Genomic DNA, 219,142 nt, shown 5'->3' with positions numbered 1-219,142 from the left:
GACTTGCACATTGAGCTAAGGCAGTTTACTAAAGCAAAAGCAAAAGCTTGTGTGCACATAAGCAAAGAGAAAAAATCGAAACTGTATTCTCTACTTCCCATCAGCAAATGATATCTAGCTGCTCCTTGGGAACAGGGCTTTAGCATGAGAAGTGCTTGCTCCGGAAGGCAAACATTGTAAATAACTAATGCCCCCCCTTCCTGCTTTTTTACTTAGCTTTTATATTTGAACTGACATCATATGGTATGGAATATCCCTTTGGTTAATTTGGGTCAGCTGACCTGGTTGTGTCCCCTTCCAGCAGCAAAAACACTGACGTGTTATCAACACCCTTCTAGCTACCAATGCACTGTGAGGGCTGCTATGGGGAGCTGAACTCCATCTCAGCCATACCCCATGCATTCCCCTTGCCCACTTAACTTGCTGTTTCCACTAGAAGGGTTATCCCATTCAGTCCTTCGTATAGTCCCAAATCACAACAACTTTTAGAGCAAGTTTCTTGAAGAGGTTCTAGTCAAATAATTTCACCCCAAAACCTATTCTATATTTTCCCTTGGCCATCCTTCTTGGTTAAATTAGGTATAATTTCTCTCCCTTGTGATCTGCAAATCACTCTCTATTAAGCTAAGGGTGATTTTCTGCACAGTTCTGCTGACTGAGAAATAAAATCAGTTCCCATCCTTTGGTGATTTTTAGGCCCATTTGCGTGTGAAATGGATCCAGTTCCTACAGAAATCACTATATTAACAAACATGCTCCATACAAATGTGTAAGGGAGTTAAGTGCAGGTAGATGATTTGCTTGGTTGAAACTAGATACTGTGGCAACTTGCTCCTACAGCAATTTGACCCTCACCCTCAGCCTTTCTCACTTCAGCTCCCTGTAGCACAGCTGTCAGTCTCAGCTTTCCCTCTCCTCTCAGCCGTGTGACCAAGGCTGTGCCTACACTCTAGATGCCAGAGCCAGCTCCAGACTCACTGCATGGTGTTAATGTGTTGCCAGTTTCCCAAAAAGGACTTGATCCTCTCTATGGCAGACTGATGAAATTGCTTAGGCAGCTCTTGCCCTCTAAGTGCCCACTCTCCTCCTCTGAATTTGAAGGGTTTATGTGTGGGTATCTACACTGCAGATAGTGTTTCAATGCTGTGCGTGTAAAACATGAGAATTGCAGTAGTTTGTAGCCTAACAGGGCAAATGTGAAGATAAATACCATGCTATTTTAATTAGACAGTTGGCTAGGTAGCCCTTTTAGGCTTTTCAAAATTCTGTTCTGTAAATCCTCTCTGCAGTTCATGTTTGATCAACTAATTTCAAGTTTTCTAGATTTTGTAGAATCAGAGAATCCTAGAATCATTTAAGTTGGAAAAAGTCAACCATTACCTAACACTGCCAGGTCCACCACTAAACCACGTCTCTAAGGGCCATACATACATGTTTTTTGAGCACTTCCAGGTACTGTGATTCCACTACTACCCTTGGCAACCTGTTCTACCCTTTCAGTGAATAAATCTTTCCTAAAATCCAATCTAAGGCTCCACTGATGTAACTTGACACTGATTAGAATGAGGTACAAATAAATTCTTTGTATGCATTGATTCTTAAGATAAGCTGGATGCAATTGAAGCAATTTGAAGGGGGAACTCACAACCTTTAAATAAAGTATGACAGCTATAGAAGCAAAGCCACAGTTCGGCCCATATGCTAACACAGCTACCCAGTGCACTAGGTACGTTTCCAACTGTGCTGAACTTCCCAGCATTGGGGAGGACACTTCTGAGGGTACTAATACCTTTAGCTTGCCATCCAGGCTGAACAGTGCCTTACTGAGCACGCCAGGATGAATTCTGGCCCAGAAACAGAGACCTGAAGCCATACCCCTGCATGCACTCTGGGTGAGCGAGTATTTGTTGCAGAACATCGGTAACACTGCATATTAGATAATTATGGATATCTGCCTCCATTTTGGCAATCTTGAGGGCTCATCACTTATGTGCTTTTGGCAGTGCTGGAATCTGTTTTATCTTGTGCTGTGTGTACTTCCAGAGACTGGAATCCACATGTCTCTCTGAAAAGAGAAGCAGATTTTCTGTGGACCAGTTCTGATATCTCAGCTTTGTTATGGGAATTTTACCTGACCAGATGGGTGAGTGGCAGCACATGGTGTGGCAGGGACACAACCACATGAGGTTGTCCTGTCAATACACATATGCTGACTGGCCACCTGGCTACCATCTCTGGCCATGCACAGTGGCTGGATCTCTTTGGCAGAACCAGCTTGGTTAGTTTTTCTTTACCCAAACAAAAAACTTGAACAAGTTGACATCTTTATCCACCCAGTCAAGTGAAATAAAAATACTCTGTTGTTTCAAAAGAAAGAAGGAAAGAGAAATGTATGAGTGGACAGACTGTGATCATCTAAACCTTATTTCCTTAGAAACCCAAAGTAACCATTGATCTCCAGAAACCTGGAAAAATAAGAAAAAACTCATTGGACTGTTACAGAGGGGTATATAATATAAAGAGTAAAATATGTCCTAGGTTTATTATTTTGGTTCAGAGCAGTAGGACTATGAAAGCAAAGATGGAATACCTATGGGGAAGAGATTTGAATTTGGTGACTGGAAGTCAAAACATGGCCATCTCAACCCAAATTTCCTTCCTTCTGTACAGTTTTCTGGGGTAGGGTTTAATGTTTTCCCTGGCGAGAAAAATTAAATGTTTTCTGGAAGAACATTTGTAAAACTAAAGAAGTCTACATGCTTGTGACATCAAATCACAAATGGAGTGCTATATTGCCCTGTGGGCATGAAAATTTCAAGCTCTTTAGTACACTATTATAATAAGCTTAAAATTCATTTCTTGCAAACAGTGTAATTCCAGGAGACACTTTAGTTGTACTTTGGCTTACAGATTGTTATCGCAGTTGTGGAAAGAAAAGAAGAAAATATTTCTCTTTCCAAACACCAGAATCAGACTTGCAGGCCTGTGCTCTATTTGAGGGATCAGTGGTGACTTCTGTTTTCCTTTGACTGTGAAACTGCTTTCCAACCCTTATGTGAAAGCATTAATCTTTGCTAGAAACAAAGCAAAGCACATCTATTTGTAAAAATCCCTTCAAGAATTTATCTCAGTATGCTTTCAAGAAACAGTTTTAAAATGCTTTCACTGAAGCAGGTTAAATTAAAAAGAAAGATCTGACCTGGAAAAATTGCAATGACTTTTAGTCAGATACCTCAGTGTCTGGCCTTGCTGTGACATTCAGGTTATGAGGCCATTTTCAACATACTTTTCAGTCTGTTCCATGTATTTCAAGGAAACTAGCTTGTAATAAATGAAGACAACTTGTGACAACATAACAGCTCACCAAAGCCATTTCTGATGATTTGGGTGAGAAGGTGGATTCCCCAGTTCTCATCTTTGCCTCCTGAAAGCTCTGATTTCATTATGCTGAAGTAACTCCCCACAGACTTATGTCTTGAATATCCTCCATGAAGTTTATTTCACAGCTTTTCCTGGCATCTTGTTTCTGATTTGCATCTGTGTTTATTCTGCCTTCACATAGTTATGAAAATTTCCCTAATTTTTAGTATGCATTTTTTTCATGTTAATGCTTTATTTTATTACCTCCTGGTCTTCCCCGTTGGTTAGTAAGACTGATTTATCTCTTATCTAATATCTATTCATATGTCTGTGAATAACCCTGCTTCCCCATGGTCTTTTATTTCCATGAAAGCTTGTCCATAGTTGAAGATATTTTCAAATTCAACAGCATTTTTAAAATTTGCCCCTATATTTAAAAAAAAAATAAAAATTTCAAGATTGGAGCTAATTGTAGTGACATAGTTCTATTTTTAACATGTTGTTTTTATTAATATTACCCAACATAGTGTTTAACTTTTCTCTGACAGTCATGGTAACTTGAGTACAGTACATTAACAGCTTTAATCTTCTGATATGACTTGCTGATGTCTTTATAATGATGGGTTTGATTAAATTTGGATTAATTTGAATAAATTTTCCACATCTGATTAAAGTCATATTTATTTCTCTAAAATCCTGGGCTTCTGTACCAAAAATCAGTAGTGAGCTTTAACTGTCTCTTTTGGCCTGTGAACAGACTTCAAATCCAAAGTTTTTGATGCTTAATGCAAAAAATATAATACATTTTAAATTATTCAGTGCTTGAAAAGTTTTAGAAAGTGCAAGCTATGAATGCCTGGCTTTGCTGACCTAAGGAGAGCTAACTACACTGCTATGACGTGGTAGAAACATAAGCAAAGGTAGGGGAAACTGCTGTGATAGTGGGAAGAAGCTGGTAGCTGCTACCAGGAAGAAAAACAGATGCAAAGAAAAACAGGATCTACGCTGGAACTGGCAGCAAGAGAAGTAATTTTGTTGGAACCGTGACTGAGAACTGAAACATTATAGACCCATAAGAACCTCTGATAGCAGTACGTGATTTCATAGTAACCTGCAGAAGGTAACTGGATAACACTTTGGACTGGACAAAAACAATTTCTAGCCTGAACAGTTTACCCATGTTAATGAAGATGGAAATGGGCTTTCACATCTAACTCTTACAGGGTTTTCCTGCGTCTTGGCTAAAATGGATTTTCATTTTATCACCGATGGCGGGAACTTAATCAGGATAGGATGGCATAAACCTACCTAATCCAGGTATGAAATGGTATTCTTTGAAAACGTTTTCCCCTTGCAGTAAGTTTTTTCCAATGTGATTTGTAGTACAGATTTTCTGCATGTCATTAACATGAAATGGATTGCTCAGTAAATCTTCTAATTTTGGCTTCTGCTAGACTAAAACCATCCACTTCAAGGATTGTCCATATCACGTCAGTGAAAAACATCTCATTACTTGTTTTAAAATTCTGAATTCGGACGGGTATTTTAGTCAATCCCAAAATTGGTTCTGGTTCCTAAGAGATAGATTCTTAAACACTTGTGTTCAGTTCCTTATCCTGGTAGGATACTAAAATGAGACTGGACTGGATTATAATTATGCATCAAGAAGACTGCTACAGAATTTCCTTGAGGAGATTTAAAGATTCTTGCAAACCGTTCCTTTACAGACAGTATCTTTTCCATTCTTGCCCCAGATCTGCTATTACAGAGCCAGTAGCTGATTTTCTGTGGCTTACCGGTTCCCCAAAAAACACATAAATGCTGTACCTTTGCTTCAGCTTCATGCATCCTTACCCCTTACTTGCCTCTTGCTAAAACAAGTAATTTATTTTGTGTTGTTTTGGAAGCGCTCCTGCTCAAATTGTTTATTCATGTTGATGCTCTTCTGTGATAAGATACTGTACAACTTTACAGTGTCACACACTAACCACAGCAGCATGCAGGAGCTCACATGATGGTCATTTAATATCCATGACTCACAGTCCACAGGACTAGGATTCCAGCCAGCCAGGATTTGTTCTAAGTGGCGTGAAATGACAAACAGTGCATGATATACAGCTCAGATACCAAACATGGTGGCCAAGCATTTAAAAAAACATGGCTCCTTGCCCTCTCCAGTAAAAAAAAAAATAAAAAAATCCTGCAATAGATTCACCCAATGACTATTCAATATTATTTTTTGAAAAATTAACTGCCAAAATAAAGAACATGGCATCTTGGTCTTTCTAAGTGGTTTCTGCACCCCCTCTGGTCTCTGGTTATTCTCCTTTGTTTAATTTTCCAGTTTGAGTTTTATGGTGGCAACTGGTAACTGCTCTGACTGTGCTTGTGATACCTCTGCCTGATTTTTGTATGTAAAACTGCAACTTATTTTCCCTGGCTTGTTATTCAGCTGGGATGTTGTACAGTTGCGGAGTGCAAGAGGGATTAGATGTTACTCTGTGATTCACCCAGTCCCTGAGGACAGCTATATAAAGATCATCCTCTTCCCCTTGGCCCCAGGGAAGCTAGGGGGCAGATTACGAGCTAGCGGAAAAGACGAAGGCATAAAGAAAAAAACTCACCATCTGCAAAGAGGTTCCTGGAGCACACATTCCCCTGCTCTCACATTGTACCAAACTGGGAAAAAATGCGCTCCACTGCTCGGCTACCGTTGGTATAGCCATAGAGGGGCAGCTCAAGGGAGAACAAAGCCACTAAAAGTTCTCTTTCCCACATCGTGACTGCTCCTTTCACAGAAGTTTCTCAAGGTTTCCTTTTCCAAGAAGAAGAAGGTGATGGGAAAGGCAGGACCTAGAGACTCTGTTGTTTACAGATGCCTTTTCCCTATGGCCTGGGAATCCTGAAATGTGATTGCCTTGTAAGGGCAGGTTATTTTCAGCCACTCCCTTCATTATGTTCCTGTTAAACCCATGGTTTAAGTGGGGCTTCTGTCCTGGGGAGATTTTGCCCTGGCTGTCTGCCCAGGGATAGATTGCAGCAAGAGTAGCCTCCGACAGAAATAGGTGGCTATGTGTGTATACCTCCAAGTCTTGAAATGAGAATATCGCTGCTCAAGGTCAGGGTTTACGCTTGCCAGTATTTCCCTCATTTACTGAAGTCAGTTGACACTCCTTTGCCAGCACTGGCTATTTTTGTAGCAGTCTCACAATGGCGGGGATTTTCTCATTTCAGTCCATACAGAAACGTCTCAGCTTGGGATACTTTTGCCTCTGAGACTTCGCTGAGAAGTTCAAACTTTGTGTTTTCATGGTAAAATTTCTTCTAGATTACTTGTTTACAAGTGAGAAGTACTTTAAATTAATTTCAATAAAATATTTAATTGCATTTTGATGTGTTTTATCTGAGGTTTTAATATTTTAAGACTATTATTTTGTTCTCTGGAAACTCTAGTCTTTCCTAATCTCTCAGAAGGAAAGCTCTGAATTCAAGAAAAGAAAATCAAGATAATTGAGTTGTGAGGTTTGTTTGGTTTTTTTTTTTTAAACCAATATTTGTTGGTTTTATACTGCTTTTCAAAACACTTGGAATTATGGATTTAAATCCAAAAGTCTCATATTTGGTCCTTATTTTGCTTTTCCATGGTTCGTATGGAAGAAACAATCTATGATTTGAAAAATTTGAAGAAAGAAGGAACCTGAAAGCTGACAGTGGTGACAATGCTTGCCTCAGCTTTCTGGGTTCTGGGTGGTGCATTTAGTTACATTTATCCTTCTATTTTTGCATCATCATTTTGTCCCACATCTTGTCACATGCAATAGGGTTTTGCTGCTTCAAAGTCTTTGTCAACTATTAAGTCCCTGTTCCATGTAGCTTATTTAAGATGAAAAGTCTTTCCAAAATTGAGGTTTGGCCTTTTTACAACAGGAACAGTGTATTTTATTTTCTCTTCTTCAATTTTTAATTAAGAGTTTTGATGTAGCACTATCTGGTATTACCACTGACTTTACTAAGACTTCACTGCCTTAACTTTTGTTTTTAATGTTCATTATGCTCAAATGTGTTTTGTTTTAAAATTCATGTTGCTATTCATGTTACTGAGAGCAAACTCAAAGTGCCCTGTACAAGAAGGTAATGAGATTTGTGATGATTCTCAGTTCCTTGGGGAATGATTTCAGCCTTAGATGGCACTTTGGGAACACTCTGTCATTCCACAAGTAAGCTTCCCTTAGTTATAAGCAAATACTTAATATAGGGCCGGATTAAAATCCATGATAAAGGTTGTAATGACTTCACTGGGTCAATGATTTTGAAAGACAAAAATGAATAGATATGAACAACGTGTTGCATTATCTCCCTTGTTAAGGGAGATCACTTTTGGTATGAATCTTTTATCTCAACAAAGCACTTCTTCTGAAGTAAGAACTGTAGTGTGCATGAAGATGAATTCATACTATGCTACCCATTGGACTTTTTGGGTTGTTTTGTATTTTCTTAGCAATAGCACACAAGGAAGAGAGAGGTGAATATGTAAACATTTCTTCTCTGTTAGTAGATGACATTGGTAAGATGTGTTTAAAAATTCGTCCGTCTGGTCTTAATCTCTTTACTGATTGGCAGTCTAAACTATCTATTACAGATTACTGAGCACTGAATCTGTAGATATCTAGCAGAACATTTCAATCACTTTTTGACAATAGATGTTCCTTTCTAGCAGTTTCCACTGAGTATTGAGCTATTGAGAACTCATCTTTGGTCAGCTAGGCTCTAGAGGCTACTGTTGTTTTCTGGTACACATATGGGAATAATGGACAGGATTACAATTTTCAATAAAATGTTGAGTTACAAAGAACCTAACAGATTAAGAATTTTCACAGACATATCATCCAATCTTAACTCCTTAATGTCATATAATTTGGAGGGAGTGAACTTAAAAAAAAAAAAAAAGAAAGAAAGAAAAAAGAATGAGAGAATTAGGAATTTCTCAGATTTGGAACAATTCATTTTTCTCTGCCTTGCTCTATAGTTTATATTTCCAAAAGAGAAAACATTGGCATTGGTACTGTGTTGACTGGAAAAAAATTGGTATTCTGAGCCCTGCCCTACATTTTGCAGGGCTGGCAGTGCTTCTTTACCTGGTCTCACCGCACCCTACCTTCCACAGGCCTGTAGATAAAAGGCCTGAATCAAGGCACTTTGCTCATCTAGTTCACAACACAGCCTCTCTCTCTGCAAATCAACTATTAGCCCACTGTTCCTTCTTTCTACTGTCCTGCACCATTTCTTCTGTTTTGTAAGAGGAATGCATGCAATTGTGTTGGGCTAGGCGATGTAAATTTCAATTTGCTTTGCTTAATAGTTTCAGTGTGCTCACTTTTGTTGCTGCCATCTCTCTAGTCTGGCTCTCTGACTGGAAAGAAGGTCATGTCTACACGGACATATTGTGAAGACAGGATTAGAAGATGTTCTGAGCACATGTTTTGGAGAGGACCTATAAAACTTCAGTGAAGTTGAAGAATCTGTTTTACATAGCAAAATGTCAGGAGTCTAAACGCTTTTAAATGGAAAGTATTGTAAGAAATCTCCTTCTCATCTGCTGATGCCTGAGTAGCTTCTCCTGTAGAAGAATGCCCCAATGCAACTTGCTATCTTTTGCAGCTTCAGTTTAGCAGACAGAAAGAAAAGAATGAAAAGATCTACTGTCTGAAGGAAACAAATTATAGAATTCAGTGTCTCACTCCACTTGGACCTACAAAAATCATTTGAGGCAAAAGTAAGGTAAAGTCTGTGAGACTAAAAGCCATAAAACATTTCAATCTTGCGGACCAAACTTCTAGAAAGACTGATTTTTGTAGCCGAATTTGCCAGGGATGGAAATAAATGAAGAAGTACCCAGCTTCAAAGACCTGGACCGATGCTGGGTGTGAGCTCATTTCACAGTAAACTCTGTGTATCCGGGTCTAAGGGGAACGCTGGTGACAGTGGGGTCAGTGAGTAACTTTACTCAGCATTTGGGGGGATGCAAACAGCTTCAACACAACACTTCCAAGAGAAGAGAAAGTGATCGGTAGAAAATTCTCCTGTTTTCCCTCTGTCATTCGTGAAGATTGGTGAATGTCTTTGCAGCTCTGTCCTGTCCTGGTCTTTTCAGTGAAAGAATCCTGCGAGTTTTCTCATAATGGTAGAAGTAATTAAAAAGGGGATCAACTTCAGAGGAACAGAAAACACACACCAAAAGCCTGTCTCTTTAATGCTATCCCCTACATACTTTCCTGGTGGGCATTCTGCTAATCTAATACCTGTTAATTCTATTTTTAATTAGGACTATACCTCACGAGAAGCTATTTTTTATCTAATATACATATGGTTAAAGGGTTTAATCCTTGATTAGGGAAATAATCTGAAGCTATGGAAAGAGATTTTAGAAGAGACTGGAAGATATGACACACAAGACACTGGAAGTTCAGTAGCTTGTTGTATCTTGGCTCAAAACCACCACGGAAGATGCATGAAGCTTACTTTGTACTTTGGACAGAAGGGAATTTTATAGGGCCAAAGCTCACTGTGTCCATAAGTGTATTAACTTTCATTACAGCCATGTTTTACACAATGTTTGACAACTCAGAAATTTAGGGCCACTATGCTGTTAGCAGAATGGAATTATGAATATGAGGTATACTCCTCATTCCCCAGTGTCCCTCCTTTACTGAAGTGAGGCAAAGAGAACACCTGGCTGCTAGGGAAAGACAGCCTCTAAAAAGGAACTATATATGTATGTGTACATATTGCCTCTGTTGAGGGCAAATGTACCACTTTCAAAGTTAGGCTGAAATTTCTCAATTAAATTAAGGTGCAGTTGAGACTGAGGATTTTACAAGTATTTTTCATTTCTTTGTAATACAGATGTCCTGTAGAATTCCTGTCCGGGTTTGCTGGATTCCTGGCAAAGTAGGTCACTCATCACTCAGTTTCAGGGGAGATCCAAGAGGCATATTGCCAAACTTCGGGTTCCCAAGCATGTGCAGAGTCTTATGTTTCCTAAAACCATAAGCCTGAAGGCTCTGGGAGGGAGAAGGATCTGAAAGCTACAAGGCTCCCCATCCCTGAACTGAGATTTAGCTTCTATAAGTTCTGGAGCAGGCTTCCACAGGGTCTGCAGCTGGAGTACTTTCTGTATGATGAAGTTATGACAGAACTGTGAATCACATATGCTGCCCAGAGCCTATAAAAAGTGGCCTGCAAACATGGATTTTGTCTTGGAATAAGATTAGCATGTATTTAGTCGTGACTTTACTAAGATTATTTTGTAAACCAGGCCATCCCTGAATGCACTGATATGGCTTCATGTTCCTTATAAAATTCGCTTGCTAATAGAAGACTCTCTGGTTTTACCTCCACTTTGTCAGAATCCTGTCTACAATTCTTCATGAGCAGTAGCTTTCAGTTAGGTTGAAGATAATGTGAATAATTAGAGTTTTAGGAATCATGGCTGTACTGTGGAACACATTCCATCTAGGTCATCTCCAGCTTGTATTGAAGAATAATTGATGACTATCTTGCCAAGAAATAATAATTTTCCACAGTTTTTCTGAGGCTAATTGAAACTACATTTGGAAAACTGCTATCAAGTTATTCAGTCTTCATTCTCGTATTTGCAGAGGGTGTTTTTTTACTATGTAATATCGATAACTCCATCCAACTGAAATTCATATATGAGGCTTTTGCAATTGCTCTGCTCCTTGAAAAGTCACACTGGGCTGGCTTGCAAAGTGTGAGGAGCAAACTTCAGGGATTTACTGAAGAATTTGCACTTGAAGAAAATTTGCAAGTATTATCACACTGGAGATGGCTTCTGCGAGGAACTGGATATGAGGTTACAAGGAGGGAATGCCTGGTAAGTCTTTGAATTCTAAAGGAGCTTATGGCCATCTATAATGCTTGTGGTAATATAGGGCACCAATCAGAAGAAAATAAGGTTATACATATCCTTTATGAACTTACAGTTATTCCTAATAATAACACCTTCCATCACTGCAATTCTGTTCACTTCTGACAGTTTATGTCTCTCAAACTCCCATATTATGTTTTAATCCTTCGGTTTTTAATTTGGTGCCTTTTTTTTTTTAAATATGCATGTACTTACACACTGATAGAGCTTGCACAAGACTAAATCAAACCAAATGAAAACATCTGGAAATGTCAAAATGTGGATGAATGGAAGTCTCAGCTGGATTGTTCCATACAATTTTGGATACCATATTTCAGAAAATATGTGGGCCAAATGGATGTACTCTGCAGAGATTAAAAAAAATAACTGGAAACTGTGATCAGCAAGGAAAACAAAAGCAGAATTAGGTTTATTTAGTCTGAAAAAGAGAACTCCAAAGAAAGACAGGAGAAATATTCCTTAGCTATGCAAGTGCTTCCTGGGAAGGAATTGCTTGCTCTCAGAGCATTCACAATGCACAAGAAATAGACAATGGGTCTAAACTGCAGTAAAGAAAATTCATGGTCCAATTAAGGGGTAAAATATGAAAAGGTACTCTAGTACTGAATTATATTGCCTGAGAAAGCTGTTAAAGCTCCATCATTAAGGGACATATTTGCCATTGTTTTAGGCAAGTATTTCTCAGGTATGTCTAGGTGTGGGTTAAAAAGAGGGACTAGGTTGAGTTTTGAGAACACATCCAGCCATATTTTCTATAATATATTTTGGAAGTAGGGAAGGAGAAAACTCTTAGAGTTTGGAGGCAAAACATTCAAAAAATATGATCTTTCACATTATTCTTTTGTTGGCAAATGCCACATATAGAAAGTATATACTTGTATCTTCCCTAATACATTAAGATTTCAAAAAATAGATGACTGTTCTCCATATTTTTACAAATGTGATGAAGTGATAGTCCTGTTATTATCTCTCTCATTGTTCTGTTACTGAAAGAGCAATAAAGTTACTATATTTACCCTACAGTAGTTTTAGGCATTAAAGCCCAGATATTGTTGTCAGCCCCGCGATAGACTCTCTCTCTGATATTGTGCAAGGCTAAAAACCTTTGCCATAGTCCATTTTATAAATGTTATTACTCTTCTGCCTCACAGACAAGGCATAAGCTATTCAACATCTGCAGACAGTTTGATCTATGTATTTGAAGGAAATATAAGGTATTAGTGTCTTACTTATTTGTATTTTAAAATATCTCATAAAACCTCCTCCATTTTTCTGTTCATTTGATTTTGTTTGTTTTTTTAATAGAGCTTTTACAACCTGTGAAAATGAACTAAAGAGTGATTACCATGTGATTGATATTTTTTCCTTTCAGCTTGCTTTCCTAAGGAATTACAGTCATGAAATCCCACTTTCTTCCTTTTCTTTCATTTTCTTTGCATGTGCATTTGCCTTTTTTGTCTGCTGGCCAGTTTCAGTGAGATCTGATAGAGAGCCAGAGATCTTGAACATACTCTGTTCCTGGATGCTTCATGCAATTAGGTACAGACTAAGAAAGGGTGATACTCTTAATCCTCATGGGGGAAGAAATAGGTTATCTGTCAGAGAAACTCTTGGAAAAGAGTTGTTATGATTGACCAGCCACAGCAAATGCTTCCTGCAGACAACACAGGATCTGCTCTGCAGCCAAGTTTTTGCTCCTGTGTAGATTCTTTTTCTCCGGTCATTAATAAAGGGGTAAGGAAGTTTAAAAGTCAGTTATCACAAGCCCAGAAGCTGCCCAAAATTAGGCTGTGTTAGTTCATGTGTTCAACCAGCTACTTATTTCCTTGTGAAGAAACTTGATTAAAAAAAAAGTAACTACCAGAATCCTAAGAGTGAATTGGAAAACAACAAAAACAAAGAAATCCAAAGGTAGAGCTCTGTGGTCTTGCATACAAGCCATGCATTATTAAAAGACCATTAATATAGTACTTTGTGCTAAATTTTATAATGATTGTTTTAAAATCTGTTTCAACCCAAAATCTTTAATGTTCCTCCTAGCCTCCCTTAAGAGTTTCTTTCCTGCTGACTTTTCTGGGTGTGAGGAAAGCAAATGTCACATTGGCTGGCTGCCTCTTCTCTTGGGCATGGTCACTGCATATTGGTGCTAACCAAAGTTTTTCAAATGTTCTGGGGAAAAACAATGGGACAGGAAATGTCTGAGCCTGTCTGACACTCCTGCAGCATGAGCCCTGCTGGAACAGCTGAGGCTTGTTATTTTGCTGGGTATCCCTTGGCTCAGGCTGAAGTTTCTTGGCACCTTTTCACCTCTCCTGTTGCACAGCTCCTAGAAAAATTGTGTCAGGATCCCCAGTGCATTAATGAGCCTTAGCTGCTCTGATGGACCTCACACAGGGCCTCCACCCATGCGTTCTGCTCAGGGGCTCCATTGCAGCTCAATCAGTTATGGTTCAGCTCCAACTGTGTTTCAGTCCTGCCTGGCCATGGCCCCTGCTCCTAGCTTGACATTGGACCTGCCCTGTCACTATGGACTTGTCTGTTGATCATAAGAATTTGTTTGACCCTGGCTACTGTTGTCAGACCTGGCCTGATCCTGACTTGATGATTTGCATGTCAAGCTTGACCTTGAACCTACAAATGTCACTACAAAATGCTTGAGACTACAAGTCTCCTGCCTCAAAGGTGCAAGGATGTGGCTTGTCTTAAATGGGGAGAGGTGTTTCCACTATCTGACCTCTCCTGTGGCCCTTCTGTGAGGAAAATTACCCAGGTCAAGCAACATTGTAATTTTGACCATCTTGAGTAGGTGAATTTGCTCTTATCCCTCATTCTTGCATATCCAAAAAATCTTGTCTAATATCAGGCACATACATACACATACTGGTATTTACACATGTGGTATGGGCACACCGCTGGGAGGGCTACCACATGACTTACTATTGCTAACCCAGTCCCCAAGGAACAGATAATATATCCTTCTGACAGGAGATAGTGGGACTTATGTTCCTTGAATTTCAATTACAGGTGGAAGAAGGGAGAGAGGAAAGGAGAGCTGGGTATTGTTGCTGTCTGCTTCCCTGTGCACAGCACATATTTCTGCATGGATTTCCAGCAGCAGTCATTGATGATCGCATCAGCAGTAACGTCCCTTGATGCTTGCAATCCTTCTTAAGGAGTCCAGGGAATGTAGCACTGTGTGGGAATGGGGCCGAAAGCAGCAGTGGATACTGGTGACAGGTGAGTAGAGAGCAGAAGAGCAGAGACCAGAGAGAATTAAGGAACTGGCCATTTCTGGAGTGACTCCTCCTTTGTTACATCCTTCTTCCATACCTTTGGCAATCCCTGAGCTAGAGATTTACTGGTCAAGAATCCAGTTTGTTCTATTTGAAGACTCCCAATGGATAAGACCATCATCCATATGCTTCAGGGCAGCTTAATTGCGGCCTTCCAGTACCTGAAGGGAGCCTGTAAGAAAGTTGGAGATGTCTTTTACAAGAGTATATAGTGACAGAACAAGGGGAAGTGGTTTCAAACTGAAAGAGAGCAGGTTCTCTGGAACTGATGTGTTCTTTTAGGATGGCATAACATCATTCTCAGTGTGTGACTGAACAACTTGTGTCATCCTTCTTCGCACCCACAGAGATGGAGGTGAGGTTTACCATTTAGCAGCTATTAGTGACCCTCTTTGCTCACCAATTTGGAGTCAATGACACACTAATACCCTTGTTTAACTGGCAGCTGGCATCCTAGAGGCAAACCAAAGACTGGTCAGTTCCCTGAGCTGGCTTACAATGGCTTAATAAAATGTTTTATCATTGGCCTAAATTATTTTCTGGTCACTAAAGCACCGTGGACTTGGTTTATCTGTGATCTCTTTTTTTTCTCCTGATAATTTCCAAGCTAATTCTTTATCTGGTGGACAACCTCTTTGCAAACCATTCTGGCAAAAATAGCATTAATGAAGATGATTCTTTCAGATGTGTGTTTCAGACAAATAAAACTTTGCCTCGGACCTCAAAAACATTTCAAATTCTTAAAAGCAAATATTTTGAAAATTACAGAAATACAAGGAGAACACTTCAGAAAATTAGTTTTCTGTTTGGTGACAGCAAAGAAAGCATTTAATTTAATTTTTTTTTCTTTGTATAGCAGTCTATGTCAACCTTGGAAAATGGTTGAACTGAGGATATTTCCTGTCAATTCAAAGATGGGTCTGAGTTGAATTAAATCAGCACTTAGAATTCCACCTTAAATTCTACAAAGATGGCACTTGTTTAAGGTTCTGAAGATGGGAATATGATCTGCTAAAAATCAGACAAGTGAGCAGAAACAAACTATGACTTCTGCCCCAGGGGTAATGGAGATGGAGATGAATCCTGACAAGCACACACATGACAAGACCTAGGCAGAGCAAGAACGCGTGACTCATAAATTGTAGTGGCACGTTCTCTCCAAGGGCCTCAGTGTGCAGTAATGCCTGAAAGATCTCAGCCGGGATCACATGATGCATACAGTGCTTGGCTGACTGTTGAGCCATATAATAAAACCCCAACAAATTAAGTATAAAACAGCCTCTGGTGAGCTATAGTCCTAATTAAAAATAGAATTAACAGGTATTAGATTAGCAGAATGCCCGCCAGGAAAGTATGTAGGGGATAGCATTAAAGAGACAGGCTTTTGGTGTGTGTTTTATGTTCCTCTGAAGTTGATCCCCTTTTTAATTACTTCTGCCATTATGAGAAAGCTAGCAGGATTCTTTCACTGAAAAGACCATGACAGAGCTGCAGAGAAGTTCATCAGTCTTCACGAATGACAGAGGGAGATCAGGGAACTTTCCTGCCGACCAGTTTCTCTTCTCTTGGAAGTATCTGCTGGAATTGTTTGCATCCCACTTCCTCCCCTCGTGCCACCTCCCACGTCCCAAATGGTGAGTAAAGTTAGTGCCGTCACTGACCTCACTGCCGCCAGCGTTCCCCTTACATGTGGGCACGAGTTCCCTGCTGTTAGAATTTACTGTGAAATGAGCTCATGCCCAGCCTCAGTCCAGATCTTTTAGCTGGGTATTTCAGGCTCTCAAGGTGCTTTTGTCTGCCTATCCTTCCTTTTCAGCTGTCCGTCTTTGTCTAGTCTAGTCTTTTTTTCTCTGTCCAGTCTCTTGTTATTCCTTTTCTTTCTGCTCCCTTTGCATCTTTTTTTCTTTTCCTTTGTCCTCTTATATCCTTTTTAGTTTTTCTCACTTTGGCTATTCTGTGCAGAGTGCAGGTCTCCATTGCTTCTTCCTCATCCTGCGACATCAGAATACTGCCCCTTTATGCCATCCGAGTAAGGGTAATCCTGGCCACACAGATATTGCGTGCAAATCTTCATGCAAGCATGGATATGGCAAATACTCAGAGCAGAACAAACACCAGTGGCAGTGGGGGCAATCAGAGGTTGTCTCCTTTTTTAGTTCATCAGTGACCTCCTTCTAGCCCATCATCCTGAGATTCTGAGTCCATGAAAGAGAAAAAAGGATTGTATCCCCTAAATCCACAAGAGCGGACTCTGCAGTAAGCCATCTCTCATGCTGTCTGTTGGACCTGTAAGCATATTGTTGGGATGTGTCCCTGCCAGCTCTACTGGGTAAAATAAAAGCCATCAGTTTCCAGACCTAAAAGTCAGAGGGGGTTCTTGTATCCCACACACTCACTGCAATTCTGCTGTGCCTGTTTGGTACAGATCACCTGTCCTAGGTGTAGTGGCCTTGCTGCACTTACAGTGTAGAGCTTTTCTGTACAGATGTAGTGGTTATCTAATCATGATTATGATGAAACTGCGGTCAGGTCTTTGAATTTCAAAGTCTGCTGTTCTTGCACATATCCCTGCCCAGAACAGCAATCTTTTGGTGAAAGATATTTGATTGAAAAGCCTCTGCAAAGAGGCCTTCTGCCAGAGCAGTCATGTCACAGGAACAGATTGGCTAGACCACGGTGTTCAGAAAAGCAGCACTTTTTACAGTGTGTTTATAAAGGTTCTTTGAGAAAATCAGATATGGGTTTCAATTAGTTGTCCAAACACCCAGAAAGAATGGTTGCCTCCCATGTTCTCAGGTAAATGCAATTCCTGGAAAGTGTTTTTTAAAGTGTTATTTCAAGTTTCATTTATGCATCTCAGTTTGGGTAGTCCCATTTTGCCAACTTGAAGTGCTCCCATTCAGGGTCTAAATGTATTATTTACTTTCTCCCAGGTGTGCTCTGTGCTGATGGTTTTTATCTATTTCCTTCCTTTTAGATGTGACTGCACTTTATGAGGGATGGAGAGGGTTCCAGCTGAAAAGATGGATAGATTTTGGCAATTCTGTTGTCCATTTACAAGGCACACATGGTTTGAGTTGGCCAACAGTATTCTGGCAGACTCTGTAGACAGCTATTGAAGTCAATTTTTGTCAAGGATTTAGCTAGCTGGGTTGTGACCACACATTTTTTATAGGTACTGTGGTTTACTTTGACATGGAGGGAGTGATGTAGCATACACAAAAAAGTTTAGATTGTTACCACTTTAATGCTAAAAGCATAGACATCAAAGGGTGGCAAATGTGTTACTGAAGTTCAATGAGTTGCTGTTTGTCATTACAAATCAGCCGAGGAGTGCTAGTAAATTAAGTTCTGATAACCTGTTTGCTTGTAATCTTCTTTTTAGAAGATTACAAAATAAGCTCGTCATTGATCAGCTGTGAGCACGTCTGGATGTGGATCAGCCATCCTGAAGCATGAAGGGGAAGCCACATACCTCTAAAATAACTGTCTACTTCCTTAGCGCAATCTCATTTTCTTTTTCACATCTGTGCAATGATGACTGCATTTATGTGTTTGCTGCCCTATTCGCTGAATATGTCTCAGCCAGGAAATGCACTAGAGGATTCCTTGTTCTGTGTATTCTCCATATATGCTTCCATGAGGGCTTGAAGAAATAATCTAGCTGGAAAGTGAGGCAGCATTTGTATTTTACTGAGTTAAAATGCTACACTGGGTCATAAACATGAAAATGAATTTGCAGTTATAAGATCTGATAGTTTCTGTTTATATATTTTTTTCACATACAGAAACACAGAGAGACATACACACAGTGTTTGTCACAATTCAGTACAGCTGGTAATTTTCAGTTCACCAGAAACTCAGAATAGCAGAGAAATTGTTCAGTCAGGCTTGATGTGGAGAACAAGTGTTTGCACACACTCCTCGCTCTCGTTCTGGGAGGAAAGTATCAAAAGAGGTTTGAAAAAAGAAATGTCAAAGAGAAGAGAGGCAACACATTTGCCTGTTCTTTTTAATATACTCATTGCTGATACACAGGTGCAGATTTAGCCGAGAAGTAAAGCAGGAGTTTAGAATATAGCTTTAACTGGAAAAGTGCACAGGAGCAAAGCAGGTAGCACCTAATTATAGAGAATCTTTTGCTAAGTGTGCCATATCAACAGAAAAGCCTTGAGAGGTCTTTACAGAGAAATACCTTATTTATTTATTTACTTCATAATTCCCACCCCAGAAGACTGGAAAACTTGAGACCCATCATATCCATCTGAAAAGGCAGAGACACACATGACCAGAGAACAGTTTGTTAGCCCAGGAAATAAAAAAAATTACAAACGCTAGATAAACACAAACTGATAATAAAGTGGCTCTCTTCCACCCTTCCACCCACCAGACTATATCCCAAAGAACACAGTCTTTTGATTCCATCACTTCAGTCATCCACCAAGCACCACACAAAAGTCTCTTTGAGGCTGTGTATTCAGTGTGAGAAAAGCTACCTTCTCTCAAGAGTCACCAATAGATTCAACTGTTCTAAGAGAACTTAAGAGTTATGCAGACACTCAAAGCCAAATGCTTCCTCCTCTCTTTCTCTCAAAGCCAAAATATTTCCTCTGATATACATATTCATCTCCATTGAAGATAATGGGAACTAAGCAAGTCTCAAAGCAACTCCACAGAAACCAACTGTTGTTTTCTGCAGTAAAATACAATTTTCTACAGAGTAAAATATGTCTCTTTTTTAAAATGCAAATTCTATATATAAACTCCTCCTGACATTATACCAATATTTCTAAAGAATCCCTCTCTCTTCACTGTATTAGCTGAGCAAGGAGAATACACCAATTTATTAACTGGTCTTTTATGACTTAGGGGAAAAGATCCTACATTTTGGCTATAACATTAACATTAAGATTTAAAACTGAAATGCATCTTTTCTTCATGAAACAAATCCAAAATTTCATTTTAAGTTACATATATTTTATCTACATCCAAGAGCACCAGACAGTTTACTGAAATCCATCCTTTCCTGACATTGGCAGTATCAAGAAAGAAGATCTAAATGCAACGTGAAATATGAAATTCTTTAACACATTACAAATATAGATAAGTATATTTTTAATACAGATACATTGAAGAGACATGGCAACCAGCTAAGTTCCCTTGAAAATGCCAAACCAATTGTTTATCTGCTGCATGAAGCTGTAGGCAAGTATCCTAGTGATTTGCTTGCAATGTATGAGCTTTTGTTCATATTATACAGTGAAGATAGACCAAATCTGAAAACTTCTCAAGTTTGTTTACAATGTCATCTAATTAATTCACATATGATAATGAATAACCAGTTCTGCTGTATTTAGTTGCTAACCATTTTTGACACCAAGTATTTTTCCCAGCGGTTTCAGTATTCACGATCAGGAATAGGTGGTGGAGGGGATGAAATCTTGATGGGACTAGATGGGGGAGTTATAATCTATTGTTTTCAGTCTTCACTATAATAGACAGTGGAAAGTCAAAAACCCAGTATTATCTCCCTCACTCTCTCACAGGCAGGCAGACTCTCTACAGAAACTTTTAAGCTGAAATTTACATAATGCTTTGGAAAATTTGAAAATGTACCATAAAAACTATGCAGTATTTTAACTACAAGAATGACTTAATGGTTACTTCGCTTTCACTGCAACTTGTGTGCATTCTCAGATCTTCCAAAACCTTTCTAGGGATTCCACCAAGAGCTAATTGGCATTGCTTCTCTGTGGTATACACACTGGCCAATTCAAGCAGAAGACAATTTTGGCTGAGCAAACTACGAAGCATGATGTGTATTCCATTAAGTACTGCCATTCTAGCTGAATGTGGTTGCTTCAAGCTAACTCTGTACTGAAGATAGCAAGCTTGGTTCAATTATTCATTTGCACAAAACTTACTCCTGTTCTATTATTTGAGAATCAATCACAAACATTCATCTGCAACATATAAATGAATATTGTTCATGATATATTGAACTGTCTGTTAGTTGCCAGTTGCTATCTGAAGGGTAGTTGATGTAAACACATGGGAGCCACTCATGATATATTTGCTCTGACTGTTGAGGACTCATTTCTACTCTGTTTTTTATGTAACTCTTTTACAAATATTTTAAACCAGCATAAAGATTTTAATGGTGGAAAATACGAAATAATGAACTAAAAAGACTGGAGAAATAAGATATTACCCTGTTTGTGAACAAGTACCTTTGTCCACTTAAGAAATTAAGTGTGAAATGTGTGAGTGCCACTTAGCAGCCATCAGAAGAATAGATGGACACAAGTGGTCCTGTAAAGGACCCTCTGGACTACAGCAAATATAGTTTGTTTCTGAGTGGAGTAACAGCCTCTCAACACCTGCACAGGCATGCATCACTGCTGTTCTGTTTTCGTCCAAATACTGCCAATGGGTAATCAAAATCATCAGGGGGCACTCACAACAGTGAGGCATTGGCTGTCTTGAGCAGTTCCAATGCATTCATCTGGACAAAAATGTGAGTGCGGTGTAAGTCCATTTCACAGATACAGATTGGAAGATAATAATAACAGCAAGGACTGACCAGGTATTATAACTATATAGATGTCTGGGCTAAGTCTGCTCAGATGATACAGTAACCTCGTATTTGCACAAAGGATAATCTGTAAATTGGTGACTCTGAAAGAGGCTCAAATGTAAACTGAATAATCAGCTGAATGTGAACTTCCGTGGTCTCTGGCTAAGAGTGCTGCAGAATGCTCTGTAAAAAGCAGTGCTGTCAAGTAGCAATAGAAGGTGGTACTGCCTTGAGGAAACTGCCACTAAAATCCTATCTAGTCCCATCATTAGGAAAGAGTTCAGAAGAGAGTTGTAAATCTGTAAAACCTGTAAGTGTGACTGATGCAATATGCTGTTTAGTATCTATTTAAAAAGAGCTTAAAATAAGAGTCATTTATGGCAGAAAAGAGCTGTTGAAGACTAAAGAAAATAGCAGAAATGAGATTTATATTTCTGTAAAGTAAAGTGGATAAATCAAGGTAGAATTTATGTGCCTACTTCTTGGTGTGGTTAGCTGACCCCTGGAAACCACTTACCTAGACATGAACCTTGCTCGTGCCACTTGAAATCTGTACAACAATACTGGATATATTACAAAAGTTGTATTTCCATCTCAGTCAGGAGTTATGACTTTGCAAGTGTTTTCAGCTCTTGGACAAGAGAGGTCAGCAATCTAATAATATCAAAGACCCAGTTAAAAAGAAACAAGTGTTTCAAATAACTTATTTGAAAAGCACTTAAATGGAAATATTAGTCACAGACCGGAGCAAACAGATTTATACAATGCTATATATAAAAGCAGGATAATTTTATGCACTGAACAGTTAGGAAGTTATCAATGCTGAAATTCTGAGCATTTTACCACAGTAAAAAATAATAACTGGCAGCTTGCCTATAACAGAGGAATCTCATCTAAGTTTTTGTGCGGAAGCAAGGGCCTCATAGCACTTGCAGCTGAGTTGCAACGCATCTCCGGCATAAGCATCATTTGATAACCATTATGCTTTCTAATCACTTTCTAATTAAGCTGTGTTATTACAAATATGATGTGCAGCTGTACATTATTTGTCATATTCTTCCTTGGACTTATTGGCTCCAACCTGTAGTCTAATTTTCATACTATGGGGCTGCCTGAAAAAGTTCCTCTTGTCAGTTCTGGCTGCAAAGCTGAAAACGTCATTCCTTCTGCTGTCTATTACCTATGCTAATCTCCTTTGATATTTCCCTTCTTTCTTTCTTTTTTTATCTTTCCTCCCTTACCTTCCTTTCCATTCCTCCTTCCCTTTCTGTTTTCCTCTCTTACTCCTTTCTGTCCCTTCTCTCTTTCCCTCTTCTCTCCCAGCTTCTCTTCCTTCCATCTGTTCTTGCTTTCTCCTTTTCCTTCCTTCCTTTCTTCCTTCCTTCCTTCCTTCCTTCCTTCCTTCCTTCCTTCCTTCCTTCCTTCCTTCCTTCCTTCCTTCCTTCCTTCCTTCCTGGAAGTTCCCTGGCATCTGAAGTGTGGTCTGCTGTAAAACTAGTGTAGTCTGGTGTACTCCTCTTTCGGCAGACTACATACCTTTTCAAATCTTGAGCTTCACCCTTCCAGTGGTTGCTTGGTATATGTACTGCCCTCCTCCCCGCCAGTGTGATGCTACAGCCCCCAACTTTCCTTCCTGCAAAGGCAGAATCTGTTTCAGCTACCAGTAACAGGACCAGGACTAGCTTTCATAGCCTCTCTGCCACAAAGAGAAGAGGAGGGGGCAACTGAGTCATGGAGTTCGGAAAGACAATTTAGTGTACCAGGATAACCTACATACTTCCCCAGGCACTGGGATGTAATAATGCATTTTTACAGCATGTAAGCTATAAATATAGCGTACAAACTTTTGGCAATGGGAGTTCCTGTAGCTTTCTTCTGGACTTGTGACTCCATTGCTACTGAAATGAAGCATTGTATGTACAGTGAGACAGTATAAAAGTGACTTAAGTGATGTTTCATGGATCTCATGACTAAGGAGTAAAAGGCAAAAGAGGTTTTTGACAAAACCAAATAATGCCAGTTTCTGGACAGAATGTATTCAACCATCTTACATCTGTTTGAATGACAATCACATTTGACAATACTTTGTTCAGTTTCTCATCTAAAAGTACAATGCATTCACATCATTGCCTCTAATTGTATTTGTAAAACTCATTGACATCTTACACGTTTTACACTGCTTGCTTGTTTTATTTAGTACAAAAAGAAATGCACTGAAGTGGACTGCAGCATTACTAAGACATAGCTTTTCACAGCAAGCAGTTTGGATATCATAAAAGAGTCTTCAAAATTCCAAATGAATGTTATAAGTGAGATGGGGGAAGCACTACTGTATTGTAAATGAGATTAATACAATTCTACTGACTTCACTATCAACGTCGCAAGACTGCAGGACAAAATTTCTATGTTCAGATTTCTAAAGAGTAACTGTATATATGTTTCCATTAACCAAAAGGAAGAAAAAAAAAAGAGAAAGCATAGTTAGTTTTATTCATTACTACTCTTGGTTACTACTCTGTTATTTCTGGGTTTATGTAACTAATGTTACGTAATGTGTGTGACAATTATTTTAATATTTCCTTTGTATGTTTCTAAAGAAATGGTGACATTTAAAATGTCTATTAACTACCAATGTAATGTTTTATCATCCCCTTATTTGGTTATAAAGCAAATACAGAACTGAAAAGATGAATCTCCATATTCTCACGCTATACAAGCAACATTAATTAATTCAACATGACAAGCTTTGTGAAGTATCTGGGTAAGTCAATCTAGTATCATTTTGTTCATAAAGCCCAAAATATAGACTGACAAAGCACAAGTACGAAATGCATTTCAATCAGTTTAATCAAATAGAGTCAATGTAAAGAAAAGGGGCATTGTCAAGATGTGTCAGTGAACATTTGACCTGCCTTGCAGTTAATATTGTTTTTGTGCAAATTTCTCTTGGGGGGATACCCGCTCTGCTCTGCATTTCAGTTCTAAAAACCAAAAATTTTATTTTTGATCTGGTGAGTGGCAATCTGTAGTAGGAATGATATAGGAAAGACAACACTTGCAAATTGTTATCCTCACACAATCTGAACATGCAAAATCAGACCCTCTAAAGAAACTAGACCATTCAGTGTGACTTTGCCTGGATCACAGGAAGTTCTGGTTTCTCTAAATGACCTTTTTGTTTGTTTCTTGCATAGATGCCAAGGATAAGACCAAATCCAAAATCTGCTGGAGACTTTAGCTTGTTCTCTTCTCTAAAACTTGTGCAGGAAAAAGATGCAAGCACATAATGAACCTATAGTAGAACCAAGCAGACACAGAGCTCGGCAAGCTGTGACTTTTTAAGGGCAGTGGAGGGGACTTGCCACAGAAGGTTTCAGTGAGACTTCAAGAGGGATTCCCTGGTAAAACAATTCAGGATTTCTCCCAGGATAGATTTCCCAAATCTGCCTTACTTCTCCCAAGGAAGGGCTCTCCAAAGGGAGACTTCATCTCAAGTCTCCCTTTATCACTTTCCATGATCCCAGTGATAAGTAAAACAGCATGCAGATCTATATTCATTTCTGAAAATCTCTTCTCAGGTTTCTTTTTACAGTACTTGATCTAATGCTGTAGTTTCTGATCACACTCAATATGCAGGATAACATTAATGGTCATAATATTTCTTTAAATCCACCCCTCTGCAATGGAATAATGTAATTGTTTAAAGGGCTTTAAAAACTGTCTGTTACTTTCTCTGAAAACTATACATTAGGCAGGATTTAAATTCACTGATTGTGAATATACACATGCATGCACAGCAGAAACCAGAAAAATAGCTGTTAACTTTTTTCAAGTGAAGACAAAGCTGTGGAGGTGACCAAGATTTTCTCCAAAAATCCCATTTCCCACAACAATATATATCTGACTGTCTTACTCAGTTTCCTGGACTTTCAGCTTTTGCTGCCTAAAAAAATCATCACTGTCTAGCAGCTATGGTGACCTCAGACACACGAATCAAGGTTTGCCAAGATATGGAGAGATTTGCAAGGTGAATTGTTAATGAATGTCTGAACACATTTCTCTGTCCACCTCTTTGAAGTCTTGAACCTTGCCCCCAGGAATGAATGCTGACTTTTCATGTTTAAGTTTCATGCCTTTCTTTAGAGACAAGAGGAAACTCACAAATTTTCTGAATTTCATCCCCACTGATGAATGCCATTTGTACCCCCCCCCCGCCCCGATTCCTGGTCCCTTCCCCTCTCCAAACCTTGATGGAGCTATTCCCAGAGCTCAGCAGAGGCTATGGATGTACAGAGAGCATGCCCAGAGGACAGTCAAGCCCTAGAATGACAGTGGACCGAGTCATACTTTCAATATGTGCACACTGATCTGAGCAGGGACCATTTTGGCGATTCATCTACAGAGCAGGTTTTTGAGGCAATGCCCCAAAGATCATGACTGCGCATGTTTCCCAACTTGTTGATGGGTGAACCACAAAAAGTTCACAGGTCTGGAGAGCTCTCCATGTATTTCAATATTTCTCCTAGATCTCTTGGAACCTTAGTACTATGTTGAAGCATTGCAAGTTCTTCTATGGCATTTTTTGAATGCTTCCTTCTTCAAACTTCACTGGAGTAAGTTTAGAGATACATGGAAAGAATGATTAATTGCAGTTTAATGAATCATAGGAAAAGTTGGTGGCTGGTTTCAGCTCTGGAGATGCACCTGTATCAGTCTTATTTATTTGAACTGGTTTACCCTTCAGCCAATGAACTAGAATAACCAGAATGGTCTGAAGTGTCTTATTTTTACATTTGCAGCACTTTCACCCCAGTATTTTATATAAACCTTTCTCTTTTTCATGAATATATGCTGCTTAGTTCTTGACTAAAACATTTAACAACGTAAGAGTGGAGTATTTTGGTGCTACAGACAGACCTTCTGAAGAGCCTAATCAAAACCAGATTTTTTTCCTTTAATTGGAAAAGAAATGAGTGTTTTGCACTACACACTAGCTAGTTAGCACTATCATAAGCAACCTCCTATTAATCACGTACCATTTTTTGCAGCTGTGTACAGTAACTGACCTGCCTAGATACACTATAACTGAAGCAATTAAGGATCTTTTGTATTTTTTATGTAATTACCACTTCTGAGCTAGGTTGCTAAATACTTGGGACATTTGGGGTTATAATTTCAAGGTCATTATATTTTTGTTCATCTCATTTCCTAGGAAACCTATTTGCAGACTTGCCTAAAGCATCCCAGATACTGTACATTAAAGTATGGCAAATTAATTCAATCCTACCTCCTTCCACTCAGTAGGTGCATGTCCATTTTTCCAATGTATAATACACAGTATATTTTTAAATTGCAAACTATTCCAGGTTTTAATGATGCAAACAATGGAGAGACCAAATAAGCTAAAAGAGCTAACACATTTATCTCTACATTCTGCCATCTGTTTGAAACTGCTGATGTAATTCCAGTTTTAAATTGCATTAGATCCTGCCTTCTGGATCCCTTTCCCTATTTACTTTTTTTTTTTTTTATTTGTTTATTTAAGGTTTTAGAGAAAGCAGTGCCTTCAGGTTGTGGACTACTTAATAAGAAACTCCAACTTACAATCTGGACTTAAATTTAGGTTTCCTGGACAAAGAGGTATAGTGGAAATACTAGCTTGATTTCCAAAACATGAAACTTATTCTCTGTGTACAATTTGATGAGCTCTGTTTTCAGCAATAATGCTAGCAACCAGCAGATTTGTTTATACTGAAGAAACGGCAGAGATTAAGGTTTGTGTTCTTGCATACTCTATTGTCTAATGATGGAATTTCCAGTTTTATCTCTGTGTTTATGCTTCAGAATTAGTTTAATTTCTTTTATGTAACCTCTCCCCTTATTTCACTGGCTTAATTAACAACCTTATATTTATTTTGCTTAGTACTTCCTTTGCCTTTTCAGTCCACAGTGGTGATTCTCCATTCTCTTCTGGCATCTTGTGGCTCAAATCACTTATTTGTCTGGATCTGATACTAATGTTGATCTTTAGAGGATTTGCTTCAAGGCATATTGGTCAGGCTCTGTCTTCAGCAAATCTATCAAACACAAAGGCTGATTTTTGCACAGTTACATTAAGGTCTTGGAATGAAAATTCAGATTTTAAAACATTTGTATCACAGAAATTAAATTAAGGTATTTCATTTTACTTTTAAATTTTATTATTTTTACTTTGGTTACATTCTTTATGTAGTCACAGAACAGTCTGGATATAAGGACTTTGGAAGAAAGATGGAGTCCTGTGCTAAAAAGTTTGCAGACTTCTCATTTGAATTGATTTTAGAAAGAGAGAACACATAATTAAAGACAAGAAAAAATGCATTTCAAGCTTCATTTTATTCATCTTGGTAATGAAACTTTACATGAGCATATTTTCAAAAGTCATCATAACATTTTAAAAAATGGTACAGATTTTAGGATGATTGGAACAACTTACCCATTTAGAATTTCCAAACCACACCAGGCAAAAGTCTGAAGAAAACATGGAAATAGATTGGTTTGATTCTGATCCTTTCATAGAAAATTCAGATTACTAATGAAAATTATTTTCATCATTATTTCTCTAAATTTAATTTGGAACATTCTTTAAAATTAAAATGAAAAGCCTCAAAATTAAACCTTTTTTGTTTGCTTTGGAAGGAAAACAGACACTGGGTTCATTTGGAATTTAAACAGATGATTTTATCTTTCACTATCTGACAAACTATATAGAAAATTTGTTATTAATAACATTTAGAAACTGTAATTCATATGCAACTCTAGTCCTCTTACTGAATGACATCTCTAGGAACTATGACTATTGTCAAATGAGTATCTTAAAATTTCTAATTGAACCAGTTTCCAGAATGGTGGCAATTTTAGTAGATCAGTCACTGATCCATGAATTTTTGGAAAGTTTCTGGGAAAGAACCTTGACCCAAGTTTCAAAATCAATGCTACCTATAAAAATATACACAATCAATCACTGTGACTTTAACTATCATCATGCTTAATCACAACAAAAGTCTGGTGATTAAATTGCAACAAACTTAGAATAGGCTTTCTATGTTTCCTCTCCAGCCACTCAAATCAATGGTTAAGCTAAAGCGGTGGCCAACTGTTGGGAATGTGGATGACTCTGTTGCTTGTTTGTTTATGCCTGCACTGGCCACTACCAGTGGTGAAAATCTGAAGCAGGGAGGTGCTCTCACTCCAGCATTGCCAACCCTGGCTGGACGGATATGGAAAAAGTCAGCAGCTTCCCATGAACTGCTGAAGACTAAGTCAAGCATTTCAACTCTGAATTGTATTTTCAGAAGTTGGTATAGGACCATGTAAACCATGTATTCCATATTTTCATATAAAGCTATATTCTTTGATGATTCATCTTGCTATGAAAATATAACTGCAGAAAAGTTAAACCAGAGATGTCCAGGTAAGACAAAGCACATACATATTTTAAATAGGTCAGAAGCAGATGAATGTGACAAAATATCATAGAGTCATAGAATCATGGAATGGTTTGGGTTGGAAGGGACCTTAAAGACCATCTAGTTCCAAATCCCCAGCCATGGGCAGGAACACCATCCACTAGACCAGGTTGTTCAGGGCCCCATCCAGTCTGGCCTTGAACACTTCCAGGGATGGGGCATCCACAATTTCTGTTCCAGTGCCTCACCATCCTCTGAGAAAAGAATGTCTTCCTAACATCTAGCTAAAATCTTTCCTCTTCTAGTTTAAAAGCTTTCCTCTTGTCCTATCACTATCTTCCTGTGTAAAAAGTCACTCTCCCTCCTTTTATAAGCCCCTCTAAGTACGGTCAGGCTGCAATGAGGTCTCCCTCGAGCTTCTCTTCTCCTGGCTGAACAATCCCAACTCTCTCAACCTGTCTTCACAGTATAGGTGCTCCAGACCTCTGATCATCTTTGTCTCTCTCCCCTGGACCTGCCCCACCAGATCCACATCTCTCCTGTGCTCAGGACCCCAGAACGCAATGCAGCACTCCAGATAGGGTCACACAAATGCAGAGTAGAGGGTTGGAGTCACCTCCCTCGACCTGCTGGTCAAATATTGTCAGTTAAAACTTGTTATGGAAGCTTATATCAGCTTTTCATAGATACAGGCAGTGACACAGAGCAGAGCAAGAAGTGTTGATTTTCTGCTTACAGAAATACTTATGGAGTCTGAGCAGTTTCCCAACCAAAGAATTTATGACTCCACCCAAGCCTACAAAGACAAAATAATTGAAGTCATATTATTTCTTCAAATACTCAGATTCCAAATGTTTGGTAACCAGCTGCCTGTTGGGGTAATGTTCTTACTTCTGTACAGAATTTGTATTCTAGACCTATATAAAATTAGTATACAAAATGAACCAAGTGAATGATTTGTTAGAAGAAGTTTTTGTTGTGAAAATGTAATGAATATTTCATCGTTCAAATGCAAAGAAACTATAAAATATCAAGTTTTGCTCTGATGCATAAAAACTATTCATCATAACTGTTAAATACAAACCATATTCACTCCTGCTATGAACCATAAATATGACAAGAAGTCCCAGAAAGTTGTAGTTATGGTTAAGAAGGAGTCTATGCGATGAATACAGTAAAATTCCTCCCAAATGTTTTAAATAATGCTGTCTTTCTTGATGATAGATTGCATTTCATCGGCATCAAAATTTACAAATCAGTCAGAGTCACCAAAACTCACTGTCATTGAATCCCTAAAACAGTGTAATATTCAAGTATATTTAAAAATGTATTTAAAAAGTCAAAGATTATGTCTTGTCAACTCCTGTGCCAGTTTATTTGCAAGAATTTCCAAACATTTTATCCGGTGAGCACACCAGGCCTTTCAACACAGTTCCTGGTCTTACAGAGACACTTTTGAAATTACAGATCTCGGGGTAGCCAAAGGAGCTGTTTGTAAACTGAAATGTAACACTAATACCATGGACTGTATTTCCCCTGTAGTAAAATATACTTTTGTATACTTTTTGTTCTTGAGTTCCATGCTGTTGAAAATATCTGATACTTCTTAATCACAGTAGTGCATGTGTTCATATGATTTTTAAACTGATTGAATAAATTTTATTTGAATAGCCAATTTATTTAGTGATGCTGAGATCTTATATTTTCCTCCCATTCTTTTCTTATTATTGATTTACAGAACTGCATTTCTTGAAAGGAGGCATCTGTAACAGCGCTTGGTGCTTTTTTTGGGTCTTCTAAGACACACACATTTGAAAAGGAATTCAGTCCAGGTGAATTGCCCTATAATCAATCCTATCAAGAAAATCCGTGCATAAATTAAATTAAATTACATAAATAAGAGAAGTCTCTATCCCTAATCCACTGTGATGCCTGCCCATCTGAAAGAGGAGGCCTGCGAGCTAGAAGGATGGCAGTATGCTATAGGCTCTGCACAACAGTGCTACACTCTAGGTTGTTTTACAGAAAATTCTCTGACTGTGGCATTCTCTGTTCTAAGGATTGGGGCTGCCTGATTTGACCATACAGACAGTGTAAAATCTTGGACAAAGAGTAGAAACACTGTGGTTGCTATAGTGGTTCAGTTATAATAGAAGTGAGGCTTGTAGGGGTCCACTCTTTCACATAGCCAGGATTCCCGCCTAAAACTCCAATTAGAAACCTTCGAAAAAATCAGCAGACTATGAATCATGAGCATGAAATATTGTTCATATTACTGAATGAATATACTAATTTTCAAAATGCATATGCCTGAATGTATTTACTTTATATCCCTTCAAAGACACTCTGCATATACAGCTTAAATCCAACCTTAATACAATTTGTAATAAGTTGACTAATGAGCTTCTGGTTTTGAACAACTTGACTCTATTTACAAAAGATTAGACCCACTGAGAATCACATTATTCTTATTTCATAAAGTATTTGAATCTAGCTACTGAAGGGTTGCAAAATGCTGCAGAACAGTCAGATTCAGCAATTATTTAATCAGTAATAAAATGTCATTGTAGGTAGCATAGCAGTACTTCCTAAATCCCTCGTTGCATGGCTGACTTATTTCACTAGAATCCATGCTGGCCATTCTCCAAAGATTCAGAACTAATGTTATCTGCAATTACTGGATTTTGTTAAGCACAGAGTATTCAACAGGTATAGTTAATTATCTGAAGAATAGCTAAGCAAGCCCCTAGAGTCTGTTGCTCATTGTTTTAAAAAAAAATTAGAGCCCAACCCTATCATACTTAGTTGTAATATGACTCAGATCAGCAGAATAAATAGCTCTGCACCTTTTCTCCAAGTGTGGCAAACGTAATGAATTGCTTGCTATTTTGCAAATGATGGTGATGGTTTTTTTACTGGAAAATCTTTTGCTGAGAAATAAGTAAGATGTAAACTGTTTTGTAACAAGTAGGGGTATGATATCTACCTATCATGGTTCCTGCCTGTTGGCAAAATGATCTATTGATAGAAAAAAGAGAATATAACCTAGTCTGTCACTAGAAATATCAGTGCCTTCTAATTAGCCCTCAGCAATCACAGCTCTCATGGTGTGTATTGTGTGTTGATAAAGCCGTAAGGGGAAAAGACTGCAGCTAATAACTAGCTCTGAGTTCAGAACTGCAGCATGTTTGGTGAAGCTTCTGGATGTCGACACTTACCAAGAGCAACGGAGACAGGGCTGCCCTGGCAGAAAGAAAGAGGAGAGTTTGGGTGTAAATGAATCAGGGCAAAGGACTTAAACTTTGCATTTGTAATTGCATAATATTGCAATGTATTATTTATTGCAAATGTATACATTATATATTATAAAATTAAAAATAAAAATATTGCTAATTCAAACACTTTCCTAGAGAAAAACAACTTTCTATTCTAGAGCATATAGAGCTATTAGATGAATTTAAAATTGTTTTGGAAAACAAAAACTCCACATGGCATTATTCTCTTACAATGGGTCTCTTAACCAGACATTCAATACTATTATTGATCAATCAAATTTAAAATATTTTTATGTTTTAAATTACATCACCATCATTAATTCTGATAGTGACAGTTAAGTTTGGCTTTCTATTGAAGCAGCTTGGTTATAAAACAGTGAAAGAACAATGTATGTATCCTGAAAATGCCATTTTCCTGTATCTGCAGTCCATCAGTCTCAATTACCCTCTTTTTCCAGTGTCTGGTTAACAGAAGCTGCAGGGAATGGTATTAAAAAGTACTAAATGGTATTAAAAAGTACTAAATGGTATTAAAAAAGGACTAAATGGTATTAAAAGTGAGCAGTTTGGCTACTTCTCCCCTTCAGTGTCTTGATCTCCATCCTGCTGTTACCTACTAACAGAGAACATTTTAGCCAAAAATGTTTGGAGGAACCTACAAGGCAGGACACAGGCATGGCCAAAAAGAGCTGTTACTGGTGCCCACGGCTGAGAAAAAAAAGTCCTATTGTCCCCATTTCCATCAGCAGCAGACTTTAGGCAGCTGAAGTTGTCCTGCATAGACACCAAAACACCTGTCATGGAGAGAGGTATTGCCAGGGCCATCAGTGCCCCTTGAGGGCCCTCAGCACATTCCTGCCCCAGACCCGGGCATCGCCTTCAGCTCCTGCCTGAGCTCCCATCCCACAGTGCCCAGGCAGGGTATCCTGAATGGTTCTGCCCAATTTAATGCTCCCATTGAGACTCTCCAAACCACATGCCACTCCCTTGCTTCCCCTGCTGCAGGCTGGAGAGGGGAATTGGAGGCACAAAAGGCAAAGATCAGATAAGAATACATTAGTTGAAATAATAACAATTTACTGGAAACAGCAATGAGATAAGAAAAGGAACAGCAACAGCACCAATATTAGTAACAAAAGTGTATGAAAGAGAGAGTGATTCACATGCAAAATGTTCACCACAGAGCCCAACCCAACTGCAGCCACCCCACCCTGACCACTCCCTCCGTCTTGGAACAAACACCACCCCACCACCCTGTCTGACATGCTTGCTCAACCAGAAGAAACCCCTTCTCCCCGGAAAAGACACCCTTCACCTTGCCCCAGGCAATGATGTGAGGTGGTATAGAACAAGCTCCAGGTCCTAGCCATACCCCTTCCTGTCTACTGCAGAAATTAACCCTGTCCTGCCTGGAACCACAGCACAGGGTGAGCAGAGCTGGTCTGGAGCTGCTGCCTGGCACCCAGGTTAATGTGGAACTGGCCTGAGGGCAAATGGGATATGCAAGGTAGCACACCAGGGTCTGGTCTGGCTCTGATCTCCCACAGGACAGGCCCTTCTTCAAAAAGAAACACGAAAGGCAACCAGAGCAAGGCTGTGCCACAAGGGAGGACAAGGCAAAATCCAAGGGTGATGACAGTCACCCTTACTAGGCACAGTGCAGTCCCACAGAACCTGATCAGGGTGAGCAGAGTGCTAATTACGGGTTCTTGGGCAATCACAGTTAAAGCAAAACCACAAACCAGGTCCATTCAGGAGACACAACCAGAGAAAAAGCTGCAGCATGGTCCAGGGTCTATCTAGGAGCCAGAGCTAGCTGTGCCTAATCATAGTAACAGCACAGCTCAAGGATGGAATGAAGAACAAGGCTTGAGTTAAGATGAAGCTACTTGGCCCATGGGCAGAAGATACCGGTGAAGTTTTGAGGGTAGGCTGGACAGGGCCATTAAGGACTATTGATGCATTCAGGGCCCTGAGAGACAGGCTGTTCTGAATATTAGAAAAATTTCTATGATGTCTTACGAAAGATTGCTGTTTGATAATTATTATAATACTATATATATCTTCACTGTAATAAATTAAAATACTTAAGTATCAAGAATTTATAAAAAGAGTTGTTCTGAGGAATTTTGTTTTCTAGCTTTTTTTAAATGGTGCTTCTGAAGTAGAATAATTTCCCTAAATGGACACCAAACAAAGTGTGAATTTTAATATGATGGGATTTTCTTCTAAAATCCTATATTCAAGCTAGAAATCAAGAGAGCTTTGAGCTTCCTGTGCTTCAAGCAAGAGGGATGAAATCTGTGTTGGAAATTCAGACAAGACCACTGCGATTCTTTGTGAGCCAAAGCCATTTTTTGACAATTAACAGCAAAGGCCACAACAAACTGATGGTCTTGTGGGAATGGTAATTAGGAACACAATCTGGTCCCAGAATAATGCTTTGCCTCTTTTACTCTTTCTCTTCCTTGTGCCTCTCCATTGAGGAAAAATCATGAAATAGCTAGTGTTAGGCTATCATTTCCATCTCTGATGGAAATTATAGAAGACACAAAAAGTTTAACAGACAGTCTCCACTTCCATGAGAATAATTTGACAGTCTCCTTTCTTTTCTTTTTTTTTTTTTTTTCAGAGCAAGGTAAGTTTCTCTGTACCTAGAAAGAATAATCAGCCAAATATTGTTGAGAAGCTTTGGGAGGCCATAGATTGATGGACTGCCCCAAATAGGATGAATAGGATGTGATGAGTAGGAGCACTGTACAGTGAATTTAAAATTAAGGTGTTTTTGTAGAATTTCACAGAAATTGATGTAGTGTCAGAGAGAAGTCTGGCAGCTCAGTGATCACGGGCCAGCTGTGGAATTCAAATATGCTTCTGCTGGTTGTTTTTTTTTTTTGCATTTTACCCATGCAGATTGCCCTCATTCAGGTTGTAACTTTGTACAGTTGTCTCTGAAGACAATGAACAGAAAAAGAACTTCAGACTATCCCTGACCAAACATAACCTGCACATTTTTTGTGGGATGAGAGTCACCCTCTATAAATATAATGGCAAATGAGAACTCTTGATGTTATGTTGTGGTATTAGGGGGTATGTGAGGAAATGTGTAGTTCAAATAGTTGTTGCCTTTCCTGCCATTAACTAGCTTATAAAAACACAGATGTCTGTCATGCAACAGTACTTTAGGTAGTACAACAATTCAGGTACAGTTAGAAATGTACTTCTACCTGTTTAAAGGGCCCAAGCATATAGGAGGCCTCTTTAATTTCCTCAAAACTCTAAGAATTGGGAAAAACAAAACTTTTTTAAAGAGAAGCCACCTGGTAAAATGTTAATATCCATTTTTGACAGTGATCTGATTTAGTGTTCTTGGTGTTCCTGCACAGCTTGGAATTGGGCATCTAAGTCTCTGATGTGGTGAAAGTTTATATTTTTTCCCTATTTGATACTGTTTTCCCCATGTGATACTATTTAGAGAAGTCAGTGAGAATTTAGAACTCACCTGTAGTCTGTTGCACAGCCTGAACCATCAAAATACGCTTTAACCAAAGAGTGTACACTGACTTTCTCATTTATTTTTTTTTCAGTTTAATACTTCATCACTGAATATTTTTGGATATAAAAGTACAAAAATAATAATCATAAAATAAAATAGAATTAAGCTGGAAAAGTCCTATTGCCTTTTCTAGCCATTAATGAGCAGGCGATTTTTCTTGTGAACGAAAGCAGCAGAACGTGACAAAGAGTCATTCATTCACTGGAAGGGGTCAGTTGGAATGGGTCCTGTAACAAGGTGGAACGATGGTGATATATGCCATCTGCTGGGACCCCACTGCTAGAACATTCTCAGGTAGTGCTTGGTGGTCATAGAATCTCCCAGAAGCTGTGACTTACTAAATTAAAGTAACTTTTAACAAGTTGTAGCAATAAATACCAACCCACAAAGCTAGTTTGAGCAGGTCCTTTGCTGTTCTCATAGACAGCTAGTGGTTCAAAGACTGAGACCTGGAAACCACTACATTTCTCTGAAGGCTCAAGACATATTTCGTTTCCCAACTTTTCACATTTTTAACCAGATTAGTATGTATAGATATTTGTCATATCTCACAAATATCACAGTCATATTTTTTCAGCCTTGAGATATATGATTTAAATTGTTGAATAATCAAAATATTTCAATGAAAATGTGTTTCAGATTGGTGTTCATGTTGTTTTATCTTCATTAGCCAAATCACTGGATGAAATTTTTATAAATGTTACAGAAATATTTAAGAATACTTATGGAAATGCTTCATAGGAATTCAATAAAGTCATTTTACCTGAAAACTTTATTTGATGATGTATGTTAAATCAGGTATCACAGAGAAACATATAGCATTTCATCCACGCATCCAGAGCAGCTCAAATTTTTATTATCAAAAATACTGTGCACACAGTATACATGCCAACAGTTATTCCTAGAAATGATCTGCAGAATTTAAATCAGAAGCCTATGAAAAAAACCTTAACCCTTCTGAGATACCTCGGGCACTCACTGCACCCATGAACTATGGTACTTAACCACATACAGAGACTGGTCTAAATTGTATAAGCTATGAATGATTTGTTTATATTCGTTCCAAAGTTATTGATGCCTTAAAAAAGACCTATCTAAACTACAGTTTTCACTGGTTGAATTCAAAGCCTCTAAATGTATTTTCTTGGATTTTCAGGAAGAGCTTTTATTCTTCATGAGGGTGCTGCAGTGGCAGGTTTTGACACAAAGTTGTCATGAAACAGCATCAATTGTTTTGCTGGTATCAGTCAGTTATTTCTACATTTCTGCTCCCTGCATGTTTTGTGTTTCTCACCACAAGATCAGCCAACTTTGCTTTTAGGAGGTTTATTCTCTATAAGTCTAGTAATACTTATCATTAATGATTCCATTGCTGGTTTCAGGACTTAAAAAGATTCTCTAGGAGACCAGCGTCCAGCTGCCTATGTATTCCTGGGAGCCTCTTTGGATAGAAGGAATTAGATGAAGTTCAGAAACCCACTAGGAAGGTCTCTTCATGAAAAATAGGCCCAAAAGCAATTCTTCCCAACAGAAGAAATACTTTTATTTAAAAGCTGTTTCATTCTTTTACATCTGGCAGTGGATATTTGGCTCGTACCAAAAGCATTAATCTTTTTTGCGCAACATGGATCATCAATTGAGAAAGGAATTTACGGTAGCCTGTTGAGAAAGTTTTCTGTCAGTGCTGCCTTACTCAAAAGGCAAAGCAGCTGGACAGACAGACAGACTGTGCTAAGACCATTCATTAAGTTCTAACTTAGCACTGTCTCCATGACAGCTTTAGCTGGAGCAAACATTCAGATCATAGTACTCAAGCAACAGTGAGCAATGGCAGAATGTAGCAACACAATAAAAGCATCAAAATTATAACTCTGCATTTGACTTCCTGTTATGACTTGCAGAAACTCTGTTTCTGTACTTGATAAATTCTGTACTTGATAAATCTGGGACAGCTGTTCCATCTACAAACTAATTGGATCGAATAGGAAGAAGGAGATTTGCCAGGGTGAAATGTAGACTTACATTTTAGAAGCTGAAGAATCTAAGTACCTCAAAATACTATATTTATCTCATCTTCACAACACAATTAATCAGACTGCTGACTTCCACGCATGCTTACACTGCCAAAGGCACGGGATTTCCACATTAATGAAGAAACGGGACTTTCACAGAAGTATGCAAAAATGAGTTTACTCAGGATACACAGCCTGCTGAGTCAGTGATGCCTAACATGAGATATAACATCGTTTACAATGATGACACAAATATATGAAACTTTGTGTTGGATGGATGAACAATGGGAAAGAACAACCAGAATCCACATTAAAATTTTGAATTACCCCAGTTGAAAAAAATGTTGTGGCCAAGAGAAAATCATAATGAGAATCCATTAAATGACAGATAAACCATCTCACAGTAGGCATTTTACTTATTATAACCCATATAGAATTACATTGATCCCATTAAAGTATTTCAGATAATGCCTGCTTCTTCATACAATGTACTGGTATTTAATTTTAGAGCAGCAGCTATATTGACTGGGTTTGCAGACAAGCTTATTTTCCAGCTGCTTGTGGAAAATATTTCTGCTGCCTCTGAACCCCCTGGTGTTTTTCCAGTCATCTTATTGCTAAGGCTAAACCAAATACATACTATCTACTACTTTAACTTGTGTTTAGCTGAGCCATTAAACATTAAACATCGCACTCTTGCAAACTTCATAGACTGAAGGATTTAAGATTAAACGATAGGTCTAGAAGCCTGAGAAAATTCCAGTAGACACATTGAAAACACTTCTTATCAACAGCCAACTAAGTATCAAGGCTACTTAATGATCAAATCAAGACCTGCAGACACCACAGCCTGCACACTCTTTCTTAGAAGATTTTAATCTTTGTCCTTGTCCTTCAGTGGAGTTTCTTTCCAGAGCATCTTGGCTTAATAAATGCCTTTGAAGAAGGCTTCAGCACAAGTGAGAGAGTACTTGTGTAGCAATCTTGAGTTCTTATCAGCTGTATAGTGATCAGGTGAAGGAATAATTTATTTCAATCAGCAACACCTGTTTTTATAATTGCTCAAGTGATTATAATTCAATAATAAAAAGCCAATTTAACTATCTTAACTCTATCTTTACCTCCAGTATACAGCATAAGAATGAAATTGCAATTGGTTAAATTCCCCAAGGAAGACAATTGCTATCATACATTATCCTATTATTATTTTACTTTTTTTCAGAATAAAATACATTCATACATTCTCATTTGGAAGACCCCCATTGCTATCCATTCTCTACCAGTGTCAAATATGCTTAATCTCTCAATTATTTTCACTTTCCTTCACAGTTATCTTTTTATGATTTGACATTTTCAAGATGGTATTACATTTTTGACACATAATTCAACTTGTGATTTCCTATAATACCTAGATCCATTTCTGCAAAACCACTGCTTAGCCAGGTATTCTCCCTCAATTTTTGTGCACTTTGTCTTCCTACCAAAGTATAAATATTTGTGGTTGCTCTGACTGAACTGCACCCAGTCTTTTTTCTAGGCATTCTTCCATTTTGCCAAGATCATTTGTATTCTAAGCCTGTATTTCTCCATTCCTGCAGTCATTCCCAGCTTTGAGTTGTGTGTTTAAGTTTACAGTCTCTTCAGTCCAAGAGATATTTACTGCAGATCCCTTCTTAGCACAACTTATCATTCTACCTACTAAATTAATGTTAACTACTTAACCACTGAGATTTCCTTCTTTTTCGTTTTTAGTGAGATTTTAGTTCTGAAAACAGAAGCAAAGATAAGTGTATGATTTCCACCCCATCACCACCTTCTCCCTTCAGAAATTAAATGATGACTTTATATTTTTCAGTTTCTGGAATCTCCCTCTTTTCTGTGGGTTCTAAGAAGTAATAGCAAATCTTCTTGTGACAAATATCTGACCTAACGAATATTTTTTTGGCATAGCTGATCTGAAAACAACCAAATATATTCCTAAAACATGCTCTAGTAATCTGTTTTAGTCTTTGTCTCTGATCTGTTAGCCATTTGCTTGCAGCTGTGAAGAGCAAAGAAAAAAAAAAGAAAAAATTAAACATGCTGCTGTTCTCAGTCTCATTTACCCATATCATTAATTATTCTGCAACAACCAGACTGAAACTTTTCTGATCATCTGCTTAGCATTAATATAGTTACTGAAAATATAACAAGATATTACTAATATCTCACATAGGCATTTCTAATTTTATCTGTATGTACTTAGACTATTATTTATGGTTTTTCTTACTAACCTGACCCGGTTTCTACCTTCTTTATGCTTTTTTTTTGCTACCTAGAATATGAATCTCTTCAACTTCTGTTCTCAACAAGATGGAGAATAATGTCACTCAGCTTGGCCACCCAGTACTGGAAGGCAGCGACAGCATTTTTTTCTTCCTTTTGTTTTGTTATGAGAGACACTGTCATACTTATTAATTCATCCAACCAGCAACGGGGATTAGTGTTTTATGATCCTACTGAAAAAATAACATACAACTGATGTTTTGCTTTGGCACCAAGCAGGAGCGGGAGGAGCCCAGCCGCCCGGGGACATCGCTGTCAACTGCATCTCCATGGTGCCACCTTCCGACAGGCTGCAGGCAGCCGTGGGACAGCCGGCTCCAGGAGTATCCCTGCAAGGAAAGAGAAGCTTACGCCGTGGGAGAGCACATCTGCCTAGACTGCAGAGATGTGGGAGTGAGAGTCAGAAAGGGAAACCTTAGAAACACGATTTGGCGTGTCTTTTGTGTTCCGTGCTGTATGCAGGACAAACTGGGGCTCCTTCCAGCCTGTTGGGTGCTAAGACTCAAGCATTGTGCAAATGCCGATTGTCAGGTTTATGTCATGTTGAATTATCGGAAATGAAAGAACTGCCTGGAAAGAGAATATTTTAAAATATTTTAAAATTTATTCTCTGGGAAAAAAACCCACACACCAAAACCCCTCTGTTTGTATCAGTTCCAGGTTAATTTACAATATGGTGACAGCAGAACTAATAGACTAAAATATGACTAATATTCATATTTTCAATGGATGGAGAAATGGTGGAGTTGATATTGAAGACTTTCCCAGTCGCTTGCCACAGCTCCCGAGCAGCTTATATAGAGATGAGAGCAAACACGCGTCACTGTCATCAGCGTGAAATGCATGTCTTGCACTCTTGACTTAATTTCTTTTTTTTTTTTTTTTAAATTTTATTTCCCTCTATTTAACCTTATACAGAAGTCCACATGAGATTGTAGACTTAGGATGAATGTTACATGCTGACTCAAATCCTTCTTTGGTAATTGACTTCTATGAAGGGAAATGCCACAAATACCTACTTGATACAGGTGTTGAAAACTAGGAGAATATATTGGGGTTTTTATACATTGAAGTACTCCTATATGTACCTGACTAAAGGGGTCTCAGAAACAGGTCCCTGTTCATTAATGGGCTGTCTTGCTTATTGTTCACTTGAATCTTAGAAGCAAGTATGGTGAAGATGCACAAGGAAAATACAATCCATCTCAGTCTACCTTGATCTCTAATACTCTTCAAAACATTAGTTACTGGAGTAACTTTAGGGAAAAGATTAGATTATTAGACCTCTAATACTTCTAAAGGTTCTGCTGAGAAGTTTAAAAATTATTTTAAGTGTAAAAATCAACAGATATGTCTATAAGATGGTGTGGGGGAAAGAATGCGATGGAGGAGTTACTCTTTTGAGAAACTGTTCCTCTTCATAGTAGGGCTCTCTTAACTCTTCTGAAATTAATTAAAAAAAAATTTGAATTACAAAACCTAATGAATTAAAGAAAAATTCCTGTCATTGTATGCTTTAAAAGATAATTTTGCTCTGACCTTTCTCTTGTAAGAGTTAGTTGCAAATGGTTTGCTATGAGACCGTGACACCTGATACTCTAGATGTCAATTGTTTTGTTTTGTTCTGACGTTTCAAATAATTGTGTATTTTTGCCCATTCTAAAGGCATAATGCTTACAAGGCAGAAGGCCTTAAGAAACTATGGGGTTTGGACTCTCTGTCCAAAAAAATAGTGCTGCAGGGAGAGTAGCCTAGCAGTAAGCAGCCTTGGCAAATTCTAGAAAACTAAAACTATTCAAGAGGCTTTTCTTTTTGTTCGTTTGCCTAGTTTTAAAATGATATTCTCAGTGGAGATATCTGGAACACTGCCTATTTGCATCAACATGAGGCAAAAATTCTGTCATATTATTTAAACAGAGTTGAATCTGATTGAACAGGAAAGGTACTCTTTGGTATATGACTTAATCAAATATATTTGGTTTTTGTGGCTATGGCTATACTGTCTTCCCCTCTTTAGAGAGCCTGTCTGTCCAAAGGGGCAGCTGCCATTTTGGGAATATTGCAACACATTATTGTGGAGCATATAAAGAAGATGTTTTCTATTATATGGAACTCATTTTTTGTGTTTTCTCCAGGTCAGTTGCTATCCTTCCTTGCTACCAGATCAATAAAAATATATGACCATGGTGCATGACAAAACATTACAGCACAGGTTTGCTTACACAAGGTTTCTTTACTGTCTTATAGACAATCTGTGAGGAAAGAGAAAACGCAGTATTATGAAGCTCTCTAGAGATGATTTTGCATATCCCAAAAATACACTTTATATGATGTGGGTTTCTTTCTTGATGGGAGGGCCAAGGTCTTATGCCAAAATATGTTTGTAGGCTTCTCTTAAAGAATAAATAAAGAAATCAACCCAGAAATGTGGATGTATCTGTTCAGAAACTTGCTGAGTTTTCCAGGTCACGGAAGACCATTTCCTGTCACTACAAGAAGAGAGCTAAGCCATGGACTTGTTTATGGGTGAGTAAAAATACTATGGCTTTAGAGTGCTTTGTGTGTGGAGAGGGGAAGAACAGGGGAAGGCAGGGAGTTGTTGCATTTTTTCCTCTCTCTAAAATAAAATCATATGCTTGTTCCACCATTAAGTGACTGACTGCACTTAGTACACCTTCAGGCTTTGGAATAAAATGCTATTTTAACAACCTTTACCTAACCAATTTAACAATGCCTGGATTGAATGTAAGTGGAGGCCAGTTCCAGAAGTAAGTATCTATAACCAGGCCTTGTCTTCACTTTCTGAAGCCTGAACTGGCTCTTTGACTTCTCTAAGTTGGGAAAACATAAAATCCTGAACTGATCTTCAGTTTCCTTCACATGCAGATTATGGGACAACTGTCACCTCTGGGATTTTCAAAGGGTTCCTAGGAAAGATACAACTACAACTCTGTGCTTCCTGGTTTTGGGAAGCTTCCTAGTTTTTGTCTCTTGAAGGAGGGAGAGTAGAAATCAACTGGCTGTATGGGTATGCCTGGAACCATTCCTTTTCCCATTATCACATATACCATTCTGGTTCAGTTGTGTGTGGGTAACATGTTTTGGAAGGACTAAAACTACTTGATAATAAGGCCCTATAAACACCAAAGTAAAATATATTGGTCCAAAATAGGGCATTGATATAGCAATTGTAATCCCAAGCAAGACATCAATCTGAGTGAGTTTGTGAGGTTTTGTGTATGGGTTTAAAAGAAAGAAAGGTGCTGGAATCCAGGAATGATTAAAGGAAGTTAATCCAGAAATGTTGCCTTGCAGCATTCCAAGGTCTGATTCAGCCTGTGCAGTTTGTATGCAAATTGATCTTGCAGAGGAAGGAAGAGAGATTGTTTTTGACAACTTGACTCTAGCAATGCTGCAAGGCACTTAGAACGGTCTTACTTTCTATTTTCCCCACTTCCTTATATTCCTTGAGGTGTTGATAATGAAAGACTCCTGCCCAAACTGAATGTAGCTCATGTTGACAGAGACAGCAAATACACATGGTAGCTTTCATATTTCTCTGTCAAATCGTTTGACTTTTTTCATGCCTTTTCCATAGGGCAAGCTGTGAAACAACATATAATTTCTGTCACCTGTTTGAGATTTCAGCAGCAGGGTTACAAAAGACATGTAGGTCTCTAGAAAAACATACAGAAAATGGTGTTTGAATGATCTTTAAACTCCCTTTAAGCTTCAAAAGAACTGCCACACTTTCTCCTTAACCTCACTAATTGCTGATAAAAAAAAGCAGATTTTAAAAAGAAATCATGCAATCTAGAAACATACTTTCCATCTGTGTATTGCGGCTGCAATCCAAAATAGGCCAGCTGGTCATAGCACAGCTCACATATTCACAGTATCTGTCCTCTGAATAAGTCATTTCATCATAAACAGTGGAAAGCAAAAAGCAGAGTCTTAGCTTCTCTGATTTTCCTTCCCTGTATTTGACACTAAAAGGACTGGCAGATACTAAAAGATTCCTCTCTGATGTTAAATTTGATATCGTCATTGCATTTTATTTGCTGCTCAAATATGTCTTTTTAAAACTGTGTGATCCAGGATGTGGAGTGGAATGTTTGTTGTGGCAAATGCCTCTCTTCATTGGAGCAGTTTGGTCTGGCAGTGTTCCCAGTTGCTTTAGATTTAGCAAGTAAGTTGTGCACAATCCCTTGATTTCTGTTCTTGCATTTTGTGGTGCTCTCTCTATATCTTGAGAGCTCCTGGAGTTTTTGGAACTAGGAAGGTAGTGTCTTTCAGTATCTACATTTTATATCTAATCAACAGGGACTGATCCCAGCAAACTAGAAGTTCCTCTTTCAGTAAAGGGAAATTTCTTCTTTATTCCCCTCCATAGCGATTTTGCTACGGGGAGCAGACACTGTGCATAGAGGCTGCAACCTTCCCTTCTCCTTCCCTGGGCTGGAAAGGTTTGAACTTGTGCTTATCACTCTGTGCTGAAACCTTTTATACAAAAAATAGAGATGATGTGTTGGATAGGGGAGGAGGGATGAAAGGTAAAAGCCACAGTAGTAGCACTCAAGGATCACGAAGGGGAAGTTAGTTATTGTAGTCTTTTGAGGTGATCTAAGCCAGTTTTGATCAGACACAACGATATGGAGCCAATGACCGTAACCAGTCAATACATAATATAACCAGTGAAGGAAAAATGAACATGACTGAGGAAACTCTTGCAGTTAGGAAAGGTACTCAGACTCTGAATAGCACAGCAGTCTGGCAGTGGGGGGGCACCAAGCTACGGGAAACTGGAAAATAGTTCTGTCCCTGCTTAAGCTCTTCCCATCTTCCTCATCTATAGCTTATTGGAGCCCTCCCCATTTGTCTTGGTGGCCCTCCACTGAACCTGCAGCAGTTTGCCAAAGTCATTTTTGCGCTGGGGAGAATTATGCCCCATGCAGCGCTACAGGCTGGGGACAGAGTGGCTGGAGAGCAGCTAGACAGAGAGGGACCTGGGAGTTTGGATTGACAGGAAGCTGAACAGGAGCCAGCAGTGTGCCCAGGTGGCCATGAAGGCCAACGGCATCCTGGCCTGGATCAGGAACAGTGTGGCCAGCAGGTCCAAGGAAGTGATTCTTCCCCTGTACTCAGCGTTGGTGAGGCCACACCTGGAGTACTGTGTCCAGTTCTGGGCCCCTCAGTTCAGGAAGGATATTGAGGTGCTGGAGCAGGTCCAGAGGAGGGCAACTAGGCTGGTGAAGGGACTCAAGCACAAGCCTATGAGGAGAGGCTGAGTGAGCTGGGGCTGTTCAGCCTGGAGAAGAGGAGGCTCAGGGGAGACCTCATCACTCTCTACAACTACCTGCAAGGAGGTTGTAGCCAGTGGGGGTTGGTCTCTTTTCCCAGGCAACTATCAGCAAGACAAGAGGGCACGGTCTCAAGTTGTGCCAGGGGAGGTTTAGGTTAGATATTAGAAAGAATTTCTTTACAGAGAGGGTAATCAGACATTGGAATGGGCTGCCCAGGGAAGTAGTGGATTCTCCATCCCTGGAGATTTTTAAAAAGAGACTGGATGTGGCACTTAGTGCCATGGCCTAGTAACCACAGCGGTAGTGGATCAAGGTTGGACTTGATGATCTCAGAGGTCCCTTCCAACCCAACTGATTCTATGATTCTATGATTCTATGATTCTATGAACATTCAAAAAACTAGAACAAATGACAGTTGAACTAATATTTTGGTGCTTTACTTCTTTATCTGGTTTTATACTCTTGAAGTATGAATTTGGACAGACTGTTTATAGTGCTTTGCCTACCTAATGACCAGACTTTTGGATAATTTAACGGTGGAAAGCATAAGGCTACTGACTATGTCTTCAGCAAATGCATATTAAGTTTGGAGTGGGAACATATGCAAAAGAATGGCTACTTTCACAAAAGTAACCAAAACCCTTGCTGCATGACCACTGCAGTTTCTGACCGCAGTCAGTCGTGCACACCCATATTATACTTCTGTGTCCAAATAACTACAAGCACAGCCTTACCCTGGGCTCTCAGAAGAATACTACTATGCTTTGTAATTGCAGCTGTGTGTTAATATGACTCCTCTTCCTCATTAACAATGGTATTCGCTATAATTGTATGGCCTTTTCTGTACCCTTTAAAGGACATCAACTTGTTTCGTTTACCTTTTTTTTCCCCTTTTAGTAACAAAATGTCTCCTTTGGTAATTAGTTACAAAAGTGCATTTACTTGGTGCAGGTTTACTAGCATTACAGCATCATTCTGGAAGTCTCTAGTCCAACATCCAACTTAAGCAGGACCATCTCCAAAGTTACAGCAGGTTGTTTAGAGCCTTGTCCAGTGGGTATTTCAACTGAGGTTCTACATCCCCTTTGGGCTATCTGATCCAGTGTTTAACCACCCTCATCATGCAGACTTTTTTCTTAGATCCAGTTGAAAATTCTCTTATTGCAGCTGGTGTCCACTGCCTTTTTGTCCTATTACTATGCATCTCCAAAAAGACTCTGTCTTCTCTATAACCACCCAGTACTTATTTGTGCTGCAGTTGTTTACAGAGCTGTATGAATGGCTGGGGAAGAGAGACAGATACTCTGAATAGATGTCAAGTTGAAGTAATTAAAACCAGAACCTGCTGGGCAGATGCTTCTGCAGGTCAGGAAAGAGGTACAGCTGGTCTGAGTAGCGGGGCAAAGCACTGACGGTCTTACGTGGGAATACAAAAAGAAAGGTGATACAGATACCAAAATTCCTCTTTATGGCTCTTCTTGCACACAATTAGAGAAAATATCCTCTTGTGCTGGTTATGTGAGAATTGTCCCAGTTCTGACACATAATAGTTTCCCAAAAGGTAGTAAAGTGTAACTTGGAAAAACTTGGTCCTTAATGAATCCTATAGGTCTTACTGGGAATCTGAAGGGATTCCTTTTCCTTCTGTGTGGTTTTGGGTGAGTTTTTCTCAGTGAAAATTATTGCAACTGTTCAGTCCTGTGAGCCATACCTGTCTGCTGCATGTGTTTTTAACCCATGCTGGACATACTGGAGCATACCCTGCTCACTCCAAATGCACAGGTATGCACTGTGCTAGTTCTAGCATGAAAACTAGAGAAAAGTCCCTCCTTCTGAGTTTTTGTGATATAAAGTTTCACACAGGGTTGGTATTAGTACAGGACAACTGATCCCTGAGATAAGATTTGAGATTTCAGTCTCTCTGGAATGCAGGTGGAACAGAGGTCTTTCTGCATTATCCCATTATCTCCAGTCTCATTTCTGTGGTCTGGCACACATTATGCACTCATTCATCTCTTACCTTCATGGCAAGATCCATATTACATGCACCTCCTAGGTTAGTACCAGAACTAGCAGCTCTATGCAAACACATTTCACATCTTTTGAACTCCTGATGAGATCAGGTGGCCTATTCAAGCAAAGCTGGCAGTCTTTCCATATTTACTTGGACAGTAATATGTACAATAGATTCTGCTTCCTATCCCAGAAGTTGTTTGTTCAAATCTGGTTGTGTGTAAGTGCTCGGGCACAAACAATTGTTGCCATTCATGCAGGATTAGGTGTGGTTTATATCCTTCCAGATTTGTTTATTTGTGGTGTGGTTCCATCCTTTGAGATGCCTGTTTGTTGAGGTCTCTGCTTAATTCTTTACCTCTTTACCTACTCATATACTTAGCTTTACTCAGTTAAGTAATATTGCTGAAGTTTAGCATGACTCCATTAGATTGAGGTCTGCCTCTGTATTAACTTACTGTAATGAAAATGTAAAATAACCAGAGCAAACCCCTATTCTAACTACATACACAATCAAATATGCCCTCAAGTAATTGGATCTGTAGGATAGAAAGCAAAACATTGCAAATGGGACTAGTTTGCAGTAATTCATAATCCTTTAAGCATATAAATCCACCAGACAGCTTAGAAGTGCAATTTCTGCCACCAGCTATGTTGAAAATGTGCTTGCATACTTAGTACTAAACTATGGCATCAAGCAACAAGCTATGCTCTAGGGATAGTGTAGAGCCCCTATCACTCCTGTGCCAGTCCTGGGAGTTGTCATGTCTTAGAGAGGCACAGTGCCTCCAGAGCTGCTCTTGCATCACTATTAATTAGGGTGCAGTTTGCACTCCTTTCTGCATCTTGTCAGCTTTGGTGGCTGGTGTGCAGGCTGAGATAGCCTCGTCCCCTTAGTGTATGCCACAAGAACTGCTACAGTGGGGCAGATCGAAAGTCCAGCCAACCCGACACGCATTTTCTGACAGTGGCCTGCAGCAGATGTTTAGAGAAAGAGAAGCAGAACAAGGCAATTACAGAGAGATACTTTTCAGTGGTTTGCCGGGAAACCAGGAATGTGGAGGCTTCTTGAGTCAGATATTGTCTCTACGCTTTAGCATATGATAGCTGTATAAGCTGCCAGTGAACTTGTTTTAATCCCTCTTTGAATTATTTTTACTCTTCCTGCCTCCCCAATATGCAATGGCAATACATTCCATAATGACTCTCTGATATGTGAAAAAGCAATTTCTTTTGCTGTATTTTAAACTTTGCACCTGCTAATTTCACTGGATATTTTTTCCCCATGGTCACTTTCCCATTCTTGCACTATGAGAAAACAAAATACTCGACCCCCATGAGCAGCAACATCCTTAGTTGGACACAGTTCCCTCCTGTCCACTGTTTGCACAGGGGGTACTGGCTGGGAAAAGTCTATTTTGTGCCCACTTTGTGCACAAGTGGACAAAAAAGAAAAGGATACAATCCAGAAGCCACCCTCAACAATGACCTTGTATGTAGGAATGGAGAAGGCTACCAGTGCCGCTTCTTGACACAGACAACAGTAAGGATCAGGGCAGAGATCCCTTTCTGTCCCAAGAACAGCATATATCTTTCAGTGAAAGCAAAGCATGTTTTAAACAGAGTAGTTCTAAAATAGAATGTGGAGGGGATGTTTTCCCTTTAAGAAATATCCATTCAAGTTAATTGAAACATCTGTGCAAAATTCATTACATTGTTTTCTTTCAAAAAGAAATGACAGTTCAGTTCAAAGCTTCTGAATTATACTTAGATTTCTCTTTAGATGAATGTTTTGTTTCATTTCAAAATTAAATTTACTGGGGTTTAATTTTAAAGAAAACAAAGGAAATAAAGAAAAATGCAGGGAAAGCAAGAAAGCTTGTCTTCCCTTCCATTGTGAGCTGCTTCTGATAAAAAATGCTCCTCATCAAAATAACAAGTCCCCTCCACCTTCTCTAATATGAAGGATTAGACCTGTTAGAAAAGTGCTAGAGACTTTGTCTTTAAAATGGTCTTTGTCAGGCTGTGTGTGCTATGCCACCCAGAGCTGGTGACTGATAATTATGATTAAAGTTACATTTTACTGTATTTACATAATTTAAATTAGATTCCAGGTAGCAAATTGCAAGAGAACTAGAAAAGGATATTTACAAAACAGCATTTCATTCTTTATTCCCTTCTGTGTTTTATTTGGTGAGAGCTTTCCACAGAGGAATCAAGATTTTTGAACTATTAACTCTAACAGTTGCAAACTGAATGACGAGCAGAATTTAACGTATTAACTTTTGAATTTTTTTAATATCTCAGCTATAGAAAATCTCCTACGGGGCCAGCAGACATTGAAATCAAAATAGATTTCTCTTTTATTCTTAGATGAGTCCAAAATGTGAGCTAATTGTTAAAGAGTGACTGAACAACAATCCCTATCTCCTCACAGTATGGGAAAAGATACTACAAAAATTAATGTCTTCAAAGGCCTTATTTAACATTTCCCCCTGTTATTTATTTAATTCTAGGACAGACACAGTGAAGTAAAATACATGTTAGTACTGCTGGCAGACTAATGGAAACTTTGAAGATGTAAGAAATACGTTCAGAGAAGCAATGATTGAATATTCTTGTTATTCTCTAGCAATGGATTAGTATTTATTTTAGGAAATGTCTGAAATATATGTAGTATCAATAAACAGCAAAAAAGTGTTCTTCTGCAAGTCAATGCAATTGCCAAAAGACTACTGCTACGTAAATTAAAATCTGCTAATTGTTTTGTGTTGCCAAATGTTTAACTGGCCTCTGAAACTTGGCATACACAATGAAAATTAGTTACCAAATGGATAAAACAATAGCAATTATCCAGGAAATGTGATCTTAACTTGTGTGCTGTGATGGAGTGCTCTGATGCCTTTGTCTCCTGCTGGATGAGTCAGGTGATCCACGGGTGAGATGCCCAGTACCCAAAGGCAGCTGTGGGAGGTGCAGAGAGCTGGGCAGCTTGGGACAGCACATGCAGCTTGGCTCAGTTGCTCTGGCCAAGTGGCTCTTCAGTGCTGAAGGAGCACACAGTAGAAGGTATAGCAGCAGTAACAGCACCGTATTTTTCATGATGGGAGGCCTCTGTATGCCGCTGGTCTACAGGGGTGGTTGGGAGTAATTTCAAAGGATACCTCTGTCCACCATAATGTCTTAGTCTTTGAAGGTATCGGTCTTTGCTGGCTTCTGAAAGATGGTAGATTGTGTACTCAGGTGATTTGGTCAACTGCCTGGACTTAGACAGGATAATTCTGGGTCAAAAAGATGAGACCGGGTCTACACGTTGGCTCTCTGGCTCCAGCGAAGATCACCTGACCTTAGATGACTCCAGCAAAATTCCTTTTGGGGTCTGCCAGGATTAGAGAACTAAAAGCTCATAATTTCAACCCAAAGAAACGGTGCAACAGCAGTGCCCATTTTTTTTCCCCCAGACTAAAATGGTGACCTAGATGACTGATTCAGGTGTAAGTGCCTGTAATGTAAAAACACCTTCAAGTTAGGTGAGATTCGGGGCCCATTTACAATCTCTGTGGATTGTAACCATTATGAACTTCTGAATACACACCATTCTGGCTCTGTGTCAAAGATTTGGCATGACGTTGCTCTAAGGGGAAAAATATTCACGCTTGGTTTCTTTGATCCAGCTGTGGAAGGCTCAGTGCAGGAACCGAGCCTGGCAGCAGCAAAAGGACGGTTAGGCTTACAGCAATACTTCCACTTGGCTACATTTGACTTTCCAGATGTCTCTTTTTCCCTATACCTGCATATAATGTATGTATTGCACTTAATACCTGTATTGTGTTGCTAATCAAATTATTACAGTATTAAGGTTGCTTCCACGGAAATGGAACAGAAGCAGTGATGATGACAAGCAACCCCAGTCTTCATTGTTTACACAGATTTTGTTCTTAAAGGCCAGAAAAGGAGTGTGAGATTTGAGGGCCTTGCTAGAACTTATTCCTTGCATCATCCACTGTGACCTTTCCATGCAGGATTACCTCAAAGTGTGCTGAATTGCCACAGAGCCATGATAGTTTTCTGATAAATGACCACTGGAGTGAGCACCGAATATGCAATTTGCAACTTACTATCCAAGTGTATAGTTAAAATCTATTTGTAAAATCCCTCCTTATCTTCAGCGCAGCCTTTTGTACAACTTTCTGCAGGATAAAGTAGTCTTCTCAAGCTGATGACATACTTTAAAGAAAAAAAATATACTATTCCTTTCCATGCAAAAAAGTTCATCATAGTCTCTGAAGTATGAATGAAATAACCTAATCTTCCAATTATTAAGCTGCTCCATAACTTTTCTAATCACCAATTTTAGCACGAGTAAGAATGGATATCATGCGTCTGATAACATGTTTGCATGGGACACACAGAACTGTGTGTGGACCTTGTTACTGAGGGTACAAAGCTGTTTGTTGGTACGTAACAGTGTTCAGCCGGGAGATGTTTCATGTTGATCTGAAGCAGCCACTACCTCAAGAACACAGGAATTCCAAGTGGATGATTTTATATACAATTTATCTGCTCACAGTCTATGTACAAAACTATCCCCAAGGTCTTTCCAAACTGCCCTGTGGTTATGCCCCAAAATATATTTCATGCACCACATGTAATTCAAATATGCTCAAAAGGACCTGAAGACCAAGAAGTGAGTTCTGATTGAAATAATTCCTCAGGGGAATGTTTGTTGCTAAGAAGTGGCTGAATACCGCAGAGATTAATAATCCTGGTACAAAATATTTTTCCATGCTCTTTCATTCCGCTCATTTATTTAGAACATATGCCAGAGAGCATTAATGTTTAAAAAAGCCTCCGCCCACATCCCTGTACAATGTTCCAGTAAGAAGGGCCCAAGGTTATAGTAAGTGTAGTCCTCTGACTATGCAGTTAGGTACATTTATATCACTGACTTTCTTCCCTTCTTTCTTCCCCCAGGTATCCTCTCTACAAGAGTGTGAGTTTTTTCCCAAATGCACTTATCAGAGATAAAATGGACATTACATCATGTAATCTTTTATTCTTGACTTCATAGTGCGGGAAGAGGGAGAAGGGGGTTTCTGTGGCATGATTTGCCTGGATTGCTTTACGTGGCTTCATTAGGATGAGACGAATCCAGCCTGTTATGCTTCAAAGTTTAGGTGATTGGCACAGGTATGGATGTGTGAAGCTAGGAAGGGTGAATTCTGATGCGTTGTTCAGATGGTTTGTGACTGCTCATTTTTGGGGGTGGGAGCCTGCACGCCTACTGTGTTTCTCTACTAATGCAAAGTGATGATATAGGATATGGGGCTAGTACCCTGCATTCTCTTCTGACACTGGTAGTGAAAGGTGCTGTGTTTCAAAAGGTGGTCCTAGAGACCAGTGTGGTGCCCTCCTTCCTTGGCTCAGTGAGAGGCTGCACTTCTGCTTGTGTGTTAAGAAAGAGAAAACACGTCACAGACTATATCAATATGGTAACAGAATAAAGTAAACTTTTCTGGCTCATTGCTATTTTTATTTCTCGTTTGAGTATATCTAAATGCAGCAAGAGAAACTGTATAATTTGACCCTTTTTGAAAATGTGAGTAAGGAAAAACTGAAATATGGTATCGCTGAAACATGAAGACTACAAATAAAATGAGACACTTTGTACAACTGTGCAGAGAAATCAGTTTTCAAAATTACAATGAAAATCCCTAAGCCAGATCCAGTACTTGGGTGATTGTTTTAATTAGAACTGACATATATTTGTTTCTAGATGATTCAGAAAATAGGGAAGAAGGGAGATCTTGGCAGAAAGTGTATGTATCAGGAGGCACCTGATGCTTTTGAGCCTGAAGGAAACCTCCCCCAAACTCTTCAGGATGTCATTGAAATACACAGATGTAATTATTTGAAGTTCCTTAAGGAATTGATGTCACAGTAATTAGACAACTCATTACATCAAGAAATAGGGAAATAAGACTGACAAAGATAAAAATTAACACACTGATAATTTAGCAATATGTGAACAAACAGGATTGTAAGAACCGGCTTTATGAGAGGAGAAGCACCTAGAAGATAATCAGCAGACCTAGGTTTGCTTTTGTCAGTCCATCCAAATTATAGATATAATAAAGAAAAAGAGGTCAAATGAGCAAACACCGTTGCTGCCTAGCCTAGGCTTTCACTCAGCATCTTGCTCCCCAGATCTCTGTCTTCTACCTCCTCTTGCCAAATGTTGTTCGATGGTACCTCACCACAAATGAAGGGCAACACACGTGAGACCTCAAGAACTGGACTTTGTCATGTCTCCCATCCAAGCCAACAGAGTACTTCCTGTAATTTCAGATAAGTCTGAACCAGGGCTTCAAGTTGCTTATACCTACACCTTGCCTCGAATGAAAATGCCCGTGGAATGTGCTTATTCCATGGTATAGCTGATTCTCCCTCTCCTACATTTTTAAACTCTGAAATTATGATTTGCTGGAACTCCTTGTGCACCATTTTAGACTTTCCACCCCAAAATTGCCTTGGTTAATATTCTATTATTCATTCTAACATCTGTTATAAGTCATTTATTAAACGAAGATTTTCCTCAGGGAAGCCTTGGTGGTAATAACATAAGTGGCAGAGAGGTATTTTTTATATGCCAGTAAATATTTCAAGAGTTATGGTGAAACTAAACTTTAAGACAGGACATTGTTATTATAGCAGGAAACTTTAACCATGTACACAGTGCTTAATGATTGTCTTTACAGATGATGTGGGACTGTTTAAAAGTTTTGAACAATAAAAATAAATTATCAGCACTTGCTACCTCTTTGCAATTTCTCTGCCCATTAAGAGAACAAACTGAATCAAATTATTTCAGTTTTCTCTCAGGACTATATCTGTCCCTACTTTTTCAAGTCTCCTACTAACTGTGCAATTTATTTGAGTTTCCTCCCAATTCACTCATAATACAATCCTTAACTGCCCCTTTGAGGTTCCTATTGTATCTCAGTACCCTTAATCTCTGCCCTTTCTGATCATAGATCTTCACTTTGTCTATTCTTTGCCCATGAAGAGTTGTCACCAGTTTTGCTGAGGAGTGTTGGGTCACTCTTCAGATCTGCAGGGAGAGAAGATGCTAATGGGGCCTAGGTAGTTAATAAGTTTATGATGTGGAAAGGTCCTTATGACCAGTCACTAACTTGAAGCCAAACTTACTTGATCAAAAATGACCAGAAGTAATTTCTGAAGTCTTCTTGGCAGCTATACAGAAATGGAAAATAAAGCTAGCAAAGTTGCTTTTGATTATGGTTTTATGAGTTTTATTTGGTGGTGTTTTGGTTTTCTTTTTTTTTTCCTTCTTAACAGAGCATGTCCTGTGAAAGTTTTACTGGAAATTTTTCAACCAATCTCCCCCTCCCCCATCAGAAGTGGCTTAATTGCAGGTCGGGATGAGAATTTGTCGATTTTTTTTTTCTATTTTTGCCTTTCGCATTTCCCCGTGTAGGTCAGGTTCCTGGTTTTGGCAACAAAAATGGCAAAACTCCCCTCAAAGCCTAAGTATAGAGATGGAAAACTGGGAAACAAGAATAATCCAAAAAGGCAGTAGTGACCAGCTGTCCTGAGTGGCAGCTGAACATGGCTCATCTCGAGATGAGGTGCTGCCTGTTCTCATATTCATCTTGCTGGCATCATACCACCGCTCCTGTCCTTGGCACAGGGCAGAGATGGGGAACACACACCAGAGGTGTCAGAGGCAGAAAAAACTCCTTTATCCCCTGGCCCTGAACACAGCTTCTTTGGAAAAAAGAAACGCCAGTTACCAGCTCGTTGAAGACCTGTGGCTGTTCGGCAGCTGCAGTTTCTGAGTGGGGTTTCAGGCTGTGCCAGCTCCCCGGTGCTCGGACCCGAGCTCTCCCTCGGAGGTGCCTTGGGGAGGGAGTGTGAGGGAGTTTGCACAGCTGCTGCCGGTCCTGTGAAGGTCTGACCCAGGAGCCAGAAAACTGGTCAATTAGAGGCTTGTCATTGACTCCAGTGGGCTGCAAATGAGCGCCAGAGTGAATAAAGAGTTTCAGTTCCTGGAGCGGCTCATCTGGCACCTTTCACCAGGAAGCGGCCAATTTTACAGTTTTAAGTAAATAAAATTTAAAGTAAACAAAGCCGTTTTTCACCAAAACCCTGGATTCTTTGTGTATGAAGAAGTGGAAGCTGCTATTGCCTCAGAGGAAAAGTGACAGCTAAAGGGAGCAAAAGAAGAGGCTTGTGAATGAAGAAAGCCATGTGACATATTATGACTCCCCTAAATCATGCAAGGAAGCCCTCCTGCAGTAATACTTGAGCTAACTCCAGGTCTGAGGAACTTTATGAACCTGTTAGCATGGCACTCTGCCTGAGACACATATCTTGTACCTAATGTACCTATGCTGCTTCTAGGACAAGCTAGTGTCTGTACTGTGCTGTACTATGCTGGCAATGACCAGTCCATTGCTCCTTAATGCTGTACAGACACCTAATATCATGTGCTAATGCAAGCTTGCACATATACTTATCCCGATTCGATGCCATACTTTAAAATTTAAATCTGAGTATAATGTGTATACAGGCACTAGACTGACTGAAGAATTCTGCAAATAAGCATTTGAACAGTGAAACTGATGACTTTTCTCTTCTTTTTCCCTTTTTTTTTTACTGAAGTGAAATGATGCACTAATTTCACTAAGCTAAATTCACCTTTCCCATTACAGTAATACCAAATATGCAGCCCTAATTTGAAGAGATGCATTTGAGTGCCTCTACTATGCAAAGTAGAAAGAGTGATATATGGATTTCTTTGGGACATTTCTCACGTTCCCGTTGTGATCCATCATAAGGAGGTGCAAAAGGGAGCTATAATTAACCATTTGGAAGTCTGTGATGTTTTCACAAGGAGATAACAATTTCCTCTTCTTCGCCTTACAGTATGTTAAGTATTTAGTAAATAGTCTGGAAGGAGATTCTTTCGAAGATTTTCATTACTTAACACCTACTGTTTCAAGAACTATTCCCAAACTGTTGTAATAGTGTAAGCTAAAGGGATTTCAGATACACTGACTTTCTTTTTTTTTCCCCATTCCCTTCTCCTCACCCCTCATTCTCCCTTTTCTGGCCAGAAAACCTCAAACTCCAGAATTCCTCCAAAACCACAACATCAGTAATAATCAGAATGTTGAATTTCTGACAAATGCCATCTGCTGATATCTTTTTTTTTATCCCCCAAAAGACAGGATTTTGGATAGGGCTAGCAAGTACTTTAGCTTCTTCTACTTTATGGTACCAAAATAATCACCATGGCAACTCTTTAAGGGCAGTCTTCCAAACGGATTTATTGTGAATGCAAGGACTCAACAGTACTCTCTAGCAAGGAACAAGACAGCATCTATTGCAGGTTATTTTGGTATAATGCACGAATGATGACTAATAGACATAGGCATGTCTGTCTGAACTTTTTCAGTTATCCCTAATACTTTAACTTGCCATATTTATAGGTGGTTGAGGATGCAAGGGTGGGGGAGAGAAGAAGAAGTGATCAATATTAAGCTTACACAGCTTATGTTTTAATTGCCTTTCCTGAATACATTTAGTGCAGCTGTAAGACAAGAATACCAGACAAACAGCACAAATACTAGAACAACGACACACTAGACTAGAAGGAGGTTCAATTTCTTTTAAGATAACTAATGAAGCTTTTGGCATATAATTTTTCTCTTCCTTTCTTATTTCTTCTTTCTTAGTAAAACAATGAAAATAAGAAAGATTGCCAAAACCATTGTTGGTCATACTGGAACTAAGAAAGGAGAAAAGAGAAGAGAAGAGAAGAGAAGAGAAGAGAAGAGAAGAGAAGAGAAGAGAAGAGAAGAGAAGAGAAGAGGAAGAGAAGAGAAGAGAAGAGAAGAGAAGAGAAGAGAAGAGAAGAGAAGAGAAGAGAAGAGAAGAGAAGAGAAAGGAGAAGAGAAGAGAAGAGAAGAGAAGAGAAGAGAGAAGAGAAGAGAAGAGAAGAGAAGAGAAGAGAAGAGAAGAGAAGAGAAGAGAAGAGAAGAGAAGAGAAGGCGAAATGAAAGGGAAAGGGAAAGGGAAAGGGAAAGGAAAGGGAAAGGGAAAGGGAAAGGGAAGGGAAAGGGAAAGGGAAAGGGAAAAGGGAAAGGGAAAGGGAAAGGGAAAAGGGAAAGGGAAAGGGAAAGGAAAAGGAAAGGGAAAGGGAAAAAGAAAGGAAGGGGAACAAAATCTTCTGCATGGTGAGGAAGACAGACCAGGACAAATGCTAAATTATTAATCCTAAACAGTCATGGTAGTATTTTCCAGGTAGTTCTTTTTTGGCTCAAGTGTTGGTTGGAGTTAGCAGGTATAATTTGAAAAAAAAACCAGAATTTTGGAAACCAGCCAGCATTGCTGTGTTATGTAGTTGTGTAAGAGGTTATATATGGTTCTTGCCTTGCATTTGGCAAATGGTTCTCACTTAAACATTCATTTAGCATGATTACTTAAGTGAACCATATAAGGCTATTCCTTGGAGCTGCAAAATTAACTTGTTATAGTGATGCACTATGCCAAAAACTAATTTAGGATCTACTTAGGAATTTATAACATTTATTTACCATGCCATTTGAATAAGGCAACTTTGCTGACAACTCTTAGCTGGCCACAACTTTTATATCATGCTGTATCTCATCTAACACCCCCAAACATTTATTTTTCTGTTATGCACTGTCACCCCATTCTTCTCAATTCAAAGTGAGAAGATAAGAAACCGTGAACAGAAGAAGCAGAAACCCACTGAACCCTGTGAAAAGCATCATTTTCTGCATGAATGAGGGGAGGACTTGGGAGTTTTGGGAGTTGTTTTTTAACAACTGAATTGCGCATTGGAAGAAATAAGAAGGATCTTTCCCATCCTCACTCTGATTTGAAATCAGAGACACAAATGTTTCTCTCCTTTTTGTCTCAACCAAAAGAGAATGTTAAAAATATTGAAGGATCCCCTGCCTACAGTGCTTAGAGATAATGACCTGGGGATGTTAGTTAATGTATACATGCATTACACAGCAGGTTCTCTTCCTTGGGTGTAAGATATCCCACAGATTTTGTTTGTGGGCTTTCCCAGTCTCAACTACACAGCAAATTGTTTATGAAGTGAGATACGAGGTAGAGCAGACTTACATACTCAGTGAAGCAAATTCTGCAATCACTGGAAAATCGTGAGGGTTCCTTGAAAGTATGGAGGGAACAGAGGCAGAGGAAAGCATTGATGTTGCTTTCTTTTAAGTCAACTCAAAAATTGGCTCACTGGCTTATGTTCAGTCATATGAGGGGAGCAAATCCAGCAGAGCTCCCTCTAGCCAGGTTACGATACTCCTTATTTGCCTCAGAGAACCTGAGATCAAAATCTGTCCTGTCATTTCTTTTTACATCTCATTTTCTGTGCAACCAGCCTCTGTGCAGAAAGCTCCCTGTATCGCTCTTTGGTGCTGGTTTCAGCTTTCTCCTCAATCCCAGCTCTTTTTCTTTAGCACTGTAACAATTCTTGGACAACAAGAAAAATAACGAGGGGAAAAGTTAATTTATGTCTCATTGTAGATACTAATTGCAGAATGCGTTGTCTTTCTTTTCTCCCTTTTCTCCCCTTTGCTGACGCACATGCTCTATAATAAGCTCGGTTACTTGGAGCCTGTAAGCCTCTATAGTAAGCTGAAACTGCTACTATATTTACTCACTTTCCACATTTAGACAAAGGCTATTTTTAACCAGAGTTCTATTTGCGGGGGCTGCCAACGTCACTTAATGTTCACATGCATCTTGGGCATCATATGCTTGTTATTTTTATTTACTGTGCCTGTGCCAGATCTGCTTTTTTATGGGAAGAAAGAATGAGAATGCTTCTTCAGGCCAGTTCTTGAAAGCTCTTTTGTACAACAGCAGATACATAGATATGTAAAGAAAAAGCAACTCAGCAGTAGATTTGGCAAACTTGTTTTTTAATGGCTGGCATTTTTTATCTCTTGGTCTAGTTGCAAAGCTGTGTTCTTAGTCCCACTGCATTTGTTAACAGTGAAGATGTTTCAAAGGTATGTTAATTATTCTGGTGTCTCCTGGAGGACCAGGAGCTCTTGTTGTGTGATTAGGGATGCAGGGATCAGGAAATTATTATGATTCCAGTACTACTACCAGGTAGTTAAAATAGATGATGTGTAAATAATCAGTGCTGTTCTGGTCCTTCTTGTTAATAGGTGCATGCTTTGGAACTTGAATGCAACAGATGTTATTTTCAGATAATTAGTTTGGGTTTTCAATGTAAGAGTCCCCTGAAAACGATGGAAAGTACTGTGCTGCAGCCATAAATCAAGCCTGTAAATTGGGGCCCTGTACACAATGTTTTCTGTACGGGCTTCCCTGCGTTGCTCTAGTGACCTGAACTCGACCCAAGGGAATTGCCCTTTACAGAGGTTAGGAACACTTCATTCAGCATGCTGACTCAGGACGCCTGATTCACTTGATATTGTCATCATCATATGCCCAGGACTTTGAGATAGCCACTACCCACATGCTTTTGTAGGGAATAGGTTATTCTTTGCACACATAGCAACATCTTTATTTGCACTAAATAATGGATTCTTAGAAAGGGGTGAAGTTAGGGGAAAATCCTTCAATGCTCTGCTGTCAGCATATTTAACTGGAAAGTTCTAGCAGGAAGCTAAGTTACAGAAGAAAGCTGAAATGGAACCTCCTAGAAGTGGATTTTGTTTAAGTTTGAAATGTTTTGGAAAGCTTACAGGTTTTTTTTTAAATCTCTCTCTGTACTTCCTACTCGCAGCACTAATTCCCTTTTCAGACTGATTTCAACATGTGAGACTGAATAAGCTGCACATAAGTCAAGATTTCTGTATGCTGATCACAACAGAATCAAATCTTTTACATTTTCCTGTAACTAATTTTCCCAGTGCTGTTTCTTTCCCCACTACAGTAATTTTTTTCATTTTCTTGAAAAAACCAACAACTTTTGGTTGTCTGTAAAGTGAAGGTCTGGGTTTTAAAATCAAAACTGCTAATTTCACATCTGCGCTTCCAAAGCTGGGCAGTGAAATCCCCACTAAGTAACGGACAGGTGTTCAGAGTCAGTGGGAACTGCACATGCTTAATGCTCTATAGGTTAATCCATTTACCTAGGTGACTAAACATGAATGAATCTATATACCTGTCTTTAGATGCTTTTATTTAAAAACATGTCATCCTGATGACAGCACCGTATGTGGGGTTCTTTCCATAGGAAATTATTTTTCTACTACTAGCTGATGCTCTTTTTTTTATGGTTTGGAGACTAAAAACTGAAACTAAATGCCTGGAAAAGGAAAGGCTGTCTGAAAAAACATCACACAAAACTGTATACCTTTAATTAAAAACTGTCTAGTAAAAAACTTGTCTTTTTCTGTCCCTTTCAGTTCCTGCTATAGGCTTAGATTACCCTCAGAGAATAAAATGGATTCAGGACCTAAGGGTCACCCCAGGCCAGCAGTGTGTGGTATCTGTGTGGCTCTCTTGCTCTGTCATGGTTCATGCTGGTGGGGCACAGTAGCAAGGGTAACTGCTGATCATACTTATTGAGCTGACAAATCACATTTTAATTTTTTTTTATTGTAACTCGCAGTCTTTTGATAGGAGTGTAATCGTAAACAATCTGTCCCACGTGTAACGTCTCTGATATCCACTGCCACATGACAGCTAAAATTGTACAAGAAAGAACATATGTAACCACGCTTTTGGAGGCAGAACTCATCTTCCCTTTGTCATGCCACAAGCATGTGATGTGCACATGGCTCACCAGTGACATACGGCCAATGGCTGTACGTATCAGGAGCAGAGGAGAGCTCATCTGTATTTTCAAGGTAAATCCATCAGTTACATCACACTGATAAGGAATGAGTATAACAAAATCATGCCTCATTAACAGAGCGATTATTGTTTGCTGTCACAAGTTACAAATAGCAAAAACTTTGCTTCAGGTGCACTGGCATAATCCTCAGCCTTCTGCTACAAAGGTACTTTCTCCAACGATTTTACTGCAGTGTCCAGGCAAATTTTTGTAGCGTATATGAAGATATGATATGTTTATGCATATATGAATGGTTGTTTTCCTGTCTGTTATCCACAAGGGAAAGTGTGGGTGTGATGGAGTCTGTAAGCATCAGGAAGCTTCAGTAACATCCTCTCACTGCTCTTTCTGATACAATTTTCTATGTCTCCCCAGCAAACAGCAGCAAACTTTTATAGTAGTACTGAACATACTCTGTGGCCATAAATGGCAGGCAGAATACTAAAAGATAAAATAAACTCATAAGAGAGCCCAGGCAGTCTGCTGCCAATATATCTGATTTTCTACAGTATCAAATATTTGCACTAGACTGGTAGGAGGAGACTTATCAAAAGCAAAGAGAACCTTTTTCACTTGAAGAACTACAGTGGAGGGGAGGCAATGGGTTAAGTATTACAAGAGTTTAAGCTGACAGCCAGCCCTTGTGCTCTGCTGCTTCGCAGAGGTTTCCCTTTGATGGAAAATATTTCAGTGACACAAGACACTGGCAGCTGAGGTAATACACTGCTGCTGCAGGAATCTTGTGCTTGCCAGGGAAAGTCAATGTGTGAGACAGTTCTGAGAACAGCAGTGGCCAGCTTCTGTCCCCCCTCATGCATTGCTCGTGTGGGAGAGCATGCTGCAGGAGTGGTGGAGGGAATTGCACTGGGAAATGCACCAGGCCAGGACAAATTTGGATTATTTACCTGTTGCTACAATGAAGAGCCTTTCTGAGACATGACAAGCAGCCCCAGACATCCCTATGTTATTCATTATACAGAGGAGCACCAGGATCATACTTATGCATGCAATCAAACTTGAGCCTTCAGAGCAGATGTTGTACTGCCTTCCCCACTGATTCCTTGATGCATTAAATCTATACATGAGTATATTGTGGCTTAATGCATGAGTTGTCAGGACACGATACTCAAAACCTGTAGCACCAGTTCCATTTCATGTGACCAATCAAACTTGTCACCTTGTTAACAACTTCCTTTGTTGTAAAAACAACGTTTCATTTGTACTGTTCAAAATGTTCTTATGGCTGACCAGAGCACACTGAGGTCCAGAGCCCCAAAACTGAGCTATAGACCTGAAAGCTGTGCTAACTACCTTTTGTAAGTTATGAGCCTTTGCTGTTTGAGCAGTGTAAGAAAAGTTGCAGACAGTACAGAAATATGTACACACAGAGTTCACCCTTGGTGCTCTGGTGTATCTAGGTACACAGAGGATTTGGAGTGGTGTGGGAGAGATGTAAGGCTTTTCCCCAACCCAGATAATTTCTCATTAACTAAAAAGAAATCAACAAATTAACCTCTTTTGATCCAAAAAGGAAGATTAAATTATTGGTAGGCAAACTAACAGACTGGAAGCTTTTGGTCGAAACTCCATTCACTAAAATTCCTGGAATTTTTTTAAGTACTTGAACCAATTTTTCTTTTTTTATTGAATTCCAGTGTTTGGTGGCTTTGAGGAAGCATTACAGCCCAGGCATGTGAATTCAGACTTGGACAGTATAATCAGTGCTTTTTCAGTTGTTGCTGCTCGATATTACTTGTGGCAAAACTTGCAGAAGAAACAAGAGGGCAGAAACATTATTTAAAAAAAAAAAAAGACATTGTCAGATTATCCTATGCACTCTATTTCAGAGGTTTCAGATGGGTTTTAAGTAGAGATAGCCTTATTTAAAATAGATCCAGATTTCACATCTCACAGAAATTAAAGCATTTTTTACCAGAGGTTATCATGTTCTAAAGAAAAAGACTACTCATGCTGTTTGGATTTGAGCATAGTTTGGAATATAGATGAATATTTGGATCTAGGCTTACAAACAGGGTAAGGCAGCAGGAGCTGCCTAGAAGGAAGTTGTGAATCAGGCCCTTAGTTTCCAGGCATTTCCAAGCACTGCTTTTCTTCAGAGAGAGAGTAAGTTGGCATTCAGCCCTCAGTCTTCATTCAAACCAAATTCCAGTTGCAATATTGCCAACTCTATGTGTTAAAAATCAGGAGATTAAAAAAAAATAAAAATAATTGTTGTGTATTTCTGTTTGCCGTCTGGTGTTTGAGACTTAATATGGGTTATGTTTTCAGGCTTTTCTCTGCAACCAGAAGAGATGAAAACTTGAGGGCAAAAGGTTGAGGGCAGGATGAGATTCTCACAAGACATTTAACTCCAAAATCAGTGCTTGAATTGAAATCCTAAATATTAGCAGATCCACACTATAAAATCCCATGAGTCAGAACACATAACCCTAAGCTTGTGGGAACTTTGTTGAATAACAGTTGTGTAAGGACACGAAAAATAATTTTGTTATATTCCATATTGCTGAACATGCCCCCAGTAAGATTTTAAAAAATTAATTTTTAAAAATTAGAAGCTCCACAAGGAGCTTTTATTCTTTAAGCTGGCTTTTATAGAGACCTGTCAGCAAATATACAAGTTTTCAGTGTCCCTGATACACTAGGTTCTCTATATGCTACATGTCTGTCCCCTGGAATAAGCTATAGCATAAGAACATGCAAGGATAAATGAGGACGTTTGTTATAGCCTGTGAATCCATCCAGTCCTAATCTCCCAATACATAAACAACACCAGATCCAAACATCTTATCACATCTGCTTCGTACACCAAACAGCTGGGTGCACAGATGCTCTGGTCTACTAGAGCATCTTAGACTGAGTGCATTCTTCTGTGTGCTTAGTTATTTGTTTTAATTGGCTTTGATGATTTGACTTCAATTGCTTCTGATGCAACTGGAATACAGGTACTTTTGCGGCTCATTGTGACAGCTGCCACAAGCGCATGAGAGGCAACATTAGTAACCTAAAACTTCTGGGTGAGAGATCACCATGAGCAGGCCTTGAATTTAAGGACTGACTGACTTTAGACACGGGAGCATTGCTCTCTGAGCTAGAACAGACAGTTCTTCACATGTAATGAGGCCCTGCCACCAGAAAACAGCAAAAAAACACAAACAGCTTCTGAGAATGGAAGTGAAAGTTAAACAGCCAAATAACATATCTGTTTGTGTATATATACACAGAGTTACATACATATGTATCTTTCATGACTGATAGAGCATCTTGTTGCTTTCTTCCTGCCCTTCCTCCATAAACACATTCTGTCATGCTACCATACCATATCACACCACACCACACCACACCATACCATACCATACCATACCATACCATACCATACCATACCATACCATACCATACCACATCATACCACATCATATGACACCACACCATACCATACCATAATTTACTTTCAAAGCTGTTCAAAGGCAGAATCAGGTCTCTCTCATCCACACAGTTAAACAGCCAGAATGCCTATGAGGACTGTAAGTAATAGATAGCATTTATTCTGAAAGAGGATATGCCCAGTGCCTCAGTTATTCCCCATGCTACTCAGTCTTTTCAGGATCCTTTTCAAACTCATTGGGAAGAGCCCTTTTGCAAACATCACCTCCCCAAGCACCTGGCATATGTGTCAGTGATCCCACTGGAAGTACTGAACCAGTCCAATATTCCTCAACTAACAAAAGCAGAAACAATCACAGACCTAGATGGTCTGGTTTCTGGCCAGCTTTAATTAATTAAATTCTACCAAGTATCACATATTTACCTCTAAAAAAAAAATTCAGTTCCTATTAAAGGAAAATCTTCTGGGGAAATGAACCACCAAATCCCCGTCAGAACCTAATGTCAGTGTAGGACAATACCCCTTAACTGCCATTTCAACCTCAGACTGCTCCCATGTGATGTTGAGCCCACTCCCTCCATCCTATGTTTGTTTTCTGTACCCCTATGGGAAGCTTCACCATTGAGGACATACCACACGTCCTCTTGCTATAAGAGTCTAAACAGAAATGACTCAGCTGGCACAGACCTTTGCAAGTTTTCTCACAAGCTCCAGAAACATGTGAACACTTCTTTGTTTGTTTGATGTGTTTATTTTAAAAATCTATAAAACAAAGCGAAAAGGAATAATGCTGGTAGGAGAGGAAATTTCCCTAACCGGCAGGCCAAGGAAAAGTGCTTTGTGCCTATTGCTGGTAAACAGGCAGGAGGGAATCCTGTCCTCAGTGTCACTCGCAGAACATTGGCTCACCTCTAGTCATTCTAGATGCACCATGACATTTGCTAAGTCAGAGTTCTCTCATGTCTCTGAGCACTTTCCATGAGGCACCAATTACTTCTCTCTCCTGGGAACACCTCCCTGTTATCCAACCTGTGCTACAGTGATACTGCATCACGAGTCACTTAAGATTAATTACAATTGCTCCACATTTACTGAACCTTGAAGGATCAGATATCGCTCCTCCTACTCCTCATGCCTTGATGTGATAGGGAATTCACACCATCTGAGTCCAGCACTGTTATCCAATATTCTTTGAAGTTACCCTCTGTTCTTTATAAACTTTGAGATCTTTCTAACGTACAAACTGAATTTTTCTTTGACTACATTTGTCATTAAACTTTATTTTCCCTATCTCTGATCCAAACACTGGGAAAGAAATAAGTCTTCTTTCATTCAGTGCCAGAACTTGCACAAGTAAAATGAGCATGATATTGTCCCTTGATGATGGCTGAAAACTACCTTTGCATTCAGAACTGCTCGTATAATTTTTTTAAAAACATCAGTGTGACTACTTAATTGTTGAGCTGACCATATACCAGGAGCTATACTATGCCACCAAATTAGAAAGGCTGATAAACATTTTTGCCTCAGGTAAATAATTTGCAACAAGAAATGTATTCCATGAAAGTAGTTTCTTTTCTGCTCAAGGACTATCTCTGGGAATAGTTGCTGTTGTCTGGATATGGCTGTAATAAAAGCTGAAATTAACAAAAAAGGCATTACTATAGGCATTGCCAGCAATCTTCCAGGAAATGAAATAAACCCTCTCAATCTATGCATATCTGTGCATGGAAGACCATGGTTTGATTTCCTCCGGTTGCTCAGGGTGGTTAACCTCTGTCACCCGAATAATTATGCAAATCAGACAGGAGCCTTGTGAGAATGCTAGTAAAGTGTCTTGAATCTGTTCAGACACTGTAGGCTTATCTTTATCCTTTGAAGGGCTGTATTTTGCGAGGCTGGGATTGTGCTAAATGGCAAAATTTCTACTTCACGGGGGTTTGAGTGCCAAATAAAGGTAATGCACAAGTATGAATGTTTGCTATTTCCCACTGTGGAAAGCAGATGACTACATTTGCAGTGCTGGAGGTTCAGATGGGAATGGCAGAGAACGTATGGTTGATATTATATATTATCATTTTATGTCAAGGATTTGGAACGCCATCTCATGGGTGATGGGGTGGGCAGGAGGGTGAAGATAGAAGAGTGTTAATAAACAACCTTATTGCTTCCTACTCCTCATAATTTGTTTGCTTTTTTTTACAGAAGAAATCCTCTTCGTACCTTATGTCAATCATAGCTGAGAATATGAACTATTTTTCTTGTGAATAAATGAATGTGAATGTATGTGAATAAAGTAACATGCCATTTCCTATCTGGAAATTATGCATACAGTTCATATGGTGAAAATCCATTTTCTCCTTAAGCCCACATTGGTGTTTCAAATGCTGATGTTCCTGTAGAAATGAAGAAAAAAATAGCTAGTTGGAGTTGGCTTAAAGGAAAACAGTCAAGATTTGCAAGACCATCATTTGGATTGAGCAAAGTCCTTTTCCTTTTTCCTCCTTAGTTGTATTCAAACAGCCTGTCAGTTTTTAGCCTTCTTTCAAAAGTAACAGTCAACAGTCGTAGCTCTGCCATGCCCGGGGACCAGCAGCTCCGAGCCGTCTGTTGGCCGGGACGGAAACAAACCTGGGGCTGGTGTAAGTGTGAAAATTCTCAGTAGGGAAGCAGCTGTGTTTTGATCCTCCCAGAGCATCTTGGAAACTAGCAAGGGGAATGATAATTACGAAGACGATATTATAATATTCACATTTAAATATATAGGTTTGATAGTTGCTCCCTTTTCAATCTGCATTTGCTTAGGCACAAAAGGTCACATGTGTACTAGCTACACATGCTTTGCCCTGTGCCACAGCATACGTGAATCACATGGATTGTACGTGAACATACCTGTGACCAAATAAATGTCCAGAGCAGGGTTTGGGGAAAAGTTTGTTTTCCCATTCCTTGATAAGTGTCACAGTTATATCAAAGTTCAGTCAGTACCCACATTTCTAATGCTGTGGAGTACCATGGAGCCTGTTTACAACATGGAGGGTTGTTCTGAGCACAGCAGCAAAATCCAACATATTTGCCAAAGGTAGAAACCTATCCTCTCCCTGCAAACAGTGAGTTCATTGGGTTATACCTAGTAAAGAGAAGGGAAATGGCACTGGTTGCCAGCAGGGGAGAGGGTACATGGCACTGTGGACTTCTGAATCGGATTTCAGATAGCCACTTTATTTTGTAAAGTTTGAGGGCCTAGCTCACCTATTCAGGAAGACAGTGAGGTTCACAGTTGCCTCATGAAATACACAAACTAAAAGCACACATACAAGTTACAGTTAATATGTCTATTACCAACACATATCAAATAGAAAATATTTGCATGGGCCACAAGTAAACGTGTGGAAGGGTCTGCCTAGGTAATAAGGGTGAACAAGAAGGGCTGATGCAACTAATACCATATCACTCAATGGATCTATGGCTACTGACAGAAATAGACCTCCCCCCGTATTTCGCTCAGTTTGATTCTCCTTTTAATTCCCCTCCTGAGTTTGCCGTATGTTAGGTTTTGGTGCTTGAATTTTTACACCTGTTGTTTGTACGCAGAGTATTAACACAAATACTCCCAGATGTGTCTGACTTTAAAAACCCGTGTTGCCATTAGGTTATTTTCCTCTCTTTTTGTGAGAGATGGACAATTAAAAACACTCTCACTATTTGTAAATTCTCCTTGTGAGGAACACAGCAGATTGCCTGGATCTTCTGCTTGTTGTTCTGGCTTCAGTTTCAGAACTGAATGCACTCCTTCTGCTCCGTCTGTTTGAGTTTTGACAATGCAAAGGATGAAACTGGAGAAAGTCCCATATATAAGTGAGGTCTATGCTTCTGCTTTATCTCATTTTTAATTGAATTTCAATTGGGTTCTGCTTGCTTTTATGTAATTCAGTACAGGAGGATACAGAATTTTTGTAATACACTTTCTGCAACTATAAGTTTTCTCTAGTCACAAAATGGTAACATATAATGGGCATCATATTTAAGCACAGCTGATGTTTTCAACTAGTACCCTTTTCCTGCAAAATACGTTGTTTTGCACATATTAATTTTCTAAAACATATATAGGAATAGCTAAAAACTTCACTTGAATGCATTAGCATACATTTTTCCTTTTAATTAACTGCATGTTAATTATTCATCAAGAAGGAGACAAACTAGTGCATTTCCTTCAGCTGACTACGCAGTGTGCTTCTGTAATATGCCCTCTTCTTGTTGGACAAAGGAACAAATCCTCCCTTGGTTGATGTATGTAGGTGTTTCCCTTCACTGCAATGTCTCACTCAAAGCCTTTTCCTTCACTTGGATTTTTTTACAAACTTCTCACTTGACAGTGTCTTCTTGTAGGTTAAGATTCAGCATTCTTGAGGTCCATTTTATTTTGCAAGAGTACCATGCTGATAAAGCCAGTGCTGCAACAAGGGCTTTTATCGTAAAAAATCATTCCTCTGAGCAAGTCTATCAACACAGGCATGCTAACTTGCCTATGTGGTATCTTTATGACATTTTGTATACACGAATTTGCAAAACTGTGCCATGAGTCTTTTAGTCATTAAATATTAATAGCATTCTTTTCTAGCTTCATATAAGTAAAAATTTTGTAAAATATTCTTCAATGAATTACAGATGAAGTAAGGAACACAAACAATCAGACTGAAGTATGAGTTTAAGTTTGCCTGAATAGTCCAGTTACACATTTCTGTCTGTATTATGAAACAAACAGACTTTTATTAGTAAACAACTTCAATTGCTAAGCACCGGTTCAAAGAACATATGTCATTATACACTCTTTTTATAAACAAAACAGGCAAATGTAGAAAACTTTATAAGCTCATCTTGCAGCTTCTTTAAGTATATAGCTTAGCAGTTTGCAGGATTGAATACTATAAAAGAAATTAAAAATTCAATTAGAGCACAGCATTACAAGATCATTAGAAATAAAGTTGTTGCATTGTGCTAACGGAAAAAATTCTGCTGCTTTGGGGTGTTGTAACTATGCCTGCTGCTGGGGCTGGGTGGACTACATGGGTGGACCTGTGAGTGAGATGACAGCTGTCTGTCTGGGAAACTCAGAATGTTTGTTCTGCTGGAAACACATAAGCCTAAAATTTGTGACATGCAGTGTAAACTCATAACATATTATTAATTAATTCCATTAAAAAGAACTACTAATAAAAAGCCCTGCAAAAAATTCTGCTACCAAGCCATGTCAGCTTACCAAACTGAGACCAAAAATGACAATCTGGTCAAAAACTATCCATGAAAGAAAAGAAAGTTTGCTGTAGAAGCTTGGATTCAAGCAGAAGAAGGGGAAGGGTCCATCTCCCTTAGTCCAAGCCATGAATAATTAATGTCTTTAGAAGTGTGGCTCACCTAGCCCTTGGAGAACTAGCCCCTGTGAGATGGGTCATCCCACAGGGCTGCTGCTCAGTCCTTGGCAGCCGCAGAGGAGGCTTAGGCTCTGGCTTTGGAGAAACACTGAGTTTACCCAAGGCTAATCTGTGGGGTGAACCCTTTTTCCTTGGACCCGAGCCTGCCACGTTGGTTCTCTTCCAGAGGTGCAGTAGTTTTATTAGGTTGTACATCTTTAATTTGGACATCCTCAGGAAGGATACAAATTATCAGTGAGGGTTTTTTGTATGTGTACAGGTGTTTCAGTCTGCTGTTACCTGTGTTTCAGGTGAAAGAGTTTGTACACAGGACACGTGCTGGCTATGTCAGTCATAGCTCTGGGCAGTTTTCTGCCTTTAGTCCCAACTTATGTCCCTGCACCCATTTCTAAACAGTTGTATTATGCAACCAAAAAGGAGATCATGCCAAGCCCTTTGGCACAGTTCTGGTGACAAAGTCCTCCTTTCCCAGGACAGAGAAGGGCAGGGCTGGGCTACAATGGCCCATTCACTCTCTTTGCGGCATAAGGCTTTGCAATGATGAAGTCTGTACTAGCAGGAACAGTGAGAATGGCTTATCTCCCCACAGATCCCAGCCCACTGTGCATTTTAGGGTGGACAGATGGAAGCCCCACTGGATCTAGCTGTGTAGGGAGTGCAGATTAATTGCTATCTGACTGTGGCAGAATGGTACCAATTTCAATTGCCTGGGAAGCGCTGCCTGTTCCAAGCCAAAGGAAGAATAACATTTGCCTGATACTATTACTTCTCTTGTTCTCCTGCCTGTGAGAGGAAGAAAGAGGTATGGTACTGCACAGAAGTCTGTTTCCCTGCTGAGGAGAAATAAAAGCACCTCGTCCTGCAGGCATCTAATTTTGTTAGTCTGCTTTCCCAATTACCTGTTTTTAAAGCACTTTAAATTAGATTCAACTTAATTCTGTTTCACTTTCAGGTCATAATATTGTTTAGAAACATTATGGAAACACAGACACAATAAAAGCTCTCTGGTTGAAAAAAGAGAGGTTGATGTTTTCATCTTTGCTGCTCACTGATGGCCTGGCTTCAGAGCAAACCCAGCACACTGGCCCTGAGTACCTTTTAGCACCTCTGCCTCTTGTGCCCAGGCTGTGACTTCACAAGGTGGATGCAGCTGCAGGCACGTTATGAGACCCACTTAGGTGGTAGCGAAGAAGACCTCTGAGTCATAGCTCAAAAACGGTGATAAGACTTGAGTAAACATGAAGAGAAAGAGTATGTGAGGCAAGAAGGGAGGCCTGTGCCTCCTGCTGCTGCCATGCTCGTCGAGTGGTGATAACAGCAGGTCTCAACTGGGATGTGCCAGTGGAAAGGTACATGTTTTCCCTGCTGTCTCCCAGGGATAGCTGCCGATGTGGCAGTGACCAGTTGTGTCTGGCAGATGGGGTCCTGGAGTGAGGGTAAAGCTGGTCTGCTGTGCAGAATAGATATGAGGCATAGCGCTAGCAGCAGAACAGAGAGAATTGTGAGGGTTGTGTGAATTTTCCTGTCTCGAGACCTCTTGGGTCAACATCTATTGAAAAAGCTGTTGCCTATTATTCTGGCTCTCAGGCTCCTTTACTGATTGTCTTGAAGACATTGCTTTGCAACAGTAAAATAATATTTGCACGGTGCACAATTAAATTTGGAACTCTTCGTTCTTCAGACAAGCCCTAGTATTTTTTTTCAAAGCTTGGACAAAAGCTTGGGAGCATTTCTGTCTGTTTAAATTGATGGATGTGTGCAATTACTTCACTGAAACTTATCCCATTATAAATGCAGTTAATCTAACATAAAATGGGTGTAAAGTCAGAATCAGGTCTCAAATAATTGTTCAAGTCCTGAAATTGTTACACATATGTATGTAAGCTGCATCAGTTTATTTTTGCAATATATAAAATATATAGCTAATGCAATAAAGTATTTCTTTGATTTTTTTCTCCTTGTAGAGGCACATAATGTGCTTTAGTGAAGTTAATCATGTGAGGCCTCAGGTGACTACTGCTTGTATTTCTAGTTTATTTTCTAGCCTTCTTTTCATTCTCTCTTATTAATAGATGTACTGAGGTTTCAGAAGAAGCTTAACTTTCTAGAAGCCATTTCTCTTCAACTAGCTGTGACACATGCCCGCCTGATGGATGTATGGTGCTCGTTTTCTCTGCAGACAAGTATCTGATTTCATTGGGAGTCCTCGCTGACTCCAATATTGCTGAGACAGCTGCTCATCCTTTTTTTTTTTTTTTTTCCCAGCGAGGAAGCACCATGTACTCACTCTAATTACAAATCCTGTGATCTGGCCATTCTTCAGCTTTTGCAGCCTGCCTGTAACTCTCCCTATTGAGGTTTTAAAGATGATCTGTAAGCAGAACACCTGTTCCCCCCAAAATATTCCATTTCATTTATTGCTTAGTTTTGCACTGATCCCACTTTGATGTCTTTACTGGGGGCAGAAGGGCAAGAAAGGAAAAGGTTGTTTGTTTATTTCTATTTTCTTTTTAGGGAAAGGGGACGAGAAAGCAAAACTGTAACTCCCTGGACACTGTTTTGTGTGTGAGGATGCAATACCTGAAGTATGCTTTGTAGCTGGTCATAACAGCTTTCCAGAACCTCCTTATTTTTAATGACAGGAGGAATTCTGTGGGTTTGATTCATAGAGCTTAATAGGTGCTGGTGGCTGTCGTGCAAAATGACCATTGTAAATGGTGCCCATGGGCACCATGGTAAGGATGAACATACAGAAACTATTAGATGCTTTTCTAACCAGTTACTGTTTGGTGATGACCTAATTAAAATTCTTAAATAAATCGGTGGCAAATACCACTGGAAAATCCATCCCAGCCAGATTTAGATTACTAAAATAGTTATAATGATTGATATAGGCCTGCAGAGAAGTTCTACTGAGCCAGGGAATACATTCAATCAGTGGTGTCCCATGGTGTGGAGCTCGGTATACTAGCCTATGCAACTGCACAGGGTACCTTGCCTCTTTAGCTCAACCTTTGTGAGACCTGAAACTGATATTATAAAATACTTGAGCATCAAGAAGTATTGTCTTTGTGAGTTACCATCAACATCTGATTCGAAGGGGGAAAGGGATAAAACCAGGCTCACTGGAGATAAGCCTGGGGGCAGCACACCAGTGTTTGAGGGACAGTGTGCTAGTGAGGTCCTTATCTGCTGTCTCAGTGGAGGCAGAGGATGAAGATCCCTGCAAGGGTCATTGACGTGTTAGAAACCATGGAAGTGGCTGAGAATGGTCAAGTAGGAATTAGGGCTTCTCCCCAAAAAAGGTGGCAGGATCAACAGTCCAATTGAGGTTCATCTAATCAATGCCTGCAGCACAAGCAACAAACAGGAGGAACTGGAAGCCACAGTACAGCAGGAAAATTATGACATAGTTGCCATGACATGGTGGGATAATTTGCACAGTGGGAGACCTGCAGTAAGTGGCTACAAACTCTTCATAAGGGATAGGTGAGGAAGGAGAGGTGGTGGAGTAGCCCTGTATGTTAGGGAGTGTTTTGATTGTCTAGAGCTTAGTGATGATGATGACAGGGTTGAGTGTTTATGGGTAAGAATCAGAGGGAAGGCCAACAGGATGCACATCCTGGTGAGAGTCTTTTATAGACCATCCAACTAGGATGAAGAGGAAGACTAAATACTCTATAAGCAAATGGGAGAAGTTTCACAATCACTGGCCCCTGTTCTTGTGGGGGACTTCAACATACCAGATGTCTGCCAAAAATACAATAGAGCAGAGAGGAAACAGTCTAGAAGGCTCCTGGAATGCATGGAAGGTAACTTCCTGACATGGATGGTGAGGAAGCCGATGAGGGTAAGGCACATGCTGGATCTGTTGTTTGTGAACAGAGAAGGTCTGGTGGGTGCTCTGACTGTCAGAGGCCGTCTTGGGAAAAGTGATCACAAAATGACAGGGTTTGATTCTTGGAGAAGTTAGGAGGGGTGCCAGCAGAACTGCCACCTTGTGCTTCTGGAGGGCAGACTGCAACTGTTTTTAGACGTCCAGGTGTCAGAGTCCCTTGGCAGGCAGTCCTGAAGGGCAAAGGTGTCCAGGAAGGCTGGTCATTCTTCAAGAAGGAAATCCTAGAGGTGTACGAGCAGGCAGTCTCCACGTGCCGAAAGATGAGCCAACGAGTTTATATGGCCAGTTGTCAGAGTCCCTTAGGAGGCAGTCCTGAAGGGCAAAGGATCCAGGAAGGCTGGTCATTCTTCAAGAAGGAAATCCTAGAGGCATATGAGCAGGCAGTCTCCACATGCCGAAAGACGAGCCAGCGAGTTTATATGGTCAGTATTCACTCATATGGTTCTGTCCAATAAGGTTTATTTTCACCTTACAAGATGATGGCATTTCTTACAATACCTTTTTGGCCATATGGAAGTCAAAGCTCTTGATAAACAGGATCCTTCTTCATTCTTTTACCTTGTCTTCATCCCTCTGATATTTGAAGTTGTTAAAACAACTATATAGCAGAGACTATCCAGAAGATTTTTGGTTGGCCTTCATGGCTCTGTGTGTACTTATAGCCCAACACAGTGTGAACTTGTGTTGATCTGTCCTCTGAGTAGTATTTCCATGAGTGTTTATTTTCCAGGAGACAGTGCTGACTGTCCATCTGAGTATGTGCAGAAAAACACCCTTTGCCCCCTATTGTTATTCCATCCTGGAAAAATCGTTTTCCTTTCTAACTTATAAAAGCTACTAATATGCATATAACTCGGAAACTCACTGTTTGATCCAGAAAATTTCAAATTTATGCTGTTTGTCTAGACTTACAAACAGCCTTGTGCAGGTAGCATACTCTTTGACTCCTATCTGTTAAGCATGCATGACACACAGAGATATGCAGTTGTAGTTACCCCCTTAAGTAGTCCTATTAAATAAGACAGTGTAATATAAATCAATGAGCAAGAACGAAATGACTGAGTGAAATCCTCATCTCACTGAAGTCTATAGCAAAACTACTTCCATGGAACAGCAAAACCGCTTTATTTATTTTGGACCTCGATCTTTACTTTGCCGATTTTGACTTAGAGGGAAGCTTTTTGCATTGACATAACTGTATGAAAAGCAAGTACTGTGTCAACAGAAGTGATGTCTTTGAATGGTGGGTGACATGATTATATTTCTACCTCATTATGTGAAGTTAATTTTGAGTTTGCAAAGTGTTCTGCAAGTCTCAGTTAAATCACACCATAAGGGAGATATCCATGTATACATTTAAAAGGTACATATACATCCACAATACAAGAACTCATCCAGAAAACTAGAGAGAGATACAGCACAGCACATGTAAGTGTCCTCTAAGACTAGAATACATGGGGGCTGTAAACTGACATATATTAATTTTCCCCATTATTGTTTGTGATGTCTTTGTAGCTGAACTTAGAAGCACTACAAAAATCTGCTAAGTTTTCATTTGCACTTTGCTGCTCTCTGGTAGCATAATAAGCAACACAAAAGGGAAGCATTTGAAATACTCCCAGATGTTCGGCTTGCTAAAGCACTGCACATGTGTTGTCTGTATTTGTCGGTTGTATTTGGTATTTTTAGATTTCTCTGAGATCCAAAACACTATCAAACTCCAACAGCTTTTTCTCTGTGAATCTTCAATCCATGCTGTGTGGCACTCATTTGTATTGTATGATGCTAAGGCAAGGGCTGAATAATCAGACACCCTGGCACTTCGATACATTTTCTGAAACTACAGAAAAACCCCTGGGCTTAGGAATGCATTCTTTCACTCCTCTGGTAAAATTCATAACCAGTAGTATTATCCCCAATCTGTTATGGGGTTAAAAAGAAGAAAAAACACCTCGTAACCACATTCTTCTTCCTTGTAAACAACATAGAAATTTTTATACACCTCCTGTCCTGATTCCTCAGTGCTCCCCCCCACCCACTCTGTCTTCTCTCATGTAGATTATGAAAAAATTACAGTGTTTCTCCGGGGCACCACAAGGTTGAACTAGAAAGCACATTTAAAGATGACACCTGTTTCCTATTTAGAACAGGTTCTGGATTTCAGTAGATATTCTTGTTTCTCAATAAATGCAGTAAAAGAAGTTGTACAAGACTCTGCATCTCCTTTCATATTAACCTTTCCTATGATCTTATCCTGCCCTTCCTTCCTCCCTCCCAGGACTTCTCCATCAATCTCTTCCTATCATCCGAGGGCAACACAACATCTAACCATCTCCTTCCACCTCAACAGCTCATCTCCAGTAGGAAGCAAATGGAGATGTTTCTTTCCCATGCCACTTGCTGCAAGCATTAAATGGCTGATGGGATCACCTTGTTACACTGTTAGTAAGCGTGAGGTGCCTCCCAGAGAACACTCACAGCTTCAGGGAGCCTGCAGTCGAAATGCAGACTGACAACTGGGAGCTGCAGCAAGGAGAGGTTCCTCCCCACTGCGCAGGCATCCCTGAACCAGCATGGGAGGTGTTTTCTCTGCTATTTCCAGCTTTGGTGTGAGGAGTCTCCCAAGTTATTTTTATGAGGGTTTTTTTTTACAGCCTCTGTATGTCCCTCCCGTACACTCTGTGCTGGCTGCCCGAGAGCTGCTGAGTGACGGACAGAAGGACACATGGTGGCCAGGGCAGTGGCATGAGCCAGCAGGACGTGTGACCCACATGGAGTCTGTGTCACCAAGCGGAGCATGCCTTGGCAGGATTGCCTGGTCACCGATCCCACACCAGCTCAAACTGCTTCTTGGTAAAAGATTCCTTTCTGGGAAAGGGTTCTTAGGACCTATCTGTGTGTTACACTTTGATTACCATACCAAATTGCTGCTGCCACTACAGCAAGTGCTATTTGGAAGGCAGGTATTTGTGTGTTTTCAATGTCTTGTTAAATGGCAATAGGTGGTTCTTCTATGCATGTACCACGACTGGGAGTGCTGCTCTGAGCAGTGTGGCACATGTAGCATGTCTCATTACACCAGAGCTTATGAGTTGAAATGGATTTAATGGAAAATATCTAGTACAACAAAAAACCTTAGTCCTCAAAATAAAAGATCTATAGGGTCATAAAACCATATAAAAATTTACATTAGAAGGAACATTTGGAGGTTTCTAGTCCCACCTCCTGCCTGGACCAGGGGCAGAGCAGGTTGCTCAGGGCTTCATCCAGTTGAGTTCTGAAAACCTTCAAAGCCAGAAATTTCCCAGCATCTTTGGATGCATTTCATCAAAATCAGTGTGCAATTTTTAAGGATATCTCAGTTCTTCAGGTAAGAGTGGGACATCCTTTGCTCCTCTACTTGGAGAAATAATTATGCGATACCTCAGCTGCAAGTTCAGGCCAGAAGCTACTCCTGTGACTACAGCAAATGTACGTGGTTAAATTCCAGAGGGTTTTCCCGGAGCTTTTGCCACCAAGACCAGAGGATTATAAAGCTACCACTTATGAGGCCAGTGTGAAAATACGCCCATGTAACAGAATCTAGACTAGCTTTACCTCTTGGATGCCCACCAGCCTGCTGTGAAAGGACTCAGACATTGGATCTTTCACTTGAATTTTTACGGGGTATGGACAGAGTCCAGGTAAATGTCCCTGTTTGTTTCCGGTACCTCTACTACTTAATACCTGCTTTAGAGATCTCATGGTTTGACTCCTTAGCCTAGGTTCTAGGCTGACTCTCCTGTCTTTTCTCATATTGTTATTTCCACTGTAAAAGTTAATATTCAGTTTCCACCCAATTCTTTAAGAGTTAGGGACTTGTACATGGAAAATCCATACAAGTGGGTGCATAGAGCCTTTGTGTAGAGTTTCTGAACTTAACAGTCAATTATTTAACAGAGAATTGCAGAAGACTTTATTAGTTCTTGCTGACTTAAAAAGCTCCTGAAACATGGTGAACGCTTTCTTTCCTTGGGAACTGGGCAGAAAGTTCAAACATCAGGAAGGTAGGACCTCCTATTGCCCCGTGAGGCTCTCACACAGGCCTCTTGATCAGGAACTGCTGAACCAAGCCTTGACCCGAGAGCTCAGTTTGGAGCTTATCGCAAAATTCATAACAAATTCTCCTCCTTACCACAGTTAAGAGTCTGTCTTGAAAAACTACAGGTTTCAAGTAGCAGGGGAAGTGCACAGACATGTAACATTTTTAAAAAGAGATATTAATTCAGCAAAATTTAGCAAGTCTATGAAGCATTTGGTAAGAAAGGAATAGGAGTTCCACTTTATTGCAGCAAATAAATGTTCAGCAGCGTTAGAGCACAAATGATTCACTCCCTGGTTTGGAAGTCAGATACTTGTGCATCTGTAGAATTGTGAATGAACGAGGAAATGGAGAGACATATCAACACCAGGGAGAGCAGAGAAGTGTTGACTATGGCCAGAACACTGCTGAGTGTGTGCAGTCACTCTAGTGAAAAGAGGTCAGAAGCATTGTGACTAAGGAGTTTACCAGCTGCAGTGTGTGCTGAGTATCAGGAATTGTGGTGATGGTCCATTTCCTCCCATGCAGAGGAGCACCATAAGGCACAGGAAAAAAGGTCTTTGCTTTGCATTCTTTAAATGTGAATTAACATAAAGAATCAATAATTTATATCCTTTGATCAAGAATTGGTATGTGGGGAAAGCTCTGTGTTTCCAAAGGGAGTAGGATGAGTAACCAGCTGGATCTGCTGTAGTCAATGGCTCCTTGATTCCTTACACAAAATTACTAAGAATCTTATTTGGTACAAAATATTTTAGTTGTCAAAAATGTACTTATATTTTTTCATCAGACAGGCAGAGAAGATGAGGCCCTCAGCTCCTCACTCGTCACCAAATACACAAAACAGTGGCAACATGAAACGTGTTCTGATTTAATGGGTGAGCTGTGACATCTGCAAATGTAAGCAGTTTAAGCCAGACTTTAGATTCTCTTTAAACCCAGCTCAGAGCTTATCAACAGAACCCAGGTCATGATCTGTCTCATCCTGAGGTAAATATTTATGCTTGGCCAGATGAAATGTCCACTAAACTCCAGTTTCTATGTTGGATCTATCCCCACTGATGATAAAGGAAGAACACAGAAAGTCCACCAAGCAAGTGGACTTTGTAGACAACATCAGGAATCTTATTTCTAGTTTAGAATATTAAAAATTACCTTGTCTCAGTACAACTTCTGTGAATAAGGGCACTAAGAACACTGAACCCCATGATGGGACACTTTCATTCTTAGCAAAAAAAAAAAAACAAACAAAAAAACCCAAACAACAAAACAATAGAACACAAATAGCTAGGAATCAGAATTTACAGAAATATCCTCTAGATGAGCTTCACAGACACTAAATTGCTGTTTGGTTTTGTTGGAAAATAAAATAGAAGGAGTATCTTAGGAAGATTTAAGAGAAGCACAAACAACTCTCAATGTGTTTTTTTTTTTCTTGGTAGGTGATCAATTTAAATGTCAAAGAAGACCAATTGGAAAATTCTTTTAAAAAGTTAAATTGAACATGTTCAAGTGGAACTTGTTCCTCTTATAAATTCATGTGTTTTATATTCTGGCATAATTATTTTAAAACATGACTAAAATACAATGAGTTTGATTAAGATGGTTTTAATAAGGAGCACAGAAAATGTGCCTGTATGTAATGATAACAATGAGTCTCATATTTTACAGTTTAATTTGCTGGGTCAACATCTAATGCTTTTCCCATTAGCATTGGTGTGATTTGATGTGGAAAATAATCCCATTTCCCAACAAACTTTAGGAGATAACAAATATTTAATGACACCCTACATAGAAACAATAAATAAATTTGAGTCGCTCTTGGACTCCTGTGGAAAGACGTTGTGAAAATTTTATAAGTTGGGAATTAATAAATTATAACCTGGTTGTTAAAATGTGAATCACTAAAGACTCTTGACACCCTTTTCCTTTCTCTAATTAGAATTTAAAAATAAATAAAAGAACAAATAAACTTGTCATGTTTAGTGGATAACTTACTTCTCTGCACAAGTTGCGAAAGTAACAAAAGTTGATCATATACAGTTTGCATATTTTCCATCAGAAAATATTTTTCATGATCTGGCTAATCCTTGTGGCCATTTTACACTCTCTTGTTCCTCTTTTCCTCAGTATTTATGACTCATGATATCCTCATGACATCATGGAAACCTGTTGTATAGTTCAACAGAATCAGGTTTTACTTAGAGCATCCTGTGTCACTATCTTTGCATGTTAGATTACTTGAAATGGTGGGTACAAGTCTTCTGGGCCAGTGAGGCCAATCCAGATTCACAGAGTGGATCCTGTTCTGATCTTCCTTGGTCCTCTCTCTGTGTCAGTTCTTAGGTCAAGGAGACCATCTGGGGCCATGGCAGAAAAAGGGACAACTGAAAATAAATATAACTGCAAATAAAATATCAAAACTTCCCAAAACATAAAGTTTTTGATCTCATGTTTTGATCTCATGATCATGTTTTGATCTCATGCATCATATCCATTCTTTCTGCAGACATGCAGTCTATTTCAGAGATTTATTTTTTAATGGAGTTAAAAGAGGAGAAAATATTTTTCCCACAGATTTATTCTACTTCTGCTACTTGTTATGGTTCTAGGGGTTGCCTGTGATTTCACTGTTGAGCTGTATCTGATTATCAGTCAGGTCTGGATGCGAGAAGTACTCTGTTGTACGTAATAGGAGCATGGAAAAAATTGTGAGAACCTGTCATGGCTGAACCAATTATCCAAGTAGTGGTTGTTTCTTTTAGTCATATGTTCAGTATATTTTTGTAACATACTGGAGCATTTCCTGCTTTTGTATGCATGCGTGTTAGCTTAATTCAGTCAGCTGAATTAATGTTATTTTCTTTGGAAAACAGATTAGAGACTTCAAAGACTTCTTGGTTGCCTCAAAATGTTTTCATAGGAGAAGGTAAATGAAAATAGATATTTGTTTATTCTAATGAGACTGTAAAAAATTTAGGAACTTTGCATCCATATTTGTTTCTATGACCAGAAAATTCAGAAATTCAGGAAAAAAATTAAAACATTAAAAATCACAAAATTAATTTCACATTTGGGGAAAAAAATGAGGCTCATTCTTGATGATCCTGCATTGATTCACTTGCCTTTTTTTGTTAGAAATGAAAGCATCATATTAACTTTCACATTGACTATAAACCCCTCCTTATGATACATCCCTGGCAAAAAATCTTTCTCCCACCTGTCCACCCATTCTTTGCATGAACATTAGGCATACCTGAATTTCCCAGGACATATCTTTTGGAAGGATTGTAGAAAGCTATGTTCCTCTGGCTCAATTCTCACTATTTTTTCTGCCAGCAAAAGTTTGCACACAATGACCTCACCAGCAGCTAGTCATTTGTTAAGAATGGGCACCATCAGTCTGGAAAGCCAGTTTATCATCAGTTTATCATCACTGGTGATAATTTTGACCCCACAGCATCTCACAAGGCAGGCCTAAGACTGAATGAGCCACTAGTCTCCTGATCATTGCTCAAAGAGTTCACCATGCTTGAGCCCCTTCACTGGGCTTATGATTCTAGCATCCACTTTCATAGATACACATCTTTCGAGGTCAGCAGGAAGATTAAAGCATGTACTGGCTCTTGGAAGCTTAATTTCTCAGTAACAGCCCAAGGGGATGTGGAGTTAAAAGACCACTGGAATGGTCCTGCATCCCTAGCTAATAGGATGATAAGCAGAGTTGATGATTTGGGGAAACCTTAATTCTGATGTCTGTGCTGGGGCATTGTCTGTAATGGGTAAGTAGACTAAGTAGTTGCCCTCCAAAAGTGTTAGCAGCTCTTTTCCCAAAATTAGATTGATAAAAATAAGATTACAAAAAATCTGGCATTTCCTAGGCTGATTTAGGAAGTAACACTGCTAACCAGAAAAGACTTTTAAAAATATAATTTAAGCCTTCCTAGCATATTTTAATTCAAGGATGAATTTGCTTCTCACTAGAGGTTTGGTACCATCCTCTTTGCAAAGAGTAATTAAAAAAATTCGTTAGTGGGGATGGTAGCTTCTTCTGCCGTTTCAGTCAGTGTTGTAACGTAATGTAGCCTGGAGCTTTGCACATCTTGGCACTTGTTATAAAAGAGGGTATTTCTAATAAGATTTACATTTATTAAAGCTACTGTGGCTGCTCCAATCTTGATCTTCTTGAAGTTAAAGGGAGAATTCTTACTGACTTGACATAGAATTTGACCCAAACAACAGCACAACTTGAAATAAAAAACAGCCTTATAGCACCCCTCATTTTGGTGGGATAGGAAATAAGTTCAAATCAGCATTTTCTCACAACATTTTTTCTTACTCAGATGTACAGCGCACATTCTCATTCACTCACGGAAACACTTGGCATGGATATTTTAAAATAAATTACCTTAAAATAAGTTACCTCTGTACAAAGCACATATGATAGAAGGCACAAGCAAAGGCACTTGATTCAGGACAAGTATAGGCTTCTATGCAAACTACTGTTTTCTTGTAGAAGCTGGCCAAAGCTCTGTAACTTTGGATCCCTAATACAAAAGTTTTCCCTGTTGGGAGTAATTGTATAGATAGAGCCAAACTGAGTTATGTTTGTGCCTATACCATGATGTGCATTCATTGCATTCCTTTCCCCAACCAAATAAAATTATCAGACAAAGATCTGATGATATGAGGTATCCTTTATGCCATGTTCTCTCACTGCAGTATGAAGAATGAATTTTAAGGTTGAAATGCTCTAAATACCTTCCAAGTTAAACCAGGATATCTCACCTAATTAGAAAAGCATAGCAGACATTGTGAAAAGGTACAGCTGCTAAGGTGAGTTCATTCAGGTTGTTATCTTCACTGATGTTATTTCCTTTCATGGAGCTATGGGTTCCATTAGACCAACTGACAACAAACTTAACATTTTAAAAATTATTTAGGTTGAAAAGAACTTACTTTGCAATGTTCATTTGAAGGATCTGCCTTTTTCAGCCAAGAGATTCTCCATGAAGCTGCCCAGCAATCTTAAAAGTAAAAGACTTTGCATGCTGAATTTACTCACACATTTAGAGAAGACAGAAAGTAAAGAACAGTAGTGGACTCTGTACCAAGTCAGAGTATTTCTGCTGCTGATGTAAGTTGATTATACCTGCATGAAATATCTTTTTTCTTACTGTATTTTCTTGTGAGAAGTAGAAGAATAAGCTACGTCATTTTCACTCCCCTTTATCTCTTTGAGAAAGATCATCAGGTAGCTTCAAGGAACCTTATTGTTCTTATAATGGTGAAGGGAAAAAGAATGATGACCCAGATCATCTGTGTGATTGATGCTTTTCTTGGCTTCAAGCATTTCTTCCCTTGTTTATTTTTTCCTAAATTATTTTATAGTTTTGTGGGTTGTTTTTGGAGGGTGTCAGAGATGCAAGCAATACTGAACATATAGCATATCACACAGTCTTCAACATACAGTAAAGGGAAAGAGCAATCAGTAGCTTCATTGGTGCTGTACACTGGATTTTATAGAGGCAAATATGTATAAACAATTGTTTTAAGTATCCCAAGTCTTTCTGTATGAAGGCCTATTTTTCACTCTGAGTAAAACAGCCAGACTGGTATCTGCTCATGAGCCAAGTCACACACTTCTATTTCTATTGTGAACAAGAAAGAGCTTACAAACAAAGATTTAATTCTTTAGCTGAATAAATAGTTTCTTGGCAGCAATAATAAGGGGCTCAAAATGCCTATTATGCTTTGATTATAATTATAATTCTCACTGAATCCTCAACTCCTATAGCAAGGACTGGTATTTTTTAATAACGAAGAACTAAATTTTTAGCCTTGAAGAATCATCTGCCTAGGACTGCAGAAATGTATCAAGTATACAGCTAATGTAAATGAGTGTTTTTCTGCATTGCCACTATTATTGCATAGTTTGGGGAAAGGAAATATGTCTATAAATGAGCAAGCTTCTTATAGCAAATACACAATTTCTGCATTAACTTTGATTCCAAATTATCTATGGATGACATCTTAGGATTTTTTTTTAAATTACCAGTGTTTTAAGGTATTCCCTTAGCTCTTTTTCAGTCATCTCTCTATCTGTTGTGCTCTTGCAGACTCTAGTTGCACAGTCACCCAACTGAACACAAATAAGATCAGTCTGGCAGACCTAGTCCATTCCTGTGGGCACAGCAGCTTTCAGCAACCCAAATGGTTGGGCAAACTTGTGAGGAGGTGGTTAAGACTGATACCTGGCTATCACCACCGCAAATATTAGTGGAAGTCTTTTAAAGGCAGTGCTTTAAGTTCAACAAGCTGTCATTTTTCAGCACATTTCTGTCAAATAGCTCCATAGTTGCTGCATCTGAGATGCCACAGTATTGTCACAGCCTTACTGACAGCCTTTAGCAAATACTTGAGTTCTGAAGCAGCTTGAACAGTATCCAGGAAAGCTGGGAACCCCAGGAAATGCATTAGTTCTTTGTCTCTCTTTTAAAATAACATTGGATTGACATTAAAAACAACACTCTTTCTGGAGACACAGTGTTAGACTGTGGCCTCAAGCCATGACCATCATTGGCTATGAAGCAGAGAAGGAGCAGCACGTGTAGACCTGGAAGCTGTGTTATTAAAGGAATCTGATCAGCTGAGCCAATATGTCTCTTGGAGACTCAGAGCAGAACATAGAAGAATGCTTTGTGCCAAATCACTCATTAACTCTCACCTATTCCATCTCATCAGACCTCTTTTAGGAAACAAGAGTGCTACCACCCTCATGTTTTTATACTTGGACACTGCACAAAGGCATGAAAGTCTCTGCTCCAATGCTTCTCAGACCCAACATGGGGTTTCCAACAAGTCCCAGGAGAAGGAAGGATTCTTTGCATCTCGTCTCTCTCCACCCACCCCCCCATGCATACATACATATGTATGCAAAATCAGGTCTTTATTTAATGGGATTTGAATTTGCAACACATTAGAACAGTGTGTGGTTTTTACAGAAAGTGATAATACGGATTTAATTAGTTTGATCTTGCTTTCTGTGCTAAAACTGTGTATGTTTAAAATATTATTGAGGCATTTCTTCTCTATTTGCTTTGTATGTATCATAAATAATAATACAATAAGTTTTTAGATGTCTTTTCTGGTGGTTATTAGGCTGTGAAGCAAAATGGGAGTGCTCAGTGGAAGACTAACAATAACTGTACTGTTACAGTACATTTAATTCCAAACAAATCTGAAACCTAGATGACTTTACAAATATTAAGCCTTTCACCCATCCTGGTAATGCCGACACTTCTTGTATATGTCTGTTATTGAACAGCTCAGAAAAGCACAAGACTAATTGGGACAGACACCCATTTAACCCTACCTAGTCAGCCAAAAGCTGTGTGTCGTCCAGCTAGTTGTGCCAGCTCCCCTAAGTGAAAACCTCATCTAACTCACCATCCACTTCTGTGATCAGCTGTGCTAACCCAAAGGAAAGGGCAGAAACACAGAGCCAGGATCAAAGAAACATGGGAAGACTCTTTTTCAGGACAATATGGCTTTGAATTAGTTTAAGTCAGCTCTAAAAAGCTCACCTGTATGTTATAGCTAGACAAGCACCTTGTTTCATTGTCAGCTGTATTTTACTTCCCCCCCCAAAAGTCCCTTATATTTAATTCTACAAATTAAGACAAGAAAATATCAGGTAGATCACCTGAGGAGCTTGATATTTATAAAAATAACATTTAATTTCCTATTTCTTTGCAGATACAAAAAAAAAAAAAAGACATATTATCAATGTTATGTTGCTCAACATAAGAGAGAGGATGTTGACCAGTTGAGAAGATTTCATTAAACCAAATAGAATCAAACTGAGAGGAGGCAAATTGAGAAAAAGTAAAAGAAAAGAGGAGATACTCTGAGAAGACGGGGACACTACTAAGATTCAATTGTCATTCTCAGGGAAGACGATGTACTGTCATAAAAGACTGATTACTGAAAATCGAAGAAATTGATTAAAAATGCCCTAAAATATTGGCACAAACTCTGACACAAAATAAAAGTCCTGAAACTTACAGCAAAGACTATTCAAAGTTACCAGAGGAGAAATTACAGAAAGGGTAAATTTTAAAAAAAAACACACAGGTAACCTAGAGATTTACTGTGGTATAAAGGAGCATGGGAGTAATTTTTTTTTTTAGAACATAGACATCCATTCTGAAAAAATTCTGTGGAAGTGAGCTCAAAAAAGGTCAGTGGAACTAAGAAAAAATGAAGAACCAGATGCACTAAACTCACAAACATAAATATATATGTCATTTATTTAGTTATATACAATATAAGGCATATGTCAGTGCTTACCTAAAAGCAATATGAAGAGAAACTATGGGGAAAAACCACTTAGTTTTTTCATCTTCATGAAAATTTTTGGAGGCACATATTAGACATATTTCACTCAGTTACTTGAGAAGACAGACCTCTGTGGGATATTAAGATAAATCTAAATTAATAAAAAAATTTTTTCAGGTTTTTTTTTAATCTGAAACCACAAAATTTGAGTCTTTGTAAGTCAGAGCAATAAGCATTAACATAGTACTTCACCAGAAATCTCCTATTTAATCAAACCAGGTTGGCAAAGCTGCTGTTCAGTTCAAAGGACCCTTCATCTGATATTGAAATTGATGTTCTTTCCACTTGCACACCGAATGGAGCACAGAGACAAGGACTTTAGCCAAGGGGTGGTGTCTCACTGCTCTGCCACAGTCCACAGTCTGAGTACAGGGCATGACCAGGCACCCATGATCAGGAGTGCCTGGAGGTATCACGGGAAACAACCAGTTTTCAGGGTGCTTTGGTGAGTAACTCTGCCCTCAGAGACTCTCTTCTCCTGGAGTCGCTAGTTTGTGGAAATGAATCGGAGGAAACTGATTTTTGTAGCTTCTATCAAGGGCTGTTTTTTGGCATTCCAGTGCCACCACCCAAGCCCTTTTGCATTTTTAGAGACTGTCCTGTATTCATGGCAGGGGAGCACACTCTGGACAGTTGCCCAGCCCAGGGCTTGTTCCACAGTGTGAGACAAACGAGATGAGATTTGGAACAATGTGTATAGATGTATAGGACTTTGATCTACTTCCCATAGACCTACACAAGATAATTTTCCCAAGGGGTAAACTGTTGTGACCTGTGGGTTAGCTCAGTTGGTCAGAGCATAGTACTAATAATGTCAAGGTTGTAGCTTCAATCCCCATACGGGCCAGTCACTTAAGACCTGGATTTGATGATCTTTGTGGATTCCTTCCAACTCAGAATATTCTTTGAATATCTAATATGCTAAGGAAAGAAAAAACACTCATACACTGCAATTGCAGGATTTGTTTTATAACAATTTCTTCATCTCTTGTCTTTTTGCATCAGGACTACTAAGCCCCTAAGAGACATTTTCAAGAGTATGCAGACTAATGCGAAGGCAGATTACAAACTCAGGTGCTGAATTAATACTGCCAGAGGCTCAATCTTAAGAGGTCTTACTAAATACAGTTCAGAACATGGGATTTTCAGACTGTATATATATTTAATTGACCTTGATACCTAATATTCAGGTTAGTGTGGTGTCTAATGCATTCTAGAAGTAACACTTCATATTGGATTGCAGATAAACACACAGAAATATATTTATTCTCATATTAAAAATTTCATTATTGTTTTAAAATCAGGACTTTCATTGTTTGAAGTTTCTGTTTATTTGTTTAGGCACTGAATTCAATTGTTATGATGAGCTTTTTCTAACTTGCCTCTAATGCTATTGACAGTTCTCCTTTTGCCTCTGTGTCTTCACACCTCCTTGCCTGGACAACCATTTCTCCTTTGCTTCACGATTCTCTACTCTGGTAGAGGGCTTTTTCCCTGGTACTTAGCTTTGAAGCTACCTCCCTGAGGATGTTCATCTTAACAAAGTCTAGCATTCAGTGAAACTCAGATGCCTTTGGGTTTCACCACAGACTTAGATCATGGTCAAAGTTTTTCTTAGATTCATTAACCGTTTTACAGGGACTTGGTCCTTTCATAAAACCCCACACTACCACTTACTTTCATTATCAAGGACTGCAGGAACCCAATGGCTTCATGACATTTTCACAGAAAACAGTTTGTAGTGATAGTTTCTAAATTAAAGTAATCCACAAGCCTTGTAGAAAACTTGAGATGTGTATACATGCAAATCATATACAGAAAAACTTTCTAGCTACATATAGTGCTCTTGTTTTGTTTTAGCCTTAGGTCTTGTATTATCTTTAGTATTGTATGAGTTTTAACTTACTTTTAGCAATTTTGCTTAAAGCTGTCTCTCCTACAGCACAAATGTTGTCACGTGGTTTCATTTTATCTGCTGTGTGCACACATTTTGCCATTTTTGGTGTATCTTTCACAATCAGCTACTCCAATAAGTACTGTATCATTTATGTCTGACTCATTAACCATGCAGGCATTTCTGTTTCACTTGGTTTTGCTCTTAGTAAAAAAAAATGTTTTATCAAAATGGTAAAGCTGAGCAAGTAATTTACATCAAGCACTTTATCTTCATTCTCCTTCTGGGAAATCTATGGCCAGATTGCACCTATTTCTCAATTATTAATTATTTATATTTTTCCAACACTGACTAATTAATTTATTACTATATGGATCAATTACAGATATCCTACACAGAAATTAATTACCTTCACTGTAATTAGTCAGCCAGGTCAGGTTGCTTTGTTTCAGATCCCTGGGCCATGTCATGCACAAGCATTCTTTATTTAGACAAATGAAAATACTAGTGCCAGTAAAGTGAACAGCCCTTGAATGTTTACCAAAAACCACAAACTATTTCTTTCCAGGTAAATCGATTGTGTCTTGGATAACAATTTTCATTCACATTTATATTATCAGGTTGTGAGGATACTAAGGGTGCAGTAGGGGAATGAGGCCTTGATTTGTACATTGGTATATGAGGTTCCTTTGAGTATCTGCAATAAGTCTGAGCAACACAAAATTCAAGATCTAGCATCCTCTGAGTGTGGGCCTCAGATGTCCAACCTCCCTCAAAAAAGTGTAGTGAAATCAAGGTTGAGCTCTAGGTGCTTGTTCAGGCAACACCAGGTTGAAACCAGGGCATATCTTTCTGTTGTGGTTTAACTCCAGACAGCAACCAAGCACCACATAGCTCCTCACTCCCTCCCCTCCCAGCAAGACCGGGGAGAGAACTGGAAGAGTAAAAGCAGAAAACTCGTGGGTTGAGACAAAGTTCATTAGGGAAAGCAAAAGCTATGTATGCAAGCAAAACAAAACAAGGAATTAATTCCCTCCTTCCCATGGGCAGGCAGGTGTTCAGTCATCTCCAGGAGAGCAGGGTCCCATTACGTGTAATGGTGACTTGGGAAGACAAACACCATTACTCCAAATATACCCTCCTTCTTCCTTCTCCCACCCACCAGCTTATGGGGAAGCATGATGTCATATGATACAGAATATCCCTTTGGTCAGTTTGGGTCACCTGTCCCAGCTGTGTCTCCTCCCAGCCTCCCAAGCACCCCTCACTTCCTCACCAGCGTGGCAGTACAAAAAGCAGAAAAGGCCTTGGCTCTGTGTAAGCCCTGCTCAGCAACAACAAAAACATCTCTGTATTATCCACCTTGTGTTCAGCACAAATACAAAACACAGCTCCATACTAGATACTGTGAAGAAAGCTAACTCTTAACCCAACCCAAACCAGCACACTGTCTTAGGAAAAGATCAACACCTCCCTCTTCTGCCCCTGAACAAGATCACCAGTGGCATTAATTCACCTCTCTCTCCCCTACTGGTTTTCCAGGGAAAGGGTAGCAGTGACTCCACAGTGGCTCCCCTGAAGGCAGCATACCAGGAAAACTGCTTCAATCTACTTGAGAGCAAATCAGAAATAAGCCTGGATGTTTGTAAACTCAGCCAGGTCTCTCTTGTGCCAATCACGGAGAGGAGTTTGGGGTGCTTCTCCAAAAGTACAAACTCTGAATATCCCTTTGGTGAGGGACAGTCTGCCAACCACAGATAAAGTGCTGGGCTTCTCTCAGCTTCCTGTTTTCATGAAGATCAAGCAAGCTGTATCTTCTAAATAAATAAACTAAACCCCTCCCATGCATATAGTGAGAAGGACAGTTTAGTTAGTTTTAACATAGTTGTTTAAAGAGAAAAAAATATGGTCATAGTAAAAACACCTGCAAGGTGTGGAGCTTATCTTGCAACTGACTGAATCTCAATTTATCTGAAATATGCAGATAAATAAATAACAAACACATGACTTTAAAGGTGTTTAACAGCACTAAACTTTTCAGAATTGAACTTCTTCACCCAGGCCCATCCTCTGAGTCTGATATCCTCTTAATTCACTCTTCAGGCAGCAGATCCTTCTATTAGGAGTTAGGGTGATACTAGACCTGTAGCCGGCACAGAAACAGTTTGAAAACTGACAGGGCACTCTTCTGCCTCTCAGCATGGATTTGCACTGCTCAATTAATGAAACAGTAGCATTTCAAGGCCTAAGGAGAAAAGAGGTTGAAGGCAGAACTACAGCTCTTGTTATGCACAGGTGCAAGAACCGACGTCACTTTCATCTTTAAAACAACACATGGTTCTTCAACTCACCCTAACTTTCCACAGCTTTAAGGCCCAAAAGTGATCAGGCAGGTTCATGCCGGAATCAGTCTTCATTGATGAGGGTCCTTATTTTATAGCTGCCCTCTCTTAAGAGGGTAGCATATGACCCTGCCACCAACCTCTTAGGTAGTTAGTCATAGTGGTCATAACATAAAAAAAGATGTCTCTGTTGGACCTGTGCTTTCTTTTAGCACCCATGTTGTCTGTGGTAGTGAATCTGAACAGATATTTCTACTGAGCTGCTCCAAGGGCATCGCTTGCTGAAGCTGGCAAAACTGTAAAAGAAATTAATGCATCTGGGTCCATGATCTGCATCTAGAACTGGATTGTACTCCAGGTCACATCCCAGCATACAGCAGACAGGAGAAAATTATATTATCTACTTTATAATTTATTCTAGGAAAATGTTTTGAGTGGAAACAATCAGCGAGAGATTTGTCTTCCTTATTCAGCAGTTACGTATTCTCTGTTCTCTGCAGAACATGGTAATATTGTGGGGTGATTTCCTCACTGTCAGCTTATAAAAATACAACACTAATTTGTTGTAGTTGGAGTGGCTCTGCTGGGAACCCTTCCAAAGCAGCCAAATACCTACATGGACTGACTTGGCTGCCTGGATTACTACATGTACTCTAAATATGGCAGGGTGAGACGTATTAGAACATACCAGCCTAGTCACCATCTCCCTGCTCTTGTACTCTTCATAGTAAAATCAATGCACATTGTGCTCTCGGGCTGGGGCTATTTTTAGGTGTTATTTTTCCACTCAGTCTGCAGCTGTTTTCAGTCACAAGCTTCTTTAACTAAAACAAATACACAGTCCTTGGCAAAGAAGTGATTGTAAAGAGGGCAGAAGTGTGCACATGAATCTTGTTCCTGCCTCACAAGAGTAGGGAGGGTCAGAGTGGAGCAAAGAGGACCCTGATGTCCTGGGAAGCCAGGGTCAACAGTCACCATCATGATTAGCCCAAATTTCAGTCCTCTTCCAGAATGACCGATGAAGGGCAGGCTTCTCAGCGCAGAAGAATGTGGGAGGAGAGCTGGAAGGCTACCAGACCCTGCATTATCTGCAACACCTCCTCGAGAGATACATACAGTCATTGTCCATGATGAGCCTTTTGCCTTTAGTATGCACAAGCTCCTTCAGCAGAGTATGTAATCCCATCATCCCTATTGCATTGTTGTCATTTCTTCCTTCCCTGTCCACCTTGGGGAATGGAGAGAATGGAAAGAATGGGAAGTTATCACATGGGATGTCTCAGAAACAGCTGTTCTTTAAACAGGACCTCTGGCTTTTGGAGCATTGCCTAAGCTCTGCAAAGCATGAGGGCTGAGCTTCCCTTCAGTTGCAGAAAGGAAAAAGCTTTATTCTTTCCTCTCCACTGCTCCCCCTCTGACCCAAGGCAGAAGTGGAAGTCCCTAAGGCCAGAGCTGCAGCTCTCTGTCTTCAGTGTGAGAATGGCTTGGTTGGGCTTCCTGTTAATTAAGAGCAGGAGAGAGCAGATTAATCCAACTATGTCTTGTTTGGTAAGCTAAGTTAATGTCATATTAGGATACGTTTGAAGTCAAGAGGGGTTAGCAGTAGCCAGTCAAATGCTTTTAATGCTGTTCAAGTGATGGAGAGAAATGAAATGGAGTGATTGTATTGTCTGAAGCCACTCCCATCCATCAAAACTGACACTTCCATCGTCTACTGGTAACAGATATGGTACTGAGAAGTCATTGGTGTGGAGATGCATGCTAACCTTTAGTGCTGCATATAAGCCATGAACACTGAGAAGCTGTATGCCCTCTCATAGGTCTATCATGTCATAAATTATCATGGTTATGCTGGTGAAAATGAGGAGATGAGCAATATCTTCATTTCTCCATCATCCCATTCAATTCATCTGAGGAATATCACTGAAATAAGAGGAATACTGTGGTGGATAGTGCACGCTGTGCTTGACAGCAGATTTTGGAGGGATTTGGAGCTCAAATTATAAAATCCCAGTTGACCTCCTTAATCCAGGACAAGGCACACTTCTGACATGGAATAAGGATGAGTGTGTCTTGCAGATATCACACTATTAAAAAAGCTTTATTCTGTGATAGGGGGCCTTCACAGGGAGGCTGATGCAAGTAAAAGAAGTATAATTTTAGCTTTTTCTGTTTTCACTAAGTAGTGTACTTACTAGTGCCACTACATAAAATGCTAGCTAGCTGTGGTGGTAATTAAAAAACCTGCATCATGAGAGTCATTTATGCTCATCTTTTGACTCACATTGTTGAAAATCAGCTTTCGGTAGAGTTTACTGTTTTGTCAGAAGCTTTCTCACACTGGTCTCACACTGTCCATTAGGAGAACGCTGTTATCCTCCATGTGGACTGTCTAAACCACAAGTGTGAAGTGCCTTTTTGTGCTATACTATCAAGTTCTTCAGTAGGTTTTGTATGAAAATCAAACAAAGAGACTTTTTCATGAAATTGGAAGTGCCCAGATTATATTTCACATGTGAGTTTCCTTGTTTTTATTAAAATTAGGTTTGCTCATTTGCCATTTTGAAGCTAGTTTGAAATGAGGATCACCTTGTATCCTAGGAAACACAGTGAGAATTTTATATGTGATCACATTTTTATCCATGTTATGAGAAAAGCAGATGGTAATTAGGTGCATTATTCATAGGAAAGCTTGTTGAGCGCAGTGTCTGTATGGTTCCAGCTTCGATTAGAACTTGTTTGGAAGAACTACTTCATACCTTTCAATTGCCCCTCATTAAGTGCAATCATTACTCTTCTGTGCCCCTGTGTGCTTTAATTTGTGCAAAAACAGCATCCATAATATTATTTAGAAAAAACCAGGCAAATTTCTGGGGTCCCTTTCATTCTGCTTGACATCAGTGTGATCTTTCTGTCCATCCGAATTCATTATTATTTATTGCATCTGCAAATGTGCCTTGTGAGAGACCACTTGGCAGCAGGAGAGGTGCAGAGCTGTCATGTTTCAGGGACAGCACCTGAACCACTGGAAGAGACCAATTCACCTACTTAGGTAGTGGAAAGGATGTTGAGGGCACACTTAGAGACTGGGCCACTTTGCGTAAGAAGGGCAGGTGTCAGAATTCCTGCATGTCCAAGCCTTCCACCATGAACAGAATGACAGGACAGAGCGACAACAGAAGAGGCACAGCCATGCTGCAACAACAACAAAGTGTCTGCACCAGGATTTATGCTAGCTCAACACTGCCTACACATTTGCCTATTTAGGTGAGTCCTAAGTCATGCTCAGTGGGGTGACTAGAGATTGCCAGATAGCTGGTTGTCAAGCCAGAAATTTTTTGCTCTCCTCTAGGGACCATTATCTCCTGCTGTAGGACTCTGAGATAGTACAGCTTCTTGGGACCCAGAGAACCCATCACAGAAAAGTTCTTCTGTAGAGGCAATAATAGTGACATCCTCCACTTCTGAGTCTGATCTTCTCACAAACTGGGGAGTCCCTGTAGTACTAGGACAATAACTGTGTTCTCCAAAGCCAACAAAAAGCCAGACACTAATACCTGTGCCTTTTGCTACTCACTGTTTCTTTAAATAACACATTTGCTGCGCAACCTAAGCAGGATGTTTTCTATATCATATCCAAAAAAGTAGTCATGGACTTTTTGGTCCTAGCACTGAGTGTTCACTGTGTCCTGATACTATCAGTGATCCCATACGAATAAGCTGATGCACCATCAGCTAATAGAACACACCACATCACATCTCTTTGGGGATGCTGACGCTTCCCTGACTCTCAAAAATATAGATCCAATATTCAGTTCCTGTTTCTCAAAAGTCTTCAGAAAGATATGCCCTCATAGTAAATTTGGGTGTTTCTTCCTCTGTAGCTTTGCCTCTCAGAAGGTAGCTAAGTATACAAGAGAACAGAGTGGGATGATCAACAGAACTGAGTTATACTGGAGTGACTGGATGGGACGCCCACCTGAAAGCCTGACTGCCATTTGAAAACATCCTTCCTGAAGACCCTGAGGCAATCGTCTGGGTACACATATTCTTACAGAAGTACAAGATGTGTCCATCTGCAGCACAGCATTTCCAGTGAGCCATATAGTCCTGACTCAGAAATTATCCAAAAATGAATGACTGGGAAGTAGGACCCACCGCACACAAGTGCCCTTGTTTCTTAGTGAAAAAATCTTGTCAGCCTAGCCCAGTCTTGCACTTGGGCTTTCTCCAGAGACTTCTCTGTAAAAGAAACCCAAGAAGTCCTCACAGATGGCACTCAGACTTGGAGATCTCCATATGGAAAATATTTTTGGAAAGACAAATAACTGTAACTGGGTCAGACAAGGAGATTTTTTTTCCTATTGCCCCTGAAAATAAAGAGGGATAAGGCTATTGTTTGTCTGCTTATGCTACACAGAGTCTTCTGTAACCTTCCACAGCATGCTAAAGTGGGCATATAAGGATGTTCAAGTGCATATTAACACTTGTATCATGCAAGAAAATGTGTGTGTTTAAGAGAGAGGTTATTTGATCTTATCAGGACTGTAGATGCCCATGTTATTTATTTTGTGGTTAGGATATTAGCAGCGCCTGCTACGTCATCTGTATTTACTTATAAAGAAAATAATTTCAGCATTTCCCTTAATGACAAACTAACACTCTAATGTCTTCTCTCCCCTTTGCAGTAGACAATACACTTAGACAGTGCCAACCGTGTCCTGCAGAAATAGATTGCTTTGAAGTAGGTCTCAATAAACAGATGTGAGGGTCCAAATAAACCTGGCAAAATATACACTTGACTAAACAATGCAACAGCATATTTGAGACTTTTTTCTTCTGCATTTGAAATGTTTCCCAAGTCCCTGACTGATACAGTAGATAGGGTGGTTCTTAAATATTCAACATGGTCATCTTCAGCGCCGGTTTCCCAGAAGCAAGGTAACACAGAACTGCCATAAAATCTAAATAATTTGAATTCTCCACTTTGCTAATCATAAAATTGAAGAAAAAATTGTTCTTTCTGTTTTCACTTAGAATTCCTTACACCATGAGTTGTCTATCATTTAAAGTCTCACCGTGATTTCCAGTATAGATTTTTATCATTCATTTTCAGGCTTCTGCCATCAGAAAATTTGCTCTATGCTCCAGTAACCCATCTCAGGAATGAGTTCCCTTCCTTCCCTTCCTTCTTTGCACTACCACCACTTTCCTGATCTCTCCAGCCTCTCCAGGTGGTGGTGCTGGCCAGTGCCAAATGCTGACACTTCACACCACATCTTGCTGTGAAGAAATAAAACCCCCAATCCACAATCAATTTTAGTCATAATGATGCTACTTAAATAATTAGACAAGGACCTGAAACAGTGGGCACAGTGAGTGCATAGACTCATTGTCCCAGTGTCACTATTCATATCTAAATCCCTAACCTCAGATGTCTGTCTCAGTACAGAACCTCTTAGCAGCTTATCAACTGGCCTTTTCCTAGAAAAAAGCCTGACCATGTCAGGGGGGTTGGAACTAGATGATCTTTAAGGTTCCTTCCAAACCTAACCATTCTATGATTCTAAAAAAAAACATTCTCCATCATAATCATCCCATGCTCCACCTACACAGTTACCAAATCCTCTAGATCTCCTAATTGCTTTTCCAGAACAGGCATGTGACCCTGCTACAAGCTTATCAGCCGAGTTGAAAATATGAAGTGAAGCAAAACAGATGGAATTTCATAACCAATTACATACTACAGAGGGAACCATAATGTGTAGGTTTCTCATTTTCAAACTGAAGTCAGTCATCTTGTTATGCCTCCTTGAAGCTCTGACAGATCCCCTGTGTTCTCTTCTGCAGAGAGATCCAGCACGTTGTCATCTGAGCATACTGAGATCCTGCTCCAGAGAACTCTAACCAGTGGCTCATCTTCCCTTCATCTAACTGCTTGACATGTCTTGTCTGCAATGAGTCTCTTTCTTTTGGTATTATTGGGCCATCATGGTCTGATTTTCTGTGAGTGCCTAGTAGTTGTCTTTTGTTTCACAGCTCAGTGAAAAAATGGAGTAACTATTAGCAAAGACTCTTTAAACAGCTAAGAAATGTTGGGTTTGTGACCAATAAGTGTTATGGGCTTGTAGATAACAAATCCATGCCAAATATGGGTGAGGCAATTCTACGGCAGAAAGGCATAATTAATGTGAAGAGGAATTCCCTTGGTCCAGGCTTTCACTCCTGTCACATCTGAGCTTGTGGGAATCAAAGTTTATAGTACTTTTAAGTGAGAAGAAGACCTGGCCCAAGAGAATTACAACAGAATAAGATCAACACATACAAGGTGAGAATTAGGCTTAAAATATCAAGAGCCTGGAGATTTTTTAGTAAAGCATCTAGGTCTCTCAATATCTTAGCCATTAAATTAATTTAAATGGGCTCGTATAGATTCACCATGTGGATATAAATGCAGTGATGATGCAGGGAATCACCCTGTAAGAAGCTGTACAGACCATCCCTTTTGACATCATTGTGAGTAAATTGGAGGAGAGTCAAAGAGAAAGCTTGATCCTGTCAAGTGAAGTCCCAGTGAGGAGCATACTGCCCTCAAATACCACCAGCACAGGCTACTCAAATGAGAATGTGAGATCTTCAGCACCACCAGATATTGAATGGGTGGGAAAAAATTAAATCAATTATCCTACCAGGTGACAGGTGTCTCACTGAGGACATAAAAAACAGATGAGTACTGTAGATGAGTGGAAAAGTTGAAAAGTGACCTAGGAGGGTCTTTTGAGAGGGAGGTATTCCCAGCTGAAGAGCTGATCTTTGGCTCTGTTCACATGCTCCACCTGAAGCAAGTGTGCAGCACAGGGGAAAGAAGACGCAGAACAATGAAAGATGATGAGGTCAGGGAGGGATGGATCAACACTGCTGCTTTCTGAGCTGTACACCTGTATGTGAAAAAGAGAGAGAGAGAAAACACCACACTGCTTGTTGTGAAAGGTTACAGGAGTGCAAAGAAACACAGAGGTAATGTAAGAAAGATGTTTCTAGTTAGTACTGGTACAGCAGTCAATTGAATGTGTGTCAATTCCCTTTCTTCCTCTGTGCGCTCAATATATATATTTAGATGTGAGCAGAGACATTGTTAATCTGAGATCCCAAATGCCATTTTGATAACTGCCAAGATTGGGGGGGTGCTGCTGTAGCAGCAATAATGCGATGTTATGTTTTCTGTCCTGATGGACGATTGTATGTGAAGTGCTCTTGTCTCCAATATGTACAATATTTCAAACTTTCCTGCCAAAAATAAAAATGGAAAAAATCAAGAGAGCCTTGAGGCAACAATAACTTATTTGACATCAAGTTGCATGGGTTTTACATGTTTATTTCCTCAAATATTCAATTAAAAGCTTACTTACTGTGGCAGATGTCATATCACATGGTGCATATGCTCCCTCTCCAATACAGAGCAGCTTTTTAGAAATGACTGCCAAAATGTTGTAAGAACTTTTATAATGGTTTCAGGATGAAGCATAAAATGTAATAAGCCACACATTTTTGTGTGTATTTTATTGATCATTTAGTACTAGCTTTCTGCTTGGGGGTGGGGGTTTTCTGATTGTTTTTTAGGGGGGAAGGAGGAATTGTTTCCATGAAGAGAGGGAGAGAAGAAAATTGTTGGGTATTTGAAAAATGAGCATAGGTACTTTGTTGTGAAAAGGCAACTGGAGTGACCTGAGTGAAACAGGTTTCTTTTGGTCTGCTCTTGTTCCTGAGTGCAAAACACAAAAAGATGTGTAACTACTAATAAGAACTACTTCAGTAAGTTTAGTTCCACTGTAAGCATTTTGCTTCTCTTGCAATCTCTGAAAACTCTATTGTTGGCCATTTGGTTGGCTATTACGTGGGTAAAACCAGGCTGTTTTCCAAATCCTTGTCTGATTTCCATTCATAAAGTAGTGCATGTATTAACTACACTTAGATTAAATATTAAAGAGATGTAATGCATCTACATCTATCCACATTTCATATAGCCACCTGTTATACCTCACAGTGTTAGCTAATCATTGGTGGCTTTCAAGAAAAAAGATGTTTTCTGGTTGACAGTCGTCCATCCTGGAAATACTGCATGCTTTGCCACAGCACTTAAAATCAAGACCTTACTCAAGGATGCTGGACTACTTGCATAAGGGCCTAATCAGCTATGATGATCTTTCTTTTGACTGATACTAGTAAAACAGCTCAGAGAAAATGCTAAAGCATCATGAGAACAGAGCTGTGAAAATGAAGACTGAAGGTAACAACACTCGTATTTGTTTGTGCCTGGTGAAGTCTCGTATAATCCCAAGGAACAGGGTCCCTGTTATTTACTGTCTCGTTCAGCAACAGAGCAGCAGACCTAGGAAAGAGGGTGAGTTTTTACAACATGGCCATAACACGTGCCAGCTGACATGTTACACACAGGACTAGAGTGAGGCAGTAATATGGATCTGTCTTCGCTAGTGTCGGTGGCTGCTCCAATCCCTGTAAACAACACATGTCAACACTGGATCAATACACTTGAGATGACAGCGATTTATGGATTTTGAGGAGCTTTTAGGACAAAAACTCCCCAAATTTCCAAAGTGTCTTCACTGCACAATAGATCCTGACTGTCACCTCAACATGGCATTTAGCTCTCTGCGGGCAACCACAGAGAGTCTTTAACCCTAACTTTCCAATGCTTTCAGCTCATGACAGGTAGTGTTTAAATTTAAGCTTTTATTTCACTTCAGCATAGGCTTCTGATCCACCTTCTTTGCCTTAAGAAGACAGGCATAAGCCCGTGGCTGTGAGGCTCCAAAACATTTCTCTCTCCTCTTCTGGAAATGATTCTGAGCTGAAACTACATATTTGACTCCTTTCTGCAAAACTTCAAAAGATTGCAAGCAGAGATGCCTTGTACAAAAAAGAATGGGCAAACTCACTTGTTTGAGATAAACAGGGAAACCTAGGGGTTGCCTAACATCTACAGCCCAACAGAGGTGAGACTGCTGCAGCTCCTTGTCTCCAGGTGTCAGAGACTGAAATGTTTGATGATTTATGCATTCTAGGAGACTTTTGCAGGTTTTTGACTTGCATTATACCTCTGATGAGCAATCCGGCCCCTCCTTCCCTCCAGTGTTGAAGGTGTGAAGCCCTGAAAAGGCAAGAGCTGAGCTTGCAGGCTTTTGACCTTTGATGGGCAATTGAAGGCGCAGGACCTCTGATGGTCCATAGGAGCCCATCCCCCCCTCTGGCAGTCGGGAATAGGGCGGGAACCAGGCCAGACACAGCAGCTCTTGCACAGGGCCCAGGGAGAGATTGGAGGCTCGAGGCACGGCCCGTGACACTGACCATGGATATAATAACTCATAACTTCTTGGAGTGTGGGGGCTTCCCTCCTTCACCTCCGGCGGATCAAGGCCACCACTTCAACTGACAGACATGGAAGCTGCAACTACCAAGTTTCATCGCTGGACCCCGTGGGCGGTGACTATGGACATCTGTCCATTCTCAGCTTTTCTTTCCCTTACTCTTATCCTGCTTTTCTCTCCCCTATGCATTTTCTCCCCCCCCCCCCAAAGGTTATCTCCGTGTCACATTGTTACATGACAGCACCTAAAATTCTAGCATACCTGTTGATGCAAAATTGTCCCCAATGCATTTTCTATCTCTAGGCCACATTGTTATATGACAACACAGAAATGCTAGCATGCCTGTTGATACAGAATTGTTAAAATAAACCTTGCCAGTATATGTTTTCAGACACCGATTATTCAGTGTCGTTTCCCTCTAATCCACCCCAAGGGAATTATTGATAAAACCTGGGTTACCCCCCTCCCTTTTTCTGGGGCAGGTCATAACACCAGCTCCTACCAGTAGTGAGGCTGAGTATGTATTCCCAAGATGTACACACAGACACATACACACAATCATAAAATCATGGGCTCATTGAGGTTGGAAAAGGCCTCTTAGATCATCCAGTCCAACTGTTAACCCAGCACTGCCAAATCCACCACTGAACCATGTCCTTCAGTGCCACATCTACACATTTTTTAAATATCTCCAGGACTGGTTACTCAACCACTTCCCTGGGCACCCTGTTCCAGTGTTTGACAACCCTTTCACTGAAGAAATTTTTTCTCATATTTAATCTAAATCTCCTCTGGTGTGACTTGAGGACTTCTTCTCTTGTCTTATTGCTTGTTATTTGGCATAAGAGTCTGACTGTAACCTCATGTCAAGTAGTTGTAGAGATCAATAAGGTCTCCCCTCAATGTCCTTTTCTCCGGGCTAAACATCCTCAGCTACCTCAGTTAATCCTAATAGGATTTGTGCTCCAGACCCTTCATCAGCATGTTTGCCCTTCTCAGGACACCTCAATGTCTTCCTTGTAGTGAGGGGCTCAGAACTGAACACTGTACTCAAGGTGTGGCCTCACCAGTGCCAAGGACAGGGGGACAGTCACTCTCCTGGTCCTGCTGGCCACACTATTCCTAAGACAAGCCAGGATGTTAGTGGCCTTCTTGGCCACCTGGGCACACTGCTGGATCATATCCAGGCATCTGTGAATGAGCAACCCCAGGTCCCTTTCTGCTGAGCAGCTTTTCAGCCACTCTTCCTCCAGCCTGTAGCAGTGCATGGGGTTGTTGCAACCCAAGTGCAGGACCCGGCACTTGGCCTTGTTGACTCTCATACTATTGGACTCAGACCATTGATCCAGGGTGTTCAGATCCCTCTGTAGAATGTTTCTGCCCTCCAGCAGATCAACCTTGGTGTTATCTGCACTTACCAAGAGTGCACTCCATCTCCTCATCCAGAGGATTGATAAAGATATTAAACAGAACTGGGTCCAACACTGAGCCCCGGGGAACACCCCTTGTGACCAGCTGGCAGCTGTATGGAACTCCATTCACCACCACTCTCTGGGCCCAGTCATCCAGACAGTTTTCTACCCAGCAGTGTACCCATCCAAGCCATGAGCAGACAGTTTCTCCAGAAGAATGCTGTGGGAGATGCTGTCAATGTGCATATATATGATATACACGCTGGCCATACAGACCAATGTACACAGGAAACACCCATACAAATAAAAACTTTCTGAGCAGCCTGATTCTGTTTCCCTCTCTGGTTGATCAAGATGAAAATACAATAGCATATTGGATAGCATATGCATGTATACAGATACATGCCTTATAGATCCCTCCTTAGATACTCAGTCTGTGCAGTAGCTGGCACTTAGATCCCTGGCCACACCAGCTTCTGGCACCTGCACATACAGGAGCCTGAGACCCACAGTCCACCTCCAACTGCTGGCACTCAAACCTCCTCTTTGCCAGATATACCCGTACACACACATATACACTCACTAAAGATCCCCCTTGGACACTCAGACTATCCTATGGGTGGCCCCTGGAATCCCCTGCCTCCCTGGTACCTCATGCACAGGCTCACACACATAGGCAAACAGCTCTCTCAGGTAGCAGGTCCAGACCTATGTTCTCTCCAGTGCCTGACCCTTAGACTTTGTGGTCTCTCCTGCTTCTGGTTTATTACTGATGGTTTTTTAATGCATTCCAAGCTTGCAAATACAATTCCTTGGAGACAACTGGTCCTTTGTCATTTTGATACAGAAACATACAAAAGAGACATGGGAAGCCTTTTCCATCCGCCCACGTTTCCCCATTATTGTTCGACTGCTCCCTTCAGCAAGTTTTGAAATACATTTTCTGGTTCAGTTTCACACGGATCCAGCATTTCTAGTTCCATTATTGATTTTTACACCACCATCTAAGGTGCTTCAGGGTTTGGAAATTCTTTTGTGACACTATGCTATTTTTTTTTTATTTTTCTCTGCCCGCATCTATAATGTGCAGTTATATGGGGTGTATTGGTCTGACATTAAGCCATATTCCAGGACTGACTGGTGGTCAAAAGTTGTTCCATACTGATCAGTGTCTTTAATTAAAAAGCTAGGGAGATCAATGCCAGCAACCTCACAAGAAACTCTGAGTGCTGACAGCAGTCGCATTAGCACAGTAACTTCGGGAATTGCTCTTCTGGGCTATCCATGTCTCTGGAATGCTGGGCTGGGATTCAAAAAGTGCATTTCTGCCAAACCTTGTGAGGCATAAGAAGGTTACACAGAATACAAGTCAGAAAAGTAAAGCCTTTGAAAGAGTGCTGTTCCACAGATGCAGTTACCCAGAGTTACTCTGAAATCCAACTTGCAGAGTAGAACTGGGAAGGAAGGAAAGTGCTGGAATTTAACTTCTTGCACAAGACTGAAAAGCCCGTTGAAAGACTTCATCTGACAGCAAAGCATCCACAAAATAAATGGCGATTTAGGGTCTCTATTGACAACAAAAAGCAAAGATCAAATATCAACAAGGGTGTACTCCAAAAAGCATGCTTACAAGCTTAGTTTGATGAGGAACCAAGAGTAGCATCTGTAGCAACAGCTATTTCCTCCTGGGTCTTTGGAAAAGAACCCTGCCTACATCTCCCCTTCTTTTTATCAAGCAAAGGCTACTCCAGGCTCTGTCCAAAGACACACGTTGATGAAGGAGAAGAGGCATCAAGGTCCCTCTTGATCTTAATATCTCTAGTCTTAGGGGAACACCATGTTCATACCTGTTGTGCAGCTCAGTGCAGCCACAGAGGGAAAACTCCATTCCAGTCTCACACGGGAAAATTCCTGATCACTCACAACTACAAAGTGAACTTAATGAATCTGGAAAACAAATAAATAAATAAAGTAATAGACCTGAAACACTGGTGGAGTTCCATCAGGCATGAGGAACCTGGATGCCAAGTCTTCGTTATCACAAGCATTTGTGGAAGCCCAAAGATAGCTTCTGTCCATACCACACGGAAAGATGGGAGCTAGATGTAAAGTCAGCACCAGCAGTTGATCACAAGTACTCTGTGGTTGCTGCAAACTAGTCCTTTGAGATGGTGCATGCACTAGCCCTTGAACTGAAAAGCAAAGAGCATGCAGCATATTTTTCTTCATACAAATCTCAATCCAGTATCCAATGAGAAATTTGGATCTGCATTAAAATACCTAAACTTAGGTTTTCACCTGTCAAAGATACCACTGTGGTCACTGGAAACTTAAGGGCTATTCAAACACACCTAAAACTCAATTGCTACATTTGGTCAGCTAAATCTCCCCCCGCCATGTCTCTCTGTGGCAAACAGCTGGAACTGTGCAACAAGAAATGATTGTAGCAATAATCAGATTGGTTCTACCTCTAACAAAAAACTTTGTCATGGAAAGGCTGAACATGTGTTCATACACCCCAGAAAGAGGTGATTCCTGCCAAAAAAGGATAAAATGAACAAACAATTTTTCCCTTGATTTGACAGGTCAGTTTCAAGATCTTGTTTCAAATACACTTTTTGATCTGGTTTGTGGTATCATGCTAGTGTCTGAATAACTAAAGAAGTACTGCTACCAGCCATCCAGAAGTAGGAGATTGAATGACATAGGAGCTCTTTGAGATTTGTTTTTAATCAATCAGTGTCAAGGGACATAACTTTCTGCATGTCTCTCTTCTGGGGTATATAGTAGTTCTCCCCTTTGAAATTACCTGTGACCGTCATTGCTCAATTTCAGTTTTTCTGTGGAACATTGGGACCTTCAGGTATGTCCATATTGCAAACAGGATTGAACAGAAGGTTGATTTTTTCGGAAACAGTACACAATTCATTTGAGGGAGAAAACACACTATCGTCCTTTGAGCTGGACACTGACCAGAAAATATGGAAATATTAATTTACTAGAAATTATGTAAATTAGGAATAATAGTTTTAGAAATTTAAAATTTAAATTCTAGTAAAATGCTTAAATATATTGCAACCAAATATTGGAAAGGAAATATAACTTCCATATATTTTTGTACATTGTTAAAACCCCACAGAGCTGACTTGTTTTACATGGGAAGCAGTGACATGTTCCTGCTGGTTTTAACTGATTTTATTAATAAAGGTTTTCTGAGGTGAATGCATCTGACACCAAAGCCAAATCTTTAGGAACTGGGACAATTAAATTAATCATTCAGGGCTTTAGCTCAACTTGATCATATTATGATGGAGAAATTTAGTCATAATATATGATATTGACTGAATTATTGCAACCAAGCTAGGTGATCTAAGAGATGACACCCCTGGGCCTGTGATACTGGCCTGTCATAGTACACAACCAAAGGGAAAACTTTTTTTTTCTAAAGATGCTATCTTTTGGAACACTTTGCTTGCTTATATGATTAATAATTAAAGGAGATGTGTTCTGACCTGTCAAAGAATATTAAAAGACCTATCTGAAACAACCTTGCAAAGTAGTTCAAATGTGTGCAGTAACAAAAATTGAAATTACTTGGCTCACTCAGATCCTGAAGTCAAATATTCATTTATTGGAGTCCAGAGTGAAAGACAGGTACTTCCAGGGGTTGCAGATGGGATGAATCACCTCCTGTTTCTCTGTATTAGTTAAAGAGGAAGGTGAGATCACTGACATACACTAAAGTCCCATTTTAGATGGTCACAGGGGAATGAGTTCTTCCCTTACACTTTTCTGATTTGGGAAAAAAGCATTCTCTGTGGAGGAAAACTTTTCCAGGTATATACCGTAGGTATATGCACCTACATATGAGACTGTACTGTCCTATTCATTGATTCTGGTTGGATTATCTTTGTCTCAAGGTAAGTAAAACACTATAGTTCCCTTTGATGTCCAACACATCAACTGAGAGTGAAACTGGCCCTCACTAGAGCCCTTGCACACAGCATGCAAATGTCACGTGTGAGCTCCCCCTACACAGTGCAGGTCCCAGAAGATGGTGAACATGCTCAAAACAGAACTGGGCATGAGCACGACTAATGAGACAGTAAGGTAAGACAAAAAGGCAGATCCTTTCTTTTTCCTGGTTTTGGGCCACACGAAACAATTTGGAAAAATAATTATTGGTCTTCATGCCAAATACCTGCAATATTTATATTCATATGAGTTTGTTCAGAATTAAAATTGTTTTGAGTCAAAGACATTCTTCTTTTGGAAATATTTGATTGTCTAAAGTTAGAGCCGGCATTATTGCCACTCTGCTTCCTGGACAAAATTCTTTTTCCAAATATAAAGACTAGGGATTTACATCTGGAAGGAAAGAAAAGCCCTAGGAAACATATCATGGGATCTTGGCTCCATTGAAATCAATGGCAAAACTTTCACTGACTTCAGCAGGACGGCAATTCCAGTAATTGCCAAGGAGTTTGTGCATGCAGCTGCTCAAGCAACTGTGAGCATCTGTGGTGTGATTTCTGATCATTAGCAAGACAGACTTCCATGGGTTAATTGGTACATGCCTTCACTAAATCTAGTGTCTTCCCTTTTGTTCTCCTTTAAAAGTATTTTCCTTTTAGAGAAACACCGCAAATGAAATTTGTTCTGCTGCTGTTCTGTGCAACACTGGAGGTGAATTACATGTACTGAGTAGATGATCCACTCTATAGGAAGTACAAGACACCAGGGAATATTTATCTATCACTGTGAAGTAAACAGAGCTAAGAAGTAAAGACAAAGTGGCCAGAAAAGGTAAGTATGCACATTGACTGGATAACATAAATGTCATGGCTTTCAAATCTACCTGTTCTGTAACTGTGATTAAAACTATTTTTGATTCACCTTGGATTTACATTTATCTTGTTTGGTTTTGCCCATTTGGGAAACTTTAAAAACTGCTGCTTTCAGATTCACTGAAATGTTAAAAAAAAAAAAGTCAGTTAAAAAACAAATGATACGTGTGAAAAAGATAAAACAGGAAGTGAATGGTCAAGTACATGGCACAGATCAGAACGGTTAAATTAACACACGGTAAATATGCTCAATTATTCTGAGGAAACAAAAAATGATCAGCAGAACCACTTATACAAAAAAATCACTCTGACCTGGTGCATCTCTAAGAAAAACAGATGTAGAAAGCCCATCCTTCTCCCTAGGAAAAGATGCTCTAAACTTTCTAGACAGACTCTTTGGGAGTGATTAACAACATAAATTGATCTTTGTGCAGCGTTTTAGAGATCTGTCTCCTCACTAAAGAGTGAGGTTAATAGATGCATCCAGATTACTAATTTTCAGCTGTTTCTAGTTTAACTAACATGTAAAATGTTATGTACAACTGCCATGGTTGGGAGGCATTGTTTCTACATTCCTTTTTTAATTTTAGCAGCTATATTTTTTCCTCTTAATCCCTATAATAATCCTGTTTTGAGGCATGATTAATTATTTAACTTTGCCATTCTCTCAGGGAAATGATGGACTAAATTGCATGCATGTTATTAATACAAAACACCATTTTGTTAGCTAATTTAGAATTTCACACCCACATCAAACAGGCAGATGTCTATAATCTATTATTTGTGATCCCGCTCAACTGCGCCGAGCAGACAGAGCCCGCACTCCTGTTCTCCCTCCCTGCTGCGAGGGCAGCATCCTGCCGTCAGGTCCCCTCGGAAACCCAGCCCTGCACACACTGGTACACCATCATTTGAGTCTTCCAATTTCACAGCCTTTCTCCCTTAATGCCATGCTCAGTGGACACAGCTGTCTTCTCTTTTCTTTTTGGAAGTTTTTGTTTTAAATTCCTTTACTACTGCTTGATTGCCGTTGGATACACTCTGGCTTGGCATATGCTCCTTAGTTTACTTTTGATCATTTCTGGTCCAGGTTTGGGCCCCACCAAACTGTCAGAATTTCTCCCAGAAAGAGGGGGAAAGGCAAATTTAAACTCTCCTCCCAGTTGGTTTTGCTTTTAATTTAGAAATGAAGAGCATATATTTATTTCAAAAGGTTACATGTCCCTTTTCTTCATTCTTGGCTCTCACAGTCATTTTGTATCGCAACAAACTTCATTTTTAAGCCTTATGCAGTACAATGTTGTTCCTCCTGTAATGCTGTTTAATGTAGCAACACAAACCTGGCAAGTGACCTGAATTTCACAGATCAACTGCAACCACACAGGAGACCTGCAACAAGAATGTTTTGTTTCCTCTCTTGATGTTCTAATTGCTGCCCATGATCCAACTGCTCCCCCATCTGACCTTGCATGCAATTTTCATCACTTATTCTTTGGAGGCTGTCTAGATGTGTGACATGTCTGCAATTTCTCTTGGTATAATGCATATTCAGCACCTGATCAACTGCGTGTCTCTGGGTGTGAGACAGCCTAAATGGAGTCATATCAAATGAATTATGTGATGTACAGGGTGTCTTCAAGTATGCCATAAGCATAGTGTGTAAGCCAGATTCAAAAGGCAAAGCCCTACTCTGTTGAATATTTTGCATGGACCATCTGAGAACTCAGATGTCTTAATAGAGGTTCTTTTTTTAAAGCAAGAGAGACTCTTTAGATAGCCTGAGTGGCCGGAATACTGGTACAAGCTTGTAAAACCTGGTGTTTTCAATTTATCATGTATCTTTCCTGTGACAGTCTTTTTTCTAGCACAGTTTCTTCAGGCAACACCTCAATTCACTCAGACACAGAAAGAGTGATGGTGAGTGTAGGGGATGCAGCCGAGACTCTGAGATAGTACCAGCTTCCTTTGCCAGTACTTATACAATTCTATATATGTTTATTGTATTCTGCATCCACCAGCCACTTTCTCTCAGGGCCAGAGAAGACTGATACCCACAAAGCTTGTGTGCACTCTTGTTTAAACACATTACATTTCTCCTTTCATTTCCTATGGTTTTTGTTAACTAGAGGACTAGATAATTCCGGACGAGAGCTTTTACTTTCATTAAAAGTTAAAGATCACCCCATGAATATGAATCAGCTGAGTGGTAAGTCTTAAAACTCTTGGTGGCAGCTTTCTTTACTCATGTTTCATGCACAGTATGTTCCTTATATCCCATATGCCTGCTCCCTCAGAAACAGCAAACCTATATTCACAAAAAAATCAAGCTATACCAATGTATTTTTAGTATACACGTATACATTACTAAATGTAGATCTGACCCAGGAACCCTGCTGCACAGTTAACTTTGGGAACAAAGAAACAAAATTAATATGGCTTTTGGGAGTGGGGGGTCTATTTCTAATTTGTGAAAGTGTTCTTTTTTATAACAGGGCAACAACCACCAATGACTGGGTCAAGAGGGCCAGATCTGTATGAGAGTTTTCTTCAAGATCCCCAAAGGAAGAGAGGAACCCCTCAAAGGTGCTTTCTCTAATTTGGCCCTAAGCCCAGCCAGACAAGCCTCTGTGATGGGGGACAACTCTCAGAATCTTCTTGTTCTCATGGTCAGCATTCTCTTACTTTCTAGAGCCACCTGATAGACTCCCTTCAAGGAGAATCTCTTCTTTCCTTAACTTCTCCATCTGCTGCTGCTGGCAGGGTGAGCCTAGAGGCCATCTAAGGTTGGCACCATGCTTGATGGAGCCTGTCTCCAGGGCCTGTGAAGATTTACAGATGCTCCAGCAAAGAGCTGGATAGACCTAAATGGACTAGATGCTGGGCTATGTTTTTCAAAATTAGATGCTCATATTCATTTCCACCAACTGAAAATTCATAGCAGTTAGTTCCTAAAATGAGTTTGCTTACCCTGTCCTGGTATGTATCACAGACTTAGCTTTAGATATGCCCCATCTCATTCAAACATAGGAAGACACATGCTGAAACTAACTGGACAAGGGCAACACTGACCTGAATGAGTTTTCTATTAGCTGGTCATATCTTAACCTCAAATGAGAAAGCCACAGAGGGCTAACTGGTCTCCTTCCCCTAAGTCTCCTATTTCACAATAGCCAGTATAACCCTAAAATCACATCTCTGCCTGTGAGGCATGCTTTCAAGGCACACAGATGTCCACTGATAGAACCTGAAGCTAAAACAAGCAGATGCAGCTGCCATCAGTGGCAAACCCTATTATCATTAATGTTAATATTAGAAGAACTTAACTGATGGAGCAGCACATCTGGATATGAAGCAGAAAAACATCAGGACTAAGGAAGCGAAATTATATTCTCAGGAATGAATTATTCACTACATGTGTACAACCAGCAGGGAGCGAACCACAGGCTGAGGAAAATATGTTCAAACTTACCAACAAAAATAAATACATGAAAGTATGATGTGAGCATCAGCTACATTTCCTAGGCAAAAGCTCCACATGGGGGCCTGAAATCCAACTATATTTGCATTTTGACATATTATCACCAGAAAAGACAGAGCAATGCAGCCCCTGAGGCAAGGGAGTTCAACATTGCCAGGCCATCTGGGCTTTTTTCTTATGGGTGGAAAATTCCTCTACTCCCAAATGTCCTACAGGATTGCATAGACGCAAGTAAAGAGGGCAAATGGGGGATGCCCTGCCTTAGAAGCAATAAAGCTATTGCAAGGAATCATCCAGATAAAAAGCCTACACTCTTGAAGAAAGTGGAGATATTTTTGCACCATCTCCTTGAACCCAAGTTATCCACTTCCTTCCCCTTTCTTCCCAGACTTGATGAGTCCAGTTACCTGCTGTGCCTCTTTACAAAAGTGTTTTACTTCCTCTCTTTCTCATTTTCCCTCTGAGCAGATCCCTTCTCCTTGGTTTGCCATTACACTTATCCCAGGCACAACATACCAACACAGACATACACACAGGAGTCTTGAGGAGAGAGTATGATGATGCACATGAATTAGTCTTCTTGAAGGCTGTAAAGTGTGGAATAAATGGAAAGCATGCTAAAACTCCATGGGCCTGGTCTGATGAAGCATTTAGGGCGGCACAACACTTGCTTTTAAGGGGATAAAGAATTACTGTGCTGCTCACAGAACTTGGGGAGAAAAAAAGAAAGTGCTTTGAAATGCTGTCATGGGAGTGCCCACTTTGAAGCTCTGCTAGGAAACCCATCCTGGAGTGTTTATGCTCCTGGGAAAATTCAGCCCAGATGTGATAGCAGAAACTGCGATGCTTGAGCCATAGTTACAAGTCCTTGCCATGAGGGAGCACTACGTGAGTGGGAATGAATGGAACCAAAGTACATTTCAATCAATGAAAATATGCTGATATGCTTTGAATCAAACAAAGAAACTTGGATCTCTACTGATGCCTCCAAGGATGGCCCTGGGGCAATGCTGTTCCAGGAGAACAGAAGAGACTCACTTGATTCTCTGTGGCATCTGTTACAAGACTGATGTCTGAGTCTGAACAAATACATGCTTGACTCTAAAGTTTAGGCATGGCCCATGGGTGTACGAAATTTTCTAGGCATATGTAAGCTTTGCAACTAAAGAGAAACTGGTCTTCAGAATTACTTTTTCCCTATATATAATATAATATTTATATATGTGTGTATATACACACGCATATTTTAGGGAATCTGAATCATATGTTTGTATCATCAAGCCTAATTATGAAACTACAGAGCTAATTATCTGACTTGACAACGAATGATAGGTGCTTGGTAAATGCAAAAGTACATGGCAGACGCAAAAGCATTCTCTTATTTTTACTTCATTACAGAAAAGTGTATGTGAACTTGTGTGTGCCATGAAAGTGGCAGCTTACCAAGGATAGGAGGGAACCGACAACCCTGTGCTCTTTGCTCACTGAAGGTCAGAGCAGAGCATAAGGCAAATCTCAGCCAGGCTTTGAACAGGCTGTCATTAAGGTGGTTTCTATTTCCACAAATGAAGGCCCCTACAGTAGTTAGAGGGAGCAGCTGCAAGGCAAGTGGTTGACAGGCGACAAACAGACATCTCCACTCAGATATTATCCATGAGTAAATAAGAAGAAAAGTCACTTTACAGATTTACCAGCACCCAGCGCTGGTGGTCAGCAAATTCATGTCAGACTGTTAAATGGGATTTCCTGAATGGAGACTATGATAATTCCCTTTCACACTGTAAGCCTGAAGTTTAAAAGCAGGTCTTTTGTCAAGGGGATTCTGCCAGGCATGAAGCATGGTGGCCCGCAGACAACCTCAGAAGTCTCAAACCACCTGGCTACTTTGATTTTAATGCTACCTAAGAAAATGTGTTGATCATCTCAATAGCATCTTACTTAGCCATTTCAATCCTTACCTCATCTTTACCTACAAGATTCTACAGTAAAGACCAGCTGGCTAAAGAAACTACCTCAAGACCCAGCCATGACTGCCTTCATTTTACACATCTAGTGGACATAAATTCTTGTCATCTTCTTTATGCGAATGGCAGGATTTATTAGATCAGACAGGTCATTAAGTAATTTTTTTCCTTTAATAATGTCTTTGATTCAGTGAACTCAAATTTATGCTCTGTTATAGTGTGCTAACAGCTATTTTTTGGCTAGGAAAGTCAGCAATAAATCTGAATTTAATAAACTGACAATAGATCTAAAAGTGAAAGAGATTCAAGACACTAATTTTTCCAGTAATTTAAAAGCAGTGAATCCTTGCATAACTGCAAGTCTAATCCCAAACTAAAAGCATATTCTCTAAAAACTATCTCACTGATCACAACATGCAATTCTGCTTAATGTGAAGATTTTCTAAAAGTCATCCAAATATTGCCCTGGTTGCCAGTGGCAGTGTGCTCTTTTCACCTGCCAAAGAGGAAACAGAATTTGGGAACACAGCTCCGTTCATGAACAAGCACATACACACCTCTGCGTGCACTCCCTCCTCCTCCTGCCACCCCTATTCTCTGCACACACACAGCACACACACAGAAGCACACACACAGAAACACACACACACAGGAAAAAGACTTGGACCGTGGTCAAACAGGTTGCCCAGCTAAGTTGTGGAATCCACATCCTTCAAGATTTTGAAAATCCAGTAGGACAAGGACCTGATCAACCTCACCTTGCTCAGAGGCTAGCCCAGTTTTGAAAGAGATGTTGGACTTGTGTCCAGCAGAGGTCACATCCAACCTAAATTATTGTACAACTTCATAAGCTCATCAGCTACATACTCTGTGCCTCACTAATGAAACATTTCGGGAGCTCCATGTACACACCCACAGCTTGTCTACACAGGGAAAATCTCTGGTAAAGCTACAGGGCATGTGGCCTGGAACAAAGATAGAGCGGCTGCACATGGCACTGACTGGGCAGATCTGTCAACATGCTCATGCAAAATGCAGGAGCAGCAAAGACACAGGGCACAGCTTCACCACAGAAATGTTCACACACAGGTCATGCCATTCCACATTCTGATAATCTCAGCACATTGGGTATTGAATAGTTCATCTCGTCCTGTCTTGTGTTTAAAGGACTTGAATGAGGTACTATGTGATGGATATGCATGCTGCATATGGGAATCACTCACAACTAGGAGTTTTAATGACCTTATTCTAATTTCTGAAATTCCCTCTAGATACATACCTATCATGAATACTTGAGGTCTCCCAGCCCAGTCTTAACTAGATCTTTAAGATCTACTTAGATAAATTAAATACTTTATATGCATCAAAGGATTGTATGTAACTCAAAAGCTTTGCTTGGTGGAACACCTCTGTAGGCTTCTTTTATTAAAGCCCACCACTTAACTCATCATCTTCCAGTGTTTCATCTGCCCCTTCTATAGCTTTGAAAGGAGAGAGCATGTGCCGAGCTTGCTCCAGAGCACTGTAAAACAAATGCACCAGAACAAAAACCAAGACACCCATCTTTTCCTATATGTCTGGCCTAGATTAGACACCCATGCAACAAGAGTCAACAAAGCAGAAGAACTGCAATCATAAGAGAATTTTTCTTCTTCTTATGATGGAGCAGAAGATGAGGTACTAATTGCTACAAACCGGACCTACGCTCAGCCCTTCTGGAGGCACTCATAAGGGTAGGAATGTCACCTTTCAACATCTGAGTCCAATGCTTGAGTTTTCTTTTCACAGTTCTCCACTTTCAAGAAGAACCCCAGTGAATCACACTGTTTAGCTATAAAAAGGGAAACTAAAAGAAATGTCAAATGTCACGGTGGCTTTTTCACGTTATCTCTCTGTTGTTCAGACAGGAAGTAGGAGTGCATCCTACTCATGGCGCAGATAGGGGAGACAGCTGCCTCCAGAGTCTCTTTATCAGGGGGGACTGCCCCTTTCAGAGAACCACAGGGTTGTTTTCTTTTCTCAACACAGTTTTGTTTTCTGGCCTCTATTCTGTCAATCTAACTCATACTGTGGGAGGCAATGTTTTGGGGTGTCCTGTCTGTGAAAATTTCTCTTTTCCATTTCAATCCACATTTTGAACCATATCCATCTACTCTTAAACCACAGGGAGTGGCTGAGATAAAAAAATATTTTATTCTACGTCTCAAAGCCTGATTGTCATCTCATTTAATGCAGTAGGTTAGGAACTGGTTGAAATCCATGCCACATGGGTAAACCAGCTCAGAATGCGTTAATGCTTGAAGCGAAGGAGTAAAACAGCCTCCCTCAAACTAGGTTCATACTTCTTCTTAGGCAAGGTCAGTTAAAAGGTCTTTTAGCCACATTTCCATGCCACTCAGAATGAGCATTGTTGCAGATCCTCGATGAGTAGTTCTTGCCCCATCTACAGGATGGGTAGGTGTTTCACACATCTCAAAGGGGAGATGGCCTGTCAGCTACTCTCCAGTCATATGCTTTCATCGAATTCACAAATACATTCTCACTTGGTACTGTTCAGAAGCTGTATGCTGTCCAAAAGCTAAAGTACCTGGCAACTACAGCACATATGTGTCATACTCTATGTGCTAATAAGGGTTGCAAACTGCTGGAGCAGTCTGTGCAGACAGCTGCAGGATCACCTTCTCACGAGTATGACTGTCAGGTAAAAAACTACCGACTACCCTCAGATAGGCAAAGTTATTTCTTCTCTTCAGGAAGATTGACAGTTGCTGCCCAGTCCAAATAATCCTCTTCTTAGAGACTACAATTAATAACATGGAGAGACCGGCTAGTGATTAGACAAATGGTGTCTCGAGCAGATTCCCTCCTTGGTTTTGGCCTTTCTTTAATGCTGAGGTTGAATTTCTCAGGCTCCTCTAGATAGGAAAGTAGTGTTTGCAGCCCAATTAGCTTGTAATGGCTCTTCAAGCATTCGTTGATGATAGTAATCTGGGCTTGAAGTCTTGGCATGTAAGAGATGCTTGTGATTGTAGCTCACGTTGTCTCGAACTGGCCGAAGGCATGTAGAAAGGACAAGGGTCACTTAGTGCTATCACAAACTAAGGCCTCTGACATAAGGCATCCCTCAGATATGTACCCTATTGCCCATGTGCTGAGATTTGTTAGTGAGATCATGCCAAAGCTCATGCTAGAGAATTACCAGCTTTCTGAAAGAACAGCATTATAACACTGCAGACAAAGCACTCTTATGTGCTTTGTGCTGTGCAAACTGAGACCAAGTGGTATATGTGTCAGTTTAGAAGTGTTTTGGACTCAAGAAGCAATGGAATGTCCTTTATATCTTTCGAAATGAGAGTCTGTTTGGATTAAAATGATCTCCATGTAAGCAAAAAAATTACAAGCCTTCCCATTTCAAAGCTGGCAGGGCTTCTTACACAGGCCTCTATTCAAACAGCGTAGGGGAAGAGGAAAAGGGGACTTTTTTGTTTAACTCCAATGACGTGGTGTGTGTTTCTAACATAAAAAGCAAGACAAAAAATGAGCTCTGTCTGAGGCAAAAGATTTAGAAGAAAAATGAAAGTATGAATGTAGGAAGCTGTCTGAACACAAAGGCAAGGAAAATGAACACTTTTAGTCATTGACAGAACATGCATTTTTATGAGTGTTAACAGAAATTTGGTGTGATGATTCTTATAATGACATCCTAGCCAGTACAGCTGGTCTACAGGCAGAAAGAGAAGAAGCTGTATGAACAGTGGGATCAATGAAAAGTCTTTAGAGCATGTTTTAAGAACAGTTTCAGGCATTTGGGGAAGATCTGAGATTGACAATCTAGTAAGGTTAATAATAAGAAAGAAATTCCAGCTGAAGAAATGCGAATCTGTACATCATCTAAAAATAAATGCAGCCAGCCATCCTACCACAGCCCAGAAGCCCAGGAGAGCACTGAGGAGTGGTCCATTTAAGCCACATTCCTTTTCTCCAGAAGCTTGAAAAGCACAGTGCTGGACAGGAGACTGTAGAAAAGGTCACTATGTACAATTTTTCCACAAAGATGGATGCAACAAAACATACAGTTAAGATTAAATGATCAAATATTATTTATTACCTCAGGTTTAATTCTCATATACCCCTGCTAAGAAATCTCAACTACCCCTTTCACTCTATGCCACTTCCATTCTCCTTACAAAGAAAATACCACTCTCTGGCTGTACAAGTACCAGAATAAACTTCACAGTGTTCCCCTTTCCCCACAGAAGAAACTCACTCAGCTTTCTAGTTTTTTTGTTAAATCAGTCACCTGCCTGCTCTGCTTAAGTCCTTTTCTTTGGTTTCTGTTCCACTCACACTTCTGTCTGCTGCTCTTCCCACCTCTCACCTCACTTCGTAACACAAACCCAGACCCCACCTTGGCCTTCTTCTGTTGCATCTCTGATGACACTTGAACCAAGCTGGCTGCCTGTCCATCTCCAGGCTCCTCTTTGCTGCCATCACAAGTTTCTCCTGCTATAACCTTTCATGGCAACCCGTCCACCCCATATGCTTCTCTACTCAGTTTTTACCTCTTGTCTGTTGCATGACCGTACCATTTCTAACCATGCTGCAGACAGCCAAACCATTTTCTCCATCATCTCCCAGTCCTGACAGAGACAGGTTCTTCTCCTGTCACTGCCACTGTCACTAAAGCCACCTTTACATAAAGATGCCTCTTCTTCTCTCACACTCCCTTCTCTTTTTTTCTTTTCCTTCTCCATGTCTCAGCCATGACTCTCCTCCCTCACTCATCCTCGAATGTGGATACTTGTGTGCTGATGACAAGCCAGACCTATAGGTGTTGGTTTCTTTACACCTGTGTCTTTCTACTGTTTGCAGCCATGCCTCCACCTTCCCTCTTACCTAATAGGCCACTCATCAAACCATGTTATCTCTTTGTGCCCTCTGTTGTTAAATTCCCTCTCCTATTGTAACCAAGTCTCTTTCAGCATTATCCATTGCTCTCAGATACTAACCTTCACCTGGTATTCATACATCTTCCAGTCCATCAGCACTTGCACCCATCCTTTTGTCCTTTCCCCCTATCAACAGTTTTGCTGATGCTCTCTTGATGCTGTGATTCTTTCCCCCCTTCTTCCCACTGCAAGTATTATACTGGCACTGGCTCAACTGCAACAACTGTTCCTCCAAGAGCAGGCTGACAACTGCCACTACGAGTTTGTTCTCTCCTTTTTCCATTCACCCATTTTATGCAGCACTTAGCACAGTGGGCTTCTGGCCCACCAGCAAGGCATCTTAAGCACTGAACTGAATGCAGATATAATCACATTGCTCTGGAAGTTGTTCCTGCCACTCATATAATAGCTATCTGCTTTTTTATTAATTAACTTTTTGCCACCATGAAGTTTTGTGGCAGTCTTTATGCTGCTTAAGACCGACCCTCTCCTTCAGGAATGGTTGAATAATAGCACCAGCTGGATGTATCATAATTATCACAGCCTCAGCACTGTGGAAACATAAGACTTCTGGTGGGTGGAAGCCATTGCCTCTTTCTTTTCCTGTGTGCCTGGGCTTATCACAGGATGTCATTCAAGGTTAAAAAGCTTAGCATCCCTGCTGATCATGCCTTTCCCCCTGGAAAAAACATGTGATGGACATGATCACAAAGGGTTGTATTTCAGCTGTGCAGTCTGTTCAGGCTTGTCCTTCTTTACCTTACCCATGGTGTCCCAAAACCAACATGTGACCCTGTGCACATGAGGGATGAATATCTTGGATTCCATTTTAATGACACTGAGAGCATCAGATCATTGTTGTGGGCCGTTCACTGAGAAAACTGGAAGCAAATGAGCAGACACACAGCGATACCGCTTGCTTCACACCACAGAGAGGGAGAATGACCTCGGTTTTCCCATTTTAATGGTTAAATTATTAGGGAACATCGACTCTAGTAATGTTTGAGAATACCTTGCCCTGCAGTTGCCCATGCCCCTTTCTCTCACCTGTCAGGGATGTCTTCACAGTATGTTATGGAAGAAGCCGAATGTATTTTTCTTGTTCTTAGATGCTAATACATGGATTTTCCATCCCGGTGTCTTCCTCTGTATAAGAAGATGCCTCTAAGTATTTTGTCCCCAAGAGCCCGCATGTCCTCCTACACATGGCTGCTTTCAATGAGTTCTTCTCCCAGCCTGTACTCATGTCTGGGATTGCCTCTGCCCAGGTGCAGCACCTTGCACCTGGACTCAGACTTAATGCTTTGAGCAAAGACAATGTATTGCAATTCCCACTGAAAATTCTACAGTAAGTATATGCTTGGAAAGACTGCCTTGTCCTTCTTCTTGAGGATGTGGTTATGCCTCAGTTTATCCAGATTTGGGATTGAGGCCTCACATACTCCACAGCCAACTTCACTGCAATTGTACTGGCAAAGTTCCCAGATTCTGCAACAATCTGGTGGAGGCAAAAGCCAATTCTGCCACTGATTCTTTTCTGCTGCAACAAAGGATATGTTTAATTAAATAAATATCAAGATTAACAATGAGGACGGTGTAATGGTATCTCTGTTACTCCCCCAAATATTCCTTTGCCTTTATTTAGTAACCTCGGTTTTCAGAACATCAGTGGTGGAGGTTTTTTACATCAGCGGTTTTTGCCTGCATTGTGGCATTTTTAAGGAACACTCCCCCAGGCAAAATCAACAGGATAGTTTATAAAAAAGACATTACTGTTTAAAACTATGAGAAAGTGCTTATAACAAAAACTGGTCTAATAATGTGTCCTCATTTCTAGGTTTAAATATGAGATCTCTATGCTGCCTCTGCTCTTACTTGCTGACAATTTGCATTTACTGTCTCCACTAACAGTATATGTCAGTGTTCTCCTGTTTACATATCCCCCCATTTATTTCTCCTTTCTTGCCATATTACCAGAGTGCTTCAAAAATACAAACAAAACCAGATTTTTGTTAGAGAGCTACAATGCTATTTTGGTATAAGGTGAAAAACCCCCTAGAATTGTGAGCTGATTTCTGACCTTCTGAACACAGGGCATAGTTTCAGCTCTGCTGATTGTTAAAAATGCAGATAATTTTAATGTAAATTCCTAAGCCAAAGTAACTAAATGGGCTGCAGTATTCCTTTGCCTGGACTGACCTTATAACTAAAACATTGCCAAAATTTTACACATTTTCCTGTGGTCTGTTCTCCAGACAATGAAATCCAAGCTGCCAGATTTTTCATTAATTAGTTCTTCAGTGGATGGTAGAAAAGCAAGAAGAATATAAGCTCAGATGTGTTTGTTTACTTAACATCTGCTACCCCTTAACCTCAGGTTCCACATTTCTCTAGCAAATAACTTTTCCTCCATTATCTCATAGCTACAGTGTACTCAGCATTTTCCATTTTATTCCTTGTACATTTTTGCCCCTTTGCCTTCTCTCTCATTACTTTTTTCCAGGTGTTGACATTAGGACACCCCAATCCAGTGACTGACCCCCTCCCCATTTCCTTGGGACTGCCTTTCAGTTGGGTGAAAAGATGCCTGATGAAAACAAGCTGATCTTTTGTGAACACAGAGTGTGCATGAAGGTGGCTCTGCTATATGGGCCAGCTCTGGAAAGATGGAAGAGCTTCTGTAAACGTGTTAAAGAAAAGGCAGCCATTCTGATTACTCTATTAAGAGAATTGTCCAAACATCTCTGTCCTCTGCCACATTCTCCTGGCTAACTCCCTAGCAGTTGTTCATGTCCCTGGGGAAGAAGGGAAGAGGGAGAACCTCCAGGATATGTGGAAAAAAAAAAAAAAAGAAAAAAGAAAAGAAAAAAGAAAAAAGAAAAGGCAGGGGAGAGGGGTTGGGGTAAGAACTATCTGAACTCTAAAAAGGTTTTTTTAAAAATGTATTCAGAAAAAAGTTATTTAAAAAGTATTAAAAAATATTAAAAACAAAAACAAACAACAAACAAACAAACAAAAAGGAGAAGCTGAGTTCCCTTTGGAGCACTAAGTGGGGCACAGATGCAGCCAGGGAATGTGCGGGGGTAGAGCAGGGGATGCTCACTTACACCAACACAGGCGGCTGTCGCGGCAGCAGAGCACAGCGAGCCGCGGGCACCCTCTGCTGCCACCAAGCCCGCACCCAGCACGGCCCCGGGGCTCTTCCCGAAGGTTTCTATGCATATTACCATCCCTGCTGTACGACCAGACACCCCATCATCCCACATGCGCTTTGTCCGAAAATGCACAGATAGGTACCTTGACCTCAGGGGACCACCTGGAGGTACTGAAAACAAATGGTAACTGTACAGGCAGATCAGGGTGAGAGATGCTAACAAGGGAAGATTTGCATATCCTGATATATGCTGTATACTTATGATTAGGTTTGGTAGGCAATGCACCACTAAGACAGATACAGAGACCTTATGCTGATCTAGTTGCAGATGTCCCTGCTAATTGCAGGGGCGTTGGATTAAGATGACCTTTAGGGGTCCCTGCCAGCCCAAACCATTTTATGACTCTGTAAATCAAGAGGGATGAAAATTTGAGCTCACCCTTGAGCTGTCTGAGTTGCTCTGGCACAAAACTCTGCACAGCTGATACTGTTGTCCATCTAGGCTAAGAACTATATGTTGCCAACTCTCCCTGTCACCTTCTCTGCTGTCCAGTGGTTCTCCTTCTTCCTGGATACCACTCTTCCATAATTTGCAGGCCTTCCTTTTCTTTATACTATTTTTCCTTCTGACATGTATGCATATTGTCTCACCCTTCCTTCTCCGACATAGGAAGTTTACACTGGAAGGCTGAAGGAGGAGAAAGCAATTCTCGAGAATCAAGTAGAGAACATGGGGAATGAGGAGAGGGCTGTCATAGAAAAGACAGGTTGAAAGGTTCCCAAAGATTGTTTCCTTCAAGCTGTCCGATGTCTTCTTGGCAGACAGAGAATGAGCAATCCAGTTCATGTAAGTCTTTATTTTCTGGGCAAAACATTATGTACTTGCTTAACAGCCCATAAAGTAAACATAAATGCCTAAGCCCAGGAATGTCATTTCAGCTAGGAGCATCTGTATCAACATCATGGTGACTTTGCTCGCCTCCTGTTAGTGTGTCCTTGAGGTATGTACATGTATTATTTTTTATTCATCTTCATGAGTTTAGACAAGCACTGTACCCCATGCTCAAAAGTCACTGTAGCTGCAACTCTACAGCAGGGAGGGTATGTGAGATCAAACAAGGTAAGCTCTGAGCTTGTAACAATTAATTTTTTAGTTTTGTTCAAAAGTAGAATAAGCAACTTTAGTTCAGGAAAGCTAGTTACCTTGTAATCATAACTAGGGCCCACAACCACTGAATAATTTAGAGCAAACTTCGCGTCCAGTATCATGATTTATACTTTAAAAAGAAGAGTATACAGTCAAATCAGTTAGTTCAGCTCGAAATACCTTGGTGCTGATCCAGGATTTATGCCTGTATTTAAATCATATACCCTCAGTCTACATTTCTATCTCCAGCAAGAAGTGCCCATCTGCCTCAAGCCATGCAGAGCTAAGCCCAGTACAGCCTTAGCTGTACATTCCAGTGCAGTCCTCATGTTTCCTGTATGATGTGAATGTGTCTACTCCACACACATCAGTCCTGTCCAAACAATTCTGCAACCCTGACTGACCTTTCAATATTAATGACAACACACTCTAGAAAGCACTAGGAGAGAGGTTTCTAAAGCTGCTGAAAGACATAGATAGGTATCTTGTGGGATTTTCAAATGTGACTAAACAGGCCAATTGGCTGACTCCCGCTGCTTTCATGAAATCACTAAGAATTGGGTACCTAATTTCTTCAGTCATGTTTGGAAACCTTGCCACAAGCATCTATGAAAAACTAAGAATTTTGGGACATTTGGCCTTAATAACAGATGAGGTCTGCCCAGACACACAGTAAAACAAACAAAAAATCTTCCCCAAACTGGTTAGAGCCTACCTAGTACCTAGTACATGACAGTGCTTAGAACAGTTGAGTTGCTCCAGACAAGACATACCGACTCAGCTTTAGTTTTGGTTCCATATGCTTTGTATTGTGGATTCAGACCCAACAGCACTATTTTACTGAAGCCTGAGCATCTTCAAAGCACCCCCACACTAACAGCAACAAGCACGTGAAGCGGGATTGATGAGTGGAGACCACCTGCACTTGGAACAGCTGCTTCATGTACTTGGTTTCCAAAAGAAAAAGGAAAAAAGAAAGGCTCTGCATCTCCACAACTTGTTCCCCCCTCCCACCCTGGTAACCTGGAGTACCTCTGCCAGGTAGCCTGAAACCTGAAGCTACACTCCAGAGGCCTTGTACCTGGGAGTGCTAACAAAATCGTGGGCTGTGATTCATTCAGCATCATTTTGCCTGCCACTCCACAGGCACTGCCAGAGACTATCTTCATCAACAACCTCTTGAACAAAGATTTTTACCTCTGCCACAGCAGAAAATGAAGACCTGCAAGAAGTACAACTTTCAGTAAAGTCAGTTCTGGTTCAAGAAGTATTTGTTCATATATGCATAGTACAGCTGTCTTCATGGTGAAAGTTTCATTTGCCTTAATTGTTATATTAAACAAAAACCTTTCTGTGTTTCTTAATTTCAATCTGATGTAGAAATCACAGTTCACCACTGAACTCATCACTAGCATGTGAAAAGTATTTTAGGAGGTCACATCACACAGGTCTTCCCCAGAAGTCAATGCACTGAAAAAACAGCAAGTATCATGTATATTGCTCATCCCTTATGCACAGATCTGGATTCATCAAATTTGACCTTTGATTCATTTTAGCCACATGGTCAAAATGATCCATGTTAATCTGTCCAAAATTGTCTGCCTTTCTGTCCCAAGCTCACACCTGCATTCAGAACCAGATGCAAACACACACCGGCACTGATCATCATCTTCTGTTTACTCTGAGCCAAGCCCCCACCTCCAGTAGTATTTGCATTCAGGCTGGAATAGGAGGCACTACCCTGGTGGGGAGCTTGATGGTTCCACATTTACAACCCTGTCACTAGACTAAATCAAATGGTATGTGGTCCATAACACTGTCAGGAAGGTAGGGTATGCAGTTCTGCATCTGATTAAGGATGATATATTCTGTCAACCCACATAATAATGTTGGTTTAGGACTAAAATGAAAAACTACTGGCAAATGCAATAATCTTCTCTTTCAAATGTTGAAGAGGATATGCAAATACACCCAGAGTATAAAAACCTAGCGATCCTAATGATACAGGATCCCAGGATCAGGACAGGGATGCTTTACAGCTTGTGCACTCTGCCTTTTGCCTCCTGTTTGTTGTTTACGCTTAGGAATAGAGCTGTGTGGGATGGGATATTTAGGAATTGTCACCACACGAATGACATATGGGTACTGCCTGGCTCATGGCATCTTTATGATGGTGTGACTTCTAATCCAGACATATGCAGATTAGCAGTGGGTTCAGTCATGCTGAAAGCATCCAGGGCTTCCTTTTAAGCACCGATCCCTTTCTGACTGGCAGTGATGTGACTGTCAGCTACTGTTTCCTGATGTCTCTCTCACATGACTCCTGAATGCCGTGATACACCACGCTCAGATGGCTATCTGGTTTCCAATCAGTGTACTGTGGCAGCAGACAGTAATGGGGGTTTCTGTTCCTGGCCAGGTGCCACAGTGTACTTGGAGACATTTGCTGCTTGCATGTGAGTTTTGGAATCCCCTTTTACAATCAGGAGGTCTATGGAAAAAGAAATCCCTACCACAGCATGAACATAATACTGGCTCTGTGTGATGCCAAAAGGATTAATCTCCTGCAGCCTTAAGGCCGTGTGCCTATGGAATCCAAATGTCCCAGTTCACTCAGCACATTTCTCTCAACCTTATGCATGATTTTTTGATAATTATAACATCACATGATAGCATGCTACACTGTCTTTGAGTTATGAAACTGAGGTTTCACATCGGTAGAAAAATTCAGGTACCTTTTTAAAATCATATATAGGAGAATGGAGAAGTCATTATTACAGACTGCAAGTCTGATAGTCCAGCAGCTTCCAAACCTGGGGATGAGTAGCTTTTATCTTGGATAAATGATGGCTCAGTTTAAATAAAAATATGTCAATTTAATTTTCATCAAAAGGCCATGGATCTCCATCTGTAACTCTCACAGGCAATAGAGCCTGCAGCCCCACTTAATTCAAGCCAGGACTCCATTTAAAATGTTTATAAATGAGCGACAGGTGACTAAATGCTATGTTGAGAAGTACATCAGAAATGCTTTTGACAGACAATACAAGGGCATGTCATGATAGGACAAAGGGAATGGCTTTAAACTGACAGAGGGTAGGCTTAGATTAGATATTAAGAAGAAATTTGTTACTATGAGGGTGGTGAGGCATTGAAACATGTTGTCCAGAGAAGCTGTGGATGCCCCATCCCTGGAAGTGTTCATGCCAGGCTGGATGGGGCTTTGAGCAACTTGATCTAGTGGAAGGTGTCCCTGCCCATGGCAGGGAGTTGGAGCTAGATGATCTTTATGGTCCCTTACAACCCAAACCTTTCTATGATTCTATGATTTCTATGATTAGTTTTAGGTTTGCCTTTTGTACCAAGTGCTGAATAGGCTTTGAATTTAAAGAGGTGTTCATAGAAATGAAGAAAAAGAATCCATTAAGCTGAGATCCCTCATCCTCTCTTACTGTCCCTCAGAACTCAGTTTTCAGTTTTGGGCTCCTTGTTCTGCCTGTCCAGGGAGAGGGCGGGTCTTCTGTGGCAGGGGGATTTCAGAGCTCCTGCAAAGGCATATCAACTCCCCACATGTAAACTACTGCCAGAAATTTTCCATTCCTTGACAAGTTTGTGGTTTCTGGATTTACAAACTGTTAGTTTATCTCTACAACACCTGTCACAGCAGGGAGTTCATTCAATTCTACTGCTGTTACCATCCACTCTCTCAAAAGCTACTTGGGCTGCTGTAAGAGATGCTACAGCACGAGGAGGCAGTAAGCAACAGGCAGCACACAGCTAGCGGGGATGACTGGTTAGCCCACTAGAAAGTTGTGACTGATGGTAAACAAGACTGTTCATGGGAATGAAGAGTGAGATTCCAGTTCTAGGGCACAGACTCCATGCAGCAGCAATGCGTGCTCCAAGCATTCCCAAAATTAAAGTGGTCCCTTCCATTGACGGCACATCAGCCTGTCCATCAGTCCTATGGCCAGCATTACTTTCATGCCTAAAAGAGAACACAATTCTTGCCAGGGCTCCTCGGACAAGAGGAAGGAAGGAGGAAAACAGAGATGCTTGACAAACTGCTGATACAATTTTCTTCTCTTTACCATTTCCTACTGAATTATTTTTTTAACCCTTTTTATATCATTCACAGCATGTGACTACATCAGCGTCACTGTCCCCTGGTTGTCCATTGAGCATAATCCAGACACACAGATTGATGCAGAGAAAAGAATCAGAGGTGATGCCAGGCAAGTGTGTTAAAACAGACTACTAGAAACTGAAGCCATGTTTTGTTGCCTCTGGTTTGGGCATTGCAGAATGGCTTCAGTTGTTTGGAAGGTCATGAAGGCCCAGCCAATTTACGAGTCTTAAGGAATGTAGCAGGGATAAGATCAATGTGATCACACAGAGACTTGTGACAAGTCAGTAGATTTTATGTTTTGATACTGAAAGATCTCCTTTCTGTTGAACTTCCAAAACAACTGGTCTATAAAACATGTAAACACAATCACATAGTTGATAAACACCACAGGAAAATTACCATTGTCTGCACTTTGTTATAAATGTAATTCTGTAGGACTGATGGAGAGGAAGCTTCAGGTTTCTCACTTTCCTTTGTATTAATGAGTGGAGACCACGCACCAGGATCAGCTGAGCATGGGTCACAAGAGAAGCAACAGTGAGGTTCACCACAGATCCTCCTGCCTGCCACTCTGGTCTGCCAGCCATCACCAGTGTGGGTATGGGACACTTCAGCTGGGAGGGACCTCTGGGAGTCCCCTAGTCCAACCTGCTGCTCAAGAAGGCCAACATCAGACTTAGATCATGGCTAGTTAACAACAAAATGAAACACAATAGAAACACTGGGGATGAGTATGTGTGTTGGATGTGCAGCATCAAATGGAGAATTCATAACAATTTCTTAAGTACATTCTCACTTAACCACTACTTTAACTTAAAAAATATATTTTAATGGGACATTGATTCATAATCAGCTCTCTCAGGTAAATAGAGCATACCCAGAACCCAGCAATTGTAAGCTGTTCAAACTTAGTAACAAACTGAACAAAGGAAACTTAATGCTTTGATTCAAACAAAACCAGAAGGTAAAAATCCTGAGACAGTTATTAAACATAGCATAATCTTAGCTTTTATATTCTTTCATATATATATATATTTTTAGGAACTGTAATTTAACCTTGTTAAGTAGGAGTTTCTGGTTTGGGTTTTTTTTTGGGGGGGTACAACAGGCTCTCTCCAGATCAAAGCAGAGGCATATGAGGAGAGAACTGAGAGCATGTGCTCTTGCAGTCGGTGTCAGGCAGCTGAGGGTGACAGAATCTGCTCCTCATTTACTTCTGTACAGCTGGAGAGCTCTAACAGTACTCTGCCTGCTCCTCTCATATTTCCTTTTTACAGGGGAGAGACTTAATCAGAAAGCTGGAACAAATTGCACCTTTGGTTAAACCAACATGCATGCTAACCGTTCCTTCCTCTTTCCCGGTATCTGACATCAGAGCCAAGCTGTTTGAGGAAGTCACAGATGCAGCAATTGTTTCTAACCGCTGCTCCCTTCTATTTTAGGCTGGCTGAGAATGATCCCATCCCTTTATACTCTGATTCTGACTAAATACACTTATATCTGTAGCCTGTACACCCAGGAACAGCTTTTAAGAAGACTAGAGGACAACAAGACATTTCTGAGCAGAACAAAGGAGCAGAAAAGGAAAGTGTGGCTTTTTTAAAAAAATATTTATTTTGTATTGATTTGAGATTCTTTAACAACAACAGCACTTTGATGCGAAGTCACAATGAAGTCACAGTAGACTTTCACAATGAAGTCACAGTAGACTTGGCGGTGTGATGAATGCTCCTTTGACCTTTAGAGATGGTTGGCCTCATTCCCCCACCGCTGTGCACCTTGGGTTGTAATTTATACCTGCGGCAAAGTGGTTACCAAATCAGCATGGTAGCAGTTTATAGCATCTTGCGCGAATCACAACACAAGGAACAAGGCAGGGGGAAATCAGGGCCAGTGCCTTCTCCCACAAGGCATCAAAGAGAGGATCTTTTATAATTTACTACAATACCGCCTAAGCACCAATCTAAAGCGAGGCCCTGCCAGGCATCCTACAAACACAGAATAGCAGATGGCTGCTTGCAGCAGCCCGATGGCTTGTCCATGGGGGGAAGCTACTGCTCATTAAATGAAGATGTGTGCAGGGAAAGTGGCTCCTTGAGCCCTAGGAGGACCCGATGCTGTTAGTGAGCTCCCGGGCTGACTGCAGGCACAGCAGTTAGGCAGAGGGGCAGGAGCCTCGCTAGTAGCTCTCCCAAATCTAGCCTCCCAAGCAGATCAGCCTGTGCAGAGAAACCTCTTTAAACTTTTTGCAAGGTGCAAAAGCCTTGGAAACATGCAGAAGAATTACATAGGAGAAGAGGTTTCCATAGCTGTGCACGTAAGCCAGGAAAAGCAACACTGGTCTCATCTACAGAGCCTTGCTAGATTGCTCCTAAGACTGCCTGACTCAGGTTTTCCGGAAGTAGAGGAACCTACCTCTGTCCATGTTAAAGGCCTTCAGGTGCCCCAAATACCTCCTCAGGCAAAAAACAGCTCTGTGCTCTCTGGCCTAAAGTCAATCTCCAAAGCCCTTCGAGAGGGAAGGGATCCATCATGGAGGTGCTCAAGTCATCTCATCCTCAAGGCAAATGCACCACAGACATGCTAAAACCTCACCATGAAGCCCTAAAAAGGGGTTCTGCCTTACTGAGTGCTATCCACGATCACACATAGGCAGAGCTAGCTGATCACATGCAGGTGTGCCAGGGCTGGGGCAAGAGTAACACAATCTATCATCTCATTGCCACCAAAGGCCAAAATGCTCTTTTCTCTAAAAGGAGCATGCAGGTTTGAAGAGGAAGAAGAGATCCTCTAAAGCAGGTGAGTTGAACATATAAGCTCCTGGGCCCTCACACAGAGGTAGCTTTTAAACATCTTGCAATTCCCCCATATATACCTAAGTCACTAATTTTGAAAGTGCCCAAGAGGAACCGGGATTTGGCTTATTTGCAGTGTCGTGACAGGCAAGTTCGTAGGAAACCTGTGAACAATACTGCCTTGGACACCAGTGACTCCAGCACTAGGCAGGCTGTATGTGAGTCCAGGAGTGTCTAGGCTTCATGCATTCTCTTGCAAAAGTCAGAGTATGTTAAAATGGCCAATGCACCATCATTTTGCACATACACACCTGCAGCACCACAGAAAATACCACAGACGATGGAAACGCCAGGGGAATCAGCATCAAAAGCTCACCTTGCCCTGACATGTGTGATAAAATAATCTTTATAGAGTAGGCAAAACAGCATTCTCTAAGACTGTGTCTAATGCCACACTACTCCACTCCTTCTGCCAGGATAAACTCCAACAACAACCTCACAGAGTTCTCAAAGACATGCATCTATGACTGCCTCTCTGTCCCTCAAGTCTTGTCTCCTTTGTGGCCAAGTAAACCTCCTGGGAGTCCCAGTGACACCCCAATCAATGACACTGCACTTCCTGGCTGAAGGCAGGACTCGGTAAGTCAATGGAGGGGACAGCTAACCTCTGCTTCCACAGGCTCTCTCCAATTCCAAGATGCCTTCTTGCTTTCACAAGCACCCAAGGGACAAGTGCTGTTTATTTAGCAAAACCTCTGGAATTACTTAACTTAAATCAAACAGTGTTTTTGAACCAGTTATTTGTTCACAGCCCCTATTGCTGACCCAATATGATGAAGCCTATGAGGTGTCTCGAGCATAACTCAGGGCAGTTTGTCCTGTGTGGTCCTTACAAAAGACAGCACATGAGTCAGCTGGCTAACCACTAGAAAGCAAAACCATACTCCTCATAAGCTTTCAATTAGCGACAGTAAATTAACAAAGCCACAATCATTTCTTAAAAGCTTCTTTTTCTAAGTAAGCCTTTTTCACTGTCCTTTCTGATTTCTTAATAGGATTTTGGGGTGAGAACAAGCTCCATCTCCTTCTGAAAGATCAGAGACAAGAGCAAGGCCAAGTACAACCTGGAACATCAGGAAGATTTTGGCTAGAAGGGGTCTTTGGAGGTCTCCATTTCCACCACCTACTCCAAGCAGAGCTAGCTTCAAGGCAGAGCAAGTGGCCTTGCAAGCTTTCAATGTCTCTGTGGATGGAGACTCTACAGTAGTTCAAAGAGACCTGTTCCAGCATTTGACTAAGTCTCCTGGTAAAGAATTTCCTTCCTACAGTTAGAACTTCCCATGCTGCACCTTGTGACCATTGCCTCTTGTTCTTTTGCTGAGCAACTTTGATAGTAGTCTGGCTCTACCTTCTTTGTAATCCATGTTCTAGATGGTTGAGCAAAGCAATTACATCTCCCCTTCTCTTCTTCTGTGGGTCAGATACCCTCAGTTCCCTCAGCTCACCTCACTGTTACATACATGCCCAAATGCCCAAATTAATGACACTATTCCATTCCTACAGAAGTCAAAAACAATGACCTCAGGATGTCACTTTGAGTATTTTGATGATAAAATCATTTGAGGATTTTTTCCTCATTCTATATAGGTAAAATGCTCATATAAACCCACAATGAATTACGGAGTTATGTTTTATTACAAGCTGCATAAAATACAGCAAAAAATGATACCCTAGCAGGTGACCTAGGCATTAAGCCAGCTGAGCTACACTAAGCATCAGATAAAACCTACAGATTGATTAGACCCACTTGACACCTGCAGAATTAATACCTGCAATTTTGGTCAGCTAGCTAAACTAATTGAACTGAGCAGCACAAAGTTATCAGATTTCACTCCTCTTTTCGCACATAACTCCTGACGTCCTTTGCAAGCAGTTGTGAGAAACTGCATATTTGATTCAGTTTGAAATTTGATCATTTTCGCAGGTGACTGCAGCTTTTTAATGCAAACATGAAGATACCTCTTCATTCTCACTGCAAAACAGAGAGGGTTTGGTTTTTTGTTCTGCTTTAGGAAACTGCTATTGGGTATTCAGTGAAAAACAGTTTGAATAGATAGATTTAATTTTTGCTCCAGCCCTGGTTACAGTAACAATCCTTACGTCTCTTGCAATTACCACCCAACATTTCACCCACAACTACACAACAGCTTCTCTTTCTGTATATTTAATCACCCTCTCCAAACCTCCAACTCCACTCTAATGGAGCTGTGGTTGATTAGCAAATAATCACCTGAGTGCCAGGTCCAGACAGCTGCACTGTGTGTGTCTGTATCACTCATGACCCATCTGCAGGACTCTGCAAATGCCAGCTGCTTGTCTTGGAGCAAGCTTGGCAGCAGGGCACTGGACACAGAGAGTGGGGCACGCAAACACACATGTGTGTGCCTGTATGTATGCAGAGAAACAAGAGTGAGGAAAGCATGGGAAATGTCACAGAAAGATTTTTATCTGCTCTTCTCTTATGGGTAATTTGTTTCTCAGTGTTTCCTCAGTGCCATAACTACCATACCATCTGCTGAAGAGTAGTTTGGTGTGAACCCAGGTAGACAGAAAATGAGCTGGTTGCTCAGAGTGTGCAGTGAGAGGGGATTTGGTAAGTGGTCCTGATTAATGTGGTGTCTGACGAGTTTTACAGTTTCAAAACACTACAAGATGACAAGCAGTTATTACTAATACATTGTTTGGCAAAATCTCCTGACTAAACCAAATTTTTACATTTGATTCACAAAGTGACTGTGCAGTTCAACAAAAGGTGGGCTAGTAGTAACTGTCTGCATTATCCACACAAATATATTAATATTTTGATACTGCACTCATCACCTTGAAAAGAAGTTAGATTCAATGCCAGCTTTATATGCTAAAACTGAACTGCTATATTCTGAACTGCATTTGAGAATTCTCGTTTCATGACACAATGTTTTATTTTAAAATATACATTTAGATACATGGTTATTATTCAGGAAAGTTACAAAGCTCACTCAAATACCTTGACTTCTCTGTGGCTGGATCTTGATTTACTGTTTGATTTTCTTGACAGAAATGACATTAATACTTTAGTGGAACCTGGATTTATATCAGAGACTTATTATACTGAGCAGTGCAAAAATAAAACAAAAGAGAGACCAAAATTTAGAAAGCAAAGCATCCTTCCAGTTGGAAAAAGATAGTGATTAGGTTAGAGGTAACCCACCATTTTAATTAACCTTAAGCAAAACTCAATTTGTGCCCAGTATAGATGAACATTTACAGCTTATTTAGCTTTTTTTTAGATATAAAGGCAGACATTAGGAAAATCACAATCAAACTGAGGTAAAAAGATATCAAACTTTTCCTTCATGTGGCAGTAACTGAATGTCAGATAAGACGTTGCAAGCAAGCAAAGGGATGGGAGTAGCAATAAAAGAGCAGAAATGTTTTGCCCATCTTATTATGGAATGCCTGACATTACAATGAGGGAAAGGATAAAAAGGGGAAGGGGAAAAGAAGGGTCCTCTGTCTTATTACAGTTATCTCTTCTGCCCTCATAAGGCTTTAAATTCCCATCCATTTGCTTAGATTGTACTATTCTTTCAGAGCAACACATTGCTTTCTGTGTTTGCCAAAGAAGAAACAAACTCCTTTAAAGATGTCCTTCTAGCTGAAACTGCCCACCAAACCAGAGAATTCCCTAGTTACAAATCTATGTGAGGGAGTGCAAGAAGTCTATGCAGAGCTCACCCAAATATTTCCCGGGCTGTGTCAAGATAATGGTACCGTGCCACCAGAAATCTCTGCTTGTGCAAACAAAACTTGACAGTAAACATACCAAATCTTCTGAAAGATCTAATCCTAGAGAATGTACTAAGCTGCTTGATCCACATGAAAACTAGATGCTTCATGAGCTATATCTATACTGTTGGATCAACACTCCATTGCTTCTACAGTTTTCCATCCATACCTTGACATTAAATATTGATTTACTATGTGGAATCAGCCATAATCACATCTGCTATAGGTGAGTGGTTACCAGAACCAGAGGGTATTAATTGCTAGGAAAAAACTAAACTAAAACCACACTTGGCTGTGTGTCTTATAATAGGGAAGGGAAAGAAGAGAGTTTGAACAGCATCCTGCCCTCTGGCTCTGCTATGTACTGTTGCAGCATTGATCCCATGAAAAATTGCTTCTGCCTGCATGTGGATAAGCCACAGGCAATACAAGATTTCTTAAAGTAGGGAAGGGAAGGGAGAATCCACAACCCCACCTATATTGGCTGCCTGCCAGTGGCTGCCCACTGGCACCTGCAGAGAGTGAACTTCCTGCAGTCTCTTAGATCTCACAAAATGAAGCCAACCCTTTCCTTCATAAAATAGCACTGCGTGGAAGTACAGTAATCTCCAGCAGAACAGTATAGATAGGGGCTAGGGGGAATGCCAAGCTATGTAATTCACCACTTGCCCTTAAAAGAGTGATGTGAGAAGTTGTTTGAACAATTCCCTTCTTCTGAACAGAACAAACTGAACTCAGGGCTGGAAGGTCTTAAACACTGGCATCCACGTACTGGGTCACAATTTATATCATCTGCATCTATGTGACAATTATACATTTCCTTCCAAATTGTTGATAAAGGTATTGAGCAATGCTGAACCAAGAATAGCTCCTTATGCAACTTCAGTTCAAAATTTACAGCACTCCTCTGCCAGCTTTTCTAAAACCGAGATTTCCAATCTGGAGTGTGCAAAGCCCACTGACGGTCCACATGCACGCTCAAAAGAGCAGCCAAACACAATTAAAACTCTATCTTGCTGCTTTCTGCTGGAGTCAAGGAGAGACTGCTTGAGTAGGTAAGAACTTACTGCCATACTTGAGCTTAGTTTCACACAGTGAAGCGAGAGGCCACCATGTAGTTGCTGCCTAAGACCAGCTCTTTTTCCTCTGAATATACCACCATGGTTGCTTTCAGTATCACTGACAGCAATATTTGTTCTGTAGCTGAATCACAGAAGTCACTACAGGATCAGACTCTTTCAGGATAGAAGTGGAAAGTGGAGAAGTAGTGTCAAAGTAAAACCAAAACAAACAGCTGAAAAAGCTGAACGTGGTAGTAAAATTTCAAATCATTAACAGAAACTAATTCAGCAAAGCAATAATCCAGGTTGTAGCCAATCAAAAGAAAGTGAAGGTGGAGAAATATGTGAAAAAAAAAGATCAGAGAGGACAGAATCAGATGGCACTTGAGAGAGGAGCACTCATTCAAATATGAAAAAGCACATAACAAAAGAAAAAAACCAAGGAAGATAATGTAACAATGACACAAAGGAACAGAAACCACCAACTGTAACAGAAAATTCTAGATAACAATATTCATAATCCCAGCAAAGGTCCAAGTCAGTTCCAGAAAACTTTATACAACATTTGGAAGCTGAATCCAAAGAGTGTTGTTTATTATCAATGGCAGACTGGGGAAAGGAGGATAGGCAGAAAGACAAACAAAAGCAAAGAACAACTTTCCCCATCTTCTGTGTTCATTTCACCATTGCAGCAATATCCTTCCCCTCTTATGCATGTGTGCACACACACTCTCCATGTCTTTCCTTGCTTCAGCCTTTTGAATTCTGTCTGGGGTCTCCTATAGTTTTTGTTCCTTTTCTGTACAAATAACCCAAAGAACCTGCTAGGATTCCTAGATATGTGGCTACAAAAAAATCTACTTACAAAGAGTGAGCTAAAGGTGAAGTTCAACAAACTCTAAAGGACATTTGAGAGGTCAGTATGCCTCAAGAAGTTACTGTAAAATTAAGACTTGAAATCACACACCTTTGGATCTCTTGAAGAGGATACCCTACATTGCAGTTTCTTTGTTGTCTTCAGGAATTGATGGCAAATATCTGTTGAATGCTATTGTTAGAAAATGTTACTTAGTCAAATACAAAGTTTGGGGGAAAATAAGACAGTATCAAAGAGGAAGGCCATAAATTTTGGTCAAAACTAGGAAGAAAAGAATGCCAGGAAATTCACATCACATGTGAGAGAACCAAACACAGGTCCCAGCTCTGCCTGATTCACAACAAGAATATGAAGGAAGTCAAGTCAGTCTTTCTGTGGTTCAGTGACTACTAATACAAGACAGAACCAACGCAACTGGAAAGCCTGAGAAAGTCCCCCACACACTCCTTTGCAAAAGGTACTGTCTGGAGACTAGGGAGGCCAAAGCCCAGTTTCAGCTGAGCTGGCACTTGCAACTTTATTGAACTGCCTCAGGTTTATGTTGAAATGCAGAGGGTATATTTATAAATACTCAGTGAGTTTGACGGCTATTCTGCACCTACTTTCATGCTCCTCCTCTCTCACAGCCCTCAAAAAATGTACAATTCTGGTAGCTCCACTACAGCCTGCTCTCCTATGAGAGCTCAGAGGAGCAACACATTAGCTGAAGCAAGTTGGTTTTTTGCTTAAAAAAATGGCTTGGTTTTGTTTCTCTTGTTGTCTTCTTTTTATTGAAGGACAGGAACTGTGTACTCCCTAGGATGAAGGAAACTGAAGCAAGTTAGACTTTTATAAGTTATGTTCAATTAAGTTGTATGGTCTTAGGACAAAGGTTGTTAAAACCAATAAAAGCAACAAAACACAACCAAGCCCAATAAAGACACTCAAAGGCAAAGTTTCAGGAGTTATGACTCGGGTACCCAATGATATTACAAGAGCATAACAAAGAAAAGTTCAGCAGAAGTGACTTCAAACTCCCTGAAGAAGCATGAGAAGAACCTGTAGACAGACAAGATCATAGAACCACAGAATCATACAGAATCACAGAATATGCTGAGATGGAAGGGACCCACACAGATCATTGAGTCCAATCCTTATGGTCCCTGCACAGGACCATATGCAGACTAATACTCTTCTCAGTGTCTATCAGGAACAGAAAGAGCAATGCTTCAGGAAACATTTCCTGAAGGGAGAAAAAAAATGACCATTCCTTTGACAGGACACATGTAAAAGAAAGACACAACATCATTAAAAACATTCCTAGAGATATTTGCTCTTGCCCTGACCCAGAAGCCAGTCTGTCTCATCTTGATAATACTTGGCTTTGCATCTGTGCAATCACGCAAGTATCTCCTACTACTTACAGATGATGTTTATCATAGAAAATCATAGAGAAGTTGTTTGAAAGGGACCTGTGGAAACCAATTAATCTACCCTCCTCCTTGATACTGTGGGTATCCCCCACACTAGCTCCCATCAAGCTGTGGTTTGTCTGGCCAACCCTTGAAAATCTCCTATGGTAGAAATTGCACAGTCAGTCTCAGTAACATGTTCCAGGGTTGCAGTACCCCTCTCATGGGTTTCCCCAACCAACCAACATGAACCTTCCAACTGCAGTTCTTGGCTGTTTCTCCTTGTCATATTATCTGCCACTAAATGGCAGAGTTTAGCTAGATTGTCTTTGCTGTTCCCTCTCCAGTTGCTGTGGGCTATTGCTAAGATCACCCTGCAGCCTCATCTTCACTGGACTAATCCCTTGAACTCTGCATGTGCTCTTGGTCCTTTGCTATCCTGGCAACCCTATTCTGGGCCCTCTCTAGCTTCTTCACAGCCTTCTTTGAACAGGGATGGGAGGAAGGAGGGCCAGTACAGTGGGATACATGATTCCAGGTATAGCCTCACCAGTGCCAAGTAAAAGTGGATGAGAACAACAGCTCTGCTTGACCTGCTGGGTATGCTCCTTCTAGACCAGTGGGTAGCTTATTCTACAATGAATGATGGCTCAGCCATATACGAATCAACCAATCTAACATAACCTTGAGGTCCTTTCCATCCAGGCTGCTGGTTGGCCAGTATCCACTTTGTACCAGTGCAGGAGTTATTCTGCCCTGAGTGCAGAAACTTGAATTTCTTCTTGCTTAATCTTATGAAATTTCTGTTGTCCCAGTCTTCAACTTTCTGATGATTCTTCTGGACTAAAGCTCTGCCATTCTGCGTGTCAATCACGCCCCCCCACTTAACACAGTCTGCAAATTTGCTAACGGTGCCATCTGCCTCCTCATATAGGCCACTGCCTTCTTGTCTTTGCTATGTTTGAAAATGAATTTCAAGATGATGTTCTTTTTCAGTGACTGAGGTGACAATAACAATCATTTTGTTCCCTGGATTCTCCTTTCTGCCTTTACAAAAGATAGGAGTTTTAGCCCTTAGCCTCTTTCCAGTCTTCATGGACTTCAGCAGATCACCCTGATTTTTCACATGTGATAGACAGGAGGTAACACTTTCAGTACTGTCAGATGAATCTCATCAGGTCATTTTGGTCAGACCCCATCACAGCATCTTTGGTGGCACTCTGCCCTTAGACCTCGACTGTTGGCAGACACATCCTTGGATTTCTGCTAGAGCTCTGCTAACTGATGGAACACCTTTAAGAGGGCACAGCAATCCCATTGATCTTCCCTAAACAGCCTGTGCTCAGTCATGAGAGCACTCCAGTTAGGATCTAACACAATATTTCATACATGTTTCACAAGACCTCCCATCGGAAGTCTTCGTATCAAGCGTTTTGTGTAAGACAGTGTTACAAAAAAATATTACTGCTCTGTTTTCACTTTTTTCTCCATCTTTTCTTCATCACCTCTTCCTATAATCTAGTATTTCAGCTCTTTAGGGTTAAGCTTTCTTTCTACATTTGTATTCCATACACTTGAATTCCTGTTCTCACTGGCATTAGTGTAACAATTATCCTTTAAAAAGTGATACATAATATAACTGTGGTGAGTGTTGGGGGGCAGGAAAAGAGCAGTAACCGGTTCCCAGTACTCATAATTTGCAATTCTTCAAATTCAAAAAATATGAACATGCCTTGAAAGACTCAGAATGATTTAGCATCGTTTACAAATGTAAGGAAAACTCTGTGATCTAGTTATTTAGTAGTCATTTATCATTATTAGGAACAGGAAAAACAGTTAATTTTGAATACATTCAAATTAATGGGAGATAGGTCTGTAGGTGATCAAGAAGAGCAAATAGACTGTAATTATACTACTTTTACTTGAAAACTCATTACAAAATTATGTGCAATAATTATGCCAATGTTTTACTGAAGCCAAAAGTTAATTTTAAAATATCCTTTACTTACACTCATTACATCCTACAGTCCTTTCTATGAGACCTAAGAGGACAAAACCAGATAAAGACACCAAAGTTTCTGCGCTAATCTTCCAACAGAATGCCCTATTGGCTGTTGTTGAACAGAAATTTCAAAGAATATTCAAAGGAGTTTACAATTCTGTGGTCTCCAGAGGGCGAAAGCAGGTGCTCCATGCTGACTTCTCCCTATCCTGTGCTGCTTTCAGGTGTGCATTTCAAGATCTAGGAGGCCACAGACCATAAGGCCGGCAGGTTCATAAAGTGATGCCTCTTCTTGTACCCATCCTCCCATGCTCACCTTCCCCTCCCATTCCAACTCTTCTCCCCTGACCTGAGTTAGGGACAGGAGAGGGCATTTGTCAGCTTCAGAGAAAGTTCTTATTGAGCCAGTAATGACCCATCCAGCTGAACTGTCGCATCCTGGATCATTATTTTTATGAAGGGCATTTCTCAGACCTAATAAGCAGTAAAACAACAGTGAGATTTTAATTCACTTCTTACAAGCTTCCAAGATGTAACTATGGTACAGTTCATATTTTTTGCCAAGTTGCAATTGGCTTCCCCACTGTAAAAAGTCTATTAAAACACAGTTCTTCAAGAAGCAGCACTAAAGCAAACATGATGAAAGAATTCACTGTCACAGCCATTACTGACTCTCATCTGTATCTCTGGTAAGGTCTCTTTTCTCACTCTGTTGCCTAAACCAAGCATCTTTTCACCTCACTCTTTCTCCTTAGTCTTCATCGTGAGGAATAACAATCAGGGATACAGTTCTGGTAAGCAGGTGGCTTCTGTGCAGAGCTCTTCATTGCTCTTGCCAAGATGAATAGTGTTGTCCCTCTTTCCTACCCAGCATTTGGGGCAAGCCCCAAAAGGTGATTTATTAAGCTGGCAAACAACAGAGCCAAATGCCATAGAGATCCCTCTGTCGCCATCCAGCACTGTAGCTGGAAGGTTTGTTCTCTAGTCTAATCTCAACGATCACTACCGATGTGAGTCATGTTTCCCACACTGTCACCGATTCCTCACCTGTGTGATGTCTGAAAGGGGATTTTAGACACCATCTCCTGCCCCAATTGCTCACACAGAGCTGGCACCGTTATGCAGAGACAGATACAGTAATTAGACATATGTCACACCTCAGGCTTTAAATACTGGTCCAACCTCTTGCATGCAGGGTTTCATAAAACTACCTTGGATTTTCAGAAGCTACAGCACAACCACAGCAAATTTTGGTTTGCACAGTTTTGGGCCTTGAAAGTGATTTTTATTTATTTACTTGGGTTTTTTAAATCCTTAAAGTTTGTTCTAGGGCAGTACCTGTAAAAGCAGGAAAGCAACAGAGAGTGCCAGCCTGACTCTCACAGAGAGACAAGATCTTTAAAATAGTATTTCCGCTCCTTTTGAGGCTACAGCCTGTGGTTTCATCTGATGTACCTGTGTGGCAACGTATTCAAATGAGCCCACAGAGAGTCTCATATGTTAAAAGATATGTGAAGGAAAGAGGAATTTCCAGTGGAAAATGTGATTGAATGGAGAGATGTTCACTTGGACAATCTCTTACCAAAGCACAACAAACGACTAGTAGTATCTGCCAGTCTCTTTTTCCATGCCATGAGGCACTCTCTCTTTACTGCTTGCATCAATTAGAAATCATAATGTCATTACTGGGCACATCAAAGCATCATGCCTCCCTTCAGAAAGGCTCATAAGTCTGCCCCCTCACATTGTGGTCTGCAAGTAACTATGAATTCCCCAGCACTTAGTGATGGGTTTCACACCTCAGCTCTGGGCTTTGAGCGGTGTTTTTAGGCTCTTATAGCCCTGACAATTAGACACCACTCCTTAGGAACCCTCAGGCTTAGTCAAACATTCTCTTTTTTCATATTAATAAGAACTACTTTTAGAACATGATGCTCACAATTTAGTATATAGTTTAGAAAATAACCCATCTATTAACTGAATAAATCAAGACTGAGTAATAGTACAAGATAGCATAAGTTTACAGACTTTGAAATCAATTGTTCTCAAAATTTGCATGTGGAATTTTTAATCTCCCAGGGAACTCATATGTGCATGCATAACTATCAGAATCACAAGGATTTTTTGAAAGCATCAAGCTCTTTTTCAGCTATAGGTACTAATTATAACAATCATTGAATTTGTCAACAAGCTATTGATGATTAAGGGAAATGTCAGGGGAGAGGGCCAATTTCAAAAGGACAAAGGGAATGGAAATATTATGGTTTAGGGTTTTGGTTTTTTTGTTTGGGGTTTTTTTCAGACAAGTGTCATACTATTGCTCTTGGGTTCACTTCTGTTACATGGTCAGTTTTCTGATCTCCTGACTCTATGTAGGAGTGCCAGAAACCACAAGAGAAGTGACAAGAACGTGTAACTGGGAAGGGATAGTCAGCAGTGTCCCAACTTAAATGTTGTTTATCTGCAGCCTGAGTCTTTACAGCTTGTGAAATTATCCAGGAAAGTGCAGTGAAGGGATATAAATGATAGGTCAGAGCTCAATGGCCTTTGCATACCTTGTCTTTGGGGACTGAGGCATCTCTGCCTGCTTGCCTTCAACTTCCAAGCACAGCAGGGCCAATCTTAAGCAGAGAGGATGCAGCTGCCTTAAGCAGCAGACTGACAAATGACCACAGCCCTGATGCCTGCTCTGAATACACTGGAGCTACAGAGAGCCATGCCAATACAGCTGCTGACTCCAGTGAGGGGATGGAGTCAGGGGTTTCAACTGAGGTCTTCACTCTTATCCCAATTAACAGTGGCAACAAGTTGCATTCCCCAGGCTCTCTGTGCCCTCTCTGAGCCAGCTCCTTTTCCTCCCTTCTCTTTTTCTGCAGCATGGGTCCTACCCCAGCATCTCACTTTGGAGGTAGCAACACTTTGTTAGGTTACAGTGCAAAGAAACCCTGAGCAACCTTTGCCATATGGCTGTGAATAGCCCACTGCACAGCTGTAAGCAGAACAGCTGCCGGCATTTAGGATTCATACAACACACAAATCTGTAAAGGCTGGGAGGTACAGGCGTCCTCACCCTACCTTAAATGTTCAGCTAGTACAATCTGCAATTGATGGAACGCCTTTGGAGACATGGTGGTCATCAGCAGTCAAATCCCTAGAACTACAGCTATCTGCTGCACTCAGCTTTGGGTTATCACTGCAGGTCATCAACCCAAACAGGCAAATTGAGAGTGTCAACAAGCAATGAAGGATTATACTGCTATCTGGCCAAATGAGCCTGACTGAAGTCATTGCAAAGACCCTTCCATAGCAAGCAAAGGAAACTGTCAGAAGGTCACCATCTTCTTTGGGATGGTTTCCGCAAAGCTCTGAAGCTGAATGGCTCCAGATGCCACCAGCACAACTCCCTGTGCTGTTCTGTATCTCAGTAGTAGGGCCACCACAAAGAGCTGCTTGTGGAGCTCATCACAGTAATGTCACAGAGGGGTTTTGTGGTTAGCTGTTTTTGTGATTTTTTTTTTTTAAAGGTCAAAACAGCTGAAAACTGAAAAAATGAATTCGTATCAAAATAAAGTTTTGCAAAAGTGAAGGCCAATGTAGTCCTTTGTCCAGCTTAGTGTATAATCGCAGTTTCCTCCCATGTCCTAGCACAGATACATCTGAACTGGAAGCAAGAGAAATCTTAACAAAAGGTGTTACACTGCATATTTTCATTGAACTGGAGGGGACGGAAGCAAGGAGCAGAAAGCTAAGACACCTGTTGCAAGCCTCCTTCAAAAGAAACCATATAATACTAATTGTAGGCTGTCATAAAAAGCCTTATAATGCCTCAAAGGCATTGGGTCAATGTGTTAACAATTTGATTCATATACTTAGTGGAAAATAAAGAGAAAAGAACTTCAAGGTACATTTGGTTCCTGCAAACTAAAAACTTCAGCTGTATAGTTTGATGACTGGCTTTATGGTGGAAATTCCTTTATAGTTATAGATAGAGTAAAAAAACCAACAACATTCCAGATCTAATATTGAAATAGTAACACAGAGAGAACAAAAGAAAGATTTGGAGACGTTCCCCAGGAACAAAGGAATTATGACTCTGTAACCAAAGGACTATTTTTTCTTCTCTGCTTTCTCAAGACCAGACTTCTAGTCTCTCTAAAAAAACCATCTTTGCTTTTCAGGTGATGTCTGCTTCACTCACTGAGAAAAGAAGTGTGAGGAAGGACAGCGTCTGGGGAGAAACAAAGCCAGGAGCATTTATTGGAAGGCACTAACTATATCAGAAAGAGTACTTCAGATGCTGATTTAATTGAAATCAGGAATGTAGCTGGAGAAAAGAAACATTGCCAGCATACCCTGGAGAGCAGTGCTGAAATATGTGCTACATTGACCACTGACAATCCATAGAGAGCTGGCAGGTCACACTGTGCTGGCTCTTCTCCTTGTTTCCAGCTGCTAAATTACATTAAAGTCAGTTTAAAATTCATTAAACGCCTTCCTATTATTACTTTTCCGTATAAGCAGTTGATATAGCTGCTGAAGAGACATTGTGTGACGGTGACAGTGAAGAGAGAGGCCTGAGTAAATATGAATGGGAAAGGAGAGGTGATTTTGACCAGAAAAACGCTTGGGACCCTTCAGAATTTAACTGCTCTTCAAAAGATGAAAGCAGCTACACAGTGGGTTGTGAATTCAGATGCTTAAATGCTCCAGAGATACGTTAATACTGATTGTGGAGGTCACGTTTTGTTTTCAGTTTTGTCTAAGTCCCAAACCAGTCAGAATCACCACTCTGTGAGACTCTCATTGCAATGATGCTGACCCAGTGTCACTGATAATTACAGGTAATTTCAAGTGCTGTCATTTATTTGCCTTTTTCAATCTCTTTGCAAAGCCTTACAGGCTTTGTCCTGTATATAATAGTGTTGAAGGTAATAAGATTTCTTCCATCAGGGATTTAAAGAATTGGATTTTACTCAGATTTTTTTAAAGGCTTTGCACTACTTCTTGCAGGTTTTGGAAAAAAAGTTTTTTAGCAGTTTTCACTGATTTCAGTGGGAAGTTTTCCCAGAGCAGGAAATTCAGGTGTTACCAGAAACTTACTGTTGCTCAGTTCAAAAGGGAAGCTCCTAGTTAGATGGAAGTGGAGGAGAGAGGCATGGAGGGCCTCCATGCCCATATAAGACTTTTTTTTTTAATAAAAGATTAAAAATAAAAAGATTCTTTGCTTGAATTCTGGCCTTTAATGGCAAGTCACATGCAACAAAGAAGAATCAAGTGGCATGAAGTAAGTGCAGCTTCACCAACAAGACAGAAATGACAGTCTGAGCCCAGTATTAAATGGTATTTTGAAGTCAAACATCAGGTACAGTACTGTCCATTCATTACTTGCATTATCTCATGTACATGAGAAAAACATATCAAAGGGCCGTCAACAACACCTTTTAGCCAGAATGAAAGAATGAACCCATCAGTTTTTCTGGGAGAGCAAAGAAGAGAGAAAGAAATTCTTTTGAATTCTAAAAAGGAAGATATAACCCCTTTTTTGTGATTCATATGACTTAGAGCTGTAGAGAATTTTTAAAATAGTATTTGCAGTTTCTGCAGGGAAGACTTTCAGAATAGCATCATTAAAAATAGAATCAATGTCTTTGAAGATTTACTGTCCATGCCCAGAAACCTCAAAAAAAAGTAGAATATTAAAATAATATAGGTCCTGCCAGAAAGCTGTGCCTCTGCATATCTTACAACTGGAGTCTGCATGGGAGATGCAGAGGTCCTTACACTGGAGACCACCGCTGCATGCCTTGCAGTTCTTCTGCACATGCAATTCCTACTGGTGTCACACTTGACCCAGACTACATAATGATGCTTCCAGCACACAAGAGTCATGTGTACTGTTGGCTCATTCTGATCCTCACTAAATATCTGGAGCCGAATTTGGCTTGTTTGACAACTGAGGTGCAGAAGAAGATATGAAATTTCTCAAGGAAGATATGAAATAACTGTGGGTTTCCTATGACTTGGGACTACACTAAGAGCAGCCAAATCAGCTATTCCAAATGTGAAGAAGAACAACACAAGACTGATGAGACTCTCATGAACATAAAGGTCTTCCAGGCAACTCAGATAATCCTGCAGGTTTTCTCAGTGGAATATCTGCTCCTGTGGAGAGAGGAGCTGCAGTCACCGGCTCTTTGGGAGAACTAATTTCATGTTCCAAGGTGGAGCTGTTCTGCCCTCACATGGCAGGTCACTGGCAGAGCACAGAACCAGACCTCCACTGCACACTGACAAACCCATCATCTCATGGCAAAGCATGCCAAAGATTTTATGCCACATGGAAGGGACCCGTGTTAGCATTCAGAGCATCATGTTCTGTTACAATTGCACATACCAGACAATTGTAGGAGCAAGGCAGATGAAAGGAGCCTATGAAAAATTAGTAGCTGACATAAATACTGACCTCCGAACAAAGTGGTCAGAAGTAAAGATGCAACAGAATTGAAATTTGTGACTTATTACAGGCTTTGTGATGGGTTCTCATTTTGAGTACTGATTTAAAAAAATGGGGAATTAAAGACAGCTTTTAGGTAGGATGCAAACTTGGCTTCTGGAAGCAGAGGCCAACGCTGTATATAGAGTGCAATTGGGAAGGAGGTCCCCGATGATGTTAACTGCTCCATGGACACAAAGAATGAGACACAGAGCTAGATGTGAGAGAGGGACGGATTAGTAAGTTTGTGCGGAGGAATCCAGACAGTCTTTTAGGGGAAGAGGAAAACTATGTCAGCAGAGAGAATTAACTCATAAAGCATAGGAAGTTCAGAGAAGCATGGTGAAATGCTCCCATGAGACAAGACAGTCCATCCCATTATCCTGGAGGAGAGCCTAGGCAACACCAGCAGTCACAGAGAGCTAAACAGGGTCTTGGCTGCATTCAGCTGACTCCTCTAAGAGTGGGAAGAAGATCGTGACTGTTTCCTGACTACATTCAAACAAATGTATAGAGCTTTTATGTGGGCAGGGGCATCTGGTTTTCACACCATATGCTACTCCTTTTGGAGTGTAAGTATATAGCTGAGTAAATGTAAGAGGTTGTTTATATGACGAGCATGAAACAGTCTGAAATGACACCAGAAGCCACTAGTAATAAATAAATTTTGCTTTCCATTACAGGGCTCCAAGTTCTCCTGGTAAACTTTACATTAATGTGCTTGACCTTAAGTGAGATGTCACTTGGACGCGGATGGAGGAAAATTCAGTTATTTTTTAAGATTTGCCAGGAGTACACTTGATACTTCCCAAACATCCAGAATGTCACAAATGAAACAGAGAAACAAACTCAAAGTAAACCACAACAAAACCTCATAAAATTCCAACACATCCCAGCAGTGCTTTCCATCAAAGATGCTGTACTCATTGATGTTATATATCCATTGCCATTCAATGTAAGGGAGCTGTGACCAAGTGACTTAACACTACTCTTCATAAAAACCTGAAAAAATAAATATTGTAAGTGGTGCAGAAGTGCAGAATTTAAGAGGGTACCACAGGCTTCATTAACCAGTGCTGTTGGATCCCTTCTGTCTTGAAAAGGTTTCCATCAAAACCCTTCTTACAGGTAACACAGTAGGAAACAGCACAGACTACAAATATACAAAACGATAAAGAATGAAGAAGAAACAATTTCACTGTCTGTGGTGACTGATTTTATTAATATTAGGCTGGGAGAAAAGATGGTCAAAAAATGGCCTACTGAAGACAAGAGGAAAGCATCAGCCCAAAGGAGGTTACATGTCTCAGACTGAAACCTCTGCCTGGCATGTGTATATATTATTTGCTACCAGTTTCTGCTGGTTTTAGTGCATTTCATACTACTCTTATCTCCTGTGAAATGAAAGAATTGTTAAAAACAATTAATGTTTTCCTGGAAGAAGGTTGAAGAAAGAGCTTGAGGTGTATTAGTGCACATCCAAACTACTTCTTATCCATTGTTAAGAGTACAATTGGTGACAAATAATACTGGTGGTACAGGAAAGGTCACATATACAACCAGTATGCTGAATTTGCTTGACAAGAAATCTTTGAAGAACATCGTCCAGCAGAGGAAGACTGCAAAACTGCCAAACATGATACAAGCATAAAGACAGGACACAGTGCAACTGTGCAGAGAAAGTGATACAAGGATCTGTTTCTAGTCAGGGAAGATGTCTGTGATTAATCAGTAGCTGGTGGATATTTGCCATCCCAAGCCACGCTAACAAATTTCAACCAGATGTAAATTTTAGACTATCCACAGAGAAACATGTCAATATTGATGCCCCAGGGATTTAGGAAGTAAACACCTGATGTATCATGTATGCACATATATACATATGTATTTCTGTGGATACACATCCACATATTTAGGAGTACAAATGCAGAGCCACTGATACATAGTTATGTGATTATACATGGACGTAGTTAAGTGATGGTTTTATATTTGCATCTAACTATAGATAAAATTTTAGCACAGTATAAAAACACTGATATATATTAGAGGTTTCTTTCTATATCCAGAAGCGATAGGATGTACGTACATGAGATGAAGCTGCACATAAATATCTGGCAGCCTGGCACACTGAGTAGGCCTGTGCTCTGACTGAAGGTTGGGGCTGAATTAATGTTAGCTTCCTTTCAACCATGACAGGGAAGGAGGAGGGAGGTCTGGAAAGCACCATCTGTTTTTCCAGATTGCTGTTAATCTGCCAATAATTCATATTGGATATAAAGAATTAATGCTATGGGAGAACACTGAAAAATATACAAAGCCTTCCTCTTCAGCATACGGATCGAAGACCAGCAAAGAACTGGCATCAGGTTGTCCTCAGGGGCCAGGAGGGTAGAGACCCCTCTGAAATTTGTCTTGTGAGTTAAGAAAATGAAAACACAGACAGATGTGAAAGAAGAAGGGGATGTTAGTCTGATAATCAAAGAAAGAAACCTAGAATTAAAGAAAAAAAAGGCTTTGTAAAGAAAATTTTAAGGTTGGACAAGCAACACTGGAAAAACAGGGCCTGAGCCTCGGCAATGCAGAGGAACAAATGAAATCCTGGCTTTGGGGGACATGCAGACAGACTGTGCTTTGCGTGCCCATAATGGCTTCTCTGAGAACACACATTGGAGATAGCCTCAAGCAAAAGGTCACACAAAGGGAGCCTGAAGCCACTTGGAAAGGATAGCAGGGTGGCATCAGTGAGAGAGCAAAGCATAGGGTGATATATCTGAGGTGAGACACTAATTCTGTAACAGTTAACTGTGGGTTTCACGTTGACCAGAAAAGGTTGACATATGGTCTGCTGGGAAAACTGCCAGCAAAAGTACTGGCATTTTTTGAATGTTGTTAATATGAATTTCAACCTTTTCCTTATCTATGCAGCTTTATTAGAGAAAGGAGTGATGGTTACTACAAGGAGTGATCTGTGCTTCTTATGGCACCTTTGAAGATGTAGCTTGAGCTGTAGTGAGCTACATACAGGGGACAACTCACTGAAATAGGACTGTTCTGTCCCACACCTGCTGCATCTATCCAAGTAAACTGAACAGGGTATGGGCACAGGCCTGAGCTTCAACAAGCAATCAGCCTTACCATCAAAGCATGAGCATGGTTTCTAGCACAGCTTTGGCCCAGGCCAGCTGACATCACAGTCTCCAGTAATGCTTCAAGAGCTAATGCAGATCAATAGCCTCTCTACTGCTCCTGTGGCCTTCACACAATCACACATTGCATCTTTGCCAGTTCCAGCCCTTGAATCCAACCAATACAAAAAAGTATGAAGGCATTTCCTAGGAAAACGGGGTATTCTGGATCCATCCTTCTATTCCTCCTTATCCTTGGTGGCAGAGGATTTTTACAGAGGTGAATAAAAAGCCTTTCAAAGCAATTACCTTTGCATTCCTACCAAGTCCCCAGCGTCCCATGTAGTATGAAAGCTTCTTATAACAACATTTAATTTTCACACCAGAAGTGAAAGGACTTATCTACATTGGCACTAAGAAAAGAAAATCACCCACCTCTCTGAGGACAGAAAGCTAGTGCAGAACATAAGTGATCTGGCAGTTCTTGCATAAACAGGAAGAGAAGAATTCCACAAATTTGATGACATGTGGTCTTTATTTTCAGAGTTGCTTGATTGATGAGTGACTGTGAAGGGGTGCTGTATACAGGGAGCTCTGATGATGGGCCTCGTGATCCAAAGCTGGAAGGAGCTCTAGACTGATATCATTGCTACCTGATGACAATTTTCTGGCTCTGGGGGCTATTTCTTCTGTCAGACATGCTGGATTCTAAGTGCCATATCTCCTTCATTTCATATGTTTTTTTTTCTTAGTTTTTTTTTTTCTCTTCTGAGTTTTCTTACAGTATAAAACGTGTGAATGGGTATGGGTTGTACTCTTAAATCATGAATGTGGTGTCTCTGTTTCACTCAAATTTTTACAATCCTTGCTTTAGGCACAATAAAAGCTATCAGTAAAATAACTTGTTTTATTCTCCTCTCTGGTAAGCTTAAGCTACAGGTTGAGAAGACTACAAAAGTAGCAGGGGTCAGAGCCTAATGCCACAACACCTTAAGACCCTCCATCAGTAAAACCACAGACTGAGGACTCACTTTTTGGAAGCAGGACAAGGTTAGTAAATAATGAAATTTTTGAACCAAATAACATAGCTGGAAAAAACAAAACCAAAATAGGTAAGATTTTGTATACACAAGCCCTTTAGGGGCTTATTTACCGTAAAGTAGTCATGGTTTAAAGCTTTAGCATTCCAGATACTAGCCTTAATTTCCACAGATGCACAATGAATTTTAAGGGAAAAAACTCAGTACACTAAGTAATGTTCAGTTTACCTATGAAATGCAAAGCACAAATTTCAGAAATTACAATTCTGTCTATAGGAAATGCACTTATATTCCATGTATCCGAAGTATATGTTGTTTAACTTAGTCATTTGTTTTATGAAAAGAAAATGAAAGACATAATTTGTATTACTGCTTAATGTTTTATTCCTGGCTGGATATTTGGACTAGGAAAACAACAGCTTTCCTTTTGGCTGTTAGTGCTTAATTATTCAATGTTAACAGCCAAGAAGTAAGCTGTTAGCCCTCCTCCTCTTCTTCACAGTTTTTCTTTCCCTCGTGGGTCTAAATCTGTCCTTCACACATATGAAGAGCAATTTGAATTGTAGGGATTGCATTTTGGCCTCAGAGGAAACAGCCTATGTATGCAGCTTACAGTATTTCCTTTTAATATTGGTGTGGCTTGTTCTCCAGTCTTCTAAAACAACACAGTAACAGCTTAATTTCCTCTGTCTTTGATACTCTCCTTTAAATACCATCACAGACCCTTCTCCTTCACAGATCTGCTCCCAAGCTAAGCTGTCTTGGTACAACTTCTGAAATGTAATGACCCAAATCACTGTACACACTGCATGACAAAGTAAATAAGCTCTACATGTAATAAGTTTCTCCCTTCTTTCTAGGAAGCCTCAAGAGCAGATGACTTCACCAGATTGATTCTAGAAGTACTTAAAGGTTTTCTTGAAAGATGGCAGATACTGGTATCAGAGGATATTGACTGCTTGAACCACCCTTAAATAATATCTCATAAATTAAACCACATATTCACTATATTTGGGTCAAGTGCATGAAAGCCAAATCCAGTAGTGTCATCTGGAGAAGCGTGTAAGCTGTGTTTTCCTAAAGACTCAAAAAAATCATACAGCTTGCCTCTCTAGGATGAGATCAACTCGTGACATAACCACACTCCCTCCTGGAGTTCAGCTTTCCCCTTTTCTGCCTGGAAACAGATTCATCTGCTCCAGCTAACATATCCACAAAAGGTGGGTATGTACCACTTCATGGCAAATCATCCCAAGATATTTTTGCTATATCAGTCAGGGATACACAGCTCTTGACAGTTTCCTAACCCTTGCTACCAAATCATTGCATTTAGGTTATATTACAGACTGCTTGAATTCCCATCAGTCTGATAAACTTGAAAAGTTAAGGACAAAGGGAACACACCATATATACAAAGCCATAAATTTACTGTGAGTCTAGTTGAAATCTTAACAGTCTAATGAAAGAATTACTCATCTAGTTACAATGACACTAATCCTTCACAGTTCAAATTATATTGGTTAAATTTGTATATACACAAACATTTTAATTTCACAGAATCACAGGATCATTAAGATTGGAAGAGACCTTAAAGATTATCTAGTCAAACTGTCAACCCAGCACCACCGTAATCACCCTTAAACCATAGCCTCAAGTGTCACATCCAGATGCCTCTTTAACACTACCAGAGACAGGGACTCCACTACTTCCCTCGGCAACTTTTTCCAATGCCTAACCACAGTTTCAGTGAAAGTTTTTTTCCAATATCTAATCTGAACCTCCTCTGGCACAACTTAAGGCCATTTCCTCTCATCCTCACACTTGAGACATGGCAGAAGAGATCGACACCCATCTCACTACAGCCTCCTTTCAGGGAGCTGTAGAGAGCAACAAGGTCCCCCCGAGTATCCTTTTCTCCAGGCTAAACACCCTCAGCTCCCACAGCTGATCCTCGTAAGACTTGTGCTCCAGACTCCTCACCAGCTTTGTTGCACTTCTCTGGACACACTCCAGCACCTCAATGTCCTTTTTGAAAGGACAGCCCATAACTGGACACAGCACTTGAGATGCAGCCTCATCAGTTCTGACTACAGCAGGACAAATCACTTCCCTGGTCCTGTTGGCCACACTACTTCTAAGACAAGTCAGGATGCCACCGGACTTCTTGGCACACAGCCTGCTGCAAACCAGCACCTCCAGGTCCTTTTCTGCTGGACAGCTTTCCAGCCACTCTTCCCCCAGGCTGCAGTGCTCCATGGGGTCGCTGCGATCCAAGTGCAGGACCCAGCACTTGGTCTTGTTGAACCTCATGCAGTTGGCCTCAGCCCACCAGTCCAGCCTGTTCAGATCTCTCTGTAGAGCCTTCCTGCCCTCCAGCAGATCAACACTCCCACCTAACTTAGTGTTGTCTGTGAACTTGCTGAGGGTGCACTCAATCCCCTCGTCCAGGTTGTCAGTAAAGATATTAAATAGAACTAGCCCAAGCACTGTGCCCTGGCAGACACGCCTTGTGACCTGCTGACAGCTGGATGTAACTCCATTCACCACCACTCTCTGGGCTTGGCCATATAGCGCATTTCTCACCCAGCAAAGAGTGCACCTGTCCAAGCCATGAGCAGCCAGTTTCTCCAGGAGAATGCTGTGGGAAATGGTGTCAAAGGCTTTACTAAAGTCTAGATAAACCAGCCTTTCCCTCATCTGCTAAGTGGGTCACCTTGTCACAGAAGGAAATCAGGCTGCTCAAGCAGGACATGCCTTTCATAAATCCAGGTTGTTGGCTGGGCCCAATCCCGTTTGTCTCACATATGTTGTGTAATGGCATTCAGGATGATCTGCTGCATGACCTACCCGTTTTTTTGGCAGTGTGCTTACCTTTCCACCGCACCTCGGGGTCTTAACAATTATAGTTTCAGTGTAGGGGGAGGGGAACAGTGGGCTTTTAGTATTCAATTCTTTTGCCAGTATGATGTTGATGGTTTCTTCTGCCTCAATTTTGAATCTGCTTGGAGTCCTTTTTACATGTTTTCTAAAGTGCTCTGCTTCTTGGGTCTTCCTTCAATCTTCTCCAACTCCATGTTACACATGTACATATGGTGCATATTACATTTGTTGGATACTTAGTATATGTTCTCTTGTTATCCCTAACTGGTTTTACCCATTTCTAAAGGTTGCCTTCCTCTGATTGCTAGCAAGGGACCTTTGTGAGTTGTTCATAGCCCTGGGGCCTCTAGTATCATCCTGTCCTTGTATTCATGAGGTGTTTTATTCTAGGATCAGTCATAAACAGTTCATTCTACAGAGAATTGTTATTAATAGCTACTAGTTACAAAAAATATATAACACTAGATGTTATACCACACAGTTGTACAAAGTGGTCAAAAGCTAAAACAAAGTAAGTAATAGTTACCTGGTCATTAGATAGTCACTAATACAGGTAAACAAGGTAAAATAAATCTACAGGCAGGTCAAGACAAGTCCATACAAAGCCCAATAGATTCAGAGGTCTCCACTGTTAACTTCAGACAAAGCCTGTGGCATCTTACAATAAACGCAAGACCATCTCTACTTGGCTACAAGGCTACAGCTTTTCCTGGAACGCTGGCCTTATGAAGGAGATCTGAAAGTCTACGACAGAAACGTCTCCAGTGAAATTTTGAGCTTGAAAAAACCTCTCAAGAATTCATGTCTTCAGATCAAGTGGACCTCTGGCAAGTGGTAGGGACTGTGACGCAAACCCTTTTTCTTCCAGATCAAATATTCAATTCAGACTAGATTAGAAGGGACTAGATTTCATTACTTATCAGTCAGTCTCTATGACAAATGTCTGAATTACAAATTTGCCATGATACAGGAAACAAACACACATTTTTATTCATTGCAAAAGAAGAGCAAAACTGAAGATTTCATGGCTGCGAAGAGCACTTTAACACCCTCTTCAGTACAAATGAAAGCTCACTTCTCACCAAAATGAAGTGATCATACTCCTGAAAGGTGCTCACAACTCCTTCTCTAGTTCAAAATATAAGAATAAACAATAGATGTGAGTCTTCAGGACAGTCAAGATAATCCTCAGTCTCTGCCTGCATATCCAAACACAAATGCAGATTTAGACTGTGGCTCACTGTCTCTAACTTTTCTCTCCATTTCAATGTGTGTGTTACTTTGAAAAAAATGGTTGTTAATGATTATGTAAAGAAATTACATAACTATGTAATGAAATTCACATAACTTTACTCCTTCACGTTTTTTTTTCTTATAAGGTTCTCTTATTTCAAGAGAGAAGTTACTATCAGACATGGAATCTCATAGCTCAAGGAAGAGGCAAGACCTTTACACCTATTACCTTCCAAAAACATACGAGATTGTAATTTCATGCTAACATGCTTCATGTTATTTTCAGGCACCATCAACACCGTCATACTCGTTTACCCCTATGCAGAGTCATTACAGGACTTGGCAAAGAAAATTCCAGCTGATGATGCTGAGAGGTATTTACCAGAGACCACTGAGCTAAGCCCTTCAAAAACAGAGAGAATGCAATCCTGGACCACAAAGACTGACTTCTGAGATCCGCTCTGGATATTTTAGCAAGCATTCTCATGTTCTGAGTCTACAGTGCACAGAAAAGAGAAGGCCAAACTTTTCAGGCCTGTCTTTTATTTGAAAACTGTCAACCACACTGTGGTGGTTTGAAAAACCTTTTTTGAGGTAGTAATGGTTTGCCCCACTGATAATACTCTTACTGGACCAATCAATAGTCCACGTGCGCCCTACAGAAATTACATACCCACAGAAACGGAAGAGAAGGTAGTGAAGATAGTTTTGTAGATAGGTAGCCATGATCTGAGCCACGAGGAGGCAGGGGGCCAGTGAGCCCCTCTGGGGGCCAAGGGTCAAGGGCCCCCGGACCCCAGCCGAGGCCGCGGGAGACCCGGTATAGTGTCAAAGCTGGACCGGGTCCCGTAATCAAGAGCTGGAGAAGTTTCCTTACTGTCAGCAGCAGCAGAAGACACTGAAAGCGGCAGCAGAGCAGTCCTGAACAGAGACAGCGATGGTTAAAAGCCAAAAGATAGCCAGTAGCAACGAGATAATGTGAAGCCAGTTGAAAGACACAGAGATGTTCCTGCAGGAGGGAGAGCTGGCAACAAAACAGAGGTAAACTCAACAGAGCTGGTTTGGGGTAAGACTGTATTATTTTCCCAAAACCAGAGACTCTCTGAAGAGGAGGGGTGGACTTCCAAACCCTTAGGGAGTCCCGAAACGCAGCAGCAGCTAGAGAGAGAGAGAAAGGAGCTGAAAACCTGGAGTTTGTCCTGAGAGCTGAACCAGGACAGAATGCGGAGGAGGTGGTCGTGGCCTCTGCTGCTGCTGCTGCTGCTGCTGTTTCTATCAAGCTGTCGAGCTGAGACAGAGCAAAAGAGTTTTGGTAAGACTGAACTGAAAGCTGCCTTCAATGTTCTAACCCAAGAGGAGTGAAGATCTACAAGGAAATCCCCTGAAGGCTCAGGCTCGGGGTTGAAATTTCCACAAAGTAAGAACAAAAATCCTGACTGCCATACATTAGTCTGCTGCCTCAGGAAAATGAAGGACACTAACCAGTGCCACAAAAAACTGAAATGAAGGAACTGTGGCCTGAGAGGTGATAGAAAGACTTTTCTCTTTTCTTCTTGGACTTTTATTGAAGAAGAGGAGAAATTTAATTTAATGTAAATATATATGTGGGTGTAAAAAAACCTTTGTAAATATTTTCCCCTTCCCCCAATAACAAATGGTTGTGTTTTGTCTGAAAACTCTCCACATGGGGTAAAAAAGATATCAAGTCCATACCATCACCAAACCCTCTCACAGGGGCAAACTGGGGGGGGGGGGGCTTGAACTTAAAAATTAGATTCTTGGGAGTTTCAAACCACCACACACATCTATTTGGGCTATTCATCTTGAAATAAAGGGAACAGGAGAAAAACTAGTAATTATACCTGCAGAATTTTTCAAAAACCAAAATTTCTCCAAACAAGTTAAGATTTCCTGTCTGTCCTGTGTAGTGTGAGCATTGCAAAAGCAAAAACACTTGCCTACAAGTACAAAACAGATTGGAAATACTCTGCCTTTGTGATTGAAGAATGTCTCCACCTTCTAAATACTGGAAGTTGTTATTGATTTCCCCAGCAGATGGAGTAGTATGTACAGTTTTGATGATTCCTGCAGACATGGGTTTTATTTATTTGGAATAAATACTGTGTTCTTAGCTAATATCATGAAACTATCTCTACTTGGTTCAGTCAATCAAAAATTCAATCTCCAAAGACTGAATAAAATAACAGATAAAACTAAGAATCTTCTTATTCTCTACAACTCTAGAAGACCTTTGAAAATCTGAAGTAGGTTTTTATTGAGGTTCTGCTCTACCTTCAGCTCTCTGCATCAACTGCTGTGCAGCAGAAACACCACAAGTTTCAGAGGATGCATTCAAATCAGCATCTAAAAGGCTCCACAAAAGTCATATGGTCAAAGGAAAATTCAGGTTGCAATAGACCTTGAAAGGTCATCTAATGCTACTCTCTGGTACCCACATCTCCCAGTGTTGACAGCTCATGCATAAGATAACTCAGATGGACTTCATACTTCTATGCCAAGAACAGCATTACATAGAGGAATATCTATAACTTAAGGACCCCAGAAATCCTGAATTCTAGCCTGACTTGTGTCACTCAAGTGCTGTGAGAAGATTGAATTCTTTATTTTCTACACTGCTTCCATGGAAGGACAGCATACATCTCACATGAAATATATATTCAAGTTTCATCCAAACTCAGCAAGTCTGACCTGAGACAAACATTTATTTATTTCTTCATTAATGTGAAAAAAGAACACACCCCTTAATGCCCTGAGATCAGTTTCAGAAGCAGTTGTCATAGAGTGGGACCAACTCTCAAGCCAGAGAGCACATAAGAGTTATGGGGGACAGGGCCACTGGTACAGTTACCTAAAAATTTGTGTCTTTGGAGACAAACAGAAGAGGAGTTATCCACCAGCTGGAGCATTTGAACAAACAGGTATCAGCTTGCAGTAGCTTTAACTCATTTTAATGAAATATCTTAAAACCCCTTTTTTATTGGCACAGAAGTGCCTGGCAGAATGGTTAGTTGTATTCCTAGAGTCCCTTTTCCTTTCAGAGAATTAGTTTGACGGAAGAATGAAGGACAAGTATATAACTGGAATTTTTCTTCCTTCTACTGGGATCACTGGGAATGCTGAGAGGAAATTCAGAAAAGCACACTTTTTAACTGAAATCTTACCAGAAATTAACTTATACATATTGGTCTGGCCACCTAGTGCATGCTGTAGGCATCTTCTAGGATAGTCTGCGTGATATCTACACATAACAGAAATGGTACAGACTACTGAGAAGTAAGAACTTTATATAAATCAGTTTATGAGCCAGCAGATAGATCTGAATGCACAGGTGGTGAGTGAGAAATGAATAAGCAGAAGGCCTGGGAACAGTGCCTAGTGAATTTTAGGAAGGCACTCTCAGGCACGTCTGAGTTTTCACTTGCATCCTCCATGCATGAGACTAGAGCCTGTCCTTATGTGAAATCCAGTATCTCAGTGCCAGGCTTACACTCAAGCCCAGACATATCAGGTTTTTTTGAGGATGGTCATAAACAGGGACAGAAGCTTAAAGTACTCCTGCAGTGATGCAGACTCACTGTTGTGCTGCTGGCAGGAAGGCAATTGTCTCTTTATCTGCATCTTCAGCAAGTTTGTGAGGACACCACATTTCAGAAAGTGGTAGCTAGTGGAGAATAGCACAGCAATCTGAGGGACCTTAGCAGTATGGAAAAATAAACCAACAAAAACCTCCTGAAGCTCAGGACAGACAAATGCCAAGTTCTTCATCTTGGATGGAGCAACACCATGCAATAAGACAGGTTCCAAATCACTAGAGAGCAATTCCATAAAATGTCCTAGCAGACAAGTGGGACATGAACCAGTAGCATGCCTTTGCAGCAATGAAGGCTAATCACGTAGCAGGATGCACAACGAGCACGTCAAGGGAAGCACTCGTAAAGATACTCATTTATTAGACACTCATTTGGAAAACTGTACTTAGTTTTGTGCCCTAGATACAAAAGAAACACTAACAAACTGCAGAATCTAGGAGAGGGCCACTTAGATGGTTGGAGGCTGGAGCACATGACACATAGGGAAAGAGGCCACCAGGTTTGTTTAGCTCAAGAGGGCTAAGGTGAAAACACTAGCTGTTGACCTCAGCCAAAGTTAGAGAGTAAATGGAGCTAGAGTTCTCCCAGCAGTGCACAGCAAAAGGTTGAAAGGCAATCACTGCAAGGTCAAAAAAAGAAATTCTAACTGGACATAACAAAAAAATCTTCACCGGAGAGTGGTTAAGCACAGGGACAGGCAAACACCGAAACTCTGAAATCGCCTCCCTTGGAGATTTTCAAAATGCAATTGCACACAGCCCTCAGCAACCTGATCAAGCCCTGATGCTCTGAGCAGGGGGCTAGATCAAAGACAACTAGATAAAAAAAACTGCTTTGAGATTATATAAAGTTAAGGATATTAAATTAAAAATATATATTTAATATTACATTTAATTAATTTTATTCATAGATTTTTTTAAAATATCATAAATTTATAATAGCACTATAAATAGTATGCATATATGCTAACTTTGTTTTTTAGGAGGAAGACTAATTTTTTTACTATGTGAACATGTTTTGGGGGAAGATGTGGCTTATTTTATTTCAATCTATCATATACTGTAAGTTGTGACAACCTTCTGTCTTTTCATGGCTATTTACTGAGAGTGCAGTAGAGACATAAAAAATTGAGGCTATTGAACATGAAAACATCCTTCTTCAAACTGTTAATTATCTGTTGATTTAAATGAATTTTTTTTAAGGAAGAAAACATCTTCTAGTCATCCTTTTGGACAGAACTTCTCAATTTCACAATTTCTCTACTTCTCCTGTGAAAAGGTTTGGCTAAGAGGCCTTAATTTCTAAGGCAGATGAAAAGCAGATTCCAGTGGTTGAAAGGGGTGGGGGAGGTTAAAAAGAACAATTTCCAGCCTTATTTATTTATGCCTTCAGAAAGCAGAAAGGGACATCTACTGCCCTCTTTCTTTTCCTGCCAAGTCACTTCTGAAGGCTGCCTGCTTTCACCAAAACTGCTCTTGGGGTCTGCAGAGCTATAATTTTTGTTCTTCATAAAGTCTTTGTTGATGAATGTAACTTGCCAAGTATGACTTCATGAGGTTTTTGAGTTTCATCAGCACTGGATGTTCTCAGATCATTTCATCACCAAAATACAGTTAAAGATCAGTAGCTCTGTCAGCAGCAGCTGGGATGAAGGGTTGGATTTCATCTCAATCTGACACCTATAGCACTGACAAATGCTCCAACTACTCTGAGTTGCTGTCCACAGTTCTTCAACTGCCTGGAGGTACAGGCTCCTATATAGCACCTTTTCACCTGACAATAAAACAGGTTAGCAGAACTAAAGGCTAGAAATGCAGGTTTGTCACCAGTGCCTACAAAAGGCACAAAACCATTAGCAGACACATTGTTAAAAGTTAACTCATCTGAAGATAAATCTCACCTTAGAGAGGAGAGATTTCAGTGTCACTCACACAGAGAAAAGGAGTTCATCAAGATACCTATCCTCAAGAAAAGTCAGGAAAAAATGGAGAGAAAGGGTTATCACTGTGTGAAGTAATGTCATTCCTTAAATATCAGGAACAGCTGCAGGTGAACCACCTTTCTTGGACACCAGGACGAATAAAATACCTCTGTGCTTTCTGCAGAATATAGATGCTTTTTCAGAGAAGTTACACTGCTATAGCTACAACAGTCTAAACAACAGAGTTATAAGGTTTGGTGCAAGAAGTCATTTTACTGAAAAATTTTCCCCTCCAAGTGGTCAATCTTCATGCAGTGGTCTGAGGCAAGAGGCCCTATCTGATTCTCTTCTGTTCTTGAGTTTGCCAGGCGGCAAAAAGTGGTTAGAAATAATTTCAGCTTGGAAGTGGAAAATATTCTTGGAAGCAGAACCAGTAATAACATTTTTCTTCCTTCCAAAGATGTTGTGAGGTTCTTTCTAAGTTCAGAAACAAGAGAGACATTCTCACTCTGCAAACTCTTTCATTCAATGAAAGCAATCCTATCATTAGGTAATTTTGCACACAGACAAAAGGGAGATGAGTATTATTTAATTCCAACTAGAAGAGAGGAGAGAAAGGCTCCAACTCTATCCACTGCTGTGAGTTCCTCCATGGATGAGTCTTCAACCTTCTGTAAAGTTTTTGTTGTTTCTTTCTTTCTTTCTTAAATTATTCCCCAAACACCATAAAAGGTAATTAAAAAAAGCTTTTCAGCAAGGAGTATGGAAACAATAATGGAACAAAATTAGAAAGCTAGGTCTACCAAGCCCTACAACTGCATCAGGTTCAGATTCACACTGAATTAGCTACTGTTTATTCGGATGGCTATAATTTATTAACCGAGGTCAAACAGAATTTCACATTCATTATCAGCCAAACTTCTGGTAAGTCTTTGCAACCTGCATTTCTTTGTCCGTACTTCTGTGGAGCTGAAGTTTGATAAACATCAACTGCAAGATTGCACTACAACTCGTGCACACAAAATACTAAAATTACAAGCATGAATATCCAACAGATTTATGCTAATCATTAAAATAATCCCAAATTGAAAACATACAATAGAGAAATCTGTGTTTAAATCGAGTACAATGAATATAAAACAAAGCTATGGATGTTTCACCTAGCTGCATCCAACTAAAGTATCACCACAGCTAAGCTGACACAAAATATAAAGTCAAGAAGGGGTGGGAGCTAATTTTTGCAAAACTAGAGACATTAAACTCTTTTGACACTGCATACAAAAATGTATGATACAGGCCATTCTAGAAAACAAATAATTTAAGCAAGGACAGCACTGTCAAAATTGTCAACATTTTTATACTCAGTTGAATTAAATGCATTAAAATGTATTTAAATGCATTAAAAGCATACTAAAAGGCTGTACAGCAATAATCTGCCCCCATCACTTTTCCGAGTTTGTCATTGATACTGATCTTTAGAAGCAGCAGGATACCAAACAAGCAAAAATATGGAAGGTTTTAAATTGAATTATTTGGTGTGGGAAAACAGCTTTTAAGGACTGGAAGTGTTTCAAAGAAAACTGTTGCCTGCTGTATTAGAAAGCAGTTAAACAGTGCATTAGAAAAAATAAGAAAGAAGAGCTTACATACTTTGATATTACTGTTACTTATTATTCCTTACCCTTACCCTATTTTAGAATATTTTATTACTTTTTCTTTGAGCCCCACAAATTAAGTAAGTAACACAGTCCATTCACATGGTCAGCAGAACAACTGACTTGCATTTGGTCTTCTCTTAGCATTTTCTTGCCTGAAGATGAAATCGCTGACTGTACAGATTTTATTTTCTTGCTAAGCAAAGCATTTAAGTAAGAGATACTTATTTCCACCTTCTGAAGCAGTGAGCTAACCCCCGTACTTGCTTTATTTTACCTTGTGTTTTAACTTCCATATGCATAGAGGTAAATAATTTATGGATCCTTTTCCCTTTGATAAACGATTTATTTGTCTCAGTTTCTACCAATTTAATGTATTCTGCTACCCCACTGCCTTTGAGTCACCAGAATTCCCTCTTCCTCAACTTCCAACCCTCTAAAAATATAACTCTCCTACTATTACATTTTGTAAGATAATTTTCAGTTTCTGTTCCAAGTCTTCTGTCTTTCCCTCTATATTTACACTAGGTACATGGCATAAGCACAGCTCAAAGCAATTATCTTTTTAGCCCCAAGATCATATTTCTTATTCTTGGTTTTGTTCTGAACAGTTTGGTCTTTTCAGAAGTAATGCTAATTTAAGAACTGCTTTAAAGGAAGATGGTGAGTAAGAGGGGCTGCTCCTATAACATGCAGTCAACACTTGTATCAAGGCTGCATAACTAAGAATATTGTTTTGCCATTACAAGCTGATAGTCAAACAAGAATCAACATGAAAAACAGGCTAAAATAATTCTATCCAACTTCAAGACCTTACTGGCAGTGAGAAATGCTATTGTGAAAACACGTAGATACCTTTAAAAAGAGAAGGAAGAGATGTCTGACTGTTCAAAAGGAAAATAACACCCAGAAGTAAACCGAAGTGTCTGACTGTTCAAAAGGAAAATAACACCCAGAAGTAAACTGAAGTGATTATCTGAAGAGCCACTTAGTTGTATCTCAACATGTTTGCAAGTCCTGTTATTTAAAATGCAGTCATTGCTTTTCCAGTCTTCCCATTCCATTTAAGTCTCCTTGAAAGAGTCTGGACCTGCAGAGTCACAGAATCACAGAATATTCTGAGTTGGAAAGGACCCAAAAGGATCACCGAAGTCCAAACTCCTGTCCCCACACAGGACAGCCCTAAGAATCACACCATGTGCCTGAAAGCGAAACATGTCTTTGACAGCCATGCAATTATTCTTTTTTAAATCAGTTAGGTACCAGTTCATGTTGTTCCTCAAGCACTGTTTGAAAAAACAAGCATACACAGATAACTTCTATGTATGAGCACTGACTAAAGTTTAACTTGCGTTTAGGAAATAAATAAATCCAGCTATTTTCCTGGAGTTAACAGACGAACATGACCAGCTCAGCTCAGGTACCTCAGTTTTATTTCAACGAGTACATTTGTTACCTTCACGTGTTTGTGAACCTGATTTTGCTTCTCCCATTCAAAAAAAAAAGATATTCTAGTATAAAATTATATAGGAATGTATAGTATAGAAGAATCTGGCTTGAACTGTCAAATGACAGTTACTCAGAAATATGATTATATATGAAAACCACAAGTATAATGTGCTAGCTGTGGTATGCTGGAAGAGGAAAAAATACAGTTAAGACTGTTTCTATTTCCATATACAACTTTTATTGCAATACCTGTATTCTAAGTGTACAGATACAAATATAAAATGACCCATGACAGACTTGAAAGCTGCCCAAGTAGTGAACTGAGAAATTAATTCGGTATTATAGCCAAAGTTGACAGGACTTCAACAGGTGATAGGAAGCTTCCCCAGTCTCTCTCCAAGAACAACCAGGATCCACCATAGTTTTGGTCCAAGATGTATGCTTTAAGTTGGCAGCTGAGTCTAGGAACGAGTGTATTTACCCCAGATGTGCAGCATAAACACAGAAGCAATAAAAAGAAGACTCATGACCAAAACTGGAACAGGTCCACTACAAATAAAGAAAAAAATGCATTAACATAAAAAAAATATCTGCTTTCTCCAAAGGCCAGTCATTATCAGCCAAGTGAGCTCATCAGTTCATAAGCAACTGTACAAGAAAACTCTCCTTCCATTCCCACAGAAATAACTTAAAGTACATAGAAATAAGATAGCCATCTCTATTCAAAACTGCTGCTGCTCTTGTTTTTAAAGATAGTCTTCCGTACCCTAAACGTTACACAATAAAGCGCAACAGAGTAACAAAAACACCACTTATTTAAAAAGTCCTTAATGGTTCATTATTACACATCGCTGTGAAAATCTCTGGAAAATTATCATCCGTGTTTACTACTCAGATAGCCACCTGAGCAGAGATACACTCTGATACAAAAACCAACAGAGTCCTCTAGCGGCTACTAAAATTTTGGCATAAAATTCGCATTAGCTGGGTTTTTTTAAAGGTTTTATTTCATTTGAAAACAACATCAGCAGTGGGTGAGAGACAGGGACTTCTCTTTTCTTGAAAAAGATACATGAAATGTGAAAGTTAACAACATTAAATCTTTACCTAAAAGGTATAATTAACAAATTTCTTATTTTTTTCCCTTCACACTTTTATATACTGTTTAGAAATTGTATAGAGATGTTTTTAAAAAACAGGTTAACCTTAGGGTGCATGTCGATAGATTAAATCAGCTATTTCATGCTGTTCTGAGACACAATTACATGCACTATTACACAATTACACACACTCAACAGTGCTTCATACCACTCACTTCATACAATTTCATTTCTGATTTTCAACATGCAACTGGGAGAAACACCATGAAATCTGTTATCCAGCCTGTATTACCCTACAGGTTACTGTTTTTAAGCAGGTAAATGTTATCTGACTAGAAAGTAAAGAAAGAAACTGAAAAGACTGGAAGTAACTGACACATTTTTCTATGAGAAGATGGTCTACAAACTTCAAATGGTCGTAACTGTAATCTTACATTGAGTTTTAAAACTCAATTATTATCTATCAGACTTATTTGAGTAGGGAGAACCCCGAACACAGACAAAGTATTTAGCAAACAAACCAACAGCAAAATGAGTAAAATAAACAAAGTCTGAACACACAGTGACTACATAAGCAACCCCTGTCAAGGGGTATCTTTCACTGAGCAACAAAATGTACTTCTATACTTCTATACATTCTATACACCAACATTCTATACATATTTGAAGTTTATATCCCACACAATGTAAATCTTAATGATATCAAGTGCATGAAGTCCTTACACTGCATCTGAATTACTACTTAATTCATCCAAGCCTGTAGCAGTAGGAATACATAAGCTGCTCTGCCAAAGGCACACAGGAATAAAGGAGCACCACTAATCAGAACAGAGTCACATGAAAATAAATAGTGGGGATTTACTGTGTGTTCAGTGTGTTTTTTAAACATGCGGATGACATTGAACCCCTAGAGAATAACCAGCTCTCCAATACAGACACATGTACCTCATTTCCTTCAGTCCCAAAGATAACCTGCTGAAACCCTGCACTTCTCCTCCATACACCTGCACCTTCTCAGCCCACCATGCAGTTTAAATAAATAAATGGATTCAGGCACCTCTAAAGATTTGGTACTGTGCATTTGCAGAACATCTTTCACAAGGCTGCATATTATACCACAAGCCTGATTTGACTCCCTATCCACAGGAAACACTGTCTGTACCTCTTTAAGCAAGAAAGCCTACAACAAGATACAGGAAAACAAGTACAAAAGTGCCACAAAAAGAGCGAAAAGTTTGGGTTTAGTTTTCTTTCCAGAGCCTATGATGCTTGATCTGAGCTTTAAAGAGAAAAATGTCATATCCCACTCTCATCCAGACACTCCACAACTCCCTTTTGCTAATACTGCTTTTGAAGACATACATTTTATAGCATCCTGTACTACAGAGAAATGATCTTTCCTGAGGCCAAACCAATTTGCCTGTTCAACATATTTACTGTTTTGGATGTTGAATACAGATAATAAATAACTGAAGCATCAGTATAATTACGCAAAATATGAAATATAGAACTTTTTTTTTCTAGAAATTCTCCTGATCTTAGTTAGTATGAACTAACCTGTTCTCAGGTGGATTATGTATTTTTTCATAGTAAGGACCTCATATTTTAAACAAAATTTAAAAAACCACCAACCACTCACCACTATCAGGCTAAGCTTTCACATTACGTCATGCAGTAGTGATCCAAACCATTTTTAAAAACAACTTCAGCTGAATCACTCTCCTGAGGCAAACACAACCCCACTACAGGCCATTTTCATCTTGAAGCCTACTAAACAGGACAGAGATCATAACAATTGGTTGCTATGGAAAAAAACATACAGAAAAATACATGGAAAGCTGTAAGCAAGAAAGTTGCTCCCAAGACATGGCTCAGAAAATGTTACTTCTAATGTGCAAGTGATTTGTAAAACCAACTCACTTTTACTTTTAATTCTTTCACTAAAAGCCTGACCACGCAGCTACCCACAGCAGCTTCCAAAAAAAACCCCAAGAAACACTCCCAGTGTTCCAAAGCCTTAAAACTGAAAATCAATGTATTGCAACACAAATAGATGGGAAAATCTATCTACTGACCTGCTTGTACTGAGCTTGAGTGCAAACTCAGTACAAGCAACTTGATGTTGAATTCAAGTTGATGCTGAATGGCCACTAAAATCAGTGGTCATTCAATATCAAAAGGGAAACCAAAGGATTCACAAGGAAACTTATCAAAATTGTTAAAGGTGCTTTGACAGTTTGCATCACACATCTATTTTTTTAAAAATCTACCTAATGGTAGCCCCCTTCTGTTTTTTTCTCAGTTTGGTTTCACTCATTTTTTAAATTGAATTTTAGTAGATCAAATAACACAGAAAGTAGTTGCCCTTCCTATCTGCACAGATTTGCTCTAGAACACTATTGCTGCTCACTGTCTTTTTCTTTTCTTTGCCTTGTATCTTCTCTGGGTTCAGAATGGAGAACGCAAGACAGCATCACTACTTTGTTTATTGAATAGGTTTTGGCTTTTAAAGTGTCAAGCACATATGAAAACACATAAGAGAACTTCAAAAGAAGGATTACTCGTGGAACTATCATTAACTAGACTATCGCCAACCCTTACCCAAATGTTCTGTTTCTGCAGCCAGCAGAAGTCCTCTTAAAGAGCTCCAAAAGTAAATGCTAATAGATTTGTGGAAAAAAAAAACCAAAAAAAAACAAACCAAGAAACAGCCCTGAGTGTCTTGAGATTCCTCAACCCAGTAAGAACAAGAGGCCATGAAGTATCACTCTACAAGAAGCAAAAGTTCCCACTCAGGGTATGACTTAGCGTGCACTCATCAGCTGAAATACACCTTCTACCTTTGTTACCCAAGTATTAGGCTGCAAAGTTTGTCTGGGAAACTGATCTGAATGACTAGAAATGCCCAAAAAGTAAAAACTTAGGCTCTCTTTAGAGCTTAAGGGACAAGACCAGATATTTGACCATAATCTTGGAATATTATCTTGTAAAAACAATGATATACAAGGTATCGGAATGCTATTTGCTTTGCAAGCTTAGCTAAACTTGTCTATCTGCAGCTTTTTAATAGAGACACCTGAGATTATGCAACCATACAGCATATCAGTTATACTCTATTTTCAAGTGGGTGCAGAGGATCACAATATAGCTACTAATAAAGAAAACCCCAAAATTTTAATTAAAAGAGAACAAAAACATGCACACAGATGCCTAAGTTTTCAGCTTCAAAGACTGCAACTTTGCAGTCTTCAAAGACCACTTAAAGTAAGCCTAGGCAATTACAAAATATAACTTGTACCTACCTTTTTCAAACCAGTATAAATTTAAAAACTACTTCTCCAGGTTTACAGAATAAATAAAATGTGTCATCCAGCCACCAATTCAGCATGTTTTCCCATGCACACCAGGATACTGATAGTTTATTAATAATTCACAGACTAAAAAATTATATAAACAGAAGAACTCTACAGACCCTGTGCCTGCCACCACACATTAATCCAACTTACACTTTGAGCCCTGGTGAGTCCTCAGTGTAGAATCGCCACATCCCACCAGTACCTGTGGACGTGGCACGGCCTGCACTCCTTGTCCCGCAGCTGGCATTCTTCCTTTAAGGGACAACAGAATGAAACAAAGACCAAACAAAACACATTAGCAGTCTGCCAGCTTCTAGCACCAGGCATCCCAAAGAGACTCTACAGAAGCAAGACACTTCACTAATCATTTAGGTTGGAAATGACCTCTGAGATCATCCAGCCCAACTTATGACTAAACACCACCTTGTCAACTAGACCATGGCACTGAGTGCCACATCCTGTCTTTCCTTTAACATCTCCAAGGATGGTGACCCCTCACCACCTCCCCGGGCAGCCCATTCCAACGTCTAGTAGCCCTGTGAAGAAATTCTTCCTAATGTCCAACCTAAACTTTCCCTGGTGCAACTTAGGACTATGCCTTCTCATCCTGTCGCTCATGGCATGGAAGAACAGGCCGATCCCCACGTGGCTACAACCTCCTTTCAGGTAGGTGTAGAGAGCGATGTCATCCCTGAGCCTCCTTTTCTCCAGGCTAAACAACCCCAGGTCCCTCAGCTGCTCCTCATAGGACTTGTGCTCCAGACCCTTCACCAGCTCCGTTGCCCACCTCTGGACTTGCATCAGTCTGTGCTACCACGTAAGCAGAGGGCACCAGCCCGGGCAGCCAGGAAAGCAGAGGGCACGACGGAGGCAGAGCTGCCCCCACTAGGGAGACGCGGCGGGCACCCACCTCTGCCGGACGGTGGATCCCGCGGCGCGGGGAGCCACTGCCTTGCTGGGGGAGCGGCCGGAGGAGCCGACGCTGGTGGCGCTGGGGTTGGGCCCGGGCTGCGGAGAGAGGAAAGAACCGGGAGAGGGTGAGACGCAGCGAGCTCGGCCGGGGGAGCAGAGGCTCCCCAGCCGCCCCCCGCCTCGGGCAGCCCCTCACCATGGCTGCGGCGCTGGCTCGGGGTCGGCGCGGTCTCACACACGCTCCGCTACGGCAGATCTGGCCACGTCCCTGCCCGCTGCAGGCTCCGCCCCCGCGCCGCGCATCCCGGCACCGCGCGGCTTCCCAGGATAATGCCTGAGCAGCACCGGCCCCTTATCCCTCTCCCGCTCTCTCAGCTGCAGCTTCCCGAGCGCGCTGCCCCCGCGCTGCAGCTCAGCTGCGCCCGCTGTCCCGCAGCGGCCGGACCGGAGCGAGACCGGTCGCAGAGACGGGCCGGGCAGCGCCGCGGGCGCCCGGCGGGCGGGTCGGGCTCGAAGGCCCGGCAGGAAGGCTGACGTGTCCCGCCGGGACTGCCGGGCTGCGCATGCGATCCCGTCCGCCCGGCAGCGCCATGGAGGAAGAGGAGGCGGGCGGCGACGGCCCGTCCGTGCTGTTCCTGCACCCGGACCTGGGCCTGGGCGGCGCGGAGCGGCTGGTGGTGGACGCGGCGCTGGCGCTGCGGGCGCGGGGCTGCCGGGTGCAGATTTGGACGGCGCACTACGACCCCGGGCGCTGCTTCGCGGAGACGCGGGGGCTGGCGGTGCGCAGCGCGGGCGGCTGGGTGCCGCGCTCCCTGTGCGGCCGCGGGCACGCCCTGTGCGCCGCCCTGCGCATGGCCTGCCTGGCCCTCTACGTGCTGCTGCTCAGCGGGGAGAGCTGCGACGCCTTCGTCTGCGACCAGGTGCGGGCACGGGCGTGGGCAGGGGTGCACCGCCGCCGCAGGCCCGACAGATTGTTCACGGTGTCATAGAGTTCTTAGCGTTGGAGGGGACCTCTGGAGATCACCGTGTCCAACACCCCTGCCCTGTCAGGGTCACCTAGAGCAGGCGACCCACAGGAATGAGTCCAGATGAGTTGGTGAATGCCCCCCCAGAGAGGGAGACTCCATGAGCTCTCTGGGCAGCCTGTTCCAGTGCTCTGCCACTCTTAGCGTAAAGAATTTCTTCCTCGTCCTGAGGTGGAACTTTTTGTGTTTTGATTTGTGGCCATTGCTCCTCGTCCTGTCGCTGGGCACCTCTGAAAAGAGCCTGGCACTGTCCTCTTGGCATCCGCCCTGGAGATATTTATATGCATTAATGAGATCTGCACTAGTCTCTCCTTGTAAGAGAGATGCTCCAGACCTCTGGAGCATCAAATCCCTACAAAATCGTATTCGTTATGTGGTGTGCAACAAGCCAATAATTAGACACGAGAGAGAGAAAGACATTGATTGTTTATTTCAGAGTTGTGCAAGGCTGGCTGCTTAGTGGTGTTCCACAAATCAAGATCATCCCACTGGGCTTTCCTCACCATTATTTATACAGAGATTCAGTTAGTCACTCTCCAAGTGCAGCCTCTCAATTATGATTGGTTAGTAATTTCCAGAGAAGGACGGCGAAGCTGGTGAAGAGTCTGAAGCACAAGTCCTGTGAGGAGCAGCTGAGGGAGTTGGGCGTGTTTAGCCTGGAGAAAAAGAGGTACAGGGGTGACCTTATCACTCTCTACACCTACCTGAAAGGAGGTTGTAGCCAGCTGGGCGTCAGCCTGTTCTCACAGGCAGCAAGTGACAGGATGAGAAGGCATAGTCCTAAGCTGCACCAGGGCAGTTTTGAGTTGGACATTACTAAGAATTTCTTCCCAGAAAGGGTGATTAGACATTGGAATGGACTGCCCGGAGAGGTAACTGGAGGTGTTTAAGGAAAGACAGGATGTGGCACTCAGTACCATGGTCTAGTTGACATGGTGGTATTCAGTCATAGGTTGGAGTCGATGATCTCAGAGGTCTTTTCCAGCCTAATTGATCCTGTGATTCCATACAAGTTACATAACCCCAGCTAACTTCTACATGTGCTCAGGGAAAGGATCTTCACCTGGGTAGGGATCTTTTTGTCTTGTAGGCATGATTTTTAGTATTATAATGAACATAATAGTTCAGCGATAAGACCTTGAGTATTTTGCCACATTAGCAATGACATAAACATAACAATGACAATGACATAGACATACGTGAACATCCTGATTTACTACAGCCTTAAGGCTTGTTAGTTCCGGGATGTCCTTGCTTAAGGGATGCTAGCTGCTATCTGTTCTACTCTTCTGCAACAACATCTTGATTTACTACATCCATAAAGCTTGTTAGTTTGGGATGTCTTTGCACTAAGGGATGCTGGGTTCTGCCTGTTACTCTGATTAGGTCTCCATTCTTTCTGATTAGCCTTGAGAGTATACAAAGACTGTACATCAAAGAATGTCCTCACCTAAGATAATCTTGACATATTCCACATTTTGCAACACTCTTGCATTCTAGGGCAGCTGGAGGGAGGATGCTGCTGCAGCTTGGGCTCTATTCCCATCTCCTGTGGTAGTGGCAGGGAGGAAGTGCATGGAGAAGTCCTGAGTCTTGGTGGGGCCTGGGTGGGGAGCAGGGTGCCTTGTCTTTGTGAGGAAGGAGATCTAGGGCCTCAACAAGAGGTCCTGGGTGAGGGAGTGCTTGTGGAAGAGAGAGGGAGAAGGCACTTGGCTTGCAAAGGACTGACCCTCAGGGTGTGGCTTTGAAATCACGTGTACGCTCCGGTGGCACTAACACAAATAATTAATATCTCCTCTTGTCCTGTCTCTTCTGGTTGCATTAGGTGTCTGCTTGCATTCCCATACTTAGACTGGCCAGAACCCGTAAGAAGGTTTTGTTTTACTGTCACTTTCCTGACCAGCTTCTGACCAAGAGAGAATCTTTCCTGAAGCGTCTCTACAGATGGCCACTCGACTGGCTGGAAGAGTACACGACTGGCATGGCAGACTGTATTGTTGTGAACAGCAAGTTTACTGCCAGCGTGTTCAAAGACACATTTAAGTCCCTGTCTCACATAAACCCAGATGTCCTCTACCCATCACTCAACGTCAGTAGCTTTGAAACAATCATTCCTGCAGACATAGTTGACCTGATACCGAAAAAGAAGAAGTTCTTGTTTCTTTCCATTAATAGGTATGAGAGAAAAAAGAATCTAGCATTGGCTCTTGAAGCTTTGCATGAACTTCGAGGAAGACTTGATTCTCATGAGTGGAATGAAGTTCACCTGGTTATGGCAGGTGGTTATGATAAACGAGTTCTGGAAAATGTGGAGCACTACGAAGAGCTGAGGAGACTTGCAGCCAAGCTTGGTGTTAATGAGCATGTGACTTTTCTGAGATCGTTCTCAGATGAACAGAAAGTCTCCCTTTTTAGTAACTGTGTATGTGTGCTTTATACACCAAGCAATGAACATTTTGGTATTGTCCCTTTGGAGGCAATGTATATGAGATGTCCAGTTATAGCAGTTAATTCAGGTGGTCCTTTAGAATCAATCTTGCATAGTGTTACAGGATTCTTGTGTGATCCTCAACCAACCCAATTCGCTGAAGCAATGGAAAAAATTGTGAGAGATCCTATCTTAAAGGATGCAATGGGAGCAGCTGGGAGAGTGAGAGTTATGGAAAAATTTTCCTCAGAGGCTTTCTCAGAACAGCTGTACCAATACATTTGCAAATTAACAGAATAAAATTATATTCCTATATTTTACAACTTTGTATCTCTCATTTGTGTAGACGACTGGTATTCATTGTGACTATGATGAAGAACCAGGGATGTCTGAATTTCCTCATTGTGCTGCTTATGCTGCCTTATGTCACTTGACACAAAGAATGAGCAAAACATGTCGCACTGTCTCATTAGAAGGTTAAAGTTTTCGTGTGGTACATTGATCTGCCATTGCAGGAGTTCTTTTGTGTACTGCGCCTTGGAAAAATGCATTGTTAAATGGCAGTAACTTACTAGGAAATTACTACATGTTTTACTTTTATTACTATATGGTATGGTATGGCTGACTCAATTTCCAAAATGTAGATCTGTACAGATAAGACAGGCACAGCTTTATGTATTTAAAATGTTCATCAGTAATTCCTAAAGAGTTGTCTCAGCCGACTTAAGGAGAGAATTGCACAGTCCAACCAACTGCATGTTTTAAAAAATGAACACTGTTAGAGATATGAATGGTATGGCTTTAAAATGATTAACCTTTTACTGTACTTGTGAAATTGCATCATGTAGTTACACTGGGTGTCATAAAAAGCATCCTGGTGTGTGAGCAGAAGGAAGTTGAGACTAGAGTAACAGCAAGGATATCAGACTACCTCAGGCAAAAACATTAGTGCTGATATTGTTTCTTCGATATCTGCAGTGCTTAAAGATGTAGTTTTACTTTGAGAGTTTCTGGTTTGTAGAGACTGAAATGATATCCTCTATGTTTAACATTTCATTTTTAACAGCAGCACACTTTTGAAAAGGTCCTAATCTGGAATGGGCAATAAAGACATTTTATTTTGCCTAATTTAGTGGTAACTTGAGGCTCTCCTAATGCAGTGAGTGCACATGTGACAGTAATGTGTTTGGTTTTTTTCCTCCCAAGTGTAATAGCTGGTCTGGGGGAAGGAATATCTTCATTTATTATTTTTTTTTCCATCTGCCTCTCTTCTAGAACATCTTTATTAGTTGGTTGTTCTGTTTGTTTATGACATACTTACATAATCCACACAGTTGAATTTTAAGTCTGAAAATAGATTGAGTAACTACAGTTTCCTCATTCTTTGAAATCCAGTGTTATCTATAAAATACAATTTGTATCTGATATGAAATACAATTTGCAATCTGCAATTTCTGTTTAAGGTAGTTTTGGGCATTTCTGCATTTAGTACTTCACAACAGAGAGACCATTTTTTCTATTACTTAGGACTGCAACCCAGGTCTTAGTATAATTCTAAGGCCTTTATTTGAAGTAAAACAAACAAAAATCCACAAACAAAGTTTGTCCTCGTCTTTAATCAGGAAGTTGGGATATTATAATTCTTATTCATTATGGAGTGGGAGCAGGTGGTGTCACAGGCCCTATTTCCAGTGTTTCTGTTTATGTCAGAACTGGCAAGCCTGAATTCTATCATCTTTCTTGCCTGTTTCTGCATTTCTTCTCCTTCCTCACCCCTTAAAAGTTTTCCTAAATCTTTGTGCAACTTTTTCAGGATGGGTGTAGCAATGGGTGACTGAAGGACCTGGAGAGACGGTGTGAAGATAATCTGTGGTCAGATGAATGCCCTCAAGACGTGTTTGGTCTGGGTTTTAAGCTCCAGTGAGAAGGTGCAAGATCGATGGGGCGATGTTTGTGTTACATTGTTCTCTCCTGATTACACTGGAGTTAACCTAGAGCCTAAGATACATGCCAGTACACCTCACCAGCGTAGCTGCAAGGGGTAGCTCCATTTCTGCTCCAGCCTTGGCCTCCAGTCCTTTCCTGAGCTGTGCTGCTGGCAGGCATGTGCCTAATGCTGTACCCTGCAGCTTCTGTTCACTGGATTTCATGGATTGCACTTAGACTTGACCTGCCATCTCACATTTACCTGGTGATCCCTGGGACTGTCAACAGCTGCTACTGTCACCAGACTGCCCTATTTGGGTGCTGTGCCCTGGTTGGTGAGATCACTGTCCTGTGATGTGATCTCCAGCTTTTCACTGTCATCCCTTGCAGAGCAGCCCCAGTCTTGCTGCTTCATGGCAGGTAGCATGGGCCGCTTCAAGTCCTAGGCTGACTATGATGGAGCCTGGCCTTCAGGCTCCCCATTGTCTGCAGGTTAACCTCAGATTCCTGCAGTATGTAGAGGTATGACAGAGCACTGCAGGCTGCTTCAAGATCTCTTGCTCCCCGTCTTGAGAAACCTCAGTAAGAGATGTCCCTGCCCACGGCAGAAGGGTTGGACTAAACGATCTTTAAATGTCCATTCCAACCAAAGCATTCTGTGGTTCTGTGGTTACTGAGTGGTCGCAGAACCATTCAATGGGGAGTGTGCAATTGTACTGGGATTTATTTGTTAGATGTGGCTAATCGTTACAACCTGTCAAGGTGCTGTATATGCTAAGGGACATTAGGTACTCAGCAGCAGCAATCTCCCAGAGCAACCTGTGAGTGGATTGTGACCATGCGGAAAACAATGGCCCTGTAGTCCAAAATGAGATGACTTACTGCTTCGAAGCAGTTTTTGGAGGGACCACAACTGTGCAGTGACCTGGCACACTAAAATGCTGGAGCTCCATCAGGGGGAGTAACTGGCCACTAAATACATAAATCAGTTGACTCTGGAAAATAGGTCTGAAGAGCAAGCCCCTTAGGGCCCTTTAAGGTCTGTGTCTGTCTGTCTGTCTGTGACCCTCAAAATTAAATGGCTAGGACTGGCCTACCCTAGAGCTTGGGGCAGTCTACCAGGCTGCCCTGTCACTGGAGAAGCACCTGTCTCTGCCAGGAAGAGCATATGTAGACCTTTGGAAGATCTCCATCATGTTTTGCTCTACCTTCCATACTGTCCACAGAAGAGGGGGATATGGACATAGGCACCACCCACCTCACTCAGCCCAAGAATGAGAACACAGATGGGGAAAATGCAGTTGCTTTATTGTGGTAGAAATGGCAACTGTGTTGTCAGTTGCATCAACAGACTGCCTGCTTTGACAGTCACTTGGTGCAGGCACATATGAGGCAGCTGCTGGGGCTGGCAGACTTCTGGGTTGGAATCCAAAGTTAGTGACAGTTAATGGACAATTAAATTATGGAGAGAGGGAAGTCTATCAGACAAGGTGAGGAGAGCAGCAGCTGATCCCTCAGTTGTATTCTGAGGATAGGTCAGCACCACTGTTGGTTCTGCTGCTGCCTCAAGAGCGCGCTACCACTCCTCAGAGGCAACTTTGATTTTCAGGTGCTGTTTATCTTGGATGTCATAATTCCTATTTGTGGGAGTGATCTGCCCAGAGGAAAAAAAAACATAGGGTCATGGCTCCTGCTTTGGATCAGATTCTAGGAGAGTATGAGCCCTATGGCCCAGAGACATTTGCTTCCATAATGAAATCCCAGCCAAGGCCTCAGCAGGACAGTAACGCAAGCTGTGGTGAATGACTGTCCCTCAGGAGCTGCATGCGCTTCTCATGCCCATAGGAAGTGAGACCCCTTTCAAGTAGATGCTGTTATGAAAACCATGATGCTGGAAAACCCTCTTATGAATCAACAAAAGAAGTTGGCAAATTCTAACAAACTCTGCACTTCCTGCATGCCGGAAGGGTACGAGCAGAAAACTGCTTTCTGAACCAGATACAGGTACTATGAGGATCTTGTGATACCTTTTGGTCTCTCCTGTCTCTGACCACCTCCATCATTTTGTACATAATGTGCTGCAGAGCCTTCTTGATAACTGGGTAGTGGCATTCTTGGCATCTTCATGTCCTCCAGCGCTCAACAGGCACAACAGGAATGCCAGGGAAGCCTTAGTCACTTGCAGCAGTGATGATTCCATACCAACCCCCAGAGATCGACTCTTTTTGACAGCTCAAGGTGGAGTTCCTGGAATTCCTGGAGGCCTGGTGGACCTCAGTTGCTGGCATGTTGGTCCCAGATAGGTTGAAGCCACCTTAAGCTGGCAGGCTCCTGTGAAGGACTAGGAACCCCCATACTTCTTTTTGACAAAAAGTATGGAATACTGGCAGTGGAGGTAGTGTGGCAGAACAAGAGATTAAGTCTGTGGTTGTCCTTAAATGTTTTCAGATTATGTGCTGTGACTCTTATTTTTATGTTCCCTTGAGCATCTCTTTATCTAGCCTCATACTGTCATAGAATCATAGAGTGGTTTGGGTTGGGAGAGATGTTAAAGATCATCTAGTTCCGACCCCTCTGCTGTGGGCAGGGTCACTTTCCACCAAACCAGGTTGCTCAAAGCCCCATCCAACCTGGATTTTCCATACTGCTCTTTCAAAGACCCACACATGGTAAACAAAGTTTTAAGTTTACAGAAGAAAGAGACTTCTTGTTTCAGAAATGCAGATGCTTAGCTAGTTCCTTATTTTATGACAGTGTAGCTTTGTTTCCTCTCTACTTCCTCTCCTCCTTTCTAGAAATTTAACAAGAATCGTGATTATGAACATAGAGTCCACGATGTCCTTGTCAGTGACAAGCTGCCTGTTAATTGAATGGAAGCAGTTCCATCATAAAAGAACAGCAAGTACCCCCATATTTTACTAATTAGCATGTTCTAGGGTATATCAAGTACATTTTGTTGTGCTGTCTCTAGACCAACACAATACAAGAAAACAAGGCTGACCAGTGTCAAGTTTCCAAAAAGGCAGGTTTGTACCTGTTTTGAACCTGTTTCAGAAATCCATACTCTTTTTTTGTATATCTTTCCTCCTTCCCCTTTTATTTAAATAAAAAACATTTAAGACAGTTTTTTTATTTAAATCAAATTGCATATGTCATGTGCAATCTGCTGTCAGAAGAAATATTAAGTATTGGACTAGTACAATTAAATAAATTACCATTAGTCTACAAGGAAATTAAGGCTTTAAATTCGTATCCCACCAGTGTGGTGTGAAGGGTGATGCAACAAGAAGAAAATGGTTGCAAGGAGGATTTCATGTCTCCTCTGCTCTGCTCTGCTCTTCTCTCCTCTTCTTCCCATATTTGCATAATCTGCTACATTCTGTTAAATCCCAAATACATAAAAAGAAACCAAATAAAGAAGTTGTTTAAAGCATAGTTGGAAAAATAAGGGCAGAGTATGTACAAGGGTACTAGGTGTGAGCAAAGGAAGGCAAGGAGAGAGGTGATTGAGCTTTAGAGTTTCTTCACTTACTGATACAGAAAGTGCAGAGATGGAGTTTTCCTTCTTCCATTTACATTTAATATCTCTAGTCAATCAGATAGGCCAGAAACAAATAATAAGCGTAATTTTTATACACTACTTTTCAGATTATAAAAAGAAATCAGAAAATTTCATGTTTAAGCCAGCCTACTACTGCTGCTTTTTTTCCTTTCCCTTCCCCCTTCACTACTATTTTTTACAGTTTTACACAATATAAAAAATTTATAGATTTTAATATTTACATGGAGTCTATAAAAACCTCATGCTACATTATCATATTGCTAAACTTTATTATTTTTTATTACGGCTTTATTATTCTCTCTCATAGATGAAATGGCTGATATTTTATTTTGAATTGTAATTTATTATACAGTTAATATCACAGGGGTATTTTTAATGAAACAATAACTGTAGAATACTGAAAAAATATAGCATTATGAAAGGGGTATATTCAATAGCATGAATGTTAACACAAATAGTAGGGAAGGAAATAGACATTTTAATTATAGTTACCTTATCTGCTTTTGTGCTGAAAGTAGAACGTGTGACCCAAAAAGAAATGAATTAGAGGTTAGTCTCTATTGATTTATGGATATGCAGTTCTTTAGTGCCAATTATTTTATGCCCAAGATTAAATGAGTTGACTCCAGGTTTTTGCACTGTTAGTCATATGATAAGAACAACAAGTTTGACCTCATGAACTCTGGGACAGATCTATTAACATTACAGTATCTTTATGACTCCAATTCCTGTACACTGAAAGACAGAAAAAATATAATGACTGAGGAAATGGAAATAGAAATCTTTTGGAGTTGTTTTACATGAAGACAGGGAGCAAAATTTGCTTAGTTTAAGAACCCTTGCGTAAAATAATCCATCTCTGGGAAATTGGTCTTCAAACAACCTACTCTACAACTACAGGTACACACCATATTTTGACTTAATGAACTTTTCCCTCACAATTATGCACAGAATTCCTGCACTGTATAGCAAGTTTTGTAAAAGACAAAAATCTTGTCTGATTTACTCTTTTTAATCTTCATCCTGGCCTAGGATTAGCCCCGTAAACAAACCTACAGCTGATCCTGACCATCACCTCCTCTAGGAACACAGGACAAGAGGACAGAGAACTATGGAAGCATAAAATCTAGCAGGCATGTGCCTTTCATTGTCACCCCTCTTATAGCACCTACCACATGAGGCAGACTGTTTACCTCCTTCATCCCCTTCTTAAACTCCTTTTCTTAGAAAAGTGAAAGCCAAGAAGCCTAACATGGCAAAGGGCAGCTTGACAGGACCTAGTGGTTGGAGTTTGGCAGGGCACTTGACCCTCCACCAAAGTGACAGAGATCCAAGCAGAGTTCCTACCAGAGCAGTGCAGGCAGTACAGCTGCTGAATGAAGATACCTGATGTTCTAGTGGGGCCTCAGCAGTGGTCAGGGAGAATGAAACCATCTTCAGTGCTAATGAAGGAAATGACATTCAAAGAGGTCATGGAGAAATCCAGGACCATCTCCATCCCCAGATAACTTAGTTTCTTACCTCTCACCACCTGTCTGGATCGAGTCAGGATAGAGCTAAACTGCCAGGGAGCAGCAAGGACTGTTTGGTCACTAAGGACAGGGAGCCAAGATCCGTGTGCCATGAGGTGGGCATCCCACAGTATTCAGGCAAGGTGAGCAGGTCAGGCCTGGAGATGTGTGAATTACTGAGCATAGCTTTTGCCCAGCTGTGAACTTACCAGAAAGGAAACCAGAAGGTAGCCTTTGCTCCAGGCAAATCGCTGTATCAACTGGGTGAATGAACTGGCCATGTAGCTGTTGGTTTTATTGGTTTAATAAAAACAATATGAATATACCAGCACAGATCAACATGGAGTATAAAATACAAACAATGGAAGTGATGGTCCAAATACAGTAATTTCTTAGAAAGTCCGTCAATAATTGGTAATTAGGAGCTGGAAACTCTATTAGATAACACAAATAATACTAGACATAGGCATGTCCTTTCAGATTCTGCTGAAAACAGAATATAAATCTGATCTGATCTCTGATCCATATTTGGACCTCTTCTGTTCTTAGGCAGAACCTCTCTATCTCTAAGTATACCAAACCATGGAAAAATGAATCAAGGAAGCAGACACAGAGCACACAAAGAATGCTTGAAGGACATGAAAATAGACAACTCCCTTCCTGAAACTGTTCCTGTCTCAGGAAAAATGTATACATTGTCATAAAAGACAATATTCTAAGAGAATTCTACTGAGAGGGGATGTTCCATTTACCCAGTGTGAGTGTGTGATTTAATAATACTTAAAGGAGTATTTATTAAATAGTTTATTTATTATTTAATAAATAGTGCTTTATCACCTATTCCATCAGCATCTAATTTTCTGCATAGAAGTGTTCTTCTAACAGTTTAGTTGGAATCGAGGACAAGAAATTGGCACTTTTAAATTAATATACCAATTTGTGCTTTTCTGTGAATAAAGTGAATAGCATTGCAAAACATCATCTATGAATTTTTGATGACTAAAGCTATATGAAAGTTCATGATAGGTGAGTGGGTAAAATTCCCTATCTTGCATTCCTGTTATATTTCATAAATAATCTGGGATGCTCAAGTTTCAAGTACTTGTATACACACAGATCCACTGTGGAGATCTGACCTTTTGAATGCAGAGACCCGGTCCAGGTTGTCCTCCATAGGGATAAAAATGCTGACATAAGTTTACCTTCTGCCTATATATTCTTAAAGGGAAGTCAGTTCCTAGAACTTCGAGGTTATGGGGTTGTTAGTGAGATTACATTTCTAGAGGCTGAAGCAGATATTAATTAGAGTTGAATTTGAAGTGTTCTCTGCAGTGAGCCGTTAACATAGTCATCTAATCCTGCAACTCTAACAAACTTCTATGTTTGACAAGGAGAAGAGATTTTTATTATGTACCTGTTTAAAATCAGGAAAAACACACTCTGACTCATACAGGTGAAAAGGTTCTCCAACATATAAATGAAAAAAACTGTCAACTATGGTCATCTCAAAGATGAGGAATAATAGAGGTGGAATTTTTAAAAATTAATAGGCAGCAGTCCAGAAGGATTAGAAAACATGCATCAATCCAATAGGAACGAAGAAGCATTAACATTCCTTCCTTTAAGGTACAAAGAATCTGATACCTCTGTTTGTAGAAGCTTCCTTGATTTTTATTTGGTTCCAAGAATGAGTATTTTCCCAAAAAGTAAATTAAATAAAAAATCTATAGTTGAGCAAAGGAGAGAGTTTTATCTACTCCAGACCTTGCAGTTTCCATGAAATGATTAATTATTCTCTCAATCCTTATAAAAGGTCAAGAGAAAGTGAATCCTGAGACCACTGTACACAGAACAGCAACAAATTTCAAAGAAATATCCATTTTGAAGCAGATCCACTGATCACAAAGCAGTCAAAAAATATTAAAATAAATATCTAATAAAAAGGATTAGGAAGACATGCAAAGGCCTTTGTGCCAGGACACTCTTTGCCAGAATCTTCTTCAAACTGAGACTCAGGAGAAACCAAGACTTCCACAGGCAATCCTAACAACGGTAGGATTTTCATCAAGAAATGTGCTTTTGTCTGGCGAAGGTGGCTTCCTCCTTGAAACAGTCTCTTAAAAGGCATTTTTCTCAATCAGACATAAAATAGGTCTTAACCACTGATTAAGGTGTTTACCGATTTCTTAAGGGACTGATTTGGAGTAAAAACATCAATATATATAAGAAATTACACATAATTTTCTTCACAGTAATATGAATCAGAATCTATACACATGTGTGTACATATATTTGGGTTATTGTAATGAACTGGAGGGCAGCACATCCTCTTCAACCTAAATTCCTAGTAGATAAATATATTCTGATTTAGGAAAATATTTAATAGCAGATCTTCTTATGAACTCAGCTGATACAGTAATATTCTTCCTATCTTCATCTAGAACGTGATGTATCATCACTCACAGCCACACCTCAAGTCCAGAGTCCCACTGTGGTGAGTAGTGGCTATACTGGCATTGATACCTTGTGCTTGCTATCTCTCATGTTCTCTCCCCGCCCCATGCAACACAATTACTGTTTGCCTTTATCAGGTTTCATTTCCTCAATCTCTCTATCTCCGTATCAAGAGGCACCTTCTTATTACAAAATACTCAGGAATCTGTTCTCCCCATCTCAGTTTCATCCTAGAATGGCCTGCATGGTCACCATATGCAAGAAAAAAGGAGCAGAAACTGCTGTCTGTTGTGATTAATGCTTCCTGTAATTGTTTGTGGCATTGAGATGCTATTCTCTTATAAGCATGTGAAAGCCCTGCAGAAGAGTGAAAGAAAGATTAAATCTACAATACACTGGGTTCCATGAGACCTCTTCCAACGGCATGGTATAAATGTGGAAAAAAAGAGCCCTGGTGCTCAGTACATAGTCGCTGCAGTATTGCAGCTGCTTGGATGGGAGCTCCTCTGGATAATAAGCAGATGATAAACAAGCAGGAAGATCAACTCCTTTTACAACTTAATTCAAATCTCCTCTCTCTTGCCTGCAGGATTCATCTAGTTTTCAGCTCTCTCCTTTAGAACCCTTTTATATCAGATTCTCTCACCCAGGCAAAGAACAAGGTCATTTACAACGGCAATAGAAAATTGATTAGAACAAATAACAAAGGCTGTAGTTTCAGCAAGTTAAAAAAACTTCAAGAGGGCTAAACAGACAAAACTAAGGCAGGATCTGAGTCTGATAGACTCCCACAGTGGGTTTCAAGACAAGCACTTCCTTTTAATTGGGCTCTACATGATTCCTCCACCATAGTGATTCTAGGCCCAAAGTTTAACTTAGAACTGTGCTGTTAAAAATTGATGCACAAAAAGCCAAGCAATTGATTCTTAAAGTGCTTGCAAAATGACAGGCTACACCACACTCACTCCAGGCCTTTACAAGGTGAGCAAAGTAACTAAGTTTACATTCAAAACTCTCACTTCCCCCGAATATTCAAAGTACACGTAATACTGTTATTGGTCTTGGTGAACAGGAACAGGAAGGATAAAACCATTTTTTTCCAATTTGCAATGTTGTTTGTATTTCCTCTGTAACAGGGAGTTACTGCTAATTCTTTGCAAAGAATATTTCAACCCCTACAGAGGAAAAGAGCACGAGAAATGGATGGAGATGGGCCTACAGCCAGAAAGTTATCCATAGACTTTCAGACAACATCTCATTTAAGCTGATGAAACTCACTTTCACATGAGTTGTGACATAACCATGGCAGGAACTGACAAGTGTCAAAATCTTGTGGAACAAATAAGATTTCAAGTCCTATTCCTCTGTACCAAAGAAGAGCCAGCAAATACTACACATTTATTCAGCTTTTTCCCATGACACTAACTCCTCTCAGCTGCTTCATTGGCACTCTGTAAGCATGTCCAATTCTCTCTTTCACTTAGAATAGCTGCTATTTAAACTGAATTTTTCATGGCTTTCCCATGGAGACACCTTCCTAAATATCACTCTGCTGTGGGGAATAAAGAGTTACTCAATGCTCTGTCATCAGGACTGGGTTTTCTGTGCAGATTCTTGAGCCCAAGAAGCAACGTCAATGTTCTCATGCCACCGTCTTAATAGAACAAACTGACAAGTGTGGACCTGGGCACAAAGGGAAGATACTGATAAGAAACAGATAAATTTAGGTATCACTAGGTCATGGTGTCCATATGCCAATGGGGAAATTTCCAGCTTCTTTCCCCTCACGGTCACATACTAAGCGTACACTGGTGGATACTGTGATCTCTTGCAGCTAAACAGGACCTACAGTCTACTTTTTTCCAGAATAGTGTCTACCCAGTGCTGATGCATAGAGATGAACCACACCACAGGATGACTTCCCGGTAGCCCCTCTCATCATCACATGATGCAGGCACGAAGAGAAGACAAGTGCAGTAGATGGGCCTATATTGCATAAGGAGAAGAGGTGAGAGGGGTTTGCTCTTGAAATTTTGGCACACCCCCAGATACTTTACAGTACAGACAGGGCCTGGGACCATAAAAGCCCTGAGATGTGGGCAGCACAGGCTCAGACCAGTCTGCTCACTCATCCAAGTAACAAAACACACGGATGATCTGTCTAGGACAGAATGATCCATCCAGGACAGCTCAACCAACCTTCAGTAAATAGTTTATCCAGTGTTTTATCTGCAGCCACCACAAGCAACAGAAATCTCTTCATTAGTTATTGTTAGTGCCTCGTGATTTGACATTTAATTTAAGTCTTCCACTGTGTCTTGCCCAGCAGCTTTAGCATTATAAATAGGGAAGCACTTTCTTTCCCATTTAAGAACTAGCCACAAGGATTTAGATCTGCTTGATGAACCTTTCCGTAAGGCTTGCCTTATGTTGTCATAAATGGGTGATGTTCAGAAGCTTACAGACATCTTTGTAATGAGGAAAGCTACCTAATTGCTGCAGCCACTCTTGCTTCAAGGCATTTATCCATGGGCAGACATGTTTCCTTAAATACTGTAGAGATGAGGAAGCTTTTTCTTTTGTTTACAATTGCAAACTTCTTTACCAACACCTTTTTTTTTCCTTTTTTCCAAAATTTTATTTTTTTTCTGTTACCAAAGCTTCCGCAGCACTTGGGATACCAGGCATTTTGATACAAAGAGCAGTCAGATCGGCCACAGACAACATGCCCTTGGCAAATCCATGCTTATTAGTGATGATTGCTTTCTCACCTTTCACATGCTTAGTTATGGATGATGAGCTCCATTACCTTTACATAGAGGGCTTTCACTGCATGCTTTTCTCACTGTGCTTCACCCTTACTCATGTTGCTTCATCCTTTACAATATCTCAGATTCTGCATTACATTTATTTGTAGCAATGACAGTAAGTAAACTCACCAGCTCCAATCAGATGGCATTCTTCAGCATAAAGGTGTAAGTCACATAAACGTGTAGCCTGCATTCTCAAACCAGGAAAGATTTGGATTAATGCCAAATCCAAACAACCTTCAGATGCAAAAATTTTCCAAGAAACAAGGCCTAGAAGAATCTAAATCTATTAAGGCCTAGAAGAATCTAAAAGAAGCAGCCAATCTTACTGCTCTTCTAAGGAAACCTCTCAGTCCTTTTAAGCATGCCTGGAACCTGTCCATGCATCTTGCAGAACTGAGAAGTAAATCAGGCCATCTGCTCTTCAGGCCCCATTGCCCATGTAATAGATTGGACACTTTGTCAATAATTGTTTTTCAAAGCACCCATAAAAGCATTTCCAGCACTTATGCTTTCATAGGTACTCCCTTGAATTAGCATTTGAAACCTCTTTGTCTATATTAAATGCTTATACTATGCTTATTAACATAATGCCTGAGTAGCATAATATATGTGGCCTGGCAATAGGAAAATACAGGCAAGGAGAAGTCCATATATTTTAAGTTCTCTGTGCTCAGCTTTCATCTTCTGACAAGATTTGCACTTTCATTTCTGAAAACAGGACTTGGACCCTGCAATGCCGACCAGACTCACATGGTTAGAGTGCAATCCTGGGATGCAGAAGCTGCAGCATGGGAGATGAGGAAGACAGCTGACAACTCACATAACTGACACCATCACTGAACTCATGTCTTCTGTCTCAGACTATAGATTCCAGGCATCACAGCCTCCTTTCCTGCCAGCTGCTCCTGTGTAGAACTGAACCTACCAGGCCTGCCCTAGGAGCGCCTGGGGGATCAGGTTCCCTGGCTGATGGAGCAGCTGCCCTGAGGGATATGAGCCATTCTGAACTGCTCAGCACTTACCCTGGAGCACATCCCGTGTTTAGCCATGTGGCATCCCTGAACTAAAAAAGGTTCCCATACTTGCATATACGTACTTAATGTTTGTAGATTTTGTGTTTTGAAATGGCTTTATTAAGGCAGCAATTGTGATTACATTTGAATAGCACCGGGAACTCGGTATTGTTAACAATAGTACTTTGGCCATTAATTCTAATTCTTTACTTCTTATTTTTGTTTTCACCACATTTCTTCCAGAAAAAGAAATCATTTTATATTCCTTTAAAGGGAGAGGTATAACCTATTAGTGGCTTATATACTTCATCTATTGTCTTCATGAACATGCTGCCTAGATTCCAGAAAGACTTAAAATTTTCCCTCACATCTATACATCTTGAAAACTGTGTGAAGTGATTGAGACTCTTTTGTTTCCCACAGTCTAGAATAGTCTGTATTCCTGTATTATGAGGTTTCGTTAATATAACTGTACATAGGAAGACTGTAACCTCAAGATCAAATGGAACTCTAACTCAGCAGATGACACAGTTTTGTCACTTATGTATGCATTTCATTTTACAGAATAATATATAAGGGAACAATTTGTCTTTACCTCTATTTTCAGGCTCCAAAAATCAAAGACCCTGCTATTGACACTTATTTGTCAGCTGAAATAACTTTCCATGTTTTGATAAATAAGACTTTTAAACCTAAGGAAAGGATCCTTCAGCGCAGGTTTGTGTTAAATGTCTTTGGAACAAAAAGTCACTTCACTAAGAACACAAGCATAGGCTATTCTGTGACATTTTTCAAGTACCACTCTCTCTACAGCAGAAACTAACAGCCTTGAGAATAATGCCCAGGCTTCCATTTCAGTCTGTCAGAGGCATGTGGCAGCTCAGGATAGGAAATCAAAGAATCAGTGGGAAGCCCAATGTAGTAGTGAAGACTTCCATGAAGACAAAGAACAAATGGGAACATTACTCCGTTGAGTGGTACTTCTACTCCTGGTTCCTACAGTACCACTCTTGAAGGGCTGAGTCCTGATCTGGGTGAATCCTCTGAGCCTAAGCATTCAAGGCAGGACTGTTCCCTCTTCTGCAGAGTCTATTTTGAGCAGGGTCTCTTTTGGTATGTTTGGAGTATGGAGTAGAGTCCTAGCCTAAGCTACAACATCAAGACTGACTGTGCTCACTGATATAATATTAAGGTCAAAAGCAGAGGTGCCAGTGTGGGGTGGGATCCAGCTGGGGACATTGCTGAGGAGTACAGACTAGAATTTGGATGTGCACAGTGGACGTCTGGTAAGATTTTTGCCACCTAACTCCATTATAGGGAGTTCTGCCATTTTTGGCTTATCTAGGTGGCCTCTTATTCAAGTGGAGTTACTTTGGAAGTGTCTTGGAATATGTATATCAGTTATAGGCGGCTTGTATGCATTTCTTCTTGGGTGAAATGGAAAATTTAATTATACGAAAAAAATGCAAATTGCTACCAACTGTGTTAACTGTGAGAGAGTTGCATTATCTTCTAACATAAATTGTCAGTGAATTGAAGAAAAGACGTTTTGGAAGCTGATCTGATTACTGTCAGGGAAAGTGCTCAAACTCAATTGTTGGCAAATGTCCAGTACCCATCACTGAACGATCATCACCTCATCATTCAGTCTTCTCAACTGACATGCAAAACAACATCCAAATATTCATTGCACATCTGTGCTGGACAGATTATGCATTAGCAATTCAAATGAATTCAATGTACAGGCAGTTTCTGTAAAGGCGTCTGTTTGGGTGAGATGCCTTGTTGTCTGGGATGGATAATAAGGCAACTCTGTCTAATCTTGGAGAACAATCAACCCATCTTGAGAAGGTGACTGACTACGTATGCTCTTGCCCTGACAGCACTAGAACAATGGCCCCATAATGCACTTGACTCAGCTGGTAATAAAATCTACTTTTGATTAGCAGCCATGGCTTGTGTCAATCACTGCATGATGTACCATTGTCCTCTGGTCCTGAACACAGTTTATTTACAGAGAAACAAAAGCTTTTTGGATATGGCTGCTGCCCAGAGATTGCAAAATAGATTGAGCTGTCAGCCTCACACACTAGATGAAGATTAATGAGTTGTGCAGACAATAAATATGAAGCAATGACCATAAATATGCTAATAGGTATTATCCATATACACTATAATTGCTACAAAAATTAAAAAATAGTGTAAACGAAATAGGTCAGAGGGTGACAGATAGATAATCTTGGATGCTGAAGATCTTTGGTTCAGTCAGATTCTCTACAGGTTTATTTCCTTCAATTAGACCCTTCAAAAGAGTAATTGTTTAAAAGCTGTTTGAATAATCTCTTTTGAAACAGAGGTTTATGGGAAAATGTTTATGAAAAAGTGACTTCAATGGACATATTATTGGAATGAAAAAGGTGGCTACCAAAAGCAGAGATTAATGTCTGTGTTCAGCTGGGCTTCACTATAAGGTAAATATCTCTCAATAGCACGCTAGTGGGAACTGCTAGGAGAACGTACTGAAGAGACACAGCAGTTTATATCCACACATGCAAGTAATTAAGGTCATTCCAAGCAAAATATAGAAGAGTTGACTGCACATTTGGTTGCATTGGTTTGCTAAGTGTTTGGAACTTAGAACACTTTTTTTTTTTTAATTGAAGGTTCCCCATAGCTCAAATTTTTAGAGTATTTCCAATCAAGTCTCTGTTTTTCCAAATCATTTCAAAGAGCACACAGTCTAGATTTTTTACACCTAAGGATTTCGTTTGAACCCGAAACTCAGAGAGTTAAACATCAAACTGTATTAGCTACCTATTTAAGTGCCTCAGCACCTAAGGCTACTGAAATTGTAGTGATACTGAAAATAAAGACAGTCCTACTCTTGGTATTCATAGCTTTAACTGTCTGTTCTCTCAGGCTTAGAAGTGCCACTGAATGCTTTTCAGGTCAGCTCACAGCACCAATCTACTCTCCTCAGATTTTTACCTTCTGGAATGGGGAAGTTAGCTTACCTGGACACTCTCCCGTGTTTAATTTACTGTTATAATGTCAGGCTTGGTGAAACACATTAGTTGTTTACTCTTTCCTTCCATACTTTAACTAGAAGTTGCATCAGTTTGGCTCTTAAATTACCACTGCTTGGATTTTTGGCAAACAGTCCACAAGTCTTACTGCTTCTGTACCAGTCTCCTTGCGAACACAGCTGAACGTCAACTGTCCTTGCCTAACATCTTGGAAGTTGCCCTTTCTAATTAAAAATGCCAGTATAACAACAAAAAAAAAAAAAAAAGAAAAAGAAAAAGAAAAAAGATAGGGGATCATTTAGACCAATATTTCACATAAAGCTGGTAGGTGAAAGGAGAAGCACGTCTTTCTGAATCGGTAGAGAGAGGACTCCTGGAAGCTTCACGCTCAAGGACAGTGTTCTTATTCCCTGTCCCACTTCAGCAGTGACAGTGGGTCTTTTTAAATTGGAGGCTGTGATGTTCATGACACACGTTGACAGGGCACAGCAAGATACTGTCCCACCAAGGGAGGTGAGCCCAGCCGATTTAGAGATGATAAGTGGGTTGAACTAAGAGTCCAAATCATCAGACAAGTTTGTAGAGACAGGTCCAAGGTCAAACCAGAAAGATGAATCAAAAAATCTTGTTCAGGTCTGGTGATAGTAGCCATGGTCAGTAGTGACTGCTGGGCAAGTCTATCCTTGCTAACCAGGCACGTCCAAGGTCAAGCCATGAAGGCAGGCTGTAGCTCAGCCAGGATCAATGAAGTATGGCTGTGATGGAGCTGCAGACAAGTGCACTGACAGTATTGTTCAGGCAGGGACTGAAGACCCAGGGGAGGCTGACCACAGCTGTTAAGACCTAGTGGCAGACTCAACTCTGACACAGGTACAAGAGACTGACACTGTTTTCATTCATTTTTGTACAAGAGATTGTCCTAAGTCTTCATAATAAGCTGAAAACAAGTAAAAAGCAAACATCTTCCAGGTCAGAATTTCTTCATAACTTATATCTGCTGTGCCACTACAGTAAGAGCATGTAGGTAAGCAGAACTCAGCTTAGCACTTAGCACTGTATCATCTGTGCCTACTCACACATGCCTCATCCAACTCACTGGAACCACATGGGAGATTTAAGAGCCACCTCCTTCCTGACCAGTACCTTCCCTCTCCTTATTACACTGAGTTTCTTCATCTTGTTTTCATGAGACTACTAGTAATTTCTTATTTCCCTGCTTATTTACCAGTGTCTCCGACAATCTGAATTGCCTTGAGGAGCTTTGCTTGCAATAAAACTTGCAAGTTTTAGTTATTTTTAGTTAAACAACTTTGTGTGTATCCATTATGAATTGTGGTTTTGGACTGAGTTAAATGTCATCTGCAGCTTGTGAAGCTTTCATTTCCCATGGATTTGCCAGACTTTACTATCATTTCCTGATGGGCTTTTTTGAAAATTAAATAAATCATATCAACAAGGCACCAAAATATTTTACCAGTTTTAAAGGAAGGATCTGTAGCAATATGTGGCATTTTTGGTTTTATTGTGACTTTGAAGAAGGCCTATAGCACTCATTGTCCTATTCTTACATGGAATTTTACCTGCATTTAAGCCTCAACTTCAGCTATTTTATAGCATTAAGTAATTAAAAATTATAAATGAGGGACTTGAGAAGACCTCATGCAAGCAGATTAGAAAACAAACAAACAAAAAACCCATTAAAATTGAAGGAAACTAACATTCATGAATTAAAGAAAAATTGAATGAAAGACAAGCGTTAAAAGAGCACTGCTGCTCAGGAGTATGGGGGTCAGATATCCTATTGCTCAAATAAATAGCACAGAGAAGAAGAGAAGAAAGGACTTTGTATACTTTGTTCTATAACCCACCACATACAAGATATAGATACTATACTGCCATGAAACGCTATAGTTTTATTCTGTATATTTCCACTTAGAGAACCATTCCTGTGGTAGTGTGACCTAATCAGATATTCCTCTTTACCTAAAGGAGGAGGTCTATGGATTTTTAATGAGCCTTATTTAAACTACTGGCTAAAAAAAGCTGCGATAAAGGAGTGTGTGCCATTTGCAAAGGCCTGTTCATTAAAGATGGAGGCTCTGCTTTAACAGGATTTGTATGGGGAAGAACAAAACATCTGTGTCAATCTGCTCATATGACGCAAGGTCCCCTCACAGTTCCTTCCACGTAGCAATTAATTCCAATCACCCATTGTTAGCTGGGTTCTGGTTTCCAGCTCTCTGTAAACCAGTAGTTTTTAGGGGTAGCTGTACCACAGCTGAACTCTGGGTGCCATAACCAACTCAAGCTGCAGTTTCTGCATGCCGCCACTTTGCTACCTTTTTGTCTCTTGGCTTTACTCAGAGTTGTATGAATTCTTAAAACAAGGGGTTATCTTCCACATGTGCAATTCTGTGCAATAGGGTGCAATGCAAAAGGGTGAAGAAACAAAGTTTTCAGCCACATCAGTTGCTCAACAATGATTCATGCACTACTAGTTTCCTTTAGTATCATTTCCTCAGAGGAAATTAGTTGGTTTGCCTAAATTTCAACCCGGCAACAGCAATAAAAAGGTCTATTCATAAAGTCCAGTTTCGTTTCCTGGCTTAGTTTCAGTTTCGTTTCTCGGCTGAGTTTCAGTTTCTATTCTTCCTGATCACTGCAGCAGTTTCATTTCTTCACTGTTAGCTAGACAGTGTATAAAAAGACTGGCTTTGCAGTGAGCACTGAGCTTTGCAGTGCTTCACTGGACTTTCACCACCAGACAGCAAAAATGTCTGACAAGAATGTCCACAACGCTGGTTTCACTCCTTCTGGGATCTCACAAGGATCGCTTGCTTCATCAATGATGTCCCATGAAGCGAAAGCATCTGGGGGAGGTGTGCATTCTGGAGGCCCCACTTCTACTCTCCAGGAAATGGGTATGAGAAATTCAGAGTGTGTGTGTGTGGTTTTGTGGTTCAGTGCGTAGGATCAAACAATTTTTTTCTCCTTGAAAATAAACTTGCCAAATAATCTCTTCTCTCCTACATTCCTGCATTGCACTGGAGATATAAGATTCCTATATTTAACTGTGTGTTATGAGTGCGATGTTATTAAGGGTGTTTTCTGTATATGCACATATGCATGAATGAACGCATACACATGTGGTATTCATGAGGTTTTGGACAGTGTTTATTTGAAGTTTGTGTTCTCTCTTCATTCTACCAGGAATCATCAATAATGTGGAGAGTCATGGTAGCAATAAGCAACGACACACTTATGCAAGAACATGATCTGTGTACCTATATTTCATATAAATTATCAGATTTTCCTTGCTCTTTAATCCCACACATCCATACAGGGGAAACTCGTAAAACCTTGTGCAAATGCTATAGCAGAGGGAAATTAGCTGCAGTCCAAGAGCTGAATTCATGAAGGGAGTGTATATGCATCCTTGACAGCACGCATCTAAGTACTAAAATAAGTCATAGCTGCCTTTCACATGAGCTAACTCTGCAGGTGTTTGCTGTTCTGTTGCTGGTACAGAGCAGTCCCTGACCAGATGACTCTTAGCAGCTTGGCACTTGTTTAACCCCATATCCAGTGGGATTCACGCACGAGGTGTTCTCCCTGCTAGACCTGCCTTTGTGAGCTGATTCAGCAGGCATCCTCAAAACAGGCATGACTCCACAGAGAAGAATGCCCCATGCAATTCTGCTTTACCCAGTAGCACAGTAATTAACTCTCTGATCTTGGATAAAGGCTTCAAAATTCTTTCTGCCTTAGGAGTCTTGGACCCACATGTCCCATGTGTCAGAAGTATGCCAACTAGCAGACTGATTATAAATGGGATTCTCTGCCATATTGGTCAACCATTGGTACTTTCCATAATAAGCAGGTAGAAATCTCCTGAAGGATGGAGTTAAACATGACTCCTTCTGCCACAAAATTGGTGGTTGGCCAAATGAGCTGGTCAGGGTCCAGATTTGGGGCATCTTTTAATGGTAAAAAATGTGATACGCTTGATTGAGGGGAATAAGTTGGGGTTTTTTGTTTGTTTTTGTTTTTTCTTTAAGATATGATTTACACTGCTACCAATATTATTCATAGCATGAGGCCCCCTAGACAGTGAGGGAATCAGTGATATAAGGATCATTTAGAGACATACTGCACATGACTCCCGCCGGGTGGGGGGCTGGCTCCCTGGCTGGAATTTCTTCTGCGCAATCTTCTTTTTCTTAAATATGTTATCACAGAGGCATTACTATTACTCCTAATTGACTCTGCCTTGGCCAGTAGCAGGAAGTCTATCCTGGAGTCAGCTGACATTGGCTCCATGGAACAGGGGAAGCTTCTAGCAGCTTCCTACAGAAGCCACCCCTGTAGCCCCCCCACTACCAAAACCCAGCCACAGAAACCCACTACAGCAGGAGAGCTGCTCTCAGGCACCACGCTTCCTTAGCAGCAGAAATCCTGGTATGGGGAGATGACAGTTACTCACCCTAGTCCAGTTACTCTAGTCATATGCTAGAGTCAGCTGCACAAGCTTGCCTTCTGTTACAGATAAGGGTGGTACACCAGTTCTCAGCACACTCATAGCCAGTAGCAAACACTTCAGTGGTCATGCCTTATAGAGAATGTGAAGTTGTTGTTTGTAAACTAAAAGACTGAAGACTTGATAAGAGAGAAAAGCAGAGTAAACATTTAACCATGCCTAGTTTTCTTCTTGCAAAGTCTGTATTAACCGTAGACTTTTATGAAAAGCACCATTTTGGTGAAGAGAAATCTGCATGACTCAAGGAAACCTTAGCTATGCCAACAGGAGATACTCCAAAAGAGCTTTTATCCATGTGGAAAATGCTAGCTCTGTAACATTGCCAAGACAGGTGTGAGCTTTGGCTCCCTGCAGCAGGAGAGCTTGCCACACATTCTTTGCCTGATTGAGAGCTAAAAGGGCCTGATTTCATTTCCGCAGGTGCTCACTGAAATCTCTCCAAACACATCTTCTTAACCTTTTCATTTAGACTATAACCCTTCCTCCCCCCAGAACAAACATGCTCGAAGGAGCGGCTGATTCTTCAGTAGGGCATGAGTATTGTTCAGTATCACTTTACAGAAGATGTTATAACAAGCTCATCACCAAAATATTTGAGCATCCTCCAGGAATGCTTTAAGCATTATCACTAACATTTGTCATCACTAATACTTTACGCCTTTCCCAGGAGAAGAAGAGTTTGCAATGGAATATTTTACTTGGGGCTTATTTATACTGAGATGAAAAATATGCATATAAATTGGCCACTGGCTACTACAGCTTGTGGTGTTTGAATTTTACAGGTATCTATTACAGGTTTATGCTAGTGAAAGTGAAGTGAAAGGAACATATCTGTCACCTGCAAAAGTAAGTGGTAAGGTCTGCAACAATCCTTAGTTTCTATAGGAGTTTGTTCCACAGTCCTCGGGCAGCTCCTCAGAAAAGTACAGTTTCAGCAGAGGCAAACTGTTCTAAAACTGTTTTGGAGATCCAGGTTTATCAGTAACAATCTATGCAAGAGTTGTGGATTTTCTCTGTGTTCTGGGAGCATCCACAGAAGCACTGAGAATGTCCTTTGCCAAGGTGGCAGCTAAAATGCAGTATACTGACAGAACAAGTCAAGTAATGAGCAGTCACCTTGTCTTTTGCTATGTTTGGTAGCCTTAAATTTTTCTAAAATATAGTACTTTATAATTATCCTGTACAGTTCCTTCCTTTTTTTTTGTCAGTAGCATCTCCTTTGTAACTGTTTTAGGTGCCAGAGGTACAACCCATTCATCAGGTTTTACCAGCAGCGGGATCTCCAGTGGGTCCCTGGCCTCCAACAAGATGTCCCAGGAGGCCAGATCTCATGGAGGTGGAATTCCCAGAGGCGGTACAACTTCCACTGTCCAGTCCATCTGTAAGTGAGAGTCTTCCTGAGAAAGATGAATTAACAAATGACTTCTGAGAAGTCAGTAGTACTTCAGCTGAAGTGTACATTTACTAGATGAAGGGATGTAAATAAGAGAAGTGGCTGCTTTGCAGCTGAAACAACATTTCTCCTGTTTGTTGCTTTAAAGTTGGTGGGAAGATGAAACTGGGGAATTAATGGAAATAACCATGCCACAAAGTTGCAAAGGTATGAGTGGACAGCAGAGACAGAAATCTGAAACACCCAGTGACAGAAAAAAAGCCCAAAATTCTCCTCTTCACCCTACCAGGTTAATGCAATGCATACCTAGATCAAACAAACCAAGGTATGAGGGAGCCTAGTCTGTATGTGAACGCATCAGTAAAGAAGCCAGTTGTGGTAGTAGGAACATATGGGGCTACAAAGAGAACTGGAGACAGGACTGAAGTTCTTAATTTCAAAAAAGCGTCTTTCTAAGCATAACACAGACCCTTGATTTCTGAACAGGGAACATTTTTAACCAATGCTTATATAGTCTGAATGTTTCCCTGTACTGCAACATTGTTTTAAAGTGTTCTCACATGTTTCTCTGTATTTGTCCTCAGCGATGGGTGGAAAAGGAGGAAGACGCTGAATTGAAGAAAAACATCAGTCCAGAAATAAGCTCCCCAAGCGGTTCATTCTTTACCAACAGCTTTGACAACTTCTCCTTTTCTCTCCTCGTGACATAAAAGGCAAAGCCTCTTCCATGTGCACAAATAAAGTTTCTGTTAAAGTGATGGATTCTTGCATTAAATTAGTGGGGACAGACATGAGGGGCAGTTCCTTCCTTGATTAAGCATCCTCTGAAGCACAGGCACATACAAAGACAAGCCAATGGAAGCTAAGGTACTTTGGACTGCAAGGCTGTCTTAGGAAAATCATGGGTTTAGCAACACTAGAGTCTCCCAATACAAGTAGCTTGCTTTGTTTATTTTACAAAAAGTCATCACAGTGCAAAAGTCAACCTGTTGTGTGAGAGAAGCATAGAAACACTTGTGAGGGACATCCAGCAATTCTATTTAGATCTACTTCTAACAAACTATCAAATTAAATTCTACTTAATAAAAAATACACAAGCAAATGAGAACAGGTCCCAAGAAATTTCATAACTCAGAGATGGGGTTCATATTTGTATCCCGCTAGTGTTTCTAAGGTCCCTTTCACAACAATTTCAAGTGTTTGTTTGCTGAGAGGTCTCATCTTCATCCCAGTCAGACTGAAACTACTCCTATAAAATTCCAATACCTGAGAACAGACAGGGAAGAGACCTCCTTTTCTCTGTCACTGTTGGGGCTTTTTCCTGTTCCTCATACCTGACTCCTTTCTTTCATATGTACTCGTACAATGATGTTTCCCCAAATACAAATAACATTTTCTGTTACCTACACAAATTCCCATATACATACTACCCCACACTTCCATATTCCTTCTGTCTTTCTAGCTCCTCATCCTCCCTGCCCTATAACCTCCCTCTGTATTTCTAACAAAACCACAAAGTGCAGTTTCTCCTTCCTTTGCCCCATCCCAAGATGGAGGAAAAGAATCTCACACCTTCAGGCCAGAAGTTGAGAGGCTTGACTTGATTTGTGATGCTGCAGTCAGTGATTTTCTCCAGCGACTTCTGTCACCCTCCTTGAGCACTCCCATCTCAGCTGCATCTCTCCACAGCTGGGAAATGTGTTTGTACCCATGTACCTTATGCTCTCGGATACGATCTTTTCCCTGCTTCCTAGGCATCTTCCTGAATGGACATGCAGAGTCAGTGCTTGCCTCCAGTTGTAGCAAATTTAAATTGAATTATTTGGTGAGGGGAGGAATGCTAGCAGGTAGGACAGACTGATGAAGAGCGAAAGAATGTACCTTTGCTTGCTGTGCTGTGCAAAGCATTAAAAGGGAAGTGAAAAATAAGGGCTTCATTTCATGTGATGGAGCTGTTGTCCTAGCAGGGAGCTATCTTGGGCAAATGCTTAAATGTAAGCAGGAGTTGAAGTCATGAAATCATAGAAAAATTTCATTTCAAAGAGGCCTTGGTGTGACCAGAATGGGAGCAGTTCTCTAGTCTAACATTCTCCTAGAGGAAGGGTTAACCCTAATGTTTACTAGGTAGCCTGTTCAAAAGTTTCACCCCTTTCACAGTTGAGATTTCCATATGTTGAAGTAGGATTTCCTTTGTTGAAAAGGATCCATTGGATCATTAAGTACATACTAAATAATGATGTATTTTAGAGTTTTCTACTTGAGAGATTCACCAATAAATACTCATTCCTGAACTGGAACCCTCAGCAGTGAAGATGGGACTAGGAACATCCTTTCCAGATCTCAGTACCTGCCAGTGCTACTACTGGGAGCAGACACACTATTCACAAATCACTTACTGTCACATCAACAGGAATGGACATTTTCTTTTTTCCCACACTTTCTGTACCATTACAGACTTAGAGTTTTCTTCACACAACAGCGATGTCTTATATTTATACGTTAGCTTTTGTAGTTAAGGATCTTGAGCTGTTTTGTTCACTGCAAGGGAAATGCAGCAACATAGTCATACATGGTAATTTTTATAAATATAAGATCAGGCATCTTTTAATTTGACTTGAGTGGTAGTTTACATGCTCACACTCATGTGAAAGCTTCCTTGCTCATTTACTGCATGCTGGCTATCTACTGCTAATTGTATCTATCAACTTGTAATATTGCTGTCATACTCTGTAACACATAAAGAGAAGGAGTGAAGTCCATCACGCCTAGGTAAAATGAAAAAAAAAAAACAAAAGTTGTTATGAAGTAAAAAATTGAAGTATTCAGGAATAACAATTCAAAAAATTGAAGTATTCACAGACAACAACTAGACTCTAGGGTCTGCGAATTTGATGCAGAAATGTGGGGCACATGCTCTGAAATTGTATTTTAGATGTAACTTTCAACCTTTCTTCTAATCTGCATCTGTTTTCCTCTAGTATCTTTCCAGATCTTGGCCACGTCTTTACAGCAATGATTTCCACACATAGAATCATAGAATCAACCAGGTTGGAAAAGACCTCTCAGATCATCAAGTCCAACCTTTGAATGCCCCAGTCACCAAGCACAAGGCAAAAGGTTTGGCTGGACACAAACAATAGGATCTGGAAACTGGTGTCAACAACCACTGGAGGGGAAAGGGAGGGAAAGGGAGCTGGTTTTACTCTGATGAAATTTTTGTTGCAACAGACTTATAACAGACCTGTCTATCCCACCATCCCCACCAAAACACCCTTCAATAAAGCAATCCCCTTCCCCTCTTTCAAGCCTCCTCTGAGTCATCCTTGTTATGGCAGCAATCTTGCAACTGCTACAGGACATCAACAGGATGCTGTTTTCCTCTGTTGCCTTGGCTTGCCCTCTGTGAGAGCTATGTTGGAGCACTTTTGCTGGATTTGACTCTGCCCCACAACCTCAGGTCACCTCTAAAAGAGGCTGTGGCAGCTCTGTTGAAGAGTTACTGGGGTATAGGTTGAGAAAGCAGGCTACATGCCCAAGAGCACAGCCAAATTTTTCTAAGGCACTTAGTGTTCCTCATTAGTGCTGGTTTCATCAAAGTTCTGTCCTCTCTTTACAGAGGAAGAAAGGAGCATAAGGTCAGTGTAAGGCAATGGGATTTCGACTGAACAGCTCTCTTTTTTTTGCCTATTCACTACAGACTGAAGGATGTGGGCAAGTAAAAGGCAAAGGAGAAGGTACATCCTGTCTTTATTGATTGTTATAGATGACCACTGATGCAGCTTTTACAGCTTTGTCCAACCAGCACAATAAAAATAAAGCATTGAGAACCCAGATACTTGTGCCTTGGTGCATATATGCAAAGATGGACCCAGCAGTTCACTGATCTTTAAGTCTGGGCTGGTATACGGCTCTAATAAACCATCCTACACTTTCCTCGCAAGATCTAATGCAGCAGCCCATGAAATACATCAGATCTTTCTTCCCCTCTATGCCCTTAGCACTGGCTTGAGTTGGAGCAAGAAGGTCTGCCCTGGCTTTTTCCCATTCAGAGATTCCCCCATGTGCAAATGCCAAGTTATGGACCCAGAGAACAGCAGGGACCTTGATTGCCACAGGCAGACATTCAAACAGCTGCTTAGCACTGATGATGCTAAAATGAGTCATAAGAATGAAACTAATGTAAGAATAAGAAGAAATAATAGAAAAAGTCAAGTAATTCATAACTCATCAGACAAACAATTTTGTAAATTGAAGATGTATTACCTGAGAAAAAATGTGTGACTGTTTCATGGCAATTAAAGACCTTGTTTCTTGTTCAGAGGGGGGAGATTTAAAACTGGATTTCAGCTTTGATGTTGTCATTACTTGACCTCAGGTGTTTTTGTCTCATTAAAAAATGACTCACGTTAGTGAGAGCTAAAAGAAGGTACTTATACCTAAAACCAAAGCAAAGATCCTTAATCATGTACCATTTCACTTTTCAGCAGTGATGTAATTGTGGTGTTACTAGTTTAAATTATTTTCCCATCTTTAGATCATGTCCTGAGAACTAGCCTAGATAGCTTTACCAAAGCAGGGAGCATCCTCAGCTGCAATTGAATTCCTTTCACTGAGTCAGCTCTAATAGGTCTGCAGGAGAACAAAGATACATGCATCCTCCTGGAAGCCTTCCTCGCAGACGGCTTCAGCAAACTCGTATGTACATTACTACAAATGAATTATTTACATATTTAACAGAATATAATTGAAAAGGTCAAATAACAACAAATATGGCAATTTGAATCCCTTATGTCTCTCAATCAATCTTTCCACAACAAACAGACAGAAAGAGAGAGAAAGGAAAAGAGGCAGCCGTGTGTGATTACCAGAGCAATAGCGCTGGAGCAAGACACTGCAGAAAACAGCATAGCTGTCCACACAAAAATCAATTTCTCCCATGGGATGGGGTCGATAGTTGTCTGACAGGACACTGTGCAGGCAATTTAATAGCGTTTTATCTAAATGAATCTATTCCTCCCCCCAGCTGGCCTCACAGTTCATAAGAAGTCTCTCTTAGTAAAATATATTTATTTATTTATTATAATACAACAGGAAAGTATTTATCATTCTGAAGCCACTGCCATTGTCTATTAAAAATCATTTATCCATCTAAGTTACTCATTAGCCAACATTACCCAACCATTATTCTAATTTGTTAACTCATGCACGCAGCCTATAAAAATCATTTTCATTTACTCTGGAAAATCTTTTCGGGCCCCAAAATATTTGAACCTATAGATCAACATTTCAAGAAAAATAAGCCCAAAAAGGAGGCAAACTCAGTTAACTCAAAGGAGTATTGATATCTGAAATGACATTTTTATGCAAGAAAAAGTCTTATTTTTTTGAGGAATGATTGGTACACAGAGATTGATTGTCCAGTCTATTTTAATAGTACTTAATAAAAAATAAAGTCAATCTGATCCTATTAGTGGGTATCTGTTTTAAGTAAATGATAATGAATTAAAAACCCTAATAAGCATAATTCCAAGGATGGATCTTTGGCACTCTGGGAGTTTGGTATTGTGCCCCAAAGGCTCTTGTAAATCCAGCTGCAGTTCTTGCTCATCATTTAGAAGATTAGGGGCTGATAAGCGACAGTCAAGCCTTATTAGAACAGGCTAAGGCAACAGGAAACATTAATTGGGTAATTTAATGCACAAGGAGAAAATAAATTCCTGCATTGTGGTTTAGATGCTGTTTCCTCTTGATTTGTTCAAGTCTTGTTCTATGAAATTCTCACAAATTCTTGGAGGAGAGAGTGTAAGAGAAAGCCAAAGTTTAAAAATATGAGAACAATTTTGTTATTTCCCAGGGCTTCCCTTTATCCTTTGTTTTACTAAGGGACCCATCAGCAGCTCTGCTCTTGGAAGCCAAAGAATGAATAATATTTCCTTGTCCAAGGACTCTTCCAACAAGGGATGGGAGAGATCCAAGGTCTAACAGCTATCTGCAATGAAATGCTGCCTCACCATCTTACCTGTGTTATGGTTTCTCCACAGTATGTGCATGCAGCAGGAGCCCCTGTGAATCTGGAAGGAATTTCAGACTCTATTTTCCTCTAAGAAAGCTGGGAACACTTAACAAATCTTTCCTCTCTTTCACCATTCTGGAGGAGATGTAGAAATAGTTGCTGGACTGATCTTCCTCTGGAAGTAAGGAAGATGAGAGGAAGCTCTTGACATGGGTGTTTCTTCCCTGTCTAATGCTAGAATCAATCCACTCATGTGGGTGGATTCACTACATTCCCTCAGTGGCAGATATTAGTTTCTGGAACACTAAAATCCCTCAGCCATATACCAGTTCCTCATATGGATCCCATTTTAAGACCACCTGAGGTAACTTTTCCACAGCTGAACAGAAGTGAAAAGAGGTTCTCTTACAGCAGAAGAAATTAAAAATGAGAAGGGGAGAATCTTTCCTTTACTTAGCTGACCTACACACTCTTTCCCTCTCATTTTCTAGCACTGTAGCTTCGAAGATCAGGGGTGATAATTCATGGACACTTTATTTTAATAATTTACTTTTGCAGCAATTTAAATATTAAAATGCAGTTGGAAGGCATGCAAGCATCATTAATTTCAAATAAACATTGTACATTATGCTCTGTTTAACAGCATTCAGTCTCACTTTTTGTAGCCACAGCCTCTCCCTTCCACCCAGCAGCCTGGCACTGTTCCTGCTCCCAGCAAGGTTCCCCATGTCCATGGCATGGGCTGGGAGACCACTCCTTGTTGCCTGCTGCAGCAAAACTCACTGTGGGGAGAGTACCCCTCCACTTCAAGCTTCTTCAGGACTGTCACATTTGAAGCTGGTGTTTTATTGACACCTCCACATGTTTAAGGAAGAAGACAGCCTCTCTGACTCCATTTACCATATGATGCAGGATGCCTATTAACAGATCCCCAAAATCATGGAAGTTTTTGTAGAGGGGCAGGGTCTACCTACATCACAACACATCCTCTCCACCACCCCATTAACCAGTGCTCTGGCTATGCTCCTTACACCTCTCCAAGGACTGACTCAAACACAATGATCCAAGACTGACCACTAGACTAAAACCAGGAAACGTGCACACCTTATTCTCGATACACAGCTTGTGTGTACTTGCACTGAGCACTATGTGCGACAGCCAGCAGCAATGTTCTGCTGGACACAGTGCAAGGATGAGCCAAGGCAGAACTCCACAGCTCAGAAGATCTGACAGCCTACCTGGAACAAGACCAACAAATTCCTTTCAAACCAGGAACTAGGTAGTCAGTAGCTTGGTTACGAAGGTTGGCCCCTTCCCTCTTCTGGAGAGGAGGACATTCCAATACTCTTTCTGTGGGCTTTCATTCCACTGGAGTTTTGAGTGTTGTAAACACCATGAAACACCAAAATAAAATTTTGCAGCTGCCCATACAATGGTCTATTTCCTTCGGACCTCATATGTTAAAGAGACACAGTTAATTCCATTTAAATACACAATAATAAAAAAGATTGTAAACACATCCCCTTATAAAAAAAATCATCATCATGATTACAGTAATTAACTTCCGCATTCTTCTCTGTATCACTTTGGGGGAAAAGTGAACACTGACATATAATCTGAATTAGTGCTCATCTAATACAAGCAATATTTTATGTAAGATATCTTGTTTTTACCAATTGTTCAGTGATCTTTGTTTTTTGTTGCTTGCGGTGTTTTTTTTAAGAATGCCTGGATGTGAAAATAAATAAGTAGATGGATTACCCTTAATGTAATAAAATTTCATAGAAAATATCATCCCTAAAGAAAAAAGAAAAGGTGTATGCTACAAAAACAGTTCTTAAAATTCAGATGTTGCTTTTTGCAGTCTTTTGAAATTGGAATTTCCACCCAACCAAGATTTTTACTGGGCAGTTTTAAGCTACCTCTGCAATTTATGTTTATACATAAACAGCCCTGATTTTAATTGCTATCAACTTCTTATACTTGATAGATGGTCTTAAACATTCTTTGCCTCCTGAGGCTGCTTACTTTGCCAAGTATTGACACACTTTCAAGATTTATACTTCTCTAAGGAACAAAGTTTACAATAAAATATAATGTATTCCGTGGCTGTGAATGGTAATGTTACTAAACAGTCCAAAGATATTTCACAACTGATAGTTATTTTCCTCTCACATCCAGCACTGCACTGCTTTAGTACTACTATAGATTTAGTTTTCTAAAGAAAAATAAGATGCCTAATTTACCTAATCTAATGTGTCAGAGAACTAATATGACTTAATTTATGTTTCCTTCCACTAGAGTCATTGTTGGACTAATGATTACACCTTCATTTTTTACAATAATTATTTTAAGAAGGTAACTCTTGTGAAAGGGATTCGTTCACTTATGGGTTTGGAATAACCCCTTCCAGAGCTCAAATATCACACTGCAGCCAGAAAAAGGAGCTGTTACAAATGTGTAAACTACGATGTCAAACATAAAAGTAGTTACTAACAACTGGATAGACATAACTCAGTAGATTATTGTAGTCACATCTAGATCTGAAAATTTGGATTGGATCCAGTCTGCTGGTAGAATCGTGGGTCACAATGCCCAGAGAAACCCCAGAGGACAAGGGATGGTTGTTAGAAATAATGCATCAGTTTGTACCATCTCCATGCAACTGCTGTGGCATTGTAGCAGAAGTAGCATCATCAGGCCCTAGCAGTAGCTCTTGTAAAATCATCTGGAGATCTTCAGCACTGAAAAAATTCATGGATGTTACTTTAGTGATAAAATTCAGCTCTCAGCCTTCTAAGAATACCCTTTAAAGAGAGCAGATTTCCTTTTCTCGTTTTATTTTTTCCAGCCATTTAATCTCTTTAATGCATCTTTTAATATTAATCCATTTTGTGTATTGGTAACTTGCTGTCACACAGCCTTTTTACAAAGGCAAAACAAAGATGTCTCTAGGTTGGTGAAAGATGCATCTCAGCAATAAAAGGAAAAGGTGCTCCATGAGTTGCACCATCCATCTTCCTCACTGACCAGGGAATAGAAAGAAGGTAATCTGAGAGTGTCTGCAATTTCTCTGGAATAGGTGATGATGCAACCTCTAAAAGAGTAATTTGTTGTGAAGTTTTGAATTTAAACACCCCAATTCTTGGTGAGGCTACAGTTCCAGGTTACTTGGCTTTTGCTCTTGAGATGAAGGAGACATTCCCTACAATTTCTGTAAGAGATACTAAAAATTCTAGGAATAATGTATCTTGTCAAGGTAATAATTTCTATAATTATTCATTGGGAGTCCTTGCCCTGGACATTCTCCCTCTCCCGCCCATCTGATAGGGATTTTTCTGGAGCAAATAATATTTTAAACTGCAGACAGAATAAAAACTGAAGAAAGCAGAAGAATAGAGGTTTTTAAGAGACAGAAACAAGAAGTTGATTAAATCTGTTGATAACCAGATACAGAAACAATGAATTGGAATGATCAGAAAATGGAAGGGACCAAAAAGGAAAATATTCTTTCAGATTTCCACCTGTAGGAGAAAGCAATAAAAATGGAGACCTAATTTTGGATATGATTTAAAAAACATGTAACTATTAACTTAAGAACTTACAACCTTACTTAAGTATTTATATATAAATGCTTAAGAAGTTTGTCATGTTCTTCACCATGAAGTCAATTTTGACTTTGGCCAGATAGTTTGTGTTGCAAAGATTTTTTTGCAAAACCACTAGTGAGTTTCCAACAAAGATTTTATTAGGATGTAAATTAAGTCTAGAAATCTATTTCAAGATATAAACCAAATAATTCTTCTGTAGTGTATTTTATTTATTCCTTTTGGTGCAAGAATGTAAATCTGATCATAATTTTGTACCAGTCCAATAGAGGACTTACAAAAGACAGTGGATGAGATAATTCATTTCTGATTATTCATGTTTATTTTATCTTTAGCATAAATAGATTATGAAAATAATCTGTTCCATGGCTGGTGCTTTTCTGACGAATTTTGAATTATACATGGAATATTCTTAAGCAGAAAGACACTGAAAATATAAATTTATTATTATTTTTACTCCTGTTGGCTCCTGTGCTTAAAAATGGTATGCACACAAAGAGGTTAATAGCATTGTGATTTTCAGATAATCTGTTTTTAAACTGCTGACTTGGAAACCATGAGATTAATAGCACTGAGAACATCTAAAGGTAATAGGATTACAATTTAATATTAACTAAGTGTTTCTTGAGGGTCTGCTGTAGCAGTGCCTCATCTCTGGCATCCACTAGAGTAATTAGTCTGTAGTGGCATACAGTGGTGACGCATGATAACTGCAGCTTTTCCTGACACAGTTAGGGTTTTCCATTCACTGGTAGCTAGTTTTTATTTGTAATATCCATTATAAGCAGGCATAGAGCAAGCTTGCAATGCTCTTGCCCTAAGCTGATGCTGATTAAGGAGAGACCAGTTCTCAAAGGGTCCTTGTCATGATTTAACCCCAGCCATCAACTCAGTGCTGCATAGCCTCACTTTCCCCTGGTGGAATGGGGGAGAAAATTGGAAGAGTAAACCAGAAAAAAACTCGTGGTTTGAGATAACAACAGGTTAATAGGGAAAACAAAAGCCACACGCAGAAGCAAAGCAAAACGAGGAATTCATTCACCCCTTCCCATGGGCAGGTAGGTATTCAGCCATCCCCAGGACAGCAGGGCTCCATCATGCTTAATGGTGCCTTGAAGACAAAGGATATCACTCCAAATGTACCCCACTTCCTTCTTCTTTCTTCAGCTCTAGATATTGAGTATGATATTATATTGTATGGAATATCTGTTGAGTCGGTGTCAGCTGTCCTGCCTGTGTCCCCTCTCAACTCCTTGCGCGCCCCCAGCCTCCTTGCTGGAGGGGTGAAGGGCAGAAAAGGCCTTGACCATGCTAGCACTGCTCAGCAATAATGAAAACATCCGTGTTACCAACACATTTTCAAGCACAAGCCCAAAACACAGCTCCATACCACCCACTGTGAAGAAAATGGACTCTATCCCAGACGAAACAAGCACAATCCTATACTGATCCAAATCAACAAGGAAAGATTTGCTTGCTTTTCTCCCATAAAGTAGAATTGCAAATACTATCTGCTGCCACTTCTACTACACTCCAGGACTAGTGATACAGCCTGTTTTAGTCCAGGGTGGTGTTACGACCCGCCCCAGGAAAAGAGAAGGGGGGGGGGGTAACTCAGGTTTTATCAAAAATTCCTTTGGGGTGGATTAAAGCGAAGCGACGCTAAATAATCGGTGTATGAAAATATATAAGATTTATTTCAACAGTTTTGTTTCAACAAGTAAGTTAATAAGATTTATCTTAACAGTTTTGTATCAACAGATAGGTGAACATTTTTTTTGGGGTGCTGTCATAATCAATAGGTAACTTTTCTGGGGAGGAGAAAAATGCATAGGGGAGAGAAAGGCAGGATAAGAGCCAGGGAGAGTAAGGGAAAGAAAAGCTGAGAGTAGATAGATGTCCATAGTCACCGCCCACGGGGTCCAGCGATGCTTGATGGTCTTGATTCGCAGGCGGTGGGGGAGAAGAACTCCCGAATTCCCAAAGTCATCAGTCAGTTTATATGCTCTAGTGCCTCCTGGCATAAGGGGTTGTTTTTCCCTTTTTTGGGACAGTAGTGCCTCCTGGCATAAGGGGTTGTTTTTCCCTTTTTTGGGACAGTAGTGCCTCCTGGCATAAGGGGTTGTTTTTCCCTTTTTTTTAGGAGGAAACAGTAGACAGTCAAGAGCCCGCAAGCTCGGCTCCTTCCCGGCAGGTGTGTCAATAGCCCGAGGTCGTTGTTTTTTAGGAGGAAACAGTAAACAGTCAAGAGCCCGCAAGCTCGGCTCGTTGTTTTTTAGGAACAGTCAAGAGCCCGCAAGCTCGGCTACTTCCCAGCAGGTGTGTCAAAAAACCCGAGAATGCATAAATCATCAACTATTTCAGTCTCTGACACCACCCCGTGATTTATGCATTCAATAGTTTTTCTTCTTTTGTCGTTCTCTGTGAATCTTCTTTGTGGGCGGTGCTTTTCGTATAGTGGACAGGGAGACAGAAGAGTGAAGGAAAGGAAGAGATTGCCCTAATGCATTACAGTTCTCCCCCCCTTCAAAAAACAAACTAATTTTATAATAACATAGTAAGCTAATTTGCATTAGTTACTCTCTCCACCCTGTGGATCGTCATAGGGGATGTAATAGGATCTCAATGGTTACAATCAAATTTCTTAACATTAATGAGGTTACAAACATACATACAAATATTTGAAATTATACATCAAAAAACACTGAGTTACTTGGGAGCTGGTAAAAGGTTTCCTTTTGTTTTCTTTTAGGCCTAAATTTAGCTCCGTTTTTGTTAAATTTAACCAAATATAAAATTCAATGCCTTTCAAGGCAGAAGGCTAATGTATATAATGCATATTCATATAATTCTAAATATGCATAAATACTTGTACTAACTCCCAGGTTATATTTGGTTGAGTTTCTCAATCGAAAGAGATATTTAAAAGGACAAAATGAACTTGACAAAAATCAAATTAACAGTACATCTTATACAATTTTACCAGTAAGTTGTTCACATTCAAAAGCTTCTCCCAAACTAACCTGCCCCCCAACAAAATAATAAAACAAACTTGGCAAAACGAAATTAGCAGTACATAAAATGGCTCGTCCTACACAATCTTATCAGTGAATTGTTCATAATAAAAAAAAACAAAACCTAGATAAGTTAACAATTATTAATAAGCTGATAACACAAGTAATTCTGGGAGTAGAGGGAGCACAAACACAATGTTTGTGGCAAACTTTTACATATTGCAGACTTGAGACAAAAATACATATAGGCATGCATATTACAAAGTTATTAAGATAAAAACATTAAGAACAGTATAAGTCTTCAGTCCTGTTGCTATTTCGTTTTCTCATGGAATACTTGTAAGTTGATAATAGAAGCAGTTGTGGGGGCAGTTATCTCTTCTGCCTCTTGCTGTAATTGAGGTTCCATTGGTTCCATGTAGTTTGATCTCATCTGCTGGCAGGTTTCTGCAAAAGGAACAAATCTGGCCCACTACGGACCGATTGTTAAAAAGAAGGAAGAATCCATCGAGTGTTTATTCGATGGTCCTTCCCGTGAGCATCTGTGGCTACCCATGTATGAGGGTTAACCGGGGTTTTTAAAGTGAGTGGCACCTGTCCCACAGAGGGTAGATTTACTAATATAGGTTGGCCTGGATAATGGAGTAGTTTTACAGGATCTTTACTTTTATTCTCCCTCGGTAGAATAGTGGGAGGTTCAGGGCAGAATGCTGTAACTCGAGGGCAACCATTTATTCCCCATCGGCTATTGATTTTGGTTACTGCATCAGAAACTCTGGAGGCCCATTCAGGGTTATGAGGTTTTATGGTTCGCTTCAAGAGCCCATTCTCAAAAAGAAGGAACTATCTATTTATCCAACTCCTTTTCTTATCTGGCATAATGTTACTAGGGCAATAATAATAGAGAAGTTTGGAACATGTTTTCTCCAAAAAACAAATAAACTCAAACGGACAGAGAGGGATGGGAGACCAAACACCCATTCTCTCCCTCTGGCATCTCTCCAGGCTCGACCCTTTAATAAATCTAACCCCAGGATATTAGCTGGTAGTGGCCCCACAATCATGGTAGTTTCTGGGGCTGTCTCATCTCCAGGTAAGCAGCATTTCACTCGAGCAGTGTATTGGGGTTGGGATTTGCCAAAGGCATCAGTTACCCATATTTCCTTTTTGTCTGGCTTAATCCCACACTGGGTAGCAGCTTCAGTTTGGAGTGCTGAGACCTGTGCACCCGTGTCTACCATGGATGTAACTAAAGATTTAAAAGGGCCAAGAGGAAAAGTGATTACCAAATCTCCCTGGTTGTTTTCTGTAAGCTTTCTCTCATAAACCCACTGGCTATTTTTTGGCTTATTTACTTGAGGGCAGTAAGTCCAGTTCCTTGACTCAGAACTGGTCAAACTGGTTAGTCCGGTTTCTGGAGAGGCTGAGGGGATCACAGTGTTGGACTCCTTAGAGGGGCTGCCCTTAGGGGGTGCCTTGTGCTCTTTGATCTTATCCCAGTGCTTTATCAAGTATTCTAAATTAGCAGTGGGTAATTTATCCATCACTTCTAGAGGAATTCCTTTTGCAACACCTTCTCTCCACAGACTGTATCTCTTTCTTCCGCTAGATGACACATTTTGTTGACAAATACCTGGCGAGGCAGGTTTTTGGACTTTCCCTGCCCTCCTGCAGTGTATTCTCTGGCCATTGGTACCAGGGAGCCCCAGCTGCTGACCAGTAGCTATTAATTCTTGGGCTATTTCCAACCAGGTTATTCCTGATGGAGCACCCCTTCCTCTAGGTCTGGGGGTTGCCTTTATGCGCTCCTGTAATTGTTTAGCATAAACTTTTAGTGCATCAGGCAGGCCTCGAATTAAAACTGGAAATCTCTGTGGATCTGCCTCGAGTTCCATTGGGGAATGTCGTTGTGGGTCTAATAATTTTGTATGCATTAACTGGAGACATGCGGTTTTTTGTACACTTTTTACAATGTGGCCAATTGTGGGTGTTTTAATCGTGTAAGGATCTCCCCTTTCTATAGGGTCTAACCCACCTGCCCAGTAGGCAGCTCTCTGGGTCAGGGACCACGGGGCTCGGTTATCATTTGTGGTCAGGAAAACCCCAGGGCCCCAAAATCCTCTGGCCTCATCTTCACTCAATAAAATCCGATCTCCCCCAGTAAGGGACACCCTCCACACATATTCAGTCTCTGATTCACTGGCCTTACGGCTATATTTTTCCTGAATTTTGGCCAGTGCTTCCCCCGTGTACGGGGTAGTTCGTGTGGTAGTTTGCCGATCTGCCCCCTGGCCAGTGGTTTCAGTTTTAATGAGGGGACGCATATGTATTACCCCCTCCTCCGGGTAACTTTGCTTCAATTCTTCTAATTCCCCAGAGGGGTACAGGGATTTGTTAACATCTACCGGTTTAGGGTATTTTGAATTGATGTCTCGCAATTCACAATTTTTCATTTCCAGTATTTTTTTAAGCCTTTCATTTTGTTCCTCCTCATCTTCAAGGGCTGACCTAAGCAATGAGTTAATCTCTCTCTCTTTTTCCAGTGCCTGGCGTTCAGCAGTTAACTGCAGGCGTTCTTTTTCTAATTGCTCCTGTAATGCCTTCATTGTCTCTTGAAGAGACCTTATCACCTCACCGGTAGATTTTTGAATAGCCTCTTTTCCTAGTTGGTCCTGCAAAGTTCTCATTGACTCTTGGAAAGATTTTGTCACTTCACTTACAGATTTTTGAATAGCTAATTTTTGCCTTTGCACTGCTCTAAGGAACAAGCCTAAGACAGCACCCAAAAAAACCAGTTCTAAACCAAGGATAGCTATCAGGAGGGAATAATCCCCATATAACTCAACCCGGGGTGTCATCCCCTTCGCCTCAGTCATTAACCCAGCTTAGGTTAATGTCTTTCTCCCCCTTAACCCTCTGAGGGCTGGTTTGACTCTCTCCTGGAAAACCTTTCAACAGGTCCAGGTACCGGAGAACCTTTCAACAGGTCCAGGCCACACCAGGAAACCTTTCAACAGGTCTGATGTGCCCGGGTCACACCGAGAGGAGAAAAATTCTTACTATAATTTTACTGCGAGGGAACAGTCACCATTTGACTCGCCCTCGGTACCAGTTTTAGACTACACCGATTACTCCACCACATCCAAAGGATCCTGTCCGTGACGCCAAAAATGTTACGACCCGCCCCAGGAAAAGAGAAGGGGGGGGGGGTAACTCAGGTTTTATCAAAAATTCCTTTGGGGTGGATTAAAGCGAAGCGACGCTAAATAATCGGTGTATGAAAATATATAAGATTTATTTCAACAGTTTTGTTTCAACAAGTAAGTTAATAAGATTTATCTTAACAGTTTTGTATCAACAGATAGGTGAACATTTTTTTTGGGGTGCTGTCATAATCAATAGTTAACTTTTCTGGGGAGGAGAAAAAAAATGCATAGGAGAGAGAGAAAGGCAGGATAAGAGCCAGGGAGAGTAAGAGGAAAGAAAAGAACCCCCTTTGGGGGGGGGGGAGAAACTGTTTAGGGAATAGGAAAAACCAAGATGAGAGTAAGGGGAAGAGAGAAGCTGAGAGTATACAGTCACCGCCCACTGGATCCAGCGATGCTTGAGGGCGATGGTCCCGATTTGCAGGCGGTGGGGGAGAAGGAGAAACTCCCGAATTCCCAAAGTCACCAGTCAGTTTATATGCTCTAGTGCCTCCTGGCATAAGGGGTTGTTTTTCCCTTTTTTGGGACAGTAGTGCCTCCTGGCATAAGGGGTTGTTTTTCCCTTTTTTGGGACAGTAGTGCCTCCTGGCATAAGGGGTTGTTTTTCCCTTTTTTTTAGGAGGAAACAGTAGACAGTCAAGAGCCCGCAAGCTCGGCTCCTTCCCGGCAGGTGTGTCAATAGCCCGAGGTCGTTGTTTTTTAGGAGGAAACAGTAAACAGTCAAGAGCCCGCAAGCTCGGCTCGTTGTTTTTTAGGAACAGTCAAGAGCCCGCAAGCTCGGCTACTTCCCAGCAGGTGTGTCAAAAAACCCGAGAATGCATAAATCATCAACTATTTCAGTCTCTGACAGGTGGCCAGAGGTGATGGATGCTGTGCTGTCTGTAGGATAGAACAAAAAGAGTAACATCTCCTGCTCTACTATCATCAAAATTTCTTCTTTTTCCTCTCATTTTGCTAAACAAGTATATCCATGTGAAAGGAGTTGGACTCCTTCATCCCATCTTGCCATTCCATCTGGGATGACTCGGTAATTCAGTTCTACTGTCATGTTTGATTTTTGACAAAGCCACACCTGAAACACCAGTCACAGCTAATCAGGGCAGTGAAGTGAGGGTTTTGGGGACTTTCCTCCTGTTGTAGGAGTTTGTATCAGAAACAATAAGATGGCATGAACCAAGTACAAGTGGACAAGGACCTCATGACACAGCAAAAGAAAAGCTACAGGACCAGGTTTTATTTGTAAACAGGAGCTCAGTCAACAGCAGTCAAGCTTGTTACCACTGAATAAGGTTTTGTTTACATTAAGATCAAAAGGTCCATGTTTCAGGAAGACCAAAATACAGCTAGGTCAGCAGAGGACCTGGTGGAAAGATGGCAAAAAGGCACTTTTTATCTGGCATCCCTCTTCCTGCTCTCCAAACACTGTTATTACAAGGAATCCAAAAGCAGGAAAGTGAAACAATACATAGTAACCCAATGTTTAATACTTACAGGGTCAGGGGTTAAATTAGAAATGTTCAGAAGCAAAAGATTATCTTGTACTAAATATTGATCCTTAGAAGCTCAAACAGACCAATTCAACAAAGCACTTCATAACATCCAGCCCATGCCAGCCCCAGAAGTGCAGTGAGACCTCAAGCCAGAGCTCATCATCTGCCAGGTCACACAGAGGGACCTCTACCCACATTTTGTGGACACATGCATCTCACTGCTTCTGTGCAGGCCTGGGAGAGTGAAAAAACAGGCCAGGGTCTAGTCACAATTTCTGTCAAGTTCAGGATCTCTGTGTCTCGATGAACCACATTAAGTTAGCAGATGTGAGCCAGCTTTCCACTCACAGTACCCCTGTGAGGCAGAAAATTTTATCTGGAAGCAACTGAGTGCATGAGAAACCTGAAGAAACTCCACGGCCACGCAGCAGAGGAGGGACCTGGGATTTATTAGGTGGCACTGATATAGACCTTTTTTTCCTTAGGGAGTCACAGAGGCTCAAAATTTAAAATAATTTAGGTTACATTTAAGTGATAAAGTATGACTAGTGATATTTTGAGTCACTCACGTGACAAGACCCATTGCCTATCCCCACTGCTCAACCCTCCTCTCCCTCACTGGTATGTTCCAGGGTCCATAGGTGATCACTGCCATAATCAGTCCTACCTATGCTGCATTCATACATAGGCTTCCCTTGTTCAGAGTCCTCTATTAGAAACCTGGTCCCGCAGTATCAGTTGCACATAGAGGAAAAGAAAAACAAATTGCCCAATATCAGTGAAACATATAGTAAAAATATATGACCACCTGCCAAGACACAGCAGCAGAATAAAGAGGAATAGAGATGAAAGGGGTGTATGTTTATGAGAGAAAAAGCAATGGTAGCAAATATCTGGACTGAAGGGAAAAGAACTCCTTAGCAAGGAGCAGCCATAAGCATCTTCTGAGAGGGTGAGGATGGCACCTGAGCACACAGTTCTCCTTGTAATCGCTTCTTAACCCCACTGGGTCATAGAAACGCTGGCCCGAAGGAACTCACTGGTGGTAATCTTGCACTCACTCAAGATGGAACTATCGTCCACACTAGACCATGTCATCTTTGCCCAACCAAGTCTTGGAAACTTCAAAGGACAAAGGTATCTCAAAACATTTTCACATGTCATGGCCACTGATTTCAACAGAATTTAGAAATTTAAATTCATACAAAAATTTTTGTTTGAAACAATAAAACTAAACAGCTCTTCCACTACTGGTAAAAATAGTCACTGCTATTTGAAGCCATGATAATTAAATCTCCATAATCTATATTACAGAGTTATCAGCATATCTTGTACAGGCTAGCTTACTCCTTCTGCCCTATGTGAGCCATAGGAGCTTCTGTAGGTGCACCTGTGCACCTGTCTTGTTCCTTGTAAACCACAGAAGAATAGTGACAGGGCAGCATCCATTGCAGGACTGTAATGTGCACCTGCAGTGCACGAAGAGTTGCTTAAATGGATCCCTTCTCGTGATATCTGCAAAAGCAAGCAGGCAGTCATTCCCTTCATATGGAGGAAGACCAGCCTAGCCCACCCCGGAGTTGTTTTTGACCATTGCTACTGATCATTGCCTGCAGCGAGCTAGCTAGCAAAAGTATTAAACATTGATATATTTCAGTGTGCCAATTGACTGTGCATTTTAAATAGACTCTGCTATTCTCTCCCAGTGGAAAGATTTATTTTGCTTTAAGAATATATAGGGCTGTGCTTTCAGTACTTTTTCTTTGTTTAACAAGCAACTCTCTTGCTGAAAACCCAGTAGACCACAAAACCAGTCAGGGGCTTTTATCCAGGATGTCTGACCCATCGCCTGACAATAATTAGTTCAGGTTAATTACAGCAAATCTGTAGATTTGCAGCCTGAAATCGTCTCATCCCCTAAGCTGAACCCTCCAGAGATTTCTTTTATGAGCTCTGCATCCTAAGGGTGGACTTAAAGTAATGAATTTGTCTCTAATAAGATTCATAGGTTTGTTCCCTAAGCAATGGTGTCAATTATAGAATCTAACACTGATGGCTTATTTTGCTGAAAATAGTGAAATTGAGAGTTTTTAATGAAGCATGCAGGATTTTTAATGCTTTTATTTAACTCTTTGCATTGTTGGAAAGTATAAAAATACAATTATGTGAAATATCGTACCACTTTCTAAGTATTTCTGTGTGTGCCAATAGCTAATTTCCTTCTGCTCTATAATGTAAAAGGTTAATGTAATGACTCTGAGATTTCATTTGGAAATGTTCCAGGAGAGTGTCTGAGTATTTGCTGCACTTAATGGCAGGAAGTAATAAGTGAGGTTATGTATTGGTGAAAAATATTTCATGTACTGAGAAGATTAATACTGGAGAGAGGCACATGGGACACAAGCCTGAGGCTTCCTCCTCAATTCTGACACAATATAATATGTCCATACTTGATACGTGCCCTTCTGTAGTTAGCTCTTAATCATTAACAAAGCAGACAGTAAGTCTCTGGGGAATGTGGTATCGGGAGAAGAGAAGGAACCAGATGTAGGTTTCTCCTCTCTCCCACAAATGAGTGGCAGACACCTCCACCTGGGAACGCCAGACCAGATGGTACTGGTACCAGCAAGGTATCTGCATCGCAAGATAATGCCATAACAACCTGAAATGGTTTGACTCTGTCCTGAGTATTCCAACATCTACACTAATTTTGAGGCATGGTTATTGTACTTAGGGTCCCTGGAAAAGGAAGCACCATGTCACAGCTTTTTCAGCATTTTATTTCACATTAAATTTCTTACATATGAAAAATTTAGCACTACTGCACATGAAAGATTAAGCCCTTTATTTCAACCTTTTCAAATTTACTCTTAATTCCAGTCCTATTCCTGCTGTCTTAGTCCATTCAAGTCACAAAAATAAGGTTTCAAGCTCATGAGAAATAGCGCCATTATTTTACTAATTTTAATAATTAAATTATCATTTTGCTTTTAATAGTGACTTTTTACAAGGGCAGGTAGTGATAGGACGGGGCAATGGCTTTAAATCAAAAGAGTGAGTTTAGATGAAATATTTGGAAGAAATTCTGTGCTGTCAGTGTGATGTGGCACTGGAACAGGTTTCACAGAGAAGTTGTGAATGCCCCATCCCTGGAAGTGCTCAGGTACAAGCTGGATGGGGCTTTGAGCAACCTGAGCTAGTTGAATATGTCCCTGCCCATGGCAGGGGAGCTGGAACTCCCAAACCAAACCATTCTGTAATTCTATTCTATGATTCTGTGAAAGAAGGGACAGTGTTCAAGGACTCTTTACTCCACTGGAAAGAGATTGTTGAGGTTGGAACTGGAAGAGGGTATACATTGCAATAGTCATCACTGGAAGAGTGGTTAAGATACACAGTAACTGTACACCTACAACAGCTCCTAATATTTAAAATACGATTTTCCTCAGCGAGGTAAATTGTTGAAAAATTTAAACTAACATTTCACTGCTGACAGATTACCGTGAGAGCTTGTTCTTCTCCCTGGTTAGGGGTCACACTGGCAGATCAGTGCAAGCAACATTTTCAGAAACACTTTTAGATCAGCTGTGGCTTCTCTGCACCTTCAGCTGAGTTGATGAACTTAGAAACTGTTGGGTTGGACTTAAGAGACTTGTGTCAGGTACCTAAGACAGATGTCAGACAGGACAGGCTGCCATGTTCACTGGTGGTCTACCTGACACTGGGAGTGGGGGTTGAGGATTGTGTATCTCATCACCTTCCCCAAGCCGATGAGTCTCTGAATTCTCACATTTTACTGAGTGTCATGCATAAGCTGTGACTGATATCCTCTTTAAAGGATGCTTATCTAATGAAGTCTATTACAGTGCATATTTGAAACAATAAAGGCATCCATTAGGAAGAATATCATTTAGAAAAGGGAAAAAACCTGGAGATACAGGATACTACTTTCTCTAGGTTAAGTACTGATCAGATGCTTGCAGTGACACACTTTTTTTGCTGGAAAACACTGAAGTACTGTACTGGACTTACATGTCAAGGTTCTAGTAGCATGGGAGGCTGCATGGTGGCTTCTGTGATGAGACACCAGGAGCTGCCCTCATTCCAACCAGCTCCAAGATGGAAACAATGCTGGGCAAATTTGAGCCCTTCAGCAATGCCAGTGATACCTCTGTGATATTTAAGAAAATATAAAGAACGCTGGGCAGCATCTGTGAGAGGGGAGTGAGAAAATACAAGAGAAACATCTCTGCAGACACCACGCTCAGTGAAGAAGAAGGGGCAGGAGGTGTTCCGGGTGTCAGAGCTGAGGTTCCCCTGCAGCCCGTGGTGCAGACCATGGTGAGGAAGCTGTCCCCCTGTAGCCCACAGAGGTCCACAGGCTAGCAGAGATCCACCTGCAGCCCGTGGAGGACCCCATGACAGAGCTGGTGGGTCCATGAAGGAGGCTGTGACCCTGTGGAAAGCCCACGCTGGAGCAGGTTTGCTGGCAGAATTTGTGACCCCACAGGGGACCCACTGGAGCAGTCTGAGCCTTCAGGACTGTGACCTGTGGAAAAGACTCACACTGGAGCTGCTCATGAAAAACTGTAGCCTGTAGGCAGGGCCCAGGCTGGAGCAGGGGAACAGCATGAAGAGGAAGGAGTGGCAGAGGCGAAATGCTATGGACTGACTGCAGCCCCCATCCACTGCACTGCTTGGAGAGAGGAGATAGAGGAGTTAGGAGTGAAACTGAGATTGAAAAGAAGGGTGGAGTCAGGAAGAAAGTGTTTTGAGTTTCCACTTTTGTCTTCTCACTATCTTTCTCTATTATTAATTTGCAATAAATTAAATTTGCTTCCTCAGTTCTGTTTTGACAGTGAGAGTAGCTGGTGAATTATCTCTCCCTGTCCTTACCTTGACCCATGACCTTTTTGTCCAGTTTTCTTCCCCTATCCTGCTGAGGATGAGGAGTGAGACAGCAGTTTGGTGGGCACCTGATATCCAGCCAAAGTCAGCCCTCTGCAAACACCAAGACATAAACCTTCAATGGAAAAATTACTTGATCTCATCTTTTCCCAGCAAGATCTGGTATTGTAATTCTGGAGAAGGAAACCCACACCTAAGAATGCTAAGGATTGATCACTCGTCTCAAATGGCAAATGCTTCAATATCAGCTGCCATTTTCTTTGTTTCAGGGCAGGGATCTGAACCTACAAATTGGGTGTTGCACATGGGTATCCACTCTACTGGAGGGAAGAGAGGGTCCATGTCAGCCTATCTGTAAATCATGTTGCCCTCTTATTCATTCATGCAAATAGAAAAAGACAGGCAATTGAAGACTGTATCTGCATCCTGATGCTTGCAGCACTTGTCTTAAACACAACTTAGACCTGGGGGGAGGTAGGGTCAGGAGGATCATATTAGGAAAAGCTCAGTTTTCTTCTGATATTGAATAAAATAAAAATTATACAATCTTTCACATCTCTCACAAAACTAAAAAGTTCTTTTTCAGGTGGCCCTATGGACTGACAAGTGGTATTAATTACTTAGAAGATTGCTTTGGACACCTCTTTGAAAACATTTCCATTACAAAGTTATCAAGCCAGGGTTTAGTTAGGGGAGACACACAGTGTGCTCAGTTCTGTTAAACCTGTTCACTCAGCATTGCAACATATTTTGCCACATAACAATCTCTCCCTGTAGAAAGACCACAGAAAAGCTCAGGTGTACAGAATAGCTGTTGTTTAATCCTGTATTGCAGTCAGAACTCTCCTCACTTAGAACCTGTAACCTGTTAATTGCCTTACCCTCATTTATATGATAAGTGGTTCATTTCCTTTATTGTGATTGAATCCCCTCCCTATATTACAAGAAAACTGGAGCTGCAGAGAGTGCTTGATTGGATTTCATTGCTGTAGGCCATTTCTTAAACAGGTTACAGGTTGACAAACATAGAAGGAGGATCAATATCCATCCTTTGCCTCATTGACAAGCTAATCTTTTCAGTAAACATTTCATCAGTACCTGCCATTTGTATACATACCTGCCTCATGAGGATGGAGAAAGCTCTGCTTTATAAGGTTTAGGTAACTAATAAATGAAAAGACAAGAATATAAATTGGGCAAATCATCAAGATAGTATTTTTAGGAAAATAGCCTTTTGTTGCCTACAGAATATAACCAAACACATTTCCAACCACTCTTAATTTTAATTAGGTTGCATTACACTCAGACCTGGTGTCAGTTTCTGTTTCTTTAACTCAGTTTGTATGGCTCTCTCGGAAAGGTCTGCCCCTCAGCCCCAAATCTCACACTCGCCAGAGTTGAAGATATTAAATGAGCTCAGCAGATGTAACAGGGGAACTAAAATGTCCCTTTTCCCTTCATGGGCCCTGCCCACCTTTTGCCTTCTTTTTCACTCCAGTGCACATGAGAAGGGCCACCACACTCAGTAAAGTGACATCCTCCTCTCTTATCAGAGGTAACAGGGCTATTTTGAGTGGATATTGAAGTTGAGGCTCTACTAATCATTTAAAATCCATGAATCATACTCCAAATGAAAGCAAGAGAGTTATGTTTAATGTGTTTGGAGACATCTTTTTTTGTTTCCTTTCGTTTCACGTGTTGAAGCCTCCTTCCCCCACAAGATGTGGGCTAGAAACTGGCATTGTCTCTGACATAAATTAGGGCCAATCCAGTCACTATATTTAGGCTTCTCTTAGAGTCTTGTGTATTCAAATTGCATGGCTGAATGACAAATGCTGCAAAAATTGGTGATGCTGAATTTCGGTCTAACCTGAGACAGAGAATGAATGCATTCCCCACAGGGTCTGGGGTGAAGGAAAATGAACAGCAAAAATGAAACTTTGGGTTTACAAGAAAATAAAGTAATTCTCTCGTGGATACTTTAGTAATAAGTTTATTATTACCCTCCATTCTTTAATATTAAACTAAAAGTAGATATTAGTGATGCAAACAGGCTGTAAAGCATGGCAGGTGATTAATTTCTTTTACTGGCCCTTCCTCTGCATCTAGGATTAAAAGCTACTACCGGCAGTACTAGAGGACTGAACTATTTCCCCTTGCACTTCTGAAACACAGCCAGCAGGATATACACAGGAAAAAGACTCCTTTCTGGGTAGAAGTCTCCCTTCACTGCTCACTAAGGTTAACAGCAGTGGGTGTGCTGGTGCAAACTGGCCATTGGTTCGTGTCCTACTTTATCTAAGCTGCTTCTGATCACAGTTGCAGAACTTGACATTCCTTTAGCTTTAAGCAACATTAAGGCTTTTAGACCATCTCCATATAGAACTGCCAGCAGATGCTAGGATGGGATATACTGGTCCTCTGCAGTCATATCAATATATCTGGGATATGCACCAGCTCTGTTTATAGTGCGTTTTGTGTTCTTTTGGATGTTTAATTTGCCATCTTTGCAAAGTCCTGCAAACCAGAAAAGCCTCCTGCAATGATTTTGGCAGCAAACTGTTTCTTCAATTTCTCACTAACTTTCCTGCTTCCTTTCTTCCGTGACATAAAGAAACTCTATTAAGCCACACAGTAACATTTGCCAGTCAAATAAAGTTTGTAGACAGTAGAATACATTAGAGGTGCAGATTTCCCCAGGTGTAACTTTGCTGACACTACTGAAGTAACACTAGAAATATTTTGGTCCTGCATCTTGCTAGAGCAAAGTGAGGTGATACCAGTACTGAGTGCTTGAGAAATGAGAACAGAGAAACAGTGGGGCAGTGTAAAGGTCAGGAGAATGTATATACAGTTACTTTTCTTCCCAAGGGAGTATTTCAATAAGTCTTTTAAAATACACAGTAACTAACTGCAACACAGCTCGGATGTCTGTTCTATCATCTATATAATGTAAGGAAGAGCAAGTGGAAAGCAAGAGGTTAGTTAATGTTCAACAATCTGGGAAAGTCTTTAATGCAGCATTTTTCCAGCATATTGGATGCCCTCTTTTCTCATATCAAGCTGGTCCATGTAGGTCTGAGAATTTTGTTTTCTAGTTTTTTCAATTAGGAAAAGCAGTGTTAGGATACAACTTTTATTTGATGTACAGACTAGAATAGAAATGTAATAGGGAAAAAAATTCCCATATGCATAGGTTAATTGCTAGTAAATGTTGCTCAAGCGATCCCGGATATGTTGATTAATGGCCTCAGTGAGGAGATGAAAAATAGCTAGGTTACTGGAAAGATCATTAGCAATTTTAACTCCTCAGCTATAGTGATTGGCATAGAGAAACAATTACTAACATATAGAATACATTTTGCTGAGTACAGTGGCACACTGAAACACGTTACAGTGAGGCAGAAACAAGCACTGTGTTGTTTTCAGTTGTATTCAGTTGTATAGAATTTTACAAGCCAGAGAGAGAGAAATTTTTTTTCTTCCTTTTCTAAATTTTTTGGACACATCCTTGATAAATGCAAAGAATATTTTATACATAAACACAAATGGTCAGCTCTGCTCATTAGTCCTATTGTTTGAAAGAGGAGAGGGACAGAGTTGCTGTGTGAAAGCTACAATGCTGGCGAGCAGACCATGTTTCACCTTGTAAAGGTACAGCAATATTAAGTGGTGCTTTGCAACAGCACAAAGCTTGAAGTCCAGGGGCCGAAGAAAAGAATTATAAGCTTTCAAGCTGCCCCTGATCTTTCAAAGCTCTGAATATCATAGCCTCTCTCAGAGCATCCAGGAGACGATGGCGCTTGTGGGAATTCATGACAGTACCTCTCCTTACCCAGAGTAACTGCAGTCCCTGATGGTGCCACAGTGCCTATTGAAGTTCTAGGGAGAAAATCTCTCAGCAGTCAGAAGAGGACATTTCAAAGCTCTTACAGACCATTCCAGACCATTTACACTACTTAAAACCAGGGCAAGGTTCCCAACATCAGCCTTCAGATAGATGTCTAGCTCCACAAACACATAAATTGCCTTTCTCTAAAGAAGTCCTCAGTAAAGAAGGAAAGCATCACCTTCAGGCTGACTCTTCTAGTAAGTCTTCTACACGCTGTAGCATGGCCCAAAAAAAAACCTGAAGCACTGCACTCGGGAGGGTGGGAGAATAAGCAGCTGAGCTAAGAAGAAAGCTCATAAAAAAGCCACCTGCATACATGGTAGTGGACACTGCTTTGTTTGGGTATGAAGCAGTCTCCACAAATTATGATCACTTTCCTTGAAATGATGCACCTTTCAGCTGATGATGTGGTAGGCAGGGCATATTGGTACACAGGTCTGCCAAAATCAACTCTATGTTGCTGAATGCTCTTTCTAGCCCTAAGAATCATTGACTCAATTCGGGTACAGCTCGGCCATCACCTCAGTCTGCTCCACTGCCTGAACCAGACATACACAGAATGATCCTTTGCAGTCCTGCTGATGTTTTTCTCAATCCTCCCATATTCTTTGGGCCACCTGCCACCTTCAACCCTAGGAATTTCACAATGACTTCTGCCCACCCGATCATATCCCTACTGAAGAGTAGCAAAAGGGTGGTACAACCTCATGAACAGTCATCACTGTCTCCTGGACCAACATTTGGCAAGCCCCGGTCTAGGATATAAGCACTGTATAAATCCTTTATGAGACATCCTTAGTGCTCAGAGCCCTCTCTTCCTGCCTCTTTTTCTGTGCTAGCCCAGACAAATTTGTGACACCTACCATTAGAGACTACGTGACCCATATTAGCATTCAAATCCCAGGAGGGGATTATAAAACAATCCTGAATGGCAAGAGAAAAAGGGTGGCAAGAAGCTGAAGGCGATATCTGGCTGATAATGAGACAAGTACAATTGTAGCAGGCTTCCGGAAAGCTCATCAAGAACAATCCCTCACATGGTTTCAGAAAATATGCAACAGGAAATTACAACCTGGAGGCACTGTGTTCACTAGCAATTCCCAGCTAAGAAAAAGAGAGAACACAAACCAAAATAATTGAATAAGTCTCCTTGAGCTTTACATGCCAGCTCTACACTTGCTAAGGGAAGTGAGCAAGCAGCAAAAAAGGGACACAATATATCACTAATTATCAAATATAGGAGAGAAAAACCCTGATTGTTGGAGCAACAATTCCTAGAAACATAAAATCATAGTACCTTTTAGGTTGGAAAATACCTTTAAGACTATTGATTCCAGCCATTAACCCAGCACTGCCAAGTCCACCAATAAACCATGTCCCTAAGTGCCGCATCTACAACTCTTTTAAATATCTCCAGGGATGGTAACTCAATACATTTTCCACAATGTAACTCAGTCTGGAGTGAGGCATTTGGTAATGTATCTGTGATGAAAAGACAGGGGAAATCCTCTCATGCTTCTTACATTGACATAGTTTTTTTATTGAGGCTTCTAAGAGGAGACAGCCTATGCACAACATGGACACAAAGCAAGCAAGGCACTGTAAGCTATTTGTTTTGTGGAAGAAACATACAGGATAGGTAATTGAGCTGTGCAGGGGTTTGCCAGTGTCATAAGG

General features: G+C 40.5%; 3 protein-coding genes and 1 long non-coding RNA gene across 6 annotated transcripts; 3 read left to right on the top strand and 1 right to left on the bottom strand.

Annotated features, from left to right (window-relative positions):
• The first annotated feature begins 3,209 nt into the window (after positions 1–3,209).
• Positions 3,210–38,863, top strand: LOC127482484 (uncharacterized). 2 transcript variants are annotated; one of them, XR_007908621.1, is made up of 4 exons: positions 3,210–4,677; positions 14,333–14,545; positions 16,053–16,235; positions 30,365–38,863. It is a non-coding gene; the product is annotated as an uncharacterized LOC127482484 (long non-coding RNA). The 2 variants fall into 2 exon arrangements; XR_007908622.1 differs by lacking the exons at positions 3,210–4,677; positions 14,333–14,545; positions 16,053–16,235 and adding exons at positions 24,449–26,952; positions 28,277–28,631.
• SEC61B (SEC61 translocon subunit beta) lies at positions 27,219–166,051 on the bottom strand. 2 transcript variants are annotated; one of them, XM_051812844.1, is made up of 6 exons: positions 165,843–166,051; positions 165,645–165,742; positions 164,885–164,986; positions 31,845–31,869; positions 27,654–27,688; positions 27,219–27,255 (listed from the first exon to the last, which is right to left on the bottom strand). In XM_051812844.1, the coding sequence occupies exons 1-6, from the start codon at positions 165,843–165,845 to the stop codon at positions 27,234–27,236; spliced, it is 285 nt and encodes a 94-aa protein (XP_051668804.1). In that variant the 5' UTR covers positions 165,846–166,051; the 3' UTR covers positions 27,219–27,233. The 2 variants fall into 2 exon arrangements, with proteins under 2 accessions (XP_051668804.1, XP_051668803.1); XM_051812843.1 differs by lacking the exons at positions 27,219–27,255; positions 27,654–27,688; positions 31,845–31,869 and adding an exon at positions 160,492–160,827 and having other exon boundaries at positions 165,843–166,026.
• Positions 166,052–166,157: 106 nt separating this feature from the next.
• ALG2 (ALG2 alpha-1,3/1,6-mannosyltransferase) lies at positions 166,158–169,419 on the top strand. Its single transcript, XM_051812796.1, has 2 exons — positions 166,158–166,566; positions 168,497–169,419. The coding sequence occupies exons 1-2, from the start codon at positions 166,210–166,212 to the stop codon at positions 169,397–169,399; spliced, it is 1,260 nt and encodes a 419-aa protein (XP_051668756.1). The 5' UTR covers positions 166,158–166,209; the 3' UTR covers positions 169,400–169,419.
• Positions 169,420–188,064: 18,645 nt separating this feature from the next.
• LOC127482475 (interferon alpha-inducible protein 27-like protein 2B) lies at positions 188,065–192,179 on the top strand. Its single transcript, XM_051812841.1, has 3 exons — positions 188,065–188,325; positions 191,176–191,322; positions 191,919–192,179. Exons 1-3 carry the CDS (start codon positions 188,178–188,180, stop codon positions 191,945–191,947), a joined length of 324 nt encoding a protein of 107 aa, XP_051668801.1. The 5' UTR covers positions 188,065–188,177; the 3' UTR covers positions 191,948–192,179.
• Positions 192,180–219,142: the final 26,963 nt, after the last annotated feature.

The sequence above is a fragment of the Manacus candei genome, unplaced genomic scaffold (genome assembly GCF_025592945.1).
Source record: "Manacus candei isolate 608988 ecotype Guabito, Panama unplaced genomic scaffold, ASM2559294v1 h1tg000088l, whole genome shotgun sequence".
NCBI classification, from domain to species: domain Eukaryota; kingdom Metazoa; phylum Chordata; class Aves; order Passeriformes; family Pipridae; genus Manacus; species Manacus candei.
This window is presented reverse-complemented; position numbering and strand designations above follow the sequence as displayed.

Excerpts from the sequence above, each read along its gene's own strand:
- SEC61B (XM_051812843.1), bottom strand. Across the intron at positions 164,987-165,644 it reads GGATCCACCGTCCGGCAGAG|GAAGAATGCCAGCTGCGGGA; the intron begins GTGGGTGCCCGC and ends TGTCCCTTAAAG. Across the intron at positions 160,828-164,884 it reads GACTCACCAGGGCTCAAAGT|TGGACCTGTTCCAGTTTTGG; the intron begins GTAAGTTGGATT and ends CTTTATTTGTAG.
- ALG2 (XM_051812796.1), top strand. The coding sequence starts at position 166,210 with ATGCGATCCCGTCCGCCCGGCAGCGCCATGGAGGAAGAGGAGGCGGGC. Across the intron at positions 166,567-168,496 it reads ACGCCTTCGTCTGCGACCAG|GTGTCTGCTTGCATTCCCAT; the intron begins GTGCGGGCACGG and ends TGGTTGCATTAG.
- LOC127482475 (XM_051812841.1), top strand. The coding sequence starts at position 188,178 with ATGTCTGACAAGAATGTCCACAACGCTGGTTTCACTCCTTCTGGGATC. Across the intron at positions 188,326-191,175 it reads TTCTACTCTCCAGGAAATGG|GTGCCAGAGGTACAACCCAT; the intron begins GTATGAGAAATT and ends TAACTGTTTTAG. Across the intron at positions 191,323-191,918 it reads TTCCACTGTCCAGTCCATCT|CGATGGGTGGAAAAGGAGGA; the intron begins GTAAGTGAGAGT and ends ATTTGTCCTCAG.